At 33.8% G+C, this 217,287-nt stretch overlaps 13 protein-coding genes across 23 annotated transcripts; 7 read left to right on the forward strand and 6 right to left on the reverse strand.

Moving 5' to 3' along the window:
* Positions 1 to 206: 206 nt before the first annotated feature.
* LOC126759883 (protein Tob1) lies at positions 207 to 52,315 on the forward strand. Of its 9 annotated transcripts, none has more exons than XM_050475063.1 (6): positions 207 to 299; positions 7,607 to 7,866; positions 45,669 to 46,830; positions 48,073 to 48,249; positions 48,314 to 48,660; positions 48,729 to 52,315. In XM_050475063.1, the coding sequence occupies exons 3-6, from the start codon at positions 46,678 to 46,680 to the stop codon at positions 49,663 to 49,665; spliced, it is 1,614 nt and encodes a 537-aa protein (XP_050331020.1). In that variant the 5' UTR covers positions 207 to 299; positions 7,607 to 7,866; positions 45,669 to 46,677; the 3' UTR covers positions 49,666 to 52,315. The 9 variants fall into 9 exon arrangements, with proteins under 9 accessions (XP_050331020.1, XP_050331023.1, XP_050331018.1 ...); XM_050475061.1 differs by lacking the exon at positions 207 to 299 and adding an exon at positions 306 to 502; XM_050475062.1 differs by lacking the exon at positions 207 to 299 and adding an exon at positions 7,033 to 7,232.
* Positions 52,316 to 70,719: 18,404 nt separating this feature from the next.
* Positions 70,720 to 72,479, forward strand: LOC126758764 (small ubiquitin-related modifier 3). Its single transcript, XM_050473143.1, has 3 exons — positions 70,720 to 70,891; positions 71,529 to 71,645; positions 71,713 to 72,479. Exons 1-3 carry the CDS (start codon positions 70,874 to 70,876, stop codon positions 71,845 to 71,847), a joined length of 270 nt encoding a protein of 89 aa, XP_050329100.1. The 5' UTR covers positions 70,720 to 70,873; the 3' UTR covers positions 71,848 to 72,479.
* Positions 72,480 to 73,179: 700 nt separating this feature from the next.
* LOC126760316 (uncharacterized) lies at positions 73,180 to 75,045 on the reverse strand. The gene has a single exon (XM_050475874.1). It carries the CDS (start codon positions 74,947 to 74,949, stop codon positions 73,708 to 73,710), a length of 1,242 nt encoding a protein of 413 aa, XP_050331831.1. The 5' UTR covers positions 74,950 to 75,045; the 3' UTR covers positions 73,180 to 73,707.
* A 198-nt stretch (positions 75,046 to 75,243) lies between these two features.
* LOC126760314 (pre-mRNA-splicing factor ATP-dependent RNA helicase PRP16) lies at positions 75,244 to 129,925 on the forward strand. 2 transcript variants are annotated; one of them, XM_050475872.1, is made up of 6 exons: positions 75,244 to 76,574; positions 76,643 to 77,421; positions 77,500 to 77,693; positions 127,976 to 128,888; positions 128,955 to 129,096; positions 129,168 to 129,925. In XM_050475872.1, the coding sequence occupies exons 1-6, from the start codon at positions 75,430 to 75,432 to the stop codon at positions 129,763 to 129,765; spliced, it is 3,771 nt and encodes a 1,256-aa protein (XP_050331829.1). In that variant the 5' UTR covers positions 75,244 to 75,429; the 3' UTR covers positions 129,766 to 129,925. The 2 variants fall into 2 exon arrangements, with proteins under 2 accessions (XP_050331829.1, XP_050331830.1); XM_050475873.1 differs by lacking the exons at positions 75,244 to 76,574; positions 76,643 to 77,421; positions 77,500 to 77,693 and adding an exon at positions 112,506 to 112,681.
* On the reverse strand, positions 79,708 to 94,702 carry LOC126760317 (uncharacterized). Its single transcript, XM_050475875.1, has 4 exons — positions 93,377 to 94,702; positions 82,192 to 82,370; positions 81,947 to 82,051; positions 79,708 to 81,846 (listed from the first exon to the last, which is right to left on the reverse strand). The coding sequence occupies exons 1-4, from the start codon at positions 93,921 to 93,923 to the stop codon at positions 81,754 to 81,756; spliced, it is 924 nt and encodes a 307-aa protein (XP_050331832.1). The 5' UTR covers positions 93,924 to 94,702; the 3' UTR covers positions 79,708 to 81,753.
* A 1,260-nt stretch (positions 129,926 to 131,185) lies between the features above and the next one.
* On the reverse strand, positions 131,186 to 133,167 carry LOC126758661 (xaa-Pro dipeptidase). The gene is made up of 2 exons (XM_050473013.1): positions 132,962 to 133,167; positions 131,186 to 132,893 (listed from the first exon to the last, which is right to left on the reverse strand). The coding sequence occupies exon 2, from the start codon at positions 132,864 to 132,866 to the stop codon at positions 131,424 to 131,426; it is 1,443 nt and encodes a 480-aa protein (XP_050328970.1). The 5' UTR covers positions 132,867 to 132,893; positions 132,962 to 133,167; the 3' UTR covers positions 131,186 to 131,423.
* Positions 133,168 to 134,443: 1,276 nt separating this feature from the next.
* LOC126758520 (uncharacterized) lies at positions 134,444 to 136,555 on the reverse strand. Its single transcript, XM_050472811.1, has one exon. It carries the CDS (start codon positions 136,469 to 136,471, stop codon positions 134,522 to 134,524), a length of 1,950 nt encoding a protein of 649 aa, XP_050328768.1. The 5' UTR covers positions 136,472 to 136,555; the 3' UTR covers positions 134,444 to 134,521.
* Positions 136,556 to 140,426: 3,871 nt separating this feature from the next.
* On the forward strand, positions 140,427 to 192,276 carry LOC126758516 (mast/stem cell growth factor receptor Kit). Of its 2 annotated transcripts, none has more exons than XM_050472804.1 (17): positions 140,427 to 140,592; positions 181,571 to 181,769; positions 183,914 to 183,941; positions 185,960 to 186,040; positions 186,095 to 186,177; positions 186,281 to 186,425; positions 186,481 to 186,661; positions 186,810 to 187,048; positions 187,122 to 187,174; positions 187,460 to 187,614; positions 187,768 to 187,807; positions 189,722 to 189,887; positions 189,959 to 190,113; positions 190,174 to 190,366; positions 190,429 to 190,564; positions 190,641 to 190,746; positions 191,706 to 192,276. In XM_050472804.1, the coding sequence occupies exons 2-17, from the start codon at positions 181,638 to 181,640 to the stop codon at positions 192,048 to 192,050; spliced, it is 2,238 nt and encodes a 745-aa protein (XP_050328761.1). In that variant the 5' UTR covers positions 140,427 to 140,592; positions 181,571 to 181,637; the 3' UTR covers positions 192,051 to 192,276. The 2 variants fall into 2 exon arrangements, with proteins under 2 accessions (XP_050328761.1, XP_050328762.1); XM_050472805.1 differs by having other exon boundaries at positions 181,574 to 181,769.
* On the forward strand, positions 163,702 to 170,899 carry LOC126758517 (facilitated trehalose transporter Tret1-2 homolog). Its single transcript, XM_050472806.1, has 6 exons — positions 163,702 to 164,014; positions 167,091 to 167,323; positions 167,391 to 167,521; positions 167,595 to 167,932; positions 167,988 to 168,409; positions 170,492 to 170,899. The coding sequence occupies exons 1-6, from the start codon at positions 163,936 to 163,938 to the stop codon at positions 170,696 to 170,698; spliced, it is 1,410 nt and encodes a 469-aa protein (XP_050328763.1). The 5' UTR covers positions 163,702 to 163,935; the 3' UTR covers positions 170,699 to 170,899.
* A 103-nt stretch (positions 192,277 to 192,379) lies between the features above and the next one.
* On the reverse strand, positions 192,380 to 193,901 carry LOC126758518 (uncharacterized). Its single transcript, XM_050472807.1, has 3 exons — positions 193,531 to 193,901; positions 193,156 to 193,300; positions 192,380 to 193,091 (listed from the first exon to the last, which is right to left on the reverse strand). The coding sequence occupies exons 1-3, from the start codon at positions 193,685 to 193,687 to the stop codon at positions 192,602 to 192,604; spliced, it is 792 nt and encodes a 263-aa protein (XP_050328764.1). The 5' UTR covers positions 193,688 to 193,901; the 3' UTR covers positions 192,380 to 192,601.
* A 339-nt stretch (positions 193,902 to 194,240) lies between these two features.
* On the forward strand, positions 194,241 to 196,054 carry LOC126758178 (cell cycle checkpoint protein RAD1). The gene is made up of 3 exons (XM_050472289.1): positions 194,241 to 194,464; positions 194,523 to 195,131; positions 195,191 to 196,054. Exons 2-3 carry the CDS (start codon positions 194,982 to 194,984, stop codon positions 195,905 to 195,907), a joined length of 867 nt encoding a protein of 288 aa, XP_050328246.1. The 5' UTR covers positions 194,241 to 194,464; positions 194,523 to 194,981; the 3' UTR covers positions 195,908 to 196,054.
* Positions 196,055 to 196,195: 141 nt separating this feature from the next.
* On the forward strand, positions 196,196 to 197,964 carry LOC126758177 (protein screw). The gene is made up of 3 exons (XM_050472288.1): positions 196,196 to 196,462; positions 196,536 to 196,729; positions 196,787 to 197,964. The coding sequence occupies exons 1-3, from the start codon at positions 196,299 to 196,301 to the stop codon at positions 197,716 to 197,718; spliced, it is 1,290 nt and encodes a 429-aa protein (XP_050328245.1). The 5' UTR covers positions 196,196 to 196,298; the 3' UTR covers positions 197,719 to 197,964.
* LOC126758176 (calpain-C) lies at positions 197,794 to 200,940 on the reverse strand. The gene is made up of 2 exons (XM_050472287.1): positions 199,730 to 200,940; positions 197,794 to 199,605 (listed from the first exon to the last, which is right to left on the reverse strand). Exons 1-2 carry the CDS (start codon positions 200,452 to 200,454, stop codon positions 198,291 to 198,293), a joined length of 2,040 nt encoding a protein of 679 aa, XP_050328244.1. The 5' UTR covers positions 200,455 to 200,940; the 3' UTR covers positions 197,794 to 198,290.
* Positions 200,941 to 217,287: the final 16,347 nt, after the last annotated feature.

A 217,287-nucleotide genomic window follows, 5' to 3' on the forward strand; every position in this document is an offset into this window, starting at 1 on the left:
TGTGTAACTATGTGCTCGACATTTTTGTTGTTTGCTTTTTGTTGGCGTTGTTGTTGACGATAACGCAGCTGTTTCTTCGACGAAAGCGCTGGCGACGACTCGGCAATCCCATCGTCATCGACCACGACGACGACGACGACGACGAGCACTTGAAATGTGTGTTGTCATTTTTGTGTGTGATTTAGTTACTTCGACACCTTCAAGCGCTGCGGACGTACAAAACGGGCCAAAACACTCTGAAAACACTCACAGAAAATACAACAAAAATTATACTCAAAGAAATTCAGTGTTTTAAAACGGTAAAAAGTTATATAAAATTGAAAAAAAAAATCAAAAATTTAAAGTAAAAAAAATTTCAAATAAAAAAATTTAAAAAAAAATAGTTAACGGTTAAAAGTGTTGGTAGCCGACAGTGTGTGTTTGTTGTTGCAGCAGCAAAGCTCATTTGTTTTTGCTGTTTTACGCCTGTTCGCTGCGGTGTTGCACTCACCAACGGAAAGGGGTAATGCAAACATACATATAACTAGCTTAATATTTACAAAAACAAAAACAAAAACAAAAAATATAGCTACCGACGTATGTGCCAAGTAAATATGCATATATATGTACATATGTATGTGCCTGACAGCAGTTGTAATTGCATTGAGTCGTTGAGAGGGGCCGCACTTGTCGCCAGCAATGTCGTGCCCACTGTCAACGCGCAGTAGTGGCATACAGCAACAACAACAAAAAACCCGAAATGGCAGTTGCAACTATATAAAATTTGTATATATACATATATATATATATATATATATATATATGTATATATACATATAGATATACATATATTTGTATGCATTTAGCATATAGCTAGCATATAAAGTATAAAGCATATAAATTATTATATAAAGTGCCAAAAACACACACATACATACATATCTACATATATGTATTTATGTATATATACAAATTGTTTTTTTTCATTCAAATGTTTGCACAAAAAATATATCCAATTTGTGTATTCAATTGCATTGGAATTTTGACGTCGTCGTATTCACCGTTAGCGTACGAACACACTCACCTGCTCCGCATGCCCCAGCCAGTCGGCCAGCAATGTCTTCGACGCCATCATCAACAATTCTCATGTGCATTTGTGTGTGTGTGTATGTGCATAATTGTCGCCGTCGCCATTAGAAATTGTCGTCATTGCCGTTGCCGTCGTCGACATGGCCAACAACAACAGTCGTAATCGTTTTCAATATTTTTTTTTTTTTTTTTAATTTTTCTTTCAATATTTTTTTTTTGGTGTTTTTTGTTGCCTCTCCTTCTTGCTTCGCAAATTCGTACGGCTTGCTGGATGTGTTGGTGTGTGTGCGCAGTCACCTGCCAACGCTACAGCTGTGTAGCTACATGATATAAGCATTTTTCGGCAGGCTTACAAGTGACAAACACACACATACATACAACTACACACATTTACGCACACAAATGCAACAATTTTAGTGCCAACAATGTTCGTCTTGCACTTGCAACGAAATTCATGTGGCCTCTCGGAAAATGCTGCAAATTAGATAATAATAATATATAAAGTTAAATATATAATATACTATAAACCTATATATAAATGAAAAATAAATAAACAAATATATAAATGTAAATATTCTTGCATATTTACAATGCGAAAACATTTTAATTGCTTGCCTCGTGCCTCATGTGTGTGTGTGTTGCGCTTTTGTAACGCTAACATTTCTAGTGAAAAACAATGAAAAATGCAAAAAATAAAAATTAACTGCTTGCAAATACAATAATTTAAATAAATAATAATAACAATTGGAAAATATATAAGACAATTTATCAGTTGTGCAATCATTTACTCAGGCGTATTTGCCCACAGCCGTGTGTTAATATGTAGAACACAAGCGAAATAAACGTGCAAAACGAAAGCAGTGTTAAAAATAGCCATAAAAAATAAATAAGTAAATGAATGGGAATAAAAAAAAATAAATAGACTAGCAACTGATTATGGTGACTATTTACTATTTTCTAGAAAGTTTTGAAAATTTTGAGGCAATTTTTGGGAAGGGAAGATGTTATTGAAAAGTTATTGGGATAGTTTTGATAAAAAAAAAATTTTGGAAAATTTAAAACTTACTGGAAAAATTTGAAAACATTTTTTTGGTACTCGTTGCATTCAAAACACTAATATTATAAAGATTAATAAGAACTAAAGCAATATAAATAAAATAAATAATATTTTAAAGTAAATAATAAAATAAATAAATTTCTGGCTGTATAAAAATAAATAACAGTTATGAAAAGAAATAAATTTATTTCTTAAATAAAATAAATACATATGAACAGCTGAAAAGTGCTTAAAAAATAAAAAAAAATGTCTAAAATTAGAAAACTATCTAATAAAAAAAATTTATAGAAATGTAAGAATATTAAATTAAAATTAATTAAATTTAAGAATATTAAAAGCTTAAAAAAAATAATATTTTTGATATGAAAATAAATAAAATAAAAAAAAAAAACAATTATAGAAGAATAGTAAGAAAATTATCTATCTAGTATCTACTAAAGACGAACTTTTGCAAAAGTGTTAAAAAAATAAATAAACTTTTTAAGAATAAAATAATTACTAATAAAATTAATAAAAATTTAAGAAAGTTAAAAACTATGCATTTGAAAAATAATAATATTTTTGAAATTAACATAATCAATAAAAGTTTTAAATAAAAAAATAAATCAAGAAAAGTCAACCTTTTTAAAACTAAAATTTTCAGTAATAGTTTTTTTTTAATATAATTTCATTTGAAGAAAAAAAAAATAAACTTTTTAAAAATAAAAAACAAATAAAAAAATTAAAAAAAAATTTATATAAAAATTTCAGAAAATTAAAAAATGTTTTTTTAAAAATCATATTTTTGAAATTAAAATTTAAGAAAAAGTATTAATATTAGAAAGGTAAAAACGAAGTATTTAAGAAAAATAAAATTTTCGAAAATAATTTTCTTTATTTAAGTTAAAACTTAAAATTTGCATTAATTTCATTAGTATTTCTTTTATGCTTCACAAGTTTATTTACTTTTTTTCCTTCATTTGAAATTAAAAAAAAAAATATTTTCGAAAATAATGCATTTTTAAAAAATAATATTTTTGACATTAAAATAACCAATAAAATTTAGGAGGAAGTATAAATATTACAAAAGTAAAAACTAAGTTTTTTTTAATAAAATTTTCGAAAATAATAAAAAACTTAAATTTTCATTAATTTTATTAGTATTTCTTGTATGCTTAAAAAGTTTCTTTACTTTTTTCCTTCATATGCAATTAAATAAAAAAATATATATTTTCGAAAATAATGCATTTTTAAAAAATGTTATTTTTGAAATTAAAATAACCAATAAAATTTATGAAGAAGTATAAATATTACAAAAGTAAAAACTAAGTTTTTTAAATAAAATTTTCGAAAATATTTTTTTTTTATTTAAATAAAAAACTTAAATTTTCATTAATTTTATTAGTAATTCTTTTATGCTTAAAAAGTTTATTTACTTTTTTTCCAGCATACGAAATTAAATAAAAAAATAGTTTCGGAAAAATTTTTTTTTTAATTTAAACTCATATGAAAGGAAAAAAATAATAATAAAAAATATGTATGTATGTAGTATATAAAAATTCCCGAAAATTAAAACTAATTTTTAAAAATCATATATTTGACATTAAGCATCTTTACGCGGCATTAATTACAATATTTCCGAGTAACAGTCAAATACAACAAATTTTGCTACATTTTACCAATTACTTTATCTCGCCAAGTCCAAAATTCCTTTAATCACTCAAAAACTTATTCGAAATATCGCATAGTACAACGTACATTGACCGCGTCTCTACGCCTCTTAATAATAAATTGTTTATGATTTTTGGGAGTTTACTTACATATTTTCGACTGCCTATCAGTTCTGTTTGGTTTCAAGTTGATTTTCAGCGGAAAAATCACTGCGTATACGCCCACAAGCACATGCATATGACAAAAGTGTCTCAAATTACGAGTTATACTCTATTGAAGCTGCTCTTATGGAAGCAGCAGCCACAAAATCAAGGTCACTTATGTCTGCACATTTTTGAAAATATGTTTTTATCGTTAAATTCTTAATGGATCATCGCTTTCATCAACTCAATTTTGGCAGACAGCTGATAAATTGTTTATCTGTCACCTTAACTCAACTAGACTTTGTTAATTTTATCTTGAGTTCTTTTTGACTTTAAATATTTTTTAGCTAAATTGTTTTTTTCTTTTTTATGTGGTGACTAATGTTTGAAAATTTCCAATTCGGTTGGGCAATCAGATAGCTTATTTCATTAGATAATGTACTTGAAGGGTTTACCTGTGCTATTTGAGTGAATCCCATGATATTTTGAACATTTTGTTGGCATTTGTCAATCGAAAGGCAAGTCATATTTTGCAAAAATGCTTTGGAAAAAAAATTAAAATTTACTCAATTTGACGGAATAATGAGTCATTATTAACATATTTACTTTTCTTGTAAGTGAGTGACAAAAGAAGACTCGCTAAGTTAACAAATATATAACAACAAAACAAGAAAGCAAACACGGCTATTTGCGTGAGTGCGGTGAAGTCACAGCGAGTAAACTAGAATGAATTTGGAAATTTGGGCGCAAACATAACTCAACTATAAAAAATACCTAATATTTAGTAAAAAAAATTAATGTATATATATTTTACCCCGAGGCAATGTCAGGTTTATCACCTCCAAACCAATAGATCAACGTTTGTACTCAAAGGCAAACCATCTCAAGCCAAGGTCTCAGTTTGGAAAACGTAGATTTTTGCAGTTCAATTTGAGCTCGAAAAATACGGCTTCAAGTATTATTGATAATTAAATAAATTCGATTTCGAAAGTTATTATTTCGAAGATAAAACGGCTGAAGTTTGTAGTGAGACTCGCTTGAACCGCTGATGGATTGAATGTACTTTGCAGTTAAATTCGAGTTCGAAAAATATGACTTCGAAAATAGTTAGTAATAGAATAAACTCGATCTCGAAAGTTATGATTTCGAATATATGTAGATCTGCAAAAATTAGTGGTGAGACTCGCTTGAACGGTTGAGGGATTGTATGGACTATGCATTCGATTTCGAAAGTTATGATTTCGAAGATAAAACGGCTGAAGTTTGTAGTGAGACTCGCTTGAACCGCCGACGGTGACGAATGAACTATGAAGCATTACGAAATTCAAATATTCTTGAGACTTAATTTTCTCACCTTTTCTGTTTTTTAAATCACAGTCGATATAATTTGTGTTGCAAATACACTTTTTAATATAATTTATGAGCTTCTTATGAAATTATATTTAAAAAGTTTATTTTCGAAAATTTTATTTTTGAAAAAAATTTTAATATTATCTTTTCTTGTGTTTATACTTTTACTTCAATTTTATTGAGTAATGTAAACTTACTAAAATAAGCTTTGAGAAGGAAATGCAAAAAAATAAAGACCAATTAGATTTAGAAAACTTTAAAAAAAAAAAAAAACGATAAGGTGGCCACATTTTTCAAAAAAATAAATAAATGAAATTCAACGAAAAATTTTGTATAGAGTATAATTTTTAGAAGAAGATTACACACAAAAAACCACAAAAGAAAACTTAAAGCAATAGGGTTGCCACATTTTTCACAAATAAATAAATAAAATTCAACGAAAAATTATTTTATAGATTTTAATTTTTAGTACAAAATTACACACAAAAAGCCATAAAAGAAAACTTAAAGCAATAGGGTTGCCACATTTTTCGCAAATAAATAAATAAAATTCAACGAAAAATTATTTTATAGATTTTAATTTTTAGTAGAAAATTACATATAGAAAATCATAAAAAGAAGCCTAAATGCATAATAAAAATAAATAAAAAAATGGCATTTTATAGAGTTTCGTTTTTACTAGAAAAAAAAACTATAATGATACTTCAAAAATAGTGCATAAGGCTAGCAGAGAAATTTTTAGAAATTTGAAAAATATTACAAATTTTCTTTTAAATTCCAAAAAAGTTTGTAAGTTTTCCAATTTTTGCGTATTGAAACTTATAAATCAGTTTTCGATTTTAAAATATTTTAAATAATAGCGTAATTCATACAAAAGTTTCGTGCAGAGTTGCCATATATTGAATATTGAAATATTAATAAAAACAACTTTAGAAAGTTATGTAGCAAAGTTCAAAGCGTTTATTTTAATTCATTAGTGAAAATGTTTTTTAGAATGAAAAAATCAATTTTTAATATATGAAAATACTTAAAAATATTTTAAATGAGTCTAAAAAAATTAAAAAATAGTAATTAAGCACTTAAATATTCGAATGCATTAAATAGCAGTATGAAATTTTTCACATTTTAATTTAATTTAATTTTTTTTTAATTGTTTAAATAGTAATTATGTATAATTATTTTAAAAAAATTGATTTCCTTAAAAAAACTAAATTTGCAAACTATATTTTTTTAATTACTTAAAAAAATTCAAATTCATCAACACTTCAATTAAATACGATTTAAAGACAGACATTAAAAAAATACGCTTAAAGCCTCGTTATTGACACACTAAAAAATTAACTTCATAAACAACATTTGCTGCGAACGCCATAACACAATTTAAACCCCATTTCTACTGCATTCGCTTAAAGTCAATTTCTTCGTGCTAAATTAAAAAATATGTGTACACACAACTACATGCATATATGTATGTATGTGTGTGTGTGTATACGAGCAGACAAACTTATATAAATACAAATGCGCGAGTATGCACGGCAACCCCTTCCAACGGGGACCATTGTGTACGGTTTATTTACTATTTCATTTAGCTTACGCTGCGCTCACTTGTGGGTTCTTGAAATTTGATTGGCGCTCAGCAGCGCTCTTGCGCGCTCTCTGGCGCTCCGGCCCACTCCGGCGCTAGTTTTGTTGGCGGCGGCGGCCCACAGCGCGTACTAACGACGGCACAACAAGCAGTTGGTTCTGACTCGGCTGCTTTTGGGGCTGTTGTCAGTCATTGATTGTAACTGTTGGACGACGCCAGCAAATGACGGTACAAAACAGCACCGCGCGCTCAATCAAAACACACATACATACGCTTAAATTATTCAAAAAGAAACAAAGTTTTTTCGGTCGCTTCAGCAGCGCAGTTGTTCGCCAAAATACATACCGACGCACACACGTACGCGCGCATAACGGCAAGTGTATGTAAACAGTCAATAACAACAACTACAATAACAACAGCAAACAGCCAAACGCCCCAGTCAGTGAGGCAGCCAAGCAGTGGGCCAGCCAACCAGCCAGCCATTGAGGCACTCAGTCAGTCGGTCGCTCGTCACTCGTCGCTCGGTCAGCTGTTTTGTGTTTTGTTGTCTCCGCTCGGTGTGTGCGCTCGCAGTGCGCATCTCATATGTAGCGGTGCCCGCCACCTTTGCGACTACATTTTTATTCGAGCATTACGAGCGCTAAGTGTTGTGTGTGTCGCGCGCGCGTCTGTCGTTAACGTTAAGCCGCAACTTGTACATTCTCAGTCGAATTTAAATAATTTCATTTTAATTAATTATAATTTATTTTATAGTAAAACAAGGCAGTCATACGTTCAACTAACAAAAAATCAAACACACAAACGCATAGTTTCAAGTTCAAATGCAAATTCAAAGCGTGGCAAAGTGCTTGTGTTGCATGTGAGTGTGTTTATGTGCGTACGCGTTGTCAATTGATATAAATATTCAGATTTAGTGCGAAAGTGTTGCAGAAAAAAATCCAACAAACATAAAAAATCATACAAATACGCGCCTAGATACAGCGGCAGCGCGCAACGGAAGTTCGAAAAGGCAAGTTTTATTAATTCCACGAAAGTCAGAGAAGTCGATAAATTTTTTATGTGGAATATTTCTAAGAACAAAATATAAAAATATATAAACAATAATATTATTGTGTATAAAAAATGCATAAATGTGTGTGACTTTATGTGTAACCGAAATATAAAGAGTTGCAAGTCAAGAAATATTGTCAGCAATGACTAACGAAAACTAATATGATAATATGGTTAAGTGCCAGAGTTATATATAATTTTTTTTCTAATTATTACTGTGCCAAGAATTTGAAGCTATCAGTAACTTAACTCGAAAAAAAGTTTTTTTTACTGTATTGGTATATAGTTTAAAGGTTTAGCACATAAAAGTGGCTTCCAGTGAAAATTACAGTTATTTTCGATAAAAAATAAGTGACTAAAATTTTTTTAATTAGAAAAAAAATGTTTCTTTATCTAGGATTAAACATATTTTTTAATTATTAACTCTTAATAAAATATACAATTTTTTTTTTAAATTATTAATTTAAAAAAAAATAATTAAAAATATTTTTTTTTTGTTTTACAACTTTGGTTTGTTCTAAATTTTTGCGTTTAAATTTTTTTATTAAAAAAAACAGTTTTTTTTATCAAGGATTAAAAATCTATTTTAATAATTAATTTTTAATAAAATAACTAAAGATATTTTTTAATTACTAATTTTTAATAAATTGTTACGAATAGCTTCGCGCAAATGACGCGCAACACTCAAATAAGTATTATGCCTTGTAGACAGTTTGATCGGTTGTTCGAATTCGTAGTACACCACAAAAAAAAAAATTAATTAAAAAGTCTTACTATTTTTTACCCACAGTGGTATATATCTACAATTGTTTCTCTAAAAATATTTTCTACAAATAACCGAAGAAACCATAAATCATCATGACTCCAGCACACTCATTTGAAGTGCCTAAATTTATCAGATGAAACTCCCTCTTTATTCCCTCTGCAGTAATATCTAAAAATATACATAAATAAGCGCTTATCAGCTTAAAGTTTCGACATTATTGCCAACAAATTTCATGCGTTGCCATTATGCAATTTTGTTTGTGTGCGTGGGCTAAACCGTGCAAACTACAGCAAAATAGGCGAAAATGACTTTAAAGTTTATGTGCAAAAAGTTAACCTTGAAAAGCTTATCGGCTGCTAGCTGGCTGGGGGACTGTGGTGTGTGGTTGAGGCTGCAGAGCAGTGGAAAATTTAATAATTTGCATTTCATTTTTACTACTTTCTTTTAATTTCTCTCAATTTTGTAACGTTTTATTAATTTTTTTTTATTTCTTAGCACATTTAAATTTTGTTTTTATTGTTTCAAGAAACAAAATTTTAAAAGTATTTTGTAATATTATTTTATATAAAACTTTCTGCTTTAATTTTTTTTTGATAACTTTTATTTTCAATATTTTATATATTTTTTAACTTTTAAATATTTTATATAACATTTTTCAATTAAATGATTTTTTAATATTATTTTATATACAACTTTATGTTTTACATTTTTTTGATAACTTTTATTTTTTTTAATATTTCCGATTTTTTTTTACTTTTAAAAATTTTATTTAACATTTTTAAATTAAATTTAAAAAATTTTTAATAACTTAATATTTTTTCATATTTATTAACTTTTATTTTATATAATTTTGTATTTATTTACATATTATTTTTTTACACATTTTAAAATGTTTTTAAAAATTTATTAAATTGAGTTTTCTATTTTTTATTTTATATTTTAACATTTTTAATTTTCTTAGTTTTTTTTTAATTTTTTATAGCAGTAATAACTTGTCAGTTTTTTAAACAGTAATATATGTATGTACATACGTGTCCAATCCATTTTTTAAATATTTATTATTATATTTTCTCTTTTTCGTTTTGATTTAAATTTATTTTTATGATATATATATATATATTTTTTAATTTTTAAACATTTTTTTTAAATTTTTTTAATTTTTCTAGTTTTATTTAATTTTTTTCAATTTTAATTTTAATTTTTGTAAATGTTATTTAAAAATATTCAATTAAATTAAATGTATTATAAGTTTTATTTAAAAATTTTCAATTGAATTACATTATATTACATCTTAATTTAAATAATTTTTTTAAATTTTTTATTTGTTTTTAAATTATTTTTTTAATTTTTTTACACATTTCAAAATTATTTTAAAATTTTTGTTTACTTGTAATTACAAGTTTTTGACTTTTGTTTTAAATTTTTTTATTTTATTTTTTACTTTTATTTCAAACTTTTTTAAATTTTTCCAAAATTTGTTAACTTTTAATATATGTATATTTAATTATTTTTTAATTTTTTGAACACATTTCAAACTTTTTATATATTTAACATTTTTTAAACACAATTTAAAATTATTTTTGAACATTTTTTAATTGTAGTTTCAAATTTTTTAACTTTTATGTTCAAGTTTTTAAATCTTTTTCAATTTTTTTTTAAATAATTTTTAAACATTTTTTTAACTTTATTTTCAATTTTGAAATTTGTCTTTAAAACTTTTCAATTAAATTAAATGTGTTTTTTTTTTAATTTTAATTGAAATATTTTTTTAAATTTTTTAATTTTTTTTAACATTTTTAACTTTTAACTTTTTTTTCAATTAAATTATATGTTGCTTTTTTTAATTTTTTATACAATTAATTTTTTAAGAATTTTTACTTTTTTAGATACTTTTTTATTTATTTTTTAATTTTTGCAATTATTTTTGAAAATTCTTTTAATTGCAACTTCAATTTTTTAACTTTTATTTTCAATATTTTTTATTTATTTTTTAGTTTCTTTTTTTAAATATTTTTACAAAAATTTTTAAATTTTATTTTCAATTCTAGAATTATTTTACATATATAATTACATATTACATATACTAAATATTAGTTGTTTTTGCAAAAGCAGATCTAGTAATTTAGCGCTGAGACTACTTAAAATAGCTACATTAGACTAACACTTTCATATTTTCAATCTAGATAAAAATCTTCAAAACTCACTGTTTTCTACTTCAACGAACACGTGTGAACTTCATCGACTCCACTAAATACGTAAAACTCCAAAGAATAGAAAATAAATTAAAATTTATCTAAATTAAGCAAACCACTGCTTGGCGCAGCTGTTTTTCTCAAGCGAGTAACACGCGTTGAAATGCAAATCACAAGCGAAAACAATTTATCTTTCCATAGTAAACATTTGTAGGCTTCATTAAATTTTGAAAACTGCTTTACTTTTTTGGAAAATTTCCCATTTGCAGCGCCGCGCACGTTTTTATAGGCGATTAAAGCATTTCGCACTTCGCTCGGCGCACTTTAAGCCACACACACACACGTACATGCACATGTATATATGTATGTGTGGCATTATCATTAAACGCTTATTCATGGAATTTGAATCGAACCACACTATCAGCGCTGAATCGTGCCATAAACACGCCGCGTTCAGCATTGACCGGCGGGGGAAAGCCCGCATCATGCCTTGGCGATTACGCGAAACTCTATCTGTCCATTCAAAAGTCCACTGAAACAATAAACAAAAAACGACAAAACGTCGCAAATCGTCATCAGCGGCGGCGGCGGCGGCGGCGCTTTATGGAATTCACATTTCGGTTGCTTTGGATTGGATTTGGCTGCTCTCGCGCGTAACGTAAACAAAGCAATTAAAAGTAAAGTAAAAGTAATTACGTCTATCTCTATGTCATCTCTAGCGTGCGAGTGTGTTCTGTGCCATTCATTCTTCATTCAATTTGTTTGTCGACAATTCTTTACAAAACGCCGTAGCGCAAATTGTTTGAAATGCAACAAAAAAAGAGACTGAAAATCGTTGAAATTTCATTGTAAAAGCAGTTAAAAATGAAAGCGAATTGTGTACAAAGCTGGCAGCATAGCTTTCATTATTTGTTGCGAGCTTTTGTTCGGCTCCAAATTGAGTGGCGTTGGCTGGCGCGCAGTATGTTGCCCGAGTGCAGTAGAAATGTGTTTGGCTGACAGTTAATTATGTAGATTATTTGGGGATGTGCGATGCTTGGTGCCTTTTACGGCTGCAGTGAATAAGAGTTTTGCAGAAATTTAAGAATTTAATGTTATAAATTTAAAAGATATGCCTAATACAGTTGAAATATTCCGTGTCACCGTGCCGTTCGATTCGTCACTTTTCGTTCGCTAAGTTTGAGCTCTTCACTGTTTCATTTCAATTTTAAATTTTTCTACACAAAACTATTGTATGATGTATATCGTCACCTAGAATGCAAAGCAGCCTATCTTCAAAAAAAAATCAAAAATCGCTGAGTATTATTATACCCAATATATAACTATTTTATAACCAATATAACCAGTATGGTAACCAATATATAACCAATATATAACCGTTTTATAACCAAAACTCAAATTTTGTTTTCATGTGAGTGGTTTCTATTGCATCGTTTTTCCTTCACATGCTAACTTAATAAAATCGACATTGCGTTATTTTGCATTTAAGGTTACAATACTATATAAGTACATATGTATATGATCAATTTCTCATGTTATAAAAGTAGACTTTCAAAACATTTTATTACTATTATTATTATTAAATATTTAATATAATTAAAATATGATTTAAGACCCAACCCTTGCTTACATTGTAACACTTTTTATATGCATAAAACTCTGCTCCAGTAACTTAGCTATAAATCCTAATTAAAAATACACTTATGACACTTAAAAATTATAATTCATTAGAATTTCATTGTTTCCGCGTGATTTTTGCTATTTGTGAAAATAGTATGAAATTAATATGCGCTTAATTTGAGGTTTGTGGTTTAACTGAAATCTGAGGTTGGTGATTTTTATGACAAATGCCACGTGATTCGACTGATTTAAGCAGAAGTTTACTTTAATAATTAAGTATTTGCGTTTTTTTCTAATTAAAATGAACAGAGTATATATTTTCATTATTCTTTATAACGTCAGCTAAAATGCAGAATAACACAAATCGATTTTCATACGTTTACAGGCGAAGGAAAAACGGTATAATGAAAACCACTCATATTGAAACAAAATTTGAGTTTTGATTATAAAATAGTTATATATTGGTTATCATACACTTAAATCAAACTTGAGTTTTGGTTATAAAACGGTTATATATAGGTTATCATACACTCATATTGAAACAAAATTTGAATTTTGGTTATAAAATGGTTATATATTGGTTATCATACACTCATATTGAAACAAAATTTGAGTTTTGGTTATAAAGTGGTTATATATAGGTTATTATATCTGAGAGCTATTTTCGATTATTATTATTTTTTTTTTTTGATATGTTATATATTGGTTATCATACGCACATATTAAAACAAAATCTCAGTTTTGGCTATAAAATGATTATATATAGGTCATTATGCCTGACAGCGATTTTCGATTATTATTATTATTATTATTATTATTTTTTTTTTATATGTTGTTTTGCATTTTAGCTGACGATATATCATATAACCTGCGAAATAAGTGTTAAATGAAAGCGAAAATAAAGCTAAAAGCTTCGTGTTCAAAGCTTTAGTTTGTGCATGAAATAATTATTTTCAAGTATTTCACGATCATTTATAAATAAATCTGCGTAAAGTAATGATGAAATTTAATAAAAAGTATTGACAAATCGAGATAATTGTATCACGTTTAATTAACAACTTTCGCAATTAGCACAAAAGCTGAAATTCTACATACAAGTATTAAATTTATTTATTTGATGAACAAAATTTGCATAACAAAAATCAGCAACTCGGCTTTTGACTCCATTTTAATGATGCAATATAAAATTGACTGCGAAACTAAGCTAACGACAAAATAATATATTAATTTATGTATTATTTCAAACTGTCTTAATGTAAAGTGAATTCGCTCATAAATCTAAAAACATACTGTTTTTAAGCAACGAAGTTTCGATTTAAAGCTGATTGGTCGAATCGTGTTAATAGAAGCAACAAAGTTTCGAACTTAACCGTGATTACTCGAATCCTTTTAATAGAGAAGCAGAAATATTATGTAAAAGCTTATGAAGCTTTCATTCTCAGCTGCAATTTTTGGTTTTGAAATCCATGCTGATTTTTGTAAGCAGCATATATATTCAATATTTTTCTGAAACTGAAGCAACTTTTCAGAGGTTGGCAAAAATATGAATTGCAAACGATTGGATTCTATGTAAGCGAAGTTGACAAAGTGATTCTAAAATTATTGTGATTTGATTGATGTTTATGGCATAACCTGAGCAGAGTCTATTAAATTTACCACGAAGCCGTAACACCCAGTAGGAAACGTTGAAGACCATTTAATATGCGTACTAATCTCTGAGTTTCTAAGATATCAATCTAAAATTTACCACACTTCATTTTCTTCTCAATAAGCTGCTTATTTGTCGAAAGCGCCGATATCAGATAACCATAAGGTATAGCTGCCATGCAAAGTGACTGATCAAGTTTAAGACCCTGTATGGAAAACTTTTTTATTTGTCATTCTAACTTCATCAAATTCTGCACAGACAATTGTGATCAAAATTACGATAATATCCGCAAAAATTGTTCAGATCGGTTCACTATGGCATATGGCTTCCATACAAAGTGACTGATCAAGTTCAAGTCCCTGTACGGAAAACTTTTTTATTTCATAAAATATCTTCAAAAAATTAGGTACAGATCAATATTCTGAAAATTTCGATAATCTCCGAAGAAATTGTTCAGATTGGTTCACAATAGCATATAGCTGCCATACAAACTGATTAATCAAGTTTAAGGCTCTGTATGGAAAACTTTTTCATTTGGCAATGTATCTTCACGGTATTTAGCACAGCTTATTGTTCCAGAAAATGCGACAATTTCTGAAGAAATTGTTCATATTGAACAACTAAATCATGTAGCTGCCATACAAACTGAACGAACAAACTGAAGGTAAAGGCCTGTTTATACCCTTATTTGCTATAAGAATGCACCTTTAAAGAGTATAGAGATGAGTGGTTTTGTTACTATATATGTATATAAATAAGATCCTGTTAGTGGTTTATATAGTAAATATAGCTTATAAGTATGCATCTGCTACAAAAATTACTCTGCTTGAACGCCATAATCGCTGAAACAGGTGAAATTATTTCATTTTAACTGCTGCTGCGGCAGCACCAACACTACAAAAGCTTTCCATCACAATTATCCGTCAAGTAATCCAAAATAAATACAAAGTTTACTGTTATTATCAGTGCACACATGCTTATGGATGTGAGCGCATGGCAAAGTATGTTGTGCAAATATTTGTTTTCAATCAATCTAAAAAAGCAGCATTATCAAAGAGTCTTCTTGCGACGGCCCGAAAACTTCCACTGTACACAAGTGTATACATACTTATATACATACATATATATATATAAAGTATGTGCATAAGCATTTACTTCCTCACACGCTTGACTTGATTATGAAGCACGCGTTTTTCGACTTAAATTAATGGTGCGTCGCGTAACACATTTACTTATTGGCTGCTAGCAAACGGCAGCGAACTATTTAACAGACCTTCAGTTGACACTCAATGATTTCGGCAAGTCAAAAACAACAGCAAAAGCACTACCTAAGCATGTGGGCATTTGTCGTCTAGCGAGCTGCTTTAATAGCAATCAATCTTTTCTGCCTGTAGTTTTATTGCTTTCTTAAGTTGTTGTTGTTGTTAATAGTGTTAAAAAGCTACTTTTGGTTAAAGGCCATTTGAGTGCATTACTTGCGTTTTGAAGATATTCTTTCGGAAAATTTATAATTACTTTTGTGTGTATGTTTGCAAACAGCGAAGAATTTAAAGCGAAACTTTTCAAAATTTTGCAATTTAGTGGCTGTCACTGTTTGCTTTTGAATCGGCTATGTCAACACCACGTAAATGCGATTTTTTTTTGTAATGTAGAGAAAACTTTTTTTATTTGGAGAGATATCTCTCCGAAATTTTGCATGTATTATTTTCGAAGACAGTGCTACAATCTCTGAAGAAATTATTCAGATTGGAGCAATATAGCATATAGCTTTCATACAAACTGACCGTTCAAAATCAAGTTCTTCCGTGAAAAACTTTTTTATTGGACGAGATATCGTCAAGAAATTTGGCACGGATTATTTTCAAGACAATGCTACAATTTTCGAAGAAATCATTCAAATCGGACCAATAAAGTATATAGCTGCCATACAAAATGACAGTTCAAAATCAAGTTCTTCCGTGAAAAACTTTTTTGTTGTACGAGATATCGTCAGGAAATTTGGCACGGATTATTTTCCAAGACAATGCTACAATTTTTGAAGAAATCATTCAAATCGGACCAATAAAGTATATAGCTGCCATACAAACTGACCTTTCAAAATCAAGTTCTTCTATGAAAGCTTTTTTATTGGATGCGATATCGTTACGAAATCTGGTGCGAATTATTTTCCAGAGCAACGCTGCATAATTCGAAGAAATTTTTTAGATCACACCAATATATGATATAGCTGCCATACAAACTGACCGATCAAAATCAAGATAAAGTTCTTTTTAATACACTTTTATGCTATAATAATTGAAATTGTAAAGGGTATAATGGCTTAAAGCTTCGGTGTTAATATTTAAGTTAATACTTTTCGCGGTAACGGTAACTAACGTATATAAATATATTATATAATACATTTGTATAAGTATATAAGCGCTGCACTCGGCTGGCGTCAAAAGGAAGTGCCACTTTGAAATGCCAAAAAATTTAAAATGCCGCATATGTGTTGGTGCTTACACATGTACTTATGTATATAAAAATACATACAAAAGCCAACACGGCTACAGTATCAGCTAAAAATATGCTCACGTGAGCTAGAGCAAGATATATGGCCTTAAGGTGCGCACAATTCTTGTCATTCTTATATTTGACGACACAACAACAGCAACAACAAGCAACAGCATTACTTACCTAAAAGCCAAAAACAAAGAAAAATGTTTCAAAATACCTTTACGGACACACATACATGCACGCATCCACACGCCGTGGAAGTGACGCGCGAGGCCAGCCGTATCGCATATGCCCAATCTGCGTTTGCAAAGTCAACGCAAGCGGGCCAACAAAAGGCGAATGATATTCCGATGTTTGTTTAAAAATAGGTCTGCCATTAGTAATCGATTCTATTTCGGCAGCCGGTAGTTGATGGAGATAGCAGCTACAAAGTCAAAATTTCGACTCAAATGCTGACAGGCGAAAATAAATGAATGAATGAGTGCGTAAATGCTTATGTAAATAGAAGTTGTTGCTGTTTTTGGTTTTTCGAAATTGAAATTTCTTCCAAATTCTTTGGCGTGTGGATCATGCGGAGATGGCGTCAATGTACAACATTGAGCCAGTGACAAGCAAGCGGAGGCTGCAGCGGCGGAAAACTATGTGGCACCTCAGGAAAACGTGTCGCTGGGAGATTACTCATTAGCACATGTCCATGTATATAGGATTGTTTATGAAGCTGTTGCATAATTTGAAATATTTGAAAATTAACAACTACATAAGTTTGAGTGGCATAACAGCTGTTCGAAGATTTGCCTCAGATCCAGTGTGTAAGGAAAGTGTAAGAAATATGTAGTTTCTTTCTCCCTCGCTGAACAATAGACAATAGTATGAATAAATTATTAAGCATGTACTATGCATATAATTTAGATAACGCAATTGCTATGGCTGAAACACTCTATTTTCGTTTTATGAAAGCAAAGTTTATTGCATAAATATAGAATAATTTTTCTCAGAATGCCTTAAAAGGCGTATTTAATATTTCGTCTTGATGAAACAAGCCTTTGAAAGAATAACAAATAGCCAATTTTTTTTTTAGTATTAAACATAAAAGTTATCGAAATTTTCGATAAATCGATAACAAGATATACATACATATATAATATATTTTCTTTACGAAACTAGCCTTTAAATTAATAAGAAGAAGTCAACTTTTTTTGTATTAATTGTAAAAGTTATCGGAATTTTCAATAAATCGATAACAACACTCAAAATTGAAATTTCGATTCATTTCTTAACATTTTTCGCATGATAAATTATTTCTATGATAGAAATTAATATTTGTGACCACATAAACAAAGTTATCGATTACTTCACTAAGGCTTCATCATATACCAAACATCGAATATTTATTCTCAAAGTACACAAAATCGTATTTAGCATTCTCTCGTGATAAGTTCGATAGTTATTTGTAAGAAAATTGTGACACACAAATAACAAAAGTTATCGAACGTTTGATTAATCGATGTCAAGTTTGCAAATTTAAAAAACGTTTGCTTTGTTTTAGCATTATTTATTATCAATTACTTTTATCGAAAGAAATCGATAACAATGTGAGTGAAAAAAACACATTTAAAACAAAAGTTATCGAACATTACGATTAATCGATATCAATTTTGAAAAATTGAAAAATTTGAAATCGTTCATTTTATTTTAACATTACGATCAATATTATCAATCAATCGAAAATAAATCGAAAACATTAAAAACAAAAGTTATCGAACATTACGATTAATCGATATCAATTTTGAAAACTTTGAAATCGTTCATTTTATTTTAACATTACGATCAATATTATCAATCAATCGAAAATAAATCGAAAACATTAAAAACAAAAGTTATCGAACATTACGATTAATCGATATAAATTTTGAAAATTTTAAAATCGTTTGCTTTATTTTAACATTGTTTATTATGAATTACTTTGATCGAAAATTAATCTATAAAAACGTTTTGAGTTGAAAAAGCGATTTCAATATTAACATACAAGTAAAATATTATAATCGAATTTCTTCGCACAAATACTTTTTGCACTTTAATTACTATGATGAGATAAATGAATAGTTGCACCGGTATACTGAATCTAAACTTATCGGTAATTTCAATTAATCAATAACCACTTTTGGAATTGACGTGTGTACGCATATCGATTAAATGTTTGCTAAATTGCAATGGAAAATAAAAATATTTGATTTTGTTAAAACACGTACTAAATAGACTACTAGATTTAACTCAATAACAAAAAATAAATGTATCGGAAATTTCGATTAATCGATAACAATATATGAAATTTATCGATTTGTAAATAAATCGAGAAAATGATTATGACAAAAGTTATTAATGCTCCAAATTGAACTCAATAATAAAAAATATCGAAAATTTGGATTTATCGTTAACAACATATAAAATCTATCGATTAATCGAAAAAATGAAAATTATTAATTTACTACGCAGATTATGTGAGCAGTTAGCTGCCTCCGATTTTAATCTATTTCTCAGAGCTTGAGCTTGCCTTGACTGGATTTACTAAAAAATATAAACCATCTCCAATGCTCTGCCCTCGTTATTGATTGTAACAATGAGTATACGCAGACTTTTTATGTAATGGAGCTAAACACTCACTACCAACCGCTTTTACGGAATATATGTAAATACAAATCTAGTTTTCCAGTAGAGTGGTTACTCTATTCCACTTATGACTTATTGATTTATAATCTATTTTCAAATTGCTTGCTGCTTCGCAATAATATATAAATAATTCTCTAAGCATTAATATACTGCATACATACAATAAATAATGTATATGTATATTATAGTAAATACAACTCGTTTTCGACCTTACTAACGGCGTATACAAATAAATTTCCGTTATATACAAAAGTAAAAGAAATATCATCTGTTATATTTATATAAATAAATCAACAGCCATATATTTATGTATCCTTTAAAGCACATAATGTGCCCGACCACCATACACACACAAACCATACATATTTACATATCTATATTTAAATACAAGAACAACTTGATAGAATGAAAATTGAAAAGAAAGCTTGAAATTCAACTTTCGCTCCCCCGACTACCAACAATGAGTTGTGTGTATTTAAATGGCTGTGCACACACACACTACATACATAAATACATATAATTTGGTATACACGAGTGTCCCACGCAAGGAGGCGAGCCTTTCACTGCTCCTATGCCCATTACAAAGCAGCAGCAGCAACAACAATTATAAGCATTTACACTATGCGGTGTGCTCAATGCGCACGCAATGCTTTCGCTGGTTACATTGTTCACAACAAGAACAACAACAAAACCGAACAACATATTTACATTTATTTATATATGTGTGTATATGTATATGTTAGCTGCCTGTAGACACCGTCCGACATGAATGCATTGTAAATATGTACATATATCTCTGCTTATATTTGTTGTTGTTGTTTGTAAAAAATTCTATGTGAAAAATCAATAAAATCTGGGGCAACAGCTTTTACGTTTACGTACAACCACTCAAAGCGCTCACACCACAGCTTCAAGCGCGACCATATGCATTGAAAGAGAAAGGATAACACTCGACACAGACATAAGCATACACAGAAATATGTACAGTGTTGTGTTGAAAAAAAGCACCAACACTAATACACGCACATATACGTATGTATATGCAGTTACATTCATGAAAATAACATTCTTCATTGTTGCTGTTGGAAAATTACTCATGCTCGCGCTCTCTCTCTCTCTCACACTGCAATATTTTGCGATTGATTTATACTTAGCTTGCAGCAACAGTCAAACACTTACACGCACACATGCGCACTCTCACTCTCAATGGGAGCTACAACAGTTGCTCATTTGCCACAATGTGCTCCACAACGCCATTGAATGTTACGTATACGCCATGTAGACTCCATCCAACTCTGTTGGAGCAGCTGTGGCGCTGTGCTGCCTGCTGCAATCGCGTTTGTGTTGGTGTTGATTGTGTGTTAACGGCACTGCTGCTGGTGTTGGTACGTACGTGTTCATGCATGTCAGCTGCCCATTAACATAGTGACCCACAACAAACTACACTTTGCTTTGGGGCTGAGCGCAAGGGATGCTCAAAAATATTTGGCACAGAAACGAAGTGATGTCCTGCGAGTGCAGCGTGCGCTCGTGCAGCCACCACTGTGTACATAGCGGTTGTAATATATGCTAGTAGTGGCGATACCGAATATTGAAGCTGCGCTCCGGCGACTGTCGTTTACTATTTTGATTCAAAGTTTTTTGTCGCTCTTTGGGCATCTCGGCAGCGCGCTCTCGCAGCAATCTCTCGGTAGTGGGAGTGGGTTGCCCCGTGTGCTTTGCGTAAAATTTCATTGCCATATTTGGCGTAAAAATAACTGGAATTGCATTGGCATGTAGCGGCAGTCGGGCGGCTCGGCTGGAGTGCAGGCTTCTGCCCCTGCCTGCGACAGTCGCCAGCGGCAATAGCCGTGTGTGCGAGTAATGAGTTTGGGTTTTGCGTAACCTAATTTTATTTTTGCATTCGCTTTTTATAGCATTCACATAATGATGCTTCGTGCCTGCAATACCTTAACCGGTAGCCAGCATTTCGTGTATGTGTTGGTGCAGCTGCACTTGTCTCACTCCTGCAACGCCACGTACCCGTACATGCGCAACATCTCATAAACTTTTTTTTGTTTTTCTTTTGCTCACAAACTTTATTAAATTTAAATTCAACTTCGGTGCCTGTAAAACTGGCATACCTTTAAGTATTCGCCTCGTAACTGTAACGGGTATGAAGTAGTCTGGCAGAGTAGCGTTGACAAGCTTGTAATAGTAGCGGTAGTTGAAGCGACTTGTTGTTGTGGTTCATTACGTTTTAGATTACACATAAAAACAGCTGATATTTCGTGTCTGTATCTGTGTGCGTTGGTGTGTGTGCGCTCGTGCGTGTTTCACTTTAATTACACGATTTACCACAAAGTGCGGTGTAAAATTTGGGTTAAATTAACTAATAATATATCGAATGGTTAATTTGGGTGTGTATTTTGGCGTTATTTTTAATTTGAAAAATTGTGTTTTTGTATTCTTGTATGTGTAAGTGTGCTCATTTAATGCAATTTTATAAAAACACGTATAAGTTTTTGGAAATTGCGCTTATGTGGCAACTTATCTCAACTCTTTCTTAGAAATGTAGTGTTTATATTTGTTTAAGCATAAATTTAGCTTTAATTTTTAAACAAATTACAGTACTGAATCGATTGAAGCTTTCCGTTCAAAGCTTTATATAGTTTTTTCTGCCTAAAGCTTTAAAGTTCTTGTAACTTTTAAATTGTCTAACCACAAATTATAAATTAAAATCGTTTATAATTCTACTGTAGATATAAGTTCCATTCTAATACGGTGAAGATAAGGTGAAAATAACTCAACACTTCCTTCTTGATTATTATTGTCGAGGTATTTCTCTTTCCGTTACACGGGCATTGACCCAAAAAGTCATAGTTTACAGAAGTCTCAATTGTTACAGAGTTCAATTGTGTTCATGAGTATGATCTGAAAGCCAGAAACTGTTTAGATTTATTTGATTGGAATGATCTTAGTTTTTTATTGAGCTTCTAAAGGCTTCCTTAAGCTCGCTGAAATATTTGAGAAGTATTTTCGTTTTGTGCTTGGCCCATTGCTAAATAAACGATAACATTATTCCAAAAATATATAAAACTATCAGGTGTATGACTTCACTAATCCTGAAATATCAGCCTAAATGTAGGCAACGTTTTCTTCTACTTCCCTTTTCTTATTATGCTAGTAACTTATTTTAGTTTACTTTTGTTTCGCAAATAAAGTATGCCTAGCAGTTCAAAAATTTATAAAAATAACAGGTGTTTGACTTCACTAATACCGAAATATCAGCCTAACTGTAGGCAACATTTTTCTGCTCTTCGTTTCTCTTATAATGTAAGTAACTTACGTTAGTTGATTGTTGATTCTCAGGAAAAGGTTACCTGCCAGTCGAAAAATATTTTAAAATATCAGGTGTATGACTTCACTAACCCTGAAATATCAGCATAATTGTAGGCAACGTTTTTCTGTCCCCCGTTTTTCTTATTATGCTAGTAGCCTCCTTTAGTTAATTTTTGTTTCGCACACAAAGTCAGCCGGCCATTCCAAAAATATATATAAAATATCGGGTGTTTGACTTCGCTAATTCTGAAATATCAGCCGAAATGTAGGCAACGTTTTTTCGTACTTCGTTTTTCTTATTATGCTAGTAACTTTCTTTTGTTGACTTCTGATTCGCAAACAAAGTGTGCCTGACAGTAGCGCCATTGACAATATATGAATACATAATATTATATATTTAAAGCTCAATATAATTATGACTAGAATATACTACAGCAACAAAAGTATACATGGCCCTACCCTGCATTTCCACCATACTTTTTTATACAGTTGGAATTTCCATGTTCATTTATGTTACCAAAATATATCTTTATCATATATATATGTAAGTATGCTATATATGCATATGTATACCTACATATATACAAATAGTAAATTCAAGTGAATATGTGGGCGTCACACAGTTTGCTTAAATAATCATGTGTGTAGATTACGTTGCCTGCGTAATTATGGACTTGCATACATACTGATATACATACATATGTAGGTATGTGTATGGCGGTAATCACGCAATAAAGTTTATGGGCGTCTATCTAGCTTATTTATATACATAAGCCGCATATTTCTTCGTCCAAATTATGTACACATGTATCAAAAAACAAAGCTTTTGTAACGATTCGTAAATTTCCTTTGCATTGAAAACGTGTTAACCACATGCCGCTTTGATCAATGATGCAGAAAAGTTGCTGAAAATACTTTATTTCTGCTTATATAGTAAATAGTTAGTTGCAAATGTATAATATTATATATAAGAAACAGTCTTAGTATATAGTACGGTTCCCACGGTATGATACACTGGAGAAGGTCTCGATAGTGAGGCCTTAGAGTTTGTTAAAATTCGTGTCAAGTGCAGGCATTCTAAAGGATAACTACTCCTCATGGACCTAGTAGCTGAACTCCATCTAGTATTTGATATCTGGAGGACCCAAACTGATCTATGCGCGGCTCATTGGCCTACCAGATTAATAGGTTACATGGGTATCCTCGGGCAAAAGAGAGCCATTTTTTAACAGATTTTTTCTCATATAAAAAAATTTAATATTTTATTAAAATTTTTTTTGTTACAAACATAAACAATTAACAAAAAAAAATTTTAAATTTTTTAAAAAAATATTTTAAACCCGGCCAATGCGATGCCATTTCCGATAACTCCTCGGCAAAAGATGTGTTCGCGTTGCACAGGTTCTCAAGGCTGTATCTGCGAAACTATTACGCGGATCAACTTGAAAATTTAGCACACTATTCTAGAGATATTGTAAAATTTAATAAGACAATAAAAAATTCGATTTTTTGAAAGCCGTAAACCAATGTCACCTCTTAACCTAACCTAACCTATCCTAAATAAATTTGTCTGTTATTTTCTTATACAAATAATCGCCAAACATTCAAAAAAAATGTTGTTTGTTATTAAAAGAAATCATCCTAGAAATTAAAAAATTGCTTAGGTGAAAGTGCAGAGTTGCATTAGAAAAAAGTTCGAACTCCAAAATACCTATTTACTACCACATACATAGGTAATCATAATATATTTACAAGAAAAAAATATTTTAACTAAAAACATATTTTATGTAAATATAAATAAAATAAAAATATTAACAAGAAAATAATATTTCCAACTAAAATTAAATCTTATGGAAATAAAAAAAAATAAAAACAAAATTTAAAAATAATTTTATGTAAATAAATATCATCCATAAATGCAAAATTTTTTTTACAAATAAACACCACCCATTCATTAGCCACCATATTGCACAATAAAAATTTTCGTTTTTCTTTGAAAGCAAAAATAAAATGAACCATTTAAATTAATTCATCTGCCATGGGGTCCATCAAAAATCACATGCTCATTAATAATAATATTTTCGATATTCAAAAATTATTCGCTGCCGTATCTAACCAAACACAAGCAAACACACATGCGTACATATATATAATAATAAATACTAACAAAATTTGCGCTAATAATTTATAGAAATTCGCATTTAATCGGCAAGTCATGTCTAACAGAGATCTTTATGAAAATGTTTTATTTACGAAATGAGCACTACAAATCTTTTGGCTTTTCGTAAATAACGATTTTGGCACTTAATTGCTGTTTTTAATACACACACATACACACTAATACAGCTTATATAAATATATCATAGATTTGTTAAGTTGCCAATGCTCGCTTGCAAGTAGCGAGTGAGTGAGCAAGAAATCGACAAGCGAATTTGCCAAAAAATTGCAGCCATGCAAGAGCAAAAATAACAAAAATAGCCAAGTAAAACAATAACAACATGAAATTAAATGTGAATTACGATTGTCACCATTTAGCCGTTTTGGCTAGAATCATTGCGCAAAAATGTGGCGGCACCGTCCGCAGCTAAAAATACGCGCTAAAAATAATGCGAAATTCGCAAATAAATCGCCAGCCAAAAGGCGCGACTGCACATTTATCAAATTGAAAATGCAGGCCATTCGTAATGCCAAATGCATGTATGTACATGTATGTATGTATGTATGACTGTCATATAGTTAAAGCCTGAGTGAAATGTAAATAAACAATGTAATGTTGTGATGCACTGGCTGGAGCGCGTTGAGGAGCGCGGTGGGTGTGGGCAAACTACAAATAATATTTCTTGCAGCAAGAAATTTTGAATTTCTAAGAAAAAATCGTAAAGCCACAAATGCCAGGGTTAGCGATATCGTCAACATGCGGTTAGCATGGGGTCCAGATGCCTTGTGGTTGAATAGTGTGCGATTGCAGCGCAAATAATGGGTGTTTTGGTGTTTTATGAAGCAATTCAGAGAAAAAAATAAACTGATTGGACACTTTAAAACATTTAAATTTCGAAGAGCTTACATTTTGATATTTTGAATTCCAAAAAATATATTGCATAAGTGGGTAAAATCGCTATAAAATAAATATTCGGCTAAAATTAATTTGTGTAGTTAATAACATTTTAATAATTCCCTTAAAAGAATGTCAACCTGAAATTTAGAAAATATCATACTCACAAAATTATCAATCTACCATGTTTGGAACCACGATTTAGAGTGAGTTTGAGGTACCGCTATTTTGCACAAATGTACAAAAATGCGAATTGTGCCCTTCCCGAAGTCTCACGAGATTGCTACATTCGGTTTTAGCCCTATGATTATTCGAAAAAAATGTCAAATCTAACATTGAGCCTTCTATATCTTGAGAAATGTGTTAGTATCTCTGGAATTATGTTTGTTTACTTGTATAAATTATAAAATTTGTGCATCGTACGTCCTTTTTTGAACTCTCTTTTCACCATGACTCTTCTTACTAAAAATATTTATGTTCGAACAAAAAATTGAAAAATGAGCAGTGCAGTCTACGACTAACTTTAGACCCCCATGCAAACATTTACCTGCCAAGCAAAGCACTGCACTCATCCTTTCTGTCTGCTTCAAACAACTTCGTCTCTATCCAACGTGTAGACACCGCACCCTGTCCACTGCCACTAACACCAAGAGAATCTCTCTGTTCACCTCTGTGTTTTTATGTCACGCTGAGCTCTTATTATACAGATTTTCTGTGTCAGTGGCGCAATTCGCCTTAAAAATAGCCGAAAGATCGGACAGATACACAAAGGTGCAAGCAGCAGTTTTCGGTGCACGGTCTCTGGGTGTGTGTGTGTGTGTGTGAGTGGACTGTGTAGTTGATAAATGAAAGCAATATACAAAGGACTTAAGGAATGAAGAAAATACTGATATGCCAAATGAAGTGGAAGAAGCAGTAAAATATAAGCAGACTTATGTACTTGGCCGAATTTATTTATGTAATTTACTGCCAAATTGCTGATATTGTTGAAAAAATAAATTAAAAGATTAAATTAACTAAAAAAAATATTAAAAAATTTATATAAATAAAATAAAACTCTAAAAACGATTAAAAAAATTTAAGAAAATTTAAAAAATTAATACAAATAAAAATATATTAACAAAATTAAAATAAAAAAAAAAAATTAAAAAATAATAAATTTTATTTAATTTTTATATAACACATAGACTTATAGTATATACTTAGCGGATTTTTCGTAAGTAATTTACTGCCAAATTGCAAGCTTTGCTGATGATATTGTTGAAAAAAAATTAATTTAGAAAAATTAAATTAATTCAAAAATATATAGAAATTAATAAAAATAAAATAAAAACATAAAAAATAAAATTAAAAAAATGAACAGAAATAAAAATAAATTAAAAAAATTTAAGATAAAAATATATTCAAATAAATTTTTAAAATATTAAAAATAAAAAAATTTAATTAATTTTAATTTTTTTATGTACTTAGCGGAGCTTTGTTGATGATATTTTTGAAAAATAGAAACAAATTAAAAAATTATAAATTAAAAAAAATTTAAATTAATAAAATAAAATAAAAGTTAAATATTAAAAACATATAAAAAAATCAAATTAAAAAATTTAAAAAATATTGAAAATGAAAAACTAAAAGAAAAAATTATTGCAAAAGTTTTAAAAAAATATTGCACATATTACGTATTCGCTGATGTTATTGTTGAAAAAAATATCAAATTATAAAAACATTAAAAATAAAATACTAAAAAGTTAATTAAAGAATAATAATTTTAATTAATTAAAAAAAATTGTTTAAAAGAATAATAAATAAGAAAAATTAAAAAGATTAAATAACAATTAAAGGAAAAATGTTTAATAAAAACTCACATTAGTCTGGCAAGACACATATGTATATATTTACAACAATATGTTGCATATATTACGCATTCGCGGGAGGTATTGTTGAAAACAAAAATCAAATTAAAAAAATTTAAAAAAAATATTAAAAATAGATTTAAAATTAAATAAAAAAAATTTGAAAAAGGTTTAAAAACTAAAAACTAATTAATAAAAAAAAATAAATAATAAAAATAAAAGAAAAAAATTTCAATAAAAAAATTAAATTAAAAAAATTAAAGAAAAATATTAAAAAAATTATTAAAAATAGATTTAAAATTAAAAAAAATTAAAAAAGGTTTAAAAATTAAAAAATAATTAATAAAAAAAATAAATAAAAATAAACGAAAAAAATGTTAATAAAAAATCAAATGACTCTGGCAAGATGCATATATATTTATAACAACAACATATATTGCATATACTTACGCATTCCGCTTCTTAATTATCGAAAATATGCTTGTAAATTGCTCACAAAATTATCTCCTCGCAATTTGCCGTTAGTTGTCGTGTCTGCGGCTACACTGATATGGCAGAATGCGCGCGACGTAAGGCGCACTTTGCTATTTGATTTGCGCCTCAATTACAATTTTCGCAATTGTAAATATTTTTAAATTAAAATTGGAATCATAAATTTTCAAAGTTCATATATTTCGTAATTTCAACACACTGCAACAAATTCTACGACAACAACAGCTACCGCACAAGTTCATATATTACATATATTTATATATATTGTATGTATGTGGAAAGTCTTATAAGTGCCTTGTGCGTTCACGTGAGTTATTCTCTATAATTATTGTATTTTATAGTAACAAAGGGGCTTTTGTTTGACAATGCACTTCACATGCGATTTATGGGCGTCAATTTGATTTACGACACTTTTGCAGCTTCTATGTAATCAATATATGTATGTGTGTTATTGCTGTAGGTGCTGCTGTGAGTTGAAACAATGTAATAGCTATTCATTAGATTATGAATTGATTGGTTCATCGGTCACCCATAACCACACGCTGGTCATTAATACAGTGTAAAAAGCGTAAGAAGCAAGTGTGAATTCTATGGAATTGAATTTTATTTGTTATTTTAAGTTTAAATGAGCAAATAATTATCTATAAAAATTATTATATTTTTTTTTTGTTTTTGGAAGAGAAGACAATTATTATAATTATTTCAAGACTTTTTTTACCAGCGGCAATAAAATAAAAATTATTTTTGTTTGAGGTAATTAAATAATTTTTTAATATTTTTTTATTTCTTCAATGCTCTCAGCGATGTCTAGAAATTGGAAAAAATATATATAAATGTACAAAAATTATTTTTTTACAAATTAAAGTATAGTATTACTTATATTTTTCGAATTTTGAAATTATTAAAAAATCTAAAATTCTTGAAAATTGTTCATTTAATTGGAATTTTTATTTATTTCTTGTATTAAGTTTGCCACGATTTTTGTAACACCAAGGAAAAAATAATAAAAATGTATATAAAAATGATCAGCAAGTCGAGCTGATTGGTTTAAGCCATGTCCGTCTATCTGTTCGTCTGTATATAGGCGACCTAATCTCTCAGTTTTGGAGATATCTTTCTGAAATTTTGCACACGTTCATTTTTCCCCAAGTAGCTGATCATTTGCCGGAATCGCCAATATCTGACCACTATAGCTATAGCTGCCATACAAACTGAACGATCAGAACAAAGTATTAGTAGAGAAAACTTTTTTATTTTAAAAGGTATCTTCATGATATTTTGTACTGATTATTGTCTAAGATAATGGTACTATCTCCGAAGAAATTGCGTAGATCGAACTAATATAGCGTATAGCTGCCATATAAACTGAACGATGGGAACAAAGTGTATGTATGGACAACTTTTATATTTTAGGAGATATCTTCATGAAATTTGGTACCGATTATTGTACATAGAAATGGTACTATCTCCGAAGAAATTGTTTATATAGAGCTACTACAGCATATAGCTGCCATACAAACTGAACGATCGGAAGAAAGTGCTTGTATGGAAAACTTTTTTATTTTACGAGATATATTCATGAAATTTGGTACCGATTATTGTCCATAGAAATGGTAATATCTCCAAAGAAATTGCTTAGATCGAACTACTATAGCGTATAGCTGCTATACAAACTAACCGATCAAAATCTAGTTCTCCTATAGAAAACTTTGATATTTGACATAAATATCTACACGAAATTCGGCACAAACTATTACACAAGATAATGCTATAATTCCCGAACATATCATTCAGATCGGAACACTATATAATATAGCTGTCATACAAACTGAACGAACGGAACAAAGTGTTTGTACGGAAAACTTTTTTATTTTACGAGATATCTTCATGAAATTTGGTACTGATTATCACCAAAGGCAGTGGTACCAAGTCCGAAAAAATAAATTAGATCGAACTACTCTAACATATAGCTGTCATACAAACTGACCGATAAAAATCGAGTTAAAGAGTTTTTATACCCTTTTCTGCTATAATAAATACACCTGTGTAGGATATAATACACCTTTGAAGGATGTAATACACCTATGTAGGGTATAATACACCTGTATAAAGTATAATATACCTGTGTAGGGTATGTTACATCATAGAAGCCAAAGTTAACATTTTTGCCTCATTTTCCATTGTGTTATTCAATATTTCATCATGTCCAACCTATAAGTTACCTCCAAACAAACTACAAGAAGCAATAATAATTATTTACACAAATTTTAACAAGAAAAGTTCAAAGCAAAAAATAAGCCCAACTTACACACATTTAAACATGCCTGTGAGTAATGAAACGTGCAACATTTGCAAAAACATTTCTAACATCTACTGAAATGCCTAAAAATACCAGCCTCATACTTGCCCCCATTTTCGCGCTGAACCAAATTGAGCAGAAAGCTATAAAAATCCAAATTTATCATTTCAAAAAGTAAATATTTAGAAATCCAATAAAATTTGTACGGGCAGCGTTGACATTGAACGTGAACTCGCATTGGTTGTTTGCTTGATTTACATATTTCTTCGCGCTCATTTTTTTCCTCACAATTTTTTTCCCCATTTTTCAGCTTGAAACAATAAAATTATTTGTGAAATTCTTCCAAAATAAATTAAAATTACGAGTGTAAACACACGCTAGCTAGTCGCCCAGCTAGCGCACAATGAAAACAAAACACAAAGCAAAGCGTGTAAACAGCAAGCAAGCAAATGAGCAGCTAAGTGAGTAACAGCGGCAGATCCCAGCGAGGCGTGTGGGTCCAAGGCCAGAGGATGTAGTCAATGTACTCATAGGTACGAAATACGAAAGTCTAGCGAACAGACACAATAATAACAACAACAACAAAAGCGACAACAAACACATGTGCACCTACATTAATTGTAACGGTAGATTTGTATATAGATATTTGCGGGGGAAAATAGCGCACAATGAATTTCAACCAACGAAATGTAAATAAGTTTATTTTATTTGCTTGTTGTTGTTGTTGTTGTTACGAAATAGCATCATTTGCGCTTACACAGCCCACAGGCCAACTCGCTCATGTGTAGTCGCATAAAGAATGCTTTAATGAGCAATAAAATGGCGAACAGCGAGCACTGCAGAGAACATTTCAAAGGCGCACTATCGTCCACCCTCTCTGCGATAGCAATATGTGGGACCTCATGGTTGTATGAAAACCGTGCAAACAAATAAACAGCAACGCTGGCAGGTAAATGCACAGAGTTGTCGAAATTTTGCGCAAAAACCGCGAATGGCTAATGTCGACTGCCGACGCTGACGTTCGCGGCGGACGGACAATCACTAAACTCACAGCGACTTAATAATTCAAGCCATAAGCAATTATAACGGCCTGCTGCTGTCCGCCAATGCAAACTATGTGTGTAAATAAACTGAATGAACGCCCACAGCGCAAATGGTTATGCCAGAGGCGCACACACACACAAACACATACTCACACACTTGCCGAGAGCCGCTAAGTAACTCGCACTCTCATTCCCCGCGCTCATTTCGCTTTGTCATTTGTCCGCGTAGATTTGGTCAATTACCGAGCGCTACGCCTGATTGAATGGATAGCAATGCAGATTTTCATTTTCATTTTCATTTTAGTTCCCATTGAAAACTGTGCTGCCGTGGCCAACGCTCGCTCGCTCGCTTGCTCGTCTGTCGCGTTCGTCAACAGCGCACATAAATTTTAATAAAAAAAAAGCGAGTTTCAAGTGCATAGAGTTCCGGTGGGATTGCCGTTGTCGTTAATCAGCAAGCAGCCAGCCCTTCGAGCGGACGCGGTTACGTATACGCCTCGGTGTCTGCAATTGTGCTTGGGAAAAAGTTTACAACTTACATAATAACAAAGCGCGGCTCACAGGCGCGTGTGTTTGTGCGCGACGCGAAAATATACGCTCATGTAAGTGTTTGTGTGTGTGTGCGTGTAGTGAATTGAATGAAATTGAATGCGTCCTCTGCCAATTAAACGTTTTAACGCTTGAGCGCGTCACTCATACGCCCCGCCGGATGTCTGTGTGCCGAGAATTCTGTAGTACTGCATGTAGCGTAGTTTTTTCTAATTTTTTCTAATGTGCGCGATTTTTATTTATTTATTTTTTTTTTTTTTTTTTTGTGAAATATAAAATCACATACATATGCAATCACGCTACCCCTTTTGTGTGATCTAACAAATGATCTGTGTTTAGTAGTTGCTAGCTGGAGGGTATTGTGCATCTACACATGTACATGTATATGAATATGTGTGTATAGCGGTGTTATTGTACATTGATTTAATCAGTAAACACACGTTAGCTCGTAAAATCGCATGAATGAGAGGTTTCATTGTTGCGTTGCCAGCTTGAAAATGCGGAAATGTGCGCTCATAAAAAAACGCAGTTCTTAATTGCATTAGCGTAACTGTCTACTTTTGTTTTGAATTTCATTTATTTCTGAAAATGTATGCTACTATTGCGTAATGTGGAGAAATATGAGAGTTTTTCGCGATATTATAAAATATTTCGAAATATTGAAGCTCAGCATTTGTTTACGAAACAACAAGCTATTCAACTTCAGCCTGAATGTAGGCAAGCTTTTATTTTCTTAAATAAGAAAATCAATTAAAATAAATGTGAGTTGCCTATATTTAAAATACATTTTTTAGGTGATTTTTAAATATGTGATCACTAGAAATCACAAATTTTAAAGCATTTAAATTATAATAAGGCTAACGGCTTGTTTTGAATGAACAAATTAATGAAGGAAAAAATTTAAAAAAATGTCAAAATGCTAAGAAGTGAAGCTAAAATATTAAAAAACAATAAAATAATGTCAAAAGAGTTAAAATCGAAACTTAAAAAATAAACATAAAAATTTCAAATAATAAATAAATTAAAAAAATGTGATGAAGCTACAAAATAAAGCTTAAATAATAATAAAAAACCAAAAAAAAATCGAAATAGTAAGAATCGAAATTTAAAAAATAAACATAAAAATTTCAAAACGCTAAAAAGTGAAGTTTATATAATAAATAATAATGTCAAAACGTCAAAATAGTAAAATTCGAAACTCGAAAAATAAAGAAGAAAAAGGAAATATTCACAATTGTATTATTATAAAACTTTAAAAATTTATTTTAATCAAAAATGTAATAAAAAACGAATAAAAAAATAATCAAAAATATTTTAACAGAAATTTTGAAACAAGTATTTATTAAAAAATAAATAAATCAAAATAATTAAAAAGAAAAATAATAATTTGTAGTCACTTCTGTTATACATACCACATATTCTGAACAAAATTGAATTAATGAAAAAACTCAAAAACACAAAAAAACATATATTTTGAAATCCATTTAATTTTTTTTTTTGTAAATAATTTTCAAATCAATTTAATATTTTGTAATAATAAACCGAAATAAATGAAAAAGTTAGTATTTTAACAACTTGAAAAAAAGTTAATGGCAATATGTCTATAAAATTTACACAAATATTGGGTAGTCGAAAAAGTCTTTTCGTATTTCTAAGCAAACTTCAACTTATTTTTTTATATTTATAATGAACTTTAATAAACCAAATATGTACCATTTTGGTCGACCACTTACCATTTCCGCTAGAGAAATCATTCCATCAGTGTAAAATTTTTCTGATTTCTTGGCGAAAAACTGCGACAAGTAATTTTCACAGGCTCTCTCTTGAAGCCAACTTTACTCCATTAAGAGAGTTCTGCATTGACTGAAATACAAGTAAATGGCCCGATGGTGCAAGGTCAGTGCATGCATCAAAACTCACCAGCCACGCTCTCCCAGTTTTTTGCCGAGTCATCAAAGATGTGTGTGGTCTAGCGTTGTTATGATGGAAAACGAAGTCCTTTCTGTTGATCAGTTCTGGCCGTTCTTTTCGATTGTTTGCTTCAATCTCATCAGTTGTTGACAGTAGAATGTAGAATCAAACGTTTGACTAGGCTGGAGCTGCTCATAATGGATGATTTCTTTCTAATCCCACCAAACACTATAACCTTTCGAAGCGTCAATCCTGGTTTTGCGACCATTTGTTGAGCTTCACCAGGCTTGGACCATAATATTTTTCGCACATTATTGTCGTATTTGATCCACTTTTCGTCTCCTGTTACCATTCGCTTCAGAAATGGTTCTATTTCATTTCGTTTCAGCAAAGTATCGCAGATGTAAATTCGGTCCATTAAATTTTTCACAGACAATTCAAGTGGGTCCCAAACATCGAGCTTCTTTTCGTAGCCAACCTTTTTTAAATGGTTCAAAACCGTTTGATGATGAGTGTTAAGTTCCTTAGCGTTTGTCTTGGCTGCTTATGTGACGATCCTGGTCAATCTCTTCGATGATTTCACCGACTTTTTCAACGATAGTTCGACCAGAGCGAGGTGCATCTTTCACATCGAAGTTTCCAGAACGGAAGCGAGCGAACTGGTGCAGCATCGTCTCCTTAAACTTCACAAAACGTGTGCCATTTGTGGCTTGCATGGCATTCTTCCCTTTTTAATATAAAAATTTCAAAATATAGCGAATTTTTTTCATTATTTGAAGAGCTGTAACTTTTTTCCAATTTCCCCGAATTTAATTTTTTTTTTGGTTAAATGAAACTTAAAAGCTCACCTTATGAAAAGTGTTGTTACGTGTTTTGATCATATATTGAAGAAAATCTACAATTCAAGTCGCATAAATGTTTATTTATAATTCTTGAATATCAAAAACTCACTTATTGACCTCTCAATGAATCTAATTAAAACGCATACTTATCAATGCATACTAGCAAAAGCAAGATTATAAATGCAGAAAGCTATATGACGTTACCTGCCAATACTCGATCTTGATCAGCGCTCCACATTTGACTCATTAACCACATTTCTTACTTGTTTTTTGTTTTTCTTGATTCTATTGACGAAATTCTTAAAAAGTTCAATATACACATTATAATATTTAAAACACAACAACAAAAAAATAAAATAAATTGTCATTTGTTTTTAAGGGAACCACAAGCAATTCTTCTTCTGTACATACATGCTATATGTACCGATGTATGTGTGCGTGCGTGCGTATGTGTGTATTTAGAGTGACTTCACGGCAATTAAAAGACATTGACTCGGGCGAACAAGTTTTCAAGTAAAGTTCACGTTGCCTTTTGAAACGCAATTAAGTGACATTTTAGATAAAATTTTTTAGCTGTTTATTAACTTTGTATTTGAATTTTTTTTTTTGTTTGCACAATACTGACTTGTATATCAACTATGTCAAGCGTATATGAGTGATTTTTAATTAAAACGTATTCAGGGTTAAGGTACGGAGCGCGGCGAAAATATTTACGTAGCAATGAAATGCTTGGAAGATTCATTTATAGGCTAGAAGTGCGTAGAAAGTGTTGATAGAGCAGAAAAATTGAAAAGCACCAGTAAATATGTGAAGGGATATAATTATTTTATAACCAAAACTCAAATTTTTTTCAATTTGAGTGGTTTTTATTATATCGTTTTTCCTTCGTAAACTTATGAAAAGTGATGTTGAGTTATTTTGCATTTTAGATGACGATATTTAAAAAAATATACATATATGCATATGTATATAGGTATGTTTATATAAAAATTACCGTTTTATAAAAAATGTAAAAAAATAACGTCGAATTCTCAATTTTCATAATGTTTTAGAGAAAAAAACACTTTAGTTTGCCTTTAGGCAAAATCGAATAGGGTTGCCAGCCTTCTATTAAAATTGCGTCATTGTAATGAAAAGTTACTTATTTCGTAAGATGCTAAGGAAGTGTTGAACTGATAGTTGTAAATATGTATTATTATTTTGACTTATGAAAAATAATTCGAACACATTTTGTTATTTTTGCAATTTTTTGTATATCGTTGCCACCTATCAATAATAACAATTGTAATTAATTGAAAATTTTAGTTAGCATTTAAATTTTACATTAGTGAATACGAAGTGGAAAATATTTTAATATTTTTATAATTTTTTTACATAGGTGGCAACCCTATCAATAACCCTAACTGTAATTAATTCAAAAATTTTGTTAGCATTTAAATTTTACAGTAGTAAATATGAAGTAGAAAATATTTTATTATTTATATAATTTTTTTGTATAGGTGGCAACCCTATCAATAACCCTAGCATTTAAATTTTACATTAGTGAATACGAAGTGGAAAATATTATAATATTTTTATAATTTTTTTTGTATAGGTGGCAACCCTATCAATAACCCTAACTGGAATTAGTTGAAACTATTGTTAGCATTTAAATTTTACAGCAGTAAATATGAAGTAGAAAATATTTTATTATTTATATATATTTTTTTTGGTACATGGTTGCCACCTAACAATAACCGCTACTATAATTAATTGAACATTTTTGTTATAATTTAAATTTTACACTAGTGAGTACAGAGTAGAAAATATTTTATTACTTTTATAATTTTTTTTGTAGGTGGTTGCCACCTATCAATAACCACAACTGTAATTAACATAAAACTTAAATTTTATTATCATTAAAATTTAACATTAGTGAATGCGAAGTGGAAAATATTTTATTATTAAAAAAAAAATATTTTATATGGTTGCCACCTATCCCTTATTGTTGCCCTTATGATTTTTATATATACATACATATATTATTATATACATATAATTGTACATAGTATGCAGAAATGTGCGACAGTTGCGTTTTTTTTTTAACAAAGAAGGAAGTATTCTGTTAAAGTTCAAGGTTACCATACTTTTTTCATATACATATTTATGATAGAATTGCCATTTATAATTATTAATAGCATATAAAAAACTCAGTTCGCCACTTGTTCAATACATAGAAGTGCAAAGAAACAAATATTTTATAGCTCTTTATACGTTTTCTTTGTAGGGTTGCCAATTATTTAATATATATTAAATTAAAAATTTTAATATTTAACACCTATAATAAAATGCTAGCAGTAAGATTTACATAATCAAATCGTTTAAGAAAAACAGAAAACGTTTTTTACTTACAGAGTTGCCATATTTTAAATTTAAAAAGCCATTACTGGTATCAAATTGAACGTAATCGCCAGAAAAGTGCTAACAATTAATTAGTAAATTAGCGCAATTAAAGTTTTACTGTACAAAACAAGTTAGTATGTACATATGTAAGCAGCGACTATTTACAACAAATATGCACAGGCAGGTACAAAGAAGCGCTGTTAGTTGTAAACTAATGACAACAACCAAAGGGAATGCCGCAAAAATCACCGCAAACTAAACAACCGCAAGTGCAAATATGTTGAATACATACATACAAACATACACATGTATATGCATACATACATACATATGTACATTAGGTACTTAACAAAGCAGTGCAAATATTTTCAATGTCAAGCCAACAAAGTGTCAGCAATAATAAGTACAATGTGCAAATACTGAATGTCAAAAAATGCAACAAAAAGCAAATCAAATCAAATATACCTGAACTGTAAAACAAAGAAAAAAGGGCAAAGCGCAAAAACAAAAAGTAAAGTTAGTTAAAAAAAAAAACAACGACAAATTGGCTCGCGAAATGCATTGTAATTGTCAATTTCTGCCGAGTAGATACTTAATGCAATTAGAAATTGTTATTGTAAGCGCTTCTCCTCACCATTTTTTGTTTTTTGTCTTACAATAGCAACAACACGTTTTGTAATGCCGTGTGTATGTTGTTTGTGCTGTCGCTCGCCCAAGCGGAATGCGCATTGCTGCTAAACAAATGTCACGTGACATTTGTAGACGGTTGCATGCTGACACACACACGCACATAGATGCACACATGCAAAGCATATTTGTGTGCATACAGCTTTTCTTCGCTAAACACTCGTTCCTAATGCCAATGCGGCTTCCTTGTCGAACACAGCAAAATGGCAGCAAGTATGCTTTTGTTTTTGTATTTGTTTTCGTTATAGTTATTTCCGTTACCACTGCTTCTGGGTGGCTGTGACCCAAGCTGCCGCAAGACTATGCGGACGACTCACATGGCATGCCATGTTCTCGTTACGTTAAGTGCCAATTTTGTTTTTTCTAAATGCGCTGACACACTGGCATTTATTCAAAAGCGAGCAGAAGCAACAACAACAACAAAAACGTTGAAATGGCAAAGGAATTACCAAATCGAACAAACAATGAGTGGCACACAAGGAAGGAGTTCGCTTACAAACATATATACATACATACATATGTGCATATGTCCCACTGAGGCGAAAATGGCACACATATCGATTGAAATGCAAATATTTGAAAAGATACAATCGGCGCTGTCTACTTAAATACAATTAAATGCTTCACTTCCCTTTACAAGTAGTATGCAGCAAAAATAGACAGCGAATTACATATGCTTTGAAAGAATGTGTATTTGTATAAGCCCACTTAACTAAAATTGGAGCATTTTACGGAAAAAATACGTATTTCAATTTTTTACTTGAAACCGCTTACGAAATCGAAGTTACATATTCGATTTCGAAGAAAAATATTTCGAACTTTATCTTCGAAAAACTTGAAAGCTAATCTCTAACAAAAGGCGCATTAAATAATGAAAATTTCAATACTTTCGAAAATAAATTTTTCGAACTTCATTTTCGAAAAAATTCGGAGTTAATATTTTAGAGAAACCAATGAAATATTTAAAATATAAAATGAGCATGACGAAAATTACCGAAAAAATTTCGTTCGTTTTTCAAACCGAATGGTCGATGGACTTCAAGCAAAAATATGAAACAGTTTGTTAAAGCTGAAAGCAGCATTTCTAAACACATAATACTAAATAAATTAAACATTAATAGCATTATTCAATATTTTATTATCCATTTCGAAAAAAAAGATTTCGAAATGAAATTTCGAACATTTTTAGAACTTTCTTTATTTGAGAATTTTATACTCCATCTAATGCTCAAACAAAAATTTCGATTTTTAATATACTTGAACAGTATTACTTAACTACGAAATTTCGAAACTTCGAAAAGTGCCATCAGTTCGTAACGCTTCTACTATTAAAATTCATTATGTAACACTTTGCACAATCGATACATAACAAACAAGTGCGAGAGTTTTCGAAATCATTATTAAAGTAAACAGCGAACGACTTGTGACATATTCGAATATGTTAAACATTTTTCATTCGAAGTATTTCGAACATTTTTCTTTATGTATAATATAATGTGCTACATTTCAACGTCGCTTTAAAGTGACTATGACCTAACAACCTGACAATGATTTTCATTACTTTGAGTGCCAAATTTTATTTCTATGCGAGCTGTTGACCCAAGTCACTGCACATAGTATTTATAATTTTGGCAGCTCAGCTCTTATGACATACTATTTTTTTCTATTATGCTACGTAATACTCGTTTAAGCGCCAATTTTTACAAAATACTACATTGACATACTGGCACTTTGTCAAAAAGTGAGGAAGTAAGAAGAAAATAAGTGTTATTTTACGAGTTTTTTAAGAGTTTGTGAATTGAACAAAGATGTATTTTTTATTTTAAATATTAAGGAGGAAAACTTATTTTCACTTAAAATCAAAAAACAACTTCTATTTCAACCAAAAATTCACACATCAAAATATGAGATTTTTTTAAAAAATCAGTAGGCTTTATGTTTATGATCACTGAACTAAAATTGAAACTTTTTCGAAGTAATTTCGGCCGATATCGTTACGGAAAAGTTACGAACTTCAATTTTTACAAAAAACAGCTTGAAGAATCGATTAAAACACAAGTTGGGACAAGTGATTTCGAAAAAGAAATTTCGAACTAGAACTTCGAAAGTTAGTTTCGAACTTTTTTGAAAAAAAGAACAGTTACCAACTCTCAACAGCCCAAAAATATACAGATAATTACATATCTTACAAGAATAGCTGTACATATGATCACATACATAACTAAAGTTAAAGCTTTTTCGAAGTAATTCCCGCCAATATCGTTACGGAAAAGTTACGAATCTAAATTTTTTGTAAGCAACAGCTTGTAGAATCGATTAGAACACAAGTTGAGGTAATTTATTTCGAAAGACATTTGTTCGAAGTATAACTTCGAAAAACTTTAAAATTAATTTCGAACTTTTTTGAACAAAATAACAGTTTCCAACTCACTAGAACCCAAAAAAATAGATAATTACATAATTTACAAAGCATATATGGTTATACGGTCGCTTAACTAAGAATAAAGCTTTATCGAAGTAATTTTGGGCGAAACGGTTTCAAAAAAGTTGCGAATATAATTTTTTTTAAGAAAAACTGCTTGCGGCACAAAAAATAATAAAAGTTGTATAGTTGATTTTGCAAGAAAAATTTTCGAACTAGATTTTCAAAAAACTTGAAAGCTGATTTCGAACTTTTTTGAAAAAAAGAACAGTTCCCAACTCTCTAGAACCCAGAAATAGACATATCTTATAAAGCGTATCATGCGGTGATTGATTTCGAAAAAAAATGTTTTTGAACCAGATCTTCGAAAAACTTGAGAGTTAATTTCGAACTTTTTTTTTACTTTAAAAAATTATCTACGCTGATCAATTAGTGTTGCAAGCTCTCAAAAGTGGACACTGTAATTAAAAATATTTTTTAAAATTTTCTATTTATGAAGACTTATAGTAATTAAAAATCTCAAAAAAGATTTTTATCTTTCAAATGCCGAAAGCTCCTTAAACTTTTACGAAAATTACTGATATTGAAATATATAATTAAATTGATGAGTTTAAACATTTTTTGAATAGACTACAAGCTAACAAAATAAAATAATAAAAAGCAAAATAATTACAAAAGTAACAAAAACAACAAAAACCACAAATAAATTATGATTTATGTATAATTAATTATGACAACTGTAATTAAAGTGATCATTTTTGGTTTATTGACTTCGAATTAGCAATATTATTTTTTGTCACACATATTTCGCTATTTTTAAATAGAAATCTAAGGCTTTGTGAGACCGCATGAAATTAAATCTAAATGAAATCCCAATGCAAAAGTTATTAGAATAGCAAAAGCTCAATGCCGCACAGAAAATCGCTTACACAGAAAGTTATGTAATAGCAATTCAGACACTTTGTTGTTTGCGACGAGTTTTGCGAATTCGATTTTCTCATACTTAAACCGCATTACCACAAATGCCTTGCCGTAAAAGTTATGTCAAACACTTAATTTCTCGATACATTTGCTATGATTTCACTTTCGCTGTAGAATTTTGATGAACAACGACAGTGACAACAAATCCTTGTAAAATGTAATCGAATACTTGCTGTGAATCACATTTGTCCGTGTGTGAGTGTGTGTATGTGTGTGGGTCACATATCACATATCCACTCACACTACCGCATTGACATAAAGAGAATTTATAAAAAATCTAAGGCTTAAAAATTCCATAATATTTTATTTCAGTCAAACGCACACATAAATTGACACAATGTAATATATATGTATATATGTAATGCTTTTGCCTGTGTGCTTGTGTGCATAAATAACTGTGCCTTGCTCCATTTAGATTTGCTGTCGCAGATATGCTGCGTGTACATGATTACAAGGCGTCTAAGTAAAAATTTATGTGCACACTTGTATACATGTGTGCATATATGTATGTATGTATGTATATGTGTATGTGTGTTATGTATGTTTAAGTGCCCACATATGTACTGCTGTAATGTAATATTTTAACAAGGATTGGTAGTCATGTCAACAGACACACTTTGACTCCAGTCACTGCGTGTGCCCCCAATTGTTGTTATTGTTGTTTTACACATATACGAGTATCTCTGCTGCCTCGTTCTTAACCCGCGTTATTGTTGACTTGATTTTATTTAAAGTAAATACTACAACAATTTTCGTCGCCAAATCGATTCAATGGCGTGGAAAGAAAATTGTCAGCGTCAAATGGGTGAATGGGTGTATGGGGGCCGGGGTAGTCAGTGTTGAGGCGTTTAACCCCTGCCACTCGAAAGTTGTCACCACAATGTCTATGGCTGGTTTGGAGCGCTACGGTGCACTTAAGTGTTGGTAGCGCATATGTATGTACGTATGTATATGTATGTATGAATGCATGTATATTTTTGTGTGTGCATTTGTATGTATCTCGCTCCATCTACATTTGTAGTCATGTACTTTGTGCCTGATTATGCCTAAGCGTATGTGTCATTTATTTCTGGCAACTTTTTGCTTAACCAAAGCCTTAATTTCATTACAATGAGCGTGCGGGGATTACTCAGGCGGCGCACATATAAAAGTTTTGCGTCAATCCTAAATTCGCCAAATGTGTTTTTTCGACTAAATTGGCTGCATTGCTGTGGAAAGTCTTTATGACCCAAGAAATGATAAATTTCCGTTCAGTTTTGTGGGCGAAATAAGGAATTTGCATAATCTGGCTTACGGGAATATTGTGTTTGATTAAAAGCCGGAGATAACGGCACTTTCAAAATTGCAAATATAAATACGTGAGTGTATGTGGTTAGACATTGCGGGAAATTTTTAAAGATCCCTTCGGCATAATTTTTATTTCCATAAAGTAAATGAGCGTTAGTGTCATTTTAGTGCAAATAATATGCCATAAATCACTGCTGAGGTTTGAATTTTTTTTATATGAAACTACTGCATATATAATTAATGAAAGCTCTGAGCTGTTGAAAGCTCTACAAAAATATGCTTTGTCAATATTATTTATGTTTTATATTTCCAAATAAAATTAGTTAAAGGTCTGAGCTGATGAAAGCTCTCACAAAATATTCTTGTCAATATTAATTTTTTTAAGTATGAAACTACTTCATGTAGAATTAGTGAAATCTCTGAGTTGGTGAAAGCTTTTAAAAAAATATTTTTCTCAGTATTATTATTGTTTCTAATATGAAACTACTTCATTTACAATTAGTGAAAGCTCCGAGCTTGTGTCAATATATTTTTTTAATATCCAACTATTTCATATACCATATGTGAAAATTCTGATGAAAGCTCTCAAAAAATATTTTTTTTAATTAAAAACTACTACATATTGAATAAGTGAAAGCTCTGCGCTGATGAAAGCTCTCAAAAAATATTTTTGCCAACATTATTATTTTTTTATATATGAAACTTTTTCATATACAGTTAGTGAAAACTCTAAGCTTAAGAAAGCTCTCAAAAAAATTTTGATGAAAGCTCCAAAAAACTATTTTTCGTCAAAAAATTCACATAAAAACAGTGAAAGCTCTTAAAATTTTTTTTTTTTATTTTTTTATATATTTTGGAAAATCATATGCCAATCGTGAAAGCTTCGACGAGCGCTTATGAAAGCTAACAATATCATTATTTATGGTAAAAGAGGCAATAGCATTGTTGTAAAAATACATACAAAAAAAATTTAGTACAATTTAAATTTTTTCATATTAATTATAGTAAAATAGTGGCAACTCAAACTGAAAAAAAATTATATACATGAAAGTCCAAAATATACAATTTTTTCCATATCTCAATCTTGTCTTTGTATAAAATCTTAAAGAAAAAATCATTGAATTTGAAAACGATGTTATTTGTTGAAAAACTCTAAAGCTGAGACTACTTGAAATCTTTAACTCAGACTAGACAAATGATTGATGAATAAAATTAAAACAAAAAGAAATTTTTAATTTCACAAGAGTTATAATTGAGTTATTTTTATCTTCAACATATGCTTAAAATTCCCATGGCCACCCTAACCGTAAAACTAACCTTTTCGCTCACTCAGAAGTCTCCATTAACCTCTCTGACTCATTTTGATGAATTCGTTGTCACGTGAAACCACAAAAAAAACATGCGAAAATTGAGAAAATAATGCTATCACATTAAAATGTGGGATTTAAAATGTGGGTAATTATAGATTAAACAAATTACTTGGTAATAAAAATACTTAAACTCTCCACAACAAAAGCAAAGGGAAAAAACCTGCGACTAAGGTTACAAAAGCGCGATTATATATCAACTCAATTCTACTTTTTTTGGCTGGCGCGAATTGAGTCAAGAGCATGGCGCACATAAATAAAAATCATAACAATAAATAAAACCGAAAATTTACACCTTCGAAAAGTGTCTGACACTGCACTATGAAATATTTGCTAAATAAATTCGAAAAAAGCAACAACAGTCGCCACAGTTGTTGTTGTGCTGTTGATTTTGCTGCTGCAGCGGACAGTCAAAGCAATGCGACGAAAAGATTTACGACAGCTGCTTAGCATGCTGTCACGGGCATTCGTGCTAACTAAAAGCAACAGCAACAATAGCAGAAAACAAAAAAAAAAACTGTATTAAAGACGCTGCAGTATTTTTTCGCTACTGATTTTCGCTGGCCTTAATGCGGCGGAAATGTTCAATGAGCGAGGAATTTGAAAAAAAATATATATTTAATTAATTTCGTTTTTGAGAAAACAAAAAGTTTGAAGCGAAGTCTTACAAATAGTTATAAGATATTCTTAAAAACTCTGAGATAATGAAAGCTCTGAAAAATCTTTATATATATAAAGTGAAAGCTCTGAGCTGATGAAAGCTTTGAAAAAAATATTTTTTTTTCATTTTCATTTTCGAGGGAAAATTCATATGAAAACAGTGACAGCTTTGAGCTGATGAAAGCTCTAAAAAAAATTTTTTTTTTAATATCTGTCAAAAATGTCAAAAATCCGTATGGAAACATTGAAAGCTTTGAGTTGATGAAAACTCAAAAAAAACTTTTCTTTTTATTGCTCTCAAAAGTGTCAAAAATCCGTATGGAAACATTGAAAGCTTTGAGCTAATGAAAACTCTGAAAAAAATAAAATGGAAAGCTCTAAGCTGAAGAATGTTCCTAAAACTACATGAGTATAGTGTTTCATGGCCTAAATTAAAATTTTCTTCAATAATTGCAAAAAATATTTTGTATACAAAAGATAAAAGCTTGGAAAAAAATCTATTTTGTTTTACAGTATAAATTAAAATTTGCTCACGAAAATCGCAAAAAGTTTTTTTTTATAATGTCACTCAAAAATGTCAAAAAATTCATATGAAAACAGTAAAAGCTCTAAGCTAATTAAATCCATTTTTATAATAATTTGTTTTATAGCTTAAATTACACTTTTAGCTCAAAAATTTGCAAAAAAAAGTAAATATACAATGATGCTCTATTTTTGTAGCAGTAGAATTCTGCCGAGTTGACAGTCCTTGGACGCATAAAAGCTGCGGGTCCATTACGGTAACGTAGATCCGACTGTCGTGGGAAGCTCTGAAAAAATGAAAGCTATGAAAAAATATGTTTTGTTTTCAATTTAAATTAACAATTTCTCCTCAAATTTCATATACAATTAGTGAAAGCTCTCAAAAAAATATTTATTGTCAAAAAATTTAAGTGGAAACAGAGAAAGTTGTTGAAATTGTTTTTAACATACAATAATATTTTCTCTCCAAAGTTGTAAAACAGAAATTTCATAGAAGTGAAAGCCTTGAGCTAGCGAAAGCTTTTGGAATTAGAATTTTTGTATGACATGAATTAACATTTTCACTCAAAAATTAAAAACAAAAATTTGAAACAAAAACAGTGAAAGCTCTGAATTAATGAAAGCTCTCAACATAAATAATTATTTGATATTTTTTTAATTGCTGTCGACATAAACTAATGTTTTATATATTTTTTTTAATTCCAGGTAGTAGAAACAATTCTCAAAAATAACTTAACACGAAGCCAGTAAAGTAAAGAAAGCACTACTCAGCTACGCAAACAACGACAAAGCTCCCGGAATACTTCGATGAGTTACACAGCAATAGCAAGAACAAGAAAAAAATAAACCAAAATTTGCAGAAACCAACATAAATTAGTAACAACAACCGCAAAAGGATACAACAACAAAAACACAACATAGACAAAGAATTCTCAACCAATTAATAAGTGAACTAAAGAAAGCAAGCTTAATATTTAATACAACAACAACTACATTAAAACCAACAACAATAATAAGAATGCGCTTAAAACTTTAAAACCCACAGACGACAACCACAAACATAAATAAAGACACACTTACAAACAAACAGACAGACAGACGGCCGCAGACAAAAGTCAAGTCATTTCGGAATACGAAATTACAAATTTATAAGAAATTACCAAAACAAAAGCAAATAGCAACAACAACCATTAAATAGTTTGAAAAACGTGCAGCCGCAAAACGCGAGCGATTAAATTTGCATTAACAGCACGCAGCAACAACAACAACAGCAACAGCATAAAAAATAAGCAAATAGTCTCAGCTTACGAACAAAGGGCGGAGGCAAAGGAGCAGCCAAATAATTGAAATAAACCTGCGACCCACAGCAACAACAACAACAATAGCAGTAGGTGCAACAACACGTTCGTTATAATTAAATTATCACGACGCGACAGTATTCGACAACAAAGGCAACAACAAATCAATATATTAACATTGCTATAAAAACGGCAACAAAAGCAATAACAGGCAGCGCAAATCCAAAACGGTGACAGCGCCATCTACTTGCATACAGACAGACATATTTACCAGCAACAACCAATTAAACAAAAATAAAATAAAATAAAGTGCGTTTGCACCGGCGGCGATTACGCTTGATACATACTTACATAGAATAAATCACAAGCAGTCGCGACAACAATAACAACAGCAATAAGCAGTACAGTAACAGCAACAAAATGCATATAGAAATTCAGGTGGCGTTAAATTTCGTGATTTCGTATCTTTATAACAAACTGCCAAGGCGACGTGTGAACATTTTCGGCGAGGAGCTCGAGAAGGCGTTGAAGGATAAGTTCCAAGGCCACTGGTATCCGGAGAAACCCTTCAAGGTGAGTACTTAGTTCATTTTTCATTATTAATTCTCAGCAAGAAAAATGTTGGAAAGTTGTAGAAAAAAGTTACTATGAAAGTTTGACAGTTCCAGTTATTTATGAGATTGTGAAGGGCCAACAATCTTCTCTATCATTGTACAAGCCTGCCTTTAAGTAGTCATAATCTCATTGGACTACATTCTCAAATTCCAACCAATATTCAAAAGCGCTCTCACAACTTTCGAGAGAATTTTCGTCATTAAATTTCTTGTCTTATCTTCGGATTGTGCCTGAGCATAGTTTACAACTTGCAGTTCCTCTATTGGTCGGGTAACATCAAGTAAAATCTTAACCCATGACAATCTGCTCTACCATTGTACAAGCCTGCCTTAATATAGTCATGTTCTCATTGGACTACGACCTCGATATCCAACCAATCAATATTCGAAAGAGCTTTAACGAGTTTAGAAAGAGTTTTCGTCATTAAAAATCTTCTCTGGTCTTCGCCTAGTGCCTGAGCATACTTTACAACTTGCAGTTCCTCTATTGGTCGGGTAAAATCAAGCCAGAAACCTCGAATAGAAAGAGGAGCTCAGTCAAGTATTTAGCAAAGGTTCAGGTATCAATTAGATGTCAACACATTTATCTATATTCCTACAGTAACTGTGTATGGACTATACAGTTGTCCTCAAAATACCAAACAAGACCAACCTACTTAGTGGAACAGTAGCTATAATTTCTAAAGACCTACTAAAAGGGTCCTTAGTGGACTTTTTATTGAAGGGTTAACCTTTTACCCATAGGTGCTCTAAAAATACTCTAAAATTCAGGACATTTGGGTAGAGGGATCTTTTTGTTAGTCTGAGTAACTAAAGTTGACTAGAAAACAGGTTCACATCATTTTTCCTTTGATTACAAGATAAGCCAAATTTACCGAAAAATGGGTTCCAAACAAACTACTGAGAAGAAGTCTATATTTTCTCGAACTCAAAATGGAAAACCGATTGAAATCTTTACAGTAAATACGTTAGAAGATTTATGTTAAAGCCCAAACGTTTTTTACTAGAAATGCCTTGAACTTATATAGTATACCGAAACTAGTTTCGAAGCATCGGGCGTTAAGTTAAGAAAAACTTTTGAACAACACATTACATTTTTTAGAAATTAAGATCTTCCAGTTCTAAAGATGGATAAAGACTACAGAAAATTAGCTAATATTTGATAAATGAACGAATTTTTTTCTAAAACACTATTCTTCAGGGTTCGGCATTCCGTTGCTTGAAAACTGGCGATCCGATCGATTCGGTTTTGGAGCGTGCTGCGCGCGAGAGTGGTGTACCTATTGCTGATATTTTAGAAAATTTGCCTGCCGAGCTGTCAGTTTGGGTGGATCCCGGCGAGGTCTCCTACCGCATTGGCGAAAAGGGTGCTGTGAAGGTAAATATTTAATTTCATTTTTCATATTTTCAATTTAACTAACAGCCGCTCATTGCCTGCACAGATACTCTACTCGGAAAACAGTGACAATCATGAAGACAACACATCGGCCGATCGTGAGGTCAATAAGACCTTCAATCCCGAAGCGCAATGTTTTCGTCCCATCGATGCGGTCAATACGAGCATGAACAATTTGAGTTTGAGTCCAAAGACTTCACCACATGCCGGATCATCTCCACATTCGGCCTCCTCCAATTCACCCACCTACAAAGGTAGTCCCAATCCGGCTGCAGCCGCAAACGGTTCGTTCATGCAGCGTACACAAGCGCCACTAACATTCACAACAGCCACCTTTGCTCAGACCAAATTCGGTAGTACCAAATTGAAAACCAGTTCCAAGCGTACCAATAGGTTAGTACACACATATCTCTAGAAGAGCGAATTTTTTTTAAATATTTTTTTCTCTACTCTCTACCCAGCAGCAGTTCGTACCGCATGTCGCCCACTGAGTTCTCCAACTACATTAAACAACGTGCCATGCAACAACAACAACAGCAACTACATCACGGCGGCCATGGTAACCCGAATCTAGCGCAACCACCGAATCACTTCGGTCCCATCGGACCCGTCTCGCCAGCACGTTCACTCTCACCGAATCCACTCTCACTGGGCTTGGGTCAGAATGGCGCCACAGTCGATCCCTTCTACTTCCCCAACATGGCCTCCATGGGCATGTATCCACAATTCAACGGACATCGAAATGTCTTCGACACGCATTTCCATGCCGCCGACAATAATGCGCTCTACGGCGGCGGCGCTGCCAATCCGGCCAACGGCGGTCACGGCAAATTCAACAACTACCTGGATCCACATGGCTTCTACGGCTTGGGCGGCAATCAGCATTTGCAGCAAGCCGCTGCGGTGGCGGCTGCTCATCAGCAACAACAACAACAGCAATCGCAAATGGCACCACCACCCGGCGTTGTGGGCGCACCGTTGTCGGCACAGCAACAACAACAACAACATGTCAATGGCAACAGCAAACTTGTGGTTGAGAAGAATGGCGCAGACAACAACAGCAGCAACAACGGCAATAACAACAGCAATAACGGCATAACTGTGACCGTTTCGAATGGCAGCAGCGCTGCCGACACAACAAACACCGTCGTCACCAACAACGCAGTCAACAGCACTGCCCAGCAAACAACAACACCAACAGCCGTCAGTCCGTCACCATTGGCTGCCGCAGCCGCTGCTGCCGTCGCCGCCAGCGCTGCCGCCGCCGCCGCGGCCAATAGCAGCCAACAACAGCAACAACAACAACAAGACTCAAACAACTCGAAACTGATCGACGGTCTCAACTCGTTCTATTCCAATGCAGCCGGTCCCTACCAGCAACTGTTGGTGGCCAACTAAGGTGTTTGTAATATACATATTTTTTATGGTTCTTTTTCACATTTTTTTACCGTTGGTTAGTAGCAGCGTGCGCGTGGCGTCGCTGCAGTAGGCAAGCACAGAATTATTTTTTTAAAAGCTTATTTTTTTAGTAAAAAGTAAAAAGAAAAAACACTGCAAAAGCAAAAACAAAAACAAAAATTATTATAAATATATATGTATGTATATTGTATGTATTACAAAAACAACATAGCTAATGTGCAAAACAAAAACAAATAAGGAGAGGGAGCTGTAGCAAGAAGACAGTGCAAAGCGTCAACTTTTTTAAAGCAAAATTATAGCAAAAACAAAAACAACAAATACAAGTTTATAAATAGTGAAATTCTGCTAGTGTAACTGTAATTATTACAACAAAATATGCAAATTAGCAAAACAAAACACACATACATAACTACAAATATATGAAGGCTGTGCTGGAAGACAGCAGAAGCAAGCGAAAAATTGCATGATAGCTACAACAACAAAAGCAAAAATGCAAAAAAATGCAAAAAATAAGAAAATTACTAAACTACAACAACATATAAATATAGATAAACATATAAGCGGCGTTTGGCAGGCAGCGCAGCGCAGGGCAAGAAGTTTTGTAATTATGTGTGTACTCGTGGCACCGGCGGACGGACAGGAGAAATGCTGCAGCGCGTTGTTTTTATAAACAATTTAGATATTTATAAAGCAAAACCAAACCAAAAAACAAAAACAACAACAACAAAAATTAAAACAACAATAAAAACAACAACAACAACAAACAAGAAATCTAACCTAAAGCAACACTATCAGCATAGTATACAAAATTTCTCAAGTCGTTTTTTATTAACTAGTTGTAAACGGACCAAAGCGGAAGCGGCAATAGTAACGCAAACGGCAGTAGTGTGGCTGTAGTAGCGCATGCAGCCAAGGCGCAGCTGGCAAATACATGCATATATAGTAAATGATACGATCTAGTTAAAGTCTTATTATTGATAAGTTTTAAAATTAGTCAAAAATGAAAAAGTGAAAATCGTTTTGCTGTTTTTTATACCCACACACACATTTTTCTAATATTCAAATGTTGTATGTATTACATAAGCGTAAAAAAAAAAACAAAAAACATATATACCATATATATGAAAAAATGAGAATGTTAAATGTTTTATAATGCTATATATTATTATATAACTACTTATTACTATTATTATTACATTAAATTACATTATTATTATTATTATGATTATCAAAAACATTATTGCTATTATTGTAACTAAAAAAGAAAACAAACAAAAAAACGATGAGAAATGAAAGCAAATCTAGTGAAAACAACAGTTATGTAAGCTAAACGAGCGAACTATTGTAGAAACTTTAGCAGCAACTTAAGTACGCATGCATGTAGCACACACACACAAACATACAAAACACGCGCGGCAGGCACAGTCAAGCTGTTGGACATGCAACAGCAAGGCAACTAACATTATATGCAAGAGAAAGGAGTAGGAGGCAGTGGTAAATGAGCAGACAAGGCTGTAAGACGAAAGCGAGAGAAGAAGAAGCAAGACAACTAACGGTATATGCAAGAAAAAGGCGTAAGTGGAGGTAGTAAAGGTTCAGACAAAGCTGTAGGACAAAATTATTTGCCAAAAAGGGCGCTCAAAAAGCGACTTGCAGTCCGGAGGTACCAATACCAGCTCCCTTAAGGTGTAAATATTGCAACAACAACAAAAACAACAACAAACAACACTCGTCTTCAGCTTTGTGCACGCCAGCAGCGTTTATTTCGCAAAACCAACATCAAAACCACGAACTTGTATCCTCCAGCCTTTGCGCATGCGCGTGTGCGCAACAAGAACGCGTCAACTGTGCAGTGTGCAACGCCTACATGCATATAAAACACACATAATGTATCTCCGAAAACTACCTATTATTTGTCTAAAATGTTTGTAGATAATTTTTTTAATTTTTTATTTAGTTGAATTTTTTTAGTGCAAAGTGCAAAGTAATTGTTTTGTATAGATTATTATAAATAAAGTTAAAAAGTACATTTCGTAATGCAAATTAATATATATAAACATATATACATGTATGCAATATATATAAATATATACTTTTTCATATTTTTCTAATTCAATCAAGTTTGTAATTTGTTACTGTGTATGAAAGCGTTTTTTATTGCTCTAACTATTATTATTATGATAAATATTTTAAATATTTTTTATTACTAAATGTTATTATTATAACACATAACCTACACTTACATGCAAAAAAAAAAAAACAAAAATATTAATGCTGAAAAAAACAAAAACAAATGGCAAATAGCAAATAGCAAATCGGCGTTAATTGCAAAAACAAAAGCAAGAGCAAAATTATTATTACAAAAGCAAGCAAAAAAAAAACAAAAACTGCAAAAGCAATGCGCTGTTTACTTTGTACAGAGTTTGTTTGCTGTTACATTGCAACACACACACATACATACATACAATAATCGTTTTTATTTTTAACATTAATGATTTTTTTATACTTTTTATACAAAACAAAAACCAATGTTTGTAGTGATTATATAAATTCTGAAACTTTTTTATTGTGAATATAATAAAAACTTTTCCACGTTACATAAATTAATGAAAACAACAAAAATTCAAAATGAAGGACTTTTTCATTTCTATCATTTTTTAATGAGGGAATTGTGAGTGTGAAGGTAATTGAGTGCACAGTGCACGGTGGTTGGTGCGGCAGCAAGTTTAATGATGTGCTGTTAGTTGGGTTGTTATCGATAAATTTATCGAAAGTAGGCCGAGTTTTATTTTGAACATTTTCAAAAACTTCTTTCATATTTTGAAAGTTAAGTTTTTTATCTTGACAAAATTATAATTTTTTTCGAAGATTCCTTTGTTATCGATAAATTTATCGATAGCATACCGACGTTCATTTCAAAAATTAAAAAAATAATAATATGAAAGAATTGTTATCGATAATTCTATGAGAGATTTGTTATCGATAAATTTATCGATAATATACCGACGTTCATTTCAAAAATTTTCAAAGACTTCAGTGAAATATATTTTGAAACTTAAATTTTAAATACTACATACATATGTAGCTTATATATTTTTTACACTGAGAAAAGCTATATTAAAATTTTTTCGAAGATCCCAAACATCACTTAGAACAAACGAGCAATATAAACTGCAATATACAGCATATATGTTTTTTATCTTAACAAGAATATAATATTTTTTGTCTTGACAAAAATATAATTCTTTTCGAAGACTCCTTTGTTATCGATAAATTTATCGATAGTATGCGGTTATCACTTTCAAAAACTTCGGTGAAATATATTTAGAAAGTTAATTTTTTATACTATAAGCCATATATATTTTTTTAGCTTGACAAAAATTGCATTAATAATTTTTCGAAGATCCCAAACGTCACTTAGAACAAGTTCATTTGTTGTAATATATAAATGGTATACACATATGTTTTTTACCTCAACAAGAGTATACAACAAGATTGCCAAAATTTTAAATTTTTTCGAAGGTCCCTGTGTTATCGATAAATTTATCGCTAGTATACCCACGTCCATTTCGAAAATTTTCAAAAACTTCAGTGAAATATATTTTTAAAGTTAAGTTTTAAAACTACATAGCATATATATTTTTTTACACTGACAAAAATTATATTAATATTTTTTCGAAGATCTCAAATCTCATTTAGAACAAACAAACAGTATAAATATAACATATATGTTTTTTACCTTAAGCAGAGTATACATTTTTTTATCTTTACAGAATTATAAATTTTTTCGAAGATCCCAAACTTTGTTTAGAAAATTCGAAAATTTTAATTTCAATGAAATTTTTTGGAAGTTAAGTCTTGTATACAAATATTTTTTTATCTCGACAAAAGTAGAATTTTTTCGAAGTTCCAAAATTTTGCTTAGCAAAATCGAAAATATAAATTTCAATGAAATTTTTTGAAAGTTAAGTTTTATATACTATATGGCATACACATCATTTTTATTGCGACAAATATATATGTATATATATGTTTTTCATCCTGACAAAAATATAACTTCCCTTGAAGATCTCAAACTTTGCTTAGAATAAACGTATAATATAATCATTGAATTTTTTGAACTGAATTTCGTGTTTAAAACCTATTATTTTATATGCCTGTACTGTTTTCCACCTTTTCCTACTAGGTCTTATAAAGCAAAAGTGAATTTGAACAAGTTCAGCACCAGAACCATAAAATATATAATTTCAATTAAATGGTTTTTGAAATCCCAAAACTTACAATAATCACTTATATATTTGATTTCTAACAAACAAAATTGAGGTTTTTAACTCAAACCAACATTGTGACAGCATGTGAACTTAGTTTCACAACTTTTTCTTTCAGTGTACATAAGTTGTTTTCTTAAAAATTAAGAAAAAAACAATATTTAAGCGTCCATTGGAATGCATTCCAAATCAAAAACTGAACTGGAAAGCATTGACAGTGCCGTATGCTCTTAAAAAACACCAAAAAACTATTTTCGAAACTTAATACTTTTATAAGCAGTTCGCCAATCCACTAATAAATTTATATTATTCTAATAAAATATAATTTTAAATATATAACATTCCAAAAATATTCATAAAAAAATTATATTTTTTCCATAACTAAACCAAAAGTGCAAAATCCAGTAAAACTAAATATTTTAGAATTTTATTTCTATGATAAACAGTTCGTCAGTTAACCAACTATTAAAACCCAAAATTAGTCTAAAACTAAAAAAAAATTCTACAACAATCATAAATATATCTTTTCAGTAGTTCAATATAATCTTAAAATTATCAAAAAAGGCTACAAAAAAAAACATTTACATAAAAATTTATTTTGATTCTTGAAAAACTGTTAATGTATTTCAAAATCTTCCAAAAACTTATACACAGACTTCCCAAGAAGATGTCTTACAGTTAATATTATACCTCTAAATGTCTTATCGAGCGGGTTCTTGTTGAAATTTTCTTATTAAACTAACGTAAATATGTTTTCTACGAATTTGATGTTGTCACTTAACCTCAATTTAAAAATTATAATTATTCAACTGACATACATATTCCCAAATAAACACAAAATTGTTCTAAAACTTCTAAAAAAAATTAATACAAAATTGTTCTAAAGCTTCCGAAAAAAGTCGTTGACTATATAAAGTTATTGAATTGAAAATTATTTAAGAAAATTATTTCTAAACATTCTTTCTAAAAACTTACAACCTTAAATTGAAACCGATTAACCCCAAAATAATATATGAATTTAAGAAAAGTGTTGCAAATTTTGAAAACAAAATCGTTACTTGCACTAATAAGACCTTTTTGAACTAAAATACAAAAAAATAAAATAAAATATTTAACCCCTAAAGACTTTACCACCTTAAAAAGTGTCCTTTAAGGTCTAAAGCGAGTTCAGAGTTTAGAACGTTTGTGTTACTTTGATTTTCCAAAAGCAAAATGTAATGCAAAATAGTTTCAAATTCCGCATAATTTGAACAAAAGTTAAAATATAATTTTTAATATTTCTTTCAGTTTATCATTTTCTAACAAACACTCAGCGTGAAAGCTTTCAGGGTGTGTTCTTAAAACTTTCACTTGTTTTCAGAAAAAGGAATATTATATTTATAGTCTCAATAATTCGTTAACAAAAGATGAAAGCCTAGCTGCTTTAAGTTTCGGAGCTTTTAAGTTTTCACTTACTTTAAAGTACTAAATGAAACGAGTACAAAGTTTAAATACTTTAATTTGATTTATTTTCAAAAAAAAAAAAAAAATGTGATGAGAAATAGTTTCATTTTAAATTGAGAAAACAGTTAAAACACAATTTTTTTATGATTTAATTATTTTCAGTCTATTATTTTCTAACAAACACTCAGCGCGAAAGCTTTTAGAGTTTGTTCTTAAAGCTTTTACTTATTTTCAGAAAAATATGTATATTATATTTATGTTATCATTAACTACTTATGGGAAAATGAAAGCTTAGCTGTTTTAAGCTTTCGAAGCTTTCACTTTCTTTAAATTTACTTATATAATATACTTGTATTATCAATAATTAATTATTTGAAGATTAAAACTAAGCACATTTAAGCTTTTTAGGTCTGCCCTTAGGGCATAACTAATTAATAAGAGCTTATAAGCTTTCATTTGTTTGAAAAATTTTACTTATATTCTCATTAATTGGTAAGAAAGATGAAAGCTCCTAGTTACCAGGTGCTTTAAGCGTTCGAAGCTTTTAAACTTTCACTAATTTTAAATATACTTATGCAATGTACTTATAATATCAATAACTTATTATTGAAAAATTAAAACTAAGCTGCTTTAAGTTTAAATTTTTACTTGTTTTTAATATACATATATACATACGCATGTGTTTGAGAGCTTTAAAAAATTTTACATTCGCATTAATTAGTTATGGAAAGATCAAAGCATAGCTACATTATGCTTTCACTTGGTTCAAATAAATATACTTTTATTGAAATATAAAAGCTTAGTTGTTTTAAGCTTTCGAATATCTTACAACTTTTACTTATATAAAATATATTTAGTACATATATTCTCATTAACTTATTATTGAACGGAGCTTTCTTAGCGGCTGTTATACTTGAGAGCTTTTAAAGCTTTCACTTGCTTTAAAAAATGTATATTTATATTCTTTTGTAGTTTTCACCTTTAAAAAAAATTGCTTAATCTCTCAAATGAAAACTTAGCAGCTGTAAGCTTGTGAAGCTTTCACTCAAATCGTATTTTATGTTGTAAATATATTTAAAATTTATGATTAATGAAAATCTCAACGCTTATTACTTTAGTTTGTTTAATTAGAATATACGTGTGTTTTTAATAATATTTTGAAATATTTTTTTTAACATATTTTTATTTAACTTTTAACATTTTAATATTTTTTTGTTGATTTTGAAAACCACTTGTAAATACAAAACACTTATTCAATAATTTCTAATAAAAAAAAAAAAATATTAACAAATATTGATGTGTATAGCAAACAAATTAAATGAATCGAATGTGCTAGCGTTGTTGTTGTTTAAATCGGCAACGACACCATTTTTATAGAAAAAACAATATTTTTTAAACCCATTAGTACGTATATAATATTGAAATTGAAATGTATATTACGTAAACTTAAATTTAATATTAAAAAGAAAATCATTTCAATAATATTTATTACGCTTCGAACTACCCAAATTATCTAAAAGTTAACCAATAATTGTATGTATGTATATATAAAACAGTAGAAAAAAGTACCCAAATTACGCCCCACCCGAACTACTACTTGTTGAGGTTAGAAAAAGTTTGGAAATCTCAGCAAATGGTGTAAGACTTGCGCTAAAGATTTTTTTATATGAAAACTTCGTTGTAACTTACATTCTAAGCCAACACACATGCAAAGCGCTACGTTTAGACGCATGCCTCTGGTAAAGCCGATGTGTCGGCGTCGTTAGTGTAACAGTTGCCAGTGCGTGCCCACAAAATGGCGGCGTTTACTTGGAACACACGACGAAACCACGTACCTACGCTTAGTAAATAAAATATGTAAAACTGTTTTAATTTTGAAAATTTGTTGAGCTCCATATTTCCAACTAACGGAATGCATAGTAAACTTTTATAATTCAATAATATTTGTGTGTTAGTTGTGTGTTGAAATAGTTTAACGAATAACTCTTTTTTAACAAAACTCAATACAACAAGTAATAAACACTTTACGTACCTTTAAACAAATTTAATATAAATAAATATATATATATACATACTTACATATATGCATATGATAAAACTGTGTATTTGAAAAACTGAAAATTATTTTAAGTGTATAGATGGTACTCGAGTCGGCAAAAAGCGCGAGTATTTTAGCAACTAACAAACTGTATATACATATTTATACTATAAATTTATATTAAAAAAGTATTTCATACAAACTACATACACTGTAGAAAACTAACGCGAAAACAAAAATGAAAAATAAATAAATTATGAAAGCAAAACCATAGAGAATTACAAAAACAATGCAAAATTACAAAAATAGCGCATACTATATATACTCATATATATATAAATATATTGCAGTAGTGAATTTTTTATTCTTGTCATAATTTTTGTACTTTTATAATAAAACTCAATTAGAAAAAACATTTTATTTCAACACAAATGGAGACAGATACTAACAAACCAAGCGTAAATTTGTGTAAACTTTCGAAAACCAAGTAGCAAAAAGCGACACAATCACTACAAAAACTAAGAAAATACACTGAAAAAAATAAACACTTAAATTACTTCAGTACAACTGTGCGTAGATTTAAAAAAATATAATTATATAGTAAATGCTACATACTATATACATAAAAAATGCAAATAAATTTATTTAAGCAATTTTTCATATTTTTATAAAAGTAAAAAACATAATTTGCTGCTTATAATGGGTCTGGTGAGCGATTTAATTTAAAAAGAAAACAATTTACATAAATTAACTGCTGCCAATTTTAGTTTCTTACTTTAAAACAGTAGAGAAAATAAAAAATAGAACACAAAAATAAACAAAACATAGAAAAGAATATGTTTTTGTGGCAAAAAAATTTATTTTTTGTCAAGAAAACAAAAAAATAAAGAAAAATATATTTTTTTTACAATAAAATTTTTTATTTTGCAAGAAAAAATAGTTTTTGTCAAGAGAGCAAAAAGTAAAGAAAAAATTATTTTTTTTTTTTGCAAGAAAAATATTTTTTGGTAAGAAAATTTATTTTTGCAAGAAAAAATAAAATTTTTTGCAAGAAAAAATAAATTTTTTTGCAAGAAAAAATGTTTTTTTGGTAAGAAAATTTATTTTTGCAAGAAAAAATATTTTTGGTAAGAAAATTAATTTTTGCAAAAAAAAATATTTTTTGGTGGTAAGATTTTTTTTTGAATAAAAAAAATTTTTTGATAAGAAAATTTATTTTTGCAAGAAAAAATATTTTTTGTCAAGAAAGCAAATAAACAAAAAATTAAAAAAATTCTTTTTTTTTGCAAAAATAAATTTTTTTCCAAGAAAAAATAGTTTTTATCAAGAAAAAAATATTTTTTTTTAAACTAGCGGCAAAAGCTGTATAAAGTTCTGCTCACAAATAAAAAAAATAAAAAAAAAATATTACAAAGTAACTGCATAAAAATAGCTACACGCAAGCAAATAACCACAAAAACACGTTTTCAAGCATAAAACAATGATATACTATATAAAAAAGTTAAACAAAAAAGACACACAAAAATTTTCCAAAAGTTTGTCTCCAAACGCAAAGAGTAGTGGAAAGCAGAAATCAAGCATGTAAGCATAGCGAACAGTACCCAGTAACCGTTAAGCAGCTTAGCAACTAATGGGCCTGTAAAGTGAAATATAAAACATATTTTTTTAATTTTATAAACGAGTGAAATGTCAAATATGAACACAAAAACAAAAATAATTAATTAACTTAACCGAGCAAAAAACACAATTATCTAAACCCCATAACGGAAACTGCAAATTGTCTACCAGCAAGTATTAACTAGAAACTGAAAAAGTAGCAGCAAACAAAAAGCAAAAACAAATAAGTATAAAAAATTTTAAATACTAACACAAGAAATATAATTAAAAAAATTAACTATAATTTATAATTATAAAACTTAATTAAAAAAAAAATTATATATAATTTATAAGTAAAAAAATTACTATAATTTATAGTTTTAACAATTAATTAACATTAAAACAATTATTTATAATTAAAAAAATTAACTATAATTTATATTTTTAAAAATTAAATGTAATTTAAAAAAAAATATTCGCAATTAAAAAAATGTATAACAATTTATAATAAAAAATTAATTATAATTAATTTTAATTTAATTTAACTTTAAAATCTAATTGTAATTTTTAAAAATATTTATAACCGAAAAAATTAACAGTAATTTATAATTTTAAAAATTAATTATTATTTTAAAAAATATTTATAATAATAATTTAAAAAATTAATTATAATTACAAAAAATTAATTATATTTTTTTCCCATACAAGCAAAGCAAGCAGGAAAAGTATTATGAAAATAGCAAAATATATTTGGTGTATGTTTAGCTGGCAACCGACAAACACACACACACGCCTAAACGGTACACAGTGAAAAATGCAACAGTGTATAACAATAAGTAATGTAATTAAATAAAATAAACTTGCATATCAGTAAAAACAATAATATTTCATAATATTTGTACTATTACAATGTAAGATTATAACCAAAAAAAAAAAAACAAAACAAATATACATTAATTAATTAAACAAAAAATACACGCAGAAAAGTAAAAATATTATAACTGTTCAACACAGTCATCTATTTAGCTAAGTGCAGCTGTACCTATACAATTTTTGCATAACTACTTATATGTATGTATGTAGTTTCTAGCTATAAGGTCACATGTCAAGTTTATAGTAATGTAAAAAATAGCAGAAAAAATAGAAAAAAATTGGCAAAAGTTTAAATATTCCATTTTTGACATTTTACGAAATCTCTACGTATTTTTTCTAAATACAAAAATCCGAAACTCCAAAAAAGCTAAATAGCAAGTACAATTCTCAATTCTGAATGTTTTCAAGCCGTTTTTTGTCTATTTTATACCTTGCATGTAAATTCGAATAATAATTACGCTTATATTACATATGTATGTGTATGTAAATACGTATAACAGTACAATATTATGTGCGTTTTCTTACGAGTATACCTGTGCATTAAATATAAATATTCATATGTAACCAGTATTCACTAATAAATAACGAAAAAGCAAGTACCGAATAATCAATTAATCCGAATGCAACCCTGCAGCTGCATACAAAATTCATAATTACACATACATACAAACGTATAACCAGCTTAGAGCATGAGGATTGCACTAAGAATCAAATGTGTCGCCTAAAAGTATGCAACGTTAAATTTAAAAAAAATCGGCTTATTCGGCAAAAAATTATTTTTTTTTTTTGGTTTAACTCAAAGACTTCAGAAACGGCTTGGCAAAGGATTATGCAATGATTCAAATGCTATACGTAGGTAGAAAGCTCTAAGTTATTCCAAAGCCCCGTAATGTTAATGCAACTGGACTTTAAGTGCTTAAGTTAAAGCTTACTCAAACCGATAAGCTTATCGAGCTTCCATTCTCTAAATTTTGGATTTTTTCAACTAACTGCAATAAGCTTAAAATAAGTTTTGTAAAATGTTTTGGTCGATCAAAGCGTACTTAGATGAAAGCTTTCGAACACTTTGCAATAAAAAATATAGAAAAACATATTTAAACAAAAAATTTCAATTGGCTTGATGCTTATTAAGCTAAAACAAAGCTTTATAAAATGTTTTGGTCGATTGAACCCTATTTAGGTGAAAGCTTCCGAAAACTTTATATTGAAAAATACAGAAAAAACATATATTTAGATGAAAAATTTTCAATTAACTTGATCCTTAATAAGCTTAAAAAAAGCTTTTTAAAATGCTTTGGTCGATCGACCCTACATAGGTTGAAGCTTTCGAATACTTTATATTAAAATGTACAGGATAACAAAAAATAAATTTCTAATTTCCAAAGCTTTTTTAAGCATTCAACTAAAAGCTTTTATAAAATGGGCCTAAGAAAGCTAACTAAATTAACTAATTGATTTTGGATTATGTGTCAAGAACTATTTCAAACTTTTTTACAAAAAAATTGTGTTTTATGTTTTTTAAGAAAGCCTTAAGTCTAAAGTTTTTTATTTAATTTTTAACGTCAAAAATATTAGCAGCTTTTTTAAAGCTCATAAACTTTAAACAACTTCAAATTAATTATAAAAGCTTTATATAACCGAAATTTTTGCACGAAAAAGCTTTCATAAACTGGTGCTAAGAAAGCTAACTAGATTAATTTATTTATTTTCGATTCTGTGTCAAAAATTATTTGAAATTTCTATCTAAATATATTTTGCGATTTTTGTTTTTTAATAATGCTTTGGACCTAAACTTTTTCTTTAATATTTTCGGCGAAACTTATTAGAAGCTTTTTTTAAATTTAAATGCTCATAAAAATTATTATAAATTATTGTCATCAAAAATTTTCAATATTAATACGAAAGCTCTTTTCTACCGAAAGCTCGCAATTAAACTCCCACAAAGCTTTTTTAAAGTCCAGTTTTGCAGATTTGTACATATAACGTTGTATATAACAGTAATTGAAAGTTTTGGTTGGACAATTAAGAAATAGAAAAACATTAACGATATAGTGAATACTCGGAAACAGGAGCGTAAGCTTACCGAAAAAGCTTTTGTTACGAAAAATATGCAGTTACAAGCGAGCAAAATAGCGTATAAAGTAGTTAAATGTATTAAGCTCGTGTATAAATAGTATGGCAATAAAATGAGGCGACGAAGAGCTGGAGAGAGCGCGGTCAATGTTTGCTTTGAAGTATATAAAAACGGTAAAACCAAAATTAAAACACTAAAAATAAAATTATATTAATGCTCAATAGCAGATTGTATTAGCTGAATTTGCAGAATACGAGGTGAAAACAAAAAAAAAAAAAAAACAAACATAAAATAATATATATAAAGTGCATAGCAAAAAAAGTAATGGCAAGCATAAAACATACACACATACAAACATACAGCAACAATAAGATATGTAGCATATTCATATGAGATATTTTTACTTACTTCAGGTACCTTTTTTGTACATGTATGTGTATGTTTATATAAAATGCTCTAAAGTACCTGGTTCTCTTACATAAATGTCGCACAATTAATTGAGAATTAATGTTTGTTAATGAAAGAAATAAAAGTTACGCTTTGCAGGCTGGAATAGAATATTTCTATATATATGTATTTATTGGTATTTGAGGCTAACGCTGTACATAAAGTTAATAAGTTAAGTTTAAGTTTAAGTTGTTTCATGTTTTCTTACGTTATTTTAAGTTAAGTTATGTTGTGATACGTTATGGTTTGATTCTGTTAAGTTAAGTTATGTTATGTTAAGTTAAGTTATGTTATGTTAAGTTACGTTATGTTATGTTAAGTTACGTTTGTTATGTTATGTTTATGTTTAATCATTTAACTTAAGTTATGTTACGTTGCATTACGCCATGTTATGTTACGGTCATGTTATGTTTATGTTAAGTACTATGCATTTATTGGAATTTGAGGCAAACACTGTACATATAATTATTAAGTTAAGGTTAAAATAAAGTTGTTTCATATTTTTTTTCTTTTTTTTGTTAAGTTAAGGTTGGTTCTGTTAAGTCATGTTAAGTTAAATTATATCGTGTTATGTTATGTTAAGTTACGTTATGTTATATTATGTTATGTTAAGTTAAGTTATGTTTACGTTAAGTCATGACAAGTTATGTTATGTTACTCAAAATATTTTTTTTTGTTTCTCTTATTTGTTAGAGTCCAAAAGCTTTCAAAAGTTTAAGTGAAAGCAAAGAATTTCAGCATTAAAATATTTATTAATTTTCATCAAATTATTTAAAAAAAAACATAACTTAAATATTAAACTAATGCGCTAAAATACAGTTGTTGTACAAAAAAAAACGTTCAATAAGTTAATTCACAGTGTAAACATAACCTAAAACTATTATAACCTCTCAAATGCGACATTTTTATACATTTATACGACCATATGTATATGTGTGTGTTAAATGCCAAACGAAAATAGTGATTATCTGTTTGCGAATATTCTTTAAAAAATCTATGTGTGAGTACTTTTTCAAAATTTTCAAATTAATTAAAAATACAAAAGGTAATTAAAAAAAAAATAAAATAAATTAGTAAGCAATGCAGCAAATTCATACACTGGCAAAAAAAATTTAATATTTTTTATTTAAATATATTTTTTTAATTAACAAATAAAAGAAATGTAATCTAACAAAGAGAACTTTTAAAATTTTTACTATTAGCATGTAAATTTTGTAGATTTTTTATTCGCATTTCTATTTGGCATACAAACATACATAAATGTAAATTATGAATATATATATATTTGTATTTGCAAATGTGCAACTTAACTGAATATATCAAAAAACAAAATAAGAAAAAAATCAATAATTAACAATATAAAAAATTAAATATAAATCAACACACTGAAACAAATACTTATTATACACACACACTGAGAAAAAAACACACATACAATTTGTACTTATGAAGAATAATGTAAAAAATAAAATAAAAATATATGTATGTAATAAAGTAATGCAAAAATGTGTATATTAAAAGTGTTTTTATACTAATTATTTTTGTAATTGGCAAAACAAGTTTTTTACGTAATTTTTATACTAAAAAAATACAATTTATTTGAATTTAAAAAATATAGAAATGAAAACTAAATCAACAACTGTAGGCAACTAACCTAAAACTCATACTCAATTCAAGTAGAATACAAGCAAAGCAATTGATATTGAAAACAAAAATAAGCGCAAGCAGCAGAAAATATTAATGAATAACAGTTAAGGCACTGAAATGTAAAGAAAAAATTTTCAGAAAGAAAAAATTAGCAACATTCAAATTCAAAATTCAAGTTTAAGTAAAGCGAAAAGAAAATGTCGAAAATTTCTGGTATGAATTTTGAAAACCACAAAATCAGTGGCAAAAGAAAAGCAAATATTTTTTCAATATTTTTGCAAAACAAAAGCAAATGTTTTGCCATATTTTTCAACTGAAGTTAACAAATTTTTGAGCAGAAATTATAAAATTTCGCTCAGTGTAAACATGTTATAAAAAACAGCTGTTCTTCAAAGAGAATTTCTTTGCAAAAAAAAATTATTTAAAAGCCTTTCTGTTAGACGCGCAAGTAGCAAGCAACAACAGTAATATTTTGCAAAAACAAATGTGCTGGACACGAAACATTTTGTACGACTATAACTGTAAAATGACATAAGAATGCATTAGGTGACAAGGAGCGGTAGGATAATGACTGTGTTACTTGAGAGATGAAATGAGAAAACACAAAATTTTTACTATGATGATTATATGTATAAAAAAACTAAAGGCTTTTCTATAGTTAATCTACAAACTTCGTTTCTTTTCGTTTTTTTTCTCATATTTTATTATTAAATTTTTTTATAACATGTTTTATATTTTCTCAGCACACTGTAAAATTTTTGTACCGAGAAGTTGATTTTTGAATTATCATTATTATAATTATTTCTTTAAGTGTAACAGCTGATCCTCTTTGAGTAAATGGCAGCTTCGATTCGCCACTGCTCTGCTCGCTATGACATTTATCTCAATGCTATGACTGAGATCTGCTCGCTTGTAAAAAAAATATATACTCTCGCAACAACAAAGTTTTATAGCGAGTTTGTGTTGAGCTCATTGAAGCGGCATAAAGCGGTCTAACCTCTTTCTTAGTCTCTTTGGTTTATCGCAGTTGTCTGTTCGATTCGCCATTTTGCAAATTTTGGCAGGTAACCATAAACAACGTTGTGAAGAGATTTAATATTTGCAAATAATGCTTAGAATTTTTTTTTTATGATAGAAATTTCATTTTAAAACTCTTGAGTATCGTTGATCTATTGGAAGGCTTTAAATTAATGAAATGAAAAGCTGAAATTTTTGGTATTTTAATTAGTAGATTTCCTTTTTATTTTTCTTTCCCTATTCTTATTTCTATATTTTTTTATTTTTTTTTTACTGAACAATTTTTTTTTTTTTAATTTTTTAACCAAATATTTTTTTTAACAATTTTTTTTTGTTTTAATTAAACAATTTATTTTTTTTTTAACTAAAAAACCTATTTCATTTTTTTTATTTATTTTTTAACTAAATTTTTTTTTGTTTTTTAATTTTTAACTAAAATCTTTTTTAGTAAATTTTTTTTTTATTTTTATTGTTTATTTTTTTAACTAAACATTTTTTGGTGCTTTTTATTTATTTTTTAAGAAACATTTTTTATTCTATTTTTCCATTTTGAACTAAAATTCTTTTCGTAAAAAAAAATATATATTTTTTTTTATTTTTAACTAATCACCCTTTTTTGTTTATTTTTTTTTTATTTTCTGTTTCACTAAACAATTTTTATAGTGAAATTTTTAATTTAAATTACTTTCTTTTCTTTTTCTCTTTTCTATATTTTTTATTTTCATTTTTTTACTAAAAATATAAATTTTTTATTTTTAACTAACTTTTGTTTTTTTTTATTATTTATTTTTTCAAATATATTTTTTCTGTTTCACTAAAAAATTTTTATAGAATATTTTTTTCTTTGAATGATTTTCTTGTTTATTCTTTTTTTAATTTTTTTGTTTTTAAACAATTTTTTTAATCTTCATTCTTTTATTTTTAATTAAACAAATTATTTTTTATTTTCAACTAAACATATTTTTCTTGTTTTTTATTTATATTTTAACTAAACATTTTTTTGTTTTCTTATTTCACTTAACAATTTTTATACTTTAATTTTTTACTTCAATTATACCGACTCCCGCAAACCTTAAAACATAATAATTTTAATAGCGAAGAAAATACAAAACGCAAGTAATGATAACAAGTAAAACTCTCAGATTACTCCCACCAAATAAATTTTGCATACGAAAACCAAAAAAATAAATAAATAAAAATAAAAAAGTAATAACTGTAAATGAGAGCCAAATTGCTGCTATACTGCAAATGAGCAACACAATGCATGCAGTATTACAAATTACAAAAAAAAATCCAAAAACCAAAATTAAAAACAAAAATGTTGAAAAGAAATTTAATAAACGCTCCTAAATATGAACATTTTGAAAGATAAAGCTTACAACAACAAGAAAAAACAGCTTATTTTCAAATTTATACAGTTACACAGTATTCTTCATACCCAAGCAACTTTACACGAACAACTATTGAAAAAAAAATATATAAATAAAAATAAACCCTAATTAAAGTAAATTCCACAAACCGCGAGTTGTAGAAAATTAATGCTCATTTCAATTAAAATTTATTATTATTATCATTATTAGTTATAAATTTGATTTGAAGCAAAGAGAAAAGAAAATGACAACCGTAGTAAAATGGTAAAAAAGTAGCTGAAATGCAAAACCAAAACAAATTTATATATATTTAACATAAATGTAATGTAAGAGATAAAAACAATTAAATCTTACGGGCGCTACAATATGTACATGACTAATTAACGGAAAACAAATTAAGCAAGCATTAAATTTAAATAACAGCAAAGTAAAAACAAAAAAAAAACCAAAACACTGAAAAGAAATAAAGCGAAAATGTATTTGAAATCAACACGACCATGCAGTCAAACAGTCATTGTCATAAACCAAATAGCCGAAATGTGGCAAAAGCTACACGAATTCAACTTTTTCATACCAAATCATCAGCAGCAATTCCAAAAACAAACATTTTCATATTTGAAAAATCAATGCGCAAAATTCTGAAGATCACCACGCATATTCCAAAGCCTAGAGGCATTTCCAAACCCTAAGCTAGTCATTAGAGCTAAATAGTAAGCGTCTTAAAGAGAGAACCAACAATTAACAACGTTTACTATAAAGAATTTATTACGACAAAGTTAGAAGTAAAATTCTGTAAATGCATATTTTTTTATAATTGTTTCGGTAATTTTATATTTTTGACAACATTTGTAGTACTTTTCGATGCCAACTTTAGGTAAACAAACATTTGTAGATAACTCCGTGAATAGGTTAGTTTTTCATGAAGATACTTATTTTATTTACCCTACTACACTCGCACATTTGAAAAAGCATTTTTTAAACTTAATTTAACGAGCATTAAAATTCGACTTTTACCTTAGAAGGTTGCAGAAATAAATATACAGAAGCAGTTTGACAAACAACAGCTGTCAAAAATCTACTGCGAGTGTCAAAAGTTTTCAAATTATTTTATTTATGCAAGCTTCTATGGTACTGGTGCCATAATAAGCAAACAAAAAACAACATTCATGCATTTGGCAGAAACAAACACAAAGTAAAATAGACCAGCATAAATAAATAAATAAAAATAAGCAAGCAATGTGGAAAATAAAATAAAATAATAAATACTTATATAAATAAAACATTGAATACAACACTTAAGAATTTCGTAAATGTAATTGTATTCAGATTTCTCAACATAAAAAATACAAAAAAATATAAAATAAAATAAAACAAAAATTAATAAAAATAAAAAACTATATATTATGTATGAGCATATAATTATATATACATATGTATGATCTGATCCATATAAGTAACAAATAATAAAAATAAAGGATTGAGTTATTTAATTACAATTGTTATTTGCATTTTAATTATTCGGCAAAATTTAGGTGCGGTACTGTACCACTTTTCATAAGATAAATACAAACATGTAGATAAGCACAGTATACATACATATATGTATGTATATTTGCCATGGTTAGCCGTGGCTGGCGGGGTACATACATACATACTTATGTATGTAGGTACATTCGCTTCAAGAACTTACAACTTACAAGCAAATATACGCACATGCATAAAACCCAAATTATGTATGGAACTGCTTATCTGTGTGTATGTATGCAGGTTATACATTTTGTTGGTATATTTCCAAAAACATAAGAACATATGCTTGGGTAAAACGCAGGTATGACGGTCGTGCCTGCTGAACAACCATCTGCTACAAATATTGCAAAAATATGCTTCAGGTTACACATGAATACCTGAAAAGCATGCGAAACATACCAAATCAAGCAATTTAAAATAATTTACATAATTTAAAATATGTAATTAATATTTTCAAAATATCCGATATAACAAAAAATTCTTGTTTTCTATATACATATGTACATAAATAAATTATATAATTTCTTAAACATAACCGCCATTATAACTGCCGGTGCGTTAAGGGTTAATAGCATCTGATCAAATACGACCCGGACTTTCAAAACACAAACTTTTTAATTATTTTTATGCAAATCTTTATTGTCGCCTTGAAAATAATCTCCATTTGCACCAATACAAGCGTGCCAACGCTTCACCCAATTTTCCATACACTTGTTAAATGCCTTATCTGGTATGGCCATCAGTGCCTTCAACGCATGACTTTGAATGGCCTCAACGGACTCATGACGCGTTCCCCGCAGCATATTTTTCAGTTTCGAAAAGAGAAAAAAATCGAAGGGAGCCAAATCTGGAGAGTGCGGTGGTTGAGTGATGACTCTCGTTTCGTGTTTGGCCAAAAAGTCCGTCACCATCATGTTAGAATGTAACGGCGCATTATCGTGGTGAAGAATCCATGAATTTTCTGCCCACATTTCTGGTCGTTCACGACAAATTGCTTCATGTAGACGCTTCAAAAGGGCCAAGTAGTATTCCTTATCGATCGTTTGACCCTGTGGAACGAATTCATGATGAACCACACCGCGGTAATCAAAGAAAACAATAAGCATCACTTTGATTTTTGATAGACTTTGACGTGGTTTTTTCGGTTTGGGCTCATTATTTGTGCTCTTTTCGCTAGATTTTTCGGCAGCTTCGACGTCATATTCATAAACCCACGCCGCGTCACCAGTAATGATGCGTTTGATGAATTGAGGGTCCTCAGCTAAATTGTCAAGCATCTCTGTTGCGATCTCTACTCTACGTCGTTTTTGCAAAAGATTCAAGTCTTTTGGTACGAGAGTATCATTAACACGCTTCATTCCTAAAACATTATTCAAAATTTGTTGAGTCGATCCATAAGAAATGTTGAGATCCTCTGCTATATCTCTAATGCCAACCCGTCGATTTTCAAGCACTGTTTCTGTAACTTTATCGACATTACTGTCATTAACAGAGGTGGATGGACGACATGCATGAGGCAAGTTTTCGATGACTTCACGACCTTCACTGAATGCTTTGTGCCATGAAAATACTTGTGATCGTGATAAAGTGTGCTCCCCAAAACACTTCTGCAACATTTTCAACGATTCCGTAGCTGTGACTTCATTTGAGGCACAAAATTTCAGGCAAGCTCGTTGTTCAATTCTTTTTTCCATTGTAAAAATTGCCAAACTTCTTGTGTCGTAAACAAACAGCTGCCAAAACACACAATGAATGACATATATCAAAATTCACACGAACATAAAAAAGGTTGTACCAATTAAAGAAAAAACTTTTTATTGATTCAGTATTCGCGCGCAGTTTAAGAGGTCCAGTCCGGGTCAAATTTGATCACATGATTTTTATTTTCTTATATTCCCTCATTCGTGCCGACATGGTTGTATTTATTTACCTTCTATGAATTCTCAACTTGGCGTTGCCATATGACAAATATTTTAAAAATAAATCAAACTGCATCTTTCTAAGACACTGAAAACTCGGCCCGAAGATAAGTGTTATTAGTACCTTCAAAACTTTTCTGCTCTAAGGAATACATCCTTACATATAAGGGGTATTCTCTTGCTCTTGCAAAACTCGGTGCACGGTGCAAGAATTGCAGATTTACAACGGCACAACAACAAACACACGCAGAAAAATATTTGCAAGGGCTGTAAAATATGTCAGACCAAAACCTATGTATATTTGCGTGCAATGTCACGCAAAAATATAATTGCAACCCTGTTGTACCCATTTTACATAAAGTCATATTACGTCGTTAAATTGTTGAGGAAGATAAGTTTTAAATTTTAAAGATTTGTTACAGTTTTTTTTCTTAAAAATGTATGCAGAAGGTGCGTCAATTCACAATAGCCATGCTTAATAGTCATTCACAACAAATTGACCGAATTAGCCATTCATATATCACTAGATTCTGAAATGGGTGCTCTCGTGCTCTTGTATATTTCGGTATAGTATTTTTGCAATCTGCAATCTTGCAAGAGCAAGAGAATACCCTTATTGTATATATATATTTATATCATAGCGCTACTTATATGGATTATTTACAATTTTATTTTTATTCATTCATTTTATTCAGCAATTCAGCGAACTTTATGTCATCTGGCATCACGCTACGCCATATTTGCTTAATTTGGTAGTAGCACACAGCAACCCTGGTGGCGTCGTTCGCGCCTGTTCGGTCTTTCAACGTCGTTGTGTGGTCGGCATTTTTCACTACTTCATCAAGATCGCAAGAGGAAGGAGGAAAAGTAAAAAATTTGCACCGATTAATTTGACAAAGTGCGGCATCGGTGATTTCAAATTTTTATCTCTATTTAACTGCAACTAAGTAAAAAACTAAACATCAAATATGTCTGACGAAAAGAAGGTAAGTTTGTGCATCTGCTGAAACAAACAATTGTGTGAAAATATACCTGAAAGCATTCAAAATGCAAGAAACAAAGTGTACTTCTGTCAAAAGTGTGCGAACCAAATAGAAAAAAGAAAAAATGTGTATGACGCCGACAACATGGCGCGGGATGTGCGGATTTAGACGCTTATACTGTGAAATATACAAATATTAAACATAAGAGCTACATCAGAAATTGTTTGTGTATATACATACCTTGTGTACAGCTTGTTCCTACTTTAATTTGTTAACAAAATTTATGCTAGAAAAAACTGGCTTTGACCTAACCTTAAAGTAGCTTTGTTTTATCTCTTGACTGCCACAGTTCTCCGTCCGTGCCATCATGACGGTAGGCAACGCGGTATCAAAAAATAAAAGTATACATGAAAGCTTAGTGGTACCACTAAATTTGCGATTGTGATTCGAAAGGTATATCTTTGATCGGATGCAAAAATATGAAATGCAAGCCCTTTAAAATATGGTTGCACAGTGAAGCAATTCGTTAAAAAAGTGCTAAAAATTTTGCATTCAGACTATTTTGTTTGTTTCCTGATTACTACTCATAATGTAATGTCTGAGTAATTGTAATTTATATTTCATTATCTTTTATTTTCAGGGAGAAACAGAGCACATCAATCTGAAAGTGTTGGGACAAGACAACGCCGTCGTTCAGTTCAAAATAAAGAAGCATACACCTTTAAGAAAGCTTATGAATGCATATTGCGACAGAGCGGTAAGTTAATGAAATCTAAAATTACCTCTGGTATGTAAATACTAATTATTGAATTATTTACATGCAGGGCTTATCGATGCAAGTAGTACGGTTTCGCTTTGATGGTCAGCCAATAAATGAAAATGATACACCAACATCATTGGAGATGGAGGAAGGCGACACCATTGAAGTATACCAACAACAAACGGGAGGCCGAAATTAATTTTGAAATTAACCAAGAAAGTCTATAATAAACAAAAACTTAAATATTACAAAACAAATCAATTTAATAATACATACAGAAATGATAAGAAGTTAAAATAAGTGTCATCCAAAATAAGCTGAAAAATACTATGTGAGCAGCAAATATCCCTCTCAAACGCAAATGTGCTGTTCAAAATTGAATCGGCTCACATTTAACAATTACAGTTTGAAACAAGAGTTTGTTTGACCGTGTGCGAGACGACATCCACAGCCGCTCAAGAGTGCTTGCAACATAATGGATCACATCATCCATTTATAAATTTTACATTTTCTAATACATTAACTTAACGATTATTTAATAAGCAGTTTGTATCGAATTACTTTTAATTTATGAATGGAAACTAAAGAAAGCATTTATTATTAGCCAGACAAAACCTTTCTCATTATTTCAAATATCCTTGCCGAATGGATTATGTTGCAGTAGACGCGAGCGGTGCAGTCACAAATCCTGGTTTGTTTTTGATGCAAACGAATCAGGTGAATGTGAAGACGAGGGAACGGAAGGTTTAATTTACATAAGTGAATTTTTAGACCATATAACTGTATTAAACAAATTAAAAAGCTATAAAAATATATGACAACATAAACAAAGCTGCTTATATGTTTCATTATTGAGAATGGCGTTCATGAGGTTTTCAGTTAACAAAATATTTAGGTAGGTGTACGTTTAAGTGTGTCTATAGTGGTGGTAGTTGGTATGAAGAGGTTCGGTCATTTTGTACCACTGTGCGCTTGTGAGTCACTGCTGTGCGTAGTGCTTGTACAGTCGCTTCAAAGCATGTTCCTAAGAATGTTCGAGAATAATGATCGTTTGCGCCACCTATCGAATGCTTGAAATAACGTACTTCTAACCTAACAATTCCTAGTGGTACCACCAAAATTTCAAACAATAATAGACGAATTTATATTTAATAGAATAAATAGTCATAAATCTACATATATGTATATCTTATAATTGAATTTATGTTATCAGAACTGGAGCGGTTCCAGATCAATATCCGGGCATAACCGCCGTTATCGGAACACTGTAGCATATATGTGCCATACAAACTGAACGATCGTAATCATGTCCTTACATGGAAAACTTTTTTATTTGACTATATATCTCCTCGAAATTTGGCATGGTAGAATGTCCTTTGGCAACGGCACAAAACCTTAGGTATCTGTGAAGGGCATTATGGTCTTTTCTTTTTTTTGTGAAAACACTATTTACTAGACCTATTTTATAATTATATTTTTAAGATCTCTATAACATTAGCGTGCGTCACTGTTCCAAAGTAAACAATAATGATTTTAAATCTGGGTATATATAACTCTTTCAGGGCCCCCGATTATTTATTAAGTTTAGAGCAATTCAAATTTTACATGCTTCTTGTAAACACTTATTTAAGGTTTGTTGGTGTACAATTTTACTATGCTAAACATACATAAATGTGTAAAAATATTGCACCATGTGCTATTGATAAACGTTTGCCTTTTGCCCTACAGCACGGCTTCTTCATTCAATACAGTCATAAGTTGTGGCAACCCAATAAAGGATGGTTAACATTTGTTGTAGTACAATAAACATTTTGATTTTGTTGATTTGTATACTTGTTTTACGAATTTCGTTAGCAATAGTTTAAGCCTTCCGAACATAGAACCTTTAACATCAAAATACGCAGTAACCAAGGACCTCATATAATAGTATTGCAAAGCAACAACATATATTTTGCAATTCACGTTCCTTAATAAGATGTTCAGGGCTAAGTAGAATTATAGAGCTGAGTACATTTCTAAAATCTCCACACTGCAGAACTAAATGATTAAGTAAATCCGCCTATAGCTTTGAATCGGTTTTGGTTTTAGCCTTGTCTTTAACTTCGATTACTTTTTTCATATGCTTTTTGCCGGCCAAATGTTGTTGTAACGCTGCTAGATGACACATGGACATATTGCAGCACTCACAATAATAGGAGCCGCTTGGTGTGCGATACATTGAGAAATCTGTACTTGGGTTACTTTGTTTAAGGCTTTCCAGTATAGTATCTTCGGATTTAACCAATACAGCATGCGCACTGGATACAATTGGACTTTGTTCGAGCGTCTCATCTATGCTTAAAGTTTTCAACTTTTTCTTGTGTTTAATGCCTTTCAAATGCATTGCCATCTGCACCTCGGACGTAACATTTATTTTACATATCTCGCAATGCAGTGGTAATCCTTTCGCGTTGAGTGTTTCTGCGGTGGAAACTAAAATTTTTTCGACCGAATTAGACGCAATGTTTTCTGGCACAGATGTTTGCGTAGTAGTAGTATCGGCTGAGGGTACAACGTTGAGAGTTGACTCATCGATTGGTTGCTTAAATAGTTCACCGATACCAAAACGATTATCATTATCCGTTTTTGGTATAAATTTCGTACCAGTTCGGACCCATTTATTTTCAGCATTGTAATAACCAGAACCCGATGGCTGTGAAATTTTGCCCATCACCAGTTTATGTTTGCGACCCGCAAAATGTTGACTTGCATGTGCCAAAGAACCGAATTTCAAATCGCACACTTCACAATGGAAACTATCTGCTCCGCTTGGACCCTCCTTAATAAATCGTTTCACCGTCGGCGCAGATAGTCCTTTTTCAGTATAGTTTAGTTTTAACCAATTTGTTATATGACGATCATGTTGTTTAGATTCGTAATGATCTTTCGCGCTCTTTGACGAATTCATTTGTACCCCACACAATGTGCAATGTAGCGGATGCAACAGTTTATTTAAATCTTCCGGATAACTAACATCCCGGCCGTAAAATATGACTAACTGCCCATTTGTTGATGTTTCTGCCACTATATCCTTGCTGCCAGGACCCACATCATATTTACGTTTAAGGGGCTTGGGTGGCGTCAACGGTGTGGTATTGATACCTTGTAAACCTGGAGGAATATATCTATTAAAATTTTGATATTGATTGTGACTCTCCATAGTTTGCAGTTGACCCTCATTGGAAAATGGCACTGGGGTTGTTGTGGGTATTCCTTGAGGTATTGTTGGGATATGATAACCAGCCAAAAATTCGTAACTCATCTTAAAAGTTACATCAAGTTAATTTTAGACGAGATATTTACTATTTTTAAACAACGATTACCACACAGCCTTCAATATTTTGAAATATTAGAAAAGAGTTGCCATGGCAATAGTAAACTATTTTACCTACATATATGCAATGTGATTTGACAGCGATATTTAGCGAATTTTGCTTGATGCATTTCTATATAAAATAATGTGCTTTTACTATTTTTCCTGTGCAATTTGCAAATATCTGCTTTTAGAAGTTCACGTAATGAATTGTTTTCTTTACTAATCTTGTTTTATTTATAAAAATTTTAAAGAGGATGAATGCATCGTTGTTCCTCAACTAGATTCCATACTTGTCATAAACAGCTGATGGCACGCATTGCTTCACAAACAAAAGCGATAAAACGTTTACTAGTTAATTTGTTAATAATTTTGGATTTCTAAAAGTGATGCAAAAATAATTATAACTTAATTAATTAATTGGCTAAAATGGAGGATGACGATGTTGGTGTGCACCGCCTTGAAGGCTCCACCGGTAATGTTCGCGGCGGACTTGTAATTAAAAAGCCCAAAGATGAGGATGCCGGTAGTAAATTCAAAATGCCCAAACCGTCCATACTAGGATTAGATCGTTTAGCAGCACAACGTCGTAAAGAGCGAGAGGAAGCGCAGCGCTTGATATCTTTTAAAGATAATGAAAATGATGAAGATGATCATAAAGGTGGTGTATCTGCTACATCCGCTGGAGACGAATTTGCTTTCAAAAAGCCCGACACCAATAAGATTAATAGGCAGTTAAGGGAATCAAGAGTGGAGACACCTTCTCATACCGGTGGTGTGTCTGAAGAGGCGCGAGAACGTTTGCGTGAGCATGTTAAACGGGATAGAGAGCGCACTACTAAAGGCGGGATGCGTTATTCCACACGTGAAGACAGTAAACGAGATAATAGAGATCGTTCATCATCAAGCTCATCAAGTCGTGATCGAGATCGCGATAGAGATCGTCGTCGTGATAGAGATAGATCAAGAGGGTATGAGCGCGATCGCGATCGTGACAGATATCACGATAAAGACAGAAATAAAGACAAAGAACATCGAGATCGTAGTAGAGAAAAATCAGAGCGTGGTAATCGTGGTGATGCAACTTCGGTTCGTAGTGGCGAGCGTACACCACGTTTTAAGGATGAGCCACGCACACCTATGGACATTTCCGTGAGTGGTAGTGCATGGGATGACGACGACAATGATCGACCTTCACAGACAAAAAAATCTTCTTGGGATTTTCCAACGCCCAAATCATATGCCAGTTCAGAACGCTCCGACTGGTCTGTGAGAAGTAGCAGTAGTGGGATTGGCACAAGCAGTTCTCGTGGTCGTTCGCGTCAAGAACGCGAAGATGATACACCCAGACCAACACCTGCACACAACTATAATGTTTGGGCAAATGACCGTAAGCGCTCCGGTGCTACACCCGCAACCGGACGCAGTAATCGGCAACCTTGGGGTGAAAGTGAAGAAGATCGAGACATGTGGGAAGAAGAACAACGCCGTCTAGATCGTGAATGGTATAACATTGATGAAGGTTACGATGATGAAAATAATCCATTCTCAGGTGCCAATGCAGACTACTTTAGGTAAGTAAATGCATACAGTTATATTCGTATTTCTTATATATTGATACTAAATAACTTGCTTCTTACAGAAAACGCGAAGAAATAATCGAGCAAAAGCGCACGAAACGTATTAGCGCACAGCAGCGCCAAATTAACAAAGATAATGAGTTGTGGGAGCGCAACCGCATGCTTACATCAGGCGTAGTAATGTCCATAAATGTAAATGAAGATTTCGACGAGGAGGCGCTAGAGCGTGTGCATTTGTTGGTGCATCATATCATTCCACCGTTCCTTGATGGACGAATCGTATTCACCAAACAACCCGAACCCGTTATACCCGTCAAAGATCCAACCTCTGACATGGCATTGATTGCACGAAAAGGCAGCAGTTTGGTGCGTGTTTACCGCGAGCAAAAGGAACGCCGTAAGGCGCAAAAGAAACACTGGGAGTTGGGCGGTACGAAATTGGGTAATATTATGGGTATCGAGAAGAAGGTAGATGAAGAGGATGCTAAATTCGATAAGGACACGGATACGGCAGACTATCGACGTGATCAAAAATTCGCCGAACACATGCGTGAACAAGATTCCGGTGGTAAAAGTGATTTCGCGCGCAAGAAGACGATCGCTGAGCAGCGTAGATTTTTACCCGTATTTGCTGTGCGCCAAGAGCTGCTGAACGTAATTCGCGAGAACTCGGTTGTTATTATTGTAGGTGAAACGGGTAGCGGTAAAACAACACAATTGACACAGTATTTACATGAAGATGGTTATAGTAACTTTGGCATGATAGGTTGCACGCAGCCGCGTCGTGTTGCAGCCATGTCGGTGGCGAAACGTGTCTCGGACGAAATGGGCACCAAGTTGGGTTAGTTGATTAATTTTTGTTTGGTTATGTTTTACTTTATTATACATATGTACTTATATTTATTTGCATTATTTAAAGGTGATGAAGTGGGTTATGCCATACGTTTCGAAGATTGCACTTCTGAGAAAACTGTTATCAAATACATGACTGATGGTATCTTATTGCGTGAGAGCTTACGTGATCCCGATTTGGATGGTTACTCTGCCATTATTATGGATGAAGCGCACGAACGTTCGCTCTCCACGGATGTGCTCTTCGGTTTGTTACGTGAGGTAAGTGCTTGCCAAACTTTTTAAAAGTGTCTATTTATTTTAAAAAGCTATACGTTTTTATTGACACTTAAATCTAAATTTTTAAGAATTTATTTATTTTTTGTGTTGGGAGGTTTTTTTTCCTTTCTTGCATGTGATAATAGAAATGGTACGGATGCGCCTGGCAAAATGATACATACGCCTCGAGTTGCTCTTGAATAGCCCTTTCGTGCTTTGATTTGCTGCCATATTAAAGTTATTTAATTAAATTATTTTGCATTAAATATAGATATACATATGTATACATATATTAATTAGAAAACTTACTTTATGGAAGAATCCATTTTTAATGAATTAATAATTGGAATAGAAATATCAGCTGTTTCTGTTTACATAATTTTGCTCAACACACGTGTGGCTTTGTATTTTATCAAAATTGCCACAGAATACCGAAAAATTTCTTTCTTGATGAAAATTTCAAAATATAAACAATATTTTATTAATTTGTCAAGTGCGCAGAATAGGAGTGTTATTTCACTCAAATTCTTTGGCAAATGATATGAAAATAAACCAAAAACTCAAATTCTTTGGTAAATGATACCAAAAAAATATCACAAAAATCGTAAAATGTTAATTAATAGTTTGTAGGAGACAAGATATGCCGCAAGGACGAAATTCATGCTATTGGGTATATGGAGTTCATATATCAAATCGATTTCGTCAATTTTCCAAGATGCATATTTCTCAGTTATAAAATGAACTTGAGAGCGAGGAATTGTTTTGATATTTTTTTGTATCCTGAACAGGTTATATTAAGATTGCCACAAAGATTATAATATCTAGTAGGAAACGTTGGAGGCCCTACTAAGTATATACTATAGCCAACGCTCATACAAACATCTCCGAACAGAGTGTTGAGATCGAACAATTACGTAGCTCCCACACAAACTGATCGATATAAATCACGATAAAGATATTTTTATACCTTTTTATGATGTCTTATGAAGCGTATTATAGCTACGTTGTAGCCGAAGTACATGTACATACATATATTATTGTTCACTGAGTCACTTATCTTTTCTAAACAAAAACAAGCTTCTGAAATTCGAAATAAAATGTGCGTAAGATTGTTCAGTCTTGGTATAAGTATGTACAAACAAAATTCCCTCATTCATATATAATATATTTATGAACATATCTACATATGTGACATAATTTAGTCATTATGTATTATTACCCTCCATGAAGTAATAAATTTATATCGCAGAAATTATAATCATTCCTTCTTAACTAAAATTCTGCGAATTCGGCCTTGTGAAAGATAAATACCTCGCGCTTATCGCGCTGACCGTGACTTAAGCGCTAATTAGTGGAGGTATTAAAAAAGGTACAAGCTATTTCCGTTCTATGAAAATATATTATATATTTTAATACCCTGTACACGGCATATTAACTTTGCCACGAAGTTTGTAACACCCAGTCAGAAGGTGACGTTTTTTTTTAGTCTTCTCCGTTAGCCTATGCAACGCTCAATTTTTAAAATATCGGTATGAAATTTTGTACACATCCTTTTTGCTTAAAGAAACTGCTTTTTTGTCGGATTCGCCGATATCGGACCACTATAGCATATAGCTGTCATACAAACTGTACGGACAAAATCAAACTCTTGTATGGAAAGTTTTCTTATTTGATGAGATATCTTCATGAAATTTGGCATGGATTATTGTCTAAAGAAATGGTTTAATCTCCCCAGAAATTGTTCAGATCAGACAACTATGTATAACATATAGCTGTCATACAAACTCCATAATAATCAAGTTTTTATATGGAAAGCTTTTCAATTTAGTGAGATATCTACAAGAAATTTGGCATGTGTTATTGTCTAAATGAATATTGTAAACTCCAAAGAAATTGTTCAGATCGGTCAACTGTAGCATATAGCTGCAATGTACCATCAAAGTTAAATTTTTGTATGAAAACTTTTTTATTTTAAGAAAATTTCAAATATTATTTTAAAGTAATACACACTTGCGGCTTTTGTTGTCAAAAAACGAACCTTTATTCAAATTTCGATGCAAAAAAAAGTTTTTTTTTTAATTCAATATCATAAGCTTTTCATATATATCAGAGCGGCTTATCGCTTTAACCCTTACGTGCTAATTTCTAAACTACAATACGATATTTAATATATCATTGCAATTTAATTTATGTAAATACTGCGATTCATTGAATGCGCCAGTAATATTATTGAATATTTTCATGATATTCACCACTGTACATATGTGTGTATGTATGTAAAGTGGTCGTGTTCGCTTATTGGTTACTACTTAAAAATGATATAATTTAAAGTTTTTTAATATTTTGTAATAAACAAAAACAGATCACATTAATTTCCACTAGCATTGTTGTAAGATTTAACCGTTATGCATTTAGCATATACAAAAACTTATTTTACACGCTAACGTACTCTCAGCGATAAAAACAATAATAAACAAAATGTTTGCGGCTTAACTTAACTAATAACTAACAAATACATATATACTTGCAGTACATATGTATGTATGTAAATAAACGAAATTTACAATTACTTGCATATACACAATGGACCACAGCAAAAACGAATAAGGACAAACTTTTAAAGTTCAGTTAGCGCTACATTACGCAATTGTAAGTTTTACAGTTGTATTTTTTTTGTTGGGTACATAAATCTTAAATCTTATATAAATAGAAATCAAGTCTTTTTTCGTATTAGAAATTCACAGTGTATCAGTAACGGGTACTGAAAGTCAATACTCGTCGTGGCAGAGATGAGCGCACAATGCCTATATATACATACATATACATATGTATTTAACACTATATATATTGTATATATGTATTGTACTTATAGAAATGTTTTTTTTATGTATGTATATGTATCCTTAAGTAACAGTTTGTTGTACAATAAGTAAAGCTACAATACAACAACTTAACAACTTTAAGGTCATGAATGTTTTTGTTGTTACAATAGTTTCATATTATTGATTGATATTTATTTGTTGTTTCTGTGTACTAACAAATTATACACACATACGCAGTTGTATGTATGTGAGTGTATGTGCTTTGTTATTGTATTGGGGGGCTTCTGGGGCTTGGTTACCGATCCGTTCACTGCCATCAATCATCATAATCAGCGAGAGGAAGAACGTGCTCCTCACTGCGGCGAGTTATATGCATGTACACAAGTGTGTGTGTATGTATGTACATATGTTAGGATTGGCGCGCAACTTAACTACGTTACTTAATAAAAAATCATAAAAATTATTATAAAGAAAAAAATAAAAATAATATATAAATATAAAATTAAAATTATAAAAAAAATTATAACCTAAAAATTTATAAAAAAAAAATTACATATAACCTAAAAATTAAACACATAATAATAATAACTCAAAACTGCATTAAAAACATGTTAAAGTTGCTAACCGCTCCGTTGGTAATACTTTTTTTGCTTAGCACGTTCCCATTTATATAACTCGCTCGTAGTTTTGCGCAATGTCTGTCGCTGAAGTACTTTTTTTATAGCAATTTATGCGTTTTTTTGATTTTTTTACAAATTCCTTTGCGTTTTCATACATAATACTTGTTTTTGTTTTTTTTTCTATGCAAGTTTTCTATATATTTCTTGTTTAAGCGGCGCCTGCGCACGAACATTTGTAACAAATTTTCGCAAACAATTGCGTTTTGTGTTTTGAGCACCGCATGCCATTTCGTTTAACAAATTTACATGCCAATCTGTGCATTTTAAACAATAATAATACAATATCTATGAGCTACGTTTTTATCAATAACAATTTAAAGTAATTTTGTAAGTCGCTTATTGCAAATCAATTATGAAATAAGCAGTTGAAGACGTGCTTACAATTTGTTTGTGTTTTTTGTTTGCTTTTTTTGGGGGTTTTTTGCTTAACTTCAGTACAGTATTTCGTTCTTTATCTCTCTCCTTTGATTGATCGATTGATCGTGAATCCTCACTGGATTTGCTGAAATCTTCTACGCCGCTAAATGTTGTCTACATGTATATATATGTGGGTGTGTGTGTTCACTTGGAGGTGGAGTAGGATTTCTGTTTGTTCATGAGCAGTATCATGCCGGCGTTCATGCCAACGCTGCCCCACTTCACGCACTCGGACATCTGCAAAAGCACAAATGAAAAAGTGAGGTTATATTATTTTCATTTGTAAAGCATTTTTTATTATGTGTGTGTACAATTAAATGCACGTGAGTGTACCAACCTGTCGCTTCCGCACGTCCTGCTGGCGGCTGCCATACCGGCACCAGTACACAAAATGCTTATTATTATTCCAGAGACTGTGTTTGGCCTTGCGCGCAAAGGACACCTGTGCGTGTGCAAAGAAAATAAAAATGAGTTAATGAGCCACATGCTTTACTATTTCATGTTTTTTTTGGAATAAATAACTATTTTTAACAATTTTAACAAAATTTTGTATAAATTTGTTGCTATAAGTTGCCAACCAACCTGATTGCGTATGTCCTTTTCATTGTGTGCTGATTTCTCCTTGTCGGCGAAATTATTGATGCGCAGCTCCCAGCCTTGATTCCAGATATCCTCCAGCGTGAGTTTGAGCATTTTGAATGTACCGTTTTCACGTATTTTCACAGTGTAGATTTCAATGGTCTCAGGTTTGGGTTTATTGTCTGCAAAAAGAAGCGAAAGTAAAGTGAAATTTACTAATGCTGCTAAAAATGTTTGATATGCAGAGTAATAAACACATACATAAGTACATACATACATATATGCATATAGTATAATTGAGTTATTTTTATGCGTGCAAGATTTATAAATTTATTTTGTCTGAGTAATATTCCAGTGCAAAAGAAGTGCTATAAATCAAGTCAGTGTGTGTTTTGCGCTTTAAAAATTCATTCTCAAGTTTATTTTGCCAAGTCACTTCTGTTATTTGATTAAATGCTGCCTTGTCTAAATGAAGCTAAAGCTGTACATATAAGTGTATATCTGCTAATTTATGTTGGTAGATTTGTTGTAGCACTTAATAAATTCACGTGAAATCTTGCAGTCACGATCTAAAATTATTTATTCTAACATAATTTTAAGTATTAAAAAATTATAATTTTAATTTAAATAAAAAATGAGGTATTTCAATATTAAAAAAAACAAAAATAATTTTAATTTTCATATATGTATGTAAATACAAATTTATGATTTTCAATATTTAAAAAAAAAAATTTAATTTTTATTTAAATACAAATTTGGGATTTTCAATATAAAAAATATTATTATTTTATTAATTCCATATCAATTTTAATTATTTTTGTGTGCTAGTATTAATGTATTTTTATTTTTTTTGCGTTTTTTTTTTGTTTTTTCTTCAAATTATAATTTTTAGGATTTTAAAAACTATTATACTCTGTTGCAAAACATGTTGCAAAAATATAAAAAAAATGCAAATTATTTATTTCAGTTTATTTAACCATTGTATTACCAAACATTTATTTATTTTAATTTATTTTATTTGATTTGACAAGTATTTTTACTTTTTAGCTTTAAAAAAATTAAATAACATAATTAACTATTCATCATATCATATTGGTAAAATGTATGTATGTATGTACATATAAAAGGTTTAGTGTTATTTAATTTCGTTTGAATTCATTAATTAGTTTGCTTTATTTTTGTTTAATTTCACTCTAAAATATATTTTTGTTTATTTTACATTTTTTTTACTCTCTTTGTTTTTATGTGTAAAATTTATATTATTTTTTTATAAAAAATCAGTTTTTTATTTTTAATTTTTTTTAACTCTGTTATATTGTTTTTGTGCGTAAAATTTATATTTTTTAAATGAAAATTTAGTTTTTATTTTTTTTTAATTATTTTTTAACTCTTGTATAATTTATTTATTAAATTTTTATTCTTAATTATAGATTTAATTTTTACATATGTTAAATTTATACATATTTTTTTTTTTTATGTAGTTTTTTATTTTTCTTTTTGCTTGTTTTAAACTTTTTTAACTCTGTTTCAATTTGTTTATTCAATTTTTAATTTTTTTAAACTCTGTTTTGATTTAATTAAATTGTTTTGATGTTTAAAATTTTTGTTGTTTATTTTTAAGTTTTTTAAACTCTGTTTCAATTTGTTTATTCAATTTTTAATATTAATAAATTTAATTATATTGTTTTTATGTGCCAAATTTATATTTTTGCGTTTTTATATAAATTTGTTTTTTTTATTACAAAGTTTTATTTTTTTATAGTTTTTATAAAAAAAATCATATTTTTGTTTTTACTTAATGTTTTTTTATATCAATGCATTTATTTTTTTTTTTAATTTCGTTTAGATTATTTTTTTATTTTTATTTGTAAGTAATTTAAATTTTGTTTATATTTTTTTTTATTTTTATTTTTATTTCCCATTTTTTTATTTAACGGTTAACTTTATTTGTGCTTTTATTTTATTTAATTTCAGTTAATCAATTATTCAATTTTATTTTATTTTTACTTTATATTTTTAGTTTTTGTAATTTTTGATTTTTATTTTAATTTATTTATTTCAATTTAAACTCTATTCATTCATTTATTTTAATTTTATTGATCTTTTTATTACTTTTTTTGTCAATTATTTTTTATTTTTATTTTTTATTAACTTTTTTTTATTTTTTTATTAACTTTTTTTTTTATTTTTTCCTCACATCACCAAATCATTTTTTGCTTACAAGTAAAAATTTGTTAATATTGCTAATTGATTTTTAAATAGTAAACAAGCCTTATCAGTTATCAATAGAGCCGAGCTAAAAATAGCGCTGAAATGCGCATTCCAAGCATAAATTACAATCGGTTCTAAAGTAAACAAACAGATCCCATATACATACATATGTATGTATGTATGTACATACATATGTACATATTTCATTAAAAATCAATTTAATCTCTTGCCTCTACCAAAAACCAATTAGTTGTAGTAACTGTGAACATGTTTAGATGTACATAAGTACATATGTATGTATGTATGTATGTAACTGGGTTATATTTGAGGTGTACGTGATGTATAGCCATATGTCAAAATGTGTATGTATGTATGGAAAAATTATTATTATATTGAAATTATTAGTTCTCAAAGAAAATATTAGAAAATATTTTAATTTTTTTTTTACAAAATGTTTAATTGTTCATAGACCCATAAGCATATGACTTTGTCCACTAATCAACTATCTCACAAATACCGCAATAGTTCAATAAAATCTGGCTGAACGACGTACAAGGTTAATAAATAGCGGTTTATCAGTGTAACGGTAATTTAGCGGTCATAATTTATTAACCCATCAGCGGTGATCTGTGCGCCAATGAACGCTCATTAATTAACTGATATATACAAACATACATACATACATGTGAATATACCTACGTACATACGTATGTATGTATGTATCTAATATGTTTGTTTATGTCTGAAGGCTGCGATTTCTAGCTTTTATTTTGCTACATAACCTACAATTATTTATTGATTTTTTTGTTTTTTAATTTTTATAAAAATATATTTTAGCGCAAAATTTATTATTTTCTATGAATATTATATTCTAATTAAAATAACAGGACTTAAATGAAATATTCTTTGAAAGCTCTCGGAAATTCACTATTTTTATACAAAAAAAATAAAATTTTTTGTATCTTTTTTACATAATTTCGCACGTCACCCGGCACATCTTATGACATGCTGACAATATCCCAAGTCTGTCATTGAAATTCTAACACAAGCACCTTCTAATTTTGCCTGAAAGTCGCAGCTGCTTCCTAATTGTCTGTTTTGTGGAAAATTTTCATTCTTCTTCCATTCTTGCCTGTTGATCGCCGTTACTTTGTGTGAAAATGTGAGACTCGCGCTCGCGATTACTAATTCCACTTATCAATTATTGCAATTGCTAAAAAAGACTTGTAAAAATTCAAATGATAACAGAAGAATGCAATGCAAATAATAAAAACACACACATATGTATGTATGTATAACTGTTTGTATGTGTCTAGTCAGCATTATTTGCGAAAACACGAGTTTTGACATGTGTGCTTTTTGTGTGTTGTAATTAAAGGCGCCTATTCTAAGCAAGTTCTATAAGTCATTTCTATTTGCTCTCTTGAGTTACGCAATTTTATTGTTACATATTTATTACTCTATTGAGCAGATAGCATATTTTCCTCGAGTATAATTATAAATTGCTGATAAGCACAAAGAATTCATATTTTAAATACATTATTTGTCGTTTAATTAAATCGTTTGCTGTTGTGAAAAAGTTAGAGATATTAGATACATACATATGTATGTATGTTTGTATGTATATGGTGTGTAGTTATGTATTGTACTTATAGATTTATAAATAAAGTCATCTAACTGCAATCAAAGTATAACTGTGAAAGTGCAGTTTTTAAATAAAAAAATTGTTTAGATGGCTTGCATTTGAATTACTACATTGTGAACGCTCTTAATCATTAATCGCGAATTATTACTAATTTATCTCTTAATTAACTGCTTAAAAGCATTTTGTCACAAAAAGTTTGATAAGAAGTAGGAGTTGGGGAAATTATATAGTATGTACTATGTACATACATATATAATATTTTTAAATTATATTTTTATTATAAGTTTTCTTACTTTTTTTTAGCCTTTTTATATAAGTTTTTTTTTGTCTTTTTATTAATTTTTTATTAATTTTTATACATTTTTTATTAATTTTTTTTATTTTTTTTTTTAATTTTTTATTTTAAAATTTTTCAGTTTTTTTATGGTTTATTTTATTTTTTATAGTTTTTCTTATTTTATTTTTATTTTTTATATTATTCTTTGGTTTTTTTTAGTAATATGTATTTATTTTTTTTTTTACTTTTTTAAGGTTTATTATTTTATTTATTTTTTTTATTTATTTTTTATTTTTTTTTTTAATTTTATTTTTTTTTTTTACATTTCATAATTTTTTTTTTTAATTTTTTATAATTTTTTTTTTTTTTTTTTGTTTTTAAATTTTTCTATTTTTACTTCCGTCTATTATTTTTGTTGTTTCTTAATATTTGTTTTTTTTTACTTTTAATTTTTATTTTTTTTTGCGGGTTTTTTGAATTTATTTTTATGTTGTTTTATTTTATTTTGATTTTTATATTAAGCATTAGTTTTATTACATAATTTTTTATTTTATTGCTTTTTAATTTAATTTTTCTTAGTTTTACTTTTTTATTAATTTATATCTTTGTTTTCATTTATTTATTTTTTTTTCTTAATTAATTTTTAAGTTTTTTCTTAATGTTTGGTTTCTTTTCATATAATTCATTATACAATTTTTTAGGGACCCGTCTGTTAATTACTTTAAAGTCGAATCTTAAATTTTTAACGCCAAAATATTTGAATTTTTTAATTAATGTAAGGCGATGTTTAAAATTTGTCATAATTTTCATAAAAACTAGATGAGAGAAGAACAAAAATACTATATTTTTTTTAATTTTTTTTCAGCAAACTCTCATAATTAGCCAATATATGTACATGTCAATATAACAGATATTTCTATAAATTTTAAGTTACTGAAAATTTCTGTTATTACATAATTTGTTAAATATTTTTTAGTATTGTTTTTATTTTATCATTATTTTTTATTCACTTATTTTTAATTATTATTTTAGAAATTTTTGACATTATTTTAAATTTTTTAATTATCATTTTTTTTATTCCGTTATTTTTTTATTATTTCTGTAATATTATTTTTCTTAATTTTTTAGTATTTTTTAATTTATTTATTTTTTTAATATTATTTTTTATTAATTTATTATTATGATTTATTTTTTTAATTCTTCAATATTTTTTTTATTACTCTTTATTCATTTTTTTTAATTATTATTTTAAAAATGTTTGACATTATTTTAAATTTTTTAATTATAATGTTTTTATTTCGTTATTTTTATTATTATTTCTGTAATATTATTTTTTCTTAATTTTTTAGTACCTATTTTTTAATATATGTATTTTTTTAATATTATAATTTTGTATTAATTTTTTACGACTTATTTTTTTAATTCTTCAATATTATATTTTTTATTAGTATTTTTATTTTAATTGTTCTGTTATTTTTATTTTTTTTAATATTAGTTGTTACTAAAAATCTCTTTAGTTGAGAGTTAATATTCGTTTTAAACCTCTTTAAAAATATGCGATGCTCCAAAAAGTATGCAACGTCAGCATTTTAACCATAGAACTTCCCCACACTTGATGGTGTAATGCAAATGTGCGCGAAAAAGTCTGTATAACAAAAATGTGACCACAAATGTTGCCTACATTACAGCGCTGTGGCATAAAAGGGTTGTAAGGTTGTAAAGGCACGGTATTAAGTTTCTTTATATTTCTTTATAAGTGGTAAAATATATTTATGTGTCGGCCGATAGCCCATGATGCTAGTGCTGCGTATTTTCTTAAGTTTGTATAATAATTGTATTATTATGTAAGCTTTTATAAAAATAAAAAAAAAAAAAAAATATTTATGTGTTGTTGAACAAAAAATTATGAATGAATGTTTAAAATTTTGAGAAAAAAATGTCTTTTATATATTTTTAATGTACATGTGTACATTATAAATAATATACATTATATACACACACTAAATATTTTTATGAAAAAAAGTTAAATTATGTTATCCACTTGTTATATAGCCTCGCCTCCGGACGTGGCTAAGTGCACTGCAAACATCTGAAAGCGTTTAATACTTTAAAATTAATTTACTGCTTATCGCGTTTGCATGCACAACAACAACTGCCTGCCTATCTTATTGCAAATAAGACGACTTACTCAAGTGCTTAAAAGTTGCGATAGATGTGAAGCACGCGACTAGTTACATACATACGTATGTATGTATGTACATATGTAGATATACACATAAACATATGTACATACATATATATATAAAAGTAGTTCAGTGCAGACGGTTTCAATACAAATAAACATATATGTACATATACATATACATAATTGCCTACAAACATCTACACCTTTGTGCTCCACTGAACCAAGTCAACCCCCAGGACCTACCCGATTCAAGAATTTATTTTACCACTGAACCGAAGATGTGGCAGTCAGCAATGAAGCGCTAACAGTAGCTTTGCATACAAACATATGTGTATATGTATATTTATATGCACATCTACTTACATATTTGCCTATGTGCCCATGTTAAGAGTGTCCCCCCAAGTGTGGTGAGTTTGCATTAAAGAGCGTTCGCCTGCTCTGCGCAGCTGAGCGCCGTCAAATATAAAAGAAGTATGGCAAAAGCAGCTAAAAACAAGCAAACAAATTTTAATGTAAAAACGTAAAGCTTGTAAATAAGGCGCCACACACTAGGCAAATGTGGGAAATCATGAACTGAATGACCGAGCGAGCGCTTATAAGCGTCCAAGCGCTAGCTCACAAGCCAATGTGTTTTCCGCTTTACATTTTCAGCGCAAATTATAACTGCTGGTAACACTATGTACATACACCTGTACATATATGTATGTATATATAATTTATGTACATACTTATATACATATGTATGTATGTACATATGTACGTTTGAAAATATCTATGTAAGTCGCCTGTGCGTCGTGCAGAAACCGCACAAATTACGGCTTGCAGCCGAGGAATGCAACGAAGAATGCGTCGTGTCATTTGGGCGCCTACCTCACACCCCTTTAATTGGCTAATAATAGCAAATAACAGTTAAAACCGTTAGAAACTATACCAATTAGCTAGACTGGCGTATTGAGTTGTCTATAGATTGTCTAAAAAACTAGTTTTAGCGCGTTTCAACTTGCATTACTTAATGAAATTCTAATCCAATATTGCTTTTGTGTTTTAATTTTTTGCTTAGTGGCTCGTATTTACGCTCTTGGCGCTCTTCGTTTCAATTTTTGACGTTTTCAAGTGGTTTCACACACGATTTTCGGCTGCGTGTGAAATGTGCCAGGCGGCACGTATGTAGTTCATTCGGCGTTTCTAGAAGATTCGCCTCGCCTGCTGCAGCTTTGCCCTTACGCTTCATTCTACGTTTATTTATTTAATTCTTACCAATCGTGGCAACACACAGTGCACGCAAACGCTTTTCGGTACCGTTTTGTTTTGCTTTTTCTCTTTTTTTGGCGTAAATGTTTACTCGGTGGCGTAGTATTTCAAAAATTATACTGAAATTGCAGTTAATTTTGTTTTTGCGCAAAATACGATTAATTTCTATTGAGAGTATTTATTACATATTGAACAGGTGATTAGATTAGATTAGATTAGATTAGACGAAGCAGGTGTGTAATTGTTTTGTTGGAGCAATTCAAATGACGTCTCAAGCAATAAAGGGGCATGAGTAAACATAAATATATGTATGTATGTATGTATGTATGTAGGTATAGAGTAGAGAGTGTTTATTCCAATTCTGGAAATCCTGCCGTTTATTGGCATTGTTGCTGTTTCGCTATTTTTTGAGACTTAATTCGTAATTTTATAACTGTATAAGCTGGCAATGGATTAAAGTTCGAGAAATTGTGTGTAATTGGCTAAAAATAGATATTAATCTCATGGCTTGAGTAACAACAGTGGCAAACAGTTCCGTAAAATATCATCTACGAAAGCACATGAATTCTCGAAATATATTTTCACAATCATAAAATGATTTAAAAGAAATATATTACCGCAGGAAATGTCGGAGATCTTATAAATTAAAGTATATAAATGACCAGCGAGATAACCTGAGATGATTTAGCTATTTCAAGGTGCCTGTCCGTCCTTCTGTTTGTATTGTAAGTACGCGAACTAATCCGTCAATTTTTGAGATATGCTCTGAAATTTTCCACAGAACCTTTACTTCCCGAGCAGCTGCTCATTTGTCGGATTCGCCGATATTGGACCACTATAGCATATAGTCATACAAACTGAACGATCGGAACAAAGTGCTTGTATGGAAAACTTTTTGGTTGGACTTCATGAAATTTGGCGTAGCTTATTTTCCGAGGCAATGCTTCTATCTCCGTAGAAATTGTTCAGATCGAACCACTATAGCATACAGCTGCCATACACACTGAATGATTATAAGAAATGGCGAAAAGGTGTTATAGTGTCGTTACAGCCAAATTAACAGCTTTTCTTTGTTTTTTTTTTTTTTAATGAAAAGAATACAAGACTCTGTATTATTATAAATCAATTTGAAAATTGAAAATAAACCAATTTTGTGCTCTTAGTATTGAATTTGGTTACTCACGAGGTAAAAAAAAGTTTCAGATTTTATTTTAATTAATTTTAAACAAAAAAAGTCTGATTAAGTTATTATTGAAATAATTATGTATGATAAAAAAAATATGAAATAAAAATTTTTATGAATTTGAAACATATGTATGTACATAAATTTAATTTAAAAAAATCTTTGTTTTTTTGACAAAAAACTCTTTTTTTTTTGAAAATAATAATTTGTTTTGCCTTAACAATTAAATAACAATTTTACTTTAATTATTTTTTTGAAAAAAAATTATTTTGTTTTATTTTTTTGAAAACTAAAAACATTTTTTTTTTTACCTTTTTTTGAAAAATAATAATTTGTTTTGACTTAAAAAAATTAATGTTTGCTTGTTTTGAAGAAATTTTTGTTTTAATTCTTTTGCTTATTTTTAATTCTTTTGTATTTTTTAGGAAAAAAATCTTTTTTGCACAACATTTTTATAATTTTTGCCTTAAAAAATAAATAAATATTTTTTTTTTAATTTTCAAATTTTGTATTAAATTTCTGACACTACACCACTGTACTTGTGCAAATATTCACTAATGACAACAACAAGAGTAATTATATGAAAGCTTTATACCAATGAAACTAACCATAAATAATAATAAATGGCATAAAAATAGGCACCCGGTTTTACTTTCGTTAAAACAAAAGCAACAATTATCACTTTTTCTTGCCGCGTGCTTTAGAAAGTGTCTACCAATTGGCTTAGCATCGTACTAATTGCATGTAGCGCGTATTATATCGTATTTACAGCCACGTGTTGCCATCGATTATGCAAATGCACTCGCATTTCTAATGTTTTTTTCAAATTATTTGCAAAGTAAAATTAATTCTAATGCCAAAAACAAACGACAAGTTGAGGCATTTCGTAAAAATCGCAAATTGTTTAAATTAAGCGTGTGCCCGCGTTTCATTGACTCGGCTAACGGCTCGAGAAATGACGCGCGCAGCTGAGCACATTAGGCTAATTAGCACAATTTAGCTGAAATGTATTTTTTTTTTGTTGTATAAAGGTAATAAAATATTTTACAATTAAAATTTGCTAAATAGAAACCTTTTTCAATGGGTTTAAATGGTCATTTTTGATACAAAAAGATACTTTTGACGTTTCAGTGAGTAATATATGTACATATACTCGTATGTACATATGTATATATGTACATGTGTATAATAACTATAAGAGTAATAGATGTATTCATCTATATAAAAAATGGACTTGCCCAGCTTCTGCATACGTTTTTCATTTGACTAACACACTCGTGATTTTGTGATAAGTTAAATAAATATTATCGGTTGAAGTATTTGCACGTAAATATTTTTGCCACGTGCTTATACGTTTGTATATTTAATATATGTACATATGTAAGTAAATGTGGTAAATGTAAATACATTTGTAAATACATATGTATAAATGCGGCATAAATTATCTAATCAACTGTTATTGGCTGAGCGTCATAGGATGAGTGTACAAAATTAGTTTATATTTTATTCAGTTTGTATGGCAGCTGTATGCTATAGTGGTCCGATCTGAACAATATCTTCGGAGATTGTAGCACCACCTTGGGTAAATATTTATGCCAAATTTCTTGAAGATATCTTGTTAAATAAAAAAACTTTTTCATACAAGAAGTCGATTTTGCTAGGTCAATTTGTATGGCAGCTATATGCTATAGTGGTCCGATCTGAAAGTCTGTTTTGTAGGTTGTAGCAGTACTTTGGACAATAATCTGTGCCAAATTTCTTGAAGATATCTCATCAAATAAAAAACTTTCCTTACAAAAACTTGATTTTGATCGTTCAGTTTGTATGGCAGCTATATGGTATAGTGGTCTGATATCGGCGGTACTGACAAATGTGCAGCCTCTTGGCGATAAAAAAACATGTAAAAATTTCAGTAGAAACCTACTTTTGCTCCCCAAACTTGTCCGCAGTGGGCCAAAGAAAGGGTTATAACTGCACTTTGAAATAATATAATTATTTCAGTATGTAGCATGCCTCATTTAAACATTGCAATCCACTTAAATTATCTTTTACTGTTTACAACACAAGCTTAGCAAGCCGTTTAAATACATACATACATACATACATAAATATAGTTCATATATGTAAATATGTGTGTATGTATGTATGTGTGCACTGGCTGTACATTGGCCCTGCATTTAATCTGACCTAAAAATGTACAAACATACACATACAAAGCTGTATACAGCACAGCAAACACGAGGAACCACACTTTCGAGCCGCCCAACGCCCCAAAACCGTCAACAAAGCCTCGCTATCTTCGCAAGCACATACAAAACGATTGTGTTGTTGCATAAAAATACCTAACGAACCCACTTTATAACTATTCTTTACATTTGTAAGTATGTATGTACTTTCTGCTGCTGCTATTGTCCTTCGTGTCGTTCGTTTACTCACCTTTAGCCGTTTTGCACAGGACAATGCCGAACCATGACGTCATCGGTGTTTCGTTTTCATCCTGCGCTCGCATTGCCAGCTGCAGCGTCTCCTCCTCCTCATCCTCTTCGTCATTATTGACATCCAGATCGTACTCATCGACGCCGCTGCCACCGCTGCCGCTGCTATTGCTACGCAGCGTACGCTTATTATGGCTGGTGGTGGGTTTCGTATTGCTGCGCACCTCCACAATGAAGCCGCACTCGACGACGGCGCAGAAAATGCGCTGCTCATCACGTTTGAACCATTTGGATTCGCGCAGCTTTTGCACTGCCACTGAGCTGCCGAAAGTCGACGTCTTGCTGTGTAGATGTCCCAGCAGACTCAAGCCACTGGCGGTGCTGGGACCAGCGCTGACACAGCCGCCACCACCACCGCCACCCGTACCTCCACCACCACCATGCGCTGCATGATTGGACTGATGGTTGTGACCCTGCAGTGGCCACCACTTGAGCGCGTTCACAAAGCTGTTCGAGCGATTTATGTTTGTGGCTGTTGCACTTGTCATTTTAAGGCTTTTACTGTCGTCCGCTGCTCGGCTGCTGCTGCTGTCGCTGTCACCGTCCCGGGCACCTTGATGCGTTTGCTTGGTGGCGAATATGGAGCCGATTCTGTGGTCAGTGCTGACTGCCGTGTGGTTGGCTAAGCGTAAACAACAATTTGCTGCACCCAATGTAGCGATTTAGCTCGTGAAATGCGCGTAAAATGCAAATTGTACACAAAAACAATTTGTTTTTGTTGTTTTTCAAATGCTCGCTAATTTGCTTTGTTGTGTGTGTTTTCAAAGCAAAAAGCTTTTTGTGACTTTCACTACTTGTTTTTCTTATGCTTTGCAATTAAAAGTTTTTCTACAAAATTTTCACTGAATTTTGTGTTGTTTTTGTATTTTTTGTTTTTTACAAATTGCAGTTCGTTGCGTGTCTCACGCACTTTTTCTTTAGTCTATTTGTTGTAGCTAACTATTAGCCAAAGTTGGATTTCTAATACGCTAGTATTTATTTTTGTTTTTGTATGACAAAAAACGCTAGACACACTAAAATGCACTTTGGTTGTTTTTGTTTTGCAGTGGGTTAGTTTAAATTTGTTACAAATTCTCTGTTTAACCTCAAAAAATTTGTTTCAAAATATTATTTTATATTTTCTTTGATAAATCTCAAATTTATTTCAGAAAAAATATTTCAACAATTCTGCTTATTTCTCGTAAATTTTCGCAAAATAATTCACTTAGTTGCGCTAAATTCAAATTCACATCTGCTCTGCAAGAGACCTAAACGGCGAATACCAGCCTGCAGCGCTGCATGTGTTTATTTAAAGCCGGTTTGACGCGCTCGCTCGCGTTCGCCTCTATGTGCCACGACGCAGCGCAAGTTTACCTATGGTGTCAGTTGCTTCTCTTATCAACATTGGCGCATGACTCCCCTCAACAAAAGCACTTGGCTCCACTCACCAACTACAGCAACATTTGTGTGTGAATATGTGCAAACTTGTAGATATTTAATAATATTTACATGTGTACATACATGTGCCTTTAAGTGTGGTGAATATTTGTATTTATTAAACTCTTTTTGTGCCGTTGAAAACGTGCGAAAAGTCAAGAGAGAGCGAGAGTTGAGTGTGAGCGTTGCAGCTGAAGAGCGACGAAAACATACAATTTGCTGTTTTTGTAGTTAATAAATGTATATACATATTTACGTACACGCATACTTAAAATACGTACATACATACATACATACACATAATCATACATACTTACAATTATATATATACAAACGTAGGCACATACATACTTATGTATAGTATTTAGCAAATGATTTCGTGCAATTTGTCGTATAGCCACATAATTTTGATGTTGTTTTTGTTATTGCAGACAAAGTGTTAATTATTTATTTTTTCTCATAATATGCATTATCTTTTATTATCAGCACTTTTATTAACCTACACACTTTAGATACATATGTACATATGTACATATGTATGTATACTCTTTGATTTTTTTATTTTTTGTGTTTGCTTGACTTTTTGATGCGTAATAATGACATTTGCTTGACGTTCGCTAAAAATTTGACCGATGCTTGAAATTTATTTCAAAAATATACTCATATAGACTTTCATAAGTGATCTTGACCTACCAAAACAAATATTCGGTCCTGACCTAACCCATTTAGAGCTCTAGCGTTAGACGCCGTTATTGAAATCATGACTCTCAGCGAGTCGAACAAATATTAGAAATATGTATGTTTATATTATTTATACTATGTACATACATACATACATATGTACATAAGTATGTATGTACATACGAAAATAAGATTGAGCATGCCTGAGAAATTGCTGCTCGACAGTTTTTTACTGACAATTATTGGCTATTAACCGCCAATTTTTCTTTCGTTACAATTTTTATGAAGCAACCTCACGAGAGCTTGAATTATTTAGCAAAAAAATTAAAAAAAAAACACGGCTTGAAGGTTTTTTGTTTACAAAAGTCGGTTTCCACTCACGGCGCTCACAGAACATTACCAGTATACCGTTAATTGCACTAAAAGTAGAACTTTTCATGAAAAGATAAAAAATCGTTCAGACCAGCAGATTAATATTAAAAAGTACGTGAAGATGCTGAAAATGTTTAAGGGGTTACATGGGTTTCCTCGGGTAAAAAATTGTCTTTTTTAACAACTTTTTTTCTCTTATGAAAAATGAAATATTTTATTATAATTTTTTATTGTTACGAACATTCACTATTAACAAAAAATTCTGAAATAAAAAAAAAAAAATTTAAACTCGGCCATTGCGACGTCATTTCGCGAATTTTTTTTTTTTGCAAATAGTTGTAATCGAAAGAAAGTCCTTCGTTCAAGTCTTTAAGAATTGTATCTCAAAGGCCTGTGTAAAATTTCATGAAGATCGGTTGAGTTGTGCTCGAGCAATCCGACTTCAAAACACAGTTTCGAGAAAAACACGTTTAAAGACGGTGCACTTTTTCTGAAATCCGTAAACCCATATAGCCCCTTAAAACAACTTAAAAATTTAAATCGAAACAACTAAAAAATAGTTATAGTTTGCTTACATGTTTGCAGATTTTGAAAATTCTAGAACTGCAAAAATAAAACCGCGACTACTTTTATTACAATGACTCTTTAGAACTTCAAAAGTAGAGAATCAAAAAGCAAAAATTAATAAACACCAGTATACTCGTTTATTACATGAAGTTTTACCAGAATATTCCGAAAAATTTTTTCTGGTAACTGGAATGAGAAAATTAAACTTTTTTCTAGTAAAATCTTGAAAATTTTGATTGAGAGAGAACGCTATCTATTCATATTTCTCCTCTAATCCGCCAGAGTACAGCTTACGCTCGCTCATCTGATAAATTCTGGTAAAATCTTGCAACTTTTGAATGGTCAAGAAACAGTGTATTTTAATGGCTTAATGTTGTAACTTATTGATATTTGATCGTTTATACATTATAGTGAGCTTGCCATATTCAGTTTACGATCAGTGCATTAGAAAGAAAGTATTTAAATAGTCTTACTTCTTGTATATAAGATATATATAACGTTTTGAAAAAATTTAGAAGGTTGTAAATAGAGAGGAAAGACGACGTTCTCTCGTAGCAAATGCTCAAACCTTGAACGGATATTTGCTATATCATATCTTGTATATAAATATGTATGTATCTGTCTGTCGTTCTGAAAATTTTGTCAGCAGTTGCCAGATTTTTCGAGAACTCGTATAAATTTGTTTACAACATTTGAAAAAATCACTCAGAGAGCGTTGTAAAATGAGAAAAAGGAAACGCTGTTCTCTCGTAGTCAATACTCAAACCTTGAATGAGATTTTATTTTGGAAAAATAGTGCTGGGATTTGAAAATGTATTCATTGAGTTACCGGAAATACTTGTAACTAACAATTTTCGATAAATTGCCATTATTTGTAAGCCATGGTTTCTTCCCTTATCCCTTAAAAATTGTTTAATATACATACATACATACATAAATACATATACATACATAGGTACTTATAAGGTTTCAGTATATTAAGATGTTCCAGGCTTTTGATCTTGAACTGACTTTAAGTAAATTTTGTAAAAAATGTTGAAGATTATAAATTTTTTCAACCAATTGCCAAATTATTTCACTAATGAATTTATGAACTGTGACAGTTAAGGATCTAAAAACTAACCAGATATGATTTGTTGGAGAAATATATGTGAAAAAATATATAAACTATATTTGTTTGTTATTTAGTTTGTTATTGGTAGCATCCTCTCCTCTCCTCTCTACTGTCGTCTGAAGCCTGTCGCTCTCATGTGTTCAGCACATTACTCTTCAATCTCTGAGAGATCTCTCTCAGAATGTCATCGTTGCAGTTCTCTCTGAGAGAAACTGTCTTACTCATTTTTAGTTAACTGAGTGAGAAATTTTTGAGTAAAAAAGCTTAATTTTTCGGAAAACTGTCATTGAAGTGCCAGAATTTTTGACAGAAATTTCCTCAACCGAAATTTCTTGACATTTCACCGTCAAAATCGGTCATTATGTGAGATATACAATAGAAATTCGGAAAAAAATATTCCTGAAGTAGTGTGTCTGTGTGTTACAAATGGGTTAACATTACTTCCCTTAGCTCCCATATAGCTAATACAGCGATTTTCGAACTTCCAGGCGCTTCCCTTCTTGTTAATTTCTAACATTTTCGCTTGATCTGCCTATTTTATTATGAAACAAAACTTTCCATAAAAATATATAGAAAAATAATTTTTAGCTATGCCGTTCAGATATTACGTTAACATTTCATAATTTAATTTGTGTTTATGCAAATATCTATTCTTATATACATTCATTAATAAAAATTAAGGTGAAAAAATTAGTTTTACATTACCATAATTAAACATGCAATGCTTTTATAATATATAAGCGGAAAAACTGTAAACAACTTGGCGCTATAAATAGGTCTAAAATGCATATTAGAATTTGATACGTTCTAAATATAAACGTCACATGAGCACTCTGGCACTCATTTACTCACCCACTTACATAATTGATAATTAATTTGCATTAATGCATATCCCACTTGTGTGTGTGTGATAGTCATTTACTTTTCTAAGTATATACATAGTTATATATTATATACACTTAGATCTATGGCGCATGTTTATCTGCTAAGCACTGGTAATAGCCTGTCGAAACTTAAATGCGCTCGAGTTCGGTAAATATCTCATACAATTGTATGGAAAATAAATTCAAAATCAATACTCAAACAGAGAAGGCACTTTAATGAGCACATTTCTAATCGATTTCATAGTCAGGCCTATAATACTCACACTTGTGTTATATTGTTATAATTTTCATAGTAAACACGAAGTGATTATGTAACTCTTGTTACATTCTGTTGTTTTCAAGTAGAACAGAAGTAAAAATGCCTTTAAATACTTTATTGAAGTAATCGGAAAGTTTATACTGTCAGATCTGGCCTGTTATTATTTGCGTTTGCTTTGTAATACCTGAATGAAAATGTCAGAGACCCTATAAAGTATATTTTATATGGGTAACCCATTTCACGGTTCCCTACTTTTCAAAGAAAAAACACAGAAACTTCAAATTTAATGGGGAATGTTTATTATCATTTGAATGAAAATTCTTTGGCATTTATTTTTTGAAAAATATCTCTTTCAAATGTTGGCCGCGGCTACATCTCAAATGGTTCATCCGTTGAGTGCAATTTTCGATGACTCGTTCGAACGCTTCGACTGGTAACTGCCGAATGACACGCGTGATGTTTTGCTCCAAGGCCTGAACCGAAGCGGAATTATCCGTAAAAACTTTAGACTTAACATATCTCCACAGGAAAATGCTTAATGGTGTGATATCACACGATGTGATATCAATGGCCTTAGTGGCCATTCGACCGGCCCAAAATGTGAAATTATCTGCCCACCGAAGTGTTCTCTCAATAAATCCATTGATTGATGCGATGTGTGGGAAGTGGCGTCGTTTAGTTGAAACCAAATGACGCCGAGATCATGAGCTTCAGTCATCAAATAGTCGGTTATCATGGCGCGATAACGTTCGCCATTGCTGGTTACGTTCTTACCGGCATCATTTTTGAAAAAAATATTGACTGATGATTCCACCGGCCCACATACCACACCAAAACTTTGTTTTTTTCTGGATGAAATGGTAGCTGTTGAATCTTTTCAAGTTGCTCTTCGTCCCAAATGCGACAATTTTGCTTGTTTACAAACCCATTGAGTCGGAAATGGGCCTCATCGCTGAACAAAATTTGGTTTGAAAATGTCCGATCTTCTTCGAACTTTTCAAAAGTCCATAGAGTAAAGCGATGTCGTTTGGGAAGGTTGAGCGACTTCAGTGCTTCCACAAGCTGTGTTTTGTATGCTTTCAATTTGAGATCTCCACGTAAGATGTGCCGTTCGTTCTATACGTCAGTCCGAGTTGCTGCAAATGGCGCCGAATCGACTCTCTACGGTCTTCGTGTACACTCTCAGCTACGGCTGCTATATTTTATTCACTGCAGGTTGGATATGGTCTATTCAGTCACTATCATTTATAAAGTTGTTACAATTATGATGCCTCGACTGTATTTTCGGTTTAGTTAAACTTGCTTGCGCATAAACGTCACTTTGTACTTATGAATAAATATTTTATAATTAACATATGTATGTACACAACCATATACATATGTACATACATAAATCAATGCACCATTCATATACTCATTCATCATCTCATTGTAAAGGGTGTGTCAGTAGGCCCTTTGCAATTAGGTGTAATAATTTATCGTAATGTTAACAGTTGTCGATTTGCCACTTCACTCTGCTCGGTTGTCAAAAGCGTAGAATCACAAAGTCATTCAGTCGACTTCAGTAAGCGTGAATATACATATAGTATAAAAGAAATCCCTTTATCTCTATTTAATCGTTGTTGTTTTCGCAATACTACTAGACGGTCCTTGGCCAAATAAAAATCTGGGTTTTGATCTGCTTACGTAGAACCCACCGAAACGATCCTGTGAACGATTATTTGTTTTTATGAATATTAAATTTTCGATTCTCCACTCTTCAATGTTCATCAAATCGAATACAATTATTATTTCGTGAAAAACACTTTATCCAAAAGTAATTTATTTAAAAGTGAGATCTGGAAATATCTTAAACTGGAAAGAAAATGTAATACATTAGATCTTCTCAGCTCGACTCACCCTATATGTACATGCATACATAGATCCAGCTCTATCTTAATTTATCCGCACAAAAGCAGCTAAAATTTACAAATATATAGATGAAATACTTAAATACATATACACACTTTTAGTGCTTGCAAATCTACCCAACGAGCCATTTTTGCGCTTATTTGTGGACTTAATTGAGACTTCGTACTTTTTTAAGAAGAAGATAGGTTATAATTAAAAATTAAGAATATTTTTCTTAAAAAAATTAGCAAAATATGCCAACATGTGCTTAGAACTTAGATGTTACTCAGAGTATAATGCGAGAGTTTTCACTCAACAAAGATCATCTTGCCAAAGGATAGGGCTTTTAATTGAACTGTATCTTATTAGCATACGCGTTGTGGAAAAAGCTCTCTGCAAAAAATTGAGATACAGACAAGGCGGCTGTTTTTTCCAATTTTCCAGCTAGACAGAGGTTGAAATATCTTGGATGTCAAAGCTGCAGTCCAACAGTCGAATAGCAGATAGCTCCTGATCAAACATATACCTATGGATCTGGTAGTGGTAGAGAAAGACTAAATATCTCCTGTCATTAAACAAACAGTCGTCGCACTCGCAACTTAGCTCTCACGTCACTGTTAAGAGTGATGACTTCGAAGCCGTAGATAATTTCGTCTATCTTGGAACCAGCATTACCACGAACAACAATGAAGGCCTCGAAATCCAACGCAGAATAACTCCTGCCAACAGGTGCTACTTCGGACTGAGAAAGTAATTGAGAAGTAAAGTTCTCTTTCAACGAACAAAGACCAAACTCTACAAGTCACTCTTCATCCCCGTCCTGCTATATGGTGCAGAGGCGTGAACGATAACAACATCTGATGGGTCGACGTTACGAGTTTTCGAGAGAAAGGTGTTGCGGACGATTTATGGTCCTTCACGTATTGCCAACGGCGAATATCACATTCGATGGAATGATGAAAATTCTATCTAGTATTTTATGATATTCAGGGCTTTTGACTTTGAACTGATTTTAGGAAAATTTTGAGAAAATTGGTAATTATTTCATTAATAACTCTATGAACCTTATTTGTTAGTGACCTGAAAAATAATCATTTTAGGAGTTAGAGTAACAAATATGATAAAATAGTGATTTTTGTTTGTGGGACATTATGTACTATGTCAGCTTTATAAGCGGAAGCTTTACAACTGCCTTCAATACTTGCTCGTTTTCTGACAACCGGTCGAGACAAGTGCGTGACTAACAGTTAGTAAGCTATCGGTTCGGAAATCGAAATTCTGCAGCCGCTCGAGGTTTCCTTAAACTTGAAGGACAACCTCCATAAGTGGGAAGAAAAGTGTGGTGGAACTTCTACGGTAAATGTGGGTTTGTAACGATACTCTGTTCACATAAGGATGTATCTACATATGTACATACATATGTATGTATGTGTAGTATGTATATTATATTATTTCTGTCGAACCAATATGCACAGTCGAACAGAAGTCGTAAACCAATGTGCTTATTTGCATAATATATACATATGTATGTAACTGCGTATGCAAATCAGATGCCGGCATGAACATCATTATATACATATGTACATATCTACATAAAGTTAATTTTACTCAGCTCTTAATTGCGCAATAGAACCTTAACGATTCGCAGGCTCTATGCTGAGCTCAGTTTAGAAAACTAAACCAGTTACATATACTTTTAAATAAATCATTATTTCATTAAATTTATGCATATTTTTATACTCTCGCAATAATGTTGCTAACGAGAGTATTATAGTTTTGTTCACATAACGGTTGTTTGTAAGTCCTAAAACTAAAAGAGTCAGATATAGGGTTATGTATACCAAAGTGATCAGGGTGACGAGTAGAGTCGAAATCCGGATGTCTGTCTGTCCTTCCGTCCGTCTGTCCGTCCGTCCGTGCAAGCTGTAACTTGAGTAAAAATTGAGATATCATGATGAAACTTGGTACACGTATTCCTTGGCTCCATAAGAAGGTTAAGTTCGAAGATGGGCAAAATCGGCCCACTGCCACGCCCACAAAATGGCGGAAACCGAAAACCTATAAAGTGTCATAACTAAGCCATAAATAAAGATATTAAAGTGAAATTTGGCACAAAGGATCGCATATAGGGAGGGCATATTTGGACGCAATTGTTTTGGAAAAGTGGGCGTGGCCCCGCCCCTAATAAGTTTTTTGTACATATCTCGGAAACTACTATAGCTATGTCAACCAAAGCCTACAGAGTCGTTTTCTTCAGGTATTTCCATATACAGTTCAAAAATGGAAGAAATCGGATAATAACCACGCCCACCTCCCATACAAAGGTTATGTTCAAAATCACTAAAAGTGCGTTAACCGACTAACAAAAAACGTCAGAAACACTAAATTTTACGGAAAAAGTGGCAGATGGAAGCTGCACCCAGGCTTTTTTTAAAAATTGAAAATGGGCGTGGCCTCGCCCACTTATGGACCAAAAACCATATCTCGGGAACTACTACACCGATTTCAATGAAATTCGGTATGTTACATTTTCTTAACACCCTGGTGAAATCGGTTCACAACCACGCCTTCTTCCAATATAAAGCTATTTTGAATTCCATCTGATGCCTTCTCTGTATAATACGAGTATAAACATTAGGAACCAATGATGATAGCGGAATAAAACTTTACAAAAATACGGTATTTGAAAAATATGTAAATGACGTATTATGAAATCTCGATTATCACTTTACCATGCGAGAGTATAAAATGTTCGGTGACACCCGAACTTAGCCCTTCCTTACTTGTTTTTTGATATTTTCAATATTGAAAAATATTTAAATAAATATATCGGGTGATTTTTTAAGAGCTTGATAACTTTTTAGGAAAAAAAAACGCATAAAATTTGCAAAATCTCATCGGTTCTTTATTTGAAACGTTAGATTGGTTCATGACATTTACTTTTTGAAGATAATTTCATTTAAATGTTGACTCATGTGGTTTCAACAAGATGGCGCTACATGCCACACAGCTCGCGATTCTATGGCCATTTTGAGGGAAAACTTCGGAGAACAATTCATCTCAAGAAATGGACCCGTAAGTTGGCCACCAAGATCATGCGATTTAACGCCTTTAGACTATTTTTTGTGGGGCTACGTCAAGTCTAAAGTCTACAGAAATAAGCCAGCAACTATTCCAGCTTTGGAAGACAACATTTCCGAAGAAATTCGGGCTATTCTGGCCGAAATGCTCGAAAAAGTTGCCCAAAATTGGACTTTCCGAATGGACCACCTAAGACGCAGCCGCGGTCAACATTTAAACGAAATTATCTTCAAAAAGTAAATGTCATGAACCAATCTAACGTTTCAAATAAAGAACCGATGAGATTTTGCAAATTTTATGCGTTTTTTTTTTAAAAAAGTTATCAAGCTCTTAAAAAATCACCCGATATGTATGTATAAGGGACTCAAGGTTATTTAAAAACTCACCAGCTTTGTTATTTTTAATCTTCATAAGAGCTCTTAAACTCTTTACTGATCGGAGTATGTACATACATATGTACATATATGGAACTATCATTGACTAAAGGCAACCGTTGACAGATATTGGAACGTGTTTCTCTTCCTTTGTTTTAAGTATCGGCAAAGGAGTTTTTACAGTTTTAAAATAATGACTTTTTCGCTTAGGTTTTCTAAAACTCTGGATACATATCAAAATTTTAAATATATATGTATATACTGTGACTCACAAAATTGATCACGCTTCAATTGAAAAGCCATTATTTTTTCATTCCGTCTTAGATATAGAAGTCAAACATAAATCCGACTGAATATTTTTGTTGGTTGGTGTTTGAGGTACCGTTACCAATATGTTTTATGCCCTCACTAAAATTAGCGTAAAGTAAAATTTGAACAATAATAATAATAATTTAAAGGTTTCTGCACAGACGATTCGCAGAAAATTACGAAATGCTGTCCAAAAGCCAAAAAACCTCTATTCACTGATAGGCACAGCAAGTTGCCGGTAAATTTCACGAAAAAATACAAGACCTAGAATGTAAGTCCCAGTAGCAGAAGATCCTGTGTTCGGAAGAGACTAAAATAAATCGTTTGGGATTGGCAGAGTCTTATATTGAGAATCTGCGCAGTCATTTGTTTGGCATTGTAGGAGACTTAGGTGAAAATGGTCCGACCTGTCTTCCAACAGGATAATGATCCAAAACACACAGCAAAGGAAACTCACAAATGTGTTCAGGACATCAGCATTATTATGCTAGATTCGCTTTCCCAATTTCCGTACCTAAAACCCATCGAGCAACTGTGGGTTATATAAAAAAAATCGAACACAAGCCAAATCGGCTCATTAAGGGAACTCTGGTCTGGTGATCAATTTTGTGAGTCACTGTACATATGTAGTATTTATTTTCTACTAATCCATCTGATATTTGTGTTGTTATTATTATTAGTTACAATTTTTCTGCTTACCAATTAAGGACATTTACAGCAGGTGGCAGACAAGTCTGGACATTGACAGCTTGATTATTGGGCTTGTACTAAATTTGATATAAAAGTAATTAGCCTAAGTTATGGATTTTTATATTACCAATTCAATGTGGTTTTTATGCCCAATGTACCATCCATTTAGTGCCTAATAACGTTGCCTTGGACATTTATCCAAGCAAAATTTGGTGAAGATAACAGGTCAATTGAAAAGCCTATCATAGTAAAATACTTTTTTTGGGCAAAATTCGATTATTTTTAATTCAACATAGTTCCCTTCAAGGGTGATACAATGATTTTAGCGACTCTCCAACTTTTCGATACCCTTTTTGTAATACTTTTTTATACTTGGCTTCAAAATAGGCATCAGTTCCGGTGATAACCTTTTCATACGACGAAATTTTCCCAGCGAGCAATCTTTTGAGATCTGAGAACCGGAAATAGTCGCTGGGGGCCAGATCTGGAGAATACGGTAGATAAAGAAGCAATTCGAAGCCCAATTCATGGATTTTTGCCGTCGTTTTCCCTGACTTGTGCATTACCTTGGTGAAATAGCACTTTCTTTTTCTTCAAATGCGGTCGTTTTCGCCGTTTTCGTTGTTCAAAAGGTCCAATAACGCTATATAATAGTCGCTGTTCATGGTCCTTCCTTTCTCAAGGTGGTTAATAAAAACTAATCCATACGCATACCAAAAAACATACGACATGACCTTGACAAGCAACTGTTGCGTTTTAAAATGCTTTGGGGTCGGTTCGTTATGTACAGTCCACTAGGCTGACGGTCGATTGGACTTCGGAGTGAAATGATGAAGGCATCTTTCATCCATTGTCATATATCTACGCAAAAACTCGGTCTAATTACGCTTGAACTGCTCCACATGAAATTATCAAATCGTCGTTGTTTTTGATTAAAAGTGAGTTTGGGCGGCACCCACTTTGCACAGAGCTTTCTCATACCCAAATATTCGTGAATATGATGTCTGCTATCTCGAAAAACTTCATTTTACGGTCATCCAAAATCAATAACCTCTTTCGAGCGTCCACTTCGTTCATTGTCTTCGGTGCTCATTTCAACACGTTTAAACTTAGCATACCAATCCTTGACGATATAATTCACAAACTAATGCTCCGGGAGCTGTCAAATTTATACACACGTCCTTTGAAGGTTAGGGCTTACTAAAAATCATATGGATTTAATTCTAGTAGCGCCGTCTATTTGTCAGGCCGAGCTTTTCAATTGAACTATTATCTTATCAAGTTTCCAAGGACTGGATTTTGATCAATCTGTTTCTTGGGCAGCTATATTCTATATTGGCTCTTTATCGACGGTTCCGACAAATAAATATCTTCTTCGGGAGAACAGGACGTATGGAAATTTTCAGTACGATATCTCAAAAACTGAGGAAGTAGTTCATGTATCGTGTATACAGATGAACAGCTGAACAGACGGACTTGACTAAATCGATTCAACTCGTCACTCTCTATCTGGTTGTTACGAACACCGTCGCACACTTAAAATGCCCTGTTTCAGGTATACAAATGATAACCACTTAATTATTAATGACTAAAACATGCGTTGGGTTTAAAAATAGCGCGCTGTCTATGCTTAGGGACCCCATACTCATTATAATTGGACATTTGTACTCAGCGATACAATTAATAATGCGACTCAAATGGGTAAATGTCAAATGGAGTGCTCTAAATTTGCTGACAGCGTATCAAAGCTGACATATTGACAACTATGTATGTATATACATATATGTACATATAATATATGTATGTATTTATGTGCATATGCAGGCGTCGAGATCGAAATTGAAAATATTGAGATAAAGATAATATACAAACTATTGATTATACAAATATTTGATTCGAACTGCAACGTTCTCCAACGCACGTAACACATTTACATACAATTATTACAGTTATTAAGCAAGTAAGTTGAATTTTTGATGCACGCGCCTTGCGATAGCAATACAAATTCTTACGTTAAAGAACCTAGTTCATGACCTTGAGTCAAATAATTTATGCAAATGCCTTGATTATTGACTAGATTGCAGAAAAAAAGCTTTTTGTTCGACAGATTGACGTTTATGTGGTGAAATTTTGATTGGCAACGAGGGCAAAGGCACACATACATACATATATAGCACATATGAGTACGTGTGTCCAAATTTAAGCGACTACCGTTATAAATTATATTTATTCTGAGTCACTCTACTTATCTGCTTAATTCTTTATCTGAACTTTCTTTCAGTGATTAGTAAAATTTCGCTTCGCCTTGACATCGTTGATAAGCTGTGGTGTGTTAAGTAAATTAGAGTAACCCAGTGCAAATGACTGGCGCTCTCACGTAGCCTTGCCAGCAGCTGACGTAGTGCCGCACACCTATTTCACGTTCCGATCAACGACGTAAATAGCACGTTAAGAATTGTCATAATTTACTTACGCGTACATAGCCTAGTGGGTATGTTTGTATTCTGTTATGTGGTCCAACAGTTTCTCCTACAAATAATTATCTCGAGATGATGCAGCAGTCCGCTCTATTATACTTTCAATATTTTTTCATGCAAATACCTTAATGGGTACGTCAGCAAAGTTTTATGAACGCGATGAATAAATACAAAAGACTCACTTGTATTACACATTCAATGGTGATTTTTTTATGCACGCAATTGTAAGATTTAGAACACAGTGAATCATAGTTCAAAGCTCTGGTCGTATTTTACAATCGATAATTTGAATACTTGTGGCTTTCCAAAATACTACGAGTTAATTTTTTTGTAATTTAGAGGGGATTTATAAATATTTTTTGTAAAATTTTAGAAGTATTACTAGACATAAGGAGGACTGTTACGATAACCTTCTTAAATGTTTCCTATTGACATTGGTTGAATACATTTTGGTACTATTAGGATATCGAAGTCTGATATTTCCTATAAATTTACTTACAATTACTCAATCAGATCACTACTTCATTTAAATATAATTTTAAACTTTGATTCGTAACTTCTCTGCTTGCTATGTATATGTAAGGTTATGTTAAGTTAGGTTAAGTGATCGATCCAAACAGGGACCTCACTTGGACAGTTTAGAACGCCGATCGCCTGTGGTATCTAAACCCTCCTAAATACTAGATCATAACAACCTTACAAGTCGGCAAAGCACTATGATCACAAAATTGTTGAATCCGCCAACCTCCTCCATATTTCACCTGAAACCTCCTCCATACAACTTTTGACAACTAGCGTCCGACAAGATTTTTGGCTTTGCCAGAATTGCTAAGATTGCGGAAGTTGACCTTTGTTGAAGGCAAGTAGTTTAGTAGATCTCACGCGTTCTAATCTAGGCTGAAAGGGTCTTGCAGTCGCACAGGAGTAGGTCGTCAACCACGCACTCGTGGTTCATTGGTCCAGTGCGAGAACACAAGACGCCAATGAAGATCCAACTCACTCTCATTTCGATCTGAGCGGTTCAAGCGCTAGCTCATCGGCCTTGCAGTTGCCAGCGATTCCGCTCAAATCTTTTGACAACTTTGACAACTAGGGTTCAACAAGATGTTTAGCCTTACCGCATGAATGCCTATTGGACAGTGTCCAGTAAGAATTGCTACGATTGCGGCAAGATAAACTTTGCTCAAAACAAGTAGTTCATGCGTACTACTCTAAGCCAAAAGGATCTTGCAGTCGCATGGAAGCTGAACGGCGACCACGTACGCGAGGTTCATTGGTCCAGCGCTAGAACACAAGACGCCAATCGAGATCCAACACGGTCCCATTTCGATGTGAGCGGTTCCAGAGTTAGCTCATCGGCCTTGCAGTTGCCAGCGATTCCGCTAAGATCGCTATATGTAAAGCTCCGATCTCTTTAAAAATGGAATATCTCATGGAAATGGTATTGTTCCAAGTTGTTTGTTCGTTTCGTCACTCTCAAAGCTGTTGCGAATCGATAAAAGCTTTTCATATTAAATGGTTTTACAATACATATATAAAAAAATTCCTGTAGAATACTGTTGAAAACTGTTGCTACCATTCTTTTTGAAAAAAAAAAAAAAATAATAACTAAATCTTGTCCAAATTATCTAATATTAAATGTTTTAGATTTAGACTGTTACGTCGACGTAACTTGAGCTGAAGTTAATTTTAATCCGAATTTCAACTTAGAAAATTACTATACTTATAGTTCTATTTCCATATTCAGTAACATTCCACATTTCAACTGACGTCTAGTGCGGTATACCTTTTTTCTCGCTGGTACTTATGTATGTATGTATGTATGTACATATGTACGTGGGCTTACCCTACCTCATTTGCTGGCCGGTTGCCATAAAAGCAGCTTAATTTACCTACAGCTTTGACTAAATACGGTATGTATTCAAATGCTAATTCGCAGGAATGTCGTGCTCGCACAAAATTGGTCACTACTACGTATCACTCAATTCAATTCAGCTCGGACTCGTGTACTCGGTTTTTGCTAAACAACAACTCTTCATAGCAAAGCAGTCAAGTGTTCTTGTTTACGTTTTTGTAGTATTGTAGAAGTACATATGTACACACATACATATGTATGTATTTCTGATGCATCTATGTACATATGTTTGTCCATATGTATGCATGTACATTTGCATTATGTATAGTATATTTGGTTCTTGTGTACAAAGGTAGCTGCGCAAGTTGGAAAGCATATAATTATTGAATGTGCAAAAAACATTGTCTGTTCGAATTGTCGCCGTCTGCTCGTACAACTTCTCGTCATTTCTACGCTCGTCATCGTTCTGGCGGCAAATTAAGCAATTTTTGATGTCGTATGTATAAAAATAAGTTTTGCAATTTAAACTGAAAGTTGTCAGGAATATAATTTTGCAGAATTTTGTATTAAATATTTAAGAGGATTTGATGTCTAAAAAATTTGGTTGAAATAATGCCAAACATTTGGTTCATTAAATCCTCGTGTAATATGGTATATTTGTAACTAGTATGTTTTTTTATGATAATTGTTAAAATTTATGTTCCGAAACACCGTTAAGGGGTTACATGGGTTTCCGGTAAGAAAAGCAATTTTTCAACAATTTTTTCTCATATGTGACCTGGTCTACGAAAAGGGAGCTAACGTGCGAAAACTAGTTTTCTGGGAAACAGCTGTTAAAAGTAAACAACTCGTTTCGTCAGTTTCTCATTAATTAATTGATTTTTTGACGCCTAAGCCCCCTTTCGTAGACCAGGTCACATATAAAAAAATTAAATATTTTATTAGAATTTTTTGTTGTTACAAACATACATACACTATTAACAAAGAAAATGTTTGGAAAAAAATATTTTGAACTTGGCCATTGCGAGGCCATTTCCGATGACCCCTCGGAAAAAAATGCGCCCGTGTTGACATGATAACTTCTTAAAGGATCATCTAAACTGAAAACAAAAATACGTGTTTTGGTTAAAAACTTAACTTAGAATTTGGACGAAGGAAAAAAAAATAAAAATTGGATTTTAGGCAGACATTTTACAAAAAACTTAAAATTTCCGTAAAAATTCCGCGACACTTTTTTTCAAATAGTTGTAATCGAAAAAAAATCCTTCGTCCAAGTCTTTAAGAATTGTATCTCAAAGACCTGTGTAAAATTTCACAAAGATCGGTTCAAAAACACAGTTTCGAGAAAAACGCGTTTAAAAACTTAGCCTAGCTAGCCTCGAGCGCACAAGTTCTCAAGGCTGTATTTCCGAAACTATCACTCGGATGAACTTGAAAATTTAGGACAATATTCTTGAGGTGTTGTAGAATTTAATAAAACAATACCAAAACATGATTTTTTGAAACCCGTAAACCCATGTAACCACTTAAGATCAGACAAGGATTAATCAAAGTTCTGGATATGCAAAAAAGCTTATAGAAATATGACAATTTTTACTCACATTCCATTTGAAGGCTTGTTCCCCGCATGGCTTTGTAAATGATCAAGCTGTTAGTTGAAAGCTTACACTCTCGATGCTACATGGATCCGATTATACTCTCAGTATTGATGTGGTGCTCATTGATTTTTTCTTAAGAAGAAGCACGCTCCGAATCAACACAACCACATATAATTTAATGAATTCTTCTGTTCTGAATTTATTTGAATTTATTCACTTTTCAGGATTTGATCTCAATACTCTCTCCGAAGCACTTTTCGAAGTAACACAAGCTCATATAATTTAATGAAGGATCTAAATTGATTTGAATTCATTCACGAGTCAAGATTTCAGTATATTTTGCAATACTCTCTAAGTTTCAACTAAAAACAACTACTTAAGTTTCTCTCTTTTTCAGCGTTTCGAAATGAAAATAATATTATTAATGAATCTTTTAAATGATCATGCCACTTTTAAATTTAGTACCATAATAGCTTGACAACAATGCCAAAAGTTGTAAGGCTTGTTTCTTACTTGCCGAATAGAAGACAAAAGCGTTTGTGGTTCCTGTCAAACGAGAGTGAGAGCAGGTCTCGCTCTCGAAAAACTTTTAACGGGCAATATAAAGAGAGAAATAAATACTACTCCCACTTCCGACCAGCAGTACCGTTAAGAGATGCTATGAAAAGCTGTTTTACACTTACTTACATATAATACCTGTATAAAAACATACATACATACTGCGCAGCTTACAAACCCACCCTACATACATATACATATGTATATTACATGTTGTATTATATCGGGTGATTTTTTAAGAGCTTGATAACTTTTTTTTAAAAAAACGCATAAAATTTGCAAAATCTCATCGGTTCTTTATTTGAAACGTTAGATTGGTTCATGACATTTACTTTTTGAAGATAATTTCATTTAAATGTTGACCGCGGCTGCGTCTTAGGTGGTCCATTCGGAAAGTCCAATTTTGGGCAACTTTTTCGAGCATTTCGGCCGGAATAGCCCGAATTTCTTCGGAAATGTTGTCTTCCAAAGCTGGAATAGTTGCTGGCTTATTTCTGTAGACTTTAGACTTGACGTAGCCCCACAAAAAATAGTCTAAAGGCGTTAAATCGCATGATCTTGGTGGCCAACTTACGGGTCCATTTCTTGAGATGAATTGTTCTCCGAAGTTTTCCCTCAAAAGGGCCATAGAATCGCGAGCTGTGTGGCATGTAGCGCCATCTTGTTGAAACCACATGAGTCAACATTTAAATGAAATTATCTTCAAAAAGTAAATGTCATGAACCAATCTAACCTTTCAAATAAAGAACCGATGAGATTTTGCAAATTTTGATGCGTTTTTTTTTTAAAAAAAGTTATCAAGCTCTTAAAAAATCACCCGATATATTATACGCGTAAGATCTAGTAAATATGTAATACTACGACGAGTTGAGTCTATTTTTAGACTCACATAACCGATGAATTGTCGAAATAGTCATTCGCGGTGTCGTGCTTCACACAGTCACGTTCACGTCTAAAGAATGCGAAAATAAAATTGAAAACAAAACAAAAACAAAAAAAAATATTTGTAAAACAATAAAACTATGTAATGGAGAGCAGAGAGCAGTAAGTTCGGTCGGAGCCGGAACTTTTAGAGTTGTCTCATCGGTGACATTTGTATTGAGCGGACTTGGAATTGATTGGTATGGTATATACTTACATACATACACATACTTATGTATGTATTTAAAGTTTTATCTTGATCGACTGCCGTTGTTTGATCAAAAACACCGATTTTTTGGTATTGAAAATGTTATTGAACCTTTTATTGTGAACTCAAAATCGAATTTTTATTCTCTGAACAGTTTACCACGAAGTTTGTCAGAGGAAGGAAAGTCAGAGACCCTAAATTTTTCTACACATTTCTTTCTCCTCAAAATTTTGTTCTTGGAGCTTTCTGCAAAGCTCTCGAAATCATACTTTTAAGGGTTTTAAATATTTTTTTGATGAAAATATATAAGAACTAAAAAATAATACACATAAGTATGTACATGGATTTCTCAAGTCGTCTTTTAGGACTTGAAAACCCCTCCTTATCCTCTCTAGTACTGAAATAAGCCGTTATTCGAACAAAGTTGCACTACCCGATTGCAATAACAGTACATCGGTTGCAATATGTGTGCTCCAGTGTTGACGACCGTTTCAGTCCCACCTGCTGACAAATCTGCCTCGTGCAATTCTCGAACGCCGCGTCAATGGGTGTATAGTCTGTCTGTGGTTAGCAAAAGCACAACAGAAGCAGAAGAAAAGTAATAAACAAAACAACGGCGGTTTCTTAAAGCAATAAGTTGTTGCATTCGACAAGGTTGAATTTATTCAAAATGAGTATGATGTGGAAATAAACAACCCGCGCGCTCGCATGTTCGCTCTGCGCCTGTTCGCCCACAGCCACCAGCTTCGTTTGCGTAGCTGTGCACACTCACGATTACTTCGTACGGCACACCGGTGCCGCCCCGCGCCACGAGAAGTGTTCATGGTCCAGTCCATGTGAATGTTGCTCCATAGTGTATTCAACTTTGCGATTTTTATGGGTTTACACAACGTTCGTCGTTGTCTGCTTTGATGATTTATTTTGCAAATCGAACACCGCACCACAAAGGAGCTCGATACGTTATACGCGTGTAATGGGGAGAGTATAGCGGCTTGTATGCATATTTTTTGGTGATTTGTATAGCATAATAAATTATTAATTTCGAAAATTCGGTTTTCCAAAGAAGCTGGAATCTAGAGAGACTTAAGACCACGAAAGCGTCGGTTATTTGCTGCATGCATTTTTCACAATTTTGCTTTTGGTTTTCCAATGAAGCTGGCATCTAGAGAGACTTAAGACCACAAAACCGTCGGTGATGTGTTGCAGGCAGCAAATTTCCGACTTTTTTCACAATTTTGGCTTTGCCATCAGCTGTTCATGAATCCTGTGTCCTTTATTCGATCTCTTGCCATTTTTTAATAGTTTTCTCTCTGAGTGCCGTAACGGCTAACACCTCGGAACTTACTGTTGGTCAGATAGTTTTTCAACAACAAACGAACGAAGCTATGGAACCATATAGAAAAGCATATGTACATACATGCATACGTACAAACATAGTATGTATAAATATATATTTTGTGCACTCATGAAACCTCTTATAAGGTCTTATCTTTTATTGTTGTTTTGCTCCACAATTTTATCGGGCATTTCGCTTTGTGCCTCATTTTATTGCCTCGGGCACGTTGTTCTGTTTACATTTTTTCTTCGGTTTTTAATTTTTATTACGTACCGCTCCGTTAAATTGAACGCTGAAGTTGACGTTCGGCTTTGTTTTCTTCGTTTTTTTGCATCCAACTCAGCGGCGTATTGCCTCTCAGCGCAGCGCGCCACTTTAAGCTCATTTATATATATATGCATACATACAAACACAACTACAACAAAACAAAGTATTGTAATTTGGAGCACATTTTGTTCGTATTTTCATGCAAAGAGTAAATCAAGTGCCACTCTTTAGTTGAGAAATTCACCACACTCACCTTATTTCATGGCTTTGCAAGAGTCGTAGTTTGCTCTCTTCTTCCATAACTACAATTTTGTTAAGAGCCACACGATGTTTTCACTAGCTTCGCGTTCGTGCAGTTCGCTTGCCTCGGCTGCTTCGAAAATATTGACATGAATACATGAATTTTGTTTTAATTTAATGGTATAAATTTACTCGTTGCCTATTTACTTTGCTTCTCTGTTTACCTTTCATATTTCTGCAATTCTTGCCAATTTCGGAATGCCGCAAATTTTTCAAATTCATTTGCGGTCTTCGTGTCTGTTGGTATGTACATATGTAGGTCTATTTGTGCAACATCTGCTTGAATTGGCTTTTAGAGCGATGGGTGAGGTGAATTTCGGAGGTTTTATACATACATATGTACATATGTATGTATTACTTAAACACATGTGTATTTATTATTTATGTGCATTCCCTGCAGTTTCACTGCAAATGTACGTGGGCAAATTCAATCGCACTCGAAAATTTTGCATTTACATATGTATGGTCACACATACTTACGTACTTATGTGTATACCAACTCATGGAGGCGTAAAGTCATTTCATTCCGTTTTTTATAGCTCCCAATACGCACTGAATTAATGTCGGTGCAATTAAGTTGATTTTTTTCATATGTACATACATGTATGTATATACATATATGCTTATATAAACACATGTATTCTTTATAAGAAAAGTACAACATATGTATGTGCATACATGTACATATCTTATTGTAGATATAAATGAAGTGCATCATCACTCGACAACTTCTGTGCCGTGTTGGATATTTTTTTCTTAACAAATTGTTCATAAATCACACCGATAGCAGGAAAAATAGTAGTTCCTTATAAAAAAACTTGGATGAAATAACTTTTGAGTTGTTTTGTGTAAATAATTTGCAGTTTAGACTATGAAAGTTTAAGCTTCTGATTTAAAATATTTTAAATTAATTTCCAATCTCTTTTCCAATCCAATCCAATCACAGCAAAACTTCTCTTATGCAAGCTTAGTAAGCTCTTGCTCCCATCACTTGCTTTCCATCGTCGTTAAGGGGAAGTATAGAAGCTATCAGCTGATACGATGCACCTTATACCATGCTTTCCATCACACCTTTTATTTTTTGACATTTTCTTCGATGCTTAAAGTAAAAATTGCTGACTTTAATATATTATTATTGGGCAAGCTGATGAATCATAATGATACATACTAATATACATCATATATGTATGTATGTATGTACACATTTGCATTTCATATTGAAAACTCAACCATAAGTTTAAATTTATCTTTGGCATGAAAACTATAACACATTTTTACATATATTCTGTTATTTGATGTTTTTTGTGAATCCTAGAAATTCAACTTTTTACTATCCGATGTCGTTTTGTAAGAAATTCAATTGATACGAGTATAGCATTAACACGCTTCATACCAAAAACTGTAACTAAAATATGTTGAGTCGATCCATACTGAGAAGTTGAGTCCTCCTCAGCCAACACATTGATTTTGAAGCACTTTAACTTTATTGACGTTGTTGTAATAGTCAGAGGTGAATGGACGACGCGGGTGAGGCAAGTTTTTGATGACCTCACAATATTCAATGAAAGCTTGTACCAAACTAAGAAAAATTTTAATCGATTCGGCCGAAACTGCTGCAATTTCACATTCAATATTCGTACAAAGTTCATCAAGCGTTGCTGGCTTGTCGGCATAGACCATAGACTTGACGTAGCCGCACAGGAAATAGTCTAACGGCGTCAAATCGCACGAACGATGCGGCCAATTGTCTGGGCGATTTCGTGAGATAACACGTTCACCAAACATGGTTTCTAATAAATCGATTGTGAAATGCGCTGTGTGGCTTGTGGCGCCGTCTTGTTGGAACCACATATTATCCAAGTCCATTTTTTATCCAATTCGGTCGAAAAATATTCGGTTATCATTAAGCGGTAGCGATTCCCATTTACAGTAACGTGCCGGTCTTGACTATCACAAACAGCAAAGTCAGCAATTTGATTAAACCGTAAAATTTTCGGAATGCAATGGCGACTTCGTGTGGATTGCTGCCTGACCAATAACGCATATTTTGCTTATTGACAAAGCCATTCAGCCAGAAATGAGTCTCATTGCTGAAAATGGCTTTTCGATGTAAATCCGGAGTATTTTCAAGTTGTTGCTCAGCCCAATTCACGAACATACGACGCTTCTGGTGGTCCATCGGCTTCAGTTCTTGCGTCAATTTGATCTTGTTACGATGTAGGCCAACATTTTTCCGCAAAAATCGCCCCGACGACGTCACAGAGATGCCCAGATGCTTGAGAACGACGTGTGAGAGACTGATTTGGATTTTCCTCAGTTGATGCGTTAGCGGCAGCAATTTTCTCGACACTACGGGCACTAATTTGTCTCACTGGCACGGAAATATTTTGTGCTGTGCCTGCGGATTAAAATTTTTCCACTAAACGCTCAATTGTTAATCTGACGGGACGATTATGACGACCATAAATTGGATGTAGCGCTCTTAAAGTTGAGGCCATGACTCCGAATTTCGGTAGTAATTTTCAATAATTTCGACTCGTGTTCGGATCGTATATCTTTCCATGATGGGAGTTACTAAAGCGAAATGTCAAAAGAGCGGGTGGGCCTATCGGTCTACTTTTGTAGCGTCCTTACTGAAAAAATAATTTTATTTTCTGAGACATTCAAGAAGATTTGTATACATACATATATAGTATAGTACATATGTATGTACATACATATGTATAATATCTATCGTTTATGTAGAATATGTACATATATACATACATACATATGTATATATGAATAATATTATTGTAAGTATTATTACGTTCTATCAATAGTCGTTTTAACATTTTATATCCATAAATCATTCCCATCACTGCCTACAAAGAGACTGCACTGTCTATAACGATATTTTTGAAATTGTTTGCTTGTTTACGTTTATTTTTTTTAAGAATAAGCATTTGCTTTAAATGTGTTGACTTTGCTTATTGGCTGTTTTTACAGTATTGACAGTGTATTAATAGTAATATTTGTTGTGAATATGGAAACCTGTTCCAAAAGCCGGCATCCTCACGTGCTGCCAAGTGTGTTTTCACAACAATTAGTGTGTCTTAATGTGTGCCGCCACTCTTTCTTCAATTAACAAATGCGCAAATTTAACGTATTTTACAAATATACAGACATACATATACATATGTACATACATATGTATGTGTGTATATGTATATACATTTGTATATATTTATATGCTACCTACCTACTTAAAGCACTTTGTTGTAGACACGCGGTTGCTCCGATGAGTAATTGCCGTAAATAAATATTGAAAGCTTGGTGCTCCATTCTCCAGTTTCTAAATTTAGCAAAGGAATATTAATAATATTGCCAATAATACTTTTTTAATAAATATTTATATATTTAATAAATATTTTCTTTTTATACATATTTATGTTTATGAATCAAGTCACGAGTTTAAAAAATATAGAAAACGTTAGACAACTAGACACTAATTATAAAACTCGAAAGCGAGCGCGTGGAACTACGCATTGACGTGGGGACGCTGAGAGGTCCCGCAGGCGGGCATCGCAGTGCAAAAATGTTTGGGAAGGTCGCATGAGCGGATTGTTGGAAATGTGCCAATTTCATTTTTTTCTAATTTCCTGCATTTTTTAATTTTTTTTTTTCACGCGCAGAACGCTTTTTATTTAATAGTCAGATAAAAGACGTCAGCTCATAAAAGAATCACAGTGATTTGTTGTTGTTGTTTTTATGCATTTGTTTATTAGTGACTATAAATATATGTATATATACATAAATATGTATGTATGTACGAATATGAGTGTGTGTATTTGTTTGATATATTTATACCCTGAACAGGGTATATTAAGTTTGCCACGAAGTTTGTAACACCCAGAAGGAAGCGTCGGACACCCTATAAAGTATATATGTATGTATATATATAAATGATCAGTATGTCGAGCTGAGTTGATTTGGCCATGCCCATCTATCTGTCTGTCTGTATATATACGAACTAGTTCCTCAGTTTTTAAGATATCGTTTTGAAACTTTGCGAACGTCATTTTCTTTTCAAGAAGCTGCTCATTTGTCGGAACTGCCGATATCGGACCACTGTAACATATAGCTGTCATACAAACTGAACGATCGGAATCAAGTTTTTGTATGGAAATCTTTTGCATTTGAAGGGTTGCTTAAGGTAATACATATAATAATATAATCTCCAAAAAAATTGTTCAGATCGGATTACTATAGCATATAGCTTCTATGCAAACTGAACACAAAGTTACTAAAAGAAATGCACCTGTGAAGGGTATATTAGCTTCGGTGCAGTCGACGTTAATGTTTCTTCTTATGTTTTAAACGAATTTCTTTATTTTTCTTGCTGCCTCAAAATAATTTTATAAAAAGGCGTGAAAATTAGCTGAAATAAATTTGTCTATAATTTATTTTATTATTTTTTTTTATTTTCCTTCTTATGTGTAATTTATTGTGTATTAATACTTATGTACTTACATATGTATAATGCTTATTAATTTAATGGTGTCTATTAATTTGGAATACATTTATTTTTGTATTAACCACCTGACATTGATTTTGCTCAATGGTCATGAAATTCGCAAAATATTTGTGGACGAAAAGGTCCACAAAACATTATAGAAGGAAAAGTTTTAGATTTCCATAAAAAATTATAGAACTTTTCCTTCAATGGAGGAAAGTATGTAGATATTATCGGAATCGAAAAAAATATTCAAGATGGCATAGCTATAATCGTAATAGATACCATTGATGACAATTTTTTTTCAGATCTTGCACGAATGTGGTATGTATAGAGTCTAGCAACAAGAACGGTCATAGATATAATTTCGAAAGAAATAAAGCGCGGTGATGCCGCCATACCATAATCCGCACCAAACGTTCATTTTCAGGTATGCAATTGCGTTTCCTGAACCATACGAGGATATGACTCAATCAAATAGCGACAATTTTGTTTGTTGACGTAGCCATTAAGCCAGAAAAGGGCCTCATCTGAGTAGATGATTTTTCGATGAATGTAAATTTGTGAATTTGTCGGAAACGTGAATTTGCGTAGCAATTTTTGACAATTTCCAAGCGTTGTTCCAAAGTGAAACGTGACATGATGAAATTGCAAGGTTTTCTGAACAAACTGGCATAATTTGACTCATATCCATAAACTAATACCATATGGCCGTCTGGCTGTCAAAAACACGTCATCCTTATTGGTAGATGTGATGTTTATTTCCAAAGTTCTTAATTTCGAACTCACAAAATATCCCACGAGCAAAGTTCACGTTCATGACATTATTGTTGTTCTAGTAGTTGTAGCGGCAGTTAATATTATAAAAATAATTTGTTGACATTTCTTGGTCGGACAAAAATCTGAGTCCATTGCGGTTTCGTGAATTCGATTGTGGTGGAATGGATGCTCATGACGTCGAAACTGAAGTCTAATTGCTTCATTGATTAAAATCAGAGGAGTCACGTTTGCAAAAAGCTTGTCAGGTTGCCTCTAATGTTAAGACTATTTTTTTCGAATGTAGTGGCTCGGTGTAAGATCTAAGCAGATAAGTTATTAAGTCAACATATTATAAAAGATACCTTAAAGTTACACCCAAAGACGAAAAGATCGTGCTGAAGTGTGAAAGAACAATGCAAGACCCTATCTTCTTATTATTTACAAGACTAAAAACACACCATCCTTTCCATATGATTTATCTTCATATGCCTTTTATTGTTTGCAAAAGTGAAAATAATCATGAAAGGACAGAGATTCGCTACCATTTCGAAGACAAACTCTAAGAGAGTTAAAGACTAAAGAAAAATCTCGAGGTTGATAGAGAAAAAAATATAAAATGTACATATTTTTATCAAAAGCGCTTTGAGATTTGGAAATATGTTGAAACAGAATTTGTATGTATTAACGGGTAAATAAAATATTTAAAAAAAAAAAGTTCAAATTTTTGCTGAATACATACTGTATGGACTATTTAGAGACTATATTTCTTCTACTCAAAAATATGCTCATTTGTCGGAACTACAAATATTGGCTCCCTATAGCACTTAGCTGTCATACATAATCGATCAAAGACAAGTGCTTGTATGGAAAACTTTTTTATTTGACGAGCGATCTTCACAAAACTTTCTATAGTTAATTTTCTGAGACATAAGTATATTTTCCCGAAAAAGCGTTCAGATCGAATCACTATAGCATATAGCTGTCATACAAACTGAATGAGCAAAAACCAGACCTTGTATCGAAAACTTTTTTATTTGACGAGATATCTTCATGAAATTTTGCATGGTTTATTGATTAGAGCAACGTTGCAAACTCTGAAGGAATTGTTCAGATCGGACCACTATAACATATAGCTGTCATACAAACTGAACGATCAAAATCAAATTCTTCTATGGAATATTTTTGTGAAGGGTATTATAGAGTCCGTGCAAACGAACTTAATGTCTTTTTTTGCTTTCTTTATTATACCCTGAACAGGGTATATTAAGTTTGTCACGAAGTTTGTAACACCCAGAAGCAATCGTCGGAGACCCTATAAAGTATATATATAAATGATCAGTATGTCGAGCTGAGTCGATTTAGCCATGTCCGTCTGTCTGTCCGTCTGTCTGTATATATACGAACTAGTCTCTCAGTTTTTAAGATATCGTTTTGAAATTTTGCAAACGTCATTTTCTCTTCAAGAAGCTGCTCATTTGTCGGAACGGCCGATATCGGACCACTATAACATATAGCTGCCATACAAACTGAACGATCGCAATCAAATGCTTGTATGGACAACTTTCACATTTGACAAGATATATTCACGAAATTTGGTATAGATTATTTTTTAAGGCAACAATGTAATTTCCGAAGAAATTGTTCAGATCGGTTAACTATAGCATATAGCTTCCATACAAACTGAACACATAGTTACTAACAGAAATGTACCTGTGAAGGGTATTTAGCTTCGGTGCAACCGAAGTTAACGTTTTTTCTTGTTTTATTCATATTTTTGACATACTGACACACTGTACCCATTCATGCTTATTAGCAAAAAATATAGTAAAATTAAAATTGCTAATTTCCCATTTTCAGTATATCATATGAATATATACACATATCCACGATATAAGCATAAGTACATACATATGTGTGCGTGTATGTATGTACGCACATATGTAGGTGTGTTTTTAGTTATGAATATATGTGTATGTGCATATAGACTAAGTATGTATCTGTGTTATAAAATATTGTATGTATTTAAAAGCAACTCGTGATAGCTTGTCTTATTTTTGTCTAATGTGTTTTTTTTCATTACATGTACGTACATACATATGAATATTTGTGTATAGATATGTATGCTTATTGTATGTATCTATATATGCACATATGTACATACATACATACATATACATACATATGTATGTAGATATGTACATATATATTTTTTTATACTTTTTAATTTCGTACGTTTCATTGCAAATCTTTCGCTTATTTGCAAAATAAAATTTTACAAGTGGCCTCATGATATACATACATACATATGTATGTATGGAGATAAATGTATTTATGTATATACATATGTGTATGGTATAAGCTCATTTGCCGACGTAATTTTCGTGAATTATACACATAAACATTTTTTTTTATTGTGTTGAGACATTGAAAATTTTGTTTATGTTCTTTTCGCCATTGGCGCCATTTACCGACTAGCTACGTAAATATATACAGTGGCTCCAAGCCAAAGTCGGACACCGTAGAGAAAAATGTTCTTTCCTAAAAATATTTGAACCAAAGCAGTTCGAAAAAAAGGTAAAATATTTTTTCAATTACTTATTTATTTCAGTTCCAAAATATAAAAGCAAAACATATAAATTAATTCAGTATTATAAAATATTCTACTAAAACATTAAATAAGAGCAAATTCAATGCACAAGCCAAACTCGGACAGTCAACAAGTTTTTTGAAATTTCGATATATATTTTAAAAACTAATATTTTGTATGAAGACCTTTATTTTTAATAACCATTTTGAGCCGGTTAGGCATTGATTTAACTAATTTTTCGCAAAAACTAGGTTCGATTTTTTCCCATTCTTGTAATAAGATAGATTTCAAATCGTTTTTGCTTGATACGGAATGCTGTCGAATTTTTGTGTTAAGATAGTCCCATAAATTTTCGATCGGATTAATATCTGGACTTTGGGGTGGCGTTTCCAGAACATGGGGGCAATTATAAAGTAACCAAGAACGCACTTTGTAGGCCTTGTGCTTTGGATCATTGTCTTGATAGAAATACCAATTATCACTGAGATCCAATTTTTCAAGACTTTTTGGTAAATTTTCTCTTAAAATGTTAAGATAGTCATTCTGATTCATTATTCCTTCAATAAAATGCAAAGACCCTGGTCCAGAAGCCGAAAATGAACCCCAAACCATTACCGATCCGCCACCATGTTTAACAGTTGGTCTCAGATTGCGCAGTTGCAGCTCCTCATTTGGTTTCCGCCAAACATATGGTTTTCCATCGGAGCCAAAAATATTAAATTTACTTTCGTCAGTAAACATAACATTTTTCCAGGACGAAAAATCCTTATTTTCATGTTCTTTTGCAAATTTTAATCGGATGGTCTGATTTCGTTTGCTGATCAACGGCTTTTGTCGGGCCTTTCTACCATTTAGATCAGCTTCATGAAGTAGATTTCTAATAGTAGATGCACTAGATTTCTTCCCCAACTCATTTTCAGCTATAACAGCTAACTTTGGTGCGCTAAGGAAAGGATTATCTTTAACCTTTCGCAACAGGTATCGCTTATCTGCATCTGTAAAAATCTTGTTGTGTGCAGCTTTAAGCTTGTTTTCCACTTGTTTGTTGGTTTTGAAGCGCTTAATTATATCGTGGACAGTAGAACGACTTCTGTCAACAATTTCCGCAATTTCACGCACGGATTTTCCATCGTTGGAATGCTTAATAACCAACTTTCTGAATTCAATACTGGTTTGGCCTCTTTGCCTAGACATTTTCAAATCACAAATCGTAATTCCAACTATATATATATTAAAAAAACTATCAGGGAATTCCCGTTAGTCAGCCAAACACTCTACTTGAAGTTGGTTGCAATTCTTTGACAGAGTTGCATTTATTTAGAGGATAGTTGCCACTGTCCGAGTTTGGCTTGTGCATTGAATTTGCTCTTATTTGATGTTTTAGTAGAATATTCTATAATACTGAATTAATTTATATGTTTTGTTTATATATTTTGGAACTGAAATAAATAAGTAATTGAAAAAATATTTTACCTTTTTTCCTAACTGCTTTGGTTTAAATATTTTTAGGAAGCAACAAATTTTTCTACGGTGTCCGACTTTGGCTGGGAGCCACTGTATGTATGCATGTTTGTTTTTGTTTTGACTGCTCGTCTGCCATATTTTAGCGCATTTCCTCTTCTTTGTATTGTCATAGCGCGCGGAAAAACTGTATCGAAAGCATACAAACTGTCGCATTTTTGCACAAATTTGCTCAATATAAATCGTTGAGGGCAAGTATTTTTATCTGCAATAAATATTTTCGCGTCTATATTGAAGATTGTTTATACATACATAAGTATGTACATACATAGTACATCTACATATGTATGTATGTATATTTATATGTATGTGTGTGTTTGCACATATTTGCAATACAGCTTCCGAGTACAAGCCTCCATTTCGGAACATTGCTTTTCCATCAACAGTGTTTACACCACAAACAATTTGCATGCGATTCGCGTAAGCGAATTCCACTGAAAAGGCCCGGCTGCTTCCTGCCATTCTTATGAATGAAGAAACTCATAGTTTTGTAGGAAATTTACTGCTCTATAAAAATGGTCTACTATGATTTTTCGATTAAGTTAAGCGTTTACGAGATATTCATCGTCAAACATCAATGCATATTAAGGTGGATCAAAAAAAAAATTTTTTTTTTTCGTTTGGTACTCTGAAAAATAGGTTCCTAGACACCTCTTAAGAAAGCCTATAAGTTTCATCATTCATAATAATTTTTTTTCATTGAGTTATAAAATTCATAAGAAATGAAAAATTTTCCCAAAAATAGTCAAATTTCAACCGTTAATATCTTTTAAACGGTTGGGTTTACGAAAAAATCATAAGAGACCATATTTTAGAGCATTCAATTTCCTACAAAACCTAATTAACAAAATATTTTTTCAAGTAGTTGGAAGCGAGATATAAATTTTTCTATCTGATAATAAGAAAAAAATAGAAAACCGTTAGGCGGAGGACCTTCCCGTTACAATTAAAAACTCATATTTGGAGAGGCTTTCTTAGAGGTGTCTAGGAACCTATTTTTGCGAGTACCAATTGAAAAAAAAATTTTTTTTTGAATCACCCTAATGTACATATGTATGCGTGTGTTGCCTCAATAACACACCTTCCAAATACACACACACATACATTCGTACATACAAGATCTAAACAATAACCACTGCTTGCTTGCTTTCTTTTGTTATTACTGCATTTTTGTTGTTGCTTTTGGCATTACTATCAATGATTGCCGAAGAGGTCACAACAAAAGACTCGGCATTGTCATTCAAATAAGTATACACAATGAGCTTGAAATGTGTGCGTGTGCGTTTATTACGGCAAATAAGAACAAATTTGTGAGAAATACATACACACATACATGTATACACCTTAGTACTTACAAATCTAGCTGAGTACTTTTGTGTTGTTGGTGATTTCTTATTGGTATTTACCCACAGCCCAAGTCCATGCCTACGTGCCTTCTCGCATGTGCCCCTGGAGCGCGCACTGCCACCACTTTTTCTTCTTCTTATTTTACTTTAAACATACCGACGCATCTATGCACATACAACTAGCGTACACACCCCTTTGGTGTGGTGAATTCGGCATGCATTGCTTTTTTTTAATCCAACAACTTTTTTTTTTGAATTTTCTCTTACTTGCCGAGCGAAGTTCGTTTGACCCGTGTCGTGTTCATGCAAATATGCTTCGTGTATGGCGAAGAGCAAGGATTTTATACACAAATACTCGCGCATGTATGTATGTACATGCATATGTAGCTCCAGCACGAAAGCTTTGTTATTCGTCAGCTTGGTGCTCCTTTGTTTTTGTGTGTGTTTTATTAACTTTATTTTCGTTTAATTTTCACCACAAAGCTAAGGACTCTGCCGGAGACTGTACATTCCTGTGTCGCGTTATTTGATTACACATGTACATTTACTTGTGTGTGCGTGTGTATATTACGAATTAAAGTTGCAGTGTAATCTGCACATAGTCACATATACATACATACTTACATATATAGCCATACAGTTATAGTAAATACATAATCCACGTGTTGCCTTGACCTAATACACACTATGCTAAGATGCTGACATTGCAGCATACAGCTGTTGGTAGTTCAATATTTCGTTTGTCGCGCGAAATCAACTAGATTTTGGTACACCAAATTTGACATTGCAGTCTAGACATACACATATACAGATAGCCATACATACAAATCTATGTATGTATGTATATAAATGTGTATCTAATGAAGTTCATCAAGAGCTGAAGCTTATTCAACTGGCCACTAAAAGCATGAAACCCCTTTTGTTTGCTGAAAAATGAATTTGTTGTCGATTTAGCTAAACCTTTAAGGATTGCAGGCGATAAGAAAGCAGAATTAACGGCGCGGATGTTGAAGCCAATGATATCAATATCATCGAGGTACGCCAGCAGCTGTACACTCGTATAGAAGATTGTACCTGCTCAATTAAGCTCTGCTGCTCGAATTATTTTCTCCAACCGTAGATTGAAGAAGTTGCACGATAAGTAGTCGCCTTGTCTGAAACCTCGTTTGGTATCGAACAGATGTCTTGCCCGATTCTGGCGGAGCTTTAGGTATTGCTCAACGTCAGTTTACACAGCCGCATTAGTTTTGCGGGGCTTTTTCGGGCTTAAAGCCACACCGATAAGGTCCAAGCCCAAGTCCAAAAAGTTTGTTGACGGTAGGCTTTAATCTTTCACACAATACGCTCGATAGGATCTTATATGCGATGTTAAGAAGGCTTATCCCACGGTAGTTGACGCAGATTGTGGGCCTTTTTTTGTGGATTGGACAGAGCACACTTGAATTACAATCGTCGGGCATGCTTTGCTCTCAGAGACTGCAAGTAGAGTAGAAATCGCTCGGCTGTCTGTTGTAATTGCAGCTTCTCGACGTCGAACCTTTCTTGTGTTTGTTGACGTGCGTTTTTTGCTGCACAGAGGCGGGTGCGTATCTTGGCTGCAACAAAATAGTGGTCCGAGTCGATGTTAGAACCTCGAAGCGTACGCACATTTAAAACACTGGAGACATGTCTTCGTCTATCACAAAATGATCGATCTGGCTGGGGGTTCTTCGATCCCGAGACAGCCAGGTAGCTTGATGAATTGTCTTATGCTGGAATCTAGTACTACAGATAACCAAATTTCGGGCCCCGGCGAAGTCGATCAGCCTCAATCCATTTAGGGAGGTTCCATCATGGATGTTGAATATACCGAATGTTGTGTCAAAGATACCTACTTTGCCCGCCCAGGCGTTAAAGTCGCCAAGCACGATTTTGACATCGTGTCGGATTCAGCTAATCTTTAGCCACATCGTCCTTCTTTTCCGTCGGGGCGTGGGCGCAAATCAGCGATATGTTGATAAACTTCGGTTTGATGCAGATTGTGGCTAGACGTTCATCCACCATGTGAGTGCCAGTTAACGGCGACGGAGTCTCTCTTCCACCACGAATCCCACATTCAATTTTCGCTTCTTTATATGGCCGTTTGCAGTGGTCGCCATCAAAAGGAGGGTATCTCATCCGAGACTGTAAACAAATCTTATATTTTCCAAAATACAGTAATGGTTTTTAGACCAGTTTGCTTAATTGAATTCCTGTTTAGGGTTATATTGAGGTAGTACTGCTTAGATTCAAAATATGATAAGATCTGATGAGCTCATCAGTTCTTTAATACATCTATGGAAAGGATGTTTCCTATTCTATTTTTTATCTATTTTACATCCATAATGGCTAAATGAGAGTGTAACGGCTTTAACGGCTTAAATGGTTTGTAGATAATCCAGGCCTCTATGGCGCAGACATCCCCATTAAACACCATTAACATCCCTGAAAACTAAAAGTTCTGTTATTAAAAAGCATTTGGGAAAAAAATCCCACAGAAAATTTCGAGAATTTTTGTGTAGATTTTCGTACTTTATTCCTATGTATGTATGTATATATCTATAGCTCCAAATCTTTGATACTCATATAATTCTATAATGATAATGTCATTCTAACTTCTTATGTTTTTCTATGTCTCTCCTTCTCTCTCTTTCCAGATCGTTGCCCGTCGCCATGATCTCAAGCTGATCGTCACTTCCGCCACGATGGATTCCACGAAATTCGCCACATTCTTTGGTAATGTACCGAACTTTACCATACCCGGACGTACATTCCCCGTCGACGTGATGTTCAGTAAAAATACTTGTGAGGACTATGTGGAATCGGCGGTCAAACAAGCACTACAAGTCCATCTTACGCCCAACGAGGGTGATATGCTATTATTCATGCCCGGTCAAGAGGATATCGAAGTCACTTGTGAAGTGTTGGCCGAACGTTTGGCAGAAATCGACAACGCACCCGAACTATCCATACTACCGATCTACTCGCAATTACCCTCCGATCTTCAAGCGAAAATATTTCAAAAATCACCTGAAGGCTTACGCAAATGTGTGGTCGCCACAAATATCGCGGAGACCTCATTGACTGTTGACGGTATTATCTATGTCATCGATTCGGGTTATTGTAAACTAAAAGTTTACAATCCGCGTATCGGTATGGACGCACTGCAGATTTATCCCATTTCGCAAGCGAATGCCAATCAACGTTCGGGTCGTGCCGGTCGTACAGGTCCCGGACAGGCGTTCCGCCTCTACACGCAGCGCCAATACAAGGAAGATCTACTGCCGCTGACTGTGCCCGAGATACAACGTACCAATTTGGCGAACACGGTGTTGTTGCTGAAATCGTTGGGCGTTGTGGACCTGCTGCAGTTCCATTTCATGGATCCACCACCACAAGATAATATCCTCAATTCGCTGTATCAGCTGTGGATACTTGGCGCTTTGGACCACACTGGCGCATTGACACCGCTCGGCCGGCAGATGGCCGAATTTCCGCTCGATCCGCCGCAGTGCCAAATGCTGATCGTCTCCTGTAAAATGGAGTGCAGCGCTGAGGTGCTCATCATAGGTAAGCATGTGCTAGGTAGTCAGCTAAGACATTTTCATATAATACTTGTATTTCCCCCTTTTGCAGTATCCATGCTTTCTGTGCCCTCCATTTTCTACCGCCCCAAGGGACGCGAGGAAGAAGCTGATGGAGTCCGAGAGAAGTTCCAAGTACCAGAATCGGACCATCTCACCTACCTCAATGTGTACCTACAGTGGAAGCAGAATAAGTAAGTATTTGGATCTACTTTCTTCTATTCATTTACTAACATACTTCAATTTCTTTTCCACTCTCACACAGTTACAATTCTAGCTGGTGCAATGAGCACTTCATACACGTCAAGGCCATGCGTAAAGTGCGTGAAGTTCGCCAACAGCTCAAGGACATTATGATACAGCAGAAACTCAATGTGAAATCCTGCGGCACCGATTGGGACATTGTACGCAAATGCATTTGCTCGGCGTATTTCTATCAAGCAGCGCGTCTCAAAGGCATCGGCGAGTATGTGAACTTGCGTACCGGCATGCCGTGCCATCTTCATCCCACCTCTGCGCTCTATGGACTCGGCACCACACCCGATTATGTGGTCTATCATGAGCTCGTGATGACCGCCAAAGAGTATATGCAATGCGCCACCGCTGTCGACGGTTATTGGTTGGCCGAATTGGGTCCCATGTTCTTCTCTGTTAAGGAGACCGGTCGCAGCGGGCGTGAGAAGAAGAAGCAGGCGGCCGAACATCTAAAGGAAATGGAGACGCAGATGCAGTTGGCGCAAGAGCAGATGGAAGAACGCAAATTGCAAGCGGCCCAACGTGAGGAGCAAATGACGCCGAAACAGGAGATCATAACACCTGGTGGCGCCACGCCCAGACGCACGCCCGCGCGTATAGGCTTGTAATTGTTGCAAGTTCGCAGACAAGCAAACATGTGTGTGTGCTTATTGACTCGTGTTACGTTTGTTATGTCCTTGGAGGGTGTGTTCTCTGTGTTCACTAGACCAATTTAATAATCTGTATTTAATGATTGAAATAAAGTGAATTACGAAGGTGTGTTAAAAATCGGACTTGGATTTTTTATCGAACATTTCGTGTAGCCGGGATGTTATGGGAACGGTTGGGAATACGACTTCAATCCAAATGGCTTTTCTGCCGCGGTATTGGATGTACTGATAGCACAAATCCATATAACGATATTGATCTATGATCTTGAGTGATATTTTGGATATATGGCAATATTCTCCGAAAATCTGAAGTCGATCTCAAAAATATTTTCGGACATATGTACGTATTTGGACATAACCTTAAATGTGTTTTTCTCGAAACCCTATTTTCACAGTTTAGAATCAACATCTAGACCTATTTTTCGGGAGATCGGGATTTTTCGGAATTTCAAGCAAATTATTATCTTAAGTAGTTTTTCGAAAAATAGTTCCTTCCAATAATTTGCACTCTTTCGTTCGTGTGCACAATTTCCATTAAACATGTGATAAATTCATTTCAATGAATACTTATTTCCTCGATTTATTGTTGTCTTTATATTGACAGTTAATTTTTTATGACCTTTATAGCGCTATAAATTCGTTGGAGTAGACAAGCACGTCAAGTCTACAATCTGTGAGATTTTATGAACATTGTAATAGCTGAAAAGATACTGCTGACTTTTTCTATTAGGAAAAAGTATGGAAATTTTCGAAATTCACACAAAAATATATTACGACCTATTATTTTACTAAAGAAGGATGAAGTCATATGTAGAAGTTCACGCAAGCGAGGAAAGTTCTCTGATTGCCAATCACTTGGAAATGGCCAGAAACGATTCTTTTACATATGGCTCAAGAAGCTTCCGACTTCTGGCCTTAGATCAAGTATACTCTGGATAGCCAAAGAACACCCTCTGGTCCGACCCCGTCGAAACAGCACGTTTCCTGGGCCTTCCGTTAGATGACGTCGACGACAACACAAGTGACCCTTACCAGCCTAACGGGGATTAGATATTCCGTTAGAACAACAACAGCAGAAGGCAAACCATCCCTCCACAGGGTTTTGCGCTGGGTTTGGGACCCGCCACGAAAAAAACGCCTCCAATGAAGACTAAACAGACTAGAAAAAGAAATTTCGTGCATTAAAAAATTTTCAATATGGGTTTAAGATTACATTTTTTTATTTTTCAATCAAAAATTTAAAAAATATTTTTAACTAAGATTCTCGGGATTACAAAAATTATTAATTCTAATTTTTATTCTGTTATTTTTTTTATGAATTTAACTAAACTTTAACCAAACTGCAACTCTGGTTCCAAAGTAAAACAAAAGTAAACAATTATTAAAAAAGTTAGACTTTTCTTTATTCAATATACAATAGCAGAGCTCAATAACAAAAATATATAATGTAGACATCGTAAATTTCCAATAGGGAATATATACAAACATATATGTTAAAGCATTTGTTTTTTTTTTCATTTAAGGTATACAAGTGTAAATCATTCACAACAATCTAATCTACACGAAACAATCGATATATAACGTGCTAGATAATTGCTTGCCAGGCAACAGCTTGCTTATTCCTTGCGATTAGCCATGGTCTGCTCGATTTCCTCCACGGTGCGTGGTACTTTGGCGAAATTCTCACAACCGACATCTTTAATCAGGACATCGTCTTCTATGCGGACACCGCCGAATTTGCGGAAACGTTCATACACTTCTTTCACGATGAACCTGTTCAGATTGGGATCGGCAAGTGCACGATCCATTAGATATTCAATGAAGTAGCAACCCGGTTCGACGGTTACGTACATGCCCGCTTTCAAAGTGCGTGCGAAACGCAATTTACACAGCCATGGTTCAGCTGGGCGTTCTGGGTGCCCTGTTAGGTAGCCACCAACATCGTGCACATCCAAACCGAGTAAATGACCCAGACCATGCGGTTGGAAAATGCCCGCCAAACCAGCGTCAAGCATATCCTCTACTTCACCTTTAAGCATGCCACCTTCTTTCAACTTTCTTAGCATAACACGACACGCCAACTTGTGCATATCCACCCAAGAGACGCCTTCGCGTGCTTCCGTCAGCACAGCGTTTCGCCCAGCCAAGACGGCATTATATATAAACTTTTGATCTTCGGTGAATTTGCCATTTGCTGGGAAGCTGCAGGTTATATCAGCTGCATAACCGCAATAATTTGCGCCCATGTCGAATAGGCACATGTCACCATCACGTACTGGCCCGTCATTTGGTGCACCCGCGTGACCGTAGTGCAGCACCGCTGAATTCACACCACTACCACAAATGCAAGTGTACGAGGCGTGCCGACAGCCACCAACAGCGTAGGCGTGATGCAAAAATACAGCCTCACCTTCATACTCTGAACGTCCTGGACGCATAAATTGCATGACACGTATGTGCGCATCCGAAGACACTTTTGCGACATAACGCAAAACCTCAATCTCTTCGGGTGACTTGATGACGCGACATTCAGCTATCACTGGGTGCAAGATTTCACAATCGACAATATATTTTTCGATCCCTTCAAAACGTGCTGGTTTGGATACTATGCCACTGTCCGTGTTGAGCCCACTCAATGTCAGTATGACGGAAGGTTGTGCGCTCGCGAAGAATGAATTTAATTCGTCCACATAACGCACCTCATCTACCTCATACATTCGTTTGAATTCCTCACATGTATACAATTTTCCCATCCAAGTGGCATACTCTTCTGGTAAACGCGGCACAAATAAATTGGATATGCCAGTATGAATATTCAGTACACCATAGCAACCAGGCTCCTTGACGCCAAACAAATACTGGAAATAGGACTCCTGACGGAAAGGATAACTCACATCCGTATCGTTGAAGCTAACATCGTCGCCGCCAGCCAGTAAAACATGAGCTTTTGGTTTAATAGAACTATGTTGCTTCAGTGCAGCGCACAATTTCTCTCGGTTTTTGCGGAATAGTGACATTGGCACAGAGTGCGTCAGTGGACCCAAACGAAAGGAGGCCATTTTGTTGTGACTTTGCTTTGTTTAGTACTGTAAAAAAAACTAGCCGTAAATTGTAGTGCTATTATTTATATGTAAGTTTTTCTGCTATCACTTACGTCTGCGTAGTTAGAACTTCAAACCGCAACTGGATTTTATTCCCGTATAACTTTTATCTCGTTTTCTGTGGTTCTCCACTTAATATTCCAATGGTTTTATTGCACTTCAGCTAATCAGTAAACTGGATGGAATACACAAGTTGTAATCGACAACGGAGAAACTTTGTCTGTTTTATATTTTATTTTTGTTATTGTTTTGAATTCATTTTGTTTTTGTACATTCAGCTGATTAGAGCTGGGACTATGATTTTGTGTTAGTTATGACAAATTGGCAATTTCTGAACGATAATTTATCGATAACGAAATATCGAAATGCTGAGAAAGGAAATTACATATATAATGGAAATATAGTATATTCTTGACTGAATAAATTTAAGAATATTATTTATTTTAATGCATGATTCCGCTAAAATAACAGAAGATAGGTCTCTGCTCTAACCAACAAGTCGATAAACTTTCTAGTGGACAATTAAATAGTAATTAATTGTATTCGTAAACGATAAGACGGACCAGTTGGCCACTAGAATCGATCCAGTTGGACTCCAGAATTGACCTTGAGATATCGAACATATGTACATAAATACAGCGTGCAACGCATGACTTAACCACCTCCTGCTAACCCTACTCATCTGACACCCCACTCCCTATGGTTCGATCCCGTCGAAACAGCACGTTTCATGGGCCAACTTCGATGACAACTTTCTATTCCATACCAACCTAACGTGGATTAGATACCCGGTACAACAATTCGCCTGCTCGGGGGCAAACAAGAACACAATTTTCCTAATCTGACCTGTATTATTGAGCTCTTTTAAGGATTGCTTGAAGCAATGAGCCTCAGAGAAAAAAAAATCAAGTTTCGGAACTCTAGCAACACAGAGTATACCACAAAGGTACTGCGGAAAGGTGTTCATGGTGAACAGATCAAAAAGGTTCTACTTCTATTCAGTAGGGAACTAAGTAATTTTTTAGGGGCCATCAAAGGGCACCTACACCTAAGATCTCATCTTGAGAAAATTAGTCAAGTGAAATCGATAGAATGCAGAGCACAGGCGAAGGATGATGAGACTATTTTATCAAATTCACTAAGTTGCTAGATACAGCTTAATTGGTTACCACTCGGAAACACAATGGACCTGATGGTCTTCCGTATCCCTTTTCAACAAATTCAATTCAAATTTTGTTTAAATTTTTCAACCAACCGCTTCAACAAATTATACTAAGCTTATAAGAAAGCTCTCTTAATCCGAATTGTACTATACTTACTTGAACCACAAATGACACCCGACAGATGACAGTTGTCATTAATACAATAGACCCAAATAAAACTTCAGCTTTTTTAAGTGCCAATTCCAAGTCTCTACATTTATTCAGCTTGATCCAATTTTTCGTTTGAAAAGGAATAAATCCAAAAATAAAATATTGAATGTTGAAATCCCTAGAACTATACTAGCACATATAAATTTAGATAAGCTGAGTATCGACAAAAATATTTAAAGAGCCTATAACGGAATGAAACTGAAAGACGCTAGCTTTAAGGATCTACGCAAAATTAAGGTCTTATCTTTTACTGATCACGACTTTTTCGAAGTGTTCCTTGGCGGTGTGAGTAGTGTGGGCGCCGCCCGCGTGTCGTGGCACACACATGCGCATCGAAACCCTCTGCTGGTTAAGCCAGGCATTCGGTGCATGTGGGAAATCATCCTTTCGATAATAGCCCATAATGCCTGACTTGCGTATCGAACCGATTTCGTAGGTGATGAGTGGGCTCAACAAATTCGAGGCGTGCGCATTTGGCAGTTTTGCCACCTTCGACTTCTCCATCGTACGCATGACACATGTCGTGTCGCAGGAGATGCAGGCGAGATCCTGCAGCACCTTTATACGTGCACCCGCGGCGGCGCACTCGTCATTTGTGGCGTCCATATACTTGCGCAGTGTCTCCTGCAGCCCTTGTATTTGTGCCTCTATCTTCTCCTTAAATCTGTTCAATATATCATCTACAGATGCCAAACCGAGTGTTATCCTTATATTATCCATGGCCTGATACATATTCTTATCGTTGGTTTTGATTTGATTTTGAACTTCGGTGAATTTCTTATCCAAACGGCATTGGAACTCTTGCATCTGCTCGTTGGAGACTTTACGTTGCAATTGATTGTAGTCGACTTTATCAGCTAGTAGTATCTCAATTTCACTCTTATCGATCTTATCATTCATTATTTCATCTATGGTCTTGGTGAGCTCATCAATGGTCTCGCTGTAATTAACGTTTTTCGATTCCATGCGATCGGTAGCCTCTTTCAAACTGGTTACATAAAATTTCAAATCTTTAAGCTGTTCTTGTAGCTCGGCGATCAGCCTTGTGGTACGTTGACAATCCTGTTCGAGTATGGTGGCAGTAATTTCATTGACTTTATTCGTTAGCATACAGAACTCTGACTTGAGATCCATCAGCTGATCCAATAGCTTTTCGGGTGAGTAGCAGAGATGGGCATCTAAGTCGTATTCTTCTTGTGTTGGCCGAACTGCTGGTGGTACCGTAATATGTGAGGTCAGTGGCGATTTGTAGGAGGGATCACTGTGCATGCTTTCCTCCTCAACTTCCTCATCCTCAACTCCATCTTCCACACGATCCAAGTCGGGATCGAAGTATGTACCGTCTATCCGAAAACCATATGCATTTTCTATATATGTATTCTCCTTTTGTATGGCAATCATTTTCTTCACTAACGATTGCAATTGTTCTATTTGCATGGGTGTGGCTCTCTTTTGCACCGTTACAGAAACGACAATACGCACAAGTTCCATTACCAGTTCAAGTTGGTCCTTCATAATGGTAATGCCACGATAGACGGAACTCGTTAATTGCTGATGTTCTAATTGTATAGCAAGATCAATTTCTTCACCCGAAGTTTTTGCTTCGACCGGTTGATCGAATACCTCCTCGCCAGTTGCTGGTACAATTTCTAGCTCTATTGGTTTGTCAATTGATTGCTTTGCCGCTGGTGGCGCTGTCGGTTCAGGTGGTGCCTCTAACTGTCCTTCTTCCACTACTTCTTGCTGAGGTTCCTCTTGAATATTTTGCGCTTCTTCACCGCCTTCCGTTCCTTCGCCGCCTTCCCCTCCTTCACCACCTTCCGCTTCTTCAATTTCTGTACCTTCAGCAGTTGCAGTATCGTCGGGATCAGCGCCGCCCGTCTCTCTTTTACGATTGCGTTTCATCAACGGCTTTGACGATTCCTTGGCATGACGTAGCGTGGAGCCTTTACTATGTGCAAAAGAGACTGAGCCCTGATATTGATCACACGAATCACTGCCGAACTTGCCACTGCTCATAACTATCGAAACATTTTCGTACTTCGTGTTGTCCACAGGTTCATCGATAAGATTCAGCTTTTCGGCGAATGAAAAAAGTAAAAAATGCAGCGCGTAAAAATTTACATGTCCTGGCTCCGGTGAACCGATAGCCAGATCGATAAGTTGTCGAAAATTCAGTTCTGTTGACATTGTAACTTGTAAAGCTTAAGAAAATAATTTATTTGATATGGAAAATGTTCTAAAAAAATATGTTCTCCGAAAACTATTATTCTATTTCTGTTGTCAAATTTGAAATGTAATTCAATTTCTTGAAAATTTATAATTGAATCATGATTACGAATACTTCAGAAAGTAAAAGCTTTAAGCACAGATATGTATTTTTAAGTAGTATAAATCTTAAAAGAAGAAATCATGAAACTGTAGATACATGGGAGGAGTTGTGGGATCAATATCGACAGAAAATTTTACTTACATTAGTACGTATGTACAATCAGATTTAGAATGATAGAGCCCATAGTAACATAAAACATTTAGACAATATTCTTACAACATATCGGTCACAATACAGGATTTGTCCGGAACGTAATAGGACTGACTTTCTTCCGCCGCGACTGTACTTCGGAGCGTGCGCGCACCAACTGGATTCGGTAGAGCATGTTCCCAACTAACGAACGGCTGGTCGGTTGTCTCCGAGCACCTTGAGAGTCAGGACAAACATTTTCGCGCGACGTGTTTCTGTGAGTGGTGCAAGCCGAAAATGCAGCGTTCGTTAGAGCAGAGAGGTTCTGGGTGAAACTCGGTAAATCTGCAACAGTGACGTTTGATATGATCGGTGGCACCAGGTCTTTTTGGGGGGCCGGGAAGAGGTCGCTGATGAAGACCGTGCTGGGAGACCTGCGACTTCGACAAACACAGACAATGTGACTCGTGTGCCGAAAGTTTTGAGCCCAGACCGTTGGCTAAGTGTTCGTTTAATTGCCCAGGTGTTAAGTTAATCAATTTTTGTGGTTTATGACATTGTGATGGAGCACTTGAACATGCGCAAGGTGTGCGCGAAGATAGTCCCAAAAGTGCTCACTGACGACCAGAAATTGCGGCGAGTGGAAGTGTGCTAAGAAAATTTGAGCTTGTATGAAAGTGACCCCCAATACTTCCGCAGCCGCCCTACAGCCTAGATGTGGCCCAACGGAGTTTTTTTGTTTCCTTGCCTGAAGCCTATTCCGGAGAACGCCTTCCGTGACATCTTCAATGCTCGGAAATCACGCTTGCAGCGCTTCAACAACGCAGAAAGAGCCTAGTTTGAAAGTTTTCAAAGAATTATAACGATTGGTTCAAATAAATTTTTTTAAATCGACTCAGTCCTATTACTTTCCGGACAAACCCTGTAGGTTTTGGCACCAAAGTCAGTACTTGTATTTTTTATGGGGGAGAAGAATTAGATGTGATCTAACTTCAAAGCAAGGCAGCACAAAATACCAATTGGCACTCGATAGAAGAGATTGTGGGAACATGATGGGAATACTAACTGGTCACTGTCTGGTTGCGACACACGCCCTCAGATGGGGCTGACAGATCGAAAAGACAGCAGGAAATGTCTAGAGCATCACTTGTGCACTTGTCCCGCATTGGCAAGACTACGCTGTAAGCATCTGGGGTCCCCGCGGTATGAAACACTGGAGGAGGTAACGATTGTGAGGCCGCAGACTCTGTTAAAATTTGCGTCAAGCGCAGACATCCAAGAGGATGACCACTCTTCTTGGACCTAGCAATATAAATCCATCTGGTATTACAAAAGACCAAAACTGGTTTATGCGTGGCTTATTGGCCTACCAGAATAACGTAACCTAACCTAACTTGAAAGCACAATATCGAAAATTAGAGACTATTAAACCAAGAGCCATTAATATCAAGCCTGCTATAAATCTTTTGTTTAGATTTGTTAGAGAAGCCGTGAGGAAAGAATATTTTCTGTTTTTGATTCACGTCTGCCGATTCTGATAAAGTATAGAAGAATAGGTGGGAGAGGAACTCGTTGTTAACCCAAAATACTTCGAACAATTTCGTTTGCATCATCGATGTGCTGAGATCAAAAAGTTCAAAACTAAATCTATCACATTAAAACAGATTTATAACTAACAAAGAATCTGGTGATTATCTTGTATAGCCGAAACACATATGACATCAAGGCGCTTAAGAAAACAGTTCTAGTCCTTCTGCACGGTAGCATATGTATGTATAGCAGGAGTTGCAAAATAAATACGTCCAAACAATTCACTATTCTGCAATCTTTTCGAGTATATCGTACGGTACAACGATAATTTCAGAACGACCACCTGCCTTGAACTATGCAAAGGTTCGAGGATGAATGGTGTTGGTAGAGTTCAGTCTGGAAGTATGGTTGGCTGGTGTCATCTTTAATTGACATCAAATGTTTTGAATACTGAATGAGTTGATTTACAGAGTGAGATGGTGAGTAATCTTATTAAAACCAGGAAATCTTTTCCACGTATTTATTCACAGTTATAATGAGTGCAAATAAATGGGTATCAATTTCCGTCGGCTTCTTCGTTTTATTTTAAAAAATATTGACAGGGCTCTACGATCTTAACTCTCATTGGTTGGTTGTTGTCGTTGTAGCGGAAGAACTCTGCCGAGCTGACAGTACTTGATAGGAAAAAGAATCCGGGTCCGTTACGGTTACGTAGACCCGACTATCGTGGGAAGGACAATTGGATGGTCATAAATCGCACTCCATTGAACTCTAATGAAGTTTTTATTCACAAAAAACGGTAATTTTTTCAACAGACAGTATGTAATAGGTCTTAGGGAATTTAAAAAATTTCCTAATCAAAAACCATACAGTGACTTTATAGTTTAGGGAAAGCTTTTTGTAGAGTGAAGCACTCGAACGTCAGTAATATTTTCAATTTGCTGAACACCGCCGCTTATTTTTCAATTCAGAGAGAAGAACAAGCATAATAGGCGAAAGTTTCGCGCTCTTCAGAGCTTTTAACGCTGGGCTGCATTTGCTAGTATTTATCGAAAAAATCGAAACTGTACTAATTTTCGTACCGTTAGACAAAAACCAGTGCAACAATTTTAACTTCAAAATCAATTTATAGACTGAGGTTAAATAATGACATAAAATTGAAAAATTCCCACGAAATTTGTCAAAATATAACAATTAAATTACAGTCTAACTGCAAGTCATGCGATTTATACTACAACAAAGCTACACAGGTCGATATAGGTTAAATGCTTTTAAATAAAAAGTGGAAAAAATTTCTTAATAATTGATTTGTCAGTCAAATGTGCTAAACTCAGGCGTTCTCTTCTGCGCATATGACGTCACGTGCTGGCCTGCGTTGGCACAAAGCTTCGATAGCACGCACACAGCACAACATTTATCGGCGCAATTGTAAAGAGAACCGCTTCGGCGCCGAGCTTTTATGACTGTCAATCAATTTGGCGGCTCGCTGCCAACCAACAAAAGTCTCAATGCGACAGAAGTTCGAAGGCATTCAAACGTGCGGAACGTGTATTACGGCGAAAGTGGAAAAGTGGAAAAGCGGAAACGGAAAACAAATTTAAAAACTAACTGTGTAAATAAATAAGCGTATGTAGGCGCATGAGAAGTCAGAAAAAAAAAACAAATGGATATATTTAAGTGTGTGGATAATGGCATAAATATAGTGTCTAAGTGGCCCTTAGACAAAGTGTGTTAATAGCGAAGTAAACAAACGCTCGTTTCTGTGCGCGTTGGCGTGTCTGTTTGGCTAACGTGTGAATTGGCAAAGAATGCTGGATGACGAGAATCATCAAGTGGCAGTGCGAAAAGGAAAATGAGCGTTTCTTAGTGTGTTTACAACGATTATGTGCGTAATCTATGTAACTGCGGGGGGTAGTGTGACAAATACGAGTAAATAAAAATAAAATCGAAATAACTGCGGGAGTGCAGGAGAGAATTTATTTGCAGATTTAATTAATAGTTGGTTGTAAAAAAAAATATGTATGTATGTACATACATACATATGTATAAATAAAGATACATAATAATAATAAATAAAAAATAATAATAATAAATAAAAAATAATACTAAATATAAATAAATTAAAGTATTAAAGCGTGACATTTTTAAGTGTGAGATTTTTTTATTGAAAAAAATTAGGAAAATTATACAAAAATTGCATGCATTATGCAACAGTGATTTTTAAAGCTTAAATTCAGTAAAACTGTGCAAAAACATGACTTTTTAATAATTGTTGCTTCAAAATATTTCAAGAAATGATCATCCGAATGGATTTATGCGAGTGAGTACAAATTTTTATACATATGTACATATATATATGTAAAATAACGTTTTGTTACGAGAATTAAAAATTAGGTATTTTTTGCGGATTTTTCAAATAATAATAATTTTAAAATATTTCAAAGTAATCTAAAAACATTTTTTTTTGTTTTTTGAAAAATTTTAAAATTATTATTCAGCAAAAAGACCAACACAAAAATAACAAAAAAAATTTATTTAATAAAAATTATTATTATTTTATAAAATTATTTAATAATTTTTTTTTGTTATTTTTGTATTTTAATTAATAAATATTTTTATTAAAAATGATTAAAAAAATGAGTATTTTTATTATAAAAAAAATTATTTAATAAAAATTATTATTATTTTATAAAATTATTTAATATTTTTTTTGTTATTTTTTATTTTAATTAATGAATATTTTTATTAAACAAATTATTTAATATTATTATTTAATAAAATTATTATTATTTTTTTTAATTATTTATAATATTTTTTTTTGTTATTTTTATGTTGGTATTTTTGCTGAATAATAATTTTAAATTTTTCCAAAAAATAAAAAATATGTTTTTAAATTTTATTATAATAAAATATTTATATTAATGTTTTTATTTATTTTTTCACACAAATACTTTTACCACAAAAATTTATCAGAAATATATACATACATATGTACATACATATATAAAATAGTAAAAAAATGGAAAATGAATATTTATAACCTGCAAACTGCCATATTTATATAACTACCTAATTACTACCAGCTACACCTACAACTGCTGGATATAATACAATACGTAAATGTACATACATACATACAAGTACTTGTATAACTATATGGAATTTTATTTTCGAATTGTCGAAAACATGGTTATTCTTCTTCGTTCTGTGCTGTGTTAAGAAAGGCGCAAATATTTTAATATCAGTTTCCTTACCAACGGCTAGGTATTTTTTCTAAATCGAAATGCAATCATTCACGCTAACTTAAAAGCACAAAGATAAGATAGCAATGCCGCCAGGCGCTGTAGTAAGCAACATGGCAAAGAAAACAAAAAGTAATCGATTCGTTTACTTAAATAAATACTTCAAAGTGGTAAATTGATATTTACAACAAGCTAAAATACAGATAAATTTATGAATATGTACATATATGCAAGTGTATATGTAAGCGTACCGAAAAGGGGGTCGGTTAAGAGTCTTCGAACCCCATTGGAAATATTGTTGCATATGCTGACTATATGCTAGGAAGCATCTTGTGTGTTGAATTTTTGATTTTGAAATTTAAAGTTGACTAACTATTTACTGAACTATTTTACTGATACTGTGGTGCTAAAAGTCTATAGAAGGCTATAAATACTAAACTTCGTTTTCATCAATTTATTTTTATGTACTAAATTCTACAGTAAAATATGTTAAAATTTAATATTTCACGTTTTCTTATACTAAAAACGTATAAGAAATAATATTTAAAACTTTTCTGTTTTAATTTTTTCTTTAGGTGGCAACTCTATTATAAAATATATTGAAATTAAGCACTTATCGTAAAGCCATAAAAGCTTACTTAAAGGTTTTACTTTTGTTTTTCCCCATGTTTTTCAATAGGTGGCAACTCTTTCTAAAAATAAAATGTGTATGCCTCAATTCATAGTTTTCTTAATAGTTTCTTACGTCAAAACTTTAAAAATACTAAAATTTTGTTTAAAAAATATATTATACATTTTTTCTATAAGTGGCAATTCTATTTCAAAGTATTTACATATGTATGTATGTATTTAAAATTACTAAAAAACGTTAAAATTTGCATTTTTTTGTCTAAACTTTAAGCACATAATAAATTTTTTCGGTAAGTGGCAGCTCTATTTCAAAATATTTACATACATTTAAAGTTTCTAAAACGCTTTAAAATTTTCATGAAATTTTTGTTTGACAAAACTTTAAAATCATTGTTGTTTTTTACCTCAAGTGGCAACTTTTTTTCAAAATATTTAAGCTTTAAAATTTTCATAAAATTTTTGTTGGTCAAAACTTTTCAAATATTATAAAAAAAAATATAATAGAGTGGCAACTCTATTTCCAAATATTTACTTATTCAAAATTTCTAAAAAGCTTTAAAGGTTTAATAAGTAAAAGCTTAATGTTTGTCACAACTTTACAGACATTATAATTTTTTTCTATAAGTGGCAACTCTGTTTCAAAATATGTATGTGTTTAAAATTTCTTTAAATTCTTCATAAATAAGTTTTTATTCTTAGGCGGTTTATTTTTGTCAACACTTTAAAAATACTATAAATTTTTTTATGAGTGGCAACACCTTTTCAAAATATTTATGTTTTTAAAATTTCTAAAAAGCTTTACAATTTTCATAAAATTTTTGTTTCTCCCAACTTTAAAAATGTTATAAATTATTTCTACAAGTGGCAACTCTATTTCCAAATTTTTTTCTGTATTTAATATTTCTAAAAAACTTTAAAATTTGCATAAATAAATTTTTAATTTTACATGGCTTATGTTTGTTCAAACTTTAAAAATATTATAAATTTTCTTTATAGGTGGCAACTCTATTTGGAAATAATTATGTATTTAATATTTCTAAAAAACTTAAAAAAAATCTTAAATAAATTTTTAACCTTATATGCTTTGTGTTTGTCACAACAAGTGGCAACTCTATTTTAAAATTTTTATATAATTATGTCTTCTAAAAAAAAACGGAAAATATTTTTAAACGAATGCACAAATTTTGAAACATTTTTCATATAAATTGTATCCTTAAGTGGCAACTCTACTCCCAAACATGTATAAATTTAAAATATCTGGAAAAGTTGCGAACAAATTTAAAAAACTGCGATTCAACACACATTTTCTATATATACTTTAATCTGTATAACTTTAATCGATGAGTGGCAACTCTACTTCAAAATATTTTTAAATCTCCAGTATTCTGTCTGGTATACATTCATATTATATCACTTTAAGTATTGTTTCCAACGAAAATACATGCATACATAAAGTAAAGCCATAAATGTTCCTCCCTCAAAATTTGCTAACGTTGTATTATCATTTGCGATATTGTTCAATAAATTCTTATTTGATTATTTGCCATTTTTTATTTAGAACTGTTACTTTATTTCTAAAAAAGATAAAAAAAACTCTGTGAACAAAGCAAAGTTTTTAGTCATATGACTTCACGCTTTTGTGGGTATTTATACGGTGATATCAAAAGGTAGCCTTTCGGACTTAAATCGCCGCCAAATGACATTGTCAAGGCAAAAATACTTAATAAAGTTCGACATTACCTGCTTGTGGTAATCATTACTTCGAAATGTTTATCAATGTTTCTTATACGCCGTGGACTTCGAGCTTTTCGTCTGCTGAGCGAACAAAGCGGTTTAAAGATAACACACGCCATTAAAGCACAGACATTTCTTTTAATTAAAAAATTACGGAGATATGTTGTCCGATTTTGTTGTCACACTTTTTATGTTGCTTGTAAAATTTAACTTCCCAATAGAGCAATGACCGAACTGAGTTTTATAAAGCCAATTTCGGTGTATTTGTGGAGCTTTCTAACATAAAATAAAGTGCGCACATCAGTATTTTCTTAACAGTGCAGGCGTGTTAAAAATTTTAGAAGGGGCTATAGTTTTTTTCTTCATACAATCAAGTTATGACCAAGGAAATTATACTGAGAGGAACTGGAGAGAAGTAGGACTTCTGTTTTGAATTAGATTTTGCTCTTAAATGTTATTATTATTTTGTAAGCGAGTAGCAAGAGAACAAGCAACTCGGTAAAAAAAAAAATGTTTAAAGGATTCAACGACACTCTTAGCATATCAGCTGTCAAATAGATTAATTTTTTGTTCGTTTTTAGATATTTTGAGAGATTACGACTGCGAATTCTTGAAAATTCTTTTATTTTAATTTTGTTTCATGAAAAATTGAAGTCGCTTAGTTTTTAATTAACTTCCTTAAACTACAAAAATTGTCATTTTGTGTTGTTGATTAACTCAATTATTAGAGAGTAGTTTCTGTGTCTGTGGACTCTTAAGAAACAAGTCTAAAGCATTCTAAAACAAATCTGGGAAAGTACGCTCCTGCATATTTAATGAAGTGAACTTGAAAATACATGCAAGTGCAATATTGAGAGTGTCGTGATCTCTATCATCATATATTATGATATTTCGACGATTGCCTTTGATTTCGGCATTGACAGCCCTAGTGTTGGAATCGGGCAACTCACAACTTTTTCGTAAAGTTTGACTTTTTTGATATTACACATACTCAGAAAGTTTTGAAAAAAGCGGTATTTGTGTGGTTCACAGTAACTTAAAATATTCATCTCGGCCGAAAAACGGATTTAAATCGTGAAACTTTTTTCGTGCATTAACTCAGCAACAGTGCTTCAATAAAATTAATTCAATTTCTGGAGATAAAACTCCATCATAGGCCAGCGTTTATTGATGGTATGGTGAATTCAATCGAGGTCGTAGATCACTACAAAATGAATTTCGTGAAGGTCGTCCAAAGTTGTTGTTCTGGATTGATGCAAAGCAATATTGCCGTCATTGCCATTGGAGCTATGATTGAGACAGCTGTAGGCAGTAGTGGGACCAGCATACAATTTGGTAAAAAAAATTCACGTTAGATCCCAACACAGTTCGTCAGTCGCTCACTAAACGTTCCGTGTCGATTAATCGAGAGAAATGTAAAAAAAATACGAAAGCGGTGTCTCGAAACACGTCATGACATCGCGACAGAAAATGAAAAAGGATTTACGCGTTTGAGCCCGAAAGTAAACAGGGTTTTGAGATGAGCTGAATCCAACAAAAGTTATTTGTACACGAAGCACATCCAAGCAAATTGTGGCCTTTTTTTTGGAACTGGAGATGTCGAACAATACAACTAGAACAGCGCAAAACGAGTTCTTACACATCGGCTGAAACAACTGCATTTTTGAGCACTCAAAACATTGATTAGACGAGTCATCCACCGTATAGTCCTGTCTTGATACCGAATGACTTATTTTTATTCTCGTAAAAAATGTTAGCTAATAGGCCAACGTTTGTCCACACCTAAAGAGCCGGTTGATGCTTTCAGAACACACGTTTTGGAGATATCTCAACCAGTAAAGCAAAAGTGCTTCGAGATTTGGTTCAAAAGTATGCAAAGCAAAAAAATTATAATAATATCGAAATATAAAAAGCAACTCTCGTATAAAGCTGGAAAGTGAGTGTCCGATCTCTGGCGCTTAGCACTGGATCGAAAGGTTGGGTGTCATCAAAATGTATGTATTTATATTCATCACACGAATTCCGGAGAAAACTCCACAAGGACACAGTTTATAAATTGAAAAAGATGCCCTGTTGGAAATCTGTATATAAGAGTAAATATGAATGGTAAATTTCTTGTTAGATGCTTGTCTGGCCCGCTTTTCTTTATTTTTCAGTTTTTAGTTAGTTGGTTCCGACAATGGTAGGATCTGATGGGTTTGAAACTGTATCTGCACTGATGATGGGTTTCATTGGAAGCTTTTTTATGCTAGATATACACTTAAGAATTTGCCATTGGCTGCCGCGATACATCGGCTATTGGCAATAAATATTTTTGATGTTACAGAGGCCGAGTTCGCGAACTAACAGTTCTAACCTCACCCTCTTGGGTTAACTTCGGGATATAACTAATGCAAATAAATGCTAAATTGTTAGAGCTTTTTCGAAGTTTACTAGATCCAACTGACCTGTTACCATTTCCTAACATGCGAAAACTTTCTTTAATATAATTTTTTTTCTTTTCTGTGCCAGCTATGCCGGACTTAGTCGTAATTGCTTGATATTATTCTAACTTATGTGCCATATATTGTCATATATACTATCTTTTACATATGCATACATATATGGTATATGATAAAAAGGTGTGTGTGTAAAAAAGTTTAGTACTTAAGATTACATAATACATTAAGGACGTGTCTTTGGTCCGCTAAGTCGTGGTAAACTGCATTTATCGCATTACATTAAGTTTGATATTGTGTGGCATCGGAAGCGAAAGAGCGGACAACGGCGATATGTACACATTTTTCATCATAAATCATAATGACAACAGAGAAAACATACAAAACAAAAGAAAAATAATCAACAATTAAGCAGATAGCTGCTGTACAGCGGTGACCAGCTTATTAGTGCAATTTTATTTCATATTACCTTTATACGAATGCGAATATTGTTGTTGGAAATGTAATTTCTTGTTTTAAAGGCAAAAGGCTTTCAAATGTTGGCCGCGGCTACGTCTCAGAAGATTCATCCGTAGAGTCCAATTTTCGATGACTTGTTCAAGCATTTCGTCTGGTAAGTAACGCGTGATGTTTTGTTCCATGGCCTCAATTAAAGCAAGATTGTTCGCATAGACTCTAGACTTTACATATCTTAATAGGAAAAAGTTTAACAGTGTGATATCACACGATCTTGGTGGCCAATCGACCGGCCGGTGAAATTATCTGCTCACCGAAGTGTTCTCTCAATAAATCCATTGATTGATGCGATGTGTGGGAAGTGGCGTCATTTAGTTGAAGCCAAATGTCACCGAGATCATGAGCTTTAATTTCTGGCATATTTCTGGCATCAAAAAGACGGTTATCATGGCGCGATACGGCCGCTATTGACGGTTACGTTCTCACCGGCATCATTTTTGAAGAAATATGGACTATGGATTCCACTGGCCCACAAACCACACCAAATCGTTGTTTTCTTCTGGATAAAATGGCAGCACTTGAATCTCTTCTGGTTGCTCTACGTCCCATATGTGGGAATTTTGATTGTTTACATATGGTACCCATTGATCCAGAAATGAGCCTCATCACTGAACAAAATTTGGCTCGAAAACGTCAAATCTTCCTGGAACTTTTCAAGAGCCCACAGAGCGAAGCGATGTCGCTTGGGAAGGTCGAGAGGCTTCAGTTCTTGCACAAGCTGTATTTTGTAAGCTTTCAATTTAAGATCTCGACGTAAAATGTGCCAAGTCGTTCCATACTTCAAACCGAGTTACTGTGAACGGCGCCGAATCGACTTTTCGCAGTCTTCGTGAACACTCTTAGCTACGGCTGCTATATTTTCTTTACTATTCGGTGCGAAACGTGGTATATTCGATCGAATATTATCCAATAATGAATGCTGGGTCTCAAGATGTGTAATGGTCTTGCGAATAGTATGCTCAGTACGGCGATTATATTGACCAAAAGTTGAGCGAAGCGCGCGAAACACATTCTATAAAGAACGTGAAGTTTCGTAATAAAGTTGAACGATTTGTAAACGTGGTTCTATCCATGATGAAATGCCAAACAATACTGCACAAAAATAAGATGACAGCTTGACACGACTCACGCTTGAACCGTCTAAAGAAGGCTATTGAAAAAAGTACCTCTACTTGGATCACCCGTTAAAACTGGTATAAAAACTGTAAAACCAAACAACACGGTATTGATCATAGTATTTATGTTACTTTTTTGAGATATCCGCATACTCTCTCCTAACGAAATCAACTCACTAACCTTCTTGTTGTCTTTGCCATGTACAATTATGAAGGAGAGAGCAGCGCATAAAGAGTGGGAGTAGTGAAATGACGAATCGATGATAGCTATTGTCTATCGATCGCCATCAAATCGCTTAAGGAAATTATTAAATTATTTTTATTGTAATTTTTATTATTTTGCGATACCTATTTTCGACAAAAAATGCTATATAATTTTACTTTCGACAATAAAACATTTTTTTTTTACAAAAATTAAATTTTTTATGAAATAAATTTTATTATTTGAGAAGCAATTTGCTCACGGACCAGCCTTTGCTTACCAAATTAATTGAAGTTGGAGCAATTGTAGTCACACAAGGCATATTTGTCAACACAAATCACAATCTAAAAGTTAAACTACAGACCACACACGCCTACATACTTATATACATACATACAAACATATGTATCTAGACGCATAGTGCCGATTACAGATAGACACACATATGCATATGTATGTATTTTCATTATCTATTATTTACGACCCTTTATAAATTTCATGGAACAAAAACACATATGGTTCATTTAACTATTTACATACCTATTTATTTATGTATGGCTGAATGTATGTATGTACATATGTATGTATGCACATGTAAATATGTGGTAAAAACAATAATTAGAAGTCCGTGTATTGTTTTTAAACTGGCCAAATGCGCGTCTTCGCCTCCACGCATGAGTACGTGTGTGTGTGTGTGTGCGTGTGGGTGTATATGTGTTTGACACTTATTTGGTTCGTGGTCTATAAAATGACTTTATAGTCGAAAATTTCTGCGAAAACCACCTACAATTTAATTTTTATTACATTTACATAGCTTGACACACAATTGGAAAATGGTTAATAATAACACAATTACTAATTTGTTGTACATGAACAAACACATGTTTCCGACAATATCATTGCGCCCATTTATCATACAAAGCTATCAATAAATGCTCAATAAATAAACAGATTCCACCAATAAACTCGTGTGTAAACATGTTTCGCGAATGTTACCGTTCACTGCACGAAAGTCAATTGCACACAAAAACACTCGTAAGAGAGGGTTGGGAACTTGGGTGGCACGGAAACCCGCTAACGCAAGGAAAAGTGGCAAATTAAGGGTTTTCGAATGTGAAGAGTGTCATCACCAACATAACTGTAGATATATGAAAAATTATTTGCTTTGAGAGAATAAACACAATTTGCAACAGCAGATAATTAACTAAATTTGTATGCATACAGGGTGTGTCAACCATGCAAATACGTCATTATGCAAATATTGTAACAATTGACTGGAGTAAAGAGACCTTTTAAAAAGTTAATTTTAAGTTAGGCTGTATTGTTCTTATCTGAATAGCTTTTAAGTTGCGACAAAGTTGTGTTAATCGCTGCTTGTGGCAATGATGCGCCAATGTACTGTTTAATGGGCTGCTCAATTGAAAGCGTTGTTGAAAAATGTTGTTTGAAGTGGATGAGGGATATCTTGATAGCAAGTGAAGCAAAATGAAAGAGCGTTTAAGCACTCGTAGGCTTTTACATAGAACTTTTCCATATAAATAGTTGATTTTAATGAGTCAGTTTGCATGGCAGCTATATGCTATAGTGGTTCGATCTGAACAATATATTTGGAGATTGTTGCGTTATCTTGAACAATTGTCTATGCCAAATTTTGAGAAGATATCTCGTCAAATAAACAAGTTTTTCATATAATAACTTGATTTTGATCGGTCAGTTTGTATGACAGCTATATGCTATAGTGGTCCGATTTCAACAATATGTTTAGAGATTGTCGCGTTGTCTTATGCAATTATCTATGCCGAATTTCATGAAGATAATTTGTCAAATAAAAAAGTATTCTTTAAAAGTATTTGATTTTTAATTTTTGGTTTTTTCGAGGATCGTAGCTTTGCTTTAGACAATAATCTGTACCATATTTCATGAAGATAATTTGTTGAATAAAAAAGTTTTCAATACAAGAACTTGATTTTTATGGGTCAGTTTGTATGACAGCTATATGCTATAGTGATCCGATCTGAACGATAACTTCGGATATAATAGCGTAAGCTGCGAGAACAATCAGTACATAATTTTGTGATAAAATCTCGCCAAATAAAAAAGTTTTCTTTAAAAATACTTGATTTTGATAATTTTTTTGGCCAGTTGTATGGCAGCTATATGTTATATATTACTTTTTTCGCGGATCGTATATGATAATGATGAAGATAATTTGTTGAAAAAAAAGGTTTTCAATACGATACTTGACTTTTGATCGGTCAGTTTGTATGACAGCTATATGCATTTTATAGTCCGATCCGATCTTGAAAGTTTTTTGTATCTCTTTGAAAATTATCTATGCCAAATTTCATCAAATTGTTTTGTAAAAAAAAAGCTGTAAGTTTTCCTTGGCTCCATAGAATGAACTTGACGCAATTGTTTTGACCGGTCAGTTTGTATGACAGCTATAAGCCATAGTTGTCCAATATCGACGGTTCCGACAAATAATCAGTCTTTTGGCGAGAAAAAAATATGTACATAATTTCAGATCGATATCTCGAAAACTGAGCGACCAGTTCGCGTACATACAGAGAGACGGCCATGGCTAAATTGACTTAGCCTGCTGTTGATTTACGTATAAATTTTTTAAGTCTCCGATGTTTCCTTCGAGGTCTTACAAACTTGATATACCCAGTTTCGTGTATAACAAACACTTTGTTGTATGTAATCTTAAAGTCATATATTTTACTATAATCCCCCCCAAAAATTCTCTTGGCACACGCCAGTGTCGCATGCGTACGCAATCAATATATATTTATACGCGCATACAGAGATTTACGTATTTTGACATATGTCTGATAGTCATTCCGTAAGCACTAAATACCACTTTGCTCGTTTATCTCTTCACTTTTGATAAAAGAATCAATGTTGACGGCGGGTTCAATTGATGGTTAAGACTATAATTATAATCAGGACAGCTGTCATTGTTTTACTCTCTATAACGTACAGCAAGCATTTAAGTGATTTTTTTCCAACACTGGGAACTACAATTAATGCCACGTGCCTGATTTTCGTTAATTAAATATAAAGTCCTTTAATAAATATAATTTTTATTATAAAGACTTTTTTATTGCAAAGAAATGGCAGCTTGATATGAGTGAAGAAAGGCGAAAATTTGTGAAAAAATAATAAAGAATTATAAAAATTTTAATTATAGCCGCGAAAGTACGTAATTTTGCTATATTTAATTGCAAGCTTAGCATTTTTGTTTTCATAACACATTTCTACATTGCTGAAATATCAATAAAAGTGAGCTGAAATACTTCTTCGTCCAACTTTTATATTTGTATATTATTCTAACAGCCACATGTTGCGCCAAATTACATGCACACACATACATACAAAAATTGCGTGTGAACCGTGGGCGGAAGCAATAGCCGGAATGGCTGTCATGAAGTTTCATCATTTATCATTTCGATTTCGCTTTTTATAGCGATAGCCACCAAAGGCTGATCGAACGGATTCAATTAAAATAAGGACGTACACATGCATGCATATATTTTTATATACCAACAATCATACATATGTACATATGTATGTATGTATGTTAGCAATATTTGACAGCAGACTTTTAGCCAGTGCGATTTCCACTCAATATAATAAATCAATATTACGCATACGCCGCGTGGTACCCGGCCTGCTTGTCGTTCAGTCCAACGTGACCTCAGCGGCGCCAAATATCCAAGAATCAATTGGGTATTGCCAATTTGGCAATGCAAATTTTGCACATCAAATCAAATTCAGTCAGTTAGAATGTCTGCGTATTTTTATTATGAGGCGTGTTGGATACTTAGCTACTGCTTCCTCAAGGCGTGAAGTGCGCAAAGACGCACTGCATAATTGAATGTGTGTGCACATATAAATAAGTGACAGAGAAAGTTCAAGGTGACACAGTTGTATAAATAAACACGTTGACGAGCCTATAAAGATGTTTGCTTGTTTGCCATTTCCTTGAGGAGAATGTCAATTATTAATCGGCTTCTTGTTTCTTCATGTGTTTATTATTGTTCGTAAATCGTAAATCCAAACATTTGTAATGTTTTAAAATAAATTGATTTCATAATTTCAATTATTTATTTAAAAATAAGCAAGAAAAATAGTTGACAAGAAAGGGTTCACAAGAATTTTCTAACAAATTTTAGGTTAGTTTGAATTAGTGGCAAAAATGGTCGCAGTTTGTAAAAGGAATTGCTGTAGAAAAGCGCCAAAATATTCACAGGATTGTACGAGAATATTCCAAAATATAAAATTCTTGGATATAAACATTTCTTAGTTTATTGTTTAGGTAAATATTGGTAGCCGAAAAAGTCTTTTTAGACTACACATATTAACATTCAGAAAACAAGAGATTGATAAAAGTGACGTTAGCCCGAGAAAAGCAGTGAAACACTGCTCTAGATAATTTACTAATAGTATGAAAATAGTTGGTTTTTACAAGCTTCTCTTGAGGTGATATCATTCATCGAAAAAAATAAAAATCACTTGGTGCCGGATCCGGAATACCTGTATAAGCCTCTGATGAGTAACTATTGATGTAAGTGGTCTGGCGTTGCCCTCATGGAACAAAAAATGTCTCTCCTATTGTACAATTCTATTCGCTTCTGGCGATTGGTTTCTTCTTAAGTTACATTTGTCAATAGAACAGGTACGAATTAAAAGCTTAACTTTACACGAGCAGCTTATAGTAGATGATTCACTGCCATTCCGTCAAATACATAGCAAAACCTTCATGACCGTCAATACTGACTTGACCAGCCTTTACGCCGGCTCATCACAATTCGATCGTGACTGTTTTGGTTTGACGTTGTCGTAAGCGAACCGCCTTTCAGTACCAGTAATCATCCGCTTAAGAAATGGATCGATCTTTTTGCGATTCAGCACCGATTTCTAGGTGGAAATTCGCTTACATGACGGTCGGACTCCGATTCGGATTTCTGGTATTTTCATTTTTATCCAAGCACAACTTTAATTAGGGCGTATTTACTCTATTTTGATGCCTATCTTTCACCTACCAGCCCTAAAAACAAGTACATGTTATTTCGGGTATAAAAATGTTTTCGAGTTTCCCAAAATAATATCCGGATAGGTAAAGAAAACCAAAACCCGGTGGAACGAACTACTCGGGTTCAAAACTGCAAAAGTCATGTGCAAAACAATAGATCGGAAGTACACAATTGGCAGTCGATAGAAATGACTGTAGGAACATGATCGGAACAACTGGTCACAGTTTGGTGACGACACATGCCTCAGAATGGGGTATAGAAGATGGCAGCAAATGTCTAGAGTAAGTCAACAGGGAAACAATGGAGCATCTTGTCGAGCGTTGGCAAGACTGACTGTAAGCTTCCGGGGTCTCCACGTTTAGAAAATTTTTTTATAAAACTAATTCGACCTTTATTTCAAAATTATTTGTTAATACTGAACAAACCCTAATGTGATACAAAAAAAAGCAATGTTAATGAAGACTTTTCCTAAAACTTTTCGTTTGTTACGCCTTATCTCAAAAATATATGTATATACAAACAACTACAAGTCACAAATTTTTGGTCAAATTATTGTATTTTAAAGTAAAAAGACTGTGATGTTATGTGTGTATGTTTGTAGACAAAAAACATGACGCCTTTTGATAGCGCTTGTATAAGAGACCCTTCTAATGACGCTCATAGACTACGCCTGAGTAGTGGAATTTTATTTTTATACTATTTGAAGTTGAATTTATAAATTATCAATAAATAGATTTCGATTTCGATTTCGAATATCAAATACGCAAAAAAATTAAAAATAGCATAATTTGTGTTATCTAGAGTTTGTGAGTGTATGGAGTCGCTTAGTGATACTTATCTAGTGATTTCGAACAGAGGGTGGATTTTAGCAGTTATAACAGGTGATCCAAGTAGAGCTACTTTGAAGAAAATATAGCAGCCGTAACTGAGAATGTACACGAAGATCGTGGAGAGTCGATTTGGCGCCGTTCGCAGCAACTGGGACTGACGTATAGAACGATTTGGCACATCTTAGGTTGAGATCTCAAATTGAAAGCGTAGAAAATGCAGTTTGTGCAATAACTGAAGCCGCTTGACCTTCCCAAACGACATTGCTTCGCTTTGTGGGCTCTTGAAACCTTCCAAAAAGATCCGACTATTTCGACCCAAATTTTGTTCAGCGATGAGGCCCATTTCTGGCTCAATGTGTATGTAAACAAGCAAAATTTCCGCATTTGAGACGAAGAGTAACCTGAAGAGATTCAAGAGCTGCTATTTCATCCAGAAAAAAAAACGGTTTGGTGTGGCTTGTGGGCCGGTGGAATCATCGGTCCATATTTCTTCAAAAATGATGCCGGTGAGAACGTAACCGTCAATGGCGACCAACATTTGAAAGCGATAGTTTTCAAAAAATAAATGCCAAGGAATGGTCTTTTGAATGATATTAAAAATTTCCCATAAAAATGGAAGCTTCTGGGTTTTTTCTTTAAGCAAAGAAGGAAACCTCGAAATAGATCACCCTTTAATATAATCGTTATTTAGAGCTTATTTTTGGTTTTGTTTTTTGCATACATAAGCATTTCAGTTGTATTAAAAAATTATATTATGAAACTGCCACCTTTTATGTAAAAATTATAATGGCGCTACAAAAATATAAATATGTCATAACAAAAATACAAATTAATGGTTGTCACTCATATTCAATTTCCAAACTTGTATATTCAATTCGAAATAGACGTTATTAAATTTCATTGAACTCGACATTTCGCAAAAACAATTAGACTTTCTTTTACTTTTTCGCTTATCAAATTCTAGAAATGATATTATTGGTTTGTGATAATTGAACTCTACAACTTCACAGCGGTATATCTCAGTTGCATTGAAATTAGGTCACGTTGTTGTTGTAGCGTCTAAAATAACAGCTGTTGGCTACATAAATTACGGTAGAGCAATATCTTAACCAAAGTGTTTATATGTATTCAGTAAGATATTGTTGAAAAATTGCTGCCAAAGTTTTGTCGTAACATTTAAATTTTTCATTTTGAAACAGCTGGCAACACTGCTCAAATAAATTACTGAAAATAACAACAACGACAATCATTTATGACATTTCAGTGTTTATTTTTTGCGAAAATTTCAAACATTTTAGTGCACTTTAAAGAATTTTTCGAAAAGGTGGCAACGCTTTTTTTTATAAATTCCTCAGAAATCGTTTACTTTTCAGTTTGATGTATATTTATTATATTTAATTTAATTGTCAACCTTAAAAAAGACAGTTTAATAAATAAATTTCTACAGGTGGCAGGGCTACTCCATTTTTTATGTTCATGTCATTTTAAGACTTTGGAGTTTGATATTCATGTTATAAAAAATAATTTGTCGTAATATTTAAATTTTATATTTTTAAACAAGTGGCAGCACTGCTCAAATCAATTACTGAAACGTACAATAACGACGATCAGTTATGTTATTTCAATACATTTAGGGTTTTTTGTTTGGTTAAATTTCAAAGATTTTAGTGTACATTGCATATTTCTTTAAATAAATTAATTCACTGAAGTTCAATTTTTTTAAAAGGTGGTAACGATTTTTTTTTATAAATTCAACAGAAATCGTTTTCAGATCTTTTCAGTTTGATGTATATTTCTCATATTTAATTTATTTTGTAAAATTTAATAAAAGACAGTTTAATAAAAAACTTATTTAGGTGGCAAGGCTACTCAATTTTTTAAGTTCAAGTGATTACGAGTATAAGACTTTGGAGTTTGATATTCATGTTATAATAAATAATTTGTCGTAATATTTCATTTTTTTATTTTTAAACAGCTGGCAACACTGCTCAAATAAATATTTACAGTTTTCGTAAATTTGTTTATTTTTTTAAATTTTGTACTAAGGTTTAAATTTTTTAAATTTGTGATGAGCTTCAGCTTACTTTGTTGTGAATTACTCGAGTATTATTTCGAACAACTCCAAAAACCGTTTTTCATATAGGACAGATTTCGATATACATAAATACATACGTACAATTTCGCTGCAGTAGATGCATTTTTCTAGCGCGCCTAAAGAAGTTTTACTTCTAAAATTGTATTTTGGTATAAAATGATTGTTTTTACAATGTGATGTTGCCACCTGATATCTTTTTATTTTAATAATTAATTTTTTTTTTAATTCCTAGGTGAACAAAGCTGGATACATAGCAAAGTTTACCATAAAAACTCATGAAATGAAGTGTTGTTATTTTTTATTTTTGTTGTTGGTCTCCTAAGAAAATTTTTAGCAATCACGGCAATGCCTATCTTTAAAAGTTTGCTCATTTGATTAGTACTTCTTATTTTTTTTATTCTTAAAGCTTACTATACCCCATCATATGTACATATGTATATATGAGTTTGTGTTATGGCTATAACCGCATAAGCGATGTCTACGCCAATATATCAGATTATCAATATATGTATGTAATGCAACAACGTGAATTACCATACAATCTTCATCCTGTCGCCAAATATTTGCGATTAATCACACTTGACCAATATGTACATTCAACTGAATAATAATTTTTGACCCATCTTTCATGCAACGAATCCCTCTTCAAAGCAAAACACATAAATTTTCAACAATATTTACGTCTTTGTTTTTGTTTATCACAACGCGGAGACTGCGGAATTTCTTTCAAGTGGAATGGAAGCTTATTCGACGGGTATTTAGAATCAAATGTTGGGAATTTATGTACAAAGTTGTCAATCAGCTGAGCGCTCAAATAATTTACTTGCTTCTTTCAACCAATGTGTTTGCATGTGTCTGCGTGAAAATAATTTAAAATAAATTTGAAAATACAAAAACAATAGGTTATGCTTTGTATCTATGCTAAGTATATACCAGTGGTTTAATGGCACGCGAGGAAGTGCGTACATACTTGTATGTATATAAAGAAGGCTGGGAGTTATCATAAATTGTCTTCTCATATTTACACTACTAATGTAGCTTAATGGATGGGTAGGTAGGTAGTAAGTCAGGCTAACCGAACAGTATAAACACAATAACTTATGCTCATATTTAGCGCGCCACAATTTATCTACAATACATAACGCTGGAATAAACAAAGTATTTGGAGTGTTTGAACAACACTCGTACCTGTTGCCACGAGCCCTCTGCGATATCAAACAAATGCATACAAATATGTACATACAGACAGAGTATCATATTCCAGGTGAAAGTTGTATTTTTTAAGTTTTTGTGACCTTATCTTAAAGTTTGTACAATCAAGTAAACAACAGTTGGCGCCCCACTCTCAGATAAAGTGCGGAAAATACCACCATGGCAACGCCAAATTTTTAATGTGATGCTTAAAGCTTGAAATTTTATAATGAGTTGTCAAAAAAGTCTTGCGGTATTTTTATTGATTTTTTTTTTTTTTATTGAAATTAATTTTTGATGACTCATGCCCAGCTCTTGACCGATGCTACGGCTGCTACATGCCGGTCTCTTTCGACCAAAAGCGATTTTAAATGATTGTTAGTACTAGGATTTATTTTTAACTTTTGATACGAAGATTATGATTTTTAAAGTGTGCTTAAATTAGCGGTTAATCCATAAATATTAAGGCTATGCTCACACTAAGCCAAATATATGGACTAATTCGAGTATAAAGATTATATTAAAATTCTAGTGAATATTCATTTAGTTATTCATAAAGTTCGTTCGGTTGAGCATTTCATCTAATGCTATAATTTGGCAAGGCTCATGGATCCATAATCCTATGACTCCCATTGGATCTGTATCATAACGCAACATAATATTCTAAATAATAACCTAAAACATCCCTAAACTTGTACTACTTTTTCTGAGAGTCCTTCATTTTAGTCATTCTCTAGTCATACCTTGACGACATTAAAGATAGATATAGTTATCATAAAATACTAATATATATGTATGCATATGCATGACTTGCTTTCAAGACAGACGAGTTGATCTAAGATTTCGTAATTATGCCTGTCAAAAATGAAGCACTCCAACTGTTATCTTTGATGTTAGATTAAAGAAATCGCACGAGAAGGGGTCGTTTAGTTCATTTTTCGTTTGATGTGCAGGGAACGAAGATGGGGCTGGTAGTATTATATGAAAGCATAATTTTATGTTATACCACTCATCGAAGTTTTATTTATAGCCCACAAACTGATGATTTCTATACTAAAATTAAATAAAGACCAATGTAAATAATTATATTTTAAAATCGGGTTGAGAGGATGCTTGCAATTTATATTATTAAAAATTTAGTTGAACCTTTCGGTTTATAACCCTGATCTGAAGAGGAAACAGATAACAGAAACAGATGTAAAAAACACTACTCATAATCTCAGTATAGAATTCTGTGTCATTACCTTTCGAAAGGCTTTCTTGGGAAATTTCATCCCTTGATGTCGTCTGCCTGTTATTCCTTGCTAAATCAAACTTTAACTCTGAAACACACTGAAAACATGCCTACCATTGGTAAATTTAGTGCAAGCTCTCCGATCTGGTGAAAGTGATTGTGGTCGAGTTATCCACTAATACTAGATGCAGGTGATACAAACAAAAAGGTTTTGGCCTTAGTAAAGATGATTCGTCACCGTTATCTAAGGTATTTATAATCGTAGGAAAAGTTTACAATGGAAAGTTTTTTCTTCCATCGTAACATGGACAGAAATCAGTTGGATATTCAGAATCTTTTTCTACCCCGAATAGGGTATATTTAGCCACGAAATTTGTAACACCTAGAAGGAATCGTCGGCCACCCTATAAATATATTTGTATAAATGATCAATGTGATTTCCCCCTGGAAATTGCTCATTTGTCGGAGGCCGATATATCGGTCATCATTTTCTGAATTAAACTATGTTGAATTTAGCTTGGGTAATATTTGTTGTTGTTTAAATTAAGGTTCAGATAATTGAGGTCATCCAACGGTAGACCCAGGAAACGTGCTGTTTCAAGGGTATCAGATGTGTAAGGTTAGCTGGGCATACAAAGAGGTGGTTAGTGTCGTTGCACGCTAGAGATATATTTGAGATGTCAGGGTCGATTCTGCTACTGTATCCAGAACGAAGTTGCGTAAAGATCACTCTCGATTCCCGCGGCAACTCGAGCTCGTCGTCTGTAATGGGTGGTGGTTTGAATCCAAATACGCCATTTACTGAAAGGGAGTCGGTGAAGGTGTTAATGTGCCATTGAGAATGGCGGTCAGTGCATGTCTGAAGTTTGTTGCGTCCGAAGTCTGGTCGGCGTATTGTTTTATATCGTCGAAGTAGTTGGAGAAAAAACGCTAGAAGCTTCTAGGAGACGATTCCGCTACAAGCAGGTAACAGCAGAGATTTTTTCTAGGAAAGCACCCCAGCAGAAACTGTTTGGAGAGAAGTTTATTATGCTCCTTATGTGTGCAGATGTTCGATGCGAGACATCAAGAGGGATCCAGTTGTAGTCCGGAGTGCAGTATTCTGACATGTCTGTTACTTCCTCGGCTGCGTTTAATTGCATTCAGGCGTAGTTAAGGATGCACGGACAACGTTTCTTTGTATTTTCCGCCCTGTGCCGGCTAATGACTTGAGGATTCTGTTGCGGCTTTGTACTTTGGCAATAAACGAGGTCGTATGAGGGATGAAGGAGTACATGCTTTCAAATGTCACACCTAAGATTTTAGGGTTTTTGACAGACGAAATTTTAACGTCATCGACCTCAATATTAAGATCAAGTCTGTCCTCCTTCGTCCAGTTAGTGAATATGTTAATTGTCGAAGACTCCAACATTCTTATACTGGAAGTATGCCTTTCGTTTGTCCATTTATTTCGGAGCTTTATAAAGTCTATCAGCCACATTTTCTTAGAGTTTCAGCCTTTCCTTAACCGGCAACGTTGAAACCATGAAGCATGTTTTCTCATGTAAGACGTCAGCAACGGTCATGGATGAGACTTTGAGACAAGGCTTTTCTCTTTCATCGTCAGTTGGATCTGAATTGCCGGCTAATAAGTAAGTTTATAGGTTAAGTTTCCGAAGAAGTTCATTCTCTTTTCTTTGAAGCCACATTCGACCGCTAAAAAGTGCGCCGCATGCGTTAATGATGTTCTTGCTGATTATAGCCCGATAGTTATGGCCTAATTTGGTTAATAATAATTAATGTTGTTTTAGCGTCAGGAACTTTTCTCTAAAGTATTTTGAGTATTATCGGCTTGACAGTTATGAATCAAGTATATATATGTATATATTCCAGTAACTTAAACCAGATTATAATGAGCATGCGCATGATCAGGTCTATCCGTATACTTAGCTTCGACTATTTGTCGTATGCTGAAATTATTGATTAAAGCATCTAAGAGCCGTTTTCTCAATTTCTGGTTAGCAGCAATCTGTCAATTAAGTTCTGGTTAACTAAACCAATACTGCTTCTTTCGGTAAATAACCTTTTTTTAACCAGAACTCAACTGACAGGTGATTGCTAACAAAACATTGAAAAAAACAGCCCTAAAAGTGCCAGTTAACGGTAAAAATCGCTTTATGCGAATTTAATTTTGTAGCATAGTGTATGTAATTGCGTACCTTGCTATTAGATTGCTTGCGAAGTAATCATTAGATAGTGATAACCACTGTTACTGTTTACTTTTACTACTTTTGAGTTTTTTCTTTCTGTTGCCAAAACAACTAACTGTATATATGTGTGTGCATGTATGTATATACTAACCTATACCTAAATTAGTTAACAAGTGTTTAAAGCACAGCGAGCTTTTTTTGAATATATCAAACAGTGTTAGTGTATTGTTGGTAACTGTATATGCCTTCTAAGATATCGTACTACGTACTAGCTACGTAGTTACGTATCGTATGCACTGTAATGAACTTGAACTTAATCAGCAACAACAAGGAAAATTTCACACATTATCTTTGTTGTTGTTTTCAAAAGTCATTAGCTCAAAACAAATCATGCTCTTTACTAATCGCTTCATTGCGAAGGCAAATACATACTCGCACTAAACAATAAAGATATCAGCGGCTTCTTCACGTAAGCAAGGTGTGAGGGCAGTTGCTATAACTGAATGTATTTCATATGAAGAGATGTTGGAAAATCCTATACCAAATTCAAAGTATTAGACAATTGCGTTACAGTTTTAAATTGCGTCACTATATTCGGTTAAGCGGAAGATCTATGTATTGGAAGCTGTCATTGAGTGAAATTATGAAATTCATGCGAGGAAGCATTCATATCAAAGCTTTCAAAATGCAACAAAATAAAAATGTAGTAATTTCTTGACATCTTCCAATCGGATGAGTGCCTTAATCTGATTACACTTTTAACGTAATGATAATGACAATGAAAATTGGATATTCGGTGATTTGCTCTTGTCGGCGGCGTCTCATCAAACAAATGTAAATATTAAGATTGATAAGCAACCAATATTGCTTCAGGAAGTCACGACTACGGAAACACTAATCCATTGAAAGAATTGTCGTGGAAATTAAACCATATAACCTTCCATTTCATAAGCTTATAAGCGTAAAAGAGATGGACGAACACACGCACACAAGAGTTTCGGTTAGATTTTTCATTTCATTTCTAAGAAACTCATAGAAAATTTTACCGAAATTTTGGTGATTTTTTTGGCTAATTTACCAGTGACTTAACAGTTAGTTGTCTTGCTGTGATCGGAGATATGCTTGTACTCGTATGCTTAAGCGAATCTCCTTCGCCTTTTCATCTAGATATATTTAGCAGTGGAAAAATTGTATGTCCATTTCAATCCCACAGATTTAGATTGCATTTTTGTTGCGTCCGTTGACGTTAATGTACATTTTTAATTACTTTATTAATAAATAAATTTAATATATAAATAAATACCATATATTAATAAACATTTATATACTAAAAGTAAAGCTATAAAAATTACTTTTTAACATCTCTGACACTTTTATGACACATCTGTCGCGGGATTCCACTTTTTTGCACCTACCACAGCAAAACAGAAGCATCAATGTCAGCGAAAACGTTACGTACTTGCGTAAATATGCTTGATAGAGCAGTTGATCCCGAAAATTAGGGTTATCGGGATTTTCGGAATTTTTTGAAACTGGTTTTGGAGAGACATAAGTTGAGATTTAAATTTTGTATGGAAAGTTTTTTATAAATTTCCTTCACCATCCAACTTTCCTAATAATGAGGCGACATCAGCTAATAACCACGCCCATTATGCAGTCACAAAAAAATCAAATTTCCTTGCACTAAACTAAGAGAAATAGAAAATTTTCGTTTGGATGAAAATTCCGGGTTCGTTCCGGTTAAGTAGACCCTACCGTCATGAGAAACGTTTCCATCCGTACTTAGCTTCGCCTTAATTGCGATTATTTGGTTAAAAGCTTCATCCAAATACTTAAGCTTAATCGCCGCTGGCTAATATTTACATACATATGGCACATATTTATCACACTTTCAACTATTGACAATGAGCCATTGACTTTTTCTATTTAATAGCAAAATCTTTTGATAGATTATGAAGGCTCTAATTTGGAATTAAGTGAATGACAAACACGTTTTGACAAAAAGTTGTTTACGTTAGCATTAGCTTTATGAGAGTGGCTTTTATAGACAACTTGTAAAGGGCTTGGCATTCGTAGGAGGCTTTAAGAAGGTTTAGTGACCATTTATTTTTGTTGAAAAAAATTAGAGTAGTTTAAAGTGATCCCGAACTTAGGAACTTGTGTGAAAAATGCAAAAAATTTTACTTACTTTTTGTTAATGAAACCTTCAAAGACGGTCGAGAGATCGTAGAAGACATGCCTCGTTCTGGACGACCTTAAAAAGTCAAGGATATAACGGTTGAAAATCGACAGGCACGTGTTAGAGAGATGGTAAGAGAGCTGCACATCTCTCGACAGTCTGTTCAAATGTTTTTGGTGGATATTTTGTGAATTAAACACGTTCTTGCTTGACCCGTCCCGATAAAGTTGAATTTTGTTCAATAATACAAGTAGTAAGATTGTGCCTGAATTAAAGCCAAAAACGCAATGAATACCCAAACTGAAATTGCCGCTTCTTGGAACCCGTTGTCCATTGATCGAAAAGATAAACAAAATTCGCTGAAGGAGCTAAAGGCCATCCCAAAAAGTGCTTATGAAAAGTGTTTCGAGGACTGAAAAAATCGTTGGCATAAGTGTTTTACATGTGTCGGGGATTACTTTGAAGGCAACAAAATAAATATTGATGAATATTTGAATATTTCCGGGTACCTATTTTATCACAATGTAATTCCAAAATGATCCCGAAATAGCGGGATTGGCTGAAAATTTAAGCAATCTCATAATCATTCCGTCAATCCCGAAACTCGCAGCTAGCTTTCACTTTCACATCACTAATGAAAACTTTATACGTTACAGACCTTTTCTTAAGCTTTAGTGATGAAATGCGATTTTTGTTTTGAGATAAAAATGCAAGTAGAAAAGCAAAGCAAATATTTAAATAAGCGAATGAAGCGCGCTAAGATATTATTTATGTATAATATTTGGCAATTGTGTTTGAGTTTTGAGTAGTGCGGACCGACAGTACACCGCCGCCAGTGATGGAGTTCACAAGTCGGAATTCCGTTACCAAGCACCAAAGAGACGCGCAAATAAACTAAGAGAAATCCAATAGCGAATCCTACACACGCACACACACACTCGTACAAATCTGTAATTAAGCGCAACTAGTTTAACGGTTAAACTGGTTTTCTGTGCAAAATTGTAAGGCTGTAAAAGAAAAAGCCAAAATATGTTGTTAAATTTGTGTAAAAATTCACAGGGCGTTTTTCGCGCTGAATTTCGAACGCAGTTGTTGGCGGCAGCGAGCGGTAAATACATAAAAATATGCAAAACATAGTTACACGCGGAGTGGAGGCATGACAAGTGGAAAGTGGTTTAGTGCATTCTTATATAATAATATTACTAAATTTGCATTTATTTGCTAAATGCTGCAAAGTGTGGGGTTAATATTGGAGTTAGTGGAATGTGCTAAAAAATATTTACATAAATAAAATAAAGAACTGTGTGGTTGAATAAACTGAACTTAACAAAAAAATATTGTTCATAAAGATAAAAAATAGTTTTTTGGTTTTGTTAAACTATGGCATTGTCTAAAAAAGTTCGAAATAAGAAAAGGAAATTATAACAAATAAAAAAAAATTATAGTTAAAAATAAAAAAAACTAATAATAAAAATATTTTTATGTCAAAATATTTTATAGAAAATAAAAAAATATTAAATATTAATAATTTAAAAAATAATTTTTTATACAAAAATATTATTTTTAAACAAAAATATTTTAGATATTAAAAAATTAAAAATAAATTTTTTATACAAAAATATTATTTTTAAAACAAAATCATTTTAGATATTATTAAATAAAAAAAAATGTTTTTTTCTTGTTTAAAAAATTAAATTTAATTACAAAAATTAAAATAAGGCCTTTGTCTAAAAAAAAAGTTCGAAATAAAGAACTAATATAATAACAAATAAAACAAAAATAATTAAATGGTAAAAAAAAATAAAAAAAATTAATAGTAATTGTAAAATTATTTTTTATGTCAAAATATTATTAAAAAAAATATTGGATATAAATAAATTAAAAATTAATTTTTCATGTCAAAATATAATTTTAAAAATCAAAAAATGTTATAAATTAATAAATTAAAAAAATGTTTTTTTTTTAAATAAAAAAATAATTCTAATTACAAAAATTAAAATAAATTTAACCAAAATTTTTTGTAAACAATAAAATAATAAAAAAAATTAATAACTCAGTTTTTTGCTTAAAAAAAAAAACAAAAAAAGCTCTTAATGAAAACATTAAGAAACAAATAAAATATTCAAAAAATTATATCAATTTCCAAATAAAACAAAAAATAGCTAATTAGAAATAAAAAAAACTAAAACGAATAAAAAAATAAGGAATAAAATGTAAATTAATAAATTCTTTTTGGTAAATAACAAAAAAAAGATTTGATTAAAGAATTTAATAAGAATGTATTAAGCTAAAAAATATATTTGATAGTGATTTAAAGCATTTTTCTTGTTTTTTATTAAAAAATGTCATGAATGAGCTATTCGCCTACAATACAAAAAAAAATAAAAAAAAAAAATCGAAAGATATAAAAAATAATTTTAAAATATAACGATTTATTTTTTTCATACCAATAAAAATATCTTTTATATTAAAAAAAATTAAGTAATTTTAAAAATTTTAAAAATATTTGTATACTTTTAAATATTTGATAAAAATTTAGTTTTTTTATTAAAATTTCTTATAGTTATTTGCCTGCAGTGGAAAAAAATATAAAATTAATTTAAGAATTAAAAAAAATATTTTGTTTTTAATAAAATATGTTATAATTTAATTATTTGCCTAAAATAAACATCAAGAAGAAGAAGAAATCAAAATTAAAAATAAAATAAATATTCCAAAAAATTATCAAAAAAAAAAAAAACAAATATGACATAAATATTTCTTTTCTTCTAAAGAAAATAATTTGAAAAATATTTTAAATATAGTTTCTTAAATATTTCATATTTTATTTTTTTATTAAAATTTTTCATAACTTAATTATTTGCTTACGGTGAAAATAAATGAAAAATTAAAATAAGAATTAATAAAAATTCTTTTGTTTTTAATAAAATATGTTATAATTTAGTTATTTGCCTACAAATAAAAAACCTCTAAATAAAAAAATAAATAAAAAACCAAAGAAAATTATTCTATAAAAATAAAAAGTACATAAATATTTATTTTCTTATAAAAAAACAAATTAAAAAATTTTAAAAATATAGTTTTTTTATTTATTTTATTAAAAGTTTTCGTAACTTAGTGTTTGCCTAAAAATAAAATCAAAATCCTCTAAATAAAAAAATAATCAAAAAACAAGAAAAAAAATTATTCTAAAAAAATTATAAATTAATAAATATTACATAAATATTTATTTTCTTCTAAAAAAATAATTTCAAAACTTTATGAAAAAAAATTAATTATTTAAAAATTTTATATTTTTATATATAAAAAGCAACATTAAAAAAATTAAAAACTAAATTATTATTACTCAAAGTAAATTAAAAATAACTAAATATTACTTAAAAACTAAATAAAAATTAAAAAACAAATAACACAAAAACAAAAATCATACTTTGTAAATGTAAAAAAATAGTCTGACTAATAAAAAAAATGCAAAAATAACAAATTAAAAAAAATAATCATACAATGCAAAAAAAATTAAGTTTTTCCTTTTAATTAAAATATATCATAACTTAAAGTAGAACTTTGCCACACAAAATAGTAAAAAAAAAACAAAAAATAGTTATAAAAGCTAAAAAAAATATTTTTTAAATATTTCATAAAAATTTAAAAAAAAAATTCTTTCATTCAAATGTGTTAAAATTTTCTTGTTGGCTACAGCAAAAAAAAAAAATAAAATAAAAAAAAAACAGTCTAAAAAAAAAATAAAAAATTAATTAATTTAAAAAAAAATAATAAAAAATAAAAAAAGAATTAATTTTGCGCTTTTATTAAATTGCGAGTATGCCATAACTTGGCTGCTTGCTTGCAACAAAACAAAAAGTTCAGAAATCCCATTAAAAATTGTTACATAATCCGCTGTCATGGAAATCAACAATATTATTGTAGTAAGCAACAACAGCAACCACTCAAAGCATAAGAGCGCAATATTTACGTATGTTTTTAAATACATACACACACTCACATAATTAAACCCATTACGAAAGATTTTTTGCAAATAATTTAATTGCCACTTGTCATGCCTTCCATTGGCTTAAAGAAATATGAGAGGCACCACTTTAGCAATCTATTTCTGAAACTGAAATCTCAGTATTTGTACTCGATAATGTTTTAAATTTTGCAATTGCCTTTGTGTCGCCGCCTAGTAACCATAATCACATTTTGCCATGGGATCGGGCTTGGCTGGTTCGCGCCAATGCTGTTCAAGCTGCAGACACCCGCCGAAAGTCCGCTTGACTTTGAGGTCTCCGTGGAGCAGGGCTCCTGGATGGGCGCGCTGGTGTGTCTAGGCAGTTTAGTCGCCAATGTGTTCTTCGGGTATCTATTGGATATAGTTGGGCGTAAAGCCTGCATATATTGTCTGGCCATACCGCATATTGTAAGTACGCGCCATAAACAACAATAATAAAAACAGATTTACTTCAAGTGAATTTTTCGAACCGCAGTGCTTTTGGTGTCTCGTCTACTTCGCGCAATCCATCGAGTATCTTTATGCGGCGCGCTTCTGTGGCGGCATGACTGGTGGTGGCAATTACGTCGTCATACCGATTTTCATTGGCGAAGTCGTCGATCCAGCGTAGGTCACACTTTTTTAACCTGCTTTTACCTTAAAATTTTCAACAAGCTCTTCACTATGCACTCTCTCATAGGATACGCGGTCGTCTCACTTCGTTATTCACACTCACCTTGAATTCGGGCATGTTGGTGGGCTATACAATGTCCTCCAATGTACCCTATCACATGATACCGTTGCTGGTGATCTCACTACCCGTGCTCTTCTTGCTGATCGAAACATTCTTTCCGGAAACACCGACGTATCTCTTGCAGCGCGCACAAGTTGAAAAGGCCGAGAAAGCCTTTAAATTCTATCAGGGTCACTTGGCTGAGAGTAAGCAGGATATTGATAAGTGCAATGCGAAGTTTTCAGAGCTACGCGATGCGATGTCGCAAAAGTCGCAAGGAGACGTAGTCACTTGGCGCGATTTCTGTAAGTCTCTTTCAACAATTTTTTTGTACCTCGATTTACCGTTATACAACCACAGTTAGCAAACGCGCCGTACGTGCCCTCAGCATGGGCAGTATGCTGATTCTAATTAACGTATTCAGCGGCAGCTTCGCGATACTCAACTACACCTCGTCCATATTTGGCGCCGTCAAAACGGATATACATCCGAATACGAACACCACAATAATCGGTTTGGTGCAAATTATCGGTACCATAACCGCCATCATATTGGTGGATCGTTATGGTCGCAAAATGCTGCTCATGTTCTCCACCGCCTCCATGGGTATTTGTTTGGCCGCGTTCGGCATGTATGCCTTCTTTGCCGAAGAGACCAGCGTCGATCTGACACCTTATCGCTCGTGGTTACCGCTGCTGCTGATGGCGCTTATCATACTTGCGGCGAATGTGGGCGTAATACCCGTCACATTTGTCGTGCTGGTGGAGATTCTACCACCGAAGGTAATATTACAATATAAATATATCAATTTAACACACACACATACTCTCATACACATAACATTTATTTGAATTTATCGATATTTTTGTGCTCGAGTCGGTTAAGTGGCGTTAAAGTGGCTTACATGAAAATCAAATGCAAACTTAAGTGCCTTAATATTAGGCGTTGAACACAAAAAGTGCATAACTCGAAATTGAAAAGCTTTTGAAGAAGAATGTAAAATGGTTTTACTTAAATTAATATAAAAGAAAACATATTGAATGAAGTATGGAATAATGAAAATGAAAGATAAATGAAGGAATGGAGGAAAGCAGATCAATGACTGTTTATATTGTACTTTTTTAGGTTAGGTTCAGTTAGGTTGAAGTACGATCCAAAAACCAAGTTCCACTTGGACTTCTGAGCACCGTGGTTCATTGTGATATCTAAAAAGTCGTATATATTGAGCTAAAAAACCACGGCAAGCTCATATATAAAAAAAAATATTTTACAGAATTTTGATTATAAAGTACTATCGTCTATTTTGAAAAAAGCATTAACATCAACAGCAACGTCATCCGCGAAATCCAACGCAGAATAACTCTTGTCAACAGGTGCTACTTCGGACTGAGTAGGCAATAGAGAAGTAAAGTCCTCTCTCGACGAACAAAGACCAAACTCTGCAAGTCACTCATCATACCCGTTCTGCTATACGGTGCAGAGGCATAGACGATGACAACATCTGATGAGTCGACGCTACGAGTTTTCAAGAGAAAGGTTCTGCGGAAGACTTATGGTCCATTGCGAGTTGGTAACGGTGAATACCGCAGTCGATGGAACGATGAGCTGTACGAGATATACGACGACATAGATAAAGAATGGATGAAAACACTCCGGCTCTGAGAGTAGTCGACGCAGTACCCGGGGAAGCAGAATAAGAGGAAGACCTCCACTCCGTTGGAAAGACCAGGTTTAGAAGGAGCTGGCTGCACTTGGATTCTCCAATTGGCGCCAAACAGGGGAAAGGAAGAACGACTGACGCGTTGTTGTAAGCTCGACTCACGTAAGCGTTGTCTACGCCAATAAAGAAAACAAGAAGATGCAGTAACTTAAGCATAGAGAAAGAGCGCTGTACTTTTTTAATCGTCATAAAATTGCTCGAACTCAAGATATTTGTAAATCATATCATCATAAGTGAAAGGGACTTTGAGTTGCAAGTACAAAATTATATAGTTTCCCCAAAATTCTACACCGCATCCGCCCCTGCTTATACTAGCATGAAATTTTATTTGATAATCACAAAAGTAAGTGTTATGAGCCAAGGATTTTTTACGTTTTGTGGTGTTAATCAAATCGTAATGTAGTGCTCAAGACGCAGTAAATTTGAAAGCTGCGCTAAGCAAGAATTGGTCTCAAGTGAGACATACCATGCTATTGAGATTGATTTTCTTCAACTTTCACTTGCTTCAAAATCAGTTTTTAGTTGAACTTTCCTACACCGCATTTCGCAGTTGAGATCGATCAGAGGATTTTTGAGATAATCTCACGGTTTCTCATTAAAATGTCCGAAAAATAATGAAATAACGTCAATACTCTAGTTATTATTAGGGACCTACTGGCAGAGCGTAATAAATCTTTACTGCTCTTTTCTCTTCTATAATATACAATATACCACGCTGTAACTGGATTTGGAGAATTATGCCGGGAAATTATCGAGTTATCTTATATGGAATGCATTTGCATGTTGATATTTAACTATAATAGTTTGAATATATGGCCTTACCTAGAGTTATCTCTTTATTTCATCGTTAGACGAGTTAATGAGCGTTGCTGAATTTGATTTAATTGCAAAGCTAAGATTTCAGTCGAAAACGCCACAGTGGTGAACAAATTTAAGAACTTGAAAATAATAGTATCATAAGTATACCAACAATTTCGACCTCCGATTCAAAGAGTTGTATTGATAAAAATCCAAAATCAGTAATACTCATTTGAGCACTTATAACAAAGGAGCACAAAAATGTCGAGTACTCAATAATGAAAAAATTTAACTAATTAATGCAATATTTGTGTAAAATAATTGCTTTTCTTCCTCATCCATGTAGATCCGTTCAAAAGGCGCCTCCTTTTGCTTGTGCTTGCTGAGTCTTTTCACATTTATTTTGATCAAAGTATTTCCACCCTTCATGCAGGCCTTCGGTTTGTCAGCGTCAATGTGGGCCTGCGCTTCGTTCGCCGCACTCGGCCTATTCTACATAGCGATATTCCTGCCAGAGACGAAAGGAAAGTCCATGAGTAAAGAGGAATCGTAAAAAAGCAATACAAGTCATTACTATAAGTACTTCTGTAAATATGTATTTTCTTAATAAAATTATGGTTTATATGTATGTATGTATTCAAAAATTAATTGTTTTGGTAAAAGTATTACTCGTTCAAGGAATTGAACTTATTAATGTATTATTTATTTGCAACAATAAAGACATCAAAAATACAAAAAATTTAAAATTCAAAAAGTTCGGAATATTGTTTTAAAGATTTTTATGAATGAAATATTTATTCCCTAATCAACTTATATAGTATACGGTGGTGCCTTGGGCCTCAAAAATATCGCAGACTTCTGTAGGGCTCCAACTATCGAAGACGAAACGACTTGCATGCATCTGCTTGACGGGTGCCATGCGCACATGCCCAGCGTCAGCACTTGAAGTCATGCTTGAGCTCACACCACTTCACCAAGTAATCGGTCAGGTAGCCAAACACACACTGCTCCAAATGACAGCAGAAAGGTGTAGCAGGGGTTGGTTATCTCATCCCAAGGATGAAGAAATTAAGTGGTGTAATACCATTGGCTCTTCTACCAAGGGACGGCATTACCAAAACCATAAACTTCACCAAGAAGTTCAAAGTTACTTTAAACAGTAAGGCTGCATGGTATGATCTCACTCTCGAGCTATTGTTTAGGGATAGTGCAATCAAGTGGTACACCGACGGCTCGAAAATGTACGATAAATGCCGGAGTCGCAGGAACACGCAACAAATACTCCATATCTATGGGATGTTTTCCGAGCATTTTTCAAACAGAAGTCTTCGCCATAAGTCGGTGGATAGATATAAACCTCCAGCGCAACTATCGCAATGAACGTATAACCACACTTGGCGAGAGTAAAGGGGCACTTAAAGCAATCTCTGCCTATGAGATGGAATCTCTACTGTTGCAGTAATTTAGAAAACGACTGAATAGTCCAGCGGAACGTAACCAAGTGCACCTTATCTGGTTGCTCGGTCACAGAGGTAAAGCCGGGAGTGAACTGGCTGTTGAACTCGCCCGCTTCGCAGCATCCACTTTCATGGTAGGACCTGAACTCTTTATCGCGGTGGGTCCTCATTCCATAAAGGAGAGAAGTATTAGGCAACAACTCCAAGACATGTGCCATGACAAGTTGCTAATGGTTGGTTACAATCTTAGGAGATTTAAATTTTAAATATATATGTATAAATACCCCCCTAGGGACACACTTGTCGCATTCTATACTGGTCACTGTAAGCTCAAGAAGCACTTATATAACATCAGCCTAACTTCTTCTGCAAACTGCCGGTTCTGAAAGAGGGAGCCTGAAACTCCCAAACACTTGCTAACTGACTGCATAGAAGTATGCAGACGCAGGGTAAGAGCCCTTGGATCCATGTTTCCAAATAGGGATTACATTGCCTCACTAGCGCCTGGCAGTATATTCTTCTTCTTCTTAATTGGCGTAGACACCGCTTACGCGATTATAGCCGAGTTAACAACAGCGCGCCAATCGTTTCTTCTTTTCGCTACGTGGCGCCAATAGGATATTCCAAGCGTAGCCAGGTCCTTCTCCACTTGGTCCTTCCAAAGGAGTGGAGGTCTTCCTCTTCCTCTGCTTCCCCCGGAATCGGTCGAATACTTTCAGAGCTGGAGTGTTTTCGTCCATTCGGACAACATGACCTAGCCAGCGTAGCCGCTATCTTTTAATTCGCTGAACTATGTCAACGTCGCCGTGGCCAACGCGCAAAGGACCATAAATCTTTCGCAGAACTTTTCTCTCGAAAACTCGCAACGTCGACTCATCAGTTGTTGACATCGTCCAAGCCTCTGCACCATATAGCAGGACGGGAATTATGAGTGACTTATAGAGTTTGGTTTTTGTTTGTCAAGAGAGGACTTTGCTTCTCAATTGCCTACACAGTCCGAAGTAGCACCTGTTGGCAAGAGTTATCCTGCGTTGGATTTCCAGGCTGACATTGTTGGTGGTGTTTACGCTGGTTCCAAGATAGACGAAATTATCTACAACTTCAAACTTATGACTGTCAACAGTGGCATGAGTGCCAAGTCGCGAGTGCGACGACTGTTTGTTTGATGACAGGAGATATTTCGTCTTGCCCTCGTTCACTGCCAGACCCATTTTCTGTGCTTCCTTGTCCAGTCTGGAGAAAGCAGAACTAACGGCGCGGGTGTTAAGGCCGATAATATCAATATCATCGGCATACGCCAGCAGTTGTACACTCTTATAAAAGATGGTACCTTCTCTACTAAGCTCTGCAGCTCGAACTATTTTCTGCAGAAGCAGGTTGAAAAAGTCGCACGATAGGGAATCGCCTTGTCTGAAGCCTCGTTTGGTATCGAACGGCTCGGAGAAGTCCTCCCCGATTCTGACGGAGCTTTTGGTGTTGCTCAACGTCAGCTTACACAGCCGTATTAGTTTCGCGGGGATGGCAGTATATTGGAAACTTGGGCTAGGTTGGTCGTTGTTACTTGGGAGAGGGCACAATAAACCTAAGATCGCGGTGCAATCTTCATCTATTAATCATATCTTATCCTATCCTACACTTCTTAAAAAATCGCAAAGTAAAATTTACGAGGGATGTGTTAAGAGGTTTTTGGGATATTTGAGATGTCCTGATTACGATTTTGAGTTCAATATCATCATTTTATATATCATTTTAGTAAATGGTGTAGGTTTGTTATGAAAATTTTGCTATCATTTTCGATTTTAGCAACCCAAAATTAGCAAGAAGCAGTCGCTAACATCACAGTCGCAGATTGGCTGTAAACTGGTATTACCTACATAAGTAACAGTCCTTGCCTGAATAAAAGCTACTACTCGTACATGAGAGATATAATCGGGTGTCGGAGGTCGAGCTGCGATTAAGTCATCAAACTTCATATTCGACAGACCCACAAGCTGCTGACCGATCATAGTTAAGATATCAAACTTCGTTACATGCGCTGTGCTCAAAGCCAACATAGATTTACGAGTGCACATCAGAGCCTCTAAAACATAAAATGAGAGTTTTATGATGCCAATCAGGGAGCATAGAAAAATGCTCAAAATGTTTTTACTGACTTGGCCTTATATATGACTTGCTAGTAGGTTGAGCTGTTAATTATCCAGTCTTGAATCTGACATACCCAATATTGCACTAACCAACTTTTTTGCATACCCACTAAAGTTCGCCTATCAAAAAAAACAGTTTTCTGTGCTCCAACGTTATCGAGAAGGCTCACTGACCAACCTATCGTTACACGAAATCGATAACAAGACCACGAACGTATTTCATGTGATCTTAAGTACTAAGTTCTATATTTGGCAAATGGATATTTTCCACAAAAGTCCATTGTGCGTTCCAAATCACCGTTAAGCTGCATTACCAGTCTACTGTAATATACGACCGCTATAATTATTTCTAATCCTGGGTGTCTTGCATTCAATTTCTTCATAAATTGATGTCGTCTGTTTAATTGGTACGATTTAGTGGTCTGTGCCATTATGTAATTAAAAAATAATTATTTTTTGCCAACAAAACATTTATTCTCCACAAGGATAGCAGCACTCAAAGCAATGTGGAATCATTCGTATCCAAGCAAAGCGGTAAGCGCTCATTAGCTTCCACGGAGCGGTACATCACTTAAATGCTGGTGAAATGCTTTTAAATGTTTGGCGGCCTTGAAATTTTGGTGGGTAGTCATATGCAAATGAGATGGGTAATTAGTGAGACCAAGGCACAAACATGTATGTACATAAATATAGTATGCATGACATGACTTCTTCAGGCGGTTTGCTGACCGCGGTTTTAATGCGTTTTCAATTAATATAGGCGCACAGGTGCGAGTTCTCAATAAATGATTTCACATTAGCATTTAAAAATTTTTTTTGAGTACATAATAATTTTGTGATCACGCCTACGATATACTGTTAATTTCCACTCATTACTGATCTGTACCTTTTGAGTCTATTTTTATATACAAAACGGCCGAATAGTTAAACAGCATTGGCCTTATACAATTGGATATCGTTTTAAATGACTGCCACTTACTATGCACAAATAAAGATGTGAAATTAATATGACAAATATGCCAGAGTTATTTTTAGAGCATGATTCTCTGCTCTCTTAACTTGTTGGTATCTTAAGAGACGTTATGTTGGATGAGTACATTTTTTCCTTCTGAGATTAATACTCCTATGCGGTTTAGCTCCCACTGACTCCTCCTTTTTCATATCAACTCACCAGAAGTAGCCAGAAGATTTAAAATAGCAACTAAGTCAGCAGTTAGCCTTAATTATTTAGAAGTATAGAGTATGGTGCGGGTTAAGGATGGTCCCACGAGTGTCAGGGCTGTGTAAACGGAAATAACGCGGATTTCAATACGTCTAAGAATGGTTGACTCGGCGGTTTGCGAATGCTTACTAAAATAACAAGTAAAATAAGAAGGATGCAAATGCTTTACAAAAGGAGAGCAAAACGTGAGGTGCAGCGACTTGCGAAAAAATACTCTTAAATATTTTGTCGTGATTATGCAATATCCTTTTGGCCTTTTATAATAAGTTTCCGCTGGAAAACTTTTTCGTTTGACGAGATATCTTCACGAAATTTGGCTTGTTTCATTATATAAGGGAATAATGCAAACTCCAAAGAAATTATTCAGATTGAATCACTGTATACTTCCCTTTGGAAAGAACGAATGAACGCAATTACTGATCTTTAAAAGAAAAAAAAATTATGCAAGGAGCGTTCCAAAGTAAACAGAACTTTTTGAATCTAGCGCACCCTGGTGGCGCCATCTACATATGTACATATATGGCGACTGGTGCGTTAGAACCTGCTGTCTTTATTGATTGTCCAGTGAGAATTTTATGACATTTCATAGATTGGAAGTGAAGTTATTGTGTTTTAAGTGTCAGTATGTTTGTGTTATCGGTGGGAAAATGAGCTTCGAACAAAGAGCCAACATTAAATTTTATTTTAAAATTGGTAAAACCTTTACCGAACCGTTTCAATTGATGAAACAAGTTTATGGCGATGATTGCCTATCCCGTAGCAGAGTGCACGAGTGGTTTCAACGTTTTCAAAGCGGTCGTGAGGACATAAATGACGATCAACATGTGGGCCAATCAAAATCCGTGATCACCGGAAATTCCAACGAAACTGTGCGTGAATTCATCAAAAATCAGCCGAAATCATCATTGAAATTCATGGAAATGGAATGGAACATCGATTTAACGCATTTTGACCGAACATTTGGGCTTACGAAAGGTGTGTGCACGGTTTGTTCCGCACAAATTGACTGACGACCAAAAATTTGCTCAGAATCCAACATTCGAAGGACGATTATTTGACCAAAAATCACATTTTAACCATTAAGCACTCCCCTTATTCACCTGATATGGCATCGTGCGACTTCTTCCTTTTCGGAAAAATGCATTTGCCTATGAAAGGAAAGCGTTATGCAGACGTAGAGGCCATTCAAAAGGCTTGCACCGGCATACTGACGGCCATACCGGCCAACGCGCTAAAACACTCGTTCAGCATGCTTTTGGACCAAGCGAAAAGCTTTATTGAAGCAGAAGGAGACAATTTTGAATAAATTAAATTGATTTTTCCAAAACAAAAACCTTTGTTCTGTTTTTTTTTTGTCCTGTTTACTTTGGAACGCACCTTGTATTGCAAACTTTTAAATTCCAATTGATTCTTTCACTTTCCAGTATACAAATCAAGACGCAATTAATATAATGCTACTTTATGATCAAAATTCGTTAAATCTAACCAAAACTGTTCAAGCCCGTAGGTACCGAATACGTGGAACCTAGTATCGGTGACCGAAAATATTGGTCCATGTATGGGATATACTATTGAAATTTAGAGAGAGTCCTTTCCTGACAATAGTCACGCTGTGTATCAAAAATGGGTTGAATATAATATCGGGATTTTCGAACATCCGGCTGACTTTATTCCATACGAAGAATACAGGTACTTTATGAAACCCTCATATACTAAACAAAATGATTTTCGTTTTTCTAACAGACCTTATGTGACTGTGAGTATGGGAGTTTATGTACATACATATGTATATAGTATATGTGTATATAAAATTGCTTGGATTCCAATCCTCTGGTTGACGTTTTGCGCCTTAAGATATTTCCCTGGCTTTGATTCTTGCAAGTTGCAAGAGTATAGAATATCCGGTTGCGGTTTTGAATTTAGCCTTTCCTTACTTGTTTTAAATATTTCCGTTTGATCTTTGAAAGAAAAAATTCAATTCTTTTTTCCTTACTCCCAGAATAAACTTTGAAAATTATCCAATTTTAGGTCTCAAAGTTGGCGTAATTCTTTAAGCTGTTTTAATTGACAGTATTGACAGGCGCCAGCTGACAGATAGACAGATACAGTTGCATTTAAAGCGCTTAATTTAAAAAATCCTTAACTCATTACATTGTCTTCGCATTTACTGATAAGAACACTTAAGTTTTTTCTTATTTCGCTTTCTGCAGACCGCCTACGTAACATGTACCTGTAACAATGTATTGCATAAGCATATGTAGCCCTAAGAACTCAGTTCACATCAATAAACACAAAATGGAAAGCACGTGTTTCAATCAACATTGTCATCGAATAAGTATATAGTAATTAGTCTTACTGCCATTAGTCTCAGTGTACATAATGCGATATTTACATATACTTGTATGTACATTAGGGTATTTTTTTTGAACTTTTAATTTTTTTCAATCCCGGCACGAAATTTTCTTGGAAATACCCTAAAAAAAATTCCCTGAAAATTTTAGCCCTTAATAATAACATTAAGAACTGGACCAAGGCCTGTAAAAATTTTCCATAGAAAATACACTACAATCGTGAGTTTTTATCTTTAAATTCTTACAGATCAGAGGAGTTTTATGGCATCGTTTTGACTTTAGACGCATATTTCTCAGAATTGTTCACTCTACAAAAGTGCCCAGTGCAACAAAGTCGTAACTCACACCGGCGAGGTAGTACGGGGCTCTAAACCTGATTTTTCCACGAAATTCGCATTTTTTTGTATATATCTCGTAAATGACAGGAGCTATAGAAAAAATGTACATGACAAATTTGTATGAAATTTTATTTGCTACAAAAAAGGTTCGAAGTCAAAATCGCTATCATTGATACTTCTCGAGATATTCGGCTTTTTAAGTAAGGCTTTATAGAATTTTCATAGATGGTACGTAATAAAATATCTATGAAAATCTCATACAGCCGTATTTAAAAAGCCGAATATCTCGAGAAGTATTAATGATAGCAAACCCATAGTGTTTCTACAAGGTACCCATATTTACAAAGCAAATAACGGGTGATCAAAGTAGAGGTACTTTTTTCAATAGCCCTTTTTGACAGATCACGCGTGAGTGGTGTCAAGCTGTCATGTTATTTTTCATAATCGGTCCACTGAGCGTAGTGTTCGCAACACCATCACCCATCTTCAGGCCCAGCATTCATTATTGGATAATATTCGACTGAATAGACCACGTCCATTCGCTGTGAAGAAAATATAGCAGCCGTAGCTGAAAGTGTACGCGAAAACCGTGTCGAGTAGATTCGTTCGCAGCAACTTGTTGTACTGAAGTATGGAACGATTTTGCGCATATTACGCCGAGATCTTAAATTGAATCCGTACAAAATGCAGCTTGTGCATGAACTGAAGCCGCTCGACCTTCCCAAGTGACATTGCTTTGCTCTATGCGCTCTCAAAAAGTTCCAAGAAGAACCGACATTTTCGAGCCACATTTTCTTCGGCGATGAGACTCATTTCTGGTTCAATTAGTAAACAAGCAAAATTAACGCATTTGGGACAAAGAGCAACCTGAGGAGATTCAAGACTTGCCATTCCTTCCAGAAAAAACAACAATTTGGTGCAGTTTGTGGGCCGGTGGAATCATCGGTCCATATTTCTTCAAAAATGTTGCCGGTGAGAACGTAACCGTCAATGGCGACCGTTATCGCGCCATGATAACCGACTATTTGATGCCTGATATTAAAGCTCGTGATCTCGCTGACAGTCGATTTCAACAAAACGGCGAAAGTTCCCACTGATCGCATCAATCAATGGATTTATTGCTAGAACACTTCGGTGAGCAGATAATTTCATGTTTTGGGTCGTTTGATTGGCCACCAAGATAATGTTATATCACACCGTTAAACTTTCACCTGTGGAGATATGTAAAGTTTAAAGTCCATGCGGGCAATCGCGCTTCGATTCAGGCCTTGGAGCAAAACATCGCACGTGTCCTTCGCCAGTTATCAGTCGAAATGCTCGAACGGGTAATCGAAAATTAAACTCAATAGAGGGGCCATCTGAGACGTAGCCGCGGCCAACATTTGAAAGAAACAATCTTCATAAATAAATGCCAAAGAAGGTCCTTTGAATGAACATTCCCCATTAAATTTCAAAATTCTGTGTTTTTTCTTAAAAAAGTAGAGAACCTCGAAATGCATCACCCTTTATAAGTACCTATGTACAACATAGACAGTCGTACAATGAAATCGATGCGAATCTTAAGGGTGGGCGGTGTACTTATAACACCAATCCATCCACGCATTTTTACCGCATGTTGACATTTCGCCACACAGGTGGTCGCGCCTGCATACCCTCTCTATATATGTAGCGCAAGTAGATGAACGTTTCTGAGTTTTTAACGCTAAATTTACCAGAACGTGGAGGTTACTTTAATTGATGAGCTTTTATTCATTTAATTTGCTGTCGCTTCGCGCCGGTTTTGGTGGTTACAAATCGCAATTTGTTTTGTATCCAATGACACATACATATGTAATGATAAAAGACATTTGGATACGATACATTTTGCAAAATGAATATATATATATACCTTTACATATCTACGATTGATTTAAGGAAAAATGTGGCATTTAATGCTAAAATTGATTAAATTTAGAAAGTTTATAAGCTTAAGGCTTAGCAGGTATTAGAGGTGAGTCAGACTTTCGTACTTAGACTTTTATTAGGTTATCCGTTTCTCTGCAGCTGACCTTGGTGATCCTGCATACTCGTAAGGCCTTCCACCTCAGCCTTATCCGCCAGTTAGCACTCTCGGAAATTTTATTGTGTATCGTTTTTAGAGGCCTACGTGTTTCATGTACTGGTTCGGTAGCCGACTAGTCTTGCGGCCCGGACCTCAGTATATACATAGCCGTTTTCCGCTACTATCTCCCTGCTTCTAAGGACTGGATGCACTGTGAAGTTATTGCTGTAATTGCCGCTTGAATATCGACATATGGACTTGAATTGATTTTTATGACCACAAAGACGTCTGCCTGGAAGATACTGCAGTATTCCGGCAGCTTAAAGGGTCGCCTGAGTTCTAGCTCCGCGCTTTGGATTTCGGCGCATACTCTTCAGCCATTTTTGATCCATTCATTTATACAAGCATGTTGAAAGTTCTGCTGGTGGATCACGTGTTTCTACACTAGCCACCCTCTTTTAGTGTGATTTGAAACCTTTTCTCCCATAATAAGAGTGCGGATATGTGATCTATTTTATTCACTGACCCCTGCCTACCATTCGAATTTTTCACCTCTTCTCCACATTGAGCTTCCACGTCAGATTGCTGTTCAAAGTTACTCCCTGATACGTGGTATGATCCTTAGGTGCTAGCTGTACACCTTTGAGTTTCGTGGGTTTCCATATCCTCCTTGTACCGCCTTGTAAAGAGATCTTGTACTCGTTGTAAAGAGATATTGTACCTCTTTGTAAAGAGTATCATATCAGTACCGTCTAAATGCCTCTAGTGTTATTTGTCACGTTACTAATTGTGTCTAGAAACTTGCCCGTCAATAGTATAGCTAGATCATCTACATAGGCTATCAGTTTGGGTTTTCTTTCTTCAAAATTTTCCAGAAGCTCATTTGCTAGAGTGTTACAGTGAGTACAGGAGAGGCGACAGTATGGACACTTGATGAGTTCCTGTTCGCAGTTCAGTAGAGCTTACATGATTGCAAGCTCTATGCAGACTACTTCCAGACTATTAAAGACTGCTTCATTGCCGGCATTATTAAATGCTGCGCTTATTTCAAGAAAGCTGTCCAGGGCATATTCTTTATACTCTAGAGCTCTCTCTATATCTAAGGTTAGCGTGTTAAATACATTCTCAATGGAACTACAGTTCGTATGGACATGTTTTGGTTTCTATGTATATTTATTTTTATATGATTCTAAAGAATAATTATTCTAACCGAAACTGAATCTCAAACCATTTGTGTTTTAATTCGAAGACAACCGACATTATTCAATTCTCTACGCATTTTATAAGTTATTTTTTATTCAAATAATGTTTAGTAAATTTAAGTAGCTTGTATATTTTGCGGGGCTAGACTAGTCTAGATCCCTCCAAAAAGGCCGAATTTAGACAATTTTCTTAAATTCTTGATGTAAAGAAACTCTGTCAAGCTTTTTTTTACGTGTAATCAACCTCCCAAGGGACAAACTCAGGCTACTTGTCGCAATCTACACTGGCCACAGTAAGCTCAAGAAGCACTTACATAACATGGGCCTAGCTCCTTGTGCAAATTGCCGGTTCTGCGACAGGGAGCCTGAAACGCCAGAACACCTGCTAATTGACTGCATAACAGTCTGCAGACGAAGGATAAATATGCTGGGGTTAAGTGAGTCGTTATGACTTGGGTGATGGCACAATAGTCGCGGTGCAACCATCATCTATTTATCTTATCTTATCAGGCTTTATAAAAATAATCGGCAGCTACTGAGCCAACCTTAGCTGACTTGATATCTACATATATTTTCCAACATACATATATTATATAAACAATATAATCAATTATTATTTACACTCAAGATCCATAAAATTAATTTTTGCATTTCTTCATTTATCTTCCAGCAGAACTCATTGGTTCAAATCCACAACAAAATGACTGGTGCCGTTGGAAAATGAGTAGTGTGTAAAAATGTGTTCGAAACTCTTGTATCTGCAGTGTGTGACCATCTTGTTGCTTTCAATATTAACGAACGCTACTTTGCGTTTGGCAACATCCACAACAACAACAATAGGCGCAGAAGCCGCTGGCGCTCCTGCTAAGGTAAATATTTGCAAACGAATGAAGACAGAACTAATAGTACATAGTACTACACATACATATGTATGTGTGTATGTGTAGTGAAAAGCTAAAATATTTGTAAAAAAATTATGCAAACATATGTGTGTTTATTGTTATCATTATTGGCTACAATAAAATAATAAAAATAATAAACTCTTACATCCAACAGTAAGGCTGATAATGCCATTAACATTATATTGTATGTAAATTATTGAAAATTATCTCAGGCGCTTTGTGTATCAAGTAAAATAAATAATAATAAAAATTATTTAATAAAAAATATTTTTTTAGTATATTTGATGATTTGATGTTTTATCGTGGTGCAGAAACCAAAAATTGTCGGCCCAAAATTCCGAATATCTTCGCGCAAACGATGCATAACACTCAAATAGTATTGCTTGTTGACAGTTTGGCCGGTTGGAAAGAATTCTGAGTGCATCACATCTCGATGATCGAAGAAAACTGTCAACATAGCCTTGATTATTGACCTGCTTCGGCGATTTTTTTTCGGCTTCGGCTCTCCTTCGGCCGATTCATCATCTCATCATCTGTTTCTGGGTCGTAAGCATAGATCCAAGACTACGTCAGTAGTAATACGTTGCTTGACACCCTGGTGGTCGGAAAGCATTGTTTCACAGACATTAACACGACGCTGTGTTTCGAAAAAATTTAGTGATTTTGGACCTGATCCTTCCGATATTCCAGAAAGATCTCTGACTGTTAGTCGTCGATTCTCAAACATCAATTCTTTTATTTTGTTGACAAGTTAATCGTCAGTTGATGTTGATGGCTGTCGAGGTGAACGGGTTCTCGACCCGTTTTCAATGGGTTTCATTCTAACAGCTTGGTTGCAAAGTTCGTAGGCTGATACATAAATGGTACTACTAATATTAAATGCATATGATTTTTTGTCTGTACCTGCCTAGTATAAATTTGACAGCTGTCGAACTATTAGTTTATGAGATATAGCATTTTGGGTGAATCAATTTGTGTTAGTTTAAGATTAACATTGCTTTTTGGGGAAAAAATACTTTTGAACTTGGTTTGGATCGATCAACCTTATTTGGACTCTGCACCATTAATAAAATCAACCGTTGAAAAGTGGTTTGTTAAGTGTGAACGGGACAAAATGAGCACCAAGGACGATAAAGGCGGTGTACGTCCTAAAGAGGCTGTTATCGACGAAAACTTTAAAGGTTGAAAAGTGGCAAAATAATTTCGGATGCCCGTAAAATGAAGTTCTTTGAAAGAGCTGATACTCTGAAGATATCAAAGGAACGTATTGCGTATACATATTGTGAAGAAATATTTGGGTTTGTGAAAGCTCTGTGCAAAAGCTCACAATCCAACAAAAACACAACTAATTGTTCATTCTGAGGAGTAGCTCTTTAAACGCAATAAACCTGAGTTTTGCGTCGATAAGTGACGACTTGGATGAAAAACTTGCCTATTTTCACTCCAAAGCAATTACCGTTTAAAGCGTGGAAACAAGCAAAATTTGGCTGACAAGACATTGTGTTATTGGTGGGTTTGACAGACGAAATTCGAAGAAACCGAAAGTGCTGTTTCTTTAAGACAAAACATCGTGTCACAAATCAATGAATACGATGCTGAAATTTAATGAATTGTGCTTCAAATTGCTTCCGCATCAACCGTATTCTTCAGAACTGGCCCCAATTAACTATTTACTGCTCTTAGACCCAAGAGAATGCTCGCTGGAAAGAAATTTAGCAACAATAAAGAAGTAATCGCAGAAGCTAAGGCTTATTTTGAGGCTTAAATCCAAAGTATTAAAAATGTTGTTGTAAAATTTGTTTACCGCTATAATCGTTGTAATGCCCTTGCAAATAACTATGTTGAATAATAAAATCAAAGTTTATCAAAAACAAATTTTCTCCATGTTAGCCTTCTTTGAACTTCTCAACTCACCTGTTACTATGACTGTTTTTATTTTCAAAAATTATCTATCCTAATAAATAATATAATCTAATTATAGTAGGAGCGCATAAACCAGCTAAACAAACTAATAGTGCTGCCAAGCAATTTTAAATATTTTTTTTTCTTATATTATTATTTTTTAATGACGAATAATACTAATATAAATTAATAAAATTTTCTTATTACAGCGATTGACTCGTTCTGGCAGAATAACAGGTAAATTGGCAATGGACAAAAATTTTCCGATTTCGGCGCTTTTCAAGTTGATCACGTATTATACATTCTGACAAAAAAGTACCTGGAAATTGTAAATAAAACAAAATATTTATTTATTCATCAATATTTATTTTGTTGCCTTCAAAGTCATCCCCACCAGATGTAATACACTTAAGCCATCGATTTTCATACTCAAAATATCGGCCAAAGTCTTTCGAACGAACGCTCGAGAGAAGTCGAGCTCTCTTGCCATATCTCAAACACTTGCCTCACAATTTTCAAGCGCCATATCCATAACTTTTTTTTTAAATATTTGTCGGTTGAAGAGGTCGAAGGTCGTCCAAAACGAGGCATGTCTTCAACGATCTCTCGACCGTCTTTGAATGCTTTGTACCACTCGTAGGCTTGTGTTTTTGATAAAACTAAATCTCCGTAAGCCTTTTCCAACATTTGTAACGATTTCGCATACAAAATTTGATTAGAAATACAAATTTTGAGACAAATTTGAGACAACGCACTACTGAGTTGTACCGACTTAAGTAGAGGCTGAACAAAAACCAGGTTGACAGATCGCGATTATATTTGGTATAGTAATTAAGAACAGTCCTACCAACTTAGCAAAATACGTACCGGGTACTTTTTTGTCACAATCTGTATACAAAAGGTCATGGTATAGTTCTTGAGAGTGGTTCATTAAATCTCTTGACTTTGGAATAAAAAGGGTCTTAAATATCTATAATGTGATTTTTTTTAAATAATATGATCTTTTTCATTTAAAATATGTAATAATAAACTTGAACTCCTCCTTTCATTCGTCGATTTGTCATTCACATGGCGTTACATCTTTTGACATCGCTTACACCATTCTGAGAGAAAATAACAAGACCTCAATCTAAAGAGCAATCAAACGATTTCACTTCTCCTGAAGCGGGAAAGCACACTATATACGAGGTATGACAATTAAGTAATGAGACTGATTCCATAAAAACCGTATATTTGAAAATTATTCTACAACTCTGTCATCCCCTTCAAAGTAGTCCCCTTGGGCAGCTATACAGCGATTCCAGCGCGTTTTCCATGCTTCGTAACATTTCTGGAACGCTTTGACTGGGATGTCCGTGAGTACCCTCGTCACGGCCGCTTGGATGTCCGTAATAGACTCAAAATGGGTTCCTTTGACCACCGATTTTGTTTTAGGAAACAAAAAAAGTCACAGGGTGACATGTCGGACGAATAAGGCGGCTGTAGCAACACGGTCCCTTTAGAGGTCAAATACCGGGACACGCTGAGGACGATGTGGCACGGCGCGTTGTCGTGATGAAGGATCCAGTTACGAGCGATGTCTGGGCGCACCCTGTTGACTGGTTTTCGCAATCTTTCGAGTACTTGGCAATAGTAGACTTGATTCACAGTTTTCCTCGGTGGAACGAGTTCTTTGTGGACGATTCCACGGCTATCAAAAAAGGCAAATGCTCATGCGAGCTTTTTTCGGGCGGGGGCGCGCGGAGACAACCATTGTGAGCTTGGGCACGACTAAGAGCACTATCACCATACACTCTTACAATTTTAGCGTACGTTTCCGAAGCTGTTTCGCCCAAAAAAATCAGTCTCATTACTTAATTGTCAAACCTCGTAAGAGGTGTCCCTGATTCGCTAGGCCTTAGAGAGTAACGAACAGAACATAAAACTGGTATAAACCGCATAAAGTGGTATAAGTCAATAGAGGTAGTGGAATAACAAGTCTGTCACCAGTGCTAATTTAAACAGTTTTTAAAATTCATGCTGCTGTGGTTTTCAGAGAATCTTCCATTTCTGATTTCAATAAATTAACATTTTTAAATAAGAAAAAGGCGTTTTAGGCGTCTCTGAGACTGATTGAATCATTCTTTTAAGGATATCTTAATAAAAATTTCATAAATCTCTCTAAGTCTAAGCATAAAGTCTCTGAGACCTATTGAACCATTCTTTCAAGTTTAGCAAGCTGGATATCTAAATATAAATTTCATAATTCACCACAGGCGTTACCACCAATGTAACATTGCATGAAATAGGCGATATTGTGCAACTATTAATCAGCTGGGATGACAATTTACCAAAAGGTAAATAAAATATATTTTCAAAAAATAAAAATTAATGTGTATGTGGATTTCTAGGTACCTCATACAATGTCATTGTGACTGCCACAAACTACACGAAGTGCAGTGAACCGCCTTGTAGTGTCTATGGTGTTATTAAGGTTGGTAAGAGAACCGAAAAATGTAGTGCTGGATCTAAAGTTTTCATAAATGTGATAAAAATTTCGTACATTTTTTAACCGAATTCATATTTTACAAATACAGGACACCAAAAGCATGATCATACCGGAGAATCCAATGACGCATGTGGATCAAAACGAGTGTGGCTTCATGTTTGGCTGCGATTATACAGTATTAGTGGAAACATCCAATACGATGATATCCGAACGGGCGACCGTGTCTGTGCCATGTGAGACAAAGAATTTGGTGATTGAGAGCTTCATTCTTATTACTGTCTTTCGTAGATTGCATAATGGGCGTGTGTTCCTGCCGACATGCCGCAACGCTACCGAAGGTCTTATCATCCGTCAATATACCCGATAATGAGACGATCATCTTCGATTGGGCGATAAAATATGAGAAAATAATGGACAAGCATAATCATGATGTCATAAATACAAATAATCAGTGGAAATTATATTTAATGTGAGTAAGGGATTTTACTATAGAGAGCTTATGCTCCAATGAAAGCTTAAATGACAGTTTAACTGTCAATTTATGGTTCAAAATATATTTTTTGAGAACTAAATTATTTTTTTTTATTTTTTATATACCTAAATTTTAACATTCACAGCATTAGCGAACAAACAAATCCTTCGCTTTCGTGGGGTGGTCGCCTCTTACCCATCACAGAGCATTTGTATCCCATAAGAAATGTAACACAGCTTAACACTAAGGGCACCATGAAGGGTGTCTTCAAAATACGTATACCAAAAGAGAAGCAACTAGTTGCCAATGCTGTGCTCAAAATACGCTCATATATAATAGACGATCTGCAGTGCGGCGGCCCAGAGCATTTCTCAAATGTTACGGGTAAGTTGCAATTTCCTACTGGGTTAGTTGATATGTGTTTAGGTTATCTTAACATTTTTCTGCACTTTTACAGTTCCTGATTTTTTTAAAGTATACGATAACATTGACGCTGCTGACTTTGATTTGGTAAGTAAAAAATCGCCAAGAAAGACTTGAAAAGATCACAAAATGGTTCTAACCCTATACCCTAATAATTACCGTGGGTTTCCTAAACATTCCAGACAACCTTTAAATGGCTTTAAAAATGTATCGAAAAGCATTTTTTCTTATTACTATTATTCCCATGCGAGGTGTGGTCAAAAAATAACGGGAATTTTAAAATACTATATGTTCCTCTAACCTTTAGGAACACCATATTTATACCACCCTACCCTAAAATACTCTCTAAATACACATTTATTCTCTCCACAGGGCATTGCCTTAATTATTCTCAGCGCGCTTTTCCTCTGCATCGTCGTTTTGGCCTTGACATTTTGCTGTTGGAGACGTAATAAAATTGCCAAATTCCATAACGGTGTTCTACCGAAGGAAGAACATTGCCTGGCGCCATTTTCCACAATGGTCGAGTGAGTTTGCTTTGCGCTTTCATTATATGATGATTTCCAATATATCTCATTGATTTTTAATAAGATTACCGTTGTATTTGCATATAAAATAGTGCAGAGTTGCCAATTATTGGTTTTGATTTTATTAAAAAGTTATTTTCCTTTTACTTTTAGAATGGAAGACAACATCAACTACGTCGATAAATATGTTGAGGTGAGTAATTGAACGAAATTAATTTTTAATTTAATGAATTAAGAGACGAACTGGAAAATTCCCTGCAGCTTGTCTGAAAACTTTGTTCGAGTTTAATCATATTCCAAAAGCAAGTCATATAAAACCCCTCTAGACATTTTTTTCAAAACAGCTTTTGCCACAAATCATATTTTATATCTCTTTTATCTCGAAAACCCCTGAAAGTGTTAAAAATCAGTGGAAGACTCATGCTTCCATTCTCAAACGTTTCACTCATTCCCAAGAAAAAATTGAAAAAGTTACAAGACAGCAATAACAGCTAACGTCAAGTCAAGTTTTTCTACGAATTTGCTTTAAAAGTTATGGGTGATCCACTTTGAGATTCATTACTTTTTTAATGAAAAAATGCAGAAACATCCAATTTAATGGGGAATGTTTATTATCATTCGAAAGAACATTCTTTGGCATTTATTTTTTGAAGATTATCTCTTTCAAATGTTTCGGTTACGTCTCAGATGGTCCATCCGTTGAGTCCAATTTTCGATGACTCCTTTGAGCATTTCAACTGGTAACTGGCGAATGAGACGCGTGATGTTTTGCTGCAAGGCCTGAATGGAAGCGGGATTGTCCGCTTAAGACTTTAGACTTTACACACCGAAGTATTCTTCAAATAAATCCATTGATTGATGCGATGTGTAAGAAGTGGCGTCGTGTTGTTGAAACCAAATGTCGCCAAGATCACGAGCTTCACTTTCAGGCATCAAATATCGATCGATTATTATGGCGCGATAATGGTCGCCATTGACGGTTACGTTCTCACCGGCATCACTTTTGAACAAATATGAACTGATGATTCCACCGGCCCTCAAACTACATCAAACTTTTGTTTTTTCTGGATGAAATAGCAGCTCTTAAATCTCTTCAGATTACTCTTCGTCTCAAATGTGGAAATTTTGCTTGTTTACATACCCATTGAGCCAGAAATAGACCTCATCGCTGAACAAAATTTGGGTCGAAAACGTCGGATCTTTTTGTAGAAGCGATGTCGCTTGGGGAGGTCGAGTGACAGTTTGATCTGTCAAAAACAATTTATTGAAAGAAGTACCTCTACTTGTATCACCCGTTATAATTCTAGTAATTTCCTCGGTGTGGTTTGAAAATATTCATATACTTGATTTTAAAACGAAAATTTCAACATGGTTTTAGTCCACTTAAGGAGCTTCGTTCAAATTTAGCAGTACCGAGTTAACTCCTTCTACCAAACATCAATTGTTTCTTCTGAAAGTTTTTGCTTTAATCTGACTAAAGAATTTATTTAAAATTAGATATAAATTAAGGTGGTCCTTAATATTAATATTTCATATCCGATATTCTAAAACTAATCATATCTATATTTCAATAATAGAGAGATTCGGACATAAATTATTTATATGGATTGAGGAAAGGTAGGGCTTTTATGATTGCTTCATAAAGAGCGAACGAGACTAAAAGTCGAAAAACCATGTATATGGAAAATGTACGACGGATTATGCAGACCAACTTTGCCTAAGGGAGTATGGGTCCAAAAATGGTTTCGATCCAGTGACTTTTAAGGCAGTTTTTATGAATCAAAATAATTTGTTCGTGAAATATTATATTGAACATTTGTTGGAATCGGGCGGATCAGGAACTATATCATATATGTATATCCCATACAACCGATTTTTTCAGATAATTTTCGCCTTAAAAATTGCTGGCTGAAACCGGTTTTAGGCCTACAGTTTCATAAGCAAAGTTGTTCAGAATGATCCGTAGAGCAATTCCCGCATACGCGATTTTATGTATAGAAAAAAATCAACCCACTCTAATGTATAGTGCAATCACTTTATATATTAAAATAAACAGTAAATATTTGAGGATTTGAGATTTAACAAGCCAAATATATTTCATTCTCAGGAGGCACAAGCGAAGGGCTTGGCTGATGTATTCGAAATACCTCACAGCGCCATACAGATTGGTCCCGAAATCGGCGAGGGTGCATTCGGACGTGTCTATAAGGCCGTCGCTGTCAACATACGACGAATGCGCGGCAGCACCGTTGTTGCTGTAAAGCAACTGAAAAGTGAGTACGGAGAGAGGATCTACAATATATAGATGGAATGTTTAATATTTAATTATTGTGAAATTTTACAGAAAATCCAACTTCGGATGAAGTGGGAGAATTTCTAAGTGAAATCGAAATGTTGAAGGGTGTGGGCACACATCACAACATAGTGAGCTTCTTTGGCTGCTGCACCATACGACCGCCATATCTGATGATCATGGAGTTTGTGGGTCGTGGCGATTTGGTAATATTTATGGTGGCATTTATTTTTGTATTCGGTAAAATTTTCTCCTGCTTTCTACAGTTAACTTATCTGCGTACCGTGCGTCAGGGTTCGACAAAATTCAAACCCAACGGCGACGTCGCCTCGTACACAAATCGCGAAACAGCCGAGCAGCCAAAGCCGAAGGTGAAATATATTGAATTGAAATTATCCACGCAATCGGTGGATAGTGAATATGAGACTGAACGTCAGCCGAAGACATCTGTCGCGGAGAGTGAGTAGAAATGTCTTATCCGAAAAAAGGAAATGATAAACGAAAAGTTTATTCTTTTATAGCAACCTATACTATAGTTGAAGACGAGGACTATAATGAAACATTTGAGTATATTTTGGATCACAAAGAGTTGCATAATTTTGCGTTACAAATCGCGAATGGCATGCGATTTCTGGAAGAGCAGGAGATAACTCATAGGTGAGTTATTTCTCACCGTACAAATTTAAACTCTTTATCTCAATAAATTCTTTTATGTTGTTATTTTAAATTTCAGAGATTTGGCTGCGCGTAATGTACTCATAGACGATCGTAAGACCTTGAAAATATCAGATTTTGGTCTATCCCGCCATGGTATTTATACAAATACAAAAACTCGAAAGGTTCGTATTTTGAAATCCGAATACATTTTACAAATTTTTAGGGCTGTTTAACGAAGTTTGCTGACAATTATTTTCAAGGTTAAAAATTTATATTTTTAAGACCCGAAGGTTTGTACTATGTTTTTTGTTCATGAATGGTATCGAATTTAGCTGCAGTCGGCAAGCAGTCGAGTGATGATGTAGTTAAAAAACGAGTTAGTCCGAAGAGATAGGGTCTTGGGGATCAAGTTGTTAGAATAATCGACATAGATGTTGTTGTAGTAGCTACCGAAAATCTCTCAAGAGGATAATTTTGATCATTTTATTGAGGTGATCGAATCTTAAGACCAAAAATAGTGCAGTTTCTTTGGAGTTCGAGAGATTGTGGGTCTAGGGTTTCTAAACCTTATTACTTAAGGTTAAAATAAAAAGCGATTACGACATATTTGGACCAAAAGTGACACCCGGAATTTAGTGGGATCTGAGAATATTTCACTTAAAATATTTTTTACGAGTGGAATTTTTTTCTTTGATTATATTTTAAAGCGGAGCATGCAACAGGTCCATTGACTGAACCTCACGAAACAAATTTTTGGTCCAGCTGGAGTAGTTTTTACAAAAATCAAGGAATACAAAGAGCTTGCGCAACTTTCAACAGAATTTTTGTATCACGGTATTCAGCTTTTATAGGAAAGTAGATACCATATACTTCGTGTTCCGCAGTTTAGGTAAGGCTAGGTTAGGTTAATCTGGTAGGCCAATAAGCCTAGACTAGTTTTGGTCATTTGCTATAACAGGTGGAGTTCAGTTGCCAGCTCCAAGTAGTAGGAGTAGTCATCCTTTAGGATGCCGGTTTAGGTTCATCAGAGAATATATATGTATGTTTATATTTTAATCTAGTTAAAAACTCGTTTCTAATCACGACTTGAGACAACTCAATATTATTTAATATATGTTTATGTGTGCTTTTCCCTTTAAAGCTACCACTACGTTGGCTCTCTATTGAAGCGATACGTGACAATATCTATTCGAACAAAAGCGACGTCTGGGCATACGGTGTCGTGCTGTGGGAGATCGGCACTTTGGGCGCCTCACCATATCCAACCATCAGCAATCATGAACTCATACCATTTTTGCTGTCCGGCAAAAGACTGGAGAAACCTGAAATCTGCACGGATCAGGTTTACGCCATAATGATGCAATGTTGGGATGAGAGCGCCGAAAATCGTCCCACCTTCGAGGAACTCTACAAGGCATTAAGCCCCAGTGCGGCCTATGTTGATATTAACAGTCTGAGTGATGATTATGTCTTTCCACCGATTTAGTTAGTAAATATACAATAAGCAAATGTGAGCAACGAACATTGCAATAGTTGTAAAATAGTCTAAGTTTACACAGCATGTAAATATGTATATAGTTTAGGTATTTGTAAATATGTCAGCTTATATTTGTATATTCTTAAAGATATTAGTGTATGACTAAAGTGTCTACTGTAAGTCCGTGTAAAATGCTTTTATAAAGTGTTTACTATATGATTGTAATAAATAGTAGATAAGATGGTTTTACAATTTGTAGCTGTATAGATTAAGGAAAACCAAACAAGCTTTTGGCGAGAAAAAAAAATCGAGGAATATTTAAGAAATAAAAATTGGAATACATTTTAAACAGCAAAATATATATTTACATATAGAGATATGCTACGTTAACGGCTTTTTCCTAGCTACAGGTCAGTACAGTATTCAGTTATAACAGCAACAGATTCTGCTTTCGCTGAAATTCACGCAGAAGCAGAATAGTCAATGCAGTTATACGATTTGTTTAATATACACAAAAACTAAAATAAAAATTATAAACATACACATGTACATATCAGTATTTAAACAACCGATTCATTGCTGGAACCATAGTCAACTTCGCTTTCCTTCTCACTTTCATAGACTATTTGATTTTTTGTCAGATAAAACACCTCAGTATTGGCGTTTCGCTCAGCCAAAGCAATTTCCTCATTGCCCACTAGCTGTGAGATTTGCAATTTTATTTTCGCAATCGACAATGGCGGGAATGTGCGCATAGTGCTGGCAATAGATTCGAAAAAGATTTGCAAACTGTCATTCTGCGCTAATTTTGGCGCTTTCGGCGGCTTAGGCGGTAAAGGTTCCAACAAAGTTGCACGTTTTTTGCTAATTAATTCTGGCGGTGTAGTTTGCTGGATTTCGGCAACGGCACTGGTTCGTTTTCCGGCACGTCGTGGCGATTCTACGGGTGGCGCTGCTGGCGTGCGTTCCTTTTTCGTTGTTAATACGGCGTTGCGTACCTTAGCGCTGTCAGTGTGCTGCTTTGAAGGTCTGGTGTTTGCTTTCACGCTACTAAAGTTGAGAGGAATATTAACAAGTTTACTTTAAATTATGTTTTTACATGAATGTGACTTACGATTTCTTCCGCAGGGAAGTGTCCATTAAGAACATAAGTGATTCGTCTCGTTTAGTAAGGGGCGCTACCGCGCCATTGCCTCGCTTATCTTTGGTTCGCATAAAGTAGTCTCGCATGGTGGTCCATTTTCCCTTAACGGCTTCAGCTGTAATTCATATGGTAGATTTTTATTATATGTACATGTATGTATGTATATGTATATAAGTATTTTTAAGTAAAAAAACATAAAATGAATATTAGTCTGAAAAAAGCTGCAGACAAGCGCTCATCGGCTTTGTCAGTGCTTGGGTCTTCCAAAAATCACTGACAGCAGTTGATATCAAGAAAATTTGTTTATAAACGCAAATAGAAAAAAAAAAACAAATAACTGCTCACCTTTAATATCGAGCTGCTCTGCTATTTCAAACCATAAACGTTGTTTCTTCTCACTGTCACGGAATTCTTTGTGGCGCTTATTATATAGAATTTCGTGATTTCTTACGAAATCAATTATTTTTTCCTCATCCTCAGTAGTAAACTTAATTTTCGTCATAATTTGTAAAAAACTTCACAACACAAACAATATAAACAATTAATAACTGCTTTATTTCTGTTTTTGTTGCTGAAATGATAATTTCTGTAGTTGCACACGTTAACCAGAGAACATAAAACATATAATATAATAATTTGTAAAAAACTTCACAACACAAACAATATAAACAATTAATATACAGCTTTATTTCTGTTTTATGTTCTCTGCGTTAGCATTACTGTATATGAATTTATGATTATTTCTGTTGGTGGGCATTCTGTTTCTGTTTCGATTAATAAACAAAGAGCAGAGAATGTACAAACAGAGAACAGAGAAATTTTTTCTACACATATTCTAGTAAAGTGAGTATTTTGTTTATATATGGTGTTTTATTATTTATAGATAATAGTAAATTATTGATAATATTTCTTCTTATTTTCATTAAAATAAGCAACAACAATTATTTATTATTTAAAAATGTAACGCATCGGTATTTTAAGTTCTTAGTTATCGATTAATGAATGTAAGCCGTTGCAACTCTGTTACTTGTTTACGAATGAGGGTAAATAAGCCGAATAACAAATTACACATGTTTTTGTTTTAGATTTCCCGGCTAATTGTGTTGAAAATATTTAATTCGATTTCAAGTTTAAACTCTATAAGATAATCAAGCTTCTACATGTCAAATGCAATTGGAAGCGAAGGATACCTTTCCAGCGAAACGAATAATTGTTAAGCTAATCGAGGAAGCACTGCAGCAATACGAACGAAACACAAGCGCGCTGGATATAGAGTCAAGTAAGTTTCATGCATGCTTCAATGGAAAAGCTAAAAACTTATTCCTTGCTGTTTTCAGATATAGAAGTGCATACAAATCATTTATTGCAACAACTCAAAGCGCTTTTGGGCGATATCCTCGTAGAGGCATTGTGCATTTTGGATGAGCAAAGCATAATTTTATATACCAGTGAAAGTTGTGCTCTTGCCGAGATACAAATCAAACATCAACAGTACAGTAGCTCTGTTTGGTTGTTTCCTGGCGTGAATTATTGTAATTGTCAACAATTCAACGAGCGTGTATTGGGCTTGTCAAGTGAGCTAGAACATCAAACTTCAGCCACACAAAGTGAAAACGTGCAGCGGAGTTATACTTGTGCACATGTATTGGCATTGCGTCTCGCACAGTTGTTACGTCCAAAGCCAAGTTCTTACAAAGTGGAAGAGGTGACAACACAACAATTTAATAATTTGAATGAACGAATGGAATGCAACTTTTTAGAAATATTTAAGCAAAATTCGCCCTGAAAATTAACGAATGCAACATTCAAAGACCCTGTATGAAAAGGGACTCTTAAAGAATCTAAAAATGTTAACACAACGTCAATATTCGAATTTCAAATTTGTAGCGCGTTTGGATCAGATCAAGACATTTTACACCGGCATTAAGGCTTTAAATTTTGAAAACGTGAGTAAAATAATTTCAAAAATAAATAAAAAAGTATTAATTAAATAAATTATCAACAGAATGGCAAGTTTCAAATAAGCGAAGAAGGCCTGCGTGTCACCGTGGAGGAGGGTAATTGTGTGCAAGCAAATCTTTATATGACTGCAACATGTTTTGCCGAATTCCATGTTGTCGATACGGTGACCTTTGGTCTAAATATGAATATCATCTCCGAGTGTTTGGGTCTATTCGCCGGCATACCATGCAGCTTGAAAATGTTCTACAAAGGCAATGGTGCACCACTGGTGCTCGTACTGCGTCCTAACGATGAACCTGATATATCAGCAGAATGTTCTATTAAAACTACCAACGTCGATGAAGTCATAGACTATAATCTTGATGAGGATAGTGCTAGCTTAAATGTGGTATTTATACGCGGACCGGCACTCGCGTCCCTCATACAAGAGTTAAATAAAGCGGCCGATGAATTGCGAATAACTTTGTCACCGCGCACGCCACATTTTAAAATCGAGACATTGGGTGTGATGAAAACCGAGACGTTCGTTGAAGTGGCCAAAACTAGTGATATGATCATGTTGTTCAATTGCCGCGAAACCACGTCGGCATGTTATCGCAATACAGAAATGCGTATGACACACAAAGCACTGGCAGCCGCCACAAAAGTTGCGATCAAAACGGATGCAAGTGGCTTACTTGAAATGCACTTTATGATGCAATCCGAGGAGCAGGCGGAGGTGTATGTACAGTTCTATATAATGCCGTTGGCGGATATTTAGCATTTAAAAATTTGTTGCTGTTATAGCGTGTACACTTTTTTCATTTTATATTATAATTTCTGTGAAATATAAAAATCACAAAAAACATTTATACTTATACTTAGCAAAAAGTTTAAAAATAAATTAAGTTTCACTACCGACAGTAAACTTCTCTCATTTATTACTTATTTAGTTATGCTAAAACTGTCAAGGGTTAATAATCCTGCAAAAATTACGACCGTTCATTTATGTTGTTGCTTTTGTTGTTTGCTACCTGTAGTTATGTGCACTTACGCTAATCACCGTTTAACACCCGCCATTAGTACCTGCTTGCTGCTTTATTTAAACATAACTCCTCTACTAATATTTCATACGCACCCAAAGTTTAGCTAAAACTAAAAAAACTTCAAAAATGCTACAACAAATATTAATTTATCGCGTATTTATTTTATTGACGTGCTGTCTAGCATTTATATTTGCACAGCAAGAGAACACACCAGACGCAATGGCGCAACTTGCCGATTTATTAGGTTTGAGTCAGGCCAGCGCGCGTCTCAAAAGACAACCATCGTTAAGGTGAGTACTTGCAATCGCTTGGAACGTTTTGTGCTGAAGAAAAACTAATTGATAAACAATTTCCAACTCACAGCAATTCAGCGGCGAAATTTTTGCTTGAAGTTTACAAAGAAATCAGTGAAGAGGATGAAAAGAATTTACCAGAAGTGCTACAGAAACAACACAAAACGCGACATAAGCGAGCGATGAGCGAGGACAACTTCATAACACCTTTTGACCGCAGAGAAATTGAGTTGAGCAACAACATAATCACATTCGCCAGCAGATGTAAGTTTGAGCATTTGCGGTATACCTTTTCGTTACTCATTGAGTTTTCACTTTCAGCCGTGTCATTTAATTCGATTTCTGCACCTTTGGGCGACATGCTCGTCAATTTTAATTTGAATGATATACCAAACGACTTGGAATTAACACATGCCGTTATGCGCTTATACCAAGATCCGCAACTGGGCCACTACAACACGCATACTGATTATAATTACACAATCGCCGTCTACAAGCCCGTTGGCGAGTATATGCATCGCGTTGCATCGATAAATGCCACCACCGCCTTCAGAGGTTGGCTGGAACTGAATGTAACGCATGTGCTCAATCAGTGGTTACGCTTTCGCACGCTTAAGCAGATACTCTACGGCAATGACTTGCTGGTTGGCGTCACATTGCATACGCCACACAGAAAAGCGGGAACCAACGCTAAATTACAACAGGTCGCTGCTACTGATATCGGTTTAGTGTCGCCGCAAATGCAAGCGGAACTCCTTGACCTGCAGCCCTTCATTATAGGCTACTTCAATGGTCCCGATTTGATGACCAAGATGCAACAACGTTCTAGTCAACAAAACAAACGTCGTGTGCGGCATGTCGACTCCTTTCGGCAGCCACCAGCGCCGCATTTGCCGCACACTATAAATATTAACAAGGAAATCGTTTTTGAGCCACCCAAAGCATGTGAGCGACGCAACTTCACATTGGATTTCAAATATTTGGGCATGGAGAAATCGGTGATTGCACCGAAAACTTTCGAGGCTTTCTACTGCTTTGGCGAATGCAATTTCCCCTTGGGCACTCCGATGCATAATGCCACCAATCATGCCATTGTGCAGACGCTGATGCATTTGAAGCGCCCAAATCTACCGAAACCATGTTGCGTGCCAGTCAAGTTGGCCTCCATATCCATACTGTACTCGGTCAATGAAGATAGCGTGAATTTGATGCGTTTTTCGCACATTGTCGCAAAGGAATGTGGTTGCCGTTAAGTGCTGACGTATTATTGGCGGGGTGGAAGACGAAATTCAAAATTATTTATCGTATAAAATAAAGTAGCATAGTAATTATAACGGCAACATGTAAATACATACATACATATATTTAATTATTGTAAATTTGTTACGATGAACATAATGAGATTTTGCTTGCTTACATACATAAGTATATACTAAGTGTTAAAATGTAAGTATGTGCGCGTGTGCATATATAAAAAAAAATGTGTTAACAACAATTTACTTTGTCTGCTTTTATTTGGGGTAACTGTGTTGGCTGCAACGAAGTAAGCTTCAGTAAAACGTGTAAGACTTTTAATGGTCGTAAATATTACATATTTTCACCATATTGTCAACAGTATTTGGAGTATTTGTTTTCAAAAACGCCACTACGTTAAATAGTAATTATGATTTTCGTATTTTTGATTTAAGGTACGTCAGAATTGCACATATTAATTGAACTAAGCTCAAAATAGAACCGAAAATAAACAGAATTTCAGACATAACCTAGAAATGACCGACCACTGCTGCAGCAATCGTTCAGTTTATAACAATTTTCAACACTATGATTAACATCTCAGCACACATTTTATCCAGTCGGACATTTCAATTTCGATAACATTGTCTTGATTGTGATCCTTGCGTTGGAAGTAATCGAACGCGGCGGTCAGGTGCAGCACTGCGGATGCAAAGTCGCTCAGCCGCAATGTGCCATCCTTCCTTATGTAGCGTTGCATCAGACAATTCATTATATCTGTGCTCAATTGGAAACCGACATCGTAGAGTGCGTCACGCAAGCGTTCGGCGCGCAATATGCCGGCCTTTTCTTTTGTATAAATCTTGAAAACACCCTGCCATGACTTCAGATTAACCATGAATGTTTTGAATTGTAGGAAATTGATGCGTCCTGTGCCGGTTTTGTCTTGCAATGCAATCACCTGACGACATATATCGATATTGGCGCAACCTTTGATGTAATCGTTGGGCAAACACGCCTCCAGCAGCTCGTGCAATTCAAAACAGTTGATTGTTTTGTTCTCGTCAGCCAACTGCATGAACACTGGCTCATATTGACAGACATTTTTGATTTTTGTTGTCTCCACCTCGGTCTTCAAAGCTGGGAATGGATCTAACAGCATCATTGTTTGTGTTTCAAGCAGTGAGAGACGCAATGCTGCAGTGCCCAAGAAGCGTACGGTGAAGCTGGTCTCCTCGCCGGGTTCATATGTGGTGGGCATAAGCACATATTGACCCACTTCTAGCTGGCAGCGATAGCTTACGTGTCGCGTATTGCCGTAGTCTGAGTTCAGGAAGCTCACCTGTGTTTTGAAGAAATCTTTTGGTAGGCATTCACTGAACTTGCCCTTACCGCCATTTGCCAAGCCATTTAATTTGTACATTGAAAAGCCAATGACTTTGGGCTCCACAGCTGTATGTTGATTCAATGCAATTACAATTTCCTGCTGCTCTTGTATGTTCAACAATAGTTGTGGATTTATGTGAAAGGATTCGTGATTGCGGCAACCTCCGGCTGTGACACCACGCTTCCACTGACCTTGGAACATTTTCATTTGCCAGCGTTTAGGGCGTTCTTGCAGCGTTGTCTCGTCTTTAGCTGTGTCAGCGTCCAGATAAATGCATTCGAGGCTGGTGAATGTCTGTGTGAATTCGAGGAACGACATCCAGAACTCACCAGCATCGAGTTGGCCGAAAAGGCGATCACGCTCCTGCACTGAAACGCGTTCCCACGATGCCGAGAGCGCTGACCAATCGCCTTCAAATACAGCATTGTTGTCGAAACCATTGCAAGCGAGCGGATCTTTCAAACGCACCAACTGCACCGCATCCCCCAGCAACGTCTCTACTTTATCCAGCGAAGAAAGTCTGCGAAAAGTATTAAAAATTTGTGAAATAAATATGCAAACAATTTAGTTCAATACTAGCGTATATGGCTAGGCGTTAGTGCTGCTAAGGCAATACTAGTCCACCTACGCACGAGCTCACTCACCTGTAGTTAACATTGAATGCGACACCGTTCACCAGCCGCTCAGCTGTACTTTTGTGTTGTCCACTCGCTGTGCCGCCCGTTACTGCAATACACGTCACTATGCAGGTTGTTTCCAGATGCGATTTCAACTGTTGCGGCCGCAGCAGATCTGTGGCATTAGTGCCTGTCTTCAGTGGTATACACTCTACCACGCCACCAAGCAGATCGCTGAGACCATCAGAACGCGTGCCATATTTGAGTGCTTCATAAGAGCCGTGCAACTTTGCAATCGCCTTCTCCAGCAGCGATGCCCAGTAACAGTGTGATGTTTGTGGCTGTAGGAAAGCCAGGCGTCCATTTATGGTGGGCAGGCGGTCGTCAACGAGCACCTCCACCCATTCACCACACCACCACAAACGAAACCGAAATACACCGTGCGCTTTGTCAAGACTCTGATCTGCGGGCACAACGCGATAGAATAGATTGCGCAACGAATGCAAAACGCCCAAGCATGACACCAGCCAGCGATCACCCATTTTGCCCGGAATGACGTCAAAATTTTCTCCTTCATTCACGAAGCACGCCTGCTGTGCTTCCGCAATTTCCGCTATGCGCCGCCACTGGAATGTAAAGGGCGGTGTTTGATAGTAGAAAACTGATGATTGTACGGCGGCAAAGTCGGGATCCTCCCATAGGATATTGCGTGCCACACAATCAGCTTTGATGCGCTCATATCGTGAGGTCATTGCGTAGCGTTACGGTTCCACAAATTCACCTGTTGTCTTCATGCAATTAAAAATATGATTGTTACGAGTTGTCTAGCTGTCTACGACTTGCCACCAACACTTGCAGTTCGTGTATTGCTGTAGGCTCCGTAATAATCCAATTGGAGCTTAAGCAACAACAATAACATTTAAGACATACACTCCCAATTGGCAAGTACTAAGCAGGTGGTTTGCTTGTCACTTACAGCTACACACTATAATTGTTTATTAAAGGTTTATGGTCTTGCTGTCACGAAATTGGTAAGAATTCTAATATTCTTGACGCGTACGATTTGTTTTTGGACTTCTTTTCCGTTGACCTTGTTTGATTGAATTCCACAATCAAGTCGAATGTGCACACACGGTGGATTCACAACAAAGTGAAAGTTGAGACAAAAAATTAATGCAGAAACACAAAAGTGGAAAAGAAAACAAACTGGTGTAAAAGACTGGGCCAAAAATACGCATGCGCAACTTGTTCGAATGATAAAATAAATATAGCGAAGTAGCAACAAAACGTAATACGCAAAATAACAAAAGTGAAATAAAAGGAATTGTGAAAAGCGCACAGGGTTGCAGTTATTTGTAGCCAAAAATGATTTGAGCTAACAAATTAAAAGAAAAAATTATTAATTTTAAAAATTCATATAGAAATTTTTGATTGTTTGCTTTAAAATTAAAATCTGTTGTTGTATTTAAAATGTGATTATATTTGTTTTAGATAATTGGCTTCAGTTTGTATTTGAGTCGTCAACCTTGGTAAGATATATCCCTTCGCCGAGAGATGCCGCTGTTGAGAGCCTGTGGCGGCATTTTACAACCCAGTAAACAAAACAATCACGTTTGATTCACAAGCAACTATTTCTTCGCTATCGCTTTGCTTGAGACTTTTCCTAAATCACAATGACTCACCCAGCCCCAGCAAATTGATAAATTCCCATGCACTGCTAGGCGCTGTGTGCTATTGAGGCGATGTGATTCCTATCCATGGATCCAAGGACTTTTATCCTGCGCCTACAGACTGCAGTGTAGTCAAGTAGCCTTAGGATCCATGTTTCCGAATAGGGATCGCATCGCTTCACTAGCACCCAGCAGAATATTGGACTTTATCAATATGCTGGGGCTATGTGAGCCTTTGTGATTTAGGAGAGGGCACAATAGACTTAAGGATCTAATCTAATCTAGCAGGTGTTCTCGAGTTTCAGACTCCAATTAGCAGAATCGGTAATTCGAAAAGAACCTTGACCCATGTTATATACATAAGTGTTTCTTGTGCTTACAATGGCCAGAGTAGAAGGCGACAAGTAGCCTGAGCTTTTCCCTTGGGAGGCTGATTACATATTTAAACCCTTTAAGGATGTAATAACCCATTAGCAACCGCAATGAAAGGACACAGACGCAGACGAGTCGTTGAAGCTTCATTATGAGAAGACCTATCGAATCCTGCGTTGCTTTCGGGGCCCAAGCCACTGATCCGTATGTGATAATTGGTTGTACGACAATGGTGTACTAACAGTTGACAATCCTTGGCTTGCAGCCCTACTAGTTAGCCGTATGCACACCATAAGCGCTTTCGTACCATGACCATGGTCAAATCAACATGCTTCTTCCACTGCAGAATACAATCTAGCGTGAGACAAAGAACATATTATTCATCTCTATCTATCTAAAAGACCATTAAACTGTTGTTGTTAGAACGGCAGAAAACATCCCTGGTATTATTTGGAAGAATACTTCCGAGTTGAAAGTTCTTGGCCGGATTAAATGCCAGGTCTGTTTCCGTCACGTAGACCTGATTGTCGTGGGTAGGGGTCATTAAGGTCGATGGAGTTTACTTTGCTGCAAATGTTACTTTTTACTGTTCTTCCCATATCTCCGGTCGAGAGATAATATCCCCTACTAAAGTTCTACAGCATGAAACTGTCAAGATTTCAAATTCATATTATATTTTGAAGTTAAAAGTTCGGCACCCAGCGGTGATAATCTATCTTATCGAGGTTCTCAATTCGGTTTTGCCACTTTAGAGATACTTGATGTGTGGACAATTGGAAAATCAATTCCATTTATGAAACGAGATAAACTTGCCAACAACAGATAGAAATCTGAGGGCCTTATACGGGACTTGGCCTTAACTAAAATCCACACTTTGAGAGTTCTGTTTAGGTAACATTCCGTCTTTGAGGACCTTTGGCTATATTCACGCTCACATACATATGTCATATTGCTGGCTAGAGACCGATTTTAGGTCCAGGATGTCTTAGACTCTTGTAGAACCCTCAAAGGTGATCTAGCGACCGATGCCCAAAGTATACTTAAATTATGGAGGGAACACTTCTCAAGCCTGTTGAATGGCAGTGAAAGTACAACGCCAGGAGAAGGCGAACCCGATTCCCCAATCGATAACGATGGAGCAGACGTTCCATTACCCGACCATGAAGAAGTTCGAATAGCAATTACCCGCCTGAAGACGGGTCTTTTGCAAGATTTGGCGTATGGTGAATATCTGGTCGGTTGTAGATTTGCCAGGTCTAAAGCCACACTGATAAGGTCCAATCAGTTTGTTGACGGTGCGCTTTAATCTTTCACACAATACGCTCGATAGAACCTTATACGTGATGTTGAGGAGGCTTATCCCACGGTAGTTGGCGCAGATTGTGGGGTCTCCCTTTTTATGGATTGGGCATAGCACACTTAAATTCCAATCGTTGGGCATGCTTTCGTCCGACCATATTTTACAAAGAAGCTGATGCATGCTCCTTATCACGGACGGCGGTGATGTCAGCCTTTATTTTCACGAGGACATCAACCAGCTGGGCAGCGGCACCTTCGCAATTAAGGGACCGGATATTCCAGGTGCATGCCCTTAATTCGTAGTCCTTATTTCGTTTGCCATGGTCGTCATCAAAAGGGGGTCTCTCATCCGAGGCTTGTTGCTTCCTTTCTTTGGGGGTGTTTTTTTACGTGGCGGGTCCCAAACCCAGCGCACAACCCTGCGGAGGGGATGTTTCGCCTTCTCACTTTAGCTCGCCTTCAAACGGATGTTCTTAGGCTACCCAGAGGATACTTGGTCAAAGACCGGAAGTCGTGAGCTGCTTGAGTAAAAGAATCGTTTCTGGCCACTCCCAAGTGAATGGCGATCAGAGAACTTTCCTCACTTGCGTGAACTTCTACACATAACTCCATCCTCCATACTTATAGGGCTGTGTAAACTGACGTTGAGCAACATCAAAAGCTCCGTCAGAATCGGAAAGGACCTCTCCGAGCCGTTCGATACCAAAACGAGGTTTCAGACAAGGCGACTCCCTATCGTGCGACTTCTTCAATCTGCTGCTGGAGAAAATAATTCGAGCTGCAGAACTTAATCGAGCAGGTACAATCTTTTATAAGAGTGTATAGCTGCTTTATAGAAAAAAATCGACTTGCTCTAAAATACAAGACTATTGCATGCTTTGTCTCTTGGGACGTTGACTTGAAGAACTTAAGTTGTATTATGAAAGCAGTGTAACCCTTGCGTAATTGAGATCTAGTCGATCACAGAGTTCTTCTATGAAAGCAGTCCTCATTACGAACTAACGAAGATCAGTGGGGATAGGTTCCGAAACATAGTTGATCTCAAATAGGACGCCATTAAAAAAAATTGCCATATTTGCACAATGAAAGATTCATTCGAGATCCTTGATGCGCCATTACATGATCAAACTGCCTGTCTGAGACGGTTGTTTGAAAACGTCGATGAAAATCAATATCGTTCACAAACCATTTGCAAACATTTTAAGTCTATTCTAATGATTTGGACGACTCCCCGTTTATAACCAAAACATTAACCAAAATATGTTGAGTAGCTGCCTGAGAGGTGTTGAGAATCTCTGCTATCTATATTATACTAACAATATTCCTCTAATTTTTATGATATTATTGCTCTATAGAGGCCTCACAACAAGTACATGATTTTTCCACGATTTTTTGATGAAAATTTTCTAGGAAGAACATTAAGTTAGGTTAGAAGTGAGGTTAGAATATATATTTAAAAACAAATAAATCAACTTTTTACTTCTAGCTAACATGTTTGATGCAAATATGCGACTGTATACTTCGAATGGGACCACAGAGTAGCGAGCAGAACCATGCTCTACTCACACCCCTTTCAACTTTTTGTCTTTTCTCCTTTAATGTGCATCTAAAAGAAAATTTAATGTGTTCAACATTTGCATTTCTTGCTGCAGCTTAAGGATATAACATGGATATGCTTTGCCAGTAAGCGCTAACGGTTGTTTTTATCTGAGAAAGCGGAGAATAGTGGAGCGAGCAGTCACTTTGCGTGGCTGTGGGTATGAGCAAGCGGCCACAATGGTCACACAAATCGTCAACCATGAGACGCTGTGTGTGAATGTGTGTGGTTGTGTGTATGTGAGCATAACGAAAGACACTGTAATGCGTCTAAGTGCTGATGGACGAAGGAGTTGTCGTCTTTTCGAGCCAAAAGCTAAAGTTGGCTGGCAGTACATTTCGCCTTCAAGTGAGTGCTTTCATAGTTTAGTGGGGTCCAAAAGGATGTTAAGCACTTAGTAGAGCACATGTGTGTGTGTGTGGGGGTTTGTATTTTTTTATATGTCATTTTATTTGATTTCATTTAAATGTGTAGCTGCTTGAAAATGATACACTCACAAGCACATAAATAGACACATTAAGTACATTTGTATTTGCATATGTGCGCACGCCTCCGTGTCCTTTGCGAATGGACCTGTGATGAAGGATAATGCTGCCGACGACGCATGTGTGTGCGGCAAAGATAAAAAAGGACCTGAGAGCATTGCTTGCCGCGCCCAGCTGTTGGCTGCTTTGTTTGAGCGCATCCAGCTGCCGTGTGTGTGTTTGAGGCGAGTATGTGTGTGTCTGTGAGGCAAGTATGTGTGTGTGTGCATGTAAATAAATCAGCGCTTTGGTGTGCCTGTGTGCCTTCATTTAATGAAATGCGTAGAAGGATGCTGAAATTATTTAAATTTGTCAAAACTTTTCTTTTAACTCCGCCCACACTCCTCGAAAGGGTTTTTTCCGCTTGCTCCAACATTTTGCTGAAAGTAAAACGCAAAATACTCACTTAAATATGTATAAATGTCTGCAGGTACACACATGTGCACTGAAAAGGACACTCACCACTTTCGAAAAAGTTATGCAGGACTTGAATCTATACGTATTTTGTTGTTGTTGCTGCAAACACATGCAAATAAATGCAAAGTTATGTGGGCAAAACTAATGCAATACATTCGAATGTATGCACAACTACAAATACACACTTTTGAAAGCCTTCAATGAGTATTGCTCGCTTCCTTAAAAGCGTAGACAAGTTCAAAGTGATTTCATACACGAATGTGGTGGAAGTGGTGGAGGTAAAGCGCTGCTGTCCGTTAAGGTTAGTTGGTTATCAAAGAGCAAATATGAGCAGCGCTTAGCTATATTGAAAAAGTTCAGTTTTCAGTCGATAGTGGACAGTGGAGACGCGGTAGCAGACACAGCCATGGATCAATATCTAAAGATGAGTTAGAAAGTCGGAAAAGAGCATGCAGAAGATCCATATAAGAACTGCCGAGTCAAATGTAAGACGCACTGGTAGAATGGTAGAGTCTAACGCAAGGACTTAAGTACAAGATGTTTGAATAACAAAAAGATCTTGATCTTTCGAAGACCTGTGAAGCGAAGCACCAAAGGTAATAAAATATATCTGAACAAATTGGGCTTGGATTTCTTCTTCGTAGACAACGCTTATGCGATTATAGCCGAGTTAGCAACAGCGCGTCAGTCGTTTCTTCTTTTCGCAAGATGACGCCAATTGGAGATGCCAAGCGAAGCCTGGTCCTTCTCAACTTGGTCCTTCCAACGGAGTGGATGTCTTCCTCTGCTTTCCTCTGCGGGTACTGCGTTGAATACTTTCAGAGGCTGGAGTGTTTTCGTCCATACGCACAACATGACCTAGCCAGCGCAGCCGCTTCCTTTTAATTCGCTGAACTATGACAGTGTCGACGTATATCTCATACAGCCCATCGTTCATCGAATGCGATATTCGCCGCGGCCAACTGCGCAAAAATCTTTTGCAGAAAATTACTCTCGAAAACTCGTAACGTCGACTTATCAGATGTTGTTATCGTCCAAGCCTCTGCACCATATAGCAGGACGGGAATAATGAGTGACTTATAGAGTTTGGTTTTTATCCGTCGAGAGAGGACTTTACTTCTCAATTACTTTCTCAGTCCGAAGTAGCACCTGTTGGTAAGAGTTATTCTGCATGAATTTCGAGGCTGACATTATTGTTGCCGTTAATACTGGTTCCACGATAGACAAAATTATTTACGACTTCGAAGTTATGCCTAGTCGCGAGTCCGACGACTGTTTGTTTGATGACAGGAGATATTTCGTCTTGCTCTCGTTCACTACCAGAACCATTTGCTTCACTTCCTTATCTGGAAAAAGCAGAGCTAACGAATTATTTTCTCCAAAAGCAGATTGAAGAAGTCGCACGAAAGGGAGTCGCTTTGGCTGAAATCTCGTTTGGTATCCAACGGCTCGGAGAGGTTCTTCCTGATTCTCACGGAGCTTTTGGTATTGTTCAAAATCAATTTACATAGCCATATTAGTTTTTCGGGGATACCAAATTCAGACATCGCCGCATAAAGGCAGCTCCTTTTCGTGCTGTCTTCTTATCAGTTGTTTGCCGTCGTCTTTGAATAGCTTGGCCGGCAATCCATCGGCCACCGCCGTTTTGTTGTTTTTCAGCCGGGTACCTGCTACTCGAACTTCTTCATGGAGGCAATGAAACGTCTGCTCCTGGCGTTACATTTTCACTGCTATTCAGCAGGCTGGTATGCTCTGGTCTTGAAATCTTCTGTTAGTCTGCGCATCTTTTCGTAGAATTTTCGAGTATTTTCTTCCGAGGCTGTTGGTAATTTTTCAATGGGGGCTTTTTTTACGTGGCGGGTCCCAAACCCAGCTCACAATCCTGTGGAGGGGACGTTTCGTCTTGTCTCTTTAGCTCGCCTTCAAACGGATGTTCTTTGGCTACCCAGAGGATATTTGGTCTAGGACCGGAGGTCGTGTGCTGTTAGAGCCATGTGTGAAAGAATCGTTTCTGGCCACTCTGAAGTGAATGGCAATGAGAAAACTTTCCTTACTTGCGTGTACTTTTACACATGACTCCATCCTCGAGTGAAGGATACGGCGTTTGAAAATCATCAGGAAAGTATTAGAGAGATGGCAAGAAAGGTCGACATTTCTCGCGAGTCCGTTCCAATGATTTTGGTGGATATTTTGGGGATGAAACGCGTCCTTGCCCGACTCGTTCCGATAAAGCTGCTACGTTTTAATTTTTTCTTTCTCCCTAAACTGAAATTGCTGCTCGATGGAATCCGTTTTCAGTCGATCGAAGATATAAAAAAATTCGCTGATGGAGCCGAAGGCCATCCCAAAAAGTGCTTGTGAAAAGTGTTTCGGGGACTAGAAAAATCGTTGTGTGCTTAGTTTAGTAACGTGATATTCGCAACACCATCACCCATCTTGAGGCCCAGCATTCATTATTGGATAATATTCGACCGAATAGACCACGCCCAGCAGCCGATGAAGAAAAGCTGGGAATGTACACGAAGATCGTGGAACGTCGATTCGGTGCCGACGCGGCAACTCGGACTGACGTCTGGAACGACTTGGCGCATTTTACGTCGAGATCTTAAATTGATCCATATTTCTTCAATAATGATGCTGGTGAGTACGTAACCGTCAATGGCGACAGTTATCGCGCCATGATAACCGACTCTATGATGCTTGAAATTAAAGCTCGTGATCTCGGCGGCATTTGATTTCAACAAGACGGCGCCACTTCCTAAACATCGCAGCAATCAATGGATTTATTGGGACAGCACTTCGGTGAGCAGATAATCTCGATTGGCCACCAAAATCATTACACTCCGTTAGATTTCTTCCTATGGGGATGTGTACAGTCTAAGGTCTATGATTCAGGCCTTGAGCCAAACCACCACGCGCGCAGTTACCAGTCGAAATTTTTGAACGATTCATCGAAAATTGGACTCAACGAATGAACCATCTGAGACGTAAAGAGATAATCTTCAAAAAATAAATGCCAAAGAGTGTTCTTTCGAAAAATAATAAACATTCTCCATTAAACTTGAAGTTTCTGTGTTTTTTCTTTAAAAAAGTAGGGAACCTGAATCATTCTTTATACATATGTAAGTATGTAGGAGGTCGAAATACATGGTTCTGATTACTTGTAAGTAAACAGATTCTTAACGCTAATCATTTTTCTTGTAATCTTTCGAAAGCTACCAATAAGTACGGCTTTGAAGCTTCACATTTTATGCTGAAGTCAAAGCTCATCCAAAAGTCTACAAAGCTTTAAGTGTTACCATGATTTTCATTAAAAACATGACAATTTAAAGCGAAGGCCTTTAATTTAGCCTTGCCTTGCCTGAAGCTGGCATTGTTTATAATTGAAGAATAACAAATAAGAAGGCATATTAAAGCTTTCTTACAGTTCCTTATTAATTTGGCCATTTTTACTAGCCTTAACGGTTTGTGACTGACATTCGAGCAATTTGTTATTTTAAGCATTGATTTTACTTAAAGCAAATATTCTCAATCACTCCTTCCTTCCGGTTACCTGTGACTACAATATGCTTCCGCATGCGTTTCCGGCGCACTTACACTTCAACGCTTAAAGCAACACTTGCACACACACAAAACCATGTATGTGTGTGTGTTTGTGAAGTTGTCCGTGTGTTAGTGTATTAATGTCCTTTTCGTATTTTACAAATTGGCTCAATTGCAACTTTATGTCACACACTTGTCCACTCGCTCACTGGCGTCGTTCGGTTGGTTCGGTTCGGTCAAGCGAGGCAATAAAAACGAGCACAAAACGGGCGAATATAATGAAAAAAGGCCATAAAGAAGACAGAATGTGCGCCGAAAAAGTGAATCAACAGCAACTTTTACCGCCATATGTGTCCAATTGTGGGCAGTCGTCGGTCGGGTCACTACACTTAATGCGATGTGGCCGCCAACTTCGCCAACGATGCTACTCGACACCCTCGCGCACACGCGCGCCATACTTACACACACACAGACGCACTTACTGACATGTGGGTAAGGCAACAACAAGCGTTTTACTGTCTGTCCGCGCGCAGTATCTTTGTCATCAGGATAATAAACGTTTGCGCGCCATTGTAATAACAGTGCGTCTCCAACCACACAGACACACATACAAACATATGCTTACATAGATGCATACATGAGTATGTGTGTGTGTGTGTGTCTCGGCTGCTGCGGAGTGTCGGAGGTGTCCGTCGCCGCACATCATCGGGGTATCATGGCACGAAATTGTATTACACCTCAATAACAACGGTCAGGACATGGCGATATCCTGGACACGCAAAGACATTAATACACGCGCATAACTGCAAACATACACACACCCATCCACACATGTAAGTAAAGGCACGCAGGGTTGCTGTGTGACAAGTGATGCGTGTTTTGTTGCGGCACTCCTTAAGTGGTAAGTGTCCTTTTGCCATGTCCTTGTTGTCTCGTTCGATTTTTTGCAACATTTTTTATGTGCTTTTTGGCCGTCGCCTTGGGTTGTGAGTTTTTTTCGGTTTTTTTTTTGCGATTTTTTCATGCTTAATTGAATGGGTCACTCGAATTTCAATGGCCTTCTCCATCACTCGTCCACTTCATTTCGGATCGTGTGTTCGATTTCGCCCATGTGCGCCCAAATCGATGATGATAATGATGATCCCAATTGCTCGACGCGTGTGTGTGTCTTTTTTTGCAATGTTTACTTGGTGTGCGCGTGTGTTTGTGTGGCTTCATATCCGTTGTCCTTAAGGATATTGTTCACCACGCACAAGCGTTTCCATTTCAATTGAAAGTTAAAGAAGTTTCAATTCAATTTCGAATTACAAAGTGTACAGTGGGCCTGTAGTCTTGATATTTATCTCAAAATCTTAATCTTTTTCTTCTTCTTTGTTGGCGTAGACACGTCTTACGCGGTTATTGCCGAGTTTACAATAGCGGACCAGCCGTTCTTCCTTTCCGCTGTTTGGCGCCAATTGGAGATTCCAAGTGAAGTCAGGTCTTTCACCACCTGGTCTTTCCAACCGGAATTCTTCCTCTTCTTTTGCTTCCTCCGTTGGGTACTGCGTCGAATACTATCAGAGCTGGACTGTTTTCATCCAATCAGATGATATGACCTAGCTAGGGTAGCCGCTGTCTCTTAATTCGCTGGACTATGTCAGTGTCGTCGTATATTTCGTACAGCTCATCATTCCATCGACGGCGGTATTTAGCGTTGCCAATGCGAAAAGGACCATAAATCTTCTGCAGAATCTTTCTCTCGAAAACTCGTAGCGAAAACTCATCAGATATTATGATCGTCCACGCCTCTACGCCATATAGCAGGACGGGTATGGTGAGTGACTTGTAGAAATTGGTTTTTGTTCGTCGGGAGAGGAGTTTACTTCTCAATTGCCTACTCAGTCCGAGGTAAGACCTGTTGGCAAGAGTTATTCTGGGTTGGATTTTGATGCTTATGTTGTTGTTGGTCGTAATACTAGTTACAAGATAGACGAAATTACTAACGACTTCAAAGTTGTGATGCGGAAGCCAAGTCGCGAGTGCGACGACGATATTTCGTATTGCCCTCGTTCATCCAGTGTGGAGAAAGCAGAACTAACGGCGTGGGTGTTGAGGCCAATGAATTATTTTCTCCAGGCGTAGATTGAAGAAGTCGCACGAAAGGGAGTCGCTTTGTCTGAAACCTCGTTTGGTATCGAACGGCTCGGAGTGGTCCTTACCGATCCTGACGGAGCTTTTGGTATTTCTTAACGTCAGTTTACACAACCGTATTAGTTTTGCGGGTATGCCAAATTCAGATATAGCGGCATAAAGACAGCTCCTTTCGTGCTGTCGAAAGCAGCTTTGAAATCGACGAAAGGTGGTGTGTGTCGATCGTCTGTTCACGGGTAGTTTTACGAATTTTTAAAACTTAAAACATAAGGATCTGATCCTGGAACCAACTTTTGTACTAAATGGCTCGAAGAAGTTGTCTTTGCTTTCTGACGCAGCAGCATTTTCACAGTCGTTTGATGGTCTAAAATTGTACGTTGTTTCTTGGTCCGTTTCTAATGGGTCTTCATAAAGACTAAAAGTCTTCCATTATGAGTTAGGTCAAATAAGTAGTCGAGTGTTTTTCCTCTTTCTACCGCCACAATCGAGAGAGCTTTTTATTCAATTTCCTTCTTGATTCCTCTTATATTCTTATGTTATGTACTTATGTTCTTTTATTTAGACTAGATTTAAGTTCCAATCCCCAGATACTGAAATAAAAATATTTTTCTTTCAACACAACGTTTTCGACTTCATTCCACGAATATCAGTACGGCAGTATTCATTTCGATTGAAGTTTTTTTTTCTATCAGAAACTTCCATAATACTAAACGAATCATGTTTCGAACCACAGGCAAGTCTCTTTGTTTCGATCTGATATCATAAGTTTCGATATTCGCAGTAAAGACATCTTACTTGCAAAGAACTATTTGATACATTCACTGTATGACAATATCTGAGGTCAACGACAATAATCGTAGATGGAGTCTGAATATTGCAAAGCTCTGTTTTCTATTAATTTCTTGGATGACAGCATTGCTCATCTGGGTCAGACAATAGAACTACTCGTATTACGAGTCACTTGTTTTTTGTCGATCTACCTCGATCTGTTCCTATAAGTTTCCTCGCCGTTAAAGAATTTTGGGATGGATGGATCAAAAGGAATTCATTCGGACAAGATGTGCGTACCAGTTACCTTTAGGAAGACTTATCGACCCTCGATCTAATATTCAATGTGGTCAATGATAGCGCTCTTCGAAGCAGTCTCAAGGAAGTAGTTCAAACTCTTCGTTACATGCTCAGTATAGTGGATAGTCGTTGCCTAGTCTAATGTTCTTCTTGGGTGATGTCATTGCTAGGCTTTGTCAAGCTGGATTAGCAGGCTTAGAAATCTCCTTAGCAGTGATCAAATAAAAATATCGATTCTGTTTTATCTGACGGACATTTAATCGGAATATTTTAGATAGCTCCACTGAAGCTCACACTCAACGAACTGTGGACCAGAGTCTCAAAAGGGTTGGTTCTTATTGCTCAGGGCCTTGAAGAGCATGCATTTAGTATAGTTTTGGAACCGCAGGTTCAAACCCAGCTTTCTATACATTTGCTTTTTAATTCGAGAATATGTACCACTGTGCGATACTCCCACTCTCTCGCAGTATTGTTATCGGATGGACAGTAAGCAGTAGATTATGAACGAGAATGGTCAATTTTATTGTATTTGGTCATTATTTCTGAACATCACTTGTTGTTATAGTAACAGTTGTTGTGGCAAATTTTATTGACAGAGGTGGAAAAACTCTCCCAACATCATTATTTGTTTTTATTTTTTGTTTTTGGAGACAATATCATATGAGTGTGTACATATGTATATAAATATATATCGATGAGGACTATGTGTATTTGTTTTTGTATTTTTTCAATGGTCAACAAAAATTTATTGACGAAGTTTAATTCGGCATCAGAAGACTTTAGTACTGAGGCACCTTATTAAAAAAAAGCTGAGTGGCATAAAAGGCAGAGAGGGAGAGGGCGCGTGGTTTTGCTCATTCACCACACGTAACGGGTCGCAGCAAAATGCCAATGACATTGAGCACACCAATAAGGGGTGAGGGTGAGCTGGTTGTGGAAAGGTTTTCGGTCATACTCACACAAATACAAATATAAAGGTATTTTTAAAAGAGCCGCGGTATTTTTTGCGAGAGCTCCAATTAATTACAAATTACAAATCACATAAATGAATTGCAACGTTTTTTTCTCTCAAATAAATTTTGCATAACAAAAGAGAACATGTTTTTGTATTTGCAGTTATTGATGGAAAATAGTAACCTCAGAGAAAAGGGCTATTTAACGCAACCCTCCGTAATTTGTTGCAAAAAAATGCTGGCGAAAGGGGGTTGCGCAAAAAATAACTCCTCGCAAATAGCGAAAAAAAGCATATGCACATTCAAACATACTTATGTACATTCACACATACTTACATTCAAACATACATACATTTAAACATACATACATACATTCAAACTGACGCCCTCATATAAAAACTTGCGGCTGTGCTCGCGCTTGTCACTACAGCAGGCGGATAGGGGACTGCTTTTTAAGCGGCATATTGCCAAATTACCTTCGTATATACTCGTGCTTACATACAATTTGCCATTTCGGCAATAAAAAAGAGTGGCGTAATAAAGAAGCTAAAGGAAATAAATACCGTTGATCAATGGAAACAAACCATAAAACGCGGTTACGGCTCCCATGTGTGTAATCGAAACCAAGTCGTTGTAAGTACTTTGTATTTTGGCATATATTACTTATACATATTACATACATATATGGATTCGCTAAGAAAAGGCGAGACTAAACGAAATGTGGCAATATTGAGCTGTCATTGATGAGGAACAAAGGTAAAATGGAGTTACTGATGGAGCTGAAGGTATTGGTTATTAGTAAGTATAAAAAATATAAATAATATAATAAATTGAATACGAATTGATCGAGTATTCACCGTGTAAATGATATTTCAAAGAAAAAGAAGTGTTTTTATAAGTTGGTAAAACTGTCCTTAATTACTAAGCCAAATATGACTGCGATCCTTCGACCAGTTTGTTTACAGCAGCTGCTTAAGTCGGTACAGAAATGCATTGCGATTTTTTTTACGGATGGAAATATCGAACAAAGAATTTATTTTAAATTTTGTATTTATAACCAAATTTCGTTTCCGGAATCATTGCAAATGTTGCAAAGGGCTTACGGTGATTCAGTTCTATCAAAAACACAAGTCTACGAGTGGTACAAAGCCTTCAAAGACGGTCGAGAGATCGTTGGTGATGAAAATATATATGGTATTTCAAAATCATCAGGAAAGTGTTTGAGAGATGGTAAGAGAGCTCGACACCTCCGCGAGTCCGTTCGAATGATTTTGGTAGATATTTTGGGTATGAAACGCGTTCTTGAGCGACTCGTCCCGATAAAGCTGAATTTTTTCAAAAAAAGTACCGTCAACAAGTCTCTTTGGACATGCTTGATGTTGTGTATTCCGATCCCACATTCATGGTGAGCATTATAATGATGAAGAGACATGGGTTTATGAATTTGGCATGCAAACAAGTCAACAATCATCGGAGTGAAGGGGAAAAAGCGAGACGAAACCAAACCACCAAAGCCGCGCAAAAATCAAGGTGAAGCTCACTGCTTTTTTCGATATCGTGGTTTGGTGCAACGTGAATTTTTTCCGGAGAGACAGACGGTCAATACGGAGTTCTATTTGGCCGCAGTGAGAATATCTCACGAAAACGGATGGAATTGTGAAAGGACAATGCATGGATTTTACACGATGATAATGCATGTTCGCATCGAGCCACGATTGTCACCGAATTTAAGGCCAAAAACGGAATGAATACCACCGATCAACCACCGTATTCCCCAGATTTGGCTCCGTGTGACTTTTTGTTGTTCCCCAAACTGAAATTGTCGCTCCATTTTCAGTCGATCGTAGATATAAAACAAAATTCGTTGAGGGAGGTGAAGGCCATCCTAAAAAGTTCTTATTAAAAGTGTTTTGAGGACTGGAAAAATAGTTGGTATAAATATATTACATTTGGTGGGGGTTATTTTGAAGGTGACAAAATAAATATTGATAAATAATTAAACATTGTGTGTTAAATATATGGATTTTATAAATATTATGAGCTCTAAGTATGGTAACGAATTCTCTTACTTCAGCATATTTGTAGTTACTTTCATATCTCTTCCTTCTATTGAGCTCCCAAACAAAAAAATCTTAAGTCAATGGATTTTCCATCAATAAGATCCTATAAGCCCTAATTACCCAATTAATTTTTCAGGGTTAAAGACATCAAATACGAAGGCAAGGACGTGGCGTCATCATCGGATGGCGCCGCTGTCATAAGAAAAACTTACTATAGAGAATATTTTCGTTGACAGCAACTGGAAAATTTTCAGCCGAATGGATCTGGCAGTTTTGGTTTGAAGGGGCGCGTGGAAGTGGGAGTGTCAGCGGACTAATCGTGCTCGTTGACGACTGTCAAAAATTGATTTTACGATTTTCAAAGTTGTTATCCGTCGGTTTTAGACGAGGTCTTTAGACCCAGGTCTTCTAACCGCGAAACCACGAAAGATAACTTGAAAAAAGACCAAGATTTTGTAAAAAAACTCGTGGTTTCATACTGCATAAAATATTGGACATTGGAAGCTATTGGCGTCATGTGTGCGAGATGCGTAAAGCTGCAAGCGAAACCACTGGTTTTCGAAAAGCTCCAAAGGACAGTTGGTACGATGACGACTGTCGTGTCGCAGTGGAGAGAAAGCGGACAACCTATTCGCAATGTTGCGATTGACCGCAAGATGAGCGGGGTGGGATATATACCGATTGTTGAAGAAGGAAGCGAGACTCAAGACTCATATGCAGACAAAAAAAGAAAGAGACCGAAATGTGTACCTGAGTGAAGAGCTTGAAAAGCTGGATGACAGGGGTAATGCTCGAAAAATCTACGAAAAGATGCGGCGACTAACGGGAGGTTTTAAGACCAAAGCATAATCTTGTAGGATTCAAAGAGGTGAACCAGTGGCTGATGTTCAGAGCATACTGATTTTATGGAGGGAACACTTCTCCAGCCTTTTAAACGGCAGTGAATGGAGATAGCGAACCCGATTCCCCAATCGATAACGATTGAATAGATGTTCTATTACTCGACTATGATGAGGTTCGAATAGCAAGTATCTGCCCGAAGAACAACAGAACCATTGGGGTCGATGGATTACCGGCCGAGCTATTCAAATAAGGCGGCGAAGAACTAGCAAAAAGAGAAAATAATACCAGCTACATGGGCGAAATATCTCCTATCATGAAACAAACAGTCATCGCATTCGCGACTTGCCTCAAATGTCACTGTTGACAGTCATAGTTTTGATGTCGTAGATAATTTCGTCTTGGAACCAGTATCAACACCAAAAACAATATCAGCCTTGAAATTCAACGCAGAATAACTCTTGCAGCCTGTTGCCACTTTGGAGTAGGCAAATGAGAGGTAAAGTCCTCCCCGTCCCCGACGATCAAAGACTAAACTCTACAAGTCCTTCATTATTTCCTTCCTGCTATATGGTGCGGAGTCATAGACAATGACATCATCTAATGAGTCGGTCTTAGCAGTGTTCGAGAGAAAAAAGTTTTGCGGTCATTTGCACATTGGCAACATCGAATATCCCAGCCGACGGAACGATGCGCTTTACGAGATATACGACGACATTAACATAGTTCAGCGAATCAAGGGACATCGGCTGCACTGCCTAGGTCATGTTGTCCGGATAAAATAGAACATTCCAGCTTTGAAGGTTTTTGATTCAGTACACTCCGGTGTAAGCAGAGAAAAAGGAAGATCTCAACTCCGTTGGAGAGATCAGGTGGAGAAGGACCTGGCTTCGCTTGGAATCTCCACTTGGCACCAACTAGCGAAAAGAAAGAACGACTGGCGCGATGTAGTAAACTCGGCTATAACCACATAAGCGGTGTCTACGACTGTAAATAAGAAGAAACCTATACATACATATTTCTTTTTACGTTGTAAAACCTGAGCTAATTTCGTTTGATAATTCAATGAAGACGATGTAAAGGAAATTGTGACAAATGACAAAAGAAGT

This window comes from Bactrocera neohumeralis, chromosome 5 (assembly GCF_024586455.1).
Source record: "Bactrocera neohumeralis isolate Rockhampton chromosome 5, APGP_CSIRO_Bneo_wtdbg2-racon-allhic-juicebox.fasta_v2, whole genome shotgun sequence".
NCBI classification, from domain to species: Eukaryota; Metazoa; Arthropoda; class Insecta; order Diptera; family Tephritidae; genus Bactrocera; species Bactrocera neohumeralis.

What these genes read in the sequence shown, in the direction of transcription:
- LOC126759883 (XM_050475063.1), top strand. Translation starts at nt 46,678, where the DNA reads ATGCATATAGAAATTCAGGTGGCGTTAAATTTCGTGATTTCGTATCTT. An exon ending in ATCCGGAGAAACCCTTCAAG is followed by an intron (nt 46,831 to 48,072) that starts GTGAGTACTTAG and finishes ACTATTCTTCAG; the next exon opens with GGTTCGGCATTCCGTTGCTT. An exon ending in AGTTCCAAGCGTACCAATAG is followed by an intron (nt 48,661 to 48,728) that starts GTTAGTACACAC and finishes CTCTCTACCCAG; the next exon opens with CAGCAGTTCGTACCGCATGT.
- LOC126758764 (XM_050473143.1), top strand. An exon ending in ATGCATATTGCGACAGAGCG is followed by an intron (nt 71,646 to 71,712) that starts GTAAGTTAATGA and finishes ATTTACATGCAG; the next exon opens with GGCTTATCGATGCAAGTAGT.
- LOC126760316 (XM_050475874.1), bottom strand. Translation starts at nt 74,949, where the DNA reads ATGAGTTACGAATTTTTGGCTGGTTATCATATCCCAACAATACCTCAA.
- LOC126760314 (XM_050475872.1), top strand. Translation starts at nt 75,430, where the DNA reads ATGGAGGATGACGATGTTGGTGTGCACCGCCTTGAAGGCTCCACCGGT. An exon ending in GCCAATGCAGACTACTTTAG is followed by an intron (nt 76,575 to 76,642) that starts GTAAGTAAATGC and finishes TGCTTCTTACAG; the next exon opens with AAAACGCGAAGAAATAATCG. An exon ending in CGAAATGGGCACCAAGTTGG is followed by an intron (nt 77,422 to 77,499) that starts GTTAGTTGATTA and finishes CATTATTTAAAG; the next exon opens with GTGATGAAGTGGGTTATGCC.
- LOC126760317 (XM_050475875.1), bottom strand. Translation starts at nt 93,923, where the DNA reads ATGACAAGTGCAACAGCCACAAACATAAATCGCTCGAACAGCTTTGTG. An exon ending in CCTGTGCAAAACGGCTAAAG is followed by an intron (nt 82,371 to 93,376) that starts GTGAGTAAACGA and finishes TTCTTTTTGCAG; the next exon opens with ACAATAAACCCAAACCTGAG. An exon ending in AGGACGTGCGGAAGCGACAG is followed by an intron (nt 81,847 to 81,946) that starts GTTGGTACACTC and finishes GTGCTTTTGCAG; the next exon opens with ATGTCCGAGTGCGTGAAGTG.
- LOC126758661 (XM_050473013.1), bottom strand. Translation starts at nt 132,866, where the DNA reads ATGGCCTCCTTTCGTTTGGGTCCACTGACGCACTCTGTGCCAATGTCA.
- LOC126758520 (XM_050472811.1), bottom strand. Translation starts at nt 136,471, where the DNA reads ATGTCAACAGAACTGAATTTTCGACAACTTATCGATCTGGCTATCGGT.
- LOC126758517 (XM_050472806.1), top strand. Translation starts at nt 163,936, where the DNA reads ATGTTGTTAAATTTGTGTAAAAATTCACAGGGCGTTTTTCGCGCTGAA. An exon ending in GGCGAAGTCGTCGATCCAGC is followed by an intron (nt 167,522 to 167,594) that starts GTAGGTCACACT and finishes ACTCTCTCATAG; the next exon opens with GATACGCGGTCGTCTCACTT. An exon ending in AGTCACTTGGCGCGATTTCT is followed by an intron (nt 167,933 to 167,987) that starts GTAAGTCTCTTT and finishes ATACAACCACAG; the next exon opens with TTAGCAAACGCGCCGTACGT.
- LOC126758516 (XM_050472804.1), top strand. Translation starts at nt 181,638, where the DNA reads ATGTGTTCGAAACTCTTGTATCTGCAGTGTGTGACCATCTTGTTGCTT. An exon ending in CCATTTTCCACAATGGTCGA is followed by an intron (nt 187,615 to 187,767) that starts GTGAGTTTGCTT and finishes TTTTACTTTTAG; the next exon opens with AATGGAAGACAACATCAACT. An exon ending in GAAGACATCTGTCGCGGAGA is followed by an intron (nt 190,367 to 190,428) that starts GTGAGTAGAAAT and finishes ATTCTTTTATAG; the next exon opens with CAACCTATACTATAGTTGAA.
- LOC126758518 (XM_050472807.1), bottom strand. Translation starts at nt 193,687, where the DNA reads ATGACGAAAATTAAGTTTACTACTGAGGATGAGGAAAAAATAATTGAT. An exon ending in AGAGCAGCTCGATATTAAAG is followed by an intron (nt 193,301 to 193,530) that starts GTGAGCAGTTAT and finishes TATGAATTACAG; the next exon opens with CTGAAGCCGTTAAGGGAAAA. An exon ending in ACTTCCCTGCGGAAGAAATC is followed by an intron (nt 193,092 to 193,155) that starts GTAAGTCACATT and finishes TCTCAACTTTAG; the next exon opens with TAGCGTGAAAGCAAACACCA.
- LOC126758178 (XM_050472289.1), top strand. Translation starts at nt 194,982, where the DNA reads ATGCAACATTCAAAGACCCTGTATGAAAAGGGACTCTTAAAGAATCTA. An exon ending in AGGCTTTAAATTTTGAAAAC is followed by an intron (nt 195,132 to 195,190) that starts GTGAGTAAAATA and finishes AATTATCAACAG; the next exon opens with AATGGCAAGTTTCAAATAAG.
- LOC126758177 (XM_050472288.1), top strand. Translation starts at nt 196,299, where the DNA reads ATGCTACAACAAATATTAATTTATCGCGTATTTATTTTATTGACGTGC. An exon ending in AAAAGACAACCATCGTTAAG is followed by an intron (nt 196,463 to 196,535) that starts GTGAGTACTTGC and finishes TCCAACTCACAG; the next exon opens with CAATTCAGCGGCGAAATTTT. An exon ending in AATCACATTCGCCAGCAGAT is followed by an intron (nt 196,730 to 196,786) that starts GTAAGTTTGAGC and finishes TTTCACTTTCAG; the next exon opens with CCGTGTCATTTAATTCGATT.
- LOC126758176 (XM_050472287.1), bottom strand. Translation starts at nt 200,454, where the DNA reads ATGACCTCACGATATGAGCGCATCAAAGCTGATTGTGTGGCACGCAAT. An exon ending in GCATTCAATGTTAACTACAG is followed by an intron (nt 199,606 to 199,729) that starts GTGAGTGAGCTC and finishes TACTTTTCGCAG; the next exon opens with ACTTTCTTCGCTGGATAAAG.